This window comes from Synchiropus splendidus, chromosome 2 (genome assembly GCF_027744825.2).
Source record: "Synchiropus splendidus isolate RoL2022-P1 chromosome 2, RoL_Sspl_1.0, whole genome shotgun sequence".
Classification (NCBI taxonomy): domain Eukaryota; kingdom Metazoa; phylum Chordata; class Actinopteri; order Syngnathiformes; family Callionymidae; genus Synchiropus; species Synchiropus splendidus.
The window spans coordinates 26610497-26882260 of NC_071335.1; the positions used below are offsets into that span (position 1 = coordinate 26610497).

General features: G+C 45.7%; 15 protein-coding genes and 28 non-coding genes across 59 annotated transcripts; 28 read left to right on the plus strand and 15 right to left on the minus strand.

Annotated features, from left to right (window-relative positions):
- The first annotated feature begins 615 nt into the window (after nt 1–615).
- LOC128754248 (uncharacterized) lies at nt 616–4033 on the plus strand. The gene is made up of 3 exons (XM_053856731.1): nt 616–787; nt 1513–1777; nt 1846–4033. Exons 1-3 carry the CDS (start codon nt 759–761, stop codon nt 2512–2514), a joined length of 963 nt encoding a protein of 320 aa, XP_053712706.1. The 5' UTR covers nt 616–758; the 3' UTR covers nt 2515–4033.
- LOC128753532 (P2Y purinoceptor 1-like) lies at nt 3041–4777 on the minus strand. Its single transcript, XM_053855316.1, has 2 exons — nt 4433–4777; nt 3041–3729 (listed from the first exon to the last, which is right to left on the minus strand). The coding sequence occupies exons 1-2, from the start codon at nt 4775–4777 to the stop codon at nt 3199–3201; spliced, it is 876 nt and encodes a 291-aa protein (XP_053711291.1). The 3' UTR covers nt 3041–3198.
- Nucleotides 4778–7983: 3206 nt separating this feature from the next.
- Nucleotides 7984–20799, minus strand: sun2 (Sad1 and UNC84 domain containing 2). 7 transcript variants are annotated; one of them, XM_053858054.1, is made up of 16 exons: nt 20563–20799; nt 14588–14696; nt 14414–14517; nt 12500–12805; nt 12200–12271; nt 12037–12111; nt 11826–11980; nt 11712–11762; nt 11613–11651; nt 10622–10816; nt 10443–10568; nt 10290–10380; nt 10094–10209; nt 9856–10029; nt 9699–9788; nt 7984–9623 (listed from the first exon to the last, which is right to left on the minus strand). In XM_053858054.1, exons 2-16 carry the CDS (start codon nt 14692–14694, stop codon nt 9513–9515), a joined length of 1812 nt encoding a protein of 603 aa, XP_053714029.1. In that variant the 5' UTR covers nt 14695–14696; nt 20563–20799; the 3' UTR covers nt 7984–9512. The 7 variants fall into 7 exon arrangements, with proteins under 7 accessions (XP_053714029.1, XP_053714035.1, XP_053714028.1 ...); XM_053858060.1 differs by having other exon boundaries at nt 11829–11980; nt 14588–14699; XM_053858053.1 differs by having other exon boundaries at nt 14588–14699.
- A 1756-nt stretch (nt 20800–22555) lies between these two features.
- On the minus strand, nt 22556–22627 carry trnac-gca (transfer RNA cysteine (anticodon GCA)). Its single transcript has one exon. It is a non-coding gene; the product is annotated as a tRNA-Cys (tRNA).
- Nucleotides 22628–22875: 248 nt separating this feature from the next.
- Nucleotides 22876–22947, minus strand: trnac-gca (transfer RNA cysteine (anticodon GCA)). The gene has a single exon. It is a non-coding gene; the product is annotated as a tRNA-Cys (tRNA).
- A 545-nt stretch (nt 22948–23492) lies between these two features.
- Nucleotides 23493–23564, plus strand: trnac-gca (transfer RNA cysteine (anticodon GCA)). The gene has a single exon. It is a non-coding gene; the product is annotated as a tRNA-Cys (tRNA).
- A 425-nt stretch (nt 23565–23989) lies between these two features.
- Nucleotides 23990–24061, plus strand: trnac-gca (transfer RNA cysteine (anticodon GCA)). Its single transcript has one exon. It is a non-coding gene; the product is annotated as a tRNA-Cys (tRNA).
- A 266-nt stretch (nt 24062–24327) lies between these two features.
- trnac-gca (transfer RNA cysteine (anticodon GCA)) lies at nt 24328–24399 on the plus strand. The gene has a single exon. It is a non-coding gene; the product is annotated as a tRNA-Cys (tRNA).
- Nucleotides 24400–24665: 266 nt separating this feature from the next.
- Nucleotides 24666–24737, plus strand: trnac-gca (transfer RNA cysteine (anticodon GCA)). Its single transcript has one exon. It is a non-coding gene; the product is annotated as a tRNA-Cys (tRNA).
- Nucleotides 24738–25232: 495 nt separating this feature from the next.
- On the plus strand, nt 25233–25304 carry trnac-gca (transfer RNA cysteine (anticodon GCA)). The gene has a single exon. It is a non-coding gene; the product is annotated as a tRNA-Cys (tRNA).
- A 260-nt stretch (nt 25305–25564) lies between these two features.
- trnac-gca (transfer RNA cysteine (anticodon GCA)) lies at nt 25565–25636 on the plus strand. The gene has a single exon. It is a non-coding gene; the product is annotated as a tRNA-Cys (tRNA).
- Nucleotides 25637–26061: 425 nt separating this feature from the next.
- Nucleotides 26062–26133, plus strand: trnac-gca (transfer RNA cysteine (anticodon GCA)). Its single transcript has one exon. It is a non-coding gene; the product is annotated as a tRNA-Cys (tRNA).
- Nucleotides 26134–26386: 253 nt separating this feature from the next.
- Nucleotides 26387–26458, plus strand: trnac-gca (transfer RNA cysteine (anticodon GCA)). The gene has a single exon. It is a non-coding gene; the product is annotated as a tRNA-Cys (tRNA).
- Nucleotides 26459–26955: 497 nt separating this feature from the next.
- On the plus strand, nt 26956–27027 carry trnac-gca (transfer RNA cysteine (anticodon GCA)). Its single transcript has one exon. It is a non-coding gene; the product is annotated as a tRNA-Cys (tRNA).
- Nucleotides 27028–27292: 265 nt separating this feature from the next.
- Nucleotides 27293–27364, plus strand: trnac-gca (transfer RNA cysteine (anticodon GCA)). The gene has a single exon. It is a non-coding gene; the product is annotated as a tRNA-Cys (tRNA).
- Nucleotides 27365–27861: 497 nt separating this feature from the next.
- On the plus strand, nt 27862–27933 carry trnac-gca (transfer RNA cysteine (anticodon GCA)). Its single transcript has one exon. It is a non-coding gene; the product is annotated as a tRNA-Cys (tRNA).
- Nucleotides 27934–28193: 260 nt separating this feature from the next.
- trnac-gca (transfer RNA cysteine (anticodon GCA)) lies at nt 28194–28265 on the plus strand. Its single transcript has one exon. It is a non-coding gene; the product is annotated as a tRNA-Cys (tRNA).
- A 425-nt stretch (nt 28266–28690) lies between these two features.
- trnac-gca (transfer RNA cysteine (anticodon GCA)) lies at nt 28691–28762 on the plus strand. The gene has a single exon. It is a non-coding gene; the product is annotated as a tRNA-Cys (tRNA).
- A 253-nt stretch (nt 28763–29015) lies between these two features.
- trnac-gca (transfer RNA cysteine (anticodon GCA)) lies at nt 29016–29087 on the plus strand. Its single transcript has one exon. It is a non-coding gene; the product is annotated as a tRNA-Cys (tRNA).
- A 497-nt stretch (nt 29088–29584) lies between these two features.
- Nucleotides 29585–29656, plus strand: trnac-gca (transfer RNA cysteine (anticodon GCA)). The gene has a single exon. It is a non-coding gene; the product is annotated as a tRNA-Cys (tRNA).
- A 265-nt stretch (nt 29657–29921) lies between these two features.
- trnac-gca (transfer RNA cysteine (anticodon GCA)) lies at nt 29922–29993 on the plus strand. Its single transcript has one exon. It is a non-coding gene; the product is annotated as a tRNA-Cys (tRNA).
- A 425-nt stretch (nt 29994–30418) lies between these two features.
- trnac-gca (transfer RNA cysteine (anticodon GCA)) lies at nt 30419–30490 on the plus strand. The gene has a single exon. It is a non-coding gene; the product is annotated as a tRNA-Cys (tRNA).
- A 266-nt stretch (nt 30491–30756) lies between these two features.
- On the plus strand, nt 30757–30828 carry trnac-gca (transfer RNA cysteine (anticodon GCA)). Its single transcript has one exon. It is a non-coding gene; the product is annotated as a tRNA-Cys (tRNA).
- Nucleotides 30829–31325: 497 nt separating this feature from the next.
- Nucleotides 31326–31397, plus strand: trnac-gca (transfer RNA cysteine (anticodon GCA)). The gene has a single exon. It is a non-coding gene; the product is annotated as a tRNA-Cys (tRNA).
- A 260-nt stretch (nt 31398–31657) lies between these two features.
- On the plus strand, nt 31658–31729 carry trnac-gca (transfer RNA cysteine (anticodon GCA)). Its single transcript has one exon. It is a non-coding gene; the product is annotated as a tRNA-Cys (tRNA).
- Nucleotides 31730–32154: 425 nt separating this feature from the next.
- Nucleotides 32155–32226, plus strand: trnac-gca (transfer RNA cysteine (anticodon GCA)). The gene has a single exon. It is a non-coding gene; the product is annotated as a tRNA-Cys (tRNA).
- Nucleotides 32227–32476: 250 nt separating this feature from the next.
- Nucleotides 32477–32548, plus strand: trnac-gca (transfer RNA cysteine (anticodon GCA)). The gene has a single exon. It is a non-coding gene; the product is annotated as a tRNA-Cys (tRNA).
- Nucleotides 32549–34346: 1798 nt separating this feature from the next.
- trnac-gca (transfer RNA cysteine (anticodon GCA)) lies at nt 34347–34418 on the minus strand. The gene has a single exon. It is a non-coding gene; the product is annotated as a tRNA-Cys (tRNA).
- A 499-nt stretch (nt 34419–34917) lies between these two features.
- Nucleotides 34918–34989, minus strand: trnac-gca (transfer RNA cysteine (anticodon GCA)). Its single transcript has one exon. It is a non-coding gene; the product is annotated as a tRNA-Cys (tRNA).
- Nucleotides 34990–35242: 253 nt separating this feature from the next.
- Nucleotides 35243–35314, minus strand: trnac-gca (transfer RNA cysteine (anticodon GCA)). Its single transcript has one exon. It is a non-coding gene; the product is annotated as a tRNA-Cys (tRNA).
- Nucleotides 35315–35722: 408 nt separating this feature from the next.
- trnac-gca (transfer RNA cysteine (anticodon GCA)) lies at nt 35723–35794 on the minus strand. Its single transcript has one exon. It is a non-coding gene; the product is annotated as a tRNA-Cys (tRNA).
- Nucleotides 35795–54287: 18493 nt separating this feature from the next.
- On the plus strand, nt 54288–72704 carry si:ch211-79m20.1 (uncharacterized). 2 transcript variants are annotated; one of them, XM_053857288.1, is made up of 7 exons: nt 54288–54897; nt 65551–65667; nt 67868–67939; nt 68012–68208; nt 68286–69258; nt 71038–71173; nt 72074–72704. In XM_053857288.1, exons 1-6 carry the CDS (start codon nt 54801–54803, stop codon nt 71163–71165), a joined length of 1584 nt encoding a protein of 527 aa, XP_053713263.1. In that variant the 5' UTR covers nt 54288–54800; the 3' UTR covers nt 71166–71173; nt 72074–72704. The 2 variants fall into 2 exon arrangements, with proteins under 2 accessions (XP_053713263.1, XP_053713264.1); XM_053857289.1 differs by having other exon boundaries at nt 65565–65667; nt 72074–72703.
- A 20768-nt stretch (nt 72705–93472) lies between these two features.
- On the minus strand, nt 93473–110639 carry ncf4 (neutrophil cytosolic factor 4). Its single transcript, XM_053854915.1, has 10 exons — nt 110295–110639; nt 109388–109472; nt 109159–109321; nt 108303–108373; nt 107549–107676; nt 104539–104590; nt 98666–98764; nt 97004–97149; nt 95998–96063; nt 93473–93774 (listed from the first exon to the last, which is right to left on the minus strand). Exons 1-10 carry the CDS (start codon nt 110522–110524, stop codon nt 93567–93569), a joined length of 1248 nt encoding a protein of 415 aa, XP_053710890.1. The 5' UTR covers nt 110525–110639; the 3' UTR covers nt 93473–93566.
- On the plus strand, nt 99214–115132 carry pvalb7 (parvalbumin 7). The gene is made up of 5 exons (XM_053854917.1): nt 99214–99495; nt 113820–113888; nt 113967–114096; nt 114165–114274; nt 114629–115132. The coding sequence occupies exons 1-5, from the start codon at nt 99489–99491 to the stop codon at nt 114652–114654; spliced, it is 342 nt and encodes a 113-aa protein (XP_053710892.1). The 5' UTR covers nt 99214–99488; the 3' UTR covers nt 114655–115132.
- Nucleotides 114051–122634, minus strand: baiap2l2b (BAR/IMD domain containing adaptor protein 2 like 2b). Its single transcript, XM_053854916.1, has 13 exons — nt 121898–122634; nt 121751–121826; nt 121263–121349; nt 119744–120147; nt 119480–119569; nt 119253–119384; nt 118756–118860; nt 118319–118421; nt 118043–118250; nt 117755–117820; nt 117276–117615; nt 117159–117202; nt 114051–116593 (listed from the first exon to the last, which is right to left on the minus strand). The coding sequence occupies exons 4-13, from the start codon at nt 119780–119782 to the stop codon at nt 116518–116520; spliced, it is 1203 nt and encodes a 400-aa protein (XP_053710891.1). The 5' UTR covers nt 119783–120147; nt 121263–121349; nt 121751–121826; nt 121898–122634; the 3' UTR covers nt 114051–116517.
- Nucleotides 122635–122978: 344 nt separating this feature from the next.
- LOC128753325 (dynein heavy chain domain-containing protein 1) lies at nt 122979–147715 on the minus strand. 6 transcript variants are annotated; one of them, XM_053854909.1, is made up of 48 exons: nt 147054–147715; nt 146810–146921; nt 146301–146482; nt 145236–145641; nt 144814–144990; nt 144471–144674; nt 144300–144410; nt 143065–143221; nt 142722–142976; nt 142398–142529; nt 141845–141956; nt 141387–141619; nt 141086–141320; nt 140259–140416; nt 139983–140105; nt 139647–139923; nt 139320–139447; nt 139037–139235; nt 138888–138976; nt 138593–138809; nt 138139–138264; nt 137963–138060; nt 134827–137881; nt 134649–134751; nt 134414–134573; nt 134071–134341; nt 132477–133992; nt 132325–132403; nt 132012–132132; nt 131748–131934; nt 131134–131236; nt 130917–131045; nt 130633–130824; nt 130137–130556; nt 129646–130069; nt 129433–129531; nt 129199–129375; nt 128944–129122; nt 127264–128280; nt 127021–127189; nt 126380–126460; nt 126084–126300; nt 125932–126023; nt 125716–125862; nt 124491–125107; nt 123251–124186; nt 123099–123180; nt 122979–123039 (listed from the first exon to the last, which is right to left on the minus strand). In XM_053854909.1, exons 4-46 carry the CDS (start codon nt 145580–145582, stop codon nt 123818–123820), a joined length of 13302 nt encoding a protein of 4433 aa, XP_053710884.1. In that variant the 5' UTR covers nt 145583–145641; nt 146301–146482; nt 146810–146921; nt 147054–147715; the 3' UTR covers nt 122979–123039; nt 123099–123180; nt 123251–123817. The 6 variants fall into 6 exon arrangements, with proteins under 6 accessions (XP_053710884.1, XP_053710888.1, XP_053710883.1 ...); XM_053854913.1 differs by having other exon boundaries at nt 132331–132403; nt 146810–147715; XM_053854908.1 differs by lacking the exon at nt 146301–146482 and having other exon boundaries at nt 146810–147715.
- A 3742-nt stretch (nt 147716–151457) lies between these two features.
- Nucleotides 151458–154050, minus strand: LOC128753533 (extracellular serine/threonine protein kinase FAM20C-like). The gene is made up of 3 exons (XM_053855317.1): nt 153653–154050; nt 152366–152541; nt 151458–151568 (listed from the first exon to the last, which is right to left on the minus strand). The coding sequence occupies exons 1-3, from the start codon at nt 154048–154050 to the stop codon at nt 151486–151488; spliced, it is 657 nt and encodes a 218-aa protein (XP_053711292.1). The 3' UTR covers nt 151458–151485.
- A 5330-nt stretch (nt 154051–159380) lies between these two features.
- LOC128754987 (dynein axonemal light chain 4-like) lies at nt 159381–168186 on the minus strand. Its single transcript, XM_053858048.1, has 4 exons — nt 168096–168186; nt 166657–166733; nt 165791–165874; nt 159381–165704 (listed from the first exon to the last, which is right to left on the minus strand). Exons 2-4 carry the CDS (start codon nt 166723–166725, stop codon nt 165540–165542), a joined length of 318 nt encoding a protein of 105 aa, XP_053714023.1. The 5' UTR covers nt 166726–166733; nt 168096–168186; the 3' UTR covers nt 159381–165539.
- Nucleotides 168187–176346: 8160 nt separating this feature from the next.
- Nucleotides 176347–189459, minus strand: nptxrb (neuronal pentraxin receptor b). Its single transcript, XM_053856074.1, has 5 exons — nt 188640–189459; nt 184700–185114; nt 182321–182562; nt 182081–182260; nt 176347–179723 (listed from the first exon to the last, which is right to left on the minus strand). Exons 1-5 carry the CDS (start codon nt 189348–189350, stop codon nt 179478–179480), a joined length of 1794 nt encoding a protein of 597 aa, XP_053712049.1. The 5' UTR covers nt 189351–189459; the 3' UTR covers nt 176347–179477.
- Nucleotides 189460–192084: 2625 nt separating this feature from the next.
- On the minus strand, nt 192085–199691 carry cbx6a (chromobox homolog 6a). The gene is made up of 5 exons (XM_053856075.1): nt 199501–199691; nt 198785–198828; nt 198649–198714; nt 197449–197509; nt 192085–196871 (listed from the first exon to the last, which is right to left on the minus strand). The coding sequence occupies exons 1-5, from the start codon at nt 199567–199569 to the stop codon at nt 195894–195896; spliced, it is 1218 nt and encodes a 405-aa protein (XP_053712050.1). The 5' UTR covers nt 199570–199691; the 3' UTR covers nt 192085–195893.
- A 900-nt stretch (nt 199692–200591) lies between these two features.
- pla2g6 (phospholipase A2, group VI (cytosolic, calcium-independent)) lies at nt 200592–209955 on the plus strand. Of its 4 annotated transcripts, XM_053855983.1 has the most exons (19): nt 200592–200695; nt 201565–201785; nt 201918–202127; nt 202723–202903; nt 202972–203159; nt 203326–203422; nt 203534–203716; nt 204597–204705; nt 205449–205559; nt 205678–205765; nt 205832–205995; nt 206064–206214; nt 206703–206839; nt 207002–207079; nt 207627–207781; nt 208089–208140; nt 208231–208346; nt 208415–208488; nt 209197–209952. In XM_053855983.1, exons 2-19 carry the CDS (start codon nt 201571–201573, stop codon nt 209339–209341), a joined length of 2454 nt encoding a protein of 817 aa, XP_053711958.1. In that variant the 5' UTR covers nt 200592–200695; nt 201565–201570; the 3' UTR covers nt 209342–209952. The 4 variants fall into 4 exon arrangements, with proteins under 4 accessions (XP_053711958.1, XP_053711960.1, XP_053711959.1 ...); XM_053855985.1 differs by lacking the exon at nt 205449–205559 and having other exon boundaries at nt 209197–209951; XM_053855984.1 differs by lacking the exon at nt 207002–207079 and having other exon boundaries at nt 209197–209849.
- A 5247-nt stretch (nt 209956–215202) lies between these two features.
- Nucleotides 215203–226002, plus strand: LOC128754065 (platelet-derived growth factor subunit A-like). 2 transcript variants are annotated; one of them, XM_053856391.1, is made up of 6 exons: nt 215203–218259; nt 218942–219038; nt 223189–223287; nt 223527–223720; nt 224128–224248; nt 225686–226002. In XM_053856391.1, exons 1-6 carry the CDS (start codon nt 217966–217968, stop codon nt 225694–225696), a joined length of 816 nt encoding a protein of 271 aa, XP_053712366.1. In that variant the 5' UTR covers nt 215203–217965; the 3' UTR covers nt 225697–226002. The 2 variants fall into 2 exon arrangements, with proteins under 2 accessions (XP_053712366.1, XP_053712365.1); XM_053856390.1 differs by lacking the exon at nt 225686–226002 and having other exon boundaries at nt 224128–224535.
- Nucleotides 226003–238522: 12520 nt separating this feature from the next.
- On the plus strand, nt 238523–244898 carry LOC128753940 (dnaJ homolog subfamily A member 3, mitochondrial-like). The gene is made up of 12 exons (XM_053856179.1): nt 238523–238722; nt 238988–239124; nt 239216–239299; nt 239367–239576; nt 240387–240539; nt 240611–240758; nt 240968–241032; nt 241095–241223; nt 242193–242308; nt 242374–242468; nt 242627–242744; nt 243414–244898. Exons 1-11 carry the CDS (start codon nt 238524–238526, stop codon nt 242734–242736), a joined length of 1446 nt encoding a protein of 481 aa, XP_053712154.1. The 5' UTR covers nt 238523; the 3' UTR covers nt 242737–242744; nt 243414–244898.
- The last annotated feature ends 26866 nt before the right edge of the window (nt 244899–271764 follow it).

Below are 271764 nucleotides of genomic sequence, written 5' to 3' on the forward strand. Positions count from 1 at the left end.
ATCAGAATAAAGTTTTTCTGATTCTGACTAAAGTCAGAAGGTGATGGGTTGCACCATGCCACCGCTTCAGGACCAGTGTGTCTCCAGGACCCAGAGCTTTATTTTATTTTATTTTATTTTGTTGTACAGCACTTTATTTCAAAGCACTTTCCTAGCTGGTGAAAGACCCACTGACCATGGCAATAAATTCTATTCTGATTCCGAAAGCGCGTTGTCGCCCCGGTATGGCCAATATTGGTATTACAAGTGCACTTGTTTGAGAAATAAAATAGAACTTCGCTTTTTATTTTTTGCACAGTTCTGAGTAATCGTTACCTCAGGGTCTCCACCCATGTTGGTGACGCTTGAAAATGTTTTTTAGATGAATGTTATTTGATTTTTACGCCGTAATTTCTGGCTAAAATAGATGAAATTAAATGCTAATGTGTTGCAGGCCTTAAGTGAATGTGTGGCTGAACACTTTGTTGCGAACAAGATTCCAACCACCTGGTGCAAAAGTGGGCTACATTTATCCAGGTTAACAACAGAAACGGACGAGAAAAGCGGAAGACACAAACGACTGCACGTCTACCTCCAGTCCGCCAGGTGGCGGTGCGGAGCCGCGCTCGCTCGTGAGTAACGTCTGCATCATTTCAGGGAAACATGAGTCACTTGCAGTTCAGTGGTTCATGTGATTCAAGTGACCCGTGGTCGCCGTTCTCGTCTCGGTCGTTTGTCTTCGTCAGTCGACGTCCTTCAGCGGGTTGAGTCTTTGTCGTATGCTGTTGACGAGGCGCTTCATCGGAAGGTGAGTCGCGTCCACGACCTTTGACCTCCGCCCTCCGAGTGCGTTAACATGCCTGGTGTCAACCACTGTCACATGTATTTTAACGTCGTGGATCGGTCAGGTGACATCACAGTTCCATCGGTACTGAAGCAGGTGATACTTCATCCAGTAATCGACTTAAAAAATTAAACAGCAATTCTACTGTAACGACACACAGGTTGTTAATGTTAAACTTGGTAAAAGAATTATTGAGCTGTCCTGGCACTTTTTAACAAAGAAACAAAAACAATGTAACTCAGCTGATGCGTTTTTAGGTCATAATTTAGCGAAAATAAACCTGTTAAATATGCACTTTTATGAGCCGACAAAGTTTTTGACCATGTTTTCATGACGTCTTTTTGTACTATTATTATTATTGTTGTCACTATTTTGAACATGGAAATGTCGCCATTAAGTTGAAACATTTGTTGAATTTAAGGCTTGCAAATATAACATTGTATAATTTATTTCAAATTCTGATTGACATGTAAATGAAGAATTTAGATTATTCAACTCAACAGTCAACATTAAGCTTGTATCCATGTGTTTAATATGTAGATGTTCTGTTCTATTAGCCTTTTGTGTCCTTGAAATATGAAGCTAATACTCGGTCAGGTATTTTTCACAATGTCAGGATGAAGTTCATGACTTTTATACACACTGGATCTCACACTAGGACCTTGAATGTCTTTGTCTTTGCCTGGCAGAATGTCTGCATCTCTCGGCCGTCACATCATTTGGGAGTCCGAGGGCCTGGTGGCCTACCTCCACCCCCGACCCTGGACCCCCGGTTCAGTCGTGCTGGAGAGCAAGGCCCCGGGAAAGTGCGGAGGAAGCATCTTCCACCTGGAGGAGCCGGAGTATTTGTCCTGGCTGTTGGGGGCGAGGGCCGTTTCGGAGCTGCTGTGCGACAAGCTGGATGTTCGGAGATGTGCCATGGTGGCCCGGCCTCACCAGGATGGACCGGCCCAGGTGAGGAGCTGCCCACTTCTCTTCACTGCTTCACTCTCATGACGTCACGAGAATCGGTCTGTTGCCAGATCCGCCTGCTGCCGCTGCACGGCCTGGAGGCGCAGTGGTGCCCCCACCTGTCGGGAGGCGATGAGCACAACGCCCACGACCCAGGATACTGCACCTCCAAAAATGCCGCCCGGTGGGACGACTCCTGCCTGTCCGACATCCAGTCCAGAATCCGAGCTAAGCTTCCGAACCCTGACGCTGAGCCCAACTTGACCTTCCTGGGAGACGACCCGTCTCACCCCGGGCTCTTCCCCCGCATCGTGCGGGGTGAGGAGCAACAGTGGCGCCTGTGGGAGGACCACAAGCACGTGTCCTTCCTCACACCGTTTCCAAACTCACCTGGGTTTACCGTTCTGATCCCACGGCGGCCGATGACGTCCGATATATTCCGGCTGGAACAAGAGGATTACGAAGGGCTGGTGCTGGCCGCTCGGAAGGTTTCCCACCTGCTGGAGGAGGCGCTGGGAGCCTGGGGCGTGGGCCTGATATTCGAGGGGTTTGAGATCGACTACGCTCACGCTAAGCTAATACCACTGCTGCGACCGGCATCGGGAGTGGAGGGCATTTCCTGCGCTAAAACGTCGCCGCAGTTTTACGACAAGTACCCGGGATATGTTACGTCAGAGGACGGGCCTGAGGCCAGTCCAGAGTGCTTGGCGGCGGTGCACGCGAAAATAACACAAAAGTAAAGGACTGAAAGTCGTGTTGTTGCTAACTGCTAATGGATTAGACTGATAGGTTTTTATAATAGGAATTCAAATGATAACGATAGTTCTCAATGTACGATTTACATTCCAATAATAATAACCCTTTCCCAGTCCAGCCCTATTGGTGGACTCAAGTCCGAGGCCAAAGCCCAATTGGCTTGTGTTCACATGTCAGATTTTCAAGCCAAACAGACTTTGACTGAAGTGTGACGCGCCTTAAAGCAACAATGCGTAATATTTAGACATAAATAAAATAATAAATATAAGCTGGACAGTGTTGTGTGTATTGCCATCTGTGATCACATTTTTCGCTGTTTTGCCACGGTCTTTCCCCATAAACAAACTTGGGATGGGGGCGGGACCGGAGACCCAACTTTACGATAGCCTGTAATTACGCTCATTTACCTGTGGTGCCGCCAAAAGCAAATGTTCTCATCTAAGATACAGCGGCTTTAAGTGTTCAAGGACAAACTATGGACGGAAATTCTTCCCTCACTGTAACAAAAGGTGTTGGAAGTGGGATTTGTGTAGAACCTGGCAAAGAGGTAGGGTTTTACAAAGAGACATGAGACATGCAGAGACATTCTGAAATGAAAATGTTTTGGTGTTTTGCGAAAAACTAACAAACCATTTTCCCCACATGGGCTAAAGATGAAATCCGGGGCGTCAGGTATTGACACTGTGGGGCTTCTTGGCGAATGTGCTCCAGCACCCTCGGATGTCGGCGCGCTCCATCTTGGTGATGTAGAGGAGCGGCTCGATGCTGCAGCTCAGGTCCATGATGGCGAAGACGCTGGTGCGGATGTGACAGAAGAAGACCATGAAGGAGTAGTAGGGTGCGAAGGGCATGAGCGCCACCGGGGGGAGGTAGTTGACCACGATGATGCCCAAGATGATCAGCACCATCCGGAAAGCCTTCTTCTTCACCGGGTGCATGGTCTCCTTGCCCGTCACCGAGCGGCGCAGCACCCAGATGATGGAGATGTTGCAGAAGATCATGACGACGAAGGAGAAGAGGATGACCCCGCTGAAGACCTCGTTGACGATGACCACGCCCAGGACGCTCTTGGTGAGGCCGTACGCCAGGATGAGGCACCAGACCAGCGCCGACACGCAGATGCGCACCCTGTTGTCCCGGATGGCCGTGAAGAGCACGGGGTGGACCACGGCCATGTACCGGTCCAGACAGATGCAGACCTGAGGCGGTGGACCCAGTTTAATGTTGTGGCGTCCATATTGGAAAATAATTCGCAAACAAGAGACCATGAAGGTTTACATGCATCGGTTTCATTTCTTTTGCTGCTGCCTTTATTGTGAAAATCATTTTTTTAATTTGTTACCCTTTTTTGTGACTAAAAAAAAATGTAACTAAAAAAATATTGTAAAAAAAAAAATGGTGTAAAATAGAAAATAGAGGATTAATTTCCATTATATATTCAATTATATATATGTAAAATTCCATGTTAAAAATAATAATTCAGATTTTTTTTCCTTTGATAAATAAGTGTTCTGCTGTCTTTATGATTTGTATTTTTGATCAAAGAATTTTTAGAAATATTTGTATATATAACAGATTTAAAAGCTGTAAAATAAAACTACAAATTCTTGTCTTGTTTGTTTGGCGCTACATTTGCATGCTGACATAAATAATAATAATAATAAATAATGTCAATGGAGGCGGTCAGATTAAAATAATATATATATAATAATCTAAATAATAAAGATTTGAAATATTAAATAAGCATATATACATATTTGATATTAAATATCAAATTCTTTTTGTTTGTATTGTTTAATATTAATTTAGTTTGTGATATTAAAAAAAAACATTTTTTTATATTCCACATGTAAAGTGAACGTTTGAGATGGCGCATGCATTTAGACTTTCGTGGTCACTCACCAGGAAGAGCAAGGCCACGTCCTTGATGCCGTAGGCGAACCTCTGCAGGAACCAGACGCGCCTGTCGTTGAGCAGCAGCCGGTTCACCATGTCCACGGGGGTCATCAGGCAGAAGTACGTGTCCAGCAGCGCCAGGTTAAAGATGAAGATGTTGGAGGTGGTGGCGTCGCTCTTCCTGGAGAGGATCTGCCAGAGCACCAGCACGTTGCACGGCGTCCCCACCACCAAGTTGAAGACTTTGACGGCAAAGTAGAAGACGAAACCGTAAGGTGCGACGGCACATTCTGGAAACTGGTACCACAGCAGGGTGCTGCAGAGGGTGAGGTTGAGGGCGCTGTTGGACATGCTGCAGGCTTCAGACCTGCAACTCTGTGCTGTGCTCAACCTGAGACTCCCGAGTGCGATGACGGTCGTGTGTGTCCTTGGTCTCTCTCTCTCTCTCCCGCTCAAATGGACCTGTGGCCCTCCAGACCCGGGTGGTAAACAGCTGATGCAAGGAGGCCTTGGTGAGAAATCCAGTGCAAGACAGAGCCTGCTGGGATCTCAGCGCAAGACAACAAACACTTAAGAATATGTTCTTTCGTCACGGACCACGGAGACGTTTTCCTCTGGAGTCCAAGCATCGTGCTGCAAAAATAAAAGACTTTTGAAGGTCATGAGGGGAACTGAACCAGCTTTCCATGCTGAGGCCCGAATACTGGTATTAGTATAAAAAAAAAACAGAGCCACAAGAACAACATTTACATGGCGGATGACGTGCCGGTGTGTCGAGTGTCAGTTTGGGTCGAAGGTATTCAAATGCTTCAGCGCCATCGCTGCACATCACTGTCAGCGCCTCTGATCTTTGGCCCAAGACCCGGAGAGGTAAGACACCTTCGGTCCACTCCTGGTTCAGGGGCTGGATCAAGAGCGGAATAAATACTCAGAAGTGAATACGGAAAAATGAATTTGAAATGTGAGGTGAGAGCAGACTGGCGTGAAAATCAAACGCTCGGCTCTGGGAGCAAATGTAATGTATGCAAATACAATTTTTTATTATATTTTTTCTTTGAAATTCATCATTTTTTTTATTGAAAAAGAAGATCTTGTTGTAAGAGTATTGTTTCATTATAGCTTGTACAGTTATTTTTTTCTTTTTCTTATCTTATCTGTATCTTTTTCTTCTAAACACATATATATATATATATAAAATAAAGATAAAACAGTACAAGCTATTATATATATATATATAAAACAGTAAAAAAACAGTACAAGCTATTATATATATATATATATATAAAACAGTAAAAAAACAGTACAAGCTATATATATATTTATATATATATAGCTTGTACTGTTTTGTCTTTATTTTATTTTATTTTTTGAGTCTCCTAATTCTGAAAACAATGGCAAAATTGTATGTATTTTTTCTTCATGCTACATTAAAAAATTTAAAGTGTTACATTTAAAGTGCTGTGAAAACTGGACCACCATCAATGCATGCAAGTAATAATAATATAACAGTTATAGTAGTTAAAAAACATCACGAAAAGCACAAAAGACCGATGCAGGTAAAAGGGAATTGGACGCAAAAAGAGGAACAAATAGAGAAATTATTGTTAATGAACTTTCACTACGCAAAAGAAGATGAACAGGAACGTACTTTTATCCAGACATTTTAGCGACTATTCCCTTTCAATAATAATAATTGTCTTGATGTTGATGGGAAGATTTAAATAGCTGAGATGGAAGTCATTTGCATGCTGTCAGCAAGATTACTGCAACACAAACTCTCTGCCTGGAATGCAAATGATGACTCCAGAACCCATGTGGACCATGTGGTCCTCCAGACCAGTCGGGCCGATGCTAAACTATCAGAGCTTCTGCACACAGGAGGCATCAGGATGAAGCTCCGATGGAACGAGACGGAGCAGTGCCAGATGAACGTGCTGGACCTGGTCTGGTACATGCTGCCCGTGGTGGCCATCGTCCCGGTGTTAGCCATTCCCACCAACGGCCTGGTGATCCGAGTCCTCCTCACCAAGCCGCGACTCTGCTCTACCTCAGAGATTTTCACCCTCAACATGGCCGTGCTCGACCTCCTGTTCTGCCTCTGCGTGACCATCGAGTTCTACTTGCTGCTTTGCGACCCCATCTTTGCCAGGTCTCATTTCTTCTCGTGGGGCTTCAACCAAGCGGGAGGTCCCATTCTGCTCTCCCTGATGAGCGTGGACAGCTTCCTCGGCGTGTGCCACCCTCTGCTCTTCCTCAGGCTCAAGAATCCCAACATCCGGCTGCTGCTGTGCTCGGCGGTCAACCTTTTCACCAGCATCTGCGGCTGGTTGCTCAAAAGCAACCCCATGTTCAAGTGGCAGGGCTTGTCCACCATACTGGTGGTCAACTTCTGGATCATATCGTGCTGCAACGTGGCCATACTCCGGACCCTGAAACGGTCCGGCCCCGGCAGAAGCAAGGTCCATCCTGTCAAGAAGCGAGCGGTCAGGATCGTGCTTTGCGCCTTCCTGCTCATCGGCATTCACTACCTCATGCCGATGTTGGAGTTCATGATCAGGACGTTCAGTTCGACAGACTGCGCCCGCTACACGGCCTTCACCAGCGTGGCCTACACCACGCTGTCATTCAGCAGCATCAGTCAGCCTCTGACCTTCCTCGTCCGAACCAACCAGCTACACAAACTGCTGACGCCGTGGCGAGTCAACACTAAACGGTAAAAAGGTTCAAGTCGACTTGAGTGAAATGGGTCTCCCTCTCACCTTTCATCTGGGAACCACCTACTCACTGTCATACTACAGTGTCTGTGGCGGTGTGAGAAAATATCGATCCACAAAAACATGGCAATATTTGATGCCGCAAAACTATATATCAATGTTTTAATGAATAGGGAGAAACTATGTTAGTGTTTTTGAGTTGACTGACTAGACACCGACTATCTTGCGAAGTAGTGAACTTGTCGGCACAAGTTGACAAACACGCCCGTGTGACTATGCTGTTGCAAATAGTCATTAGGAAACAGAAAAATGTGCGTAAATTATCCACTAGTCACGACCATCCTAGTGAGAAATGAACTTGCCGGCATGATGGGTACGAGTTGACAAAGGCGACTCGTCTGATTATCGTAAATGCTTAATGATACTTAACATTTTTGTCACTCAAAATGTGGTTTGAATAGTTCATTGTTATCGACAGTTTAATCCACTGGCCACTCGCCGCAGCTCCACACAGCGCTAGCTTCCATGCTAACCAGTGCGATGGACGACTCTCACCATATAAGAAAGACACCCGGCAGAGTCATGTCACACTCCAGTCAAACACTGACGGAGTCCAGTGAGTTAGCTGCTAGCTGCGATGCTACATGAGAACAAGCTAGTGAGCGGAACTTACCTCTCACAGTCAGAAACATCAATATTGTCGGCTCATAATCTCACTGAGTAACACCTCCATACAGAAGAAGCCGATGAATGGACCAGACAGAACGACACAAACTACAGACAAATGAAGCAACTCTCAGTGCTAAACCAAAGAGTAAACACGGACACGGTAACTTTGGGACTTGTACGTGTTGGCAACAAACTTTATTTAATTAGGCAACAGAGCAAAAATACAAACTTCATCAGTGAAATATTAAATATTATCAAAACTGAATTAAAAAAAAAAACATTAATTTACCCTCCAAAACCAAATCATGTGACCTGCACCTACATCACATGAAGTCAAATTTGTCAACTTTTTCCCCTCACAAACACTAGCCAAGCTTTTTAGTTAAATATTATCAATATTTGATCTCATTACTGCGTGTTTTCTGCGCAGCATCAAGTTCCCCTGGACTGACGTCTAGTGCAAAGATGCTGAGACCTGCTGAGACATGAATGACAAACCAGCAAGACTCAAGACTCAAGCATGAGTCACACCTGAATATTCTCAGTTCGACATCCTCCCTCAGACCAAACAAACAAACACGACTGCGTCTTCAATGTGTTTTTTTTTCTGTCAAATAAACGGCATGTCTGTGCGGAAACAGGACACCTGGCTCCGCCTCGCGGTCCAAAGCAACATTGAATACTGCCGCAGAAGAAGTGCCTCACTGGGAAGCGACATTGAAGCAACGAAGCAATGTATGAATTTGCCAGCATCTGCTGGTGAGTACAAGGTTGGTTTGGTTGAGGCCATTGTTTTTTTAAAGGGGCCCCACTGTTTTACCTGCACCTGGAATGTGAAAGAACCATGTTCATCCATTGAGGAGAAATGTTAAGACAAATCTGCTCGGATAACAGTGGAAAATTAGGACCACAGAATCGACACACAACTCCGCCGCGGCACTGACGGAGGTCAAGGAAATACTTCAATACTCCGTTAGAAGCAAAGAAGAGCGTGAATTCCAGACTACAGGATGAAACCCTGCAGGCGATACGACGACAAGGCTGATATGTGGATTTCTATTGCGTGTTATGCTGCCAAAATATTGAGCCTCCATTTCCTTCTTAAATTCAGTGGGTGGGGCTTATATTCCGGTGCGCTCCATAGTCCGTAATATACAATATTTTTGGCGGTGCTAACGTCCCAGCTACGACGGCTCAGTTCTTTGAAAGGGAGCAAGGTTCAACCGAGCTCGGCCTGCGCAGGATGGACGCTGCAGGTTCAAAAACACGCCAACACACTCAAGTGCCTGCCATAGTAAAACATTAACATGGGAATAAAATGATCCGTAGGGGGCGCTAAAACCACAAAAAAAGTCTTGCTGAGATGAGTTGGGTTCAGTTCAAAGCTTCTTGAAATGCTTTGTCGTCGCTTTGGATTAGCAAAGGACTGAGGCCATTTTTGTGCTCCTTGTTGCTCTGTTTTATCTGAGCTCTATCAGCGAGGCGGACATATTTGTAATGTAGAACACATTGAAGCATGGACACGGAACATGTCGAGAGGCACAGTTGTTAAAAATGTTGCATATTTTCTCCAGAACAATTGTCGATCTGTGGGTCGAGGGCTCTGTGAGCCGACACTTCATGAATGACTAGACCATAATTTAAACAGGGTTTTACGTGACGCTCAGTGTGTGTCTCTGTTTGGCTTCAGTCACGTGTCGGTCTCACGCCATCTTCCCGTGCACACGGAAGCGGTACAGACAGGTGTATTCCACTTGACCCCAGTTGCTGAGGACCCGCAGCTCCACCACCCGGTAGACCACGTCGCTGGGATTCTGGGGGGAGACAGAGATTTCTGCTGCCATCTGTTGTCGATCGCGTGTAACTGCAGGTGTACAACAAAGTTTTACCGGCAGCTCAAACGTCTGCGATGACTCGCCGTCTTGATCGTAGGTGAAGGTTCCCAGCAGCGTGCCTGGGCCCGTATCGTACGTCATCCCCTGCAGGACAGCACAGTCCGTGCGTGAGGCGAAGTTGGTAAAAAAACAGCGGCTCCAAAATACTCACATAGACCTCGAAGTCTCTGGGTGCTGACTCGATGCGACCGTTGGGGGAATTGTAGCGCGGCAGGTGGTCCAAAGTCACGTGAGTGACTCGGATGGGGTGAGACAGGGAGATGACCAGGGTCCCCTGAACGCCGTGAAATGCCCAACACTTCCCCGGGAGCAGCACCGGGAAGCCCTGTCAAGGAGCGACAGCTGTTTGAGAGGCTGGACAGTGAGGGCCGCAGGACTATGGGGCGCACCTGGATGACGGTGCGGGGGCTCTCGGTGGGGTACCACAGGGGCAGTCCAAACAGGCTCACGCATGCTGAACGGACGCGGTAGGTTTCCGAACAGCGGGTGCTGAGGACGCTGGCACCTGAGCGACGTCAGGGTTGTCATGTGACCGGAATATTGGCTTGAATGAACGGAAACTGTCCATCACCGGAAGCGTCTGACCTTGACTCTCCAGAGCGAAATCGGCCATCTTGTCAGCCCGAGGCTTCCTGCAGTCCTCGCAGGCGTCTCCGCCCCCAAACGTTTTGTCACTCTAACGGAGCACAAGACAGAAATTGTTATCAGCTCCAGTGTATTTTTTTCCTTCCAACTCACGTTCATTCGGTCGGTCAGCCATTTCTCCACGGCGTGCTGGAGCTCCGGCGTGAGCTGGGTCTGGACTGCCGGCGTGCTGGCTTCAGCAGGTGGCGCCTGGCGGATGACGGACAACTCCTGCGACAGCTGACACAGAACCGTCACACAACCGGACCCGTCGCCCAGAGTGAGGCCGCTACCTTGCTGTTTTGGGCCTCCAGATCCTGGATCCGGCCGACGAGAGCGTCGGCTGTGGCGTGGCCTGCTGCCTGGTACTGGCTCAGCTGGTGACCCAGTTGGGCAACTTCCTTCTCCAGATGCAGGAGACCACTGGAGGCGGCGGCGTCCAGCTTGGCCTTCATGATCTGAAGGTCCACATCCAGTTGCTGCTTCATCTGGCGAAGTCACAGAGCAGAAACACATTTTTCACGTCATACAAAAACTTCAGCACAGAAGTACGTACACAACTCTATGTAGTTTTAATCGTAGTACATACTCATACATACTGGAAACATTATAGAACAAATAATCTAAAAATGCATTCCGAACAAAAAAGAGCATTGTAGTTACTACAAATATCTACAAAACAATTTACAAAATAAAATCTGAAGATGCAAAACAGTGCTATTTATTGGGCGTTCATTATGTTAAAAATGAGTTGGAGAGGATTTTTATTCTCCTTAGGTGGCTGTTTCAGGAGCATTGTTTCAAATCCCATTTTTACTGTGAAAAACTGAGACAATAGTGGCGTTGAGATGCCGGAACGTGCCCATTGACGCCAGAATGGCGGCCATATTTGTTTTGACTGGCATGTGTGTGTAGGTAGGGGGCGGAGCAAGGCAGCAGACGCACAAAAAAAAGCACAGAAAATGGATACAAATACTGTACTCAAGATATGACTATGATTCCCATCGTAATTTACATTTTTAGATCATAATAAAAGGTGTAAACAATCGCAAAAGTTGCTAAACACATGCAGTTTCAATGTAGTTTATCCAGACGGAGGGAGACAAGCAGTTCAAAGGCTTGTTGTGTAGTGTGGTTTTAAATCAAACTTATGTGAAAAGCACAGAAAATAGTGACAAATTGACAGGTTGAGCTCCGGGTCATCTGTCACGTCGGCCATATTTGTTTTTCATTTGCATGATGAGCGTATTATTCACAAGTTTAACAACTTCCAATTGAGTTTACCTGCAGCAGAACTTGCTCCTGCTTCATTTGCAGCGTCTCCTGTAAAGAAATGAGTCATGAATGACGGAGGAGGTTCCACCGCTCAAAGCTTCTGCTCACCAGAACCTGCTGCATCTTGTGGTCCACTGCGGTCGACACCACGGCCGGATCCTGCAGACACAAACGGCGGGTCAAGACCACGTCAAACAGAACGGCGAGCGGCTTCACTCGTACCACCCGTTGTGAGCGTGTGACTTCCAGGAGGGGAGCAGGAGGAGCAGGCATGGCTGGAGCAACAGGTGCAGAGGCGAGTCTGCTCTGTGACGTGGTGTTTGTGAGGTACATTCGGGAGATGGCAGAGGACAACAGGTGGGAGAGGAACCACAGACCTGCAGGGCCGTGAAAATGAGTGAGGAGTAAAACCCCGGGAGATGAAGATACCTACAGAGGATGAGGAGGATCAGGAAGACACAGGAGATCCAGATCTTCTTCAGGAGTCTTCGCACTGAAGGGTCGCTGGCTGCAGGGAAGAGAAGAGAAACATGTAGCAGGTGAGTGTGACTGGAACACATGGAGAACTAGCTCAGGAACGTCGCGGAAAATTGTACCTAAAGCGGAGACTTGGGTCCACTTGGACCTCACTGCTGCTGCCGCTGGTAACATGCGTTCCAGAGAGAGAGCTGGAGACAGTGACATCAGGACTCCATCAGCTAGGTGAGCACAACACGCAGCAAAACATATCCACTACAAGTTGGACAGAACCATCTAAAAGAGTCGTAGTGGTGTTTACGCAAGGCTCAGTTTTAGGCACTATTCAATTCATGTTCTCGCACTTCTCATTTTCATCAGAAACTTTGGTCTTCTTTGGACTTGGCTTTGTTTTTAAAAGCCATCAGAAGGTTACTCACCCAGCAGATGATCAACGGCACCGGCGAGCCGCCTGCTGTACCCGGGGCTCGGAGCTGCGCCGCTGGGCCGACCGATGGGTTTGGGCTTCTGGTAGGTTCCTTCTGAGGACGAGTAGCCGGAGCTGTCCACGCTGCTCTGACACGGAAGCTTTGGGCTCGGCCGGAAGTTAGTTTCCGGTACAGCGGGGGAGGGCGTCTGACCGCGGCTGGGCGAATGGGTCAGAGCGGGCCGAGGTGTGACCGTGGTGTAGGGCACGGTCCTCATGATCGGGTCACATGGCTCAGCCGCCGGAGAGACCACGGCGTCTGTGGAGCACAGAAGAGCTACATTTGAGAGACACGTAAGGGGCGACTGAGCCCAAACTGAAGTCAGGTGAATAGCCAACCTCAATGTACTTCTATGACTTCAAACTACAGATTTGAATCCTGCTCCTCCCCTCACATATCTTCAACGACTTTGAGTTGAAGACATTAACACCCTGCATAGTTCATGTCTTCAATATTCTGCAACTGACTGCAATTCTATTTTAAAGACGACGTTTTACGTTCTATGTTGAGACTCATAAAGAAGGTGTTTTATGAAAGCTAATAGGAGCTGGTGCTTTAAGGAAGTCTTGTTATCGGCCGGTAAATTACTGTTAACTCAGTGTGGCTCGGTCAGGCATGAAATGCACCGGACCCGATGGTCGTGAAAACCCAGAGCCAGCCAGAGCTCCCGAGTGACCGGGTGCATCCATAAAGGGATAAAAATGCCAGAACACCGGCGGAAATCAAACAGGGGTGTCGTCTGACTGAAGATCTTACCACTGACAGATAAAGAGAACAGAACCAAGAATTCAAAAGAGGGAAGGAAGTTGTTCATGGCCAGATGACTACAGTCAACTGTAACATGGTGAAAACGTTCGGTCGAATCTGACAGACACTCTAACAGACATTTCTAATATAGATTTGTCACTGGAAAAGCCTGTGATACAAAGGCTTTCTAATCGCATTTACAGTAAAATCTGAGCCCCAGAGACTAGAGGAGTGAAGAGAAAATACAGACGTGGACATCTATGATGAGTTTAGTCCGCGTTTAAAGTACAACGCAATGTTAGTGTTAGTAATGTCACAGTAGTTTCGGAGTATATCAGATACAATATCACAATATATCGCAATAGTGTGAGACATCCTGACGCTACTGTATGGCGATACGTATCAGGTCTATAAGTCGCCAAAACTCTGCTGTGCCCATTTCATATTGAGTCTCTAACTTCATTACAGTTGTACGGAGTCAGAATGAATCCTCATAACACCCTGCTGTCTTTTCACCTGGTCGCCATCTTACTGGACGGAGGCTGACATCTTGGTTTGTCACAAAAAGTGTGCCTTTATACATCTGGAGCAAAACTTCAGCACCCTCCTTTTAGCTAGGTGGGCGTCTGGGCGTCTGCAAAACGTGAAAAAATGGACGACCGTATCAAGCTACGGTCGAGAATCGGGCGTTTTGCAGACGCCCAGACGCCCACCTAGCTAAAAGCAAAGGAATGTCAGAGCTTATTTGATTGACATGTTGGTTTTCATACAAAACTGTATTTGTAAAATATATCAGAATGTTCAAGTTCAAACCTTTGGGCTTTTTAAGTCACACCAAACCCAGATAAAGTGATACAAGATGAGTCCTACAATCCCAGTTTCAGTCCTCAGTGATTCTGATGAGCCAGAAATATTCCCCCATTTGGCTTTTATCCTTTTTTAAACACACCAACAACAGAGTAACTGTGGGTCAGACAGAAGTGTTTCTATCTGCAGGGTCAGTTTCAGCCAGACGTTGGCTGCCATGTGACCTGCTGTGTCTGCAACACGAGGTTGAGCGGGAACGATTGCAGCCAGCGGCGGCTCCTCTCATGAGGCATTCAGGCGTCGCTGACTGACCTGTCGCCACAGGGGACTCAGCGCCGGCCGTCCCACCATTGCTGTTGGTCCTCTTGGGCGTACGAGGGCCAGACTTTCGGGCTCCTGCCTTCTTCTTGAAGACCCTGTGGGAGCGGCGGCACAGGCCTTTACAAAACGAATCGGAGCCGCAGCAGCGCACACAGCCACACTCACTTGACAGGCACCTCCCGGTACGAGATGTTGGTCACGCTGCTGGAGTCCGACTCCTCATCGGAGTTGTAGTAGCGGCCGGACATCAGCCGGGAGCTGCGGCGGGACATGACTGCTGAGGAAGAAGAGTCGTGGTTAGCGGTACTTCCGACTGAAAGTAAGTCGGTCGCAGGGTAGCTTCCTGTTTGTATGGTACGTTCTCCCCGAGCTTGTATGGGTTTACTCTCTGTACAGAACCTGGGACGAATAACTGGCAAAAAACAAAAGGTATTATAAAATCCAACCAAAATCGGATGCATAATATTAACAATCTCCATCACCGTCTGGTGCTCTGCTGCAAATCATCTGTTTCCATCTCACAGCAATAAACACAATTGATTTGGAATTAAATTCATCATTGAATGAAAATAAAAGTGGAGAAACTAAAGAACTACACCTACACACTCAAAATTGCATAGATAAATAAAGACTAATAGTGGAATAAAACTCCTCCGTCATGTTTTCATGTCTGCTTTGTTTTTTACAGGGAAGTGTAACCAGCGCAGGTGTGAGCTAGCTGGGTCTAGAAAGTGGTGCCGGCCTGTGCCAGACTCCAGTTTAATCTCCAACATATGCTTTGTTTCCTAATCTTGGCCAACTGTAATCCAGCTAATCTGCCAGATTTGGTGCTTCCAGTATCACACGGACTGACTGGAGGAAGAATGAAAACACCAGGCGTCACATGGAAGGAAACTGAAGGAGGTCGAGAGAGAAACAGGACGTTTGAGACGCGGCCTGACCTGTTGAGCGGCTGAATCTTTAAGGACAATAATTTACAGGTGCATTACATAAAAATAAAATATGATTTAGTGTATTAAATGTGTTTGAAATAAAAAAAGATTATTTTCATCTGCGACTAAAACGTCTACTGAAAAGCACAAATAAAAAATTAAAAGGGGAAAGGAATGACGGCAGTGGAAATAAAAAATATATGAAATTAAAGTCTTTGAAAAAAGAGTAAATATATATATTTTTTTATATTTTAATCTGCGACAGCATAAAATTACAAACCAGAGGAGGAAAGAAATGATCACTCACTGGAAAAATAAATGAATGGTGTGGCCAAACAATACAAAAAAGAAAAGAAAATATAAAAACAAGCTCATGAAACAAAAATAAAAATCAGTCTTTAAATATGTGACAAGTTTTTTCAAAATCACAGGAAAAGAATGAGCTCACTGGAAATAAATAGATAGTCAAAAGCACTCAGGGGGAGCAGACCTCTGCCAAGCAGCAAAGAGGCCGTGGCCATGACTGCATCTCCTCAACAGCAAAACCTATTTCTCTGTTACTGAATTCATCTTCACCGACACATTTTTTTTTTTATCCTGATGAGCTAAAACCTCCAAGAGGCGGAGTTAAGATGAAAACAAAACACATCACGATACACCATATTGTCAGAAAGGATCGCTTGTGTTCAGGACCGATAAGAAGTTGGTGATGAGTAAAGAGAAGTCAGAGTGTGACGTACAGCAGTCAGTGCTCCTGGGGCCCCAAGCAAGAAATCCCAGGGGCCCCACGCCACCTGTGCAGGCCGCGAAAAGCGTTTTTGCTTTCATTCCAGGACATTGAGATAAATACTGAAAAATGAGATGAGTCATGTGATTTCTCCGAACCTATATGTGTAATTTTAGTGACGTTGGTTTTGCGTCTGTTGGGGGCGCTGTAGCACTGATGAAGAAACTGTTTTTTTCTATATAATTTACACTAACAATGACTTATTCTTTCTTCCCGATCAGTCATTCATATGTTTCCATCTGACTTTGTTTCATGTGTTGCCATGGTGATTCGTGTGATCTGCGCTCAATTGATCGGGGCTTTTGAGTCCTCATGCACATGGCGGATCAAGGCCAATCGTGACCCCCGAAACTTGAGTTTTGCAGCCCGGCTTCTTAAAACAGGCCAAAGCTCTGGGGCTCCGAGGCACGGTCCTGAAGCGACGCCCCTGACAACGGCAGACTGACAGTCTTGTTTTGTAATGACTACAACAACACAACACAAACACTGGAGCGGAAACCGAGCTCTCACACTGCGAAGAGATAATCAGCCATGCGAGTAGAGAGTAAAGCAAGGCGGAAGCTGTGGTCGTGTGTGATGCAGGATGATACAGGAAGTCAGACAAGACACCAAACACCATTAGAAACGGTGTGAGGTTTGGAGGACCGGAGGAAGAGTTGACAAACGCAGCGCTGCACTGGACCATAAAACAAACGTGAAGACACAAGAATCCACCTGTCAAACCGCGCGGCAACAGTGTTTACCTTCGATCTACGCAACAATTCATCCACAGAGCTGCCGCTCACTCACTAGTTTGTGTAGCTGCAGCAGTGTACACAGCCATTTACATACTGAGAGTTGAAGGCAAGAGCCTGCTGAACAAAGGATTCAAGGGTCCATGTTCCAGACTGGCTTTTGTTGCATCACCAAAACAAAGACGCACAACCTTCTACCACGACTTAAAAATGCTTGGTTTCCACTTGAAACACTGCGGTCATTGAGTTTATTATTCACTGTAAGTTACAGTGTTTTACAGGTGTTGAAATACAAATATGACCATGTTCAATGTTAAATATTAAAATTCAAATTTTCAAATATTAATGCATGTGGAATAAAACCTCACAAGTGGACACTTGTCCATTAATCATAACAACAAATAAAATAATTCTGATTGTATTTATTCTGATTTAAGTAGTTAATTTCATTTGAAATTAAATATTTGGTAATTAGAGTTATAGTTGCAGACTTCTAAAACAACTTCTGAGAATACATTATTATCTATTTGAATGAATGGATGAATGTTTATTTTAATGTCCTCTTAACACATTCTGATAACATTTGGTTGGAAACATATGATCCACTACATTTTTTGGCTGTAAAATCTTGCTTGGTTTTGAATGAGCTCCATCTGGTGGGCAGTGACACTGTTTCATGAAGCTTCATCACTAGTGTAAACTGCCCCCCGACCCTTGTGAACCCCCCCACGCTGGCACATTTTCAGGGTCTTGGTCTTTGGGCCGCACGATTATAAATCACTATTATTCATATTATTCGTCAGATTTTATTATTTATTTATTCATGAAAATATTCAGGCGGGAAAACATCTTTATTTTTGTCGACGCACCTTAAAATAATATTCTGTACACAGCTGGCAGAATGAAACTTCCTATATGAATTGTTGTTTGTTTATTTATTCTTTACTTCTGTTATTATTGTTTAATTGTATATATATATTTTTTTATTTATTGGTTATTTCGTTCATTTATTGCACAATGTACCAAAGCACTAGTTGGTGGGATCCTCACTGACATTGGAAATAAAGCCTTTTCTGATTCTAGATCTGAAAAGATGAAAAGAAAAATACATCAATAAAATGTTAATAAAATGACCCAATAATTCTGAGTCCATTGAGAGATAACGGAAAAATATCCTCAGAACACTCTGTTAACGTCCTTCTCTATTAATAGATCGATTCATAAATCTATCGTCAGACAGTGCAGACAGTTCACTTTGGTCTTAGACTTGGTTTTGGGTTTGGTGGTCTGGACCACACTTCTAGAAACAGGAAATGGAGTGTTGGATCTCATTCACCAGGACACAGATGTGTTCAGGACCCAAACTCCCCGAGATTCTGCGCCCTAGTTTCAAACAAGTGTCTCCACCAGCAGAGAAGCACAGACCGTGTGAAGCAGGCCTCTGAGGCGGGACCTGCTCCGCTCGGGTGAGTCAGAGTTGTAAATATACCTGCAACATCAGCACGACAAAGACCGAGTGCACTAATAACAGAGCGGATCGGTGTGGGACAAAAGAGAGTGGACACACAGAAGCAGACGGGACGGGATGAAAGAGCAGGGAAGATGAAGCAGGAATGCAGAGCGACGCGCTGCTTTGAAACGCCCGACGTTGGCTGAGTGGAAAATGTAAGTGGGAAGAAAAGAATTTGGGGCAGACTTGAGGACGGTGCCAGTGTAACGTGAGTCAGAAAATGGGGCTGACTCACTTCAGTGGCGGGTTTTAAACAAATGGGCGAAGCCAAACTGAACACAGCCGCCACACGCTTCCAGAGTCGCTCTGCAAGTGTGACGCCGGATTTATTAACAGAAGCTTTTCGGGGGACGGAGCTTCTCACTGTCACTATAAGATGAGATTAGATCAGGGGTGGGCAACTGAATCTCCTCGAGGGCCACGCCGTAAACTGGGAGTGTTGTGAGGGCCCATCATGGCAGGAGACGACAAACCATGATGGGAAAAATTCAAAATGTACACTGAAGTAACAAGGGAAAAAATGGACCGAAGCAGATGCACTGGAAGTGAGGATGTTAAGAAGAGTAAACATGACTTGAAACCGGTAAAAAATATTTCATTTTAGATGCATTTTATTTCACCATAAATCCTAACAGAACTATGGACCAAACTAAGACCAATTAAAAAAGGCAATTTATTTTGAAAATATATTTTTCATTTTCTTTCTATGTATTTTGAGGAATGAAAAACAGTAAAGAAACAAAAGAGAAATTTTAGTCTAAAACTCAATTTTAGTCTGCCCTCATGAGGGCCACAAAAACACCGGCAAAAGGCCGTAAATGGCCCCCAGGCCACACTTTGCCCAGGTCTGGATTAGACTTTGAAGTTCTTTTAAAGTTCTCGGTCTCAAACTCAACATCAGTCCAAGCCATGACCTTATGGTGGACTTCTGTGAGGCCTCCAGCACCTTCTAGAAGCAAGACATGGAGACCGTGGTCGCGAATGAAGAGCAACTCACAGCACGTCAAACTTCAAGAAGATGCTGAGGTCCGACTGCAGCACACGTTCTAGCAGCATGGAGAAGGAGACTGGCTCCTTCATTGGAAGGAAGCGGGACTGTGAGGAGGTGGTCATGAGGAGGAGGACAGAATGGAGAACATGACTCACCCTGTGGATCTTCAGGGCGATTAAATGATGTACCGTGAAAACTTTCAAAACAACTTCGATTACCGGCCTTCACCTTGTACCCCGATAAAACACGGACTCGCTGGCTTATTAGATACACCTCTGGTCTCCTTGACCAGCAGAGGTCGACTTCGTCTGAATCTAACTGATGACGGCGAAGACGTCCATAACAGAGTGTGAAATGTTTTTCTCACAGGAGAGAGCTCTCAAATCGAGTGCGTGTATGCGACACCTTTCGCTGAGGATCACAGAGTGTGTCTGAAGCATGAGCCACCAGCTAAATAATTCCGACACAGCATGAGGTCATACATGCTATGCTCCCTTAATGTAGCCGCATGTATTCATCTAACTGAAGGAAACTACAATTTCAGTCTCGATCAGTATTTTTACCACATTTTCTAAATTTGTTGAGTGAAGTTTGTTCAGTTTGTTATCTGTTTTTACATTTGTTTTCAATTAAAAATCTGTTAGTAACACCAAACAGTTTAGGTAACTGTAGTACCTTGGAAAACAAGCATTTTGAAAATAATCTTGCTAATACGACCAACAAAAGATACAAAGAACATGTAACTGCAGAGATGAAAGCTTACTGCAGTGCATCTAGATCTGTTTATAAGCACCAGGATGCAACTGTATATAACTTGTAACAACCCCGACAGTCATAAAAACGACGACACAATTTAACAAAATAATGACGTAATAATAACCAGCGTATAAATATTGTGTGAGCGCGCGGTTTATTATGCAAAAACAATGCATATATTAGGATGTACGACACGAAATGAATCATATTTTTAAAACAGAGAGTGGCAAACTAGGATGAACAGCAATAAAATAAATAAATAAAACAGGGTTGAATTAAATTTAAGTTTAGTTCTTCTTGTTTTCACCATTTATTGGTTTCAAATTGAATTATTTTTCATTTATTATGATGCAACAAAAATAGAAACGTGCCCATTTCATTCGCTACATGTGCTTCAGAGACGAAACAAGTGGCCCCCGATAAAACTTACCTCGCTCCGTCGGTGGCGCTGGAACAAAAACACCGCCCGTTAAACTGTCAAACTCGACCACATCAGCCTCCGCAGACTTCGCTTAACTCCGACTCGACGGCGTCTCCATCTCACGCGCGGCGTGTGTCGTGACTCGCACTGACCCGGAGCTGTGGCCGGAGGAGTTTGCTGCCAAACGGCATCGAATTGACGCGAAAGCGGCGACACCGAAGTGACGGCGAAGTGTGTTCGCCAACAGCGATGACAGCGGCTGTCAAGCAGCACGCCGACTCGTAATGAACATCCGGGATGTTACGTTCAAAATAAAACAACCGCGATTGCGCAGTTACCTATATGCAACTGATCAACTATTTTAATAGAAAATTCAGGCTCGTCATAGAGTAAAAAATAATCTATCTTAAAATAGGCGAGTTTAATAAAATACACAATTATTTTTTAGGGATGACACAAAAAAATCTTAAAATAATCGTGGTTTTCACACCAAAAAAAAAAAAAAACGCTTTCCATAGCAATAGCCACTGAATAGAGTGAAATTAAGCAGGTAGAATAACGTATTCATTCCTGCTGGACACGGTCACAAATATGATGTTGGAGGCTGTAAGACAGTTTCCGGTTCTCGAGAGTAAAACTCTTGAGCGCCCCCAAGAGGTGAAATCCCGAACATGCATGTACACGGCTGTAGTTTTCACTAACAAACACACGGTGGTGCCGTCGGACGGTTTATCGAGCGGCTCCTCGGTTCTCTGCTGATAAAGATCGCTGTTAAAATAACAGGAACTTGGTGTTGTCCCACATCTGTTATCATCATTCTTACATGATGCTGCTTCTTGCACAAGCTATTCGGTGGTTTGTTATTTCACTTGGCAAAAATAAAGCGCTTTTCTTCATGTAGACAAATTAATATTCATACTTTACTCACACTAATATAATACTAATATTTTGGGGAGATTTTCATTTGGAAATCCAGACTGCCACACCAACACAAGCAAATATTTCAAAGTAAACATCTGACAAACTCTCGACTGTCGCCCGCTGTAAATAATCTAGTATGAATATTAAAGCGTGGTGTTGTGTGCTGAAGAATCCACCAGCCGTGTAAACACCATCAGGACAGGACAAAATGCTTCCAAAGGAAACCCTCCGGACTTGTGTGCTCTTTGTGGGACTCCAAAAATAAACTCCATCTGACCTTTTCACTGGGCCACTGGACGAGACACAATCCCTTCGCCCAAAAACCCGAGAAATGTGGCTGGAATGTCCGGATAACTCCATATTTGATAAATAGATGCAGAAGGTCCAGAGACTATCGGCGGCGCAGACAAGACCCTTTGACCCTGGTGCGGCTTGTGTGTGTGTGTGTGGGTCGCGCGCGTGTTTACGGCCGGTGAAGCCATTGTCTTCGAGTCTGTTATCATTATGCAGCAGTTTCCTCTGAGTGAGGAGCGGACAGAAACAGAAGTTCACTCCATCATCAGCGTCGCTCGACAATAAAAAGTCTATAAAGTTGACAAGCTCATCACTCCCGAGGCCCCCGATGATCCCAGACGCTCTTTCATGCCGAGGTCTTTGCTGCAGCAGCAGACACTCCCACCCTGCTTATCTACCCGCCAGTAGCTCCAGACACAACTGCACACAAACACCCAACGTCATGGGGAAACACACGCCGCCGCGCATACTTTCCGACCTGTGAGGTCACCGCGCTGGTATGTGATCAAAACACAGTGAGAGTGTGTGAAACGCCGTGCAGGGCAATGACTCACACGCACGGTCTGATGAGCACGCACCGCGATAGTCGCTTGCTAGCTCTTATCAGAGTCAACAGCAGGTGTGTACACATGATGCAACCATGCTTGTTCTGGGGTTTTCAGGTGTGCATCACCCTGCTGGCATCGTCTCCTTCAAGTCAGGCAAAGAACTCCACCACATGGTACATAAGAGAACTATTGCAAAGGCGTTGTAAGTTGAAAAGCAGATTTTCAGTCTGTGATAATAAAGGGGGCACCCAGATTTGAACTGGGGACCTCTTGATCTGCAGTCAAATGCTCTACCACTGAGCTATACCCCCTGATGTTCCAAAGACAAAAATAAAACTGAGACAAACTTCATCGATCTAGACCTAAGACCAGCTCTTTCCAAAGGCAGCTGACAGTAGCAAGGTGGCACCAGAGGTAAGTCTTGGGGCTTCACCTGAACCCAGGTCAGATCACTGCACTCTTGACTGTGTTCATCCTTCAGTGTTGCCAAGGTAAGAGAGAAACCAGAGTTGGAGTCTTCAAAAAAAGCAAAACGAATGAATCAAGTGCAGAATAAAGCAGGGGGCACCCAGATTTGAACTGGGGACCTCTTGATCTGCAGTCAAATGCTCTGCCACTGAGCTATACCCCCTGATGTTCCAAAGACAAAAATAAAACTGAGACAAACAACATAGATCTACTGTCGACTGGCTCTTTCCAAAGGCAGCTGACAGTAGCAAGGTGGCACCAGAGGTAAGTCTTGGGGCTTCACCTGAACCCAGGTCAGGTCACTGCACTCTTGACTGTGTTCAGGCGTCCTCACATGAGCAACTCCAGAGCTTGTGATCTGTGGTCAAATGCTCTGTCACTGAGGTGTATATTTCAAAATACATGGCGGAACAATAGGGAGAAGCCTCAGGTATTTAAACTCAACTCTGGGTTCCACCTTCTTCCTTCTGCACTTGGTGATTCACCTTTTGCTTTTTTTGAAGACTCCAACTCTGGTTTCTCTCTTACCTTGGCAACATTAAAGGATGAACACAGTCAAGAGTGCAGTGACCTGACCTGGGTTCAAGTGAAGCCCCAAGACTTACCTCTGGTGCCACCTTGCTACTGTCAGCTGCCTTTGGAATGAGCCTGTCTTCAGTCTAGATCCATGAAGTTTGTCTCAGTTTTATTTTTGTCTTTGGAACATCAGGGGGTATAGCTCAGTGGCAGAGCATTTGACTGCAGATCAAGAGGTCCCCAGTTCAAATCTGGGTGCCCCCTTCTTTCTTCTTGTCATTGACACTCTGAGTGGCAGGAGAAGCCAGGTTTGTCTTTTGGGAAGATCATTCGACAGGAAATCTACGATTGTCTTGTTTAAAGAAAGTCAAGGCACATCATAAACAAGGCTTGTGTTTTGTGTTGTTTTCTTATATTCTCAAACTTCATTAGTCTAGATCCCTGAGGTTTGTCTCAGTTTTTATATTTTCCTTGAAACATGGGGAGATGTGGCTCTCCACCCTCTGGGTTCACTTGTCCTTCTGGCCTGGACTCCAGGGAAGACATGAACTTTGTTGTCACAGAGTTCCATTTAACTGGTGATCGAGGATTGTCTCGTTCAAATCAACTTGTTTATATCCAAATTCTACATCACCTCTGCTCTCTTGAGTCTGGTTTGTCCCAAATTTTCTATTTCTCTCTCATTGTCAGGGGGTATAGCTCAGTGGCAGAGCATTTGACTGCAGATCAAGAGGTCCCCAGTTCAACTCTGGGTGCCCCCTTCTTTATTCTGGACTCAGTGATTCACACCTTTTGCTTTTTTGTTGACCCACTGAAGACTCCAACTCTGGTTTCTCTCTTACCTTGGCAACATTAAAGGATGAACACAGTCAAGAGTGCAGTGACCAGACCTGGGTTCAGGTGAAGCCCCAAGACTTACCTCTGGTGCCACCTTGCTACTGTCAGCTGCCTTTGGAAAGAGCCGGTCTTCAGTCTTCAATAGATCTATGAAGTTTGTCTCAGTTTTATTTTTGTCTTTGGAACATCAGGGGGTATAGCTCAGTGGTAGAGCATTTGACTGCAGATCAAGAGGTCCCCAGTTCAACTCTGGGTGCCCCCTTCTTTCTTCTAGACTCAGTGATTCATTCCTTTTGCTTTTTTGTTGACCCACTGAAGACTCCAACTCTGGTTTCTTTCTTACCTTGGCAACATTAAAGGATGAACACAGTCAAGAGTGCAGTGATCTGACCTGGGTTCAGGTGAAGCCCCAAGACTTACCTCTGGTGCCACCTTGCTACTGTCAGTTGCCTTTGGACAGAGCCAGTCTTCAGTCTTCAATAGATCTATGAAGTTTGTCTCAGTTTCATTTTTGTCTTTGGAACATCAGGGGGTATAGCTCAGTGGTAGAGCATTTGACTGCAAATCAAGAGGTCCCCAGTTCAAATCTGGGTGCCCCCTGTGTCCTCAGCCTCTGGCTCCAGTGGTCCCTCCAGCCTGAACTCCACTGAAGACATTCACTTTGTCACTGAGATCCATTTAACAGATGAGCAAGGATTTTCTTGTTCAAAGAACCTTAACGTACATGATGTTTATACATACATATTTTTAATACACGTAGTTCATTCCCAACACTGTCTTGAGTTTCAATACCTGAGGTTTCTCCCTATTGTTCCCCCATGTTTGTTGAAAAATAGGCCTCAGTGGCAGAGCATTTGACCTCAGACCACAATCTCTCCAGTCCAAATCTGGCTGCCCCCTGACGTCTCCAACCCCCCAAATCTGTGGCTCTTCCTGACGCAGTCAAGTGGGGCACCTGGGCTTGTCCCAGTCAAAGAAAGCCAAGGTACGACACAAATGGGACGCTCTTTTGATATCAATTTTATGCTCATAATTCATGCTCGAGTCTTGTTGACTGAGGTTTGTTCCAATGTAACTATTGAACTTAGTCTATCCGGGGGTATAGCTCAGTGGTAGAGCATTTGACTGCAGATCAAGAGGTCCCCAGTTCAACTCTGGGTGCCCCCTTCTTTCTTCTGCACTTGGTGATTCACTCCTTTTGCTTTTTTGTTGACCCACTGAAGACTCCAACTCTGGTTTCTCTCTTTCTTGACAACATTAAAGGATGAACACAGTCAAGAGTGCAGTGACCTGACCTGGGTTCAGGTGAAGCCCCAAGACTTACCTCTGGTGCCTCCTTGTTACTGTCAGTTGCCTTTGGAAAGAGCTGGTCTTCAGTCTAGATCTATGAAGTTTGTCTCAGTTTCATTTTTGTCTTTGGAACATCAGGGGGTATAGCTCAGTGGTAGAGCATTTGACTGCAGATCAAGAGGTCCCCAGTTCAACTCTGGGTGCCCCCTTCTTTCTTCTTGTCATTGACACTCTGAGTGGCAGGAGAAGCCAGGTTTGTCTTTTGGGAAGATCATTCAACAGGAAATCTACGATTGTCTTATTTAAGGAAAGTCAAGGTACGTCATAAACAAGGCTTGTGTTTTGTGTTGTTTTCTTATATTCTCAAACTTCATTAGTTTAGATCCCTGAGGTTTGTCTCAGTTTTTACATTTTCCTTGAAACATGGGGAGATGTAGGTCTCCACCCTCTGGGTTCACTTGTCCTTCTGGCCTGGACTCCAGTGAAGACATGAACTTTGTTGTCCCAGAGTTCCATTCAACTGGTGATCGAGGATTGTCTCGTTCAAATCAACTTGTTTATATCCAAATTCTACATCACCTCTGCTCTCTTGAGTCTGGTTTGTCCCAAATTTTCTATTTCTATCTCATTTTCAGGGGGTATAGCTCAGTGGCAGAGCATTTGACTGCAGATCAAGAGGTCCCCAGTTCAACTCTGGGTGCCCCCTTCTTTATTCTGCACTTGATTCATTCCTTTTGCTTTTTTTGAAGACTCCAACTCTGGTTTCTCTCTTTCTTGACAACATTAAAGGATGAACACAGTCAAGAGTGCAGTGACCTGACCTGGGTTCAGGTGAAGCCCCAAGACTTACCTCTGGTGCCACCTTGCTACTGTCAGCTGCCTTTGGAAGAGCCACTCTTCAGTCTTCAGTCTAGATCTATGAAGTTTGTCTCAGTTTCATTTTTGTCTTTGCACCATCAGGCGGTATAGCTCAGTGGTAGAGCATTTGACTGCAGATCAAGAGGTCCCCAGTTCAACTCTGGGTGCCCCCTGTGTCCTCAGCCTCTGGCTCCAGTGGTCCCTCCAGCCTGAACTCCACTAAAGACATTCACTTTGTCACTGAGATCCATTTAACAGATGAGCAAGGATTTTCTTGTTCAAAGAACCTTAACGTACATGATGTTTATACATACATATTTTTAATACACGTAGTTCATTCCCAACACTGTCTTGAGTTTCAATACCTGAGGTTTCTCCCTATTGTTCCCCCATGTTTGTTGAAAAATAGGCCTCAGTGGCAGAGCATTTGACCTCAGACCACAATCTCTCCAGTCCAAATCTGGCTGCCCCCTGACGTCTCCAACCCCCCAAATCTGTGGCTCTTCCTGATGCAGTCAAGTGGGGCACCTGGGCTTGTCTCAGTCAAAGAAAGCCAAGGTACGACACAAATGGGACGCTCTTTTGATATCAATTTTATGCTCATAATTCATGCTCTTGAGTCTTGTTGACTGAGATTTGTTCCAATGTAACTATTGAACTTAATCTATCCGGGGGTATAGCTCAGTGGTAGAGCATTTGACTGCAGATCAAGAGGTCCCCAGTTCAACTCTGGGTGCCCCCTTCTTTCTTCTGGACTCGGTGATTCACTCCTTTTGCTTTTTTGTTGACCCACTGAAGACTCCACCTCTGGTTTCTCTCTTTCTTGACAACATTAAAGGATGAACACAGTCAAGAGTGCAGTGACCTGACCTGGGTTCAGGTGAAGCCCCAAGACTTACCTCTGGTGCCACCTTGCTACTGTCAGTTGCCTTTGGAAAGAGCCAGTCTTCAGTCTTCAATAGATCTATGAAGTTTGTCTCAGTTTCATTTTTGTCTTTGGAACATCAGGGGGTATAGCTCAGTGGTAGAGCATTTGACTGCAGATCAAGAGGTCCCCAGTTCAACTCTGGGTGCCCCCTGTGTCCTCAGCCTCTGGCTCCAGTGGTCCCTCCAGCCTGAACTCCACTGAAGACATTCACTTTGTCACTGAGATCCATTTAACAGATGAGCAAGGATTTTCTTGTTCAAAGAACCTTAACGTACATGATGTTTATACATACATATTTTTAATACACGTAGTTCATTCCCAACACTGTCTTGAGTTTCAATACCTGAGGTTTCTCCCTATTGTTCCCCCATGTTTGTTGAAAAATAGGCCTCAGTGGCAGAGCATTTGACCTCAGACCACAATCTCTCCAGTCCAAATCTGGCTGCCCCCTGACGTCTCCAACCCCCCAAATCTGTGGCTCTTCCTGACGCAGTCAAGTGGGGCACCTGGGCTTGTCCCAGTCAAAGAAAGCCAAGGTACGACACAAATGGGACGCTCTTTTGATATCAATTTTATGCTCATAATTCATGCTCTTGAGTCTTGTTGACTGAGATTTGTTCCAATGTAACTATTGAACTTAATCTATCCGGGGGTATAGCTCATTGGTAGAGCATTTGACTGCAGATCAAGAGGTCCCCAGTTCAACTCTGGGTGCCCCCTTCTTTCTTCTGCACTTGGTGATTCACTCCTTTTGCTTTTTTGTTGACCCACTGAAGACTCCAACTCTGGTTTCTCTCTTTCTTGACAACATTAAAGGATGAACACAGTCAAGAGTGCAGTGACCTGACCTGGGTTCAGGTGAAGCCCCAAGACTTACCTCTGGTGCCTCCTTGTTACTGTCAGTTGCCTTTGGAAAGAGCTGGTCTTCAGTCTAGATCTATGAAGTTTGTCTCAGTTTCATTTTTGTCTTTGGAACATCAGGGGGTATAGCTCAGTGGCAGAGCATTTGACTGCAGATCAGGAGGTCCCCAGTTCAACTCTGGGTGCCCCCTTCTTTCTTCTTGTCATTGACACTCTGAGTGGCAGGAGAAGCCAGGTTTGTCTTTTGGGAAGATCATTCAACAGGAAATCTACGATTGTCTTATTTAAGGAAAGTCAAGGTACGTCATAAACAAGGCTTGTGTTTTGTGTTGTTTTCTTATATTCTCAAACTTCATTAGTTTAGATCCCTGAGGTTTGTCTCAGTTTTTACATTTTCCTTGAAACATGGGGAGATGTAGGTCTCCACCCTCTGGGTTCACTTGTCCTTCTGGCCTGGACTCCAGTGAAGACATGAACTTTGTTGTCCCAGAGTTCCATTTAACTGGTGATCGAGGATTGTCTCGTTCAAATGAACTTGTTTATATCCAAATTCTACATCACCTCTGCTCTCTTGAGTCTGGTTTGTCCCAAATTTTCTATTTCTATCTCATTTTCAGGGGGTATAGCTCAGTGGCAGAGCATTTGACTGCAGATCAAGAGGTCCCCAGTTCAACTCTGGGTGCCCCCTTCTTTATTCTGCACTTGATTCATTCCTTTTGCTTTTTTTGAAGACTCCAACTCTGGTTTCTCTCTTTCTTGACAACATTAAAGGATGAACACAGTCAAGAGTGCAGTGACCTGACCTGGGTTCAGGTGAAGCCCCAAGACTTACCTCTGGTGCCACCTTGCTACTGTCAGCTGCCTTTGGAAGAGCCACTCTTCAGTCTTCAGTCTAGATCTATGAAGTTTGTCTCAGTTTCATTTTTGTCTTTGCACCATCAGGCGGTATAGCTCAGTGGTAGAGCATTTGACTGCAGATCAAGAGGTCCCCAGTTCAACTCTGGGTGCCCCCTGTGTCCTCAGCCTCTGGCTCCAGTGGTCCCTCCAGCCTGAACTCCACTGAAGACATTCACTTTGTCACTGAGATCCATTTAACAGATGAGCAAGGATTTTCTTGTTCAAAGAACCTTAACGTACATGATGTTTATACATAGATATTTTTAATACGCGTAGTTCATTCCCAACACTGTCTTGAGTTTCAATACCTGAGGTTTCTCCCTATTGTTCCCCCATGTTTGTTGAAAAATAGGCCTCAGTGGCAGAGCATTTGACCTCAGACCACAATCTCTCCAGTCCAAATCTGGCTGCCCCCTGACGTCTCCGACCCCCCAAATCTGTGGCTCTTCCTGATGCAGTCAAGTGGGGCACCTGGGCTTGTCTCAGTCAAAGAAAGCCAAGGTACGACACAAATCGGACGCTCTTTTGATATCAATTTTATGCTCATAATTCATGCGCTTGAGTCTTGTTGACTGAGATTTGTTCCAATGTAACTATTGAACTTAATCTATCCGGGGGTATAGCTCAGTGGTAGAGCATTTGACTGCAGATCAAGAGGTCCCCAGTTCAACTCTGGGTGCCCCCTTCTTTCTTCTGGACTCGGTGATTCACTCCTTTTGCTTTTTTGTTGACCCACTGAAGACTCCACCTCTGGTTTCTCTCTTTCTTGACAACATTAAAGGATGAACACAGTCAAGAGTGCAGTGACCTGACCTGGGTTCAGGTGAAGCCCCAAGACTTACCTCTGGTGCCACCTTGCTACTGTCAGCTGCCTTTGGAAAGAGCCGGTCTTCAGTCTTCAATAGATCTATGAAGTTTGTCTCAGTTTTATTTTTGTCTTTGGAACATCAGGGGGTATAGCTCAGTGGCAGAGCATTTGACTGCAGACCAGGAGGTCCCCAGTTCAACTCTGGGTGCCCCCTTCTTTCTTCTTGTCATTGACACTCTGAGTGGCAGGTGAAGCCTGGTTTGTCTTTTGGGAAGATCATTCGACAGGAAATCTACGATTGTCTTGTTCAAGGAAAGTCAAGGTACGTCATAAACAAGGCCTGTGTTTTGTGTTGTTTTCTTATATTCTAAAACTTCATTAGTTTAGATCCCTGAGGTTTGTCTCAGTTTTTATATTTTCCTTGAAACATGGGGAGATGTGGCTCTCCACCCTCTGGGTTCACTTGTCCTTCTGGCCTGGACTCCAGTGAAGACATGAACTTTGTTGTCCCAGAGTTCCATTTAACTGGTGATCGAGGATTGTCTCGTTCAAATGAACTTGTTTATATCCAAATTCTACATCACCTCTGCTCTCTTGAGTATGGTTTGTCCCAAATTTTCTATTTCTCTCTCTTTGTCAGGGGGTATAGCTCAGTGGTAGAGCATTTGACTGCAGATCAAGAGGTCCCCAGTTCAACTCTGGGTGCCCCCTTCTTTCTTCTAGACTCAGTGATTCATTCCTTTTGCTTTTTTGTTGACCCACTGAAGACTCCAACTCTGGTTTCTTTCTTACCTTGGCAACATTAAAGGATGAACACAGTCAAGAGTGCAGTGATCTGACCTGGGTTCAGGTGAAGCCCCAAGACTTACCTCTGGTGCCACCTTGCTACTGTCAGTTGCCTTTGGACAGAGCCAGTCTTCAGTCTTCAATAGATCTATGAAGTTTGTCTCAGTTTCATTTTTGTCTTTGGAACATCAGGGGGTATAGCTCAGTGGTAGAGCATTTGACTGCAGATCAAGAGGTCCCCAGTTCAAATCTGGGTGCCCCCTGTGTCCTCAGCCTCTGGCTCCAGTGGTCCCTCCAGCCTGAACTCCACTGAAGACATTCACTTTGTCACTGAGATCCATTTAACAGATGAGCAAGGATTTTCTTGTTCAAAGAACCTTAACGTACATGATGTTTATACATACATATTTTTAATACACGTAGTTCATTCCCAACACTGTCTTGAGTTTCAATACCTGAGGTTTCTCCCTATTGTTCCCCCATGTTTGTTGAAAAATAGGCCTCAGTGGCAGAGCATTTGACCTCAGACCACAATCTCTCCAGTCCAAATCTGGCTGCCCCCTGACGTCTCCAACCCCCCAAATCTGTGGCTCTTCCTGACGCAGTCAAGTGGGGCACCTGGGCTTGTCCCAGTCAAAGAAAGCCAAGGTACGACACAAATGGGACGCTCTTTTGATATCAATTTTATGCTCATAATTCATGCTCTTGAGTCTTGTTGACTGAGATTTGTTCCAATGTAACTATTGAACTTAATCTATCCGGGGGTATAGCTCAGTGGTAGAGCATTTGACTGCAGATCAAGAGGTCCCCAGTTCAACTCTGGGTGCCCCCTTCTTTCTTCTGCACTTGGTGATTCACTCCTTTTGCTTTTTTGTTGACCCACTGAAGACTCCAACTCTGGTTTCTCTCTTTCTTGACAACATTAAAGGATGAACACAGTCAAGAGTGCAGTGACCTGACCTGGGTTCAGGTGAAGCCCCAAGACTTACCTCTGGTGCCTCCTTGTTACTGTCAGTTGCCTTTGGAAAGAGCTGGTCTTCAGTCTAGATCTATGAAGTTTGTCTCAGTTTCATTTTTGTCTTTGGAACATCAGGGGGTATAGCTCAGTGGTAGAGCATTTGACTGCAGATCAAGAGGTCCCCAGTTCAACTCTGGGTGCCCCCTTCTTTCTTCTTGTCATTGACACTCTGAGTGGCAGGAGAAGCCAGGTTTGTCTTTTGGGAAGATCATTCAACAGGAAATCTACGATTGTCTTATTTAAGGAAAGTCAAGGTACGTCATAAACAAGGCTTGTGTTTTGTGTTGTTTTCTTATATTCTCAAACTTCATTAGTTTAGATCCCTGAGGTTTGTCTCAGTTTTTACATTTTCCTTGAAACATGGGGAGATGTAGGTCTCCACCCTCTGGGTTCACTTGTCCTTCTGGCCTGGACTCCAGTGAAGACATGAACTTTGTTGTCCCAGAGTTCCATTCAACTGGTGATCGAGGATTGTCTCGTTCAAATCAACTTGTTTATATCCAAATTCTACATCACCTCTGCTCTCTTGAGTCTGGTTTGTCCCAAATTTTCTATTTCTATCTCATTTTCAGGGGGTATAGCTCAGTGGCAGAGCATTTGACTGCAGATCAAGAGGTCCCCAGTTCAACTCTGGGTGCCCCCTTGGTTATCACTGACCAAAAATCTGCTTTTAAAACTCCAACTCACAACTCCTTTGCTATAGTTTTCCGATGTAGCTTGTGGTAAAGTTCATCCGTTGACTCCACATCAAGAGGCCCCAACTGTAAACCTGAGTTCACCCCTCACTTTGTGACTCCCTTGTTCTCAGTATTTCTGGCGGCAGTTACTTTACACCATCAAATTCTAAACATAACCTGAAATGTAAAAGAGATGTTTTTTATTGAACTTTTGTTGGGGGTATAGCTCAGTGGTAGAGCATTTGACTGCAGATCAAGAGGTCCCCAGTTCAACTCTGGGTGCCCCCTTCTTTCTTCTGCACTTGGTGATTCACTCCTTTTGCTTTTTTGTTGACCCACTGAAGACTCCAACTCTGGTTTCTCTCTTACCTTGGCAACACTGAAGGATGAAGACAGTCAAGAGTGCAGTGACCTGACCTGGGTTCAGGTGAAGCCCCAAGACTCACCTCTGGTGCCACCTTGCTACTGTCAGCTGCCTTTGGAAACAGCCACTCTTCAGTCTTCAATAGATCTATGAAGTTTGTCTCAGTTTTATTTTTGTCTTTGGCAGCTCAGTGGTAGATCTAGAGATCTAGATCTAGAGGTCCCCAGTTCAAATCTGGGTGCCCCCTTCATTGTCTGCCTTAACCACAGTTTTTCTATCTGGAGCTGGAGAAAGCCTCTAATACTTCCTTTGAGAGAAAGTGTGTGAGGAGGAAAGCAGCGTTGCTCCATTTTAGTCTGCTATTGTTTCAGACAGACTGAGAGATGAGGTTTGGGAGGAGTCTCCATGGACTATGATGTTTGCTGATGATAAAGTCATCTGCAGTGAGAGGATGAATTGGGTTGAGAAGCAGGAAGAAGCTCATGTGGGAAGGGTTGGAGACCAAGGGAGCCCAGACTTGTGGGGAGGAGAGGCAGCAGACATGGAATGGTCAACTGTGTGGTTCTTATTGCGCTTGTTTTCCCCACGACCTGTGAGACTCACAGATCCTGGAGAGTTTTAAAACTCCTGTCTCAGACCAAACATCAATGCCTTCGATATATTACCATTGAAAGCCATAGTCTGTAGACCATATTTAGTCAAAAACAAATCAGTCATATCTGCTCCTGTACTTTCCCGTACTTATTCCTGGTCTTACTCACTGAATATTTTATGCTCCACATCCAGTGAGAGGCATCGGAATCTGGGACAAAAGGCACCAGTCAAATTTGTGCACACAACTTCCTGCGCATCATGAGACTGAATTAATATTGATGGAGATGTGAAAGGTGTTTGGACCCACAAGTCATTTTCCACTGCAAGTGTGAGGTGTTCTTCCTGCCAGCCGGGGAAACGGGACGCCTGGATGTTAGTCATTTTCCTTTTGTGCAGAAAGAGGGTGGGTGTTTTCTTCGTCCAGAGAAGCTGGATGACATTAGGCCTGAAAGTGCAGTCAGCCAGTGAGGAACATTCCCTGAGACAAAAGGTCACTTCCCAAACAAGTCATCCATTCCCCAAGCTAGTCCTTAAATCTGACCGTAAATATCTTCCATTTCCTTTCACTTGTTCTTTTACAGTCACATAGAGTGAAAAACAAAATCTTTCCAACAGACGGGTTGAAATCAAAAAGGGCATCAGACATTTAAGTTGCGGGAAAGTGTTGCGGGAAATGCCCAAGAGGATTTGGGATTAGGACTGAGACATGAAAAACCTGGTGACTCTGTGACAGCACCATGACACACACTTAATCCAGCTGAAGCTGGCAAAGTGGCCTCATGTGGACATTCTGGAGTTGACCAGAGTGACGGCGGGTTTAAGCCGATATTGCACTGCAGGACGGTGACATCATTGCGATGATGTCATGTCAGTCTGAGAGTGGGATCAGCGTTCAAGTTGAGGTTTGAAATCCAGGTGAGTCACCAGGATAACACCTTGCTCTTTCCAAAGGCAGCTGACAGTAGCAAGGTGGCACCAGAGGTAAGTCTTGGGGCTTCACCTGAACCCAGGTCAGGTCACTGCACTCTTGACTGTGTTCATCCTTTTAATGTTGCCAAGGTAAGAGAGAAACCAGAGTTGGAGTCTTCAAAAAAAGCAAAAGGTGAATCACCAAGTGCAGAAGAAAGAAGGGGGCACCCAGATTTGAACTGGGGACCTCTTGATCTGCAGTCAAATGCTCTACCACTGAGCTATACCCCCTGACAGATTAAGTTCAATAGTTACATTGGAACAAACCTCAGTCAACAAGACTCAAGACAGCATGAATTATGAACATAAAATTGATATCAGAAGAGCGTCCCATTTGTGTCGTACCTTGGCTTTCTTTGACTGAGACAAGCCCAGGTGCCCCACTTGACTGCGTCAGGAAGAGCCACAGATTTGGGGGGTCGGAGACGTCGGGGGGCAGCCAGATTTGGACTGGAGAGATTGTGGTCTGAGGTCAAATGCTCGGCCACTGAGGCCTATTTTTCAACAAACATGGGGGAACAATAGGGAGAACACTCAGGTATTGAAACTCAAGACAGTGTTGGGAATGAACTACGCGTATTAAAAATATGTATGTATAAACATCATGTATGTTAAGGTTCTTTGAACAAGAAAATCCTTGCTCATCTGTTAAATGGACCTCAGTGACAAAGTGAATGTCTTCAGTGGAGTTCAGGCTCGAGGGACCACTGGAGCCAGAGGCTGAAGACACAGGGGGCACCCAGAGTTGAACTGGGGACCTCTTGATCTGCAGTCAAATGCTCTGCCACTGAGCTATACCCCCTGATGTTCCAAAGACAAAAATAAAACTGAGACAAACTTCATAGATCTATTGAAGACTGAAGAGTGGCTCTTTCCAAAGGCAGCTGACAGTAGCAAGGTGGCACCAGAGGTAAGTCTTGGGGCTTCACCTGAACCCTGGTCAGGTCACTGCACTCTTGACTGTGTTCATCCTTCAGTGTTGCCAAGGTAAGAGAGAAACCAGAGTTGGAGTCTTCAAAAAAAGCAAAAGGAATGAATCAAGTGCAGAAGAAAGAAGGGGGCACCCAGAGTTGAACTGGGGACCTCTTGATCTGCAGTCAAATGCTCTACCACTGAGCTATACCCCCTGACAATGAGAGAGAAGTAGAAAATGTGGGACAAACCAGACTCAATAGAGCAGAGGTGATGTAGAATTTGGATATAAACAAGTTGATTTGAACGAGACAATCCTCGATCACCAGTTAAATGGAACTCTGTGACAACAAAGTTCATGTCTTCACTGCAGTTCAGGCCAGAAGGACAGCTGAGCCCAGAGGGTGGAGAGCTACATCTCCCCATGTTTCAAGGAAAATATAAAAACTGAGAAAAACCTCAGGGATCTAAACTAATGAAGTTTGAGAATATAAGAAAACAACACAAAGCACAGGCCTTGTTTATGATGTACCTTGACTTTCTTTCAAGAGTGAAGCCAGAGTTGGAGTCTTCAGTGGGTCAACAAAAAAAGCAAAAGGTGTGAATCAAGTCCAGAAGAAAGAAGGGGGCACCCAGATTTGAACTGGGGACCTCTTGATCTGCAGTCAAATGCTCTACCACTGAGCTATACCCCCTGATGTTCCAAAGACAAAAATAAAACTGAGACAAACTTCATAGATCTAGACTGAAGACTGGCTGTTTCCAAAGGCAGCTGACAGTAGCAAGGTGGCACCAGAGGTAAGTCTTGGGGCTTCACCTGAACCCTGGTCAGGTCACTGCACTCTTGACTGTCTTCATCCTTCAGTGTTGCCAAGGTAAGAGAAAAACCAGAGTTGGAGTCTTCAGTGGGTCAACAAAAAAAGTTAAAGGAATGAATAACCGAGTCCAGAAGAAAGAAGGGAGCACCCTTGTGTCATTACTCTTAGTGATCAGATCTTTGACCTTGAACTTTGCGATGCATCTCTGGATTGATCAACCTTCTTACTGCATCAAAGTCCATCATATCATCTTGGGCTGATCCTCCACTGTCGTCCCCTTCCTCCTCACTACCCTCACCCTGCCTGGTGACGCCCTCCCCTGACACGCCCCACAGATGCCTGCATGTCTGACATCATCTATCGACAGTATCTTTATAAGACATGGCTTTAAGTTCAGTGGGCAATGCTTTAGTTTCAGGAACGGTTTCAGTCCTTCTGTCAGAGAGTCAAGGAGAACATTTACACTGAGTGCAAACACCTGAAACTTCCCGACTGGAGTCGTCACTTATTAACCCGAGGTGAGGATTCTTGCTCCATGACATCACAGGTAGTAGACGGTCACCGTGCAGGAGAGACAGGCTTCCAGTTCGCCCTCAAACATTCCTTAAAAGGAGTGTGTTGTTTCTTGTCCCGGGTCACCAGCTCCGTTTCCACTTCCTCCGTTCGACCTGATGCATCTGTTTTTGCGATGAAGGAAATGAAGGTGTGTGTGTGTCTGTCCTGTTTTGTGGCGACTGTTTGGCCAGACCCCACAAGGTTAAGCCTGAATTTAAGGATGAAAACATGAAAAATAACGGGGCCTTAGAATTGGATTTCAGTTGAGGTTCTGGACGAAAAGTAAAGAACAATAGAGACAAATTTGAAACTTAAGACAGAGCTGGTCATGAACTACATATAGGGGTTGGACAAAATGGACCCAGGAACGTCTCACATCACATGCGACCCTGGAACGTCTGACATCACATGTGACCCTGGAACGTCTGACATCACACGCAACCCAGGAACGTCTGACATCACACGCGACCCAGGAACGTCTGACATCACACGCGACTCTGGAACGTCTGACATCACATGAGACCATGGAACGTCTGACATCACACGAGACCATGGAACGTCTGACATCACACGAGACCATGGAACGTCTGACATCACATGTGACCCTGGAACGTCTGACATCACATGTGACCCTGGAACGTCTGACATCACATGAGACCATGGAACGTCTGACATCACATGAGACCATGGAACGTCTGACATCACATGCGACCCTGGAACGTCTGACATCACATGAGACCATGGAACGTCTGACATCACACGAGACCATGGAACGTCTGACATCACATGAGACCATGGAACGTCTGACATCACACGAGACCATGGAACGTCTGACATCACACGCGACCCAGGAACGTCTGACATCACACGAGACCATGGAACGTTTGACATCACATGTGACCCAGGAACGTCTGACATCACACGCGACCCAGGAACGTCTGACATCACACGCGACTCTGGAACGTCTGACATCACATGAGACCATGGAACGTCTGACATCACACGAGACCATGGAACGTCTGACATCACATGCGACCCAGGAACGTCTCACATCACATGTGACCCAGGAACGTCTGACATCACACGCGACCCTGGAACGTCTGACATCACATGAGACCATGGAACGTCTGACATCACACGAGTCCATGGAACGTCTGACATCACATGCGACCCTGGAACGTCTGACATCACATGCGACCCTGGAACGTCTGACATCACATGCGACCCTGGAACGTCTGACATCACATGCGACCCTGGAACGTCTGACATCACATGCGACCCTGGAACGTCTGACATCACACGAGACCATGGAACGTCTGACATCACATGCGACCCTGGAACGTCTGACATCACACGAGACCATGGAACGTTTGACATCACATGTGACCCAGGAACGTCTGACATCACATGCGACCCAGGAACGTCTGACATCACACGCGACTCTGGAACGTCTGACATCACACGAGACCATGGAACGTCTGACATCACATGCGACCCAGGAACGTCTGACATCACACGAGACCATGGAACGTCTGACATCACATGTGACCCTGGAACGTCTGACATCACACGCGACCCAGGAACGTCTGACATCACACGAGACCATGGAACGTCTGACATCACATGTGACCCTGGAACGTCTGACATCACATGCGACCCTGGAACGTCTGACATCACACGAGACCATGGAACGTCTGACATCACATGCGACCCTGGAACGTCTGACATCACATGCGACCCAGGAACGTCTGACATCACATGTGACCCAGGAACGTCTGACATCACACGCGACCCAGGAACGTCTGACATCACACGCGACCCAGGAACGTCTGACATCACATGCGACCATGGAATGTTTGACATCACACGCGACCACGTCATTAATTTGTGGCGACTGATTTGAGTCGTAACTTGAGTGTGTTTCATTTTCAACTCCGCTGAGATCCACACGCCACAAACAACCTCTGAACCGAGCCTCTTTCATCAGCGTGTTCAGATCACAGGAGGATTTACAAGACTGTTTACTCAGTTTATCAGACGCCACAAATCTTACACCTCAATCCTGCGACCGAGTGAGTCTTCAAATGAGCTCATGTCTGAGAGCGCCACACCCTGCCAGAGCCACACCAGGAGAAGCCAGACGCTCTCCTCTCGCTCCACCATTCTGGAAGCCCCTGAACAGTGGGCCACCTCTGGCTCCAGGTTTGAGGGGTTTCGTTCTGACTGAAGGTAGACAGAAGTCACACCAGTGACGTCTGTGCATGACCGAATGGAAACTGGAGGCTGGAGCAGATCCACCCAGAAAGACTCACGCCAGCTCATCAATAGAGGCATTGATGGACCAGAGCGTGTCTGACAGAGGGAGAGATTTACGAGCGCAGATCCTCCAGAAGAGTGCGAAGCCAGCTTCAGACGCCCAGGTCACACATGTTAGCGGAGGTTCCTCGAGTTTATGATCTCCCACCTGTTGTCTCATGCAGCACTCGGCCACTAGGAGGAGGCCCCGGGGGAAACCCAGCTACTTCAACTGGCTATCGATGACTCAGCAGAATATATTCTGGATGAATGCATGTACTGTATATAACCAACTCCTCACCTCCCGACACGTCTGTCACCGTCCGTATCAGCCCCATCAGCATTTCTCTTCATCTCGCTTTCATCTGGACTCTGGATCTGTGCTCAATCTACCAGCTGCCTTTGTTTTGATTTTCTCTTGTGTGTCACCTTTGTGTGCTTCCGTGGCTCGATGGAAACACACACACAGGAGTAGATTGTACCCTTACTACACACATATATATATATATATATATATATATATATATATATATATATATATATATATATATATATATATATATATATATATATATATATATATATATATATATATATATGTATAAATTTGAATGAACGTGGTATATTACTGAATCAAATGATGGAGCCATACATACATTTAAATAACAAAATATTGTTTATTTTGGAACAGTTTGACAACAGCACAATAAATCACAATGGTGGCTATATTCAAGTTTGTATATCACCTTATTTAAACTAAAGCTCTTTTAATGTCTTGAAAATATTTGTATCAGAATTTCAAGTCCATTCAGAGTGGTGGAAACCCTGGAACATTGTGTAGTGAAAAACCTCCCCGAACAATAGCAAACAGATGCTTTTCTTTGCTTTTGTTCAGGGATTCCTCCATGTTTGTTGTTGTTGTTCTCATCCTAGCTGCCACGTGTCTTGTGCATCAGTGGGATCAGTGGAGCAGGAACTCCTGCACTGACAAAGGTTCCCTGTTGTCTGGAGAGAAAACTGTTCCATTAAATTAAATTATTTTTGTTGTAATATATATATATATATATATATATATATATATATACGTACATATAAATGTCCTAATCCATTTAACCTCTTGACCCTGTGACGCCAGTTTGACCGTGAATATTCCAAGACGCGGTGGTTTTGGCGGGTGGCATGGCTGCCGCTGAGGTCAGGGGGATTAGGGCAGTGCAGGGTTTCCAGACGAGGAATAATCTGAACGTGTCAATATTGGAGGGAGAAAATGAAGAGCCAAGGAGATTATCCATGCCAGGATTGCATAATCTCAGTGTGTGCGTGTGGCAGCTGTGTGTGTTTCAGGCAGCAGACACACCATGAAGTCACTGAGTCATTCCACCGGGCTGACACTCTCACACACGTCACAGGCGTGCAGCTACAGATACACACCACCCGAGAGCCGCTCCGCCACTTTCTCCAGGTCGCTCGACTCTAGAGGACGCGCACGCGGTCGACTGTGAACCACAGTTTCAAGTGTCTATGGGCTGTTTTCTTGTCTGTAAGCACAGTGTTTTCCAAAAAATGTTCAGGTCATAAGCCACCTGGAAGCAGTCTGCACTCTCCGTGTTCTGTTTTAGGAGTGTGATTTTGCTGTGTGTTGTTTCTATATTTTGTTTCAACTGTCATTTTGGCGCAGACTTACGTCTTTCGTTGAGTTCGTCTTTCAAAGAGGATCAGATTGAATGAGGTGAAGCGACAAACATACCACCTTAAAAAGAATGCACAACACAAACCTCAGCTTTGATCGAAGTATTATATATATAATATACAAACAGGAATAAATATTTTTAAAAAAATCTTTTGTTAGCTTGTTCTTTTGTAGCCTTTTTCAATATATAATAAAAAAAAAAATCATGTCAGCGTGTTTTTATCATTTTTATATTTTCGTATTATCACTACTATTTAGAATTTCTAAACATTTATTATCTTCTTTATCTATTTTATTTTAGAATGTTTCACTTCATACTTATTCGATCATTAATTTTTTTGGAGCATTTACTATCTCCTTCATTATTATTTTATTATATTTTCGTATTTATTTTCTGCATTCTTCCACTGACAGGAAATGCATGCGTTCACATGACGCCATCGCTCCCCGACCTTCCTTTCCCAGTAAAACCTAGAGTGATCTCAGGTTTGATCCGGAACTTTCTTCCATTGTCTCGCTGCCGAAATCACTCCCCCCATCACTTTTCCTCTGAACTACAACAGGCTATTTAACAGCCCACTGTCGACTTTTCTGTTTACCGTTGTACCTATGATGTTCAGGTTTCCAAGGCAACCAAGTTGTCTTGGCTGAGACGGTCATATCTACCTTTGCTAGCTTGGAAAACATCCAAACATCAGCAGAATCACACTGTTTTAAAGTTGTTTTGGTGTGTTTCAACTTGAAGTTGAACGGAACACAATACTTTTTAGCACAAAATAAGAACTTTAGAGTGGTTTGGTTTATTTGTTTCCAACATTGCGAGCTTGATTTATATTCTTAAATAAAATAGCTTATTGATAAACATTTTTAAATCAAACTGCTTGTTTTTTTAATTCTTAACAAGACGTCCTTTAAATTCCTTTAGTTTTTCCTCTTATGAGTGCAGTTCAGGGCCGGTGCGTCTGCGCTTGACTCTGATGTGGGCGCATCTAACACCAGTCCAGCCCTTTGTGTTCCATTCCAAATGTGACATGTGCAGTGTAAATAACAACAAGCAACATTAGCAGCACAAAAATAATCCCAGTCATCCGTGTGTGATTTGTTCCTCAGGGGATGTTGAAAATGTTTCACTCTTAGTTCAAACAACTTCTACAGTTTGAGTTCATTTTTCCACCGATGTCAGCCAAGTAATGTATCAGCTCTGTCGTAACTATATTATTATTAATCATAATAACTTTTATCATCCAGAACAATTCAAATCAATGGGAACAGATACTTTATTCATGAGTTTTCTGTTAAAAATGGTTCCAGACCATGACAAACTCATCTCGATAGCAGTATAATGTGATTCGATGGCAACATTTGTTGAACAATTTGCCAGCTATTGACGAACATAAATGGCCGCCGGCTGTTCAGGTGGCAACAAATCTGTCCGATGTTATTGTGGTCACAGAGGTGAGATTTCCTGGGTTCATATGAGCAACTGCCTGTCGACATCTTTGCTGGAGAGACGGGAGGGATGTGACTTCAAATCCAGTTGGATGTAGGTCAGGCTTTCTTTCCCCCGCTTGATGCACAAACCTGTAGAATTGGAGCCATTACGTTGTCGGCATGAAGCGCTCGCAGCTCCCTGTGTGTTCTCCGGCAGCCGCTGCGGGTGAAGCGGAGGCGCTCGTGTCGACAAATCTGTCATTCAGCGCTTGGCTTCAATGGACTTGTGCAAATGCCAGCTCAAATTAGAGCAATCAAAAGTGCAGCACTCAGGAAGTGGAAGTGGCAGCCAGAGAAATGCCGGTTTTATGGAGCGGCTCCTCTCAGGCAGGAGCCTGCATGAAGGGTGAGTGAAGGGAGAAACCTGCCGGGGAGCTGGGCTCAGTTTGGGGTTTAGTGATGACTGCCATGGACCTCTGAAGGGTGAGATGAACATCAGTCGTCCTCATGAAGCAGGTGAGCCATGACCTTCAAGCCCCGAGGATCTTCACAAGGTCATCCACTCCTGAACACAATACGTTTTGCATCTCCATCCCTGAGGGGACCTCTCATCGCCAAAACACCTTCTCCAGTCTCTCACCCTAAACCTAACCATCCGAAACAAAAAACAGGACTCTGAACCAAACTGAAACCCAGTTATAATGACCGTAATATTTTGAAGTTTTAATCCTTAAATTGCATCTTAACCTTGTGGGGTCTAGCAAAAGGTCCCCACAAGTATAGCTATACACTCTACACACACACCTACCCAGAAGAGTGAGAGAGTCAATAATGGTGTTTCCATCCACCTGTGAAAATAAACATTAAAATGTGTTTATCATTCATCATCTATCAATTTATACAACAATCCAATCGAATATAATATGTTTAAAAATATATAAATTATATAATTTTGATATAATTACATAATTATAAATATAAATATATTTACTTATAACTATAATTATGTATATTTTATTTATTTATATGACTTATTTATGTCTCAAAAATTGTTTTATTGCTTGGATTTGTCTGCGCCTTATGACTTTTTTTTTATAAATGTAGCAATGGAAACAGGGGTTGTGGATAAGCGATGACTGGATATTGTGTCACACGAGATATGTTTGCAGGGGATGAACGACGTCACGATCAGTTGACTGTCAGCCAAGTGTGTTTTGTTTCGTGAGACGCATTTTCTTTTTGTGCATTTTCACTAAATTAGCTAAAAATGTTCGGATGATAACCTCGGTACATGACTACAGTCACGTAGAACTGTTTCTGATGACTTGATTTCCTGCCTTATAAAATAAATGGAAGTAAATGCAAAGGGTTAAAGAAATGAAGTGCTTTTATATCGTATTCATTTGCATGCGCCACGTTGACTGATGGGTTTATCAGCAGGAAGACGATCAGACGCTCCGCATGCTACTTCCTGTTAGCTTTATCAGGTGTGAAGCGTGGCTGACATTAACTTGCGAGCAGACGAAACAAGTACAACGCGTGTGTTATGAAGTTATTTAGAGATTCATTCTTTGAATTGTGAGCATCATATTAGACAGGTTACACACACGACTTTTTCAAATGGAAGTGCTGAGTCTCAGAGTTTGTTTACTTCCACTGCGTAGCTGAAACTGGCACCCAGTCACCCAGTCCAGTCACTGTCCAGCTGCTTGGCTACATGCTAGCTGAGTCGCGCTATCAACTGCATTATCCTGGTCCAAACTCAGTAAGATTAGCGCAATGACTTGCTTCTCTGAGGCGTCATGTACAAATAAAAATAGAAATAAACAAAATATAACAGCCTCTCAGAACTGGACGAGTTTATCAGCAGGAAGACGATCACGCTGTCTGCATGCTACTTGATGAAATCACGCGCAGATTGTTAAATCAAAATTGGAAAGCTCATGTTTCCAAGCTGATTTCTAGTTTTTGTTTTCAGCTCGTCGGTCTGGTGCTAGTTCATGAGATTGTAGAGAGTCTTCACAGCAGCTGACAGGAAGTGGCGTGCCGGGCGTCTCTCTGAGGTCCAGGCTGCTGATGGTGTTGAGATTTGGGTCGATAAAGCAGCCGTCGCAGTTCAGTCGCTCACAGACGGCATCATGGCTGCGGCTGCACCGCTCCTGCTCCTGGTGGCGCTCCTCTCCAACACCGACGCTGAGGTCCTCCAGAGAGCCGAGTTGTCTCGTCGCTTCGTCTTCGACAAACCAGCTGACTACTGCTCCATCTCAAGGTGGCGCGGCGAGGGCAGGGAGCTGCTCTTCAACTCTTCAAAGCTTCATGACTTCAGCCTGGAGAGAAAGGCTGCTTTTGAGATCACCAGTCTGCAGGTGTCCGACTCGGGTCAGTACCAGGAGCAGTGCTGGACCCGGGGCAACCTGACGCACCAGAGGAACTCTACTCTCCTCGTCTGTGATGTTCAGAAGGCACGACCTCAGCTTCTGTATCCGTTTGCTGAACAGACAGTGGAGCTGACTTGTGACGGGGTGGGACCAAACCAGAGTGTCCAGTGGGCTACAGAGCATTGCTACCACAAAGGAGGAAATTGTGAATTAGCATCAGCAGATGATCAAACATTTTCAAGGTCCAAGCCCCGGCAGGTGAAGGACCCATCATCTCTTCTGGTCACCGCCTTCCTGTCTTCTACTCGGCATTTCGTAATGACCTTCTACTGCCTGGAGAGGAGCCAGCAGAGGTGCGACGTGCTGGGATCATACTCAGTTGTGGTCCGGCCGGAGTATATCTTCCGCTCGGTGGGACAGAGTCTGGAGCTGAACTGTCCTGACGTCAGTGGAAACCAAACACACGTGTGGAGAATAGAGAACTCTGTGATGGATGATGAAAACCTGAGCCACAACTGCGCACTGGTGCTTCCATCGCTGACGTTGAACCACACAGGCCGCTACATCTATGAGCACAGCGACGGCTCTTATGACTGTTATAACCTGCACGTGTGTCCCGAGTCTGCGCCTCCTGCTGAGGTCTTCTTCACTGGGGGGGAGAACCTCACCCTTCAGTGTGGCCACTGGGAGCAGACTGCTGGGGTGCACTGGTTCATGAGGTCCAACAGAACTGAAGGGAGGGTCTCAGGAGCGCCTCAGCTGCCAGACATCTACCGGACCAACACCGGCCTGGTGATCAGGAACGTCTCTCTGGAGAGCAGTGGAGAGTTCTGGTGTATGGTTAAGAAAGATGGGCTGTGTGTCTTCAGCGCGAAGATCCTGCTGGTGTTCGGAGAGCCAGGGATCGACCACTATCTAGTGAGGTCCGTGCTGGTCAGTGTGGCCGTCATGACAATGTGTGTTGCTGTTGTTGTGGTGAGTCTGGTCTGCAGCACCAGGAGCAGGGAGCAGCTCCCGGCTCCTGTGGAGGAGCTGGAGGTGTCCCACCTGTCACCAGCCTCAGACCAGCAGGAAGAAAGTGAAGACCTTTGTTAGAATGTTTTTCCACTCTGCTCCTCTTCGATCTGAAATATAAGGAGGAATACTGACTGAAACAATCCTGCAGCCATGTTGTATAAAGGTCAAACAAAGGTCATATAACTTGTCATGAAAGGTCATGTGTTAGAGAAGAGTGAAATATTCATTCAATAAAGTGTCACCATGTTTCTGAAACACATGGCTCATGGTTTTTTTTGACTAGACAGAAACACACACACGTTGTTTTAACACATTTTTAGGGACCACCTAACGCCATTACCCTTTCCCCAGCCTCTCCAAAACACATGGCCAAACTTAACCAGGAGTCTAAACCAAACCTAAGCTCATTCATAAAGACCCAGTTATTTTGACGTTTTCATCCTCAGTTTGAAGCTTATATGAATTGGGGACACAAGGAGGCGTGTTTCCAAGAATTGTTCCCCAGCATTAAGGTGCACACACACACTGACACACAGCTGTGTCACTGATCTGCCTCGCTCCTGTGAAGATCCACATCACTCCTATTATTGGATTACAGAGATTAACAAACACCTGCGCGGCACAGTATAAAAGAAGCCGCTTTGTGTGTGTCTTTGTGTTTGTGCGAGCTCACCTTCATAAAAGTGTGGCACGGAGATGAAAAGCAAATCTGGCCAGAGCTCTCCACTTCCTGCTGTCACTGGTCGCGGCCGAGCGAGTCCTTCAGAAGGACACGCAGGTCTTCAGTCACCAGAGGAAGTCAACAGGAAGCAATGCGGACAGTGGATGCAGTGAGCAACAACACAAACACGCACTCATGCACACAGCGTTTGAGGTGGCGTCCACATCTGACATGTCCCGGAACGTCCTACGCTGGTTTAGAAATGAAATTGTGATATTTAATAGCAGGGTTATTGAGTGAGTCATGGATTGAGAGAGGACAGAAGTACTTCTGTTACAGCCGTTTCTGGCCTAGGAACACACATGAAGGATTAATATCAAAGAAGAACGCAGGCTGGTGAAGGAGAGCAGGAAGTTCGGAGGGGAAACCTGATGCCAGTCTTCCCTCATGGTCCGGCTGGATGAGCGCCATGAACGTCGTAGCTACCGCCGAGGATGTGGAGTACTCACACAACTCAAACTGTTGGCAGCAGGAGCAATGTTTTTACATCCATCACTACCAAACAGTGCGCTTCAGTACTGCAACCGAAGCTGCTACCTGCAGTACTACTACTGCTGCTGCCAGTACGCATGCCTCTACTGCTACTACAAGTAATAGCCATTCTACTACCAGTTGCTCTCCAATACTATGATCACTATAACGGCAGGTTTCACTGCATTGAAGCTACTTTGATCACAAATACTCCTACTGCTACTACAATGATGTAAACTATCCTAGGATCACTAAACTTGCGGCTTGTAGTAGTACTACTAATATGGCTGCTTGAAGAAACTGCATCAAAAACTACTCCTGGGGCTGCTTTTGCTAGTGTTGCGGCGATACAAACAGGGAGTTCCACCACAGCTTTTTGAATCTAGTTTGAATACTTCCCCGACTACAACCGCAATTACTAGTACTCCCACTACTATAAATACGTCAGATGATGAAACAGATATTTTCAGTACTGCCTCTCAAGCTATTATGAATGGCTCTACTACGACGACCGCTGCCGCAACAGCATGTAATTGTTATTACAATTTAAATGTATTGTTATTAATTGTTATTACAAGTTTTATTACTGCTACTGATAATGTATCTGCTTCCATATGCAACACGGTACACAAGCTTCAGCTCAGTAACTCGACGTATTTTGACGACTGCAGCTAGTTTGACGTCAAGTTTATCTGCGTCTCCTCAGGTATTTGGAGCACTTTTACCCCGAATATCAACAAAGTACCAGTTAGTCTGCATTTTCTACATACTATTACCGCTAGTACATCAAATGACCTTCAGCAAACACTCACCTTCATTCCTGCAATACTCCCAACCGTATTATTGACTTGCTTTGTTAGTGACTAGGTGGTGACTCCTGCGAGGATTTGTTGTGCTATTCATCACGAACACTACAGCAGACGTAGTTTCAGAGTAAGTGGAGATAAATATCCCAATGACATCTTTGTTGTGTCAGTATGAGCAGCAAGTATTGTCATCCTGACAGTATTTCAGATCTCACAACCAGGTCCAAATCTGTACAGACACTCTCTCCCTCTCACACACGTAGAACAAGTATTTGAATGACTGAGTTTGTGCTCCTCTCTGCATGACGCACTTCCTCTCCTCCACTTCTCCTTCCAGACCTTTTCAGCAGCCTAAAACCCCAACTCGGTAAATAGGTGTCGAAACCCCCCCAGAACTTCCTCAGCCTGCAGCAGGAGAACACTTCCTCTGTGCAGCTTCTATTTCTGTGTGTCTGATGTTTTCTCTTCACTTTTTCACACATTTTGCTCCAGAGTTGAGGTTTTTACTTTTCGGTTGTCTGTTTGCCCCTTTGTGGGGAAGATACCCGCGTGTGGAACGACTTGTGGCTTCGCGTCTCTGAGAGTGCTGCAGTGTGCGACAGGAAACGCAGGTGCAGGGAAGGTTGGGCTTATTCTGCCGCGCTCTGTTTGCCTTTCAGCCCGTTGGAAAACCAAAGACGTGAATAGATAGCTTTGAGACTGAGAAACAGCACTAGCATGAGGTCTGCGTCTCATTGATGCAAAATATTTTGATCCAACTGCGGAAATAGCAACTTTTCAAAACCGATGATGTCATGGCCCCGCCTCTTTAACCTCACCCTGAACGTAACCCACCATTCAGCAACTGCTGTTGAGCTCATCGGAACTATCAAAACAACTCTGCACATTTGTTTGTTTGTTGCATGACGCCTCGGTACCTCGGTTTTTCGAACATTCTGGACTTCAAACAAATCGGAATTCGGAAAAAACATAACGTGCCCGGACCGACCAGCTGACCCACGAGGCACTTTGTCATCGTGTATAACGCAGCCTCTGTATGCAGACGTGTCCCGTTAGATACATTTACTGACTGTTTCTTCTTCATATTGAGGTGTAAAACCTTTCCTGTCTCCACACTGGACCGTGGTAGAGTGTCACAGGGGAGGTGCTGGAGCCACACTCCAGGGTTTGATGTCCTGTTGTGGGCTGGAGCTGGGACAGGGATGAGGCGAGTCTGGGACAGAGCGTGACTTGGTTTATGACTTTGTCACAGCCAAACTGCACAGAAGCGCACATTCAGAGCTGGACACGCACCGGGCACCTCTTCACTTCTGGAGAGACGCCACTCACTCGGCAACCCCTCCCACATGCAGCGGCCGCACACATAGAGGAACAGCCACCTGCAGCAGACGCTCTACATTCACTCCTACAAAAGACTATTTTAAGGCTTGGAACACATTGTTTCTTTTTCCATTCATTGTAATGGGAAAAATCCATTCAGATTTCAAACAAATCGCTTTTCGAACGGCCGTCTGGAACGGACTGTGGTCCAGAACCCAGGTACCACTGTAGATATATATATACACAATCATCTTTTTTTCTTCACTCAATTCTGAATGGACAAAACACCCATGTTCATGGGTAAATAAATTACAACAGAGTAAGAAGATGTACTTTATACAGCCCTAATTCTGTGTGTGTCCACCTTTTCATCCAGGCTTCCTCTCCACCTCACGGTTCCACTCTGTAAAGCGCTGCATCTCCAGGAACTCGCGCGGCCTAATCTCACGATGATTAAAAGGTTTGACGTGTTTTGACATCCATGGGATGCGAATGCGACAAAAGATAACACTCTCAGCCTGGATGAATGTTTTGTCCTGACACTTCTGATGACAACTTAAAAGATGGAGAAGACAGACAGGGAAGCTCACTCAAGCCTGGCAGCTCCCTGCTCCTCCATGCAAGAATGTGTTTGATGTGTGGTATAGACGCCCTATAGAATCCCTCGGTGGCCCTGTTGTGAAATTGTTTTATGGCACGGAACAACTAAAGAATTGAGTGGAGCAGGGGAGGAGCGGTGTGTGAAACCATTCCAAGCCCAAAGGGCAACTGTGGAGAAGCATCAGAAGGTAGCGGAAGGAAACCATCCCGCAGTGATACCCGGGAAATTCCCACCAATTTAAAGGAACCGCCTGTCAGATGAAAGCGCGGGGAGACAGTGAAGCGCTTGTGAGCCGAGCACGTCTCATCCAGAGAGGTGAAGAGAAGGAGGAGGAAGGCAGTTGGCACCGACACGGGGATTAGAAAGTGACAGAAGTTCTGACACAGTCACAGCACCGCTCAATGAAAGCCATTTTCAGCGGCGAATCTGGACCGAGAGGAAAATGAAAGCTGCATATTCTCTTGCTTTTTCACAGGAATAGAATCTAGATCTGTGGGTGTTTCCATGGGGTTCATTTGAAGGGACCTCGTTCCAGCGTTTTCTTGTGTTTTTCTGGTCAACGCTGCGATGGAAGCCTCCTCTCAGGTCTGACAGTGTGAATAAGCAGCGGGTGACAGCCGTGTTCCACAGCTGCTCCACACTCTCCACCTCATTGTGCTGTTTGTATATTTAGCCGCAGCGTGCCACTTCCTGTGCTGTTGACGCTGGGAAAACACACAACAATAGAGACATGATTCAACCTCCCCTCATCCTCACCTTCTTCCCCCTTTCACCTTGCTCATGCTTTCCTTTGAGTCAGGTTCCCCACATTTCCTCTCAGTCACGACTTGGCTTTACCTTCCACTGCAGCCCTTAAATGGAAGTTTGGTGTAGGAGGAGAATGATCACATCTTATATTGTCTTAAACATTAATAACCAGGTGTTTAACAGAAAATTAACGAAAATAAATGGCCTTTTACACTACAAAAAAAATAGCAAATGAAATGAAATGAAAACCTTAAAGGCCCATTTTTGCTATCTTTATGTACAACATTGTACTTGTTTCAAACAACGTTATTGCCACTGATCACATGCTTCCAAACGTTCTGTGCGTTGTTCAATACATCCACCAGGGGGAGCAGCCCAGAGTCAAAAGTTCATGTCGACACAAGCATAACAACAAACTCCAAAACCAACATGGTGTCTGTGGAAGAGTGTTTGATCTTGTAGCTCTTGCACAAAACAGGAAACAGAGGCAGCGTTGTAGGAGACCGTGGTCGGTGAGGACGGTAAACATATCGCCAGTGGAGGACGGAGAATTTCCGCCATGATGTCTTCTTCATGTCTCATTAGCGCTACGGATTGGGTCGTAACAGCAACACTGCCCCCCCTGGTTTCCAGTGGTACTGCTTTGTGGAAGAAACATGGGGGGAAATGGACGCAGAGTTCAGACAGAACCCAAGTCCGTTTCTGGATCTGTACCTAATGTTGAGCACACAGTCCATTACCTGGAATCCTGGCATGTACAACATGTAACATCAATTTAATTTGTATTGTAAACTGAATTCTTGGAGACGCCTTCAAGATGATTCCAGTCTTCTATGATCCCAGATCTCCGCCCTCGATGGTTCCTCTAGTCCAGTTTGGTCTCCAATAATCCTAAATCTGAATCATGCAAGTCCTTTCAAAGGTCCCAGGACCAAGTATAACAGCATGCAGTGCAAGAAAACTGCCATGAGGTTCCCTCACTGCAACTGAAAAATCTTCAGTCAGAGGACATGTCGATGAATTTTGGAAACAAAAGAGGATCCTTGGTGATTTGAACAATCTAGTGGAGGGACGAATTGTGGTTACATATGCAGGATCCCAACAAAGACGAGATGTTTTGGTCTGTACTTCTTGTTCAAGGAAAGAGCTCGTCCTCCTCTCATCTGCCCACAGAAACATTTGGTTTGCTGTTCCGTGGTCTATTTATGGTGGTGTCAATTGAGGTCAGCAGTTAACAGCCATAGGAAAAACCCCACTTTATGATGTATGAGGAAGTGAAACAAACAGCTATATTTACCTCCAACACACAGTAGGAGAAGGTTACCACAGTCTTCCTTAGAAAGAGGGTAAACCCACGGACTCAGAGACGCATGACGTCTTCTCTGCGGCGTCACCTCCAGAGTCGAGTTCTCGACTTGACGTCTTGAGAACCATATCATGAGCCAGACCTCTATTCCACATGCACCAATGGGGTTTCAGTGGCAAGTTGAAGCCCTGACGTTCTGAGCTCTTCCACAAGGATCAGTCAGCGAGGTGAGCTCCTGCTAGATGAGGAGGGCGCTGCAGTAATCTAGAACAGTGATGTCTAACCATCGGGCCGGGGATCATAGTTGGGCCGCGAGCGCCCCCTAGAGGGCCACTAAAAGTCTTTTTGTTTTACACCTTTGGGCCACGAGACGCTCAATTTAATACGTGAGCCACAGATGGTGGCAGTAGTGTGTCATTGCATTGACTTGACAGCTGCAAATCTGAGATGGTCACCAACTATGGAGAAGTTCTTGAGAAGAAAAAATGATAAAGAAAGTGATGCCGCCACCCCAGCAGTAAAAACTGCTCATGAAAGCACCTGTCGAAGCAGGGAAAATTAATAAGAACATTTTATGGCGATACTTTCACTCCACTTCATTGGAGTTTAAATATATTATTTTTATTTTATAATATTTAGAAATAGATTTATTAAATTTCAATTTAAATTTGATTCAAAATTCTATTAAGTATTTCCAATTTTCTCAAAAGTTTGCAGTGTATTTTTTCCCTTTTTTCTCTAGTAAATTTGATGAATATGACTTGCAGCTGGTTCTGCTGCTGGTTGGACTTTTCGATGACAAGTGAATATCTTTGCAATGATCACACAGTTTCACGTCATTTCACAGGGTTTTGGTTTGTTTATGTGTAAGTAGATTAAATATGGTTATTGATCACAAATGAATTCTGGAGTCATGAATCAGCCCGTTTGTTCTGGGAAAGGTGGGTCAGAAAGGTGAGGAACACTTGGTCTAGAAGAAGCAACGATAACTATCTTGAAGGTAAGGAGTCGACCTTGGTCAGTGTTGCGCTGGGATGAAGACAGAAGGGAAGACAGACTCTCAGGATCTGATATATGAGGTTAGAGAGAAGCTACGTTCTTCCCTAAAACAGTCCATTTCCTGAGCGTGTGATCACTCATCAAAAGGGAGGAGTAAAGTGGCTCTTCATTTCTTTAAAGCCTTTAATGCCTTTAGACAGACAGCGATGCAACGTCCAAACTAGCAGGCTCTCACTCACTTATGACCGAAGGTCTGACATGGGTTTTCCCAATTTCTGTGCTTTGTCTCGGACACTTCCATGGAAATGAGTGATGGCTAGTGTTTCCTGCCTCTTCCTCTCTTTGGAGGCAGGCTGGAATCAATCCCAGCTACACGGGGCACAGAGCGAGAGACACCGACAGGTTGCCAGAAACATAGCCACTCACATTTAGGAGGTTTCCATTCCTCACTGTTGCTCGACAGATATAAAGAACTGGGCGTATAGAGGGGCCCACAGCTCAGACTTGGGCCAAGTGAAAGCACAGTGGGGAAAAAGAGCTTTAAAAACAAACCACAGGCCAAAGAAAACATCATGTAAACAAAGAAATGACGCCTGAAATATCAGAATATTAGGTGAGTGTTGCGGTTCTCACTTGATAATTAAGGATAATCCCTGGGATTCTGATAATCCCAGCGTGATCTGGACAGACTGGCTCCTGACTCAGCCTCGCACACGTCCCAGTCATTGACACTGCTTTCATGTCTTGCGTGAGGCTTCGCTTCTGTGACTGTTTCAGGATGCTGTGTAAGCGTTTGTGAAGAGCAGACGTTGATGCAGCTGCCACACACACACACACACACACACTGAACATCTCCGTCCTCTGACATACTGTAAATGCCACCGCAAACATCAAAGTTCAAGAGCAGGAACACTGTTAACCTGATCCGCCTCCGACATGTCAGTCTGCCGAGCTTCCATTCTCTCTGTCTGTAGGTCTGAACGCTGCGGGTCACACAGCATATAGCTTCTGTGAAGTCCAGGAATAGACCTCCCTCCCGCTTCCTCTGCCTTCACTCTGAAGAGAGGAAGGAGCAGTCGCGACCTTTAACCTTCACGGCTGAACGGCCGCTCGTGACCCCAAAAGTGAAACGGTCGGTTTCCTCTGAGAGCCTGTGAAAACAACACGTCATGAATGTAAACACATGAAAGAAATGACTGTGGGTTAATGGACTTGTTGACAACAAATATTTTATGAAGTTTTAAAATGTATTTTTAGTTTGTCAGATCAATATTGATTAACAGAAAGTAAAATATTAGAAATGAAGATTAAAAACATCCACTCAATAAGAAATAGAATTAAATAGAATGGATGACAATAGAATTTTTTTTTATGAAACATTTTTGTGGGGGTTCAAAATGGATGGATAACAAATGTGACATAAATTGAAAACAATTCTTTTGCCATTTTCTTTATACAGCAAATGTATTTTTAAGAATTATAAATTCAATATACGTTCAACTCTGGTGAAGACAAGTGAATGAATAAAATGCATAAAAAATAGAACATAAAATCTGGATGTTGTACTTTTAATTTTCCAAATTATTGTCTTTTATTTTATTTTATTTACTTGCAAATTTAAGAATGAAAATGGGGGAAAAAACAATGAACATTTTTAGACCAGATAATCCTGGCTCTTAGTCCAATTTCATCCAAACAAATTAGAACCGGAGCATTCCAATTATTCCAATGATGTAACGCAAATTGAAATTAGTGAGCAACCTGTGAAATGATCAGCCAAATACCAGTGACGAGAAACTTCATTATTTTTGCTTTGTTAGCTCATTTAAAAAAGAAAAAAAAAAAACAATTTTTTATATTTAGCAAACGTGTTTGTATGTAGTTCTCGTTCAGTTCGTTTTTTTGTTTGGCACTCTCTTCAAGAAGGGAACTTTTATTTTGTCAAGGTCGTGAATCCAATTCCGGTCTGCGTCACTTGACGGTCCCGAGGACCGGGCTGGAGGAGGGAGGCACAGCTGCTGTCAGTCAAAAGCCGCTCTCCGCGCGAGAGAGGCAGCCAGAGAGCAGGAGCCAGTCAGACGGGAAGAACGTGAGCCGGTGAACGCGTCCCGCTGCAGAACCGAGCCACTCGCCCAGATCTCAGCGGAAAGCGGCACGAAAAAAGGGAACATGGTGAAGAGCCGTTGGATCATATCCGCGGGTCTCGGGCAGAATTACGCACGAAGCGGCAACTTTTACGCACGGATCTGTGGAGAAAACGATGCTGCGATTTGAACTGTTTCACCTCAAGTGTTGGACCCATCGATAGTTCGTGTCTGAGGAGGAGGATTTGGGTGGAGGGCTGTCGATCTGGACTGCGCCAAATGTTGAAATCAGCGGGATCCAGACTTGGTTACGCACCTGCTTCACTGACGTCTGATTTGGTCTGGTGAGAGCGTGACTCACCGTGAGCAAACATTCAAGTCTGCCGACACATCTGTGGATACTTGACCCGTGAGAGCTGCGCGGAGCGGGGACCGGGCTCGGATTGGACGCCGCGGTGCTAAATGCCCAGCCGGTCGCTTGCGGCTCCTCAGGCTGGGCGGCGACATGAGCTCCTGGATCCAGCTGCTGCTGCTCCTGACCTCGCTCGGCTGGGTGGAGGTGAGGCTCGATCGATCGAGGGAAGCTGTCGATCAGGTTTAACTGGCGAGAAGTGGAGTCGCTAGAGAAGATCTGCGCGGAACCAGAATCATACAGGGATGATGTCACACCGACAACTCTGGCACCGAGATGTTCAGGGGTCAAGATCAAGTGCTCTCCCCTCAATGTGGTGTCAAAGGAGTTCAGTCACAGCGAAACCGGCTTTTATTTTTATCAAATAAATTTAAGAAGTCGCTCAAATGAAGGGTTTTACAAGGTCCTCAGATGATGCTTCAAATCTGAGATGAGTGTGAGAAAGGAGGGAGGAACGGAAAAGATTTTGAGCATCGATCTAGAAGAGTTTTTGGGGGTTGAAATTGAGGTCGACAGGGTCAAGACCAAGCAGTGGGATATCTAGTGAAGTCAGAATCCATGCTTTCAAGAGGTGGAGTCCAAGTCAATATGTGACTGGTTGGCGTACGGTGGGCTGACAAACTCACCTCCATAAGAGTCGTGTTGTAAAGAGAAGATCAATAAATGTAAATAAAAATGTATGTATGGAGTTGCAAGCAGTTTAAACTTTAAAGTTGAATTTCAGTTGCTCACAATTTGGTCTGAAACGCGCTTCGTGAAATGGTTCCATACTTCCGATGTGTTGGGGTCGCGTTGGTCACGGCCACTTCTCCCTCTACTGCGGCCTGTGCTGAGAGAACGGCGACGTCACGACCAGCCGACTGAAGCACCTGGTACCTATATAGTCTATCATTCATGGTTGAAACCAAAAAAACAGGTAAATAAATGACAGGTGTCAAATCTGAAGCCCAAAACACGATCGGTCGCAAGGAACACAATAGTGAGGAGAAGACTAGTCTGAGACCAAATCCTGCTCAGAACGAGACAAATAAAAGGGAGGATCACGTGCAATGGCGCGGGTGTTTCGCAGCCTCGGTGTCTTAAATGCGGCTGTACGTGGAGAAAAACATCTGCTTGTGAAAACGGTTATATATGTCACAACGACAGTGACAGTCATGAGACGAGGCCGGGGGCTGTTTCCTTCGCTTGTTAGGGAACTTTTGACGACATTGTTCCCCGAGGGCAGCGGAGGAAACACTGTGCACGGTTGAGAGGAAACTTGCTTCAGCAAGCGGAGTGAAGCGCACTGCAGCTGAGATCTGTTCCAGCCTGGCAATTACCAGTCATGAATTAGTGGGGGGGGCGAGGAAGGGTCCTGGCACTCGGCCCAGCAGCGAGAGTGAGATAACCTATAATACACATCTGCTCAGCTGCTGCTTGAACCGATGAAATTACTCGTCCTCAAATCTGTTCCTTCAGCCATGTGTCACGTCAGCGCCTCCTCCAAGACACCGCACTTTTTGTGCTGTTGAGTTCTGCCAAAAAGTATTACTGTTATTGGTATTTTGGTATGAGTCAGCGTTTATGTTTCAACAGCATTTAAATTAGTTTAAATAAATGACCTCCTTTTATCATCTCCTCGATCCCGTAACCTTCTGCTCTTGAGGCTGAGAAGATCGCATTACTTTTATCAAGGGTTGTGGGGCACTTTCTTTCTCTGGATGTTGTGGGAGGAGTCAGTTATCGTACACCATATGCCGGTAAACACAAGCTCCACAATGACAATTCAGCATCTCACAATAAATTCAATAAACATGCAGCTCACTCGCTGCATTGGACCTGCACACATGCTGCGCTCTCCAGCTCCGCGGCGTTTGACAGCCGACACCGGCATGTAACAGTTGTGGAGAGTGAGGTGGACTTTGGTTCACCATGGTAGTTTGAAACTTATTTTTAATCCAGGGAACCTTTGACAATGACACTGGTCGACTCTGAGTCTCTGGGTCCCTGTTTATTTTATGAGATGGAGTGGTCCTCATAGGGTCTCTGACGCGCTCGTCTGCCTTGGTTCTCATCAACACATGCAGCTCTCCCGCTGCCAAGGTGAAAACACTTGGATATTGGATATTGGCGGCGGCGTCCTCTTCCACGTCCCCATTAGGCTTCACTGATCGTGGACACACTCTCACAGGCAGCGCTAATGCTACGACCTAGCATCAGTTAGGGACCATCCTAACTGTCCCAGACGACTTATGACCGGGATCATTTCCGACCAACCGGTCGTAAGTCAGATTGGACGTAAGTCGAATGCTAGTCAAAATGGCAGACGCGTAGGTTACAAGTACTGTATAGGATACACAATGTCAATTTGATCTGGTAGATTGAGATGCTGGGATACCATAACTATTGTGCGTGATGCCGGGCTGCTACATGGTGCGGTGCCCGACATTGACATCTCAGCTTCAGCATCTTGTGTCCTGGTCTTCAGTTGTGTGGTGACGATGGTCTCTCTCACTAAAACCAATGTCTTGTCTCGATCCCAACTTGTTTCAGCGTTTCTTCATTCTCAAACTCCTGAGCCCAACCTGAGTCTTGAACTTAATCTTGGCCTTCCATCCTTACAACTCAGATGCAGCTGCCTTAAACTCGGCGCTGTAGGTACAGAATGAGTAGATTGTTTCAAAACTTTAAGATAAGAATATGGCACTTTCTTCCACACAAGAAATGTAAATATTGTTGAAAAAATATTTGTTTGATAAGTAGGACTGTGTACTGGCAGTTATCTTGCTATACGATACGTATCCCGATACAGGAGTGGTGATACGCTACGTTGCGATACGTTGCGATTTGGTAAATTCAGCAATATACTGTAATAGGAACCATCATTTTAAGGAGCAAATTGAGCAATATGAATTTATTTGTCGTGGCTGCTTTGGAGTCAGACCCAGTCGCTGAATTGTTGGTGGCTCACAGAAGACTCGGGAAGGTGAAGAGATTTATGGAATTAAACACACACATACACGAGGAATGACGAGGGAAGTGAGAAACAGAAAATGAAGGGAGGAGCACAACTAAGGTGGCGGCTGAAAGAGTCACAAGAGAGTTTACCGTAGGAACGCGAAGCAACCATCTGGCGACACAAACTGACGCCAAGGTGTAGATATCCAGGGAAGCTTGATGCTAGCCGTGTCATTCGGGAAGCTGGAACAGGAAAACAGGAAACGGAAATGCAAAACCGAACAGGAAAGTGACAAAATAAAAGCGCAAACACAACCAAACACAACCGAACACAACGTTATTGTTATGATGTCAGTCCAGTTACGCTTTCAGTTACATTTCACCGGACTGAATCACTCCCAACAAAATAACTCACAAATGCATCAACAAGTATCTGTGTCTTAAGTATCGACATAGACAGATGAACATATCAAGACAATATCACAAATATCATCATCAACAAGTATCATCAAATATTCTGATATTTCAGTGAAAATATTTATCTGATATTGTGCAATCAAGTATCGCGATATTCAGAGCGTGTCGACCCTCATCGCTTACGTCACTTGTCAGCAGAGGCTTGATCGTTGTTGGGATGCAGCTTGGACTCGCTCTGTAAGAGGGAAAATCTTGTTCAGAAATGTTTCACGTGTGGTAAAGTTGTGATGCCATTCTTTGAGCGGGAATATCACCAGCTCACTGGCCTAAAACTGCACCAAAGGTTTCAGTCTTTCTCTCACTTGAAGTGAAGCATCATGACCTCGAACAGTGAAAATTTACCCTCCAACCTCAGTCATCCTGAATCGCACAGGTGTGTGTCAGACAACTGTCAGTTATGGTGCAGGTTTGTCAGCGTGACCATTGTCTCCGCAGGCGAGCGCAGATGATCCGCCGCTGCCGCCCGGCTTGATCCATTTTACATAAGAACAACGACTAATCTGCCCGGGGGATTTGGGGTGGTGTGTCTGTGTGCGTGCGCTGGTGTGTGTTAGGCACATCTGGAGCGCATGGCCAGTTGTAGCGGGACATGTGTCGCTGGACATATGTGCTGCTGCTGGCCAGAGGTGGAGTGCGTGTGCGAGCATTTGTGTCAGAGGGAAAAGCACAGCGGCGCAGAGGAGCGTTGGATGCTGGGAGAGGATATTCAGAGGCAGGGCTGGAATATTGCTGCTGTTTGATCAGTTGTTTTTGCCTCTTCAAAAATATAATAACATGCTGTAATGTTACTTCAGATGCCTTGCTAGTACTAGCTCTTGTGATTCCTTTCCTAGTTAGTGACTTGTGTGTAGAGGCAACTGCACCTCGACTCACTATTCACTTCACAGTGACAGACGCTGCTCTTATTGGAAATATACATTTGTGGCCCCTCCTTCAAAATAATGTGTAGCAACTGACTGGTCAGTTTTCCATGCTGCAAGTTAAAACCTTGAGCTTTCTATTGAACAATATGTTTCCCCTCATGCTGCAGGCAGCGCCTCACTGGACCGTCCAACACAATACAAAAGGCAGAAGACGTGGGGCGGCGCTGCGTAAGGCTGCGATCTTAATGCTAGTGGTGGGACTTGAACGAGTTTATTACGATCAATTAATTACAACCAAAAATGTAATTTAATTTAATATTACAGTTTGCTCTCCAAACAATAGAGAACCTTTGTCAGTGCAGGAGTTCCTGCTCCACTGATCCCACTGATGCACAAGACACGTGGCAGCTAGGATGAGAACAACAACAACAATCATGGAGGAATCCCTGAACAAAAGCAAACAAAAGCATCAGTTTGCTTTGGTTCAGGGAGGTTTTTCACTCCACAATGTCCAGGGTTTCCACCACTCTGAATGGACTTGAAATTCGTATCCAAATATTTTCAAGACATTAAAAGAGCTTTAGTTTAAATAAGGTGATATACAAACTTGAATATAGCCACCATTGTGATTTATTGTCAAAGTGATACAAAATAAACAATATTTTGTTGTTTAAATGTATGTATGACTCCATCATTTGATTCAGTCATATACCACTTTCAAATAGAAAAACGGGGCTTCTTGTAGCAAATATTCATACATGATTTAACTGCGATTAATTGAGATTAATTCATCACAAATTCTCTAACTAACTATATTATTTTTTTAATCGAATGCCACAGTCAAACGCATGGTCAAACAAGGTCTTGTATGTTGCCGCTGCAAACACAACAAGTGCGACCTCGAGCTTTGTTGTTCATCCTTGGTTGTTACAGCGCCACCAACAGGCCTGGCATGAGTGCTCCTTCAGCCGATCTAAAGTTGTGTCACCCGGGGTCGTCTGCTTTGTGTGTTAGGATGAAGTTACACGGCTCCCCCGACCATGTGACTAGACAGATCCATCCCTGTGACAGCGCTTTCTTCAGTTACTCTGCCTTTGACAGGGTCGCTCACTCTCTGGTGGGGACCCTCTTTCGCCTCATATCAGCACTGCGCCAGGCGAAGGGGGCAAGGGAGGTGAGGGGGGAGTGGAGGGCGAGGGTCTCTCTCTCTCTCTGTGCCCACTAAGCCCTGTGTGACTATCAAGTTAATGGCCCGGTGCCACATCTCCGATTTAAGACGGCACACTTTCTGCTTCAGTGCTCGTGGTTGTGTTGAGTTTGTGTCTCTCTGCATCAGCACTAAACTCCTCAGGACGCGTTCGGTCGCCCCCCGAAACTCCCTCACGGGGGGGCGGGGGGTCGCCCTCACTCCGAGCGTGATAGATCCGTGGCTGGTCCTCTGAAGCCAAGTGTGTGGTTGCGTGTGTGTTTGTGTGTTTGAACAGTCGAGCAGCCCCATCATTACATTCCATTACACCTCACCTTTCTCTCCTCAAACATTCCGCCCCAGCTTCACTGCCTTCCAGGCTTCTTCCACTGCACGGCACTCTTGTTCCCACCGACACGCCACATGGCAATCATCCCGTCCGCTTGATCCTTTGTCATTTTTATTTCTGCTTCATTGTTTCAGGATCACATAATAACCACTAGTTATGAAGCAATTATGGAAATTTATGGGACAGTTTTCTGTACACCGATGAAGTAAATCATCTCACGGATGAAGTAAATCCTCACAGTGGACGTATATGTGTGTATATATATATATATATATATATATATATATATATATATATATATATATATATATATATATACATATATATATGCATATATATATATACATATATATATATATATATATATATATATATATATATGTATACGTCCACTGTGAAAAAAAATGCATATATATATAAAAATATAATAATATATATAAAATATATTGTATTATTGTATTCTATGTATATAAAATACATAGAAAAATATTTTAAATAATTTATCTGATAAAGAAAATGTTTTTAATATTAGAAATTTTAGACATCTTCCATAAATAATAATAAACTAATACTAATGATAATAATAATGCTTGAATGAATGATGACATATTAATTGACTGAATGGTTAATCAGATAATAAAAGAGTGGCATGATGGGAACGTCATATTAAGCGGATTTAATATGAAATTTGTTTTAAAAATATTGAGGAAATAAATTAAAAATGTATTTCCTTAAAACATTTCCTGTTTTAGTTCCTCTGCTATTTATTAATAACAGTGTTAGAAAAATCATACTGTTGATCATGGAGCAAAAGGTTAAATAGTCATGTAGCGAAACGAAGGGATGGAGAGTGATATCACTCTGTCATGGACATTACTCTGTAATGTGAAACATCAACGGATGATACAGAAGACAGTATTGAGTTATCAATATAGTGTGACCCAAAACTAGTGTCTTTTTGTTGGGTTAGTTGATGGTTAATATTCAGACTTCATCGAGGCAGGACGATTGAAAAAGGTCTGAGAAGGTAAAAAAAAACAAACTCTGTTTCCAGCTGAATGTTTTCTCGTAGTCTTTGGTGATGAAAGTGTGCTCCCTCTTTAAACCCAACAACAAGTCACCACCCACTAGTCGGTCAACGGAGGCTGCTGATGCGTCGCGCTGCTTTGTTGTTGTTGTTGTTTTCTGTCTTTGTGGCCAGTCGGACCAGTTGCCCGTGCACTTTAGGAACGTCTGCGACGATAACTTGTCACAAAAGTGCCTGTGTGTAGCCACTGGACAAATTGGGCGAACAGCTAAGTGGTTAAGCATCTGAATGTGAACTGAAAAAAGACGGGGCTGCTGTGTGTGTGTGCGTGTGTGTGTGAGTGTGTGTGTGTGTGAGTTTGTGTGTGAGTGTGAGTGAGTGTGTGACTGTGTGTGTGTGAGAGTGTGTGTGTGTGAGTGTGTATGTCAGTGTGTGTGAGTGTGTGTGTGAGTTTGTGTGTGAGTGTGTGTGCGTGTGTGAGTCTGTGTGTGTGTGAGTGTGAGTGAGTGTGTGTGCGTGTGTGACTGTGTGTGTGAGTGTGTGAGTGTGTGTGAGTGTGTGTGCGTGTGTGACTGTGCGTGTGTGACTGTGTGTGTGAGTGTGTGTGTGAGTGCGTGTGTGAGTGTGTGTGTGAGTGTGTGAGTGTGTGTGCGTGTGTGAGTGTGTGTGCGTGTGTGACTGTGTGTGTGTGAGTGTGTGTGTGTGAGTGTGTGTGTGTGAGGGTGTGTGTGTGAGTGCGTGTGAGTGTGTGTGTGTGAGTTTGTGTGTGAGTGTGTGTGAGTGTGTGTGTGTGAGTTTGTGTGTGAGTGTGTGTGTTTGCTTAACTGGGTCAGCCAATGGCTTGTGAAAGTCATCCAGGTGTCCTCAGCCACCGCCGCCCACTAAGCAGACACACAGGGAGGAAGCGAAGGGAGAAAATACACCTCAGAACAAACATTCCGTGATTGAAATAGCCAGTTTCCAAACCGGAGCATAATATATCATTAGGAAGACATTCCAGCTCGTCCTTCCAGAGCCCCCCCGGCGCTATAATGGCTCCCTTCTTTCACGAGTCCTGATGGTATCTCTGGATATTTTCAACTTTCTAATTACACACAACAAGACGCCGCCATCCTTTCACCCGGCATGTGGCGGGGAAGGGTGACTCTGTTACAGTGTAATAACATGGGATCTGAATATTAGTTTGAAAAAGAATCATTGTTTGGTCACATTAACCGCAGCCCTGATTCTGTGAATGAGCGTTGGTGAATTTAAATTCAAATACACTCCTACGCACAACTCAGATGGGATTTGTCTCACCGCGGGACGTGGGCTAGTTAGGCTCCAAATTTTAGGGTACTGACCCCCAAAAGCAAAGCTCAACTCAAGGCTTCCTGCCTGTGTTGAAGCAGCGTAGTTCTCTGTTCCTGTGCGTCTAAGCCGCTCATGTCATGGGACTAGTCCAGTCTGAATAGTCCTCATTTTCACCAGCGAATGTTTGCTGTTTGTTGTTGTTTGTTTGTTAACGTGTCCAGTGACACCAACAACTCCATCATTGCTGGAGGTGTAAGAAAATATCGTTTCACTCAAGTATCGTGATACTTTATGGCGCGATACAATACGTTATTGATATTCAATGAATAAATACTTGGTCTTGCGATGTTCAAACCCGGCTCAATTTGAAGGGATCGGAGGAAGTAATGTCGAGGGCCACGAAAACAACACAACAAAATGAAAAAGTCGGTTTCTAGTTTTGACTGTTTGGAAGTAACTTGTTGAGTAAAAACGTATTTGCGGATGAGAGAGCAAACTTTATGTGTAGCCTTTAGTATGACAGTGCTGGGTCGCGCAACTCCATGTAAAATTGCTAGCTTCATGTCAGATGCGCTTGTTGAAACATTGCCTCGTTGAAGGTGTCACATTTTCTAGGACAGTTTTGCTGAGAAGAGACGGAGGGTCAAACCGAATTAGCTGTGAGAGTGAGGTGTGACTGTCGCGGTAAAATCATCACTGCGGGAGGAATTGAATTCCCCAAATCCTTCTTGTTCTATGTGTTTTAAAAAGCCTCTTTGACTCCTCCTTTTGGCGCTGAAGATTAGCATATAGAGTGATGCGGCAGTCACGAGTGTCAGCTGTCCTTCAGTGACTGTGCCACATCTGTTCCATATCAGCTGTAGATTATCGCTGTGCAGATGGGCCAAAACTTGACATTAAGTCAACACACAAATAGCTCAGCCGGAGTTTCCCTCGGTCGGCTGTGCTCATGTCGCAACCTGGTTTTTGCCAAACCTGGTTCTGATGTCCTGAGAGTGAGTTGGAGAGCGGGAAGATCCTGGTGCCACTGTTTGAAAATGGACTGTGAGATGAGCTGTTTGCAGACCAGGGTGTTCTCTGGAGGAGGCTCTGGTGGTGAGGCAGCTGAGTTTTAACCCAATTGAAGTGAATTGAATTACTCGGCTGAGAGTTACAGGAATCAAAGGTGAGCTGCAGCTGGAGCTGGGTTCCATCAGGGCTGAGGAAGAACTTCTTCGGCTGACATTCAACTCCCAGAAATTCATTTGGTGAACTTGGATTAGTCATGCGCGATCCACAGTGTTGAGGAAGGGAGTCATTAGCTGAGCCAGGATTAGCACGCGCTAACAGCAGCCACTTAGCCTAAACATAGACAGAGCATCGTAGCTCAGGAGAAATGACATCATCGTGCTCTTCTGGTTGTGGACAGGCGCTACACTCACTGCTGCGCACGTCGTCATGCACTTGAGTCAGAAGACGTACTGTCATTGAGCACACTGTCATCTGCATAGAGCTGAATTTGGCAAACGTATTCCCCAGAATATTTGTGTTGTCGCTGCTTGTTTTTTTTTTTTTTTTTTTTTTATTCTGCAGCTTTCAATTGCTATCTATTAAGTCTGACTCAATCATCGCATTTTAGGCAGCCAAATATTCTCAGGCAGCTGGTTACTTTTTGTTTGGCATCTGTCCGGCATGTGGCAGCCAACGGTTTCCACATCATCCACAGCCAAGTAGAGGGCGACTAATCGGGGGTTTCCCTCTGAGGTGATGGTCTTCTGAATCTGACCAACAATTAAGAGAGAGAGTGACAACGGCAACAATTGCAACAGATGCCACAACAACCACCGCCGTTTCCCTAGTAAAGAGGAAGTAAAATCCACATGTGGGAACAGTTTCCATCTGTGCACACATCCCCTCTCAAACAGTGTCTATTACACTACAGGAGGAAAATATATATAACAGTGTGTGTGCTTTAAAATCAGACCGTAAAGACTGTTAGAATGACGGTTTTGTTGTGTTTGTTGTGGCTGTTTTTGCTCGGAGAGATTGCGACACCATGTATTGCTTGTATCGCTGCCAGACCAGTGTGAACAAAACTGCATGACAAATGTCAAACGGTTCAACAGTTACGGGAAAGCGCCGCCCGCGCTCCAACACCAACGCAAAAGACATGTGATCGGTCTATTTGATATATTTGATCAATTTAAAAATACTTTTGTGTTGTTGTCAGGAAGCATTGAAAAAAAAGATATATAATAGTAGATGACAGTGGCAGTTGTTGCACCGCGACCTCTGAAATACAGAGTGAAACATCGACGATGATTCTAAGGTGCATGAATGAGTCTGTGAGAGAGAGAGCGCTGCCTCTCGCCCCGGGCTTCTGGGCTGAGCTCCAGCTCACCACCACCCCTGTCCTCAACGTGCTGTCGACCCAGACTTCTGGAGACCAACAGCTTTGTAAAGAGGCAAAACAAAAACAAGAATATCCGTCTCTGCACAGGTGCTCGTGTTGAAGCGTTGTTTGTACGACATAATCTGACTCATCTGACTCTGACTCACTAGAGACGTGGCACAAGTCTGTCTCAAGAGAGGAGCTTTCTTTTCTGGTCCTTATAGAAGAACGCGCCTCACAAAGTTGCCTTATTTCTCAGTGAACATGTCGTAAATCAAGGGGCTCCTTTAATGAAAGTCTGGTCCTCACAGGGTGATGTGCTCCCGCCGTCGCTGGTCGACCTGCTGGAGAACGCTCCCATCTCCTCCGTGGACGATCTGAAGCTCCTGCTGCAGCAAGGAAGCACCGGCGAGGGTAATAACACAGCAGCATAACAAAACACACACACAGGGAGGTGCGCTTGCCGCTGGAGGCCTGAGGGCAGAGGAATGCAGTGGTGGATTCATGGGAGTTAGAGCAATATTTACCCAAGACGGCTGCAGGAGTGATGAGCTGGCCGGATGAGAAGGTGGCCCAGACCTTGAGGAGGGTCGGCTCTGGGAGCGTGTAGCTTCATTCTTTCGTCGAAGGCGCTTGAATGATGTCGACAAGGCTCTTACAAAGCAACACAAACTCGCGGGAAGTCGGCTTTTAAAGGGGATCACAGCGGCTCAGACTGAAGAGTCACAGGAGTGTGGAACTGATGAACTTGTCCACACAGGCCTGAAGCTCTGCCGCTGATAAAATATGCATCGTGAAGTCACGCATACATATATTAATACATGATCCTTTGATCATTCCAAAAATGCATAAATTAATGGTGCTGTAAGAGCGGCTGAGAAAGTGGGCCCACACGCGAAGGAAGATAAAGAAGCAGTGTTGACTTCCTCTATTCAAATAATGTCTGTGTGAGAAGCCGCAGCAGCTCCTCCGCTTTAGCACCGTTAAGTGGGTCACATGTAGATCAAATCTCAACTATAGGACACAGATATTTCGGTCAATCAGGATCAGATGAGGAGCAAAAAAGACACTCGGCGGGTGCGAGAGGCGAATATAACCAGGACTAAAGGGCGAGAGGATAAAGTGACGACACCTGAGTGCAAAAGCACAACTGCACACCGGCTAAAATTAACGTCTCCTATCCATCTTCGCCATTATTCTGGACCGCCCCGGGACCAATTCGGAGCAGAAAATAGCTGAATTGTTTTTAGCACAAAGGGGGAAGAAAAGTGGTTTCCTGAGCCGAGCCAACAATGAGCTGCGATAAGAAACGGCCGGCTGATAGGAATCATGAGCCGCGTCACTCCAGAGTCAAGACGCCAAGTGGAGCTGTGCCCTTGAGTGGCTCCTGGTTTAGGAGCCCCCTCGTCTGGAGGTGTGATGCCTGACACCACGCCGGCCCCCTCAGGTTCCAGCACTTCTTTTGGCTTTGGCCATCAGGGCAAGCCGGTCTCCGGTCCAACCTGCCCTGGTCTCATCCTCCTGCTGGTCTTCCTCTCCTTCTTTTGCTTCCATTAGCTTGTCCATATTTCCATGGATGAGGATGTAGAACATTTCTTTACATCTGGTCTACACATCAGCAGGAACTGGCGTCTGCAAAACATGAAAAAAATGGACAACCAATTTTTGACCGTGTCGCTGCTATATGGTGGCATCTGGCCGCCAAACTACGGTCGAGACTCTGGCCTCCATTCTTTCATGTTTTGCATGGTTGCCTTTCCTGGACATCGTTACTGAAGGGTAACAGCTTTTTACCTCCCATCCTGAGTTCAAACTAATCCAAGAAAGTAATGTACTTTCAATCTTCGAATACAGCAATACAGTGGATTCGTAAAGTATTAATCCTTAATTCTAAATGTCTCATCCACTTCTGCTTATTCTGGACTGAGTCACGGAGGGAAGCCCAACATAAATCATTTAAAGTCACCAATTCACCTATTGTCTTTAGATGGTGGGAGGAAATTGGAGTGCCTGGGGAAAACACCCACGGAACTTGCAAACACCACATGGAAAGGATGGTCGTTCACCCCTCAAGCTGGAGTCAACTCAAAGCCTCAGAGAATGAAGCCAGATATCTCAGTGCAACTCGGTGACGCAATTGAAAATCATACGATCGGAACAGTTCGCCCTCAACACTCAACATTCGGGCTGAGTTGCCAGGAACCACAGCAAATTTGATCCACCTTACACCGGGAAAATCCCATCATTGGGGAATGTAGTGGCATGTGACTCCAGTGTCAGCGCCCCCTAGCCGTCAATACGCACGACTCCGCCTTTTAAGGTAGGACCTTAAGGAGGACTGTGAAAGACGTTGAACATGCTCTGCCTCTATGGTCCCAGTCGGCAAAATTCGACACAGTGCTGCCCGATCGGAGACACCCCCTGTGTGGGTGAAAATCCTGGGGTGAACCCTGAGTAGGACAAAAGATTTTACGGTCTAAATTTATCAGAAAGAAGGAGAAATGGTGTAAATGGGAGAGTACTTCAGTTGGTAGTGTTGCAGTGTTCGTACCCAGGTCCGGACCACGTGACTCATGAATTATTATGTTACTCACTTTTTCTCTTTTCTCTGCAGCCGATGAAGATGAAGAAGACGAGCACGACTTCCTCGCGAACCGAACTCACGGCCGATTCACCCGCAGTCTCAGTGAGTCTTACTCCAAGGTGCCACAGCCGAGTTCCGTTTCGAGATCTCCAACGGTTTTGTTTGTCCGTGCAGTCGAGGCCCAGGTGGCCCAGCAGGCGGAGTGCAAGGTCCGCACCGAGGTGATGGAAGTGACCAGGTCCATGGTGGACCGCCGCAACGCCAACTTCATTCTGTGGCCTCGATGTGTGGAGGTGCAGCGGTGTTCCGGCTGCTGCAACACCCCGCAGATGCAGTGTGTTCCCCTTGTTAGCACCACTAGATACCTGAAGGTCAGCGCCCTCTTGCTGGAATGGTCAGACCCCACTGAGTGTCACTGTTGAGGATCTAAATTGTGTTTCTCATCCAGGTGACGAAGGTCCAGTTCATAAACAGACTGGTCAGCTATGAACCAGCCATCATTTCAGTAGAGGACCACATCAGCTGCCGGTGTCAGCGCGCCTCACCGTCTTCATCCTTGTCTTCATCGCTGCCTGTTCTGGCTCCCCGTTCCCCGCACCTGCAACCACCCCACCACCCTCATCCGGCGCCGCGGACGGTCCACCCTGCTCCACCCAAGACCCAGTCCTCCAAGGCTGACCTCCACCGTCACGACGACCTGAAGCACAACCAGCAGCACCACCACGCCGAGGAGCCGGCGACACGACAGTGGCAGCAGGGCAGCTACACTCAGCTGCTTCACTGGAAGCAACCGCAGGGGCACCAGATACCAAGTTACACGCTGCCAGGGACTCAGCACCCGAGTGTCGGAGGGGCCAGCACCGTCAGCAGCCGGGCTTCGGAAGCAAGGGCCGAGCACAGCGTCATGGGAGCTTCGACCGGGAGCGGCTCCGACAGTAGCAGAGAGGACGGCGGCGGATCGCAGACGTCAACCGGCAGCAGCACGGAGTACACCGACCAGCGGCAGCACCAGCAGAACCTGCAGTATCACCTGAGGACACAGTCCCGTCTCAACACTCCTCAGTCGGACAGTGCCTCCCCTCTCAGCAGCCCCACCCCGCCCCCCAGCGCACATCAAAACCCCACCCCTCCCTTGAGCACAGCTCAGAAGGACTTGGTGACCCGCCGAACGTGGGTCACTGACTCACGGACTGAAACAAGTACTCAGCGAGGTGAGAAGGAGGAGAGCGGGTCGACCACTAGCGGCGACTCGGAGGTGACCACTCGAGCCAAGGTCAAAGACTCTGATGTTGAGGGTCATATATCGGAGGAGGAGAGGAGGCAGAAGCTTCTGGAGATGGTACAGAGCGAACCAGAGCAGGAGATACACCTCCATCCTCATCATCCTCAGCAGAGACCAAAGCCCACCTCCGTCAAATTAGGTAAGGCTCTTCCCTTTAGTCCGTCTTTCCTTGCGTTGCATTTTAAACAATGACTCGCCAGTCAACTGACAGGTCACGGACGAAAAGAATAGACATCACATTGAGGGCCACCAGAAGGTTCCTCCCGACAGAACCCTGCGATGAGTCCGCTGTTACTGCTCTGTCGTCGCCGATTCAGGAATCAGATGACTAACCTTGTGATTGACAAGGAAGAAACCTAAATAGAAAAGACGAGTGAGTGACACTGACTCACACGCGGATCAGTCGTGGACAGGACTCGCTCCGAGCAGGTTTAGCTAGTCGTGAGAGAAGAAGAACTCCAGTTGACTGGAGTGGAACTTCAAGAAGTGTCACTCAACAATGTCAACACTGAAGAACCTGGGAGGCTTGTATGTACTTTGAGGCCTCGTAGAAATGTTGCCAAATATTGTACGATATTCATGTGAGAGAGTTCAGTCGTCCACCAGAGACTTGGGGTAAAGCTGCAGCTTCTATGCAATTTTTCCTGGTCCTATTTGTAAAATCGGTTTATTTTTTTCTTTCACAAATTGTGTGGAAGAATTTGAGAAATGTAAGGAGTGATGAAAAAAACTAGGAAGAAAAACATGAATTTGAGAGAAATATCTGAATTTTATGCATAAAAAATATATTTTAAAAATTATTAAAAGGAGAATATGTAATGAAAAAGATATAAATTAAGAAATAATAAAGATTCCAATTTAAGACACATCATGAACTGATTTGCAACTGAGTCATTCGTGGACAGCAAACGCGTATGAAATCATGATGTTATATGGCGCCAAATGTCATTGAACATGATTCAGCTCTGTCAAAAGAGATGGATGTTGGAGTGTTGTAGTCGGAACCACCTAACCTGACACTCATCATCAGAGAGCTGTGACGTTGACTTGACGTTGACTTGTCGCCAGGAAACATCCAACATGACCGAGTCTAACAAGGAACAGAGAAACCCTCAGGGTCACTTGTGCCGTGAGCTGTCGCACCTCCACTCTTCAGAGCCAGCGGATTAAAAGAGCGGGACGTCTGAACCAACTTTCTCCTGCGTAAATCTGACTCGTACTCTTGACTACAGCGACTTGACAGGTCCATTGTTTGCTAACAGACGAGTGAACTTTGACCGAGAGAAAATTAAGAATCCAGATCAGATTATGACAATGGAAAAATACCCTTTGTCACCCATGAAAGTGCTAAAAAAATGTCTTTCTCTCTCTGAAATAAAGCAAATGTTTAGTGCATATCTTGATGTTGAACGGAGGAGGTGTAGTGTTGCGGGCTATTTCAGGTTTTCCCAAGTTTCTAAGTCTGGCTGGCAGTTCCTGGTTTGCCAAGTTAATTTTGGAACCTATTACTTAATGCAACAGTGCGACAGAATGGTTTCGTTTTTGAACCGTCATCCAAAGCTTTTTGATGGGCCACACTGTATTCTGAGACCAGTTTGTCACTGAGGGACCGAAGAAGAATATTTAATCGCAACTAAAACGTTTCTGAAGCTTTTTGAGTCGGAAACAGTGTTTCCACACTTTGACATCATACGCATAGATTTGGTTATTAGATTGTATGTATGATTTACCTTTATTGTCATTTGGTTCGAAACATTTCCAGTATAAATCATAAATATTGGAATATTTTACTTTTTAAATGTTGTTTATTTATTTTAAGGGACAAAAATGTAAGTGAAATGTAAAACAAAAAGGGGAAAGAAAATCAAAACTATTCACAATTTGAAAAGTAACTGATAACTTATTCCCTCCTCTCCAGCGCCATCTACTGTGGCTCCATTACTGCCTGCGGCCCGGCGGGCTCCGTTCAGACCAGCATCCCCTCGACGCAGGAGGAAGCACCGCAAACGCATCAGCAAGGCAGCGATCAGGGCGATGATCATGTAGTGCCACGGGTGAGAGTCGATTCATCGCCAGCAAATATATTCTTCACTTTCATGTTGACTGGAGAGCAGATCGACGTGCTGTGAAACTATATTAGCGGTGAACGTACTAGTTTTCCAAGTTCTTCTTGGAGGTCCTCCAGTAAATTTCTTGTTGGATACTGAAGAATTCTTACCAGGCTAGTTTGGAACTCACAGTTAAGCGAAGAACTGCGTCATTATCTGAATATTTGATAAGATTCTGATCCCTAAATGGCATGTAGTGTGTCTCACGGTGACCTCACTAACCTGTCAACTGGTCTGAGCCTTCCGTCTCTTTAAATTGGACTGGTTTCACCCGGGAACCAGGTGTGATGTTGCCTCACCACGGACGACCTTTCGGTAAAAATTACAGCATATTCGCACAGGATAAAAAACCTGAAGCTTCCATCAGTGGGAGGGGTCAATCCTTGACTGCTTTCTGTGCTACTTTCTTGTACGATGTCGACAATAGCGAAAAGAAGGGTTGCTGCCAAAAGCGAGTGGCAGAAATGGGAGGAAACCTTAAGTTTAATTTCAGTTCGAGCACAGATCAAGAGAAATTCATAAAAATTTGACTAGAGCTACATTAGCGCTACACACGTTTACTTCGGTCACGCCGAAATGGCGCATTTGGATTAGCCGAAAAACCTGTCATCCATGAGTTTGGTCACTGATCGGAGAGTTGCAGTGAAGCAACGCTTTTTGGCATTGAAGCAACTTCTGAGAAGACTGTGGTGGAAGTACGGCATCCGCACGTAGAGGGAATGTTTTTTATTATGGACATTAGGCTCAGCATGCTAGCTACTGTTAGCGTGCACACGCGGAACACCGTTACCTGCCGAACATCGAGACCAGGTTGAAATGTAGTTAACGGCTTGTCGTATTTTACAGGACGCGGGAATCATAGTGCGGCTGTTCCAAAGAGAAGAACGGGATCCTTCCCGAGACGTTACAGACGAACAGTGGTGACGTGAAAGTCTTCCAGACTCAAGTGCAATCTTTAGAACTCCGTGGAAGGAGCAGCGCGCCAAACACTGGACTCGAAAACTTCGGCCGCTTCCTCGGACCTCGGCTGTGGACGGTGACTTGGACTGGGAGTGGTTATTCCGCGTGGGAAACTGGAAACGCTCGACTGAAAGCACGGAAGCGTAACTGTATCTAACACTGGGCGCGTTGAACTTAGAAATGTGGTCAAACGTGTACTGTAGCATCATTTACTGGAAACTACTGCTCAGTTTTTGTACTACTGCCAGATGAAGCGCCTGCCTAGCTGACGTCGCTGTTTAACACAAGTCTTAAGAAGAAACCGGCTTCTAGAGCTGCTGCCAGCCGGCGTAGTCCACACTGTACGTGTCAACGCTTTTAGAAACTATTTCCTAACTTATTGTTCGAAAAAGAAGACTTCCACATCTCAAGTGTAATTATTGTCACTGCTATGTTTCCGGACGTAATCGTTGGTTGTACACTGTGATTGTAATGAATGTTATTTTTATTATAAAATAAAAAATGATCAACGAATATGGCTTCTCCTGGTGCTACGTCCTGTTTCACCAATGGACTCTCTGACCGTTCGTGGGCCTCGATCCTCGCTCTCCTTCACCCATCTGTCCATCCATCCAGTTGAGGTCATAGCTTCACGTCCGTCCATCTATTCCTCATGTCTCACCATCCTTCATCCATTCATCTTCACACCTGGCTTTGCTTCCCATCTATCCATCCGTTTGGGGAGACAATTCATTCGCTTTAGTTAGACATCCATCCATCATTCCGTCCACGTGCGCTGTGTATAGAGCATTCGTCTACCTGTCGTATCCACCCATCCGTAATCCTTCCACTGTGTTTTCAGTCATCCGTCTTGCCAACACTATTTATATCCATCTATTCAAGATGTATTGCCTGTTAGCTATGGAATCTTATCTCATTTGTTTTGACAAACTTTAAATGCATTTTCAACTAGCTTTCACTCTTTCATCCATCCATCCATCCATCCATCCATCAGGGGGTCTCGTTCACATGCTTCTGGCATCCATCCATTTGTTTTGACAAACTTTAAATCACATGTTCAGCTAGCTTTCATTCTGTCATCCAACCCATTCATCCATCATCCATCCATCCATTCATCCATCCATCGGAGTCTCGTTCACATGTTTTGACAAACTTTAAATCACATGCTCAACCACCGATCATTCTTTCATCCAACCCATTCATCCATCCAAACGTCCTTCGGAGCAGTCCAACTGTCCACCCACCCACGTGTCCTTCACCTACAGCCACCCTTCTGCATCCATCCGTCTTTCTCATTCATCCACTTGGAGCACTATAAAACCCTCCAACAATCCAACCGTTGGATGCAGATGTCGTCCATGTTTGTGAGGAAAGTCTTTCCTTCTTTTCCCACCAGTCTGCACTGAACTAACATTAACCAACGCCATCCTGACGTCAAGAGAAGAGAATCGCTTGCATCTACTTTGGTTCACGTGTGTGATCTCTCGAGACATGAACCCACGATTATTATTCAATCTGAAATTGCTCATTATGTTTTGTACCGTGGTTAATGAATTTGGCCAACAGCATCATGAAGCGATCGCGTTTCTTTGAGCATGAAAAATGGTGTTTAATATGCGAGGCAGTTTAGCGCCACTGATAGAGTGAACTCCTCTTTGACTCTTTGCCCTTCGACTGCAGCTCCTGCAGCCCTGTCACGCAAGGCAAGGCCGGGGTCAGCAGAAATGTCTGGTGGCCATAGCAACCCACCAACGGACATGTCAACACAGAAGTATCGTATGGTGAAAGAGAGACGGGGGGAGAGGGGGCGGCTGTCAATCCAGGAATGGACTGAAGACGGACAACCCAGAGGGGGGAGAGGGAGAGAGAGAGACAGGAAGAGAGAGAGAGAGAGCGAGAGAGAGAAAGAGAGACGGAGAGAGTGAGAGGGAGAGAGAGAGGGAGTGAGAGAGGGGAGAGAGAGAGTGGGAAAGAAAGAGAGAGAGAGGGAGCGAGGGAGAGAGAGAGGGAGTGAGAGAGGGGAGAGAGGGAGAGAGAGAGAGAGACAGGAAGAGAGAGAGAGAGCGAGAGAGAGAGAGGGAGAGAGCGAGAGGGGGGGAGAGAGAGAGACAGGAAGAGAGAGAGAGAGCGAGAGAGGGGAGAGGGAGAGAGAGAGAGAGACAGGAAGAGAGAGCGAGAGCGAGAGAGAGAGAGAGGGAGAGAGCGAGAGGGAGGGAGAGAGAGAGGGAAAGAGAGAGAGAGAGCGGGAAAGAAAGTGAGAGAGAGAGAGACAGAGAGAGAGCGGGAAAGAAAGAGAGGGAGAGAGAGAGACATAGAGAGAGGGAGTGAGAGAGGGGAGAGAGAGAGCGGAAAAGAAAGAGAGAGAGAGAGACAGGGAAAGAGAGAGAGAGAGAGAGCGGGAAAGAAAGAGGGGGAAAGAGAGAGAGAGAGAGAGCGGGAAAGAAAGAGAGAGAGAGAGGGAAAGAGAGAGAGAGAGCGGGAAAGCAAGAGAGGGAGAGAGAGAGGGAGTGAGAAAGGGGAGAGAGAGAGCGGGAAAGAAAGAGAGAGAGAGTGGGAGAGAGAGAAAGAGAGAACGGGAAAGAAAGAGAGGGAGAGTGGGAGAGAGATAGCATGTTTTTAAGAACTCAGAGTTGAGAAAGCCACTCTGTGTCCAGAATCCATCTGTCAGCAAGTGCCTTTTTTCCAAGAACGACTCAGCGTTTTTCTTCCATTGACAAAAACACATGAAGTAGTCAAGTCTGATCTGTTAACATCATGTGACGAAAAAAACACACACTGTAGTGAAACTCTCTCTGGTGAAGTCTTTTTGAGCCATTCCAAAGGTCCATTTATGAATCCATTGGTTTCCAATCCAAGATTTTGCACAGCAGATTTTGGTGCAGTTATATAGTGGAGGAAGAGTCGCAGAGCGAGCGGAAATCTTCATCTTTGCTCTTGAATTCAGGTCCTGAAAGTTACCGCCACCTACTGTCCCTCAGCGATATTCCAACTGTTTGAAACAGTGTTGACTGATAAAGCCCAAAACAGACGCAGGTTACGAATAGTGGGTCGGAACTGTCACAATAAGGGTGGACGTGAGCAGCTTTCTGGTTTCTCCCATCGTCGTCCAGTCTGGGACTTTTCTGCTGATGCGGCACAGGCGAGCAGGTTTACAGACTTCTCACTCCTGCACCTGCTAAAACCACCTCCGCGGTGGCTCCCGTGACACGTCGTGCCTCTGGGGGCATCTGCCAGGACAGCGTGAAGTTCATCGAGTGAATTACGTTTCTCTACTCGGTTCGAGGAGGGGAGGCAAGAGAGAGCGCGCGAGAGGGAAGAGAGGCCGAGGAATTCGGACTCTTTAGCATCCGAGATCAGAAAATAATAACTGCCATCGCCATTATTCTAACACAACAGAATCTGTCTCGTCCATGTCCATCTACAGAGGGCAACTTCAGTGAGAAGGCTTCTCGCGTCTTCTTCCAAGGTTCTGTGTCCTCGGCACCCCCTACCTGTACATCATACCTCTGGATGTTCGAACCTCATGAAATAGCAAGGTTCAGACATCCATGTCTCTGACAGGAAGCCTACAAGTTTCACTTGGTTTCAGATTTGTCTCAGTTTCTTCTGAATATAACCCGTTGTGTGTCTGCTTTTTCTGATCCTCACCGCATGAGTCCTGACCCCCTTTTGTCCTGGCTCGACTCTACATTCCAGATGTGTCGTGTTACGTCCTGGACTTTTCCGTTTTTGGTCTGTTAGAGTTAGTGCCATTTGGCTCTCGCTCCCGTCTCACTCATCACACCGACCAGCACCTTTAAGGTGAGCGGTGATGTGCAGTACCAGAGTCCACCAGAGGGGCAGCAGCTGTTTATTGAGTCAGGTTTGTGAGTCTTAAAAGTCTTAAATGGTAGTTTTCTATCTGTGAAGTTTTGATGCAAAGATGGTGAAAGATGGAGTTTGTGGCTACAAGGGACGAAACAACCCTAAGCTAAATCTGTCCTCGCGACAGTGTGCGAGTGTGAACGCGTGTTTTCCCAGCACTGACGTTCTCCAGTTGTGAAACATCACTCTTCTATTGTCTCGCTGCTGAAGGTCACGACCCCGCCACTTGCTCCGGCAGCCAATCAGCATCCAGTCGTGAAGTGATGAAGCAATGAGGATGAGCCAAGGTTCAGTGGGGTCAGCGAGGCCAGACAGAGTCTTGTCACTGTGTGTATCGCTGCGGTGTTCCTCTGGCAAGTGTGTGTGACTCTGGCCCAGAGTTGTGAAACAAATGTGTCTCTTGGCACGATCCTCACGTAGGCCGCGTAATGAGCCCGTCGCTGGCAGCCAATCACAGGCGGCGTCCACCTCGGAGGTCACACCCTGCTGCCGCCTGTCAGCAGCCGCGCCACACACTGGCAGCAGGTGAGCGCGCGAGGATGCTGACTCAGCATCAGCCAACAGCGCTAACCTGTCGCTGACCCACCAGGAGCTGACCGCACTTGAGCAGGCTCGGCTCAAACACTCTGTTTTCAACAGGAAGGCAAAAGTGTCGACAAGGTGTGAATGCAAAATGGAGTTTCAAGCCAAGAGCAAACAGAGGAGATGAGAAACAGCTTTCCAGAAAATGTTCTCGTCTTTAACACATCTCCACGTCACGGATGGAGCCCACGCTGGACTTTGATGGTGCCACATTGTTTTCGAGTGCAAGGGTCAGTTGGAGAACATCGATTCAACTGCGGTCCAATGAAAACAACAGCGCCACACCAGACTCAACTCGCCATGTTCTAGTGGGTCTGAGATCCTGGAACCTTTTACACAAGTTCAGAAGTAAGTTCCGGTTCTATCTTCACAAGGTCCATGGAAACACTGGCACCTGGGTAGCCATGTCTCAAGACCTCTCAAGTCGCGTTACAAAAGAAGACAGGACCTAAGTTAGTGGAACGTCGACATGGTGCAATTGTAGCCCTTCACCAACTGAGGAAGTCTATTAAAAGCAACCAAAGACTTGGAGGTCCTTCAGGACCTTCTGAGGAGTCGTGGATGTTAGCCGCCGCTACATTCAGCTTCTCTTATTGTTGAGGAGTTTGCCTCTCAGTATAAAATCTTGGCTCTGACTCGTGAACGTGCCGCGACTTGTACCCAAAATTCAGATTTAAAAACAGCGTTTGATGCAACTGAAACACGCAGAGGCAGCGACCAAATACATATCACCTCCCTCGCTATTGCTGCACAGTGTTTTATCGCACTTTATCACGTCTATACATTGACTTGTAAATCAGTTGCTTTTGTCGCTTTCCCTGTGTTGTCGGTGACAACGTACCATTAGAATCAGGTGCAGGAAGGTGGATCCAGTCAGAAGACAAATCCGTGGAGATGCTCACAACATCTGAGACGCTGAGAGACAGGGTTTTCCTAACAGTAGCACCGCAGGCCAACAGGTCTGGACCCAGTCGCGATGTGTTCGGGGCACATACGTTTATCTCTGTCTGACAGTAGGTTCCACTTCTAATCGGGTTTCTCACTTTTAGTCTACCTCACAATAGGTATTCAAACTGAAAGTCACAGGACAGTTGTCTGTCTCTTTCACGGTCATATTGATGTCAAATTTCTTGGCATTGCAAACCTCATTCTACAGACTCCACCACGTCTCCCTTGCTCTCTGCACTTCCGATCACGGCCCTAATCCATTTCAAGACTCCGGTACTTGCCTCCCAGGCCGGAACCAGTGTTCACCCAGGAGCCTGTTGCACACTCCCACTTGGGGTTTGAAACAGAAACCAGCTTCACCAGAATCCTTCTTTCACTGTTGCATCAAGAGGCAGTGGCCCCAGGTCCCCCATTGCCCCTCACTTAGTCACCCAAGGAAAGGGAGCTCAAACTCTGCTGGCGCCCACAGCAGGTATATTTTAGTAGCCCGTGTGTGTGGGATTTAACCTTGGCAAGGTGTCCGGTTTGCATGTGTGTGTCTGGAGACAGAAGGTTGGCCGAGGACAAAGTGTCTGAGGTTGGACAAGGCCGCACATGGAGCCACAACTCCCCCTCAGCAAACAACAGAGAGACCAAACCAGAAGCCGAGCCCACACATACACACCCTCACCACATGACAACACCATTATGGCCCGCAGAGACTCTGCGTGTGCGTGTGTGTGCGCGTCTGGTCAGTGCGGTTTCCTCCAAAGAGTGAAACAAATGGCGTGAGGGAGATTCACTTCCCCACTGCGATAGACAGATAATACGGACAAAGACCTCCATAATAGCTGCGTCGCTCCCAAAATCTTTGAGGCATGAGATCACTGCTAACTGTTAACTCGACCCGACTGTGTCCTAAAAATACAAAAAACCTGAACACACTTTCTTGATTTCAGTCTTGGATTTCACCTGAGATTCCACTCTCTCAGGTCTTTATTAGTGACGTCAAATGGCTGGTCTCCATATAAAGTCAATGTAGCCGAGCAGTACGTGAGCGGCATGCGACACACGTTTTGGTTGACGTTTCTTCATGCTGAAGTTCCGGGGAGAAGTCGTGGACTCACACTCAGTTAAGCTTTTCTTAAAGCAATTTGAGGCAGGAGGTTGTTTTTCCCAGACGCATTTCTAAAATCTGTAATGGCAGTTTTAAATGTGAAGAGTAAGGGTGAGATGTCGTAAAGTGACCCTACTCACTCCATCCCAAATACAATGATACCTCCTGGACCCAAAACAGAAAGTTCATTTCAGCCATAATAATTGTCAGCCTGAGCTTCCACCTTGTTAAAGCCCAGGAGACAACAGACAGGAAGTGTCCACAAAAAAATGAAATATCACAAAGGCCACCGTGGGTGTTAGCATTAACAGACACAGTATGAACTACCAACTCTTGCAAATGTGCAGCTGCTTCTGACTTATTGACTGACTGTATCTTGGGCTGTGTGGGTCAATTTTCTCACTTGTGTTTTTGGAACTCCTGAGTGAAGCAAGTCATATTCAGACTTCACTGTTTACCTTCTCTCTAAAGGCCCATTTATGCTCAACATTACGCACAGATCTGGATCCGGACGCAGTCTTCTGTCCATGCTTTGCGTTCATTTCGACTGAATTTCTGCACATTTCCACAAACCCCACGGATACGGGGGAAACGGAGCAGTACTACCAGAAAACTTTAGGGGCAGTGTTGCTGTTACTACCCCATACGTAGCTCTAATGAAACAGGAAGAAGACATAACAATGGCGGAAATTCTCCGTCCTCCAGTCGCGATATATTCAACAGCCTCACCGACCACCACAGCCTACATCCAACGCTTTTATGGAAGAGCTTCATGATCGATGCTTCTTCCACTGTCGTCATGTTGGTTTCGGAGTCTACCGTAGTCATAAATTATTGACTGTTGGCTGCTCCCCCGGTGGATATATTGCTGAACAGCAATACCGACGTAACAAAACGCATGAAAGCATGTGACCAGCGACGGTAACGTGGTTTAAAATGTACGGGTGCGGGAGCATAAATGGGCCTTTAACCTGTCCCCGAGTCAGTCAGCAGTCTCCTTTCTCTAACTTTGCCTCCATGATGAGTCCCTCTCATATAGTCCAGGGTTCCCAAGTCTACTTGCGCGTCCTCCTATTCTTCATCCACTCAGTCGCTATTGTCCTGGACAGTTTCCTCTCCATCCTGCTGTTGTCCTCACCTGAGCCTGAGACACTTTATCAGCTCGAGCGGGTTGTTCATTAACATCCATTATCAAGCTGCTATTTTCTGAACACATTTATGACTCTCCGATAACTTTACAGAAGTGAAACCAGAAGCACAACAGAGTCTGTTCCTTCCTTTATTTTCTTGCAAGGCTCCGGTTTTCTTCTCCTCTTTCTATCACGAACGCTCCATCGGGGCCGGAGCGGAGCGGAAGGGAGCGATTCCTCTTTTCGTTGTTCCTCCCCAATTGAATATATTTGTTGTCGGTTTCTGGGACCACCGAGCGTGTCGCAACACAAGTTTCAACACACAGTTCTTTCCATCTGACCTGCTCGGCTATTGTTTCGCCTCAAATTGAAAATGACCTCAAATAATCGTCGGGTTGAAGAATACCAAGGAAAAACATTTTTGAATAAGCCGCTGTCCTCGTACGACCAGCTCACGCGTCAGGAAATGAGACTCTGGTTAGCTTGACGCCAGCGCCAGTCATTGGCTCATCTGGTGACATGACGAAATGCTGCTGGTCAAGAGTTCAGCGTAGCTCAACTCAAGGCCATCTAAGGGAATTTCATTTGCTAAATCATAAGGGAAGCAACAGGAGACGATTGACCTTTGCGTGCGCGGGCTGACGTCACCGGACTGTCCAACACAGGGAAAGAACGACAGTAGTCTGAGAAAGGGCTTAGACCAGTGTCACTGCAAGCCCTTCAGCTACATGAGTCAAGCCCATGGGAACCTGTGGTACTATAGTGTGAGTCCTGGACACAAAAGTCCCCGTGACAGTAGCCAATATGTGATGCCTCGGGTGTGAGAACGTGTTGCTCTACGAGTTGCGATACCGTACAGTCCAGAGTTGCGATACAGAAGGCAGCTAATCTAGAAACGATCTGTCAGAGAAACAAGGAAGCAGAGGGGAGGCTTGACATTCCGTCAACCATGAGAAGTAAATCTCTCTCCATTCAGCAGCCGCCCACCTCTTCATGTTCGCCCGACTTTATTTTCCCGAGCAGTGGACCTATTCCTATCATTCAGTTTGGTTTCATGCGGGATTTTTCTGGTGAAAACACGGCATGATCTACACGTAACGATGGTTCCGTCGAATACCACATAGCTCCAAACTCATTGTAAGGTTGGCGTTATGAAGGGCGTTTATTCAGTCGGGAAGGTTGCGTCCAGGCAGGATACGATCAGTCAGGTCTGGCAACCCAGATTCTAGCATCTAAATTTCGTATCTCAGGTTAGCATACGCCAGTTTGTAGCTTCTTGTTTTGTCCGTTCCATCCTGCCTGGACACCCAGCCTTCTGTTGTCGGCCCAAACCTTGAGCATGACCACTAGACGCCATCTTGGACTTCTAATTCGGCATCATTTACTGGTGTCAGAACCAGAATTTTTGATCAAGCACACGAGTCACATGACCTTGCTGCGGAATCACCTACCCAAGTCAGTTACGTAAGTTCGCGATGAGCCTCTCTAGCCTTGGGGCCGCAGTGGTGTGCTGAGTCAGTAGGGTCGACTGGCCTCACTCACCTGTGGCTACGGTGGTCACAAGCTCAGGCATCTGTGAGAGGCTCAGACTAGACCTTAAGAGTTTCCAACCAGGAGGAGGACTAGGACACTATCGCCTGTCCGACTCTGAGAGTCTGTCAGAGAGTCTGCTGCACTCGCTCCTCTCAGCTGCTGCAGCGCCATCGTTCATCGTCATGACTCACTGCATGAGCTGGGTGTGTTGGAAACTGCACTGTCACTGAGTGTCGTTCCTTCTTTCTGGGTGTAATGAGTGCAGCTCAGCCTCGCTGTGTAATGACCCTGATCTCTCTTCTGCTCTGTAATCCGCCGGTTATTACACCGCAGCTCATCTGCAGCGCCGTTCCTTCCAGCGCGTGTGGTGTGTTTGTCAGTGGTCGTGTCTGTCTGGGTGCATTTGCTTCTGCTCGCGGTGGTGTGTCGTCCCAGGACTGTCCCGTGTTCCTCAGCGATCCGGGAAGATCGGTGATGACTCAGCACAGCCCGGGGTCATGTGACAAGGCGGCGTGTTCGTCGGTCGTGTGCGATACGAGCGCACGTGCGGACGTCTAATAACAGCAGTTCAAGTGTGAAATCATTAACCAGAGCGTCGGCAGATAACGTTCTCTGTGATCTCGCCCGCTGAAAGTGAAGTGAAAACGTGGCAGCTGGAGTCCGTCCCAGCTACACGGGGAAAGAGGGAGGGGGACAAACATCAGGAGACTATGGGAGGAAACCAGAGGGGAAAACTACAGCCGAACTGTGTCTGGTTGAATTTGACGTATTTTCGACAGACTCTTTCATGACCGTCTAGTCAGGAACTGACCCGTAACACAGACCCTCACGCCGATTGACAGACTGGAAAATTGGAAAGGACTTCGTCTTCCAGCCATCTTTGAGGTGTTTCACATCATATATGCAGATGACACATAACTTTACAGCCAAGTGTCGCGACCCACCCAAACACATCGGCCAAAAATTCCATGGCAGATAGCATCTCTGGACAACTGGCTTGTCTTGTGAAGCTTCATGAAGCCCCGTCTTCAGAGGCCACTAGATGGCACTCTCCGCACCCGAAAATGGCTTTGAATCACTTTATAAATGAAACCGACATTTTAAAACCAAGAGCACCACCTACTGAAAATGAGGCTTCATGAAGCTTCATCACCGCTGGCTAGTCCCTCAAACACAGGGACGGTGGGAGGAAACCGGAGCGCTTGTTCTCTCTCACTCAGTTGAAAGCAGGTCTGTTCCAGCCCCAAGGTGACGCCTCCTTCCAGGCCTTGTGTCGCTCTCCATCCCTGACATCCTCTCCTCCTCCTGCAGTGGGACTCTTCACCCCCCCTCCTCATCTCTGAAGCTCCACAAAGGCTGGTGCTGTGGCCCAGTGACTCAGACTTGAAGAATGTGAGTCTGTGTGCCACTTTGCATTTGTCCCGCTCCGTACTGTCACCGGCTGTCAGGACTGGAGAGAGGGAGAGCGAGACTGACACAAAGTGACAGCGGGGTCGCTTGGATGTTGCGGGTCCAGGTCACGACCCCGGCGCGGCTGTCAAGGAACGATCAGAATAGAAACAGACAAAGAGCCGGAATATTCTCCAGAGCGAGGACTGCACTGAAGTCACGCTCGAGCGCACCACTAAACTACAACTTAAAAGAACAAATAAGCACTGAAAAAAATGTTTTTTTTGGAGAGAATTTCAAACTACATTTGCACCATGATCTTCAATATTTTATTACAATGTGCTGAGAAACAACGTGCTACGGCGACTTGAGCAGCTACCAAACAGAAGTTTGAAAACTCCCATCCAAGTTTTCAGAAAGAAACCAGTCAGTAAATGTGCATTTTGTATCGCTATGTAAACAAACCATGCTGCTCTCCTTCTATACTGTAAAATGGCCATTACACATAAACATTGCAGCGCATTACTGCCCCCTGCTGAGTGTGACGACAGAACAGTTGGATACACCGAGACTACTGTTATTTTTTGCACTCTGTGGACCCCAGATGAGGATCACGGCTCCAAACCGTAGCGGTACAAAAAGTTAAAGTTAAAGTTAAAAAAAAGCATGAAGGCGAACGTAGTGTTCCCTCGCCAGATCACAGTTTGCCGCTTCTGTTGCAGATTTCAAACGTTTTAAATGTGTTTTTCTCGCCTCACAAGTGAATATTCATGTGAATAGAAAGGCGTTGACCTGGTTGCACCCCATATCATTTTTAAGGGCCTTTTTTCACAAATGCAGGATGAAGACAATGTTTTCCTGTGTAGTGTCAAGATTAGGATCTTAACTTGGAGGTGTCATGATTTGAGGGGTGGTTTGTGTGGTTTAGGGCCAGAAGTCACTTGTTATGTTGATATTCCGAGAGCTAATATCTTAAAAAACTAAACAAAAAAACCACTCCTGTGACTGGCACATGTTGATGTGTTTGGTCACGTGTGTTTTGTTTTTCAGCTGTTGAGACAGGAAGTGTCACCTCAGCAACAGAGGGGAAACACAGGAAGTGAGACGTGCGTGCCTGAAATTCCAGTTTTGCTCCGGCGATGGCGAGCGAGCGAGCGAGCGAGGGGAACAAAGAGCGGCTTCACAGCAAAAGATACAAATGTTGGAACTTGGAGGGTTTGAGTCACAAAGGCACAGAAGGTCACTTATGAAAGAATGGAAAAAATCCAATCATCCAGACGCCCTGGTGACTCTCACACGGTGGCGGCGAGGAAAGACTCCTCATCTCCTCCATTCTAATCCAAAAACAGCATGTTTGCAGACGACACCTTGTTTGTCTAATCTGAATAATAATCTCTGATCTCTCACTGGAGACCAAGAGATGACTCTTCGTCTCTCCTCCTGCGTGACCTCGGACGACCTCCCTCACTGGACTCGCCGCTGGCTTCTCTGTTGACGCCTCACACGTACGCTGCCGAATGCTAATCCCAGCTAATCTGCGGCGCGGCGCGGCCCGCCTCCTCTGCAGAGACTCCAGAACCTGCCGCAGAGATTTGTCCGCTTCAGTCGCAGGAACGTTATTAATGACGGCGACTTGCTCGGCTGGACCTTGTTCATTACACTCAGCAGAGTCGCATAATGGAGTTGGGAAAGTTTGGGGAGTCACTTCTCAGTCCATTACACAGGACGCACACACACACACACACTGTACACAACATATGGACAAACCAACACACATAAACTCATGTGAACAATCGCTGACTGGTCCTGCGTTTTTCTTCTGTTCTGGAGTCTCATTTCAAAATATAAACACAACATCATCGACCTGATGCCATTCGTGGTCCGGACCCTGTCTGAGCCCCTCTGGGACAGGGGCCCCAAAACAGGGCCCTTAAAAACCTGAAGCTAAACATTTGCACCTTCTCCTTTGAAAGTCCCAAAACTCTCCACCTGCACCCTCCCTCCCCCCCTCCTGGTCCTGACAGCGTGATCCATGGGGGCATTATCTTTCCATTATCTGTCCATCCCATAATCGTTTCCCTCACCTCGGCCGGCGTCTGGCTGGAATATTAATCACATCTCAGACAAGTCTCATCACTGCGCTGCGGCTATAACAGGAGGAGTCGCAGTCCATCACCATGCTCGCACGCGTGTGCGCACGCGCAGACACACACACACACGAGACACACGAGACACACGAGACACACGAGACACACTCACTCACTCACTCACTCACTCACTCACTCACTCACACACTCACTCACTCACACACTCACACACACTCACACACACACACACACGAGACACACAAGAGACAGACAGACAGACAGACAGACAGACAGACACACACACACACACACAGGACACACTCGCATCGATTCAAGACTGTTATCTGTGAACACACATACATGGCACTGATTTAAACAAACTCCTACACATCCGTACGCAGACCAACTCACACTTGTACCTTCAGAATTCACCGGACCTCTGTCGATTGACTCCCTGGCATCAGATCATATAAACCCGAGTAGCTGTTGATGAAGGCGAGATTACGATTATATTCCTGGAGTCAGAGTTGGCCGACACACAGTGGGACTCACTGAGACTCCAGACCACAATGATGCCAACACCTTCCCAGCAATAGCTCTGAGTTATTAGATGGCGACTGGACAATAAAATTTCGTGTGTCGTGTGATTGTCACAGTAGCTGCTCCTGCTGCATGCTGTGACCCTTCCTCACATCTGAAGCCACTCAAAGCTGCCCCTCAAATCTCTGCCCTTAAGCTGCAGTCCATTCCCTTCCCGAACAACCAGGATATCTCCAGAACCGTGGCAGACACAGCAAAAATGAGCAGACCGTGAGACTCCCGAGGCTTTCTTCCATCCCCGCCCTGTTTCCACTCTGCTGCAGTACGTGGTTTGGGACTGGTGGCGAGTTGAAGACGAGAAACTTTTGGTTTTCTGAAATCCAGCTCGCAGTTTTTATGTGGGAGCCAAAGGGACAGAAAGGTGGGTGTTGTGAGTCTCACACTAATTCTGTATGAGGTACAGATCCTCGGAAGACACTGCGAGCAACAGGTGAGTGCGTCTACAAAAGTGGAGAAAGTCTGTGACGGACCGTTTCTTCACAAAGAGCAAAGAAAAACCCAAGTTTGAGTGAAATTCTCTCTCCTCCACTTCACTCTAATGCACTGCAAGTCTGACCTTTTGACATAAACTCATGTTGTTTGAATCTGAGTTTATGAATAACTACACAAGCTGGTGCAGATGTTTGATCACCACCTTTCAAAGGAGGACGGCAGCTACATTTTAAGAGTTGAAAAAATGGTGAAAATATGGAGGATCTGTAAGGTGTTCAAATCATGGCTAAAATCTATCCAATCGCTATTCATTTGAATGGGGAATATTTCGAGAAAACTCTTGGAATATCTTCGGAATTCTGGCTCATCTCTCCAAAAAGAGTACTAACAGGTGATTCCCAGTCGAGCTGCACCTTCGGGTTTTGGAATGATGTGGATACAATGAAAACTGTAGGAGCAGCAAATCAAAACATATGACAGAATAAGATAAGGAAACACTGAAAAACAGAGAGCTGAACGACAATATACCGAATGCTCTGTCGCGCAGTCACACATCATGACGGAGCCGGGAACTTCACACACACTTTTATCACTGTTTTACTGCTCCTCTTTAAACACACCGCAGACGCCTGCACTCAAAGAACGCGAGGCAAAGTCTAGAGGAGAGTCAGTGCAGCGGCTCGTGGATGGAGGCCAACAGCCGGGTGAAGATGAGAGGAGCCACAGTCGGACTGAGTGAAGAAGGGCTGAACGTGAATCTCGAAAATGTCTATAAAACAAGCACACAAATATGAACCCAGAAGTGAGGTCATGACTCCAGTGCTACACAAGGATGTGCAGTTAAAAACTAGCTAAATAAAGACCATGTATCACCTGTTTCATCGACTGTTTTCTTCCTTTGAAAGACGGAAACACTATCGTTTTAGTTCAAGCAAATTTTTTCAGCTTCAAAAACTTCAAAACTTCAAAAACAAAAACGAAAACATTTCGCCGGCGCATTAGCGTTTTTTGAAGAGGTTGCGTCTCGAACTGAGCGACACTTGGACTGTAGTCAACTGGACCAAAGCCGGTTCTGAAGGCTGCTCCGGACCAGACATCATCAAAAGCCACACTTTCAATTCATTCTGAAACATGACTCCTGACCGCGGCGTGAGGTTCCTGGCTGCTGCGGCGGGTGGGAGGTTGGGGAGCGGGAGGCGGACGGAGCAGGACGAGAGGTTATATGAGGAAGAGAGAAATCCTGAGGGAGGGCCGGCCAGCTGTTTCACGCTCGTCCAGATGTCAGAGTGGAAACAGGAGCCGCCGCATCACATGAAGGTGCAGAGACAAGCACAGACTCATGCACACTTGAAAGAGACACACAAGGGCCCTCTCCGGAATCACAGTCTGCCCCTGGATAGCTGGGACAGAGCCGTCCCATGGACAGACAACCGCTCAGATTTCAGTCGACGGTATGTTGTATGTTGTTGGAGTGTGGGAGGAATCCAGAGTTCACCAGTACAGGACAAAGAACCTGTGAGCACCGAGCACATGAAGAGTTGGTGTTCATCTCTGGGACTCCCAGGACCGGGCCATGGTTGGGCCCAGTGGACCGAACACGGTTGAGAGATGGGCGGCAGCGATAAGGACGATGAAAGGAGACGGTCGGGCCACGGTGTTGAGCTGTTGATGCGGGAGCGATGCACTTTGGCAAGTTCCTTCTCCAAACACGACCTGAGGGCGACACTTCAGATGGAGTGTGTCTGTTTCCCTTTGCAGGATGTTTGGAAAGTGAAAGCCGTTGCAGGAGTGGATGTGGGCGCACGCACACACACACACAGCGGTAAAAATGCACATCATTTAAGAGCATCTTTTGCTGAATTTGTGGCTGTGAACGACAAAGTTTCCTTGTGGTGCGCTCTGTTCTTTAAGTGACACCAGGACGTAGCGCGCACCTGACAGCATGGTAGGATTGGCAGTGTTGTGCTAGCTAGCATCCCAGCATCACTCATCTTTAATGGAGTAGAAACTAGTCGTAGAAAGTCAAGTTTTGCCAAGGCGAAACTATGGAGTGGACCAGCTGGTATTGAGGCATGAGGAACAACCATCAGTGTCGCGCTCCACTTTCCTCGGAAGTGGGATTGAGACCGTGAGTCCAACTCATTTGAGTGAGACAAAGTAGAGAATATGCTCTTGAAAACGTGCTGGATGACGTTGAAATAGAAAGGCGTTTCAACGTTCACTTCATGTTGACACTCTGGGAAGCCATCTTGGACTGTCGACTCAGTGGTAGTCGCAGAAATACGACTTCAGGAGACACGTTCTCGAAGAAACTTCAAGCTCGTAACTTCAAACATATTGAAAACTCGCACTACCCGCAGTTTTTTCCCGCCCAATTTACCATCGGCAGTGTTTCCTTTCCGTCACTTCCAACGGCTGACAAGGTTCTCCCGACCCTCACGGGACCGACGACTGCGGCGGACGATGGGAATCATGTGAATGAAAGAAGCGCCGGCCCGCACTGCTGACCCCTGTAACGCAGACAGCCACAACAAAGAGCCCATCAGAGTTCATAAAGGCAGGCGTGGCGTGGGCTTCGTCACTGTTTAGCCAAAACAAGAGCCGACAAAACGGGCCGCACTTGAAGTTCCCAGCGGTTGATCCACACGCGCCGCTAACAAGGACAGCCGCGCTTTGTGAGGCCCAACCCTAATTACCGTTTGGACCGTCATGAAAAAGCTTCCGCCCCGACTTCAAATACAAAGTCTGACAAGTACAAAGGCTCCTTCTCTTTTCTTTTTGTCGGCACTCGCCTTTGTCTTCGACGGCGGCGCTGCAGAAGGAGCGGAGAGGAAGCGACGGCGAGATAGCGCCGTTTTAGACGGTGCCAAGACAATAGCAAGGACAGGACTGGTTCTGCGGCGAGAAGAGGCAGAAGATGGGGCAGAAAATGGGAACGTGATAAGGATGATTGATGCAAAGCAGGGAAGGACACACACTTCCGTGCACACGCGCACAAAACGCTTCAATTTTGGGACGTGGCTCGGCAAGAACAGTGACACATTGATGGTTTGCAATTTTTATGAGCAACTTGTCCCAGTTTCGGCTTTATGGTGTGGAAGTGTGTGTGTGTGCTGCGAGAACCACGACTTATTAGGGTCATTCCAGACGTTTTACACTGTTTTATGTGTTGAATATTGTTTTCTAATAAAGTTCTGCGCAGAGAAAAATACATCATTTCTGGATCAAGTTAACCTGACGTATATGAGTGGAGAAGAAAAAAACCTCTTTTATTCCCAAGCAAATGTTCCATTCCTCTCTCAAGCCTTGACTGCACACACCCCAGTGAGGACACGCCCGAGTCCGAGTGTCTTTGTGTGTCTGTGACAGTGACGGCATCCTGCGAGGATAACAGTCTATTCTTGTGCGAATGTTTCATGTGTTTGAAAAGACGTCCGTGTTTATGGCTGAGTGGGTGTTTCTCCCGCAGAATATCCGCTGCTACCTTTGTCCTTTCTGTCTCCAGGACTGGACACTGACACTGGCGCGTCCTCAGACCCTCCTCTGTTTTGGACCACGATATTCACCACATCATCTCAGAGAAGGAAATCACTTTGTGTAGCAGTAGAAGTAGAGAACGAGAAAGACATTATATTAAGAAATATATACAACAATAATCAATCTAAATAAGCATAAAAATAATTTCCAGACAAATTTCATTAACAAAACAATAAAAAAATGCATATAAAAGAAAGAAATGGGAGAAGTAAAAAAAACATGAGGACAATGTGAACATAAAAAAATGCTTGATAAAAAAATAAAGGAAAAAGAAATGCATTAAAAATACATTTTAAAAAAAGGACGGAAAATATTTCTATGATTTGAATTGTATAATTACATATTAAGCTAATAATTCAACATAGAAGTTTGACTAAGTGAGTTTGCAAAAAAATTGTCCTCAAAAAAAAAAAAAAATATATATATATATCAGAGGGAGAAGAATAAAAATAATAAACATAATAAATAATAATAAACACAGCAGTAAATATAAACAGCAGTGTATATATAAACATATACTGCTGTATAAGTTTTTTGGCCTCTATTTATTGATTTATTTTTTAAACCTTCATATTCTTGTATCAGAGTAAAAAGCTAATTTAAAAAATGTGAAAACTAAATTAAATATTTATATTTCAATGACCCTTCAAACCAGAGTTAAAAATGACCATCGTGTGTGTATATATATATATATATATATATATATATAAACAGGTGAAGTGAGTGACGGTACTGAAGCCGAGGCTTCAGAAGCTGAACGTAACCGCACGCTATGCTCGGTGTGCGTGAGCCTGGAGCAGGTCATTGTGTCGTGTTCTTTTTGTCTCTAATCCACGATCTTTTATCCACCGTCACTGGAAACACAGGCTCCTGTCAATCCTCCAAATCCCTGCTCCGCTCACTTGGAAACTGCTGTTGACCTGCTTTCTCTCGTCTCCTGGCCTCTCTGGAATTCCTGTCAAAAGCAGGCGGTTTTCAGGATCCACCCCGTGACCCCGACACGCCGAGTCCTCACACCACCATCTCAGGCCGCAGCAGACTCCCGGCCGGCTCTGCCTCCTCCGCAGGCTCATCACTGGCTTTCTGTCTCACTGCCGCCGGACCATCTGTGCGACCGCAGACGTCCTGTCTCTCACGGACGCCTGGACCAGGAGGACAAACCTGATCCATCTGACTTTGTGCTCTCCTCTCCCCTCCATGGTCAACTCCTCCTCCTCCTCCTCCATCACACCAGCATCTTCCCAGGTCCCCTGTCCTAGGTCTGCTCCAGGACCGCCTCACAACTTCCGCTCCACTTTGAGTCTCTCCCGGGTGCCCAAGTTCCCATTTCTGAGAGTCCAGCCACTGTAAAACCTTATGTTCAGATATGCCATCAGTTCAGTTTCAGGACTCCAAACATCCAGTGGCTGTGAAAACAAAATGTTTTGGCGCAGCATGTGGTTCTTCCTAGCACTTCCTAGTCAACAGACTCCTGAAATGATGAAACCAGAACAGATTTTTTTTCCAGCTCCATAGTCATATAACTTTGAGAGACTGAATAATCAGGATTTTAACCCTTGTTAACCAGTTTAGGCTGCGAGATGCTGATGCTTTGGAGGGAAATCCCTGAACAAACGAGCTTGGTCATCAAAGTAGATTTAAGATTAAAAAACGAAAATATGAATAAAACAAACCGACAAAATAAATTTAGAATTTTGAAATATTTAATAAATAATAAAATATCGGAGCAAGCGTTTGTCTGGCTTCGACTGTCATATAGTGAAGAGCAACAGCGCCCTCGCGTGGCTCGACCGTGATACTGCATCAGAGAAAACTTCGAATGGATGGCTCTGATCCGTGGCTGTTTCCAGGTCTCTGAGATTGTTTAAATGTGTTCGAGGCCCAAATCACCTTCCGGTGTGAGTCCCGTTCAAATCTATGATGGTGCAGTGCACCAGAGCGGCCGGTAGGGGGCATGACTTCACCGAGTTCACACGGTTCAGTCAAGAAACACACCGGAAACATTGGTTTGCATGGAAGCCTGAGTCGTTTGCCCCGACACGCTCACCTCGTCAGTGTCCAACGTCTGGCTCGTGGGGTCAATGGCAGCCCTCTGTCTGATTCCATGAGGCCATACAGCTTCTGGCTCCGGGAACCTGCAAACAAGAAGTCTGAGAGAAACCAGAGAGGTGCTCCATGCAGCAAGTAGCCTGCAAGACTGTGAAGAAACTTGTCTTCCTCACTCCGAAATGAGGGAAAAAAAAGTCTAAAATTTTGGAGTCAGAAGGGCCACAAAACGAGTCCAGGTCACAGCCTGAGCGTTAGGTTCCTGAGCCTCAGAACAATTCTCACTCGGTGCTCCCTCAGAGAAGCGCCTGCCGCAGGTATCCTGCCTCACCTGACGGCATCAGCAACACAAATCCATTATCACCTTTAAAAACTCAATTTAGACCCACGTCTCCAGAGACTGACATGAATTAACAGTCTGACTCGAAGGCTTAGTCCACAGTTCACTACCAGTTCTGGTGATTGAACACGCAACAACCAGACGTATTTATCGCTGAAAATGTTTTTGCTTATTGCAGTTTACTGAATAATAGATTGGCTTGTTTTGGGGGCATATATATATATATATATATATATATATATATGAGAGAGAGAGAAAGAGAGAGATAGAGAGAGAGAGGAGAGGAGAGGAGAAGAGAGAGAGGAGAGAGGAAAGAGAGCGGGAGAGGAGAGAGAGAGGGAGAGAGAGCGAGGAGAGAGAGAGAGGGAGAGGAGAGAGGAGAGAGAGAGGGAGAGAGAGAGAGAGAGGGGGGAGAGAGAGGGAGAGGAGAGAGGAGAGAGAGAGAGAGGGAGATAGAGAGAGAGGAGAGAGAGAGGAAAGAGAGCAGGAGAGGAGAGAGGAGAGAGAGAGGGAGAGAGAGAGAGAGCGAGGAGAGAGAGGGAGAGGAGAGAGAGAGAGGGAGGGAGAGAGAGAGGAGAGGGAGAGGAGAGAGAGAGGAGAGGAGAGAGAAGTGAGAGAGGAGAGGAGAGCGAGGAGAGCAGAGGAGAGAGAGAGAGGAGAGAGGAAAGAGAGCAGGAGAGGAGAGAGGAGAGAGAGAGGGAGAGAGAGAGAGAGCGAGGAGAGAGAGGGAGAGGAGCGAGAGAGAGGGAGGGAGAGAGAGAGGAGAGGGAGAGGAGAGAGAGAGGAGAGGAGAGAGAAGAGAGAGAGGAGAGGAGAGCGAGGAGAGCAGAGGAGAGAGAGAGAGGAGAGAGGAAAGAGAGCAGGAGAGGAGAGAGGAGAGAGAGAGGGAGAGAGAGAGAGAGCGAGGAGAGAGAGGGAGAGGAGAGAGAGAGAGGGAGGGAGAGAGAGAGGAGAGGGAGAGGAGAGAGAGAGGAGAGAGAAGAGAGAGAGGAGAGGAGAGCGAGGAGAGCAGAGGAGAGAGAGAGAGGAGAGAGGAAAGAGAGCAGGAGAGGAGAGAGGAGAGAGAGAGGGAGAGAGAGAGAGAGCGAGGAGAGAGAGAGGAGAGAGAGGAGAGAGAGAGGAGAGGAGAGAGGAGAGAGAGAGGGAAAGAGAGACGTGCGTCCACAGTGTTGAATGAATTAATGAATGTTCACTTACACGTCGGCACAGTGGGGTTGCGAACAACCAAAGAACTTCCGTTACAAGTGCACAAGTCTGTCTGGGTGAAGGGAAGTGTTGACCAGTGTCATGATGACCAAGCATCCATCCAGGACTCGCTCTGAAGTTTGGGGTACCAAACCTGCAGACTCTTGTTCGTGAGTGACATGGCGTAGACTCAACAGATCGGAGCATCATCTTGAGGACTCTCCAATGTAAATACAGTACAGGACGCCTCATCTGTGGTCATCTGGAAGGTGTTGAGAGTAGAGCGGCTTCTCTGTACGAATCCAGAGGAAGCAGATAAGGTATTTAAACCTCACCCGCTTCCAGGGTTCTCGTAGCATTAAACTGGGAAGATAAGCTGCCTTAAAACTCACCTGGCAAAAGTGATGAAAATGATGAATGAAGAGTGCCAGAGAAGAGTTGGTAGAGCGTTTTAAATCCATTTATGGCAGTGACTTCGCTAACGGACTCAGAAATCTCACCACAAACGTTCCGAGCATAAAAATGGCAACATTTATTTGTACAGAACATGGATGAGAAGAAAACCGCTCCACCAGATGAAGGAGAACGTGAGGTCGTCTCCCCCGGAGACTCAGGGCTTGGTGTTGTAGACGGACAGGTCACCGGCCAGCGACACGTGCAGCTCCCACAGGAACTGGTTGACCGGCCTCTTGGCGTTACCTTTGTTCCGTCTGCTCTCGCTGATCATCAGCCGGACGTCCTGGTCGTCCAACAGCCGGATCAGATCGCCCTCCGCGTCCTCATAGTTCAGAGCGATGTCATCCTTGTTGAAGACTTTCCTGCAACAACGTTTTCATATGATTTGGATTTCAACAAATCCAGGTTCCGCTGTCAAGCTCACCTGAGCAGTGGGTCACGTGACTTAGCGGCAGTATAGCGGTTAAAGCTCATCCCTGTGCTGTGATGGTTCACGTCCGGCGTGTGTCTCTTGTGCATGCACAGTGGTACCTCAGTTCTTGACCACAGTCCGTTCCAGACGGCCGTTCGAGAAGCGATTTGTTCGAAATCTGAATGGATTTTTCCCATTACAATGAATGGAAAAAGCAATAATGCGTTCCAAGCCTTAAAATAGTCTTCTGTAGGAGTGAATGCGCTGTTCCTCTATGTGTGTGGCCGCTGCATGTGGGAGGGGTTGCAGAGTCAGTGACGTCTCTCCAGAAGTGAAGAGGTGTCCGGTGCGTGTCCAGCTCTGAATGTGAGCTTCTGTGCAGTTTGGCTGTGACAAAGTCATAAACCAAGTCAAGCTCTGTCCCAGACTCGCCTCATCCCTGTCCCAGCTCCAGCCCACAACAGGACATCAAACCCTGGAGTGAGCGCTCCAGCACCTCCCCTGTGACACTCTACCACGGTCCAGTGTGGAGACAGGAAAGGTTTTACACCTCAATATGAAGAAAAAACACTCAGTAAATGGAGCTAACGGGACACGTCTGCATACAGAGGCTGTGTTATACACAATAACAGAGCGTGTCGTGGGCCAGCTGATCGGTCCGCGCACGTTATGGTTTTTCCTGCTTTTTTCGGGAGCGTTTGAGTTCTGGATTTTGGTTCGAAATCAGAAGCAAAAAATCTGGAAATTTTTGTTCGAACTCTGATTTGTTCAAAGTCCGGGACGTTTGAAAACCAAGGTACAACTGTATTTTTAAAATTCATACGTGATCCTCCTGGAAATATTAAGTAGCGTAGATAGAAATGTACGTGCCATTTATTTGACTTCTATATATTTTGCCACCAATAACGTGGCTGCTGACTGGAGCGTCTCATCTACACTCCACTGAATTCAACAGACTTCACCACCATCAACAATGAATCATCGGTGAAACACATGCCAGACCTTTAGTTCAGGGAAGGACAAAGTCAAACGTGGGATTCAGTCATGTTAAATCGTGGAACTGATGACGGTCCAAGTCTGCGAACCGCGACTCTTATTGAATGGTTACGTTTCAGGTTACGTTGGGCCGATGTTTCAAAGTGAAATGCGATTCAAAGTCGTCGATCGATATCTTGCAATTTCGCTGGACTAGCACGTACTTTTCCGACAAACATTGGTGGCTCATGTGTTGAAGAGCCGTATGAAAGTGGGCAAAGAGCCGCGGGTTGGTCAGGCCCGATCTAGTCGCTTGAACAAGAGCGACTCCGCTGCATGTTTTCCCGTCCCTGGCTCCCTCTCATCCATCAGCTCCGGATCATATTACCAGTGTTTCCTCTGGGCCACAGCAGACATGAACAGGAGGAAAACAATAACAAGCTGACGGGAGGCGGATATGAACTGATTAGAAGGGAAGCATCGCGGCGCTCGTGACTAAATGAACAGGTAATGAGAGTCGGAGCGAAGGTGCAGCGAGATGGAGGAGCGGATATGATGGTGTAATTAGCCTGGGTCTCAGGAGGGAGTGGGTCATTTGATCAGACTGTTAAAGGGAGTGAATCAAGACCTTCTCCAGGAAAAAATGAGCCTCAAGTTAGAGCTTAAATGTGTCTGAGGTTGTGTTAAGCTGGTGCGGATCACAAAAGGGATTTGAGGTCAGGCCGCTGGGGCAGCAGCGGGAGCAAAGACGTCCAGCTCCAGCTCCTCCACCACCAACCGTCACCCTCCGCAGCCTCCTCCCAGAGGTCACCTCACCGACGAGGGACGTGCGTGACGCCTCCACTGGCTTACACTGAGGTGCAGCGGATCTACTCTGAGTCTCTCACCGATTTTAGGACTAAATATTGACTCTATTTTTATTCGAATTAAACCAGCAATTCATGAGCACCTGAGAGAGAAAGACAAGTTTGTCTCCTGTTTTCTGACCCTCAACGTTCGCACATGTCAAGTGTAATTTTCACCTGGTGTTGAACCCATGTATCAGTTTCATTAACACGCGAGCTGTGTAAACACAAGTCATTAACGCGATGCGCCGGGGTGGATGCAGCGCCGCCTCACGTGGCGAGCACATGACTTCAACAGTAGAGCGCTGGAGAAGAGAAGCGCGTCTGGAGATGTGGAAGAAGCTTCCGCCCACCTCATGTGATGGAGCAGGTCCTGGTACGTTGGCTGGCTGGAGAGATCTTCCTGGACACACACATCTCTGGAAGGAAAAGCCAAGTCGCTGCTTATTTTTAACACGTTCTTCTGGGAGAAGAAGGAAAACAGCGTGTTGTTCTGCAGGATCAGAGTTAAAGCCACAATGGCTTGGTGGTCTTTTGAAGCTACAGAAGTGAAGGGAGAGAATCGCACTGGACCACACACCCCAGACAAAAAGATTCACAGCCTGTCTTGCATCCTCCTCTAGACACCATCGACGTCTCCCTCTTCTTCCATCTGCCTCTCCAGAACCACTGGCCATGAAGAAGACGGCCCTCTGACTATGTCAATGTCCCTCAAGAGATCAAATATAAAACTGCTTCTAAACAAAAGGTTGCTCCAGCTGGTGTTTCTCATGACCGAGTCCACATCTAACGTTCTTTGTTTAGTACCTCTTGTTTCCACTCCTTTTTCTTGGTTCTCAAAATAAATGGAAAGAAAATGGAAAAAATATTTTAGAAAAATGGTTTTTAAAATGTAAACAAATATATCCACATTTCACATTTTGTGGTTTATAAACATACATTTTATTTTAATTTTAATTTCTGTGTCAAATGTTTTGAGAGCTTTATTCACACATTTTCTTCCCTCTTGTTTTTGTCCAGATGCATTTAGATTTTTTTAAAAGTTCATATCATATAGGGGCTGTTTTTGCATCCTGCATTCTTCAGCAAGGGTTTGAATCAGGTCAACCAGACTGTTACTAGTCCGGTTGACCGTCTGACCTGCCCACCCCAGCTGTCATGTGATGTGCTGATGAGGCTTCATGAAACACTCTTTATTTTCACAGCCCACTAGATGATGGCCCTGGTTTAATACTGATGTGAGCTTTCATTTTTCAGGATTACAGATTCTACACCAGAGCGCCATCTGGTGGGCTCTGAGAATGAGGACAGTGTTTCGTGAAGCCTCACCAGCGCAGCTTCTCTTGCAGTGACGCTCACCTGGAGTCCACGCCGGAGGCAGAGTGCATGTAGCAGCGCAGGCAGCTGTAGGTGTGGCCTTCACTGTCCTGGTCGATCTCCGGAAGCGGCTTGATGATCTTCACAAAGGATTCTGGGAAAATACCCGTCTTCTTGTTCACTGTTCCCTGACAGAAAGAGACAGAAGAATTACAAATTTAAATGGAGCAGTTGGTAGTAATGTGGAACTGCATTTTCAGGGGGAGGCAGTACTGACGTATATCCAACAAAGCTGTCATTCTTTCATGCAATCGTCAGACGTAGGAAAGCGGAATCATTGAAAAAGCCTCGACGCACTTGTCAGAGCGAGTGACTAATCCCGAACTCTCGTGACACCCAGCGTGTGCACAAGAACTGACGCTCGAAGCTGGAAGAAAAGAATCGCTCTTCTCCTCAAGGTTCTTTGAAAACATTCACGTCAGACTCCTCTTTATTCCAGCGCTGACCCTGCAGATGATCTCCAGATAAAAGCTGCAGTTATTCTCACTACTGCGCCCCTGGGAAATCGGACGTCCTCCCGGTATCTGGTTGTCGTCCTGCGGAACTTTCATGGCGACATGAGTCAGTGGCACACAGGCTTGTGAATCACCGGTGCGTGTGATGTCATCAGGTGGTCCGGTACTGGCAGCCTCTGTGACCCAGGTGGGTCGCCGAGTGCACCAGGCTGAAGGTGTGACCTCCCTACAGACACAGAAACCTGACCACATGGACAGCACAGGTGACACCAAACACTCCTGGAGCGGTGGGTCACGGCAGGACTGGAGCAAGATGGAGCGCCATTTCTTACACAAGACCTTCAAAACATGCCCACCGCGGGTTCTATTGTGACCCAGGTGTGACCACTTGAGACACTGCAGACACTTCTGTCAAACCTTTCCTGCCATACAAACCTCCTTAAGTTGACATGAGAAATGACAGGCTGAATATTCAGTTGTAGATTCACAGCACTCAGATAAATCCTTATCTTGATGATCTCTATCTAAAAGAAGGGTAATGGGTTGGCATTTAAAACTGCAGAACCAGCATAAATCATCATTCCTATACAATAAATAGGACAGTCAGTAGAGTGAACATTTGGGTTTAATCGCACTGGGACTCTCACTTTACACTTCACCTTCTCTATCTTCTATTTTTTTGTTTTTATTTTATTGACTGCACTTTATTCCGAAGCACTTTCCTAGTTGTTCTGATCTGCTCTAAATGCAACATAAAGGACGGTTTCATCATCAAGGTTTAACTGCCGATTTATCGTGAGTTAACTCAGCTCCAGATTAAACAGCCCTAATAAAAGTCACTTATTTTATTAGAAAACATGTCACGCAACAGCAAGGTTTTTATTATTCAATTTCATGGAGACTAACGAAAAGATGCATAAAAATTATTACAATTATTAGGTGTGTATAACTATGGTGTACTGTACTTTACGGACCTGGCAAATTGGACTTGGTCCAGGTGTTTAATGGTCCAACACGTGAGAGCATGAGTCATGAGAGCAGTGGAATGTTTAACCTCAGCCTGGCTTCAGACAACAAAAGTGAATTGGTGACTTTCCAAACAGGTCTATAGCATAGAAGAGGAGAGCAACTGACCAAAGGTCAGCCCAACTCTGGAGCTTCTCTGAGGTAACTCTACATCGGGTCTCACCTCCAGCCAGTCAGCGTTGACACGACGCAGCAGGAAGATCAGCTCGCCTTTCTTCAGGTTCAACTCCAGCGCACCGCTGCCTCTGAAGTCGAACATCACCTGGGGGAGCAGAGGGGAGAGACGCCAGTGAGACCAGACCAGTGCCACCTCGAGAAGCTCTTCCTTTTTTTCAGTAGAGATGGCCACATATGTTTTTGGCACCGATGGGTCATGACTGGTAAGTTGTGTCTGACCCTCAGACCCAGAAGGCTTCTGGGCAGCGCCGAGCAGAGGAAGCCGGTTGGATCTGGGTCACCATGGAGGCTTCCACACACACTGCTTGCCTGTGATAGCTGCGATCACAGATGAGGTTCTCCACATAAGGATTACATAAAGTTGCATCAACTGCAGGAGCTCGCAGCTTCAAAGCTATTCCTACAAATCCACACCAGAGCATCTCCCACTGATGCACACCCCTCTCACTATGGCAACATGTTTGAAGATGACACACACATTCAGGCTCGCACTTGTCTCTGGTCGCCACAGAGAAAGTCACTATGGAAGCAAAATCTCTTGTTACAGCATGAACATGACACAGCAGAGGGGAGGGAAAAATAAAACAACGAGGTAGGGTGATCCCAAAAAAAGAACAGAGCGGTTAAAGCAGTAGGAGGAAGGTGAAGAAGAGGAGGAGGAAGAGGAGGAGGAGGCGAGAAGAAATGGGAAAGTTAAACAGAGGTGCAGCGCAGCAGAAGGCTGAGAGATCACTGCTGTCTCCTGCTGTCCGGTGGTGTTTCGCTGCTGCGAGTGAGGAGCCGCGCGCTGGGATTATCTTCACGGGACCATGTGTGGTGAGTGAGAGGATGATGTGGATGGATGCGAGAGCCCGGGATTTAGAAGTGATCCGTACAATCTTCAAATAGACTCAAGGATACATCACATCAGATGCTCCGCACTTTTTATGACACACAACCATTTCCACACTCTCTCGTTTCCTAAATTTCGTCAAAGCAAAATTTCCATTTTGCATTTCTTGTTTTGCAAAAAGGCAAGAATCACAGGATGCATGTTTAAAAAGAGGAATTTCACTGGCACATCTTCAAGCTGCTCACTTCAAACAACTGACCTGCACCTGCGACGGTGTGAATGGGCTGATGTTGTGTACAGTTACATGGGTTTGAGTTACTCGCCAAATGTTCTCCAAGGTTTCTCAAGTCCTGAGTTGTCCACTGCCACCCTGGGAATTTTGCGAGACTCCAGGTCACTCTTGCATTCATCTTCGGTCCATCAGATCATAGTCAGGACTGAAAGATCGAGCGACCGCTGCTGCTACAGTCTACAGGACCAAAGCTATTGAGTGAGTTAGTGTGACTTCTCCGGTGGGTTGCCAGGTTCACCGCACCAGTCCAGAGCTCTGCCTCCCACTTGTGGAAGGTGCTCCTCAACTCCTTCACCTTTGCTTCCAACTTGCTGGAGTTTGTCGATTTCTCTCCTGGTTTATGCGTCTGAATTTTTAATTCCCTTTCATTATTCACAGCTCCACATCATCTGCTCGCTTTAATGTGATTACATAATAATTCAGCTGCAGCTCGAACATCCTTGAGCGGCACAACCTTAATTTTGATGGGAAGAATGGCTGATTCCGTTTCAGCTCTGCTTAGAGACCAGGCTGAACATCACCATGGTGACGGTAAAGAGTACAAAACCTTGATTATGAGCTCGGATACTGACTGATCTTCATCGATGAGGAGTGTTGTATCGGGTGCGTGAGGATTGAAACACTGGGATGCACTTCATTACCCACTGCCTATTTTTATCTCCTCGTCCCAGCGCAGGTCCCAATGTAGCATCGACCTGCCGGTGGCTTTCCTACAATATGACAATAAAGGTCTCCCCAACTGGCACTTTATTGAGGTCACTGTTGGTGGGTCTGTTTGTGTGCGGGGAGGTGCGGAGGTTGAGGTGAAAACAGAGCGTGGATTAGAAGAGCAAGCAGGAGAGGAGAAGATGATGGAGGTGCAAGCGGAGAGGGCCAGTCAGTCGAGCTGCCGGCACAAAGACAACCAGGATTGTGTTGGTGGCTAGGACAAGACAGCGGTGAAAGGCAGGGTGGTAATTCGCCAAAAGCATCGGGCCGAGTTGTCAGTCGAGTAGTAGAGTCACACCTGTGTGGGGCCCGGAAACCTGGTTACCTGCTGTCATTTATTGAGTTTTGCCCGACTTATCATATGTGATAACACAGCAGACCTGAGGGACAGCACATGTGCTCAGGTGTTTAGGAGACCAAGTCAGAGAGGCTAGATGGAGATGGTTTGGACAGTACATTGGTAGATGAAGATGTTGAGGTTGGAACTGCCAGGCAGAAGGTGGAGAGGAAGGCCACAGAGGAGATTGATGGAGGTGGTGAAGGAGGACATGAGGTTTGTAGGTTTGAGAGGAGAGGAAGCAGAGGACAGGGGGAGATGGAGGATGGTGATCTGCTGTGGCCACCACTGAAGGGAGGAGCCGAAAGGAAAGTATCATATGTGATAACAAGCTGCCCTGGTAATGTGCTCAGGCACCCTCTGGCGGTGGAGTCAGGACTGCAGACTGTAAAGTCCCACCTACGTTTTCTCCCATCTTGGCTCCAGATTTGGGAGTCAAGCTTCCACACATCCTGCTCATGATTCATCTTCCCTCTTATCATTAAGTATGTTCAACCCCGGACTTGAGCAGCACAGGATTCCTCCCTCCCACTGTTTTCGTTGACTCCTCCCCTTCAGGAAGGGGCGTACAGTACACCCAAACCAACTCCCCCCATGCTCAGAAAAATTCCTGGTGTGATCTCAGATCTTGCTGTTTCTAAGTGTAACACTGAAGTTGAAATTCTGAAGCAAAGTCATGACTGAAAAGGAACCTTCACCGCGCTGCGGCGCCTATTATTCTGACTGAAGAGACGAATGACTGAATTGGTTTGACGCCAGTGGTTTGAACCTTAAAGCTCATTCGCTCCCGCAAGCCAACTTCAAACCAGAAGTCAGGTAACCATGGTTACAGAAGAGCATGAAAGAGGAAGAGCTTGCGAAAGTTTTCTGGATCAATAATGTGGCCGAGCACACGGAGAAGTTGAAAGGTTAGTTTGCGCTGCAACTGGATCTTAATGAGCGCACCAGCGAGAAGAAGTGCACTCGGCAGGTTTGCATCGAAATTTAATGGAGCAGGTTTCGTTCTCCATCTTCCAACAAGCGCACGCAGTTCTCGGCTGAGTGGGAGTGTGTGGGAGCGCGGCTGCACAGTCAGCAATAACAAGTATGTTTGCAAACAATTACTGGATCATCGTGCATGTTCAGACACAGATCGCAACTTTTTCTCTTTATCGCTGGATAGTTAGCATCAAGACACTCGGGTGGAGGAGCTCAGAGTAACAGCACCAGAAACACATGCGTCGATGGTGGATCCTGGAGGCATCATGGGTCTGAATGTCATATTTAAGCAAAGCCGAGATGAACTCTCTCAAGGAGCTGTGGATCAGAGACTCAGGAGTCAGAGCAAGAAAGGTCTGAGATGAAGCTGCTGAAGTTGACTCGGAAGATCAGAAAAGAGTATATGAGGCGTCATGTGGACAAGTTTGGAGTCAAAATTTGGACATGTGGAGAAACAGATGAGGAAGAGCAAGACAAGCCTTTGGGTTCATGGATGTGAGATTCAGTGAAGTTAGGGAAACACGAGAGAAAAAAACAAGGCGTTTTGTTTCTCATGTAACGTTAAACTCAAGTACAATTAAATCAGAATTTTCTCATCAACGGTATATATATATATATATATATATATATATATATATATATATATATATATATATATATATATATATATATATACTTTATGATCAGTCATTACCATGTAATAACCCAGGTAAACATCATATAATGCAGTACTTGAGTACGGAGCCCTGGAAGTGACATGCATGTATTTATTTTTTTTGATGTTTTAATCTTGAGATAACTTATCTCGTGATAATTCGAATCTTGAGATCATTTTTACCTCAAGATACAATCGTAAATGTCTGCCTCTGTGGCTAAGCATTTTGTATACGTCCTCCAGTAACCACTGTGTCTCCCATGGGTTCGTAACTGTTTGTCAACGTTGTCATTCGCTGTATACAAGTCAGAATATTGCAGACGGCAAAGTCTGTGCGCTTTTGACACTCAATAATACCACGTGTGGCTAAGCTATAGTATTGGAATTGGCATGCATGACTTTTTTTTTTTTATCCCGAGATAATATTTATCTCAAGATCATTTTTATGATCTTTTATGCATGATTTTATGAAAAAAAAAAATAAAGTCATGCATGTCACTTCCGGGGAGGCGTAATACGTATAGCCTAACCACATATGGTATTATTTTGAGTAGAAGGCACTTGATCAGAGTGTTAAAGGCGCACTGACTTGCAGACAATGACTGACAATGTTGACGAACAGTTACGAAGCCATGGGAGACACAGTGGTTACAGGAGGATGTCGACAAAATGCTTAGCCAGAGAGGCAGTTAGGCAGGCGCTGACGTTTACGATTGTATCTTGAGATAAACATTATCTTGGGATAATTGTTATCTTAAAAAAAAAAAAAAGAAAGTAGTAAATGCATGCCGCACATGTCACTTCCAGGGCTCCATACTTGACAGATGCAGTTCTAAACAACACAGAGTCACTCTGTCTGACAGGGACCAGAGTTCTGCTAAAGAGTCGCTTCAATGCCACGACCAGCCGAGTTCATAAATATGTACAGAGGAGTAACTAGTTTCACCAGAGAGGGAGCGCGAGCTAAAATAAATGTTGAGTAGGCTGGCAGCATCGTGAGTGGAGTACAGCTGCATTTCGCCTCTGTGTGGGAGAGAAGGGAGGCAGAAAGAGAGAGGAGCAAAATGTGGCTCCGAGTTTGCTGATAAAGTGTGTGTGTGGTTAATGCGCGTGTGAGTGGGCTGGCAAAAGTTGAATGTGTTCACTGGGTGTAAATCACCTAGAGTTCCAGAGATATAGAGCCCTTCACCTTCAGCTGCTCTGACTTTGACACTTTGTTAGAGTTTACTACGAGCTGCAGCCAAAAGGGACCGGAACACGACACAGCGTCCATCGAACACCTCAGTCTCCAGGGTTGCTGACTGAAATGACCATGATGAAGGTGTATGGAATGTTCAGGGAGGCTGATGTGGTGGAGGGAGAGCTGAGCCAGAAGGCAGAGCTCCTGATGTATTCGTTGTGTTACGTTCTCACCTGTGCGTGAGGAGCAACATCGTATATACAGGCTTTCAAACTGAGTCTATTCCACAGGGTGGCGACAAAAGGTCACATTGTCTGGCAAGATGTTTCAGGCGCTAAACAAGTCAGTCCTTTTATGCAGCCTAGAGCTTTTGTCCTCAATGCACGCTGCGACCCAGGAAGGTCACATGAGCAAGCTAGCGAGCGGAGCTGAATGATACTGGATTCAGCATAAGATATTCCAGGTAAAACAGCTCACAGAAACAGAAATGTTGGCTCATGACTTGTTTGTGATCAACATCTCGGCACCTTGTGGGATGAAGCCGGACACTGCACGGTACGGCCTCTTACCGCGGTGTAACTGGGTATTAACTGTGGTTTAGATGCCAAAAAGGCATTCACTCTCAGACCGACACCAAGTCTCATACACGCCGTGCACCACGTGACATCAGCGTAGATGACTCATAAAACACAACCTGCGATGCGCGACCTCCAACATCAGTCACAAGTTAGAGGATGACTCACGGTCCGTGGCGTCATGAGTGTTTCGTATCAGAGCGACACATTTGCAGTGTTTGTTGTTCCTACTTAAGCTGATCATCTGTGCGTAGTTACGGAGATGGTAACCAAAGCAACAACAACAACATGCAGACACAAACCTCGGCTCTGGGTGAGGAGAAGATGTCCATCTTGGGCTTGACAGTCTTCGGTCTAAAATGGAGACATGCAAGAGCAAAAGTTACCGGGAAGTTGAACAAAATTGCTTAGAAACTAGCTGCCAAATTAAAGTACTTTTTTGACGTTCAGTCATCACTGAATGGTACTCACAGTAAAACAAGCATGAGTTATTACATAACACACTGCAGCATGTGCAACCTGCTGCTGGAATAAAGCCTCCACATACAGGCTGTGAGGTTGCCAGTTTAAAGACTATCCATCGGAAAGTTGATGCACAGATCCCAGATCTATGGGCAGCTTTCCTCCTGGACTCTGAGGAAGAGTTGGGGACCTTGATCTGAGGCCCTCTAGGCTTGAGGTCGGCGCACAAACACTTGCTAAATCTGAAGCGACGCTGCGGTAATCTCATTGTCATACACCACACACAAAGATTCTGCCGCACCGACTCGTACTCCCAGCCAGAAATGGAAAAAAACAAAGGCCAAACATCACTACAACCGGCACGAAAACAAACATGGAACAGGACCAGATGATGATGATGGACACGCGTAATTCTTTAACAGATAAATTCCGAAAGGAGACAGAGCCAATACAGACTTTCTAGTTAAATGGGCGAACTTGAGTTGAGCTGGTCAGAAAACTGAACAGATACCGCTAAACATACAGTACTATGTGAAAGTATTGGGTACCCACAACGTGAGCCTGCACCCCCTTTGAGAACTGGTTTGACACCTGTGCTCAGTCGGATCATTTCTCAATTGGCTCCATTCCGTTCCAATAGTTCAGGTCGGGTCAGGAACGATTGTCTCTCACGGAATTTTTGGTCGTAAATGTTGAAATTGTTTAGTTCAAATTCACGTGTAACACACCCCAGACGAGAGGATTCTCTCAAAGGACAATCTTATAAGAGTCAGTGTAAATGGGGGTTTACCGTCTGAGGTCAGAAAAGACAATCGATCGATTATCGTAAGGGGTGTACCCGCCCCCTTAAGGCAGTGGTAAAGAGGTTTGTGGCGCAGAAGGTGTTCCCCATCTTATGAGGGCATATGGAGGTCACCATCAAGTGGACACTGACCTCAGAGAGAGGCTGTGAGCCAGTCCAGGCTGGTGTTGCAAGACCTCCCTGCTAGGAGCAGTCTAGCTTACACATCCATGTGGACCACATCAGTCAGGGGAGCTGCAGCAGGTTTGTTGTGGAGGCAGACTCGGCTCTGAAATAGTTTCACTGCCCTGCTCACGAGGGGGATGGCGGCAGGAGGAAGTCCCAATGTGGCAATAATGTGGCAAGCTCTCATAACATGGAGGCTACCCAGTCCTCCCATGTCTGGAGGTCCAGGCCCACAACAAAAAAATAAAAAAGATGTGGGTCAAGTTCAATTTGAGGGTATTTCGATCGGCATAAACAAGGAGCTGGGCGAAAGCAAAGCTGGGTGGACAAGCAAGTCAAACAAGAATAATAACTTAACTTCATGAATATGACAGCACCGAAAAGGGAACTGAAGCCGTAAGACGCTCATGGTACGAATCCCACAAAAGAGGAAATGAGAAGCTTCAATGTCCATTTCTCTCTTCACAAATCCACATCTGTCTGGAGAGGGGAAGCACTTATCTCATCATCATTTCCTCTTGCGGGAGTCCGAGTTTACCACATATCAAACTTTTGTAAGCTCAGTTGGGCTAATGTCAGACTTGATTCATCATTTCTGCCGCAGGTTTGTCGACATTCAACGGAGTGAAATAGATGAGCATAAGTGGCGCATCCTTTTCTTGATGTCAGATATCCCACACAACACTATCTGCTGGGCTTCAGTGGGAACATTTCGGTGCTGTGAGGGTTCTAGTCTCCTCTGTAGCCATAGATGTTGCATCTGTCAGGCTGAAATTAGATCAGAATCTCTCTCTGGTGTGAATTCAGTGTGCTGTTTTGGCTGTCCATTACCAGTGTCAGTGACGGGACTTGTTTCTTTCACACCTCACACTGAATGACTGATATTCCTCCACAAGTCATGCTGAGTTATTACAACAGAATCTGACTGACACTTCAATAACATGCGCCATTTCCATGCAAATAAAAAAACATGGATTTAAAAAAAGTCTTTTCCGAGCACATTTATCAGAACAAAAAAGTGGCAAGACAATATTGCGCTCACGCAACTTCAAAATGACTCATATATGTAAACACATTTCCAATACACATCCCTGCTGCCAGCAAAACTAGGGCAATAACTTCCAGCACATACAGCATATCCACATTCTCCATCAGCCGACTAGAACTTTCTTTTGTGAACTGCTTCATTTTGCTGAGTCAGCAATCATTACCGCATATTATTTATGACTTCACTAACTTATATTTCTGTTGCTTCTTTGTTGAAACCTCTGCCGGTATCTGACTGTTCTCACTCCAAGGCAAGTCTTTTGTGCCACTCTTGTGAACCTTTGTGTAGCATGTCAACCTATTTGGCATTTCAGTTGAAGTTTCCCCGCCCACATTTCCAGAGGCTAAAAACAGGGGTGAGGATGAGGACAAGAGGAGATGAACTAAAGTGCTCCCTGTTACCTTTCTTGGTATAAACGTGACCATGACTGGTGCCGAGAGTGTGGCACCGCGAGTGCAGCTATTTAAGATGGGAACCTTATGGAGTGCCACACCATATCTTGACCATTCCGGATTACTGTCTGGTTCCAGGAGACTCCACACGGTCACCGCCACCTTGCCCACACAAGATGGGTGGATTGATGGTCTACTTCATCGTCCAAGCGAGGTATAAATAAAAGGGAACGATATAATTCAGGGTTCTGTCCAGAATTTCAACGTGAAAGGACGTGTCCATGGGGGATGGTCAAGGTGTGTCAGAGTTCAGGTGGGGAGGGTCCTCTGGTGGATAAACAAGCTGCGCTTGGAGGAGGTCTGCGCTCTCCGAGTGACTCTTTATTATTTTTAATCATTATTATTTATATCAGACTAAAAATTCAGCTGGAAATGAAACTCACACTTTGCGTGTGGGTGGGCGGAGTCTTCTGAGGGCTCGCGGTTGGTGCTGGCTGTCCTCCTCGGTCTGGTAGAAGAACATCCGCACGTCCTCGTCCAGAAGCAGCCATGTTGGGAAACTAAGCAGCCGCTAGGATGAAAGACAGAAAGGGCTGTTACAAAAGAGGAGGTAGGCTGCGTAACAGAGGAACAGGAGTGCAGTAGGAAGAGGCAAGGGAGGACCACGTAGGTGAAGACAAATACAATAGGAAAGAGCGAGTGGGATCCTTGTTTTTTTGGCTGTAGCACAACACTGAAACATGTCAAAAGTCCCACCAGCAGTCGGTCAGACGTGATGTGGGCACGAGGCAGAGCGGAGCGGAGAGCGGGGAGAGGAGCGCAGCGACGCCTACATGCGCTAAACTACTGCTGCACAAGTCGGAGCTTCTCTCCCCACCTACGGCAACGCTCTGTGCCCACCATCTTGTAGGCTAATGTGCTGAGTGATGCAAAACTTCCCTTTGAGGAATAATAATAAACTGAATTCAAATGTGGATTTCGTAACTCAGGCTTGTCAGGAAGTCAAATGTGAAACAGGGTTTATTTTAGAGTGTTGCGGGAAGACATGGAATCAGAGCTTGCCTCAGTAGAAACCCTCACGTCAGAAACCTCCGTGAAACTATTTGAGACCATTGTCAGCTGCGCCGTGCGGTGTAGAAAATATAATTGGAGCCAGAACTGCACTGACAGGAGCGACTAATCTGAAGTCCGTTTTACCTTCATGTACGTGTTGAGCTCTGGTATCCGACCCTCTGCGATCTCCTGCTTGTTCCCGATGTAGACTTTTCCTGGAGACCAAAGAACACCTCTGAACTGGGATCCTGATGAAGCCATTTGTTGCTACGATTTGAGTTCCAAACTGTCCGATTGGCGGAAACAGTTGAAGGATTCTAAAGCGTTTTATTAAGCAGCAGAAGTCGGTCACACTTCACCAATCTTTATGCCCAGACTGACTTCTCACAACTGTGGAGGTCAGGGTCTGGAGTTTGATCCCTCCTCACATGTCTTTGTGGTGCTCCACTGAGGGCCTCACAAATCTCGTGTGAAGCAGCCAGGGTGAGGATCAGCTCCCCGAATTCAGAGACCATGGTTCTCAGTTGGAAAAGTTTAAATGCCTGGTCCTGGCATCTTGGTGGTGCGTGAGGAGGACAGATGGATGTGGCACCTCCACTCATGGTGATGAAGGAGCAGAGGCAAGGGGCAAAGCCGATCCGGTGCTCCTCCTCACCAAAGTTGAGGTGGTCCGGGCCTCTTCCTTCTGGACCCCTAGCGCTGCCCCAAAAGTAGGAGGGAATACCGCGGCATGCAGTCAGAAACGGAGGAGGTTTCTCATGAGAAAGAAATCTGGACTTCTTCACTGCAGCTGCTGCCCCAGCGACTCAACTCAAGTGGTGCAAATCATTTAAAACTTTGGCAGCCTTTTGTATACTTGTCATTGGCATGTTTCCCCAAAGCACTCAGTGTTTGCTCAGTTGAGAACTTCAGCCCCTGAAGCGAGCACGGGGATCCAGACCAACAAATATTTGAGCAATGTGAAATTTGAGCTGGCGCAGAGTGGCGCGCGCGCGCTCACCTGGAAGAGTCGGCAGGAGACAGCTGTAGGTTCCGTTGGTTCTGTCTGGGTTGGCTACGGAATACTTGGAGTCCAGCGCCTGGTGGAGACTGTGGAAGGCCCGGTAGCGTCGGTAGATCAGATACTTGCTCCCGCCTTTGGTCTTCACCTCTATCACGAACTTCTAGCAGTGGCGGAAACACAAGCTTGTGATGCAGCGCTCGCTCGGCGATACCTGTTCAACACTTACGAAGTAGTAAATGAAGCCCTTCTTCTCCTCCGTGTCCGCGATAATCGCACTGACTGGGACGTCATCTGGAAGCTGGTCGAAGTCACTGCGACAAAGACATTACTGAAGTCAAGTTTGAGTATTGCTTGCTCAAACGGAGACAGTGTTTTTTTCACATCACTGCTGCACAAGTGTGCTGCAATGATTTTCATCAGTGATGCCTGCTGAGGTTCACAGGTGTCAAGAGCCCTGACTTCTGTGGCTCCCTGGGGCCCGCAGGAAGAAAGCCATGAGACAGAGCCAAGAGTCCAGAGGAACCGTGGCCATATGACTTTCATTCAAAACACAATGGAAAACAGTTCCTTCTCCAATACAGACAACACTCCGATTCCATTTTCATCAAGTTACAAAAGTCTGTGTTTTCAGGTTCAAACTTCAGGCCACTGACAGTGGAAACCCTCAGAATCCAACACAACCTCATTTGCAACACCACCAAGATCAATCTTATGGACAAGAATGACTCTCCAGTTTTCCACCAAGAGATCATTGTGGTTTGAGGACAACACAGTTTAGTTTAGTTTAGTCAGCACACAATTCATGATGTTTGAGAAAGGGAGTGTGAGCGGGACCATTTTCCTTAATTTACAGTTACTTTTCTTAAGTTCCAACCATAATCTCAGTACAAACTGGGATCGTAATAAACATCTTCATTTCCAGTTCCATCTCCATGCCTACGCAGGGACCAAAGAAAACAGTTCAGTGTTTCAGCTGTTGACTGTCACATTTCACTCCATATCTTTACATTTTCTCACTGTCTTCAAACAAGATTATCAATAAAACATGAACTGTGCGCTGTTTAGAAGGACCCAATATGAAGTCAAAACACCTGAGACAGGTGAGATTCACGTGTGACGAGTTTCGAACTCACCTTTCCTCTCGAAGCTGCGGCAGCGGCATGGAGCCTGCGAAAAGACACCACAAACTCGAGCGAGAAAAGGTAGAGTGGAAGAGGAGAGCCGTGAGAGAGGACGGAGGAGAAGCGAGTGGAAGCCTTCCGACGCAGATCTGCGGAACTTGACACCAGGAAGCGCTCAAGACGAGCAGCTGGCTGAGCTTCCTAATTTGATGTGGTTTTCCCGACCGTGTTCTCCGCAACATGACGCGTAGAAACGCGCTCGAATGAGTGCAAAACAGCGCAAAAATATACACAATTTTAATGATGACAATAGTCAGCAAGTGAATGACGTCACTCGAGAACGCGTTTGCCTTCGTCGGTTTTATTTAGTTTCCTCGTCAAAACTTAAAAACACACCAAAAAATAAAGTATATTAAAAATAAATTATTTCAAAGGAAAGGTTTCATACATTTCTAATCCAAAATAAATAATGACATAAATAGCCTCAACTATTGAAGTTTACCAAATCAAACGTCAATTTACTTGTGTTTATTTAATTTCAATGATCGTTTTGGGTATCTGGGACCTTCTTTTTTCTTTTTTTTTTTTTTTTTTTTTTTTTTTCATGTGATTGAAGATCTTTCCAAGCCTCCATTTTCCTTCCACAGGAAAAGACTTCTATCTGCAAAATCAAATCATCTATCAGTCAGTGAACCAGTGCACACGTTTGTTTACAGGAATAATCCGTGTTTGTTAACACTAGAGTTGCACATCCTTCTCCTTCACTGAGGTTACATAATGTCTCTTGTTTGGCTTCTGCAGTTGAGAAAAGGTGTCAGAGTTGAGCGAGGGGATTTTTACTATAGCTTAAATAAAGGCTGAAACTAGCATTTTCTTTTTTAACCGCTGAGCAGTTTTTATTGGTTGGTTAAATACACTTCAAAAAAGTCTGAAAAGGAAGCGATGTTCCGTAAGAATGGCTGTGGTTTGTAGTGAAACGTTCAACAGATGGGCATGAGCTTATCATCCGAGCAGCGGGGGAAGTTGGTGTAGAGAACAGCTCCATTTATGTACGAGTGAAATAGATGGTGCCGATCAATTCCTGCTGGACTTGATGGTGGGACGATGGATGTTTCTCCAGTGTCTAAGTGGGCGGCGGCCCTGGGGCAGACCCAGCACATGCTGATGAGGTTAAGATTAAGCTGGGAGTTTTTCCTGAAGAAGACATTGTTTCCGGAGAGAAAGAAACTTCAAGCTGCGTGTCACAAGCTCAAATGTTTTGAATAATTGAAAATATATAATAAGCCATCCCTCTCAAAGGATTAAAAGTCAAGGTGGTAAATAAAGATTTTTATTTTCTCTTTTCAGAATCCAGTATAGCGCTATAACTGTGCAATGACTACGGCAAACAATGTTATGATTATGAATTATAGCTATAATCATGGATGTCCCGAAATCTGCAAACTCATGTCATAACCGGAGACTTTGACTTTGGGACTTGAGCAGATGAACGAGCTCGAGCTAACAGTTACACAGAAGGAGTGCTTGTTTTGAAGCTTGCTTCTCCTCATTATTATTTTTTTGGAAGGACACCAGTTTGTCTGAAGTTGCCCAGATGGGAAAAAAGGAAATGAAAGATACAAACTTTGGTGACATTAGTTTGCACTATTAAGTAGCAACTGAGAGTAAAAATCGAATGATAATCCTGAAACTAATAGACAACTCGCTAATAGACAAATAAAAACTTAATTCCATTTAAAAAATAGACATGGACACCTTCTAACTGAAGTGGACCAGGTAAACTTCTTTAAATTGTTGTCACTTACAAGTCATATTAACATATTCCGATTTTTTTTTTTTTTTTTTTTAAATAGTAAAGAAATTAAGAATATATGATCACTACTCCAAATAGTTTACAAGAGGTTCGGCCCCGGGTGTAGTAAAGATGTGTGGCTTTCTTTTTCCTCATAAAAAACAAAGAATATATTTTCAACCGAACCTGCTCCACAAAACGCTCCGTATATGTCAGTGGACTGTAAGAAGTGTCGGGCTAGTGACGTCACCAGCACCTGAGCGAAGACACGCCTCCCTTTCGCACTGTCGTCACGATAATGTCGAGCAACCAGAATTAATTTGACATTTTTTCAGCCTCACAGACCCGCAGGCAAAGAAAGTCAACTTCAGAAAGGCGGATCTTAGCACGTAGCAAACTCGATGCTCCTCTTATGGAGCTCAGCATCTCCCACTCACGCCCACACAGGCTGCGAGATCTCATCATAACCTGCTGCGCTCTTGTCAGCCGAGAGGAAACTGGCAGGGTTTTAGTTCGATGCCTTGCTGGAGGGGCGATCGTCGAGAATTACTCAAGATCTATAGCTTCCTCTGGTGTCGCGCTGCCGCGCCTGATGGAGCTGATGACGAAAGAGAGCGCACTGTAGCGGCAATCTCCAGCGACATCTAGTGGTGTTCTGTCATACTGCAGCCAGGTGCATGTTGCAGCGCTTTACAGGAGGCATGGCGACAGTTATGATGCTCGAAATAAGGAGCGAAACGGCTGGAGACCCGCTCCTGCACACGAAATAACACACAATTAAAATAAAATAAAGAATGAATTCACGTATTTATGTTTTAACCTAGGCGTGTTTTTGGATAAAAACTGTTTTATCTGAAGATATGTATTTAATATGAACTGAAGATACGTCAATAGTTCAAGTGCGTATGCAGACAGAGAGGACTTCCAGGAAGGTCATTTTGGATCTTGGCTGCCCATTTGTTTATTTGCATTGGATGGGCAAAGCGTCTTGAATTGACCTTGACAAACCTCACTGTGGCGGCAGATATGAGTGGTACCGGTGTCGTAAGCTGAGACTAGAGCTGGGCTGAGTCTCCATGCAACAGTATCCTCATTTCCAGAGCCCAGATGGAGGCCATCTAGTGGGCTCTGGAAATGAGGCTGGTGTTTCATGATGGGTCACCAGTCCATTACTAGCCAGGAGCAAAAAAACATCTACACGTCTTGCAGTCATTCCCAAGCCACCAGATGAATATCAAGTGATCTCCGACTTCAAACCTTGTGAGTCTAACCTTTGGGAGCCGTCAGAAAGTTTGTGGTCACCATCAATAGCCAATGGGAAAATGGTCCATACTTACTTTAGATAGAGCCACATTCGTTCACCTTGTATCGCAGTGGTCATAATGTTAGAGCTGATTTGTGTGAGATGATATGTGGTCCATTTAGTTTCCCAGGAAGATCAGCTTATTACTGACTTACTCACTTGAACACACTGGACGTTCAATACTCTGAAGAAAAGGGTTGCCGCTCCATCTTGACCCCTGCTGGCGCCTTTAGGTCGACACAGTGTGAAGTCATTGAGAGCTGAAGCCTCAGAGAAAAGACTGCAGTATTTGACTCATCTAAAATAAATGATAGCAGACTTTCAAGACAGAATTAAATGGAGGGAGAAAGGGAAAGGCTCCAGAAGAAAGCCAACTGACCTCTCAGGTTTCTGTCCTCCATGTCCATGTCTCCTGATATTCTCCTTCCTTGTCTGTGCCCAGCTGAAAGGATGACGATGACGGACCTGCTGAAAGCCGAGGAGATCAAGAAAGCTCTTGATGCCTTTGCTGGTGAATTCAGTGAACTCAATTTTTGATTAAGTTTGCGAAGAGGTCAATAGAACTTTCTCCCTCTTTTGTGCCGAACAGCAGAGACATTCGATCCCAAGAGGTTCTTTGAGATAATTGGGATGAGGGCCATGTCGGCCGAGGACGTCAAGAAAGTCTTCCGGGTCCTGGACGTGGACGGGAGCGGCTTCATCGAGGAGGAGGAACTAAAGTGAAAATGGAAACACAAGTGTTGGAGGTGCGCCTGACGGTGTGTGACGTGACGTGTCTCGGCTGCAGGTTCGTGCTCAAAGGCTTCTCTGAGGAGGGCAGGGACCTGACCGACGCAGAAACATCAGCCTTCCTCAAAGCGGCAGACAAGGACGGCGACGGCAAGATCGGAATGGACGGTGAGGATTAGTGTGAATCATATGGGACGTGAAGCGGAGCGTTAGGTTTGTGTTTCCACGCTCCCAGGTGATCATATCTGGTTCCATCTTTTCAGTCCTCTTCAGCAATGATTTAAGATTACGGTCGCCAAAAAACAAAAACAAAGTGCCATCACACACCTCTAGAGTACTGCAGTCATTATTCTGTGGGTCGCTCATTTGCATCAACACATCCTAGCTCTGACACCGCTCAAGAGCCCCTCCTTATCTGGTCCTCTACAAGAAAGCACAAACAAAAGTCAACAGCAAAGTGTGTGCATGGCTGCAACAGTCGCTGCGCTCTGTGAAAGTGAGCAAGTTTCTGTGTTCCTGCAGAGTTTGAAGTGATGGTGCATGAGTAGAGGACAGCGCTAAGCCTTCCTCCTCCTCTTCCTCCCCGTCCTCATACTTTGTAACTGCCACCTCCTGTCATCTCCCACGAGACACCACTCGGAGCCACTGCTCAGCCGGACAGGAGCGAGGGAGCGACCAGAGGAGGAACACTGGGCCGCCGCAAGCACGACCCTCCATTTTTATAAATACACGACCCTCCATATTGGTTTCTGAATCTTTCTGACTGTAACTGAAAATACCGCTTGTGCTGTGGTTGGCGTAGTTGAATCTATACGTGATTATTTGTGTGTGTGAGTGTGTGAGAGACTGGTTGAGTTTTTGTGTTGACAGTGCACCTTCCTCCCACTCCCCTCTCTCATGACCTCTTCCCTGACCTCACCACCTCCTCTCCTCTCTCCTCCTCCTTACTTCTTGCTGCCTCTGTTCAGATGAGAATAAAAAGATACAAAGTGAGAGATGCAAAGTAATAATAAACACTTGAGTTACTGATGTCTCTTTACTTGTTGTTCCTAGCTGACAAATTGAACACAAAAACAGTGAAGATGCAGAAATACACGTCAGCTGTGAACATGCTTTTACAAGCTGAATTTGTTGTTTTATGAAGCACCTTTCACAAATGTATTAAAAGTTGGAATGAGCATTTGTCCGTCACGCCAGTATTTTCACTGAACAAGCACTTAGTCGTTGCATCTTTCTCACGAGTCATAACGGCATGACTTGCTTGATAGATTGTTTTACCTTAATCCATAGGATGATGCTTGTTATAGTTATAAAAACCTGCATAAGCAAATGGAAAAAAAATCTATTATATATGATTCGACAGATATATACAAGAAATGGACTGAAAAAGCTTCATGAACCGTCACATTCAGTGTCCACTAGATGGCGTGCTCCGCTTCATAATGCTCGGCTTTGGCGCCCCTCAAGCCAAGACATGGACAAAGTGTGGCCTGGGGGCCACATGGAGCCCTTAGCCTTCATTCATGTGGCCCCCACAAGGTCAGAGCAAAACTTTATTCCTTTTTTTCATAGTTCATTTTAGGTCTGTGAAAATGAAGACCGAAAAATAAGTATTAGACAATTAAAATTACATTATTTTAGTGAGAAACACACTTTTTAACAATATTTATTGTCCTTCAAAAAAAAAAAATCAATAAAATACCAAGGCATTCTCTTAAGATTATCCACTATTTATGATTTATGTTGTCAGTCATTAAATACAATGTAAGTAAACCGAAAATATATATAATCAGCAACATATTTTAAGCATACAGGTATACTAATACTTTAGAAACAAAATTCAGGAAAAATGTAAGACTAGTCTTTGGGCTCCACGGCCCATCTTGTGGTGACACACCAACAATGCACCGATTGTAATTGTGATATTCATAAGTCATAAGTGATAGTAATTCTTCTTAGTACAGTAGCATATGAGTACTACTTAGTAGTCAAATGCTGCTGTTTGTTTCAAGACAAAGGTCGCGATCATACATCTTAGGTCCTTCTTATCCAAGATAACAAAAAAAAAAAAACGAAAAAAAAAATGGTTGGATCAAGAGGTTAGGCACCTACTGAGCTCTGAAAACGAGGCTTCATGAAGCATCATGGATAAGTGTTTTGAACAGGACATTTGGAGGCAAAAGTCTAAAGGGGACAGTTAACTTAAAGTGTAAAGCTAACAACATCAGTGAACAAGGAACTATTTTCTACAGACATGCTGTAATACTGCTCACAAGCTCCCCAGCACTGAGCCATATCTGGGTCAACAACAATGATCCAACAATCCTCCCACAGCTGGAACGCACGCTCTTCCTCCACCACCCGATCTGACGGCCTCAGTTACAAACACGACTTGCGCGAGCGCTGACGGCTCAGTGGATCCTCGGGGCCGATCTGTCATTAGTCGTCGTGGGCCGAAGCTTTACAGTGGCGAACGGGTTTGTGCCTCTGAAATAAGAGGACGATGGAAAATGTTACACAATACCCCCCCGGTCAGACGCACACCAACGCTGGCTATAGATTACAAAACTGTTGATGATGATTAGATGGGAGAATGCAGAGAGAGAGAGAGAGAGATAGAGAGAGATGAGGAGAGAGAGAGACGGGGAGATAAGGAGAGAGAGAGGGGTTCCGAAGAGTTGGGTCAGGCTGAGAGAATAAATTTCGATGGAAGTTTTAGGATTGTGGGGCGAGAAACAGAAAATGAGGTGGTGCTACCACCTGTTGAGGCTAGAGCTGCAACATGAGCTCCTGAACGTTACTGCCACCTGCTGTCCAAATCAGATTTCAAATGTAATGATATTAATGAGATAATGAGATTTTACTACAAAAAGCCATGCAAATGAATGGATTAAATCCATATAGGGCCATAATATCAGGTTAAAAAGTGGCAATAAGGTAGGAAACAAGCTGCTTGGAGGAGGTCTGCACTCTCTGACTTCGCGTATAGTTTTGGAGCTTTGTAGAATTCACAGTTTGAGATATTAGTCTATGATCGAAAACAAAGATTCACCTGGGAAACAGTGGGTGTTCCGGCGGTCCAGTGGGCGACAGTGTCTGTCAAAAAAATAAAAAGTGTTCAAAACACTCCATGTATTGTGAGAACTAGCTAGGAATGATGTGAATTTACCAGTGAATCAGGCTCGCTTTTCCTGTCAGAAAAGGGTGAAACTGCTCGTGTATCCACAGAAGCTCTCCTGAGATTCAGACTCGTGGGAGGCGGGGGCGGCGGTGGAGGAGGCGGTGGTGCCACTTCAGAGTAGCTCTTTGTTTGAATCGTTTTTGTCTCCACTGATAGTTCGGCCCTCTTCTCCGGCAGCGGTGAGATGGGTCGGAAGTCTGCCGAGGCTCTGCGGTCAGGAGTGGCCGGTGGCGGGATGTCTCCGTAGTTCCTGCCCTCCGGCTGTTCTCCGTGGGAGTCAGTGGGGTCCAGCAGGTTGTTCATGCTGTGGCTGCGGATAGCGCCTCCACTGAGAGGTTAAAAGGTGCAAGATTAAATTCAGAAACTGCTTCAGGTGATCTCCTGGAGCCGAGAAATGTTGGCTAGAACTGTGGGAAAACAAAAAAACTAGTTGTCATCTAGTTTTTTTGAGAGAGGAAAAGTTGTACCTCGTTGTTAAAGTGTTGGAGAAATCCTCGACAGACGCCACGTACGCAGCAGGAAACCAACCTTGGCTGGAATTAAATGAAGCAAAATCTCTTACTGGTCAGAGGAAAAACAAGCGGACACACGAAAACTACAGTTCTCAGGGAGAGAAAATCTGGTCAACAGCCAACTCATGTTGGCTTGCATGACAGCTAAGAGTGACTTCCCTCCTGCTGCACGTTAGTTTGACACTGGTCACCGGACTATTTGAACCACAGGAACCCTGAGGTCACCACACTGGTAAAACTCACCGCATGTTGCCGTCGGTGCGGCCGTACAGCCAGCCGTTGCGCGGCTCCTGAACCAGAACGGTGATGGTCTCTCCTCTATTGAAGGGCAGAAGTTTGGGGTTGGACGAGGATGGATGAGACACCAAGGCTCTCATGGCTCTGCCAGAACCCAAACCCAGTGATTCCCCGACAGAGCTGGAGCGAGAGCGGCTGGGCAGAGGGGACGGCGCTGGTGGTGTGATGGGACGATGGTTAAAACACAGAACCTTGGGATTACAAGCAAGAATTCACATGCACCTCTAGAGGGCACTCTCCCCAGCGCCTGCTGCTCCCGCCGAGCCCAGGACATGTCTTCGTCTCTGGCCACCGTCTGCAGTAGTGAGGTCACTGAGCCACGCAACTGCCAAAAAATAATTTTATCTTTTACTGGAGCTTTCATAATGAATTAGTCACGAGTAATTGCATTTTAATGTTGGATCTGTACACATGCAAACATCATTATTATTATTATTATTATTATTATTATTATTATTATTATTATTATTATTATTATTATTATTATTATTATTATTATTATTATGTTATGAAACACAATTTATTTATTAATCTAAATAAATGCGCTTAAGTCCCAGCCCATACCTTTTTACATTAGTACACTCAATATCTGAAAGCTCAGGTCAAACAGCAACAATGAGGTAACGGGCAGAAGTTTGCTTAAACAAAGTGTTGAATACTTGGGCTTCTTGATCCAAATGGTTGGGGGTACGAGGTCTGGACCCTCTGGTTTCATTCACTTTCTCCTTCCACCCATCAGCCTTTTGCTGGAGAGAGGCGCCAGTCTGAAATGAAGAGAAGTTAAGAGTGACTGCCAAAAACAGCGGTACTCCAAATATCTCCTAGCGTATTGACTATTTATATGATGTGCACCTCAGGCGTGAATAAAGAAACACCTGTGCTGTACTGTCTTTCATCAGGTTTGGTGAATTCAAACAGGGAGCAGTTCTAAACTGAGCAACAGGAGTCAGAACAATTAAATCAGACAAGTGCCCTTTACGGTCAAGATTCCTCACCAACACTGGATAAAATCCAGTGCTACTCGTTCGGAAATACACGAAACACAGAAAACCTTTAGAATCAAAGAGGAGTCAAACTTTTCCACATCATTAAATGTGGTTCAAGTTAAAGCCAAGAATGAGACGCACAAGTGGGATCTGTGTTAGAGGTTGTGTACCTTATTTATGAGAAATAGCATGGACTGAGTGAGACCGCAGTGTTTCTCCGCGAGGAAGCGATACCTCCTCTCCTCTTCTTTCAGGATCTCTTGCTGGCTCTGCCTCAGGTACATCATGTAGTCGCTGTTCTCCTACACACACATACAATCCCTGAGTGTGTCTGTACAGGAGCAGAGTGTGTGTGTGTGTGTGTGTGTGTGTGTGTGTGTATGTGATATCACAGTACCAGAGAGTCTCTGTACGTGCCTCGTCGAAGCTGTTTCTCTAAAGCCTCGGCTTGGTTCCGCACCTCCAGTTCATACACTCTACGACTGCCCTGTAGAGCACAGAAACCTTGCCTATTTACACATATTTTTAAAAAGCCTGGCAAATATCTTAAGTTAAATCATGTTGTTGTGATTATATTTTACAAAATATGACGCACAAACAGCATTGAATAAAGCATAAAAGAAGGTCAGGAGTACAAGCATTCTAGGATATTGATACTTGCATCAATGTACTCCTCATCCAGCTTGACATTCTTCTCCATGGCCTGCAGCACTTCGATCTGGAACCAACGAAACTGCCACAGAATGAAGGTGGATTTACATAATTTCACTACAAATTTACCAAATATCAGATGTTCTGTTTCACACTTGTTTGTCCTAAATGTGCAACTCTGTTATTCCGTTATAAGTGACACAAGCCTGAACCCTCTTGAACTGTTTGAGGTGCGGAACATTGATGTTCATGTCAAACCATGTGGCCGAATACCAAACTACGCAGCTAGGACTTGTTTACAATTTACAATGTCGTGTCATGACCCAGTAAAGAAACACGAGCGGATACTTGCCACTCCTTCCATCTCCGCAGTGAGTCTCCTCTGAGTGTCTGATATCTGGATCAGGACGTCACCTGTGTGGAAACATTCAGAAGCTCACTGACACAGAAGAGTGAAAATACATCTCACATAATTAGCTAACGGTGAACTGGAATTATTATTAATTGTGAAGTGAAGAAACAATGAGCATTGGTTCCCCATACTAAAACACTGACCTCCGTTAGCCTGAGCAACAGACCTGTGTTACTGCTGCTTGCATCAATAAGTCTACAGTCTCTACATAACTTAAAAATGAGACCTTGAGCAGAACCAGACACAGTGGTCTCAGACAGTCGGACTCAGACGGGAAGTGAGTAACAATGAGGTAAAGTTGGAAATGAGCTTTCATCCTGCTGATGAAACTATCAAAACAAACGATTAAAAGCTAAAACTTCATCATGTAATTTACTGTGTGGATAAACCTTGTTGTTCCCCCCAAATTGTTTCCAACTTTAGGAATGATATTCAAGACAATACTTAAACACAAGCACTGCCTTAGCTGTTTAATAAATATTGATAATCCAATCTACAGGTGATTCTGATGCAACTCTAATTATTGGAATGAAATCTGAATACCTTGCACTACCCCCGGCCTTCTGTGTGCTTAATAATAAAGGATTATTGGACTTCAGGTGAAGTTATTCTTCGCACACTCTAGCGCCTACATATTTAACAAGACACTGCTTATTTCACATCGGATTCTTCAGAAAGATGGCGGGCACATCACTGAGAGCTCCTGGAAGCCCTTCGTGGAGACTGTGCGCACGCTGGTCAAACCCAGGAATTAAAGTACAGGCTGCTCATCCTTTATTTACTGAGCGAAACTTCATCCAGCTCATTATGGCTCTGTGACCTTCTCGGTTTGCCATGTTTGCGCAGCCACGTGCTGCAGTTAGGGAGTGTGGGGGAATGTGGACGGCTAATTAAACGCGGACAATGTAGCTCCGGCCTCATCAGGGCCACCGGTGAAAGTGTAGAGAGGGAAAATATGCACTTATGCATGCATCGATACGCTCAAGGACAATACATGCAGGAACTCGAGCGGACAGGTGAAATAATAATCAATAGTATCATCATCAGTGCCTGTACTTCTTGAGCCTTTCGGTCTGAGAGAGCCTTCAATAGGGATTCTATTTTCACAGGTGCTCACCCAGAGAGCGAGAGGACAGCGTGTGTAGAGCCTGGTCGCCCATCTTTGCCACAAAACTGAAGTAGGCCTCGCTGGAAGACGCTAATGCTGCAAAGACACACGCATGAGAAGACAGAAATGACATTTCAGAAGGGAGGACAACACCATTCTCTCTGTGGAAGAACTATCTTCGCATACTTTTTGAAGTACTTTGCCTTCAAGGAAGAGGCGTCCCAACTATTTTGGGAAACAGTTGAATACGAATATGCAGGAGTCTAGGGATCAAATTCTAAATTAAAAGGTGAAAAAAAACTTTTCTGTTGTACATAGGAAGTGAAGTATTTGGGAAAATATTTCTTTTTCAAAACTGAAACAAGTTTTCTTCGACTATTACTAGTCCGGTTGACCTCATTCAAACCTTTGCTGCGTGATAACTGAGCACTCTCACAAACATTGGGAAAATGAAGTATTTCTGAAATAAGTCATAATCAAACAGAAGCCAGTCTCACCTTGAAAAGCTTTGACATAACTATTTCCAAGAGCGACAAGCGTCTGCAAGCCCGGGTTAAAATGCTCCATTAAATTCTGCATGAAATCAAAGAGTTATTTAAGAGTAGAAAGCAATCATACAATCCAAACTCCAGTTTCCTACTCACGGAATAGACATTTAAAGTTGATCGATGCAACTGGTCACTGCTTTGTCCAGACATGGCGAGCACTTTACCAGAATAAGCTAGCAAAAAGACAAATCCAAGTTAGAAAGAAAAGAGGTCAGCATTCACTGTCAAACTTCTGCAGATAATTCCCCCAGTGTCTTCACGCAAAACCGTTGCTGTCTTCAAGTTGAAAACCGTCCAAACTTATCTGACAACAGCTGATATGCTGTTATACTTTTTTCGCCATCAGAAGTTTTGGTGGAACGAGTGGGCGAGCAGTGGAGAAGGGAGAGAGCGTAGCAGCTGCCATCGATATGAGCAACTGTTTCAATTATTGATGAGAACTCTGAAAGAAAAAGAAGACAGAGGAGCGAGAGCCGGCCAACTGGCTGTGACATCGACCAACACCTGAGGGAGAAACTCTGAAGAACTAATAATAGAACATGGACTTTTTTGTGTTCAGCTGACCACACAGACTTGGTGAAGGAAAACTCAGGAGAAACAACTAAAGAACCTATGGAAACATGATCGATAATGGAAAAATGTATGATTTGTACATATTTATTTAAAAAGTAAGTGTGCGTAGAGTAAAATACATGAATTATATCTTCAATATTCTTGTATCATAATTCATCATCACACAATAGGAAGTTAATTAAACTTAAAATAAATATATTACTCTATTTTCCTGGCAAATTAAACATTCCTCATCACATTACTAACATCATCAATGTCAATATGACTCATGAGGCAAAGTCTTTCATGTCTGTGAGGTCATCATACACGACCTTCTGCTCGCCCCACTGCTCCAGACATCCGTCTAAAGTTTCCAGCGCTGTTTTCAAGCGCCGGTCCAGAGCGGTCAGATGCGGCTCGGACAGCAGAGGGGCGATGCGGTGCAGAGGGTCATGCGACAGTGACGCTCTCATTACGTCGCTCAGACGGTAATTCTGCAGGGATAGAAGATGCAGGCGTTTCCAGGTGGAACGCCGAATCCTAGAGCGAAGAGGGGAGTGGATCAAGATTACAGCTCAGTAAATCGATTTAGAGTTGATTTGCAGTTTCAATAAATCAGTTTGAACCTGCAACACTGCCGCAGTGGAGCTAAAATGGATGGTTCATCTTTGGAATGACGTCCAAATCTGCAAGACAGAAAATGAATCAATAATCAAATGTGGAAATGTGGAGCACAAATACGCACGCTCTTCCGTTGTCCAGGTGCAAAAGAAACGTATCGTTGCCAAACTTCTCGAAGGTTTCATAATGGTGTCGGTCCATGTTACCTGGAGAGAAAAAAAAACGACAATTTAGATGATACTAAAACACACAGCTCTAACCATTTTATCAACTCACTCATTCACCAGCAGACACAAAACCAATGAGTAGACTGACAGCAGCATTGAAGTATAGTTTTATAATAGATCATCTGTGGTGGGATTAAAATCATGACTTCATATAGACAACAGAGGGACTTCATTAAAAGCCACAGAGAAGTCAAAATCAAACATCATGCAAACACTGACATTAGATTCATCTTGTAGCTTCAGCAAAGTTTCTTCACTTCCTCAAATCTTAACCTTAACCTCATTCTTGTTGGATCAGTGCTGAGTGGGAAATCACAGCAAAGGTTGCCATAGCTCTTTCCCATGAGATTAAAATATCTAGTTTCACAAAAAATATAATGACATAACTCCCAACATAAAACGGAAATAAATAGCAAGCTTTAACCTGAAAACACAGGGACAGAAAGTGTTTCTGACGATAGGCATAGAAAAAATGCATTCAATTAGATCAATGAATAAAAGAGGTTGCATTCACACTATTTTGCCGAACGACTGTGCTGTAATAAAGCAGGTTCTCCTCCATCTCAAACAGCAGTGCCTACCGCCTCACAGAAGTCCTCTCCATTCTGGAGCTCCACTAGAGTTTGCTTACAAGCCTCACCCTTTTTAAGCTACACATCACAGGACTTAGCTTGGACTTAAGGGGCAGAGTCGTAACAATGTTCACATCAGACAGTCCCTCAATGCCACAGTCACGCTCTTCCAGGTAGAGTGGACAGTGGTAAACAGGTAAGGAAGGCGGTTGCTTCCGTCTAGAGTTTCCGGGTTTCACTTGTGTCTCCTTGACTTGAGCTGTGACACAAACAAGAGGCATTGGGGCGGCCTCGGGGTGGAGGGTGCACTCGAGCGCTCCGGCTTTTTTATCCCACGTTGCCCCACGTATTTCCAGGCCAGATAGAAACACGGCATCTGGGAGAAATGTGGAAGGGTAGGGTTCAGGAACCACCTGCATTACAAAAGTACACAATCAGCCACACAGAGATATGACGAAGAAGACACCTGTAAGGACAAATGCTATGATTTTGGCTTCAGTTTCATGAAACGAAATTGAAAGGATTATTACAAGTGATGTTCTTGTCCAAATGCTAATTTAGATCTTGTTGTTTGGCTCAGCTCAACAGATCCATGTAGAGATAGTTGTATAGAAGAGGTCAGTTGTGTGCATGAGCGTTATTAGATTGTATTAATGTGGATAGGATGAAAATGTATCTTAAATGACAAACAAAAATGGTCAAATCCGACGGTTTTACCTCAAAGTGTAGTGAAACATCGCTGACATTTGTGCGATTTATCTGAGCTGTCTGTCTCTTCATAGCCACCAGGAAGCCTCTGGCATTCTTAAAGGCGGACAGACGGTAAGCACCGCGGGGATCTGAAGTGTTTTCGTGCCACAGGTAACCCCCGAGCAACTGGGCCTTCCTCTCCAGACGAGCCAGGTCCGCAAACTTGAAAAGGGAAGCCAAGGTCAGTGTTCTGTACTGAAAGAGCTGCTGGAGCTCGGTGAGATGCGAAGACACCCGATCAATAAGATCATTCCACTCAGCCAGGATGAAGTCTTGAAGTGGACTCTGAAAAACCGCTCCTAAATTAGCAACTATCGTGCAGTTCTTCTGCTTGAGGGAGTTATGCAGTGCGTGCAATCTTATAGTGGTGTTGAAGTAGTCGGGCAGGACAGTTGCCAACTCAGGGCCAGAGCGACGTGTTATCCCTCCAAAGGTCTGAGTATCGTGGAGTAGCTTGTTCATTTTTTGGCATTTGATCTTGGTGATCTCGACCACGGCGTCAGCACCTATGCCCAACATGGTGCAATCACTGGTGCTTGAAGATGAAAAAGACTTGTCCAAAACTTCAAGAAGTTCTGAAAAATCTGGGAATAGACAGAACACATCAGCAATATTTAACGAGAAGGTAAATGTGAAATACAGTTGACATTTGGACACAAAAATACTGAATCAGGTGATGCAACCCTTTGTCTGTTTACATGAGAACTCAAAAACAGATGAACGGATTCCTACATTTTCACACAGTGTTGAAAACGAAACGAAACTGATTATTACATGTATGTGGCGCCACAGATTACCATCTGGACCTACAAATCTAATGAAGGATCGGTCCTTCTGTGGAAGAGGAAAGGTAAAAGAAAAACCAGCCAAAAAACTGCGGCGTGCTAGTGCCACCTGCTGTTCCTTTGAGTTTATTGTAAATTAGGCTGAAGGAAAAAAATGGGGCAAAAGAACTGACAGTCACTTCAGAACTTTTACAGACAGCCACATGGGCCAAGATTCATCAACACAGCCTTTTACTTGGATATGGCATAGACCATAGACCCCAGTGATGGTATCTAAAATTTCAGTTTCTCCAAATACGGACACCTTCGACAGAGCCATGTTCGATGATAGGACAATGGCATATAGTGGTGCATTACAAGTCAAACTGGTTGGATTGCAAAAAGGCAGACAAAAGGGTTTTGTTTACCGAAGCGATCAGATCTGGAGAACACTTTGGTGAGAAGGTGTGGTCCAGTGTCCACCAGTGGTAGCATTAAGAAGCAAGCTTTAGCAGTGTTCTCCATCACCTCTAAATCAGCAGATTCCAGCACATGACCACCATGCACAAGGTTGACTGAAAGAACAAAGGTTTGATCAGCCAAACAACCAACCAACATCTGTTTAAACTTAAAGTCTCACGTACCAGCTACATATTGCAAGGCCTTCTTCTTGTCATGGCAGTGACATACAATATTTAGGATTGCGTTCACTAACGTCAGAAGGTCGTCCAGGCTCCTGCGATGAACACACTCAATTGTTATGGTATTAAAGTTGAGAAAGGGTACCAGTGCTTACCAGTGATACATCTTCTTTGGACACATATATTTCTGTCTTTGAAGCAGGACGGAGTGGAAGACGAGAGAGTGGAGAATAAGCTCCATAATATCTGTGGTACGACCTGACAAGGTTTTTTTCTGAATGATGGACATCTGCTGAAGGGAGCACATCAGCTCCTCCTTCACACTCCCAGCCGAGTCGCAAACCAGCGGCAGGGCGTTTAACCTCACTTCCACTAACAGCATGAATATTGGTTAGACAAGTGCACCACAAACACAAGCAACAGAGACAGTAACGGCTTAAAAACAACCTACCGGGTAGAGAGGACGTAGCATTTTCTTCAGATACAAACCAAAGGCGGAATTTTTGCTTCAGTTTAATTCCATGGACTGTAGCTTTATTGCAGATGTGGAGAAACATAAAGGTATTGAAAACCAGATGATCAGACAGCAACAACATATTAACATCAGTGGTTCCCAAAATGAGTGATTCTTCATGCTGCCTGGTATTCAGGTATCGGTTTGTTTATGATGACAAAGCCTAACATGGACAGGAAAAATGATTTCTATCAAATGATTAGGCTTTACAAGGGAAATATTTCATTTTTTTAAATTCATTTTTTCCATTTATTTTCACTTCATTTATTTTTAAAGGTAAAAATAAATATAAAAATAGCAATAAATAAATAAATCCAAAATTGTATCTATCATTTCATTTTACACTGACAAAACTAATCCCCAACACAGAACATGAACATGAATATACACGACACAAACCGACCAGATCCAAAAATATGTGCAAGGAATAGTACGTTTGGGAACCACTGATGGAACTTTTTCTTCTTTATTTCACCACAGCAGCTTCTTCTAAAAAAAATATTAATCTAAGAACAATTGTGAATTCCTTTCCCATTTTCTGAAATACCAACTGCTCGTGGATTTGTTCGGATGCTTACCTTGTACGGACGACACAAGCTCATTGATGCGTGCATTGACTTTTCCATCCCATCGCTCCAGGAAGTTGCAATCACTAACAACCAACCAGCGTCGATCCCTGGCTGCTTCGTCGAGGGTTGAGAGGGTGAAGTCTTTGTCGCACAGTCCATTATAAGATATTGCTTTCACCTGCATCAGAGCACAGTTAAAATTACTACTCACAATATTTAAAAAAAACGCACGATGAATGCAAATGTAAGTGCCTTATCTGTCTCGGCAGTACAGCAGGCCAGTTCTTGGATTAATCTGAGGGGCGGAATGCTTGTCCACTCATCCTCACGGTGAACAGGAGACATAACAATGATTGGTCCATCATGCTGAAGAAGAAGTCTTTGGAGACCAAGCGGGTTTCCACAGAAAGGCACATCGGTCCCGACTCTCTGTCCTGGTGTGCAGAGCTGGTGTGCAATCAAAGCATCACCCAGCTCCTCCAGACGGTCCGGGTGGATTGTCTTCCAGAGAAGGGCTCGCTGTATCAAGGACAGATGTGCATGAGTATGACAGGGACAAGCTTCAGCTAGCGTGGCGGCTGGACGGTTCAGGTACTGCTCCCACTGGCAGGGAGCGACACTGACTGATTCAGTCAACCCTTTGAATGCTGGTATTCCTTCAAGGCAATAGAGCTCTCCATGGATTTGAGGAGCTATCCAGCTTGGCAGTGCGGTAGATGACTCAGAAGTAGACTCAGTTGCAGGTGCAGAGGTTGAAATATCTTTAAGACCCATGAGGAAGACGGCCTTCTCAGCAGGTGAGCAGACTTGATTCTGCTGGAGCAGTACTAAAGACATAAGCAGCTTCAGAACAGGCGTGTGGTTTTGGAGAATGCAAGGTCGGTACTGTTCTAGCATTTTAACAAGCATGTAGTTTGTGACCTCAGGAATCAGATCTTCAGGAACCATTCCAGTCGCAAACGATACAAATGGTCTCTCTTCCTCCAGGTAAGCTTCATGCATTGTTTTGATAAACGTGGCCAAAGAAAAGTAGTAATCCGAAGATAGGTGGGACAAATCCTGCAGCGCGTTGTAGAGGGCGGCCGCCAGCTGCGTCAGCTGGTGAGGGGCGTGCAGCAGCAACTTGTGGTACTCCAGCACATTAGCATTCAGCTCCATCTCCGTTTCCAGCCTCTTCAGGACATTCTTGCTTAAAGTCAAGCGAGGAAGAAAACTATTTTTAAGAAGCTTCCGAGGGCTGGAATGCAGAATGTGGTCCATGAGGGAATCCTGAGGACACACAGTGACATGACTGAGTGAAAGCATCTGTGAGAAAAATGTTTATAGCTGCACACTAGCATTTGTTGATCCATATTTTGATCAGCTACTTCAAAATATACATACATCCATACATAGAACTTCAGTTAACCACCGCTTAGTCCTGTTCAGGGTTGCGAGAGTGCCGGAGCCTATCCCAGCGGTCAATGAGGGAGAGACAGGAATAGACCCTAGACAGCTCGCCAGTCTATCGCAGGGTACACACACCATGCACACACACAAGCACACTTACAATTTTACAGTGTCCAAAAAACCTTGGGCTGTGGGTGGAGTACCCAGAGAAAACCCACGCAGGCATACCCTGAACCTTCTTGCTGAGAGGCAGCAGTGCTAACCATTGTGCCATTGTTAAGAAAAAAGGCAGTCTAATCTAATTTAACGAAATAAAAAAGACTTTTCTCCATCACTTAAGATGATCACAAATGAATCCGTTTCTTGTATAAAACACTTAATAAAAGGAAATAAGGCTAAACTAATCAGTGAGGGTTAAGGTTGAAGGAAAGAATGTCTTTAGAACTGTAAGCACAAAAGTTCTTTGATCAAAAATAAATGTTTCAATGTCAAGGGCAAAATAAATGTGGACTGTGATCCACACATGACTGACAAGCGAATTACCTCCTCTTTGTTGATTTTCCTCTGCAGCAACAGCTTCTCATTTTGCTGGTGCAGATGCTGAATCAGCAGATTTTTGCACTGGGAGTGCAGCAGCTTTGACAGCATCACTTCCTGAATCTCTTCTGAGCCCATAGAAAGGTCAACAACATAAACCAGTGCCAAGATAGAGGAATGGATCGCTGAGGGGCAAAAAGATTGGTAAACAAAAAATAATGCTTTTTCTTCCTCCTCATAAAGTTGGCGTTGGTGACTTACCGCTTTTAAACATTGTGACGGGGAGATTAGTGCTGAGGAAAAGGCAGAACTTGGGATGGCTGAGTTTAATGTTTCGCTTCAACCCTGGCTGGCGACTATCTAGAGGGCGCACTAGCTTGGCCAGAAACTCTGGGCTTGGTTCAGCACGTTCCACATTAGTAACTAGCACACGCAAGCCTGTAAACAGACAAGTTTATAAAAATCTAAACATCTCATTCAGCATAATAGGCTGACCTGTTAGAGCAGCGTTGTCCAGCTTGTCCAGCAGCCGTGGGTCATCAGCGGACACCACTAGATTACATTCCAACTCTTCTTCTAGGCTTGCATTGTCCTCTGGTAAACATATTTAAACACACAAATTAACACATGCATTGGATACTTGTGTTGCAGAAAACCTAAAATCGGTTAAGAGGACCATAAACAAAGTACATTTCCCATCAGACTTGCCTGTGAAAATGCATTTTTGAGAGCTTATCTTGAGGTGATGCTGGATGTTTGCCAGCAGATACCAGCGCTGGACCCACTCGCAACTGCAACTCCAGAACAAAAGCTTCACCACCAGTCTGTCGTACGAGGTGTTGTGCATCTGCAACTCATTCATGCTGAGCACCAGACCCAGAGGCTGCTCCAATCTCTCTGAAACTTGGATGGGGAAGCCAAGTGGTCTCTGATGAGGCTCTACATCTCGAGTTCTAAACAGAGAGCTCCTCGGGTCTTGGGGGTCTGGGTCAATCTCTCCTGTCTGGCAAAGTTGCTTCCACTTCACCAGGAGTTCTCTGTGTATATCAGGTCCAAAGGGGCCTAAATAAGAGATGATTGCAGCCAGGATGAGAGCATCTCCGGGTACACATTGTTTGTTCAACTCTACTTCCTGTTGAGAAAACAAAACAACTGTTATACAGTAAATATTTACATATATAACTCCTGTTCGAACTTGCCTGATGTTGAGCCCTCCAGTAGCTGTAATGTGTCTCCAGTTGAGTGATGACCTCGGCAGCCTCTCGTTCAATTTGTTCAACCCCGTGAAGCTCCAGAAGAAGCCTCTTTAGTGCCTTCTGCACACAATCTGACTGACGCTTGGCCTCCTGAAGACAGCGGTGCAGGTTCTCCTCGTCCCTCTTTGCCATGTCCAGCTGATCTTGAGCCTCTTCGGCGAGCAGCTCCACCTGCTGCTTGAGGTACATCAGGTGCTGCATACAGCAACATTCATACACCGCCCGGACCCAGCGGCACAAGGACTCACAAGCCTTGCTAACTTCTCGCACAGTCTCTGGGACAAACGTGGGGCTCCGAACAATGTGCTTGAGCGTGTGTAGTTGCTCGTTTGTCAGAGAATAACGGTCAAAATATTCTAATTCCTGAAGAAGAACAACAACATAACCAACACATGAAACACAAACTTGTGTACCACTACAGGTTTTCCCTGGAATATACCTGGAAAATATCTGGATGTCCAAGAAGCTGTTTAGCACTTTCCCAGCCTGGAGGACGATTAAACAGCAGACAAATGGCATCCATGATTTTAACCACACCATCAGGTGGATCTCTGTAGTGACGCACCTCCTCCAGATCAGCCGGATTTAGACACTTCAGAAGCTTTTGATTGGAGTAGAAAATATTCTTAACCTGGGAAAAATAATATTGCTGCTGTGACTGAAGTATCCCTCAGTGGAGACCATAGCAACACGGTAACATTAATGTCAGACAGAAACGCTCACCTCGACTTGACGATAACTGATTTTCCTCTCCAGCTCACGCAGCTTGACTTCTTTGTGTTCACATTTTTTCTTCGCCTCCATGTAGACAGCCGTCTTACATGCCACACTCCTAGAAAGCTGTTTGTCAAGCTGCAGAAAAAGGTGCAAATAGTCATTTATGCACAGACTGAATTAGAAGATTTCATCTTCTATATTTCTCTTGAAGATTTCCACCAACCTCCTGCATCTCAGCAACCTTCTCCTGCAGCTTGAACAGGTCCTGCTTGTACCGCACTGCCATGTTGCTCAAGGCGTTCAAGCAACACATGACATTAGAAATTCTGAAAGACATATAGGTTGACCTTTCACTTGTTTAGATACTACATGAGGGCAAAATAAATAATTTTATTGACAGGGAGCATTCTGGGTTTGTAGGTATCCATGATCCCAAAGCCAAAATAACCCAACTCAGACAACTTCTTGGTGTTCTTCGCATCCCAAAGGGGCCGATAAAGGTGAGCAAGTGAGCGAGTAAGTTCAGAGAGCAGCCACTGCTATCAGCTAGTATAACCGAAAACATTAAACATCAGCCAAAATAGACCTGAGGAGCAAGCATTCCCGTCACTCACTGGATAATAAACGGTTTGAGATTAACCTCACAAGTGATGTGATGTGAATTGTGGATTGGCAACATGTTTCTGTTTCAAGTCCAATCACAAATGACAAGATGTCATTGCTGAACACAAGATATCAAAATAAACCTTTAAATGCTGCACTTCAGTCGTCTGCCATTTAAATCACCATCAGAAATTGATGTCTGTTCCAAAGAAACACCAAATGAAGTAGCCTTACCTGTTTATTTGGCCTTGCTGTTGCTGATGCAGACGTTGACACAGGAAATTGAAGTGCGAAATAAATTCCAAATATGTCCGAGGGCAAAAAGGTTGAACACTGAGGAACACAGATGAATACCGGGAAGCAGACTGGTGGATTTCTGCCATGGACAAAGCTAAGCTCGGGAGCAAGCTACCGGCACTGACTGAAAGATAATTTGAAGAGGAAATATCTTGAGAAGACTGAGAGGATGATGCTACATCAATGCACCAATGGACTTACACTTCTGGAGAGTAGATTTCAAATGGTGAGTGGCCACTTCTACAAGTGACTCGTGGGACCAGGGTGGAAACACTTCAACCAAGAAGCTGAGTCTCAAGGCTCTGCTTATTTGGGTTTGCATCTGAAAAACATAGTTGGACTGATATTATACAAAGTGACAAATCATTAAATATGTTAAAGAGGATCCAACAGTACAACTTGCTGATTATATAAACAGAAATACATATGTACTTCCCAATGTGTTGAGATTTATCCAAGAAAAAAATGTGTATTTAATTGTGGTGACATGAAATATGTAGCAACAACTTCTCACACTCACACTTCTGCTTTCTGGCATCGCAAAGGGCATCAAAAGGAAGACATGTACGTGGCCATGCATCTGGGTCGCATACCTTGTTAAATAAAAAACATCATCAAAACAGGACAGGGCTGTGTGTTTCTGATGATTCAGTTACTGCCTCTTACCTCTCGAATATCCAGTTTTTCAGTAGTGATCTTTTGGAGTTTTTGGCTGCCGTCATTCTGGTGATGCTGCTCAGAATCTCATCGGTATTTGGTCCGGCGTATGATCGGTCAGCAATCGCCACCAGCAGTTCATCCCTCACAGAGGAGCTCACATCCTCATGAACCATGATGAAAACATGACTGTCATCCAATCTGGCCTGGTTCCCAGCTTCTCGCAGGACATCCAGCAGGTTGTTTTCATTCTTCGAGTCGATCTCTATCAGTGTGCAGCCGGTTATGTCGGCAGCAAAGCGCAAGGTGGTTTTGCGGCCTGTGCCGTGTTCGGACCCAATCAGGATGCCATGTCCCCCTGGTACCACCAGAGCCTTCAGAATACGTACCAGCTGAAGAATCCTCTGTCTGTGGACAATGTATTTTGAGGTAATGTGTCCAGACGCATCCTCAGACCTGTCCATGAAGGCGGAAAACTGCTTGACTAGATCGTCCAGGTCTAGTTGCTGATAACGGCATCCATGTTCAAAAGCGTTTTGTCGATGCATTGAATTGAGGAACACCGACAGCCTAGGTCCAAACACAAGCTTGTCCATTACACACTCTATCTGGTGATGAATCTCTGATTCATGGGGGAGATCTGTTGTGGTTGTCTTCACAGAACTCTGGACTTGCTGGGTCTCCTCTGTGACTGTAGAGTCTTTACTCTTGTACGACAGCTCAGGTAACGGTGTTACTTGCTCAACACTTGGTCCATCTAGATCACTGCCAAGCCAGAAGTTATTTGCTGTGACTGTTGGCAGAGTGTCCACCGTCGAGGATGTCCTCAAAGAAAAATTCAAAGTGACGGAATGCAAGTCATCCACAACACTAATTCGAAAGTGCTTTTCCACTGTATCAGCGATGAGCGACTCGAGAATTTTGAATTCATCCTCAGAGCACAAGCGATCGCCAAAGGTGCGCATACATTCATGCGCCCAGAGGTGCACAACATTAAGCTCCACCACGTCTGGCTCATTCAAAAGAGGAAGTAAATACTCCTCGATACAGGTTTTCTTCTGGATGGTCGCCACAGCATTCGGCTGCCACAAGCACATTCCTTGGAACACCTTCTGAAGGTCATGATGGGAGAACATGCAAAACGGTGTCTGCGGTGTGGGCTGAAAAATGTTGCACACCGCATGGTATACGTCCACAGTCGCATTCACGATACAACTTGACATGTCAGTGATGTTAGAGATTTCAGGCATGTCTTTAATCCAGTGTTCCAGCCGCGGAGAGTGAATGGAAAAAATGATGTCGATGGTCAGGCTGGGGAGCGTGAAGATGGAGAAAAGTCGTGAAAGCCGAGGGGACAGCACGCTGCTGTGCTCACTGTCCAGTTCAAAAACACGACAGGTGGACATGTACTGGATCATTCCAGGACTTAATACCTTAAACTGATAGCCATCAAATGTCACGATTTCCCCTTGTGAAATACTCTGTCGTAGTGTCTCAAGAGTCATCGACATTTTCCCAAACAAATCTACAAAAAAAGAGATTAGAATGAACACACGCTGCTTGTTGAATTGACACAATGACTTGGTGCACTTCATTGACTCACCACACTTGACTTCATGCAAGTCATCCACAAAGAGAATCATTCTTGAATCTTTCATGGTTTCCTCTATTGGTGGCTGGCAACTGAGGGCATTTAAAATTGTGCGCAAATCTCTAAAACCTAGATTCTGATTAGCATGCAGTCTAATATGAGGCTTTTCAAAGGACAGCAGACCGTTGCACAAGGAGGTTTTTCCTGACCCTGGCTCCCCTGCGAGCATGATCGGCTGGTTTGCCTCCAGCATCAGGTCCAGGATGAAAGAGTACTTTCGATACTACAAAAGAAAGACTTCATTTTGTTAGTCATTGTCTAACCCCTACAAGTATTTAACCTGAAGAATACAAACCTTGGGCGTGACGGCGTTTGTCAACAGTGTGTTCTTGGGATTTACGTCGCTATCAAAGCTAAAAAAGTGCTCAAATACGGTGCCATTATCCGGCACAGCAAATTTGTATCGGCTTTCAAGTAAAAGTTGCCGAGCAATCGCATCAAACTGTGGCCAGTGGCTAAAGTGATGAAGACATTTAGCAGACATCAACAACAAAGAAACCAATAAAACCAAAACATGTTTTGAATCTCACCGTGGATGGAGGTGGCCACCAAACCCCCAAATGTAAGCAAGGACAAAAAGCTCTTTCATCTTTGCACCTGTTGCACACGTACCAGCTTCATACCTTTCTGTCACTAGTGAGGAAAAAAAACAAACAATTAAAACTGTTCCCTGCTTAAGTTTAACTAATTGAATCATTCGTGAAATACCTTTCTGGCACTTTTTGGTTCCTTCATTTTGTTTGAATTCGTTTCCAAAATGCTCCACAAAGGCGGAGAGAATGCGGATAAATGACAGGACTTCTGTCATTCCATTCGAGGACCTCTTGCAGGACCTGGCTTTCTTGGAAATCGAATGTTTGCTTAGCAACTGAAGTGTTTTGGAGAACAGGTCTTCTACCAAACTATCCCACATTTTTAAAATCCCTTGGTCGATTCTGTGCTCATCTGAGATGTTCCGAGCTGCACTCGTCCACACAGCTTTCCAGAAATCGGTTTGTGTAAAATAAACAACACTAGCTTTAGCCACTGAGGAGGGACAAGCATCACTCAGATCAGTCATTTCCATGAGCAATTTAAAGTGCGATTGCGATGGTTCAAGAATTTCTCCAGAGGATATGAAGTAAAAGGGCTTTTCCATGTTGTTCATCGTGCTCAAGCAGTCAAACCAGCTGGGGTGTCCAACAGAGTCTCCATCCATCACAAGCCATTTCACTACAGGCCTTCTGTCAATCTTGCTTGTGCAAGACATGATGAAATTTGCGCTTTCATGTCTTTCTGAATCCCGTAAGATTTTCACGATAGCACCTTCCAGCCAACCTTGTACTTCACAGTAGCAGCCGAACATCTCTTCCAGAGACAGGGCATTGGGATATAAGACTGTGATATTGGCGAAGCTCCATGTGGACCCTGAAATGCTATCATGTGACTTGATGTTGGACTCCTCGCTTGAATATTCAGCAACATATTCTCCTCCTCGCGTGACAAGGGTATTGAGAGCTCGAGCTAAAGCCTGGTAGCAAGTTGTCTTTCCACTTCCAGACAGTCCAACTAGCATGACTGAGTGCGAGTACTTCAAGGATTGATAAAGTTTGAGAGCATTGCACAGGATTTCTTCATCACAGTGCAAGCGCATTCGTTGCAACGTTTCTGTAATTGCCGCCTTGAGTTTTTCATTTTCTTCTTCCTCGATACCTTTGTGAATCAGAGGAAGTTGGCAGGCAACTGGAAACACATCCTTGAAAATGGTGTTGAACTTGGACGCTGCCTCGGCGGAATCAAAGAGCGGTGACAGAACAGCAACAAGTGCTTTGACGATCGCCATCTCTTCTATGACTCCTTGTCTGACTGAGAAATGTGAGTTGCACCACTTAAACAACTCCTTTGTCTCCTCTGGATCAACAGCCGAGTTGTGATCCACAGATTCCTGGGACGTATTAGAAACAACTTCCAAGATGCTCTCTCTTAAGTACTTCTCTGAGGCAGAAATAACCTTTCTCAGAACAACATGTTGTCCACCATTGTCACCCAGTAGAAATGTCGGGAGGCAGAGACAATCTTTGGCCAGGCTGAAGAGAGACACAAGGTAATGGCTCAGCAACCTGGCCTCTGTGAATCCATAGGACGTCAGCGTAACCTCCGCAATTATCCTCAAATCTGGGTGAGCTAATGCGACTGGTCTCGTTGAAAATCTGAGACTTTGAGAGGTTTCTAACGTGCATATCTTTGAAGTGATGAGAACACATCCAAAGCTTAAACTAGCAGACAGGCGTCTTCCTGCAAGAATCATTCGACAATTGAAATCATCAGACGAATCGGCATTCTCACTGACATTAGTTTTCTTCTCTGCCAAGTCTTGAGTTTTCCCACTCATGAACGTCATGAAAGTCTTGTGAATGTCATGCAGATGCTGAGCCAAGGTCGACTGGATTTCTAAAGTTAGCAGATCAATGCAGTCCAGCACAAGCCACGCCCCGGTCGATAGAGCTCCATAGAGCATTTGATGGATGAGCCTTGGCTTCTGGCTGGGGCAGCACTGCATGACAACAACCGGTCGCCCAAGCATTTTGCCCAAGTGGACCACAGTTTTGCTTTTTCCAGACATTAACTGGCCATTCACAAACCCACTTCTATAGACAGTGAGAGCAAGGACAATGCCAATGATTGCTCGATCTGTGGATGGAGTATGGAACATGAGCCAATCGTTGGGCCCAAAGTACTCATAACCATGATGCAACCGGTGACCCAGGACATCCACATAACAAGGTTGGCCCCCATGTCCCTCTGCATTCTGTTCTTCAGAGTTTACTGAGTACTTCATGAAACTCGACCACTCGAAAGATGACTCATGGTCACATTTCACCTTCAAAAGTTGAGAGAGTTGTTGCACATGCTTCATTGCGAGGAGAACAAGAGCCCGTAAACACATCACTGTGTACTTGGACAATTCAGATTCCTTTTCTGTAAGTCGATCTCTAATTGATGCACCAAGCAATTTAAGTTTGTCCAGCATGACCTCTTTTATGTTTTTTAAACACCCTGAATTTGAGTCTTTAAAAGCCTGTAAGGCAACCTCGCGCCACTTTGCCTCCTCTGCTATTAGAATGCACTGCAGAGGATATTTGGAAAGCAAGTCAAGCATGGGCAGGGCATCTCTCTTCCTTTCACCAGTTGGGAGAAGGGCATCTTTAAGGCTTGAGATGGACTGTGCAAGTTGTCTGTGTACAGCAGCACATTGTATAATGAGTCGTTTCAAGGACATCTTCAACTCATCTTCGAAGATAGCGAACCACTCTAGTGGATTAGGATGTGGTTCCAAGAAGGTAACAAACGCCATGTGCTCATGAAGACCGCCATATACTCCCAGCACAGTCATCTGCTTGAAGCTATCACACATGCCGCTGCATATTCTCGATTCCTCGTGACAAGTTTTGCAGTCGACGTTGAGCCACTGGACGCCTTGAAACAGTCTGCGCACAAAAGGCAGCAAGGTGGCTGGTGTTGGGTGGAAAGAGAGCAGCTGTAATAGTTCCCTTTCACTTAAGAACCAGAGTCGAGGATAATGTTCGCAAAGGGAATTCTCGACGTCCGAAATCTGATTGGCAATGGCCTCCATTGTGGAGATGTCCTTAAGCAGTATCTCGCTCAGCTCCAGGCCTCGTTCATTATTCATCCTGATGTCAATGAGGTGCAACACTCGAGGGTGGCCAATTAAGCGATGAGCCAACTTATTAAAGTCCTCATCAACTGGTTTAAATGCTTTTTGCTGTAAAAGCCGGAGAAAACAAATTAGGCTTCCTCTTCAACGAGGCTAGGACATGACACACAAGAGGGTCGGTTCGATTACCAGAGCTGTTGTGTCAACATGGAAAGTGCTTTCACTGAACAGCTTCTTCAGAAGTGTCCATTTTGTCTGGAATTGTTCCAGTAAGTCAAACAACAGATCTAAAGGGGAGGAGCAAATAAATGGATGTTTAGGACTTCCAGCAATACACGCGCACATGCAAGAAACAACAGGCTTACCGAGCTCTTGCAGTAAGCGTATCCAGTCTTCCACTTCGGATCTGATGTCAGCACTGTGTGGTGACTCCAAGATTGTTGACAACGTCATCAAATCGTGATCTACCTCCACAATGAGAACATCCAGACCTGAATAAATGAATAAACATTCAAAACTAGCAAAGCTGCGCATTTCACAAGACTTCAGAAAACGCAGCATTGAATCATCAAAACCACTTCCACGAATCGAAGCACCATGAACAGGAATGAATCTTTTGTTGCAGGGGTCAAATCACTTGTACGCCACAGTCGCATGCAAGTTTATTTATTTTAGTGAGTTGGTTATATGCTGTGTGTTATTTGTTTATTATTAATTTTTGCATTGCTAAACACAAAAGCCATTGCAACAAGTACACAGAACACCACAAGTAACAGGTCTCACAACAAAGCATCCAGACCCACTTAACATCCATCTTACCTAGAATTATGTACCGCTCATCATCCAAAGACGTGTGTAGGGAAGAATGGGTGTTTGTGAATGTGCCAAGCTCGTGTTCTCTTGTTTCATTTTCCTCAGCAAGATGCCAAACAGGAACAGCAAAATTATCCAGCTGGAACAGCTTGTCTTTCCATTTCTTTGCCAGACTGTGCAGCGTCTGCTCGATGTTAAACTCTGATTTTGCCTCCTTGCATGTCTGCGGGTGACTCGGAATTAAAACTCATTGAATGAGTGTGGTCAGCTCCAAACCTCTGTGATATTGCAGAGTCCCAACCTTCATGATTAAGTAATGATGAACCTCAGGCCTTTGGCACAGCAGCTCCCCAACAGTAATCTTCTCTGGGACACTCGCGAGACCCATTCCTGCCAAATGAAAGTCATGTTAGAGTTGCACCACTGTCTGTGGTGGGATGTTTTCCTCACCATTGAAAACAGCTCTAAAATGCTTCTGCTTGAGCATAGGGTCCTGAAGTTTAGCCAGGACTGTGAGCTGACAGCGCAAGCTGTCCATTTTTTCCAAAATCATTTGGAGCATGACATCATCGGTGGATATGATGTCTGCTAATTCTGTGGCTTGCCGCTGCCATGCTTTAATCTTCTCTTCAACATCCGGTATTGTCACCTAAGAAGCATGAAACGGTGAGGGTGACTCATGGTGAAAGACACGATCATCTTCACTTTGAAGAGCTCAACGGTGTTGAAGTACCTTGCTAAACATTTCCTTTTTCCAGTCTTGGAGCCATGATTTGTGAGAGGCTATCAGCTCCCACAGATCCTTTCGTGCCTGGACTTTCAGACAACCCACCGTCACAGCAGACAAGTCCAGGGGAACTCCTAAAGAAAGGCATGAAACAGCAACTGTAGTAGTCGGCATGAGTTCCACCAAGTGCAGGTGAAATTGTTGACTTTCTTGTTTGTCATCAACAACATATTCAACAGTTTCTCCTGCCCCGCTATTTATTTATGGTAAGGAATTATCAAAATCCCATGCACAAGGTTTTTACACAAGGGCTCAGCATCACTCCTTCCTCACCCTGCAGTTTTTCATTATTCCAGCTCAGCTGCTCCAGCTCTGCCTTCATCGTCTCTACCTGAGCACACATGTGGCCCAGCTCCGAAATCATCTCTTTTGGATTGTTGGTGGGAACAAGGAATGACCCGGAGGTGGCCCGCGAGACCACCCGCTTGACATCACTGACCAGAAATCGGAACATAATTTTCATCTTGCCCAACATGGACGGAAGACGTTGAGACACGTCGTCATTAGCTCGTTTCATGAGGACAACAAGCCGAGTCCAGGCAGCGAGAGTCTAGAGCACACAAACAAGCTTTAAAAATGAGCTCCAAGCGAACCTCAATGTAGGCAGACCTCTTGTTCCAACGTCACTTCATCCTCAGTCATCTGCCTCTTTTTGCAAAGGTTGTCTCGGAGGGCTTGGATGTACTCTAAACGTTTCTTCAAGTCAGGCATTGTTCTTACCGACTCCTTTACCTGAGGACAGACAGACCACCATGTTTGATTCTGATCCGTTTGCAGAAGAAAAAAATACAATAACCTGCAGAGAGCGGTGTGGGACCTTCAAATCTAAGTCTACAGACTCCTGCCATCTACACAGTTCTGTACTGAACAGATGAGAAGTCTTACCATTCTAGCATACGCTGAAAAGGCTTCCAAGTCTTGCGGCTCAGCTGTGAGGTCAACTATCAGTTTTTCCAGGACAGATTTGAGACTCTTTGAGTGCTGTTTGATCTGTCTACGGATGTGCTGCTGCACCTCCACTATGTTGGCGTTCAGCTGCTCAACTGCAAAGAAAGAATGATTAAAGCTCTTATTCAACTGTGGTTTATGTGAGGCTCACGTTTTAAAATAATAAGATGAGTAACAGTCATTAATTTTAATATTGTGATGTGTCAACCCTGCTGGGTAGGAGACGTCTCCAGGAATTCATTTTGCAGATGATTTCATTCTGTTGAATTCATTCCAGTCATCAGTCAGAGTTGACATTAATATTGCAAGGATCTTAAGCAGCTCATCAAAACCCAATAAAGAATTCTATGTAAAATAAATATCAGCAATTAGTACAAGGTTCTTGGAGTGTTATGAGGCATCATCATTGATGAGAACTATGAAACGGGGTAGAATAAAATCATCAATAAACAACTACATTGTTTTCATCATCAGCTGGGTTTGTGATTTTATACCCCTTGTCATGCTAGAACATGTTTCTTCACAGCCCGTTCTACGTGGTGCGTAGTAGCGACTAAAATACACATATGAAAAACTTAAATCCAAAACCAATGTTGAGAGCAGCAACATGATGATCTTATAACTATTGGTGTTGGATGAAATGAGAGACAGGGAGCAGAATTATATTTAACATCTTTCAATAATTACAAGTCAAATTCAGCACATTATTAAGACATATTTCCCATTCATGACTGAAAGTGATAGACTCTTAAGAACCTACTTACCTATATTTTCCTTCAAGTGGATACAATTGATGGTGAATAACTGGGTGGCGTTTGAGATGTAGGAGTCCACTGTATTGACTCGTTCGACCCACTCCCAAACTGCCTTGATGTGTTCTTCATATACAGAGGCTGGCTGAATGCTCGCAGAGGTCTCATTCCATTTCTGAAGCAGCACATTTGTCTCACTTAACCAACTGTAGCTCCGACACAGCTGCTGCACATCTAATTGAGCTTTCTGCATAAAACAGAACAGTTAAATGGCTTTTGTTTTTTCCTTATTTGGAGGCAGTTGAAGACAAACCTGCATGAGCACAGCCTGCTCCAGCTGCACTTGACCTGACAGGTCGTTGGCACCGATATGCCACAGGAGCTGCTCTTTAGTTATAGGGTAGTAGCAGCTGTGCACTCTGTCGCCCTCCACAGAATCCCCGATCTTCTTTGACAGGACGAGCCGGACATTTGGCTCCTCTTTCATCCACATCCAGCAGCAAATCCTTTTGAGGTCTTTTGATTCGTCACTGCCCTCGTCTTCCTCTAGAAGGCCATCAGTCAGAATATGATGAAAAATTCATTTAACAGTACATTTAGTGGTCATCTTTGAAGTAAAAGCTTGAAACGGATTTCAGAGAGAAAGCAGGTGAGGAAAACTAGGGCAGAGGAAATTAATTTAAAAAGACGTGAGACCATCAACCAAAATGTAGAAAATCACTCCATAAAAAAGGGGTTAATTGGTTCTTCCTCAATTGTAGAAAAACACACCTGCTTCAGTCGGACATGAAGGAGGGAGGAAGTCATGAATAGGGTCCTTTTCAAAGTCATAGTTGAGGTCACCGACAACCTTGTTCAGGAAGAGCCCACAGTCCTCACACATCTGTAGAAAAACGAAAGTAAAACTGGAGCGAAATGAGCTACTCGGTGAACAAATTTAACTAAGAAATTATTGGGCACTTTAAGTGGGTATCTTGTCAATTGTACGACTCAGCCATGCCAGGTAGAACAAGGGTAAAACAGCCTCCAGATTAAAGAGACATTTAAAGAGGAAAGAGGTCGATGTTGTGAAGTGATCAAGGGGTTAGTAAAGTCTTTAAACATTTTCCTGACCTTCAATGGGATTTAGACAAACAGTAACAGTAAGAAAAATTGTTACAAAGATCCTAGACTCTCAAGACATGGGTGTTGAGACTTGAAAAAATGCTGGAGAAAAAGCGTGCTTTCAGTTCAGAAGTATTGATCAAATGCTTCCAGGGTCAAGCTGCCCCAAAGAGCAGCCCAAACACACAACAGGGTTAAGCAAATAAAAACCAATGTTCACCTGACAAATAGAGTCCCTGATGCTCAGGAGAGCTTCACTGAGGGCTTCCTGGAACAGACGCACTGGTGGGTCTACTGCTAACTGACCACTGGTGTCAAAACACAGCTCAGTTTGAAATGGACTCTCTAGCGTCTGAAAGAAAAGTGATTTTAATGAACATTCACATGTGGAAACTGCGTTCCATTCCCCACAAGTTTTTCATTGACTGTTGTTAACTGAACCCCCAAATGTTCAGCTACAGATACTAGCTTAAACTTAGCTTTGCACTTTATAATACACTTTTAATGTAAATGTTAAGTTGTGTAATGAATGCACGTGAATCACCTTGAAATCATAATTGAGGAAATTGGTCAAATCTTTTTTGAACAAAGTGAGGAGACCCTGCAGGATCATGTGATTGATGAGCATGCCGAAGCTGCCCAGTTTCCGTAAAACGCTCTTCACGTCGGCGAGCTGCTTCTGCAGATCCAGCTGATGACCCAGACACCGGTGAATGGGAATGAAGCATTTCTGTGGCCTTTTCGAGTATTCAATGTGCAGCAGCAGCTCTTTATGGATGGAGTAAATATCTTCTCTGACCTGCGAAGAATGAAGAAACAGCAGGAAACTTCTGACGGACAGTTTGCCTTGAGACCTTGAAACACCAAAGGAAAGATCAGCTTCATACTCTGTTTAGGATGACTGTGCGCTTTTGTGTTACTTTCAACACCATCTGAAGACACTCTTGATTCTTCGCCAACAACATGTTTTTAAAATCCTGCAGTGTGTACGGCGTTGACTCATGCAGAGGAAGCCAGTGTGTTTCACTGAGTTCTACAAGGACTCTGCGGATGACAAAACCATGAAAGTGAAAATATTTTAATGTTGGTCTCACAAAAAAGAGAGTGTCTGAGCAAAGACCCGAGGGCTGCCAAGAGTAAGACAGAAGACAAATTATTTTAATTTGCTTTTACTATTTAATACTTGTTCCCATTTCGAAACAGCGTTCATTTTTTCATTTTTGGCGTTTAAAATTTTCTGTTGTCGCCCACTGATTTTCTGCCTGCTGTTTTTACTATATTGGTTATTTAATCCCACCGCCCACACTGTGCCACTGTAATGTGCAGTAGATGGGTCACAAGTAGTGAGTGTCTCTGCAGACTCCAATCCTTGCTCACTGATGCCCAGGCTGGATGGTGCCCAGTTAAAGCTCCTGAACATGTCACTGATGTAGGTGGTTTGCGATTTATTCCGCACAGTCTGTTTTATTTCCACCTTTTGTGTTGCATTTTTAACTGTAAATCATTGGTGGCTGTTGGCTGTTTTAAGATTCAGATGTGTTGTTGTGAGGCTGCAGAACGAAGAACTACACTGCAGATGGATTCATCCATCCACCACCATCATCTATGCACATGTGAGGTCAGGTCACAGAGGCGTCCCTGACTTCACTCCCTCACTGCAGTAGTAACATCCTCCTGAGGGAATACCGAAGCATTCCCAGGTCAACTGAGAGACACAGACTCTTCAAATTGGGGGCTCTTCCTAGTTATCCGGAGTACCTCACATGGAGGACGTCATTAAGGATCCTAAAGAGATGCCACTTATTTCTGCTGCTGTGCAAGTGGCATGGATGGGTTCTACTTTGAGTCACTTCCAGATGACTGATCTCTGATCGTATCACTGAGAAAGAGTCCCACCACGCTGTGGAAACTCATTTTGGCTGCCAGTTCAGGACTATAGATCTGGTTTGACAAGTCAAAGATCACTTGGACCCCAAAACCAAGGCAGGCCTGCAGGAGCTTGAAAGAACATCTCCTGCAAGAGGGGTCTTAAAGCCTCAGAGACTAATGACCACTCGACCAACACCACACCCCAAGTTTATCCCTATAAGAGCCTCAGAACGTTCAAGACTATTTGACTTACCCGGACAAGAGTTGCAAGCCCATCCTGTACTGGGGAACAGCCACAAGCAGTATCCCATCCAGTAGTTCGCGCTTGCGCTCAAAAATAATCTTGCGCACATTCCAGCGCCACCTGAAGCCACAGAGTTCAAACAGCGCTCAGGCAGGCACAAGAAAACAACACCTAACTTACCGATCAAACGCTTTTTGGACTCGAAATTGTCGGAAGAGCTTTATTTCCTGCAATGAGTTCCATATGGAGGACTCTCTGTGCCATTGTTCTAAAGTCATGACGTCTCCGTAGCTCCCACCTGACACATGTATGACCGTTTTGGGGGAGAAAATGAAATGCTCTGCGCCAGCCTCACAGGAGTTGACCACTCTTAGGTCATAGGGTCTGAAAATACACAGGAAAAGTGGAACCTTAATAGTGGGTTCTTGGTGAAACATGTTTTTCATCACCAAATAATCAGTCAAATATGAGCCATATTTCTCTCCCTGAGCTTCATCACGTGTGTGGTAGTGGAAAAACGTACTTGTAATAGTCCCCTTCCATCTGCTTCAGGTAATAAAGGTTCAACGCCTCAGTGTTCTTCTTGGCATACATCTCAACTACATCTCTGCCACTGAATGGATATTTATTTGCCAAGTTTTCCCCATCATCTTTCAACACCGCAGGTCTTCTGGTCCGACTTGGCACTTTCTGGTCCAGGCTGAAATAACAAACGACACAGTGACAGAAACCAGTGCCACCATGAGCCTCGGAACCAACCCATCTTTTCTGCTCTTTTTAGACGGAGTTAATCCCTGTCATAGACCATAACCCCTACCCTGAACCTCATAACTTTTCTTTCCTCGCGTCAGAACAGTATGTTTACTCTTCACTTGGATTATATTATAATCAAAATACTCAAGTCTTCAGCCTCTGAGACACGGGGCAGTCATGTCCGGGGCTCACCTCTGTGATGTAATGGCATCAGGAGGTCTGATGGGGATGCTGAGGCTGAACTTCCTAGGTTTTCGCAACTTATTTTTAGTGGCAGCCTTTCTATTCCCGTCAGTGAGCCTAGGAAGTTTCTCAGCTCCGTCGCTCCTCGCACTTTCAAGGATGCCGGCTGGATTGAACAGCGTCTCGGGCGAAGCAGTGAAAGCCGGCTCCGTGACTATTGGAGGCAGCGTCACTTGACCACCAGAGGAACCGGGCGCCTGCTCTTTCTTCTTCCTCTCCGAAAGACTCCTCTTTGATTTGTTTCTCAAACTCGACTGGGATGACCCATCGTGAGGTTTTTGATTTGCGGCAAACATGGCGCTGATCTCTACAAAAGTCTCATCTGTGGGTGTCAACCTCTGGCTCTACATGCATCCTTGGAAAAGTTTAAGAAGACAGAGAGAAACATCAGAAGTGGCTTTAATTTTCACACATTAAATGAATGAGAGTTTAACATTTGTGAGTGTGGGAAGAGAGCGGTTATTTAATGTGTTTTTAATCACCTGTGAGTAATTCACCTGCGTAAGTACATCTAAAAGGCATTGTGAAAGAGATTTGCCAAGTCAAGGTGAAGCAGCTGTACAACATGATGATAAATACCCCGTTACTCTCGATCATGTCCATTAATTCATGGAAGCTCAAGAGCATTCATGAGATCAAAGCTCGCACAACCTTTAAGGGCTTTAAAGGGTCACTATATTCTTTGATAGATCAGTCACTGAAGCCAGTTAAAACACCTGCGGTCTTAAAGTGAAAAAAACTGATTTGCATTGAACAGAAATTGGGAACTGAGGAAGATATTGTGGAGCATGTTTACTGGTAATGACGCTTGCTTTCCTCTTGGGGGAGACACTTAGCTAACCATGATATCTTATGAGTAGATGCTTCGTCATTAGAAGAAAAACAAGCAGAGATTTATTTTCCTAAGGGGTGTGGGTTTATGGAAATATAATGTATGCATTTTTTATGACTTGTTTGAGGAATACAAGAAAGGACACATCTCCATTTTGATGCGTCTTCATCCACATGACGCACCTTTTGCTTCAGACTTGTGGCTCTTCCATGACCCTTGACTGCCGAGTCTGTCAGCTACAAAAATATATTTGAGTTGAATTCCCTGAGTGGCTTCTTTAGACGACTGAATTTCCTCCATCGACTGAGGTGTTTTTTGTTGTCTCCTTTACACTCACTCCTGCGCCCTGGCTTTGGTTCAAACCCTGTCCGAATTCATCACAAGCAATAACCTCCAGACTTTTATTACTGGTTATGTAGAGGTTTAAAATGCAATTTAACAGCATGGACAGCATGAATACAATAATTTAGAACAGAGTATTATGTTTAACCTGAGGACATAATCATTGTGGAGCTAATAAACTGCAACCTGCAACCATCCAAATCTCAATATAAAATTAACTACAATAAAAGTGCTGACACTAGTCGAGTATGTGTGGAGGATATGAGCACTGGAATAGGGAAATACAGACTAAAATACAAATAAAAATTGAAAAAAAAAGGTTGATATTTACATATCCACTTTTACTCACGTAAATGTTTCATTCTTTATTCCTGCATTTATAGTGGATCTGAATGTTGACACACAAGCAGCACACAAGCAGGAATAGAGGTCTCCTCACCTTCAGTGTGATTTCAAATCTCCTGTGAAAGAAACGTGTACAAATTACTGATTTTAATGAGCTTACTTTGCAATACAGTCGCAGGACAATGTCAATGTCTTTAGAGGAGAAGGGATTAGACCAATTTTCTTCTTCTTCTTTGTGCTATATTCACCACTGTAGGATAAAATAGTCTTCACGGGGTGAGGTAATAGTCCCTCAAGAAGCTGGACTGATCTACAGCTTCATTTTGGACAGTTCTGAAAAAAAACAAAAACCAAAGTTAAACCATTAAATTTTGAAAGAAGAGTTTAATTGACAACTCTCTGATTTATTAGAACATTACACGAAATAGAATTAGAACGTATTGCATTGTTTTCCTGAACTTTTTACTTCTAAAATTAGCATTACAGTGCTCGTGTGTCACTAGAATCATATTTGAGACGTCAAAACATCGACAACACAGTTACGGTTCAGGCGACTATAAACACGAATGTTACTTCAGTCTTGCTAAGTAGCTAAAGCTAGCATCGAGCTAAACTCGCTAACTCGTTAAATCAGAGCTCTGGACTTTGTAAACCGGAATCTTCATAACTTCCGGGACAAATTACAGTTCACTAAGACTCGCCATGGATTCCAGATAACTGTTAAAGCATCCGGAGGAGGAAACTCAAGTCAACTTACCAGAGATACTTGTTACTTACCTGTCGCGGAGAAGTTGTCAGTGAAGGCGAGGAGACGGCTCGTTGCCATAGCAACAAGAAATCGCGCAGTGGAGTGAAGGTCACATGTAAAATGTGCGTTTGTAAAGTATGTATAGTGAAGTTAGAACAACTAAAATGTGTTTTAAGGAATACACTTTACAGAATTTCAATAAAAAAAGGTGCTTTTTCCTACACCAGAAATGCAATGTTTCTTAAGGGATGCATTAATAAAAATAAAATATTGAATTATGGATATGCTTACATACAAACTAAAATTGTTTTATCACTATTGAACTACTGAATTGCAAGAATACAAACTATATTCCTTACAATCGATGGTGCATTGGTGGTGGTTGTTATTACAGTGGTACCTGGGTTCTGGACCACAGTCCGTTCCAGACGGCCGTTCGAGAAGCGATTTGTTCGAAATCTGAATGGATTTTTCCCATTACAATGAATGGAAAAAGCAATGATGCGTTCCAAGCCTTAAAATAGTCTTTTGTAGGAGTGAATGTCGAGTGTCTGCTGCAGGTGCGCTGTTCCTCTATGTGTGTGGCCGCTGCATGTGGGAGGGGTTGCCGAGTGAGTGACGTCTCTCCAGAAGTGAAGAGGTGCCCGGTGCGTGTCCAGCTCTGAATGTGCGCTTCTGTGCAGTTTGGCTGTGACAAAGTCATAAACCAAGTCACGCTCTGTCCCAGACTCGCCTCATCCCTGTCCCAGCTCCAGCCCACAACAGGACATCAAACCCTGGAGTGAGCGCTCCAGCACCTCCCCTGTGACACTCTACCACGGTCCAGTGCGGAGACAGGAAAGGTTTTACACCTCAATATGAAGAAAAAACAGCCAGTAAATGGAGCTAACGGGACACGTCTGCATACAGAGGCTGCGTTATACACAATAACAAAGCGTGTTGTGGGTCAGCTGATCGGTCCGCGCACGTTATGGTTTTTCCGCGCGCGTTATAGTTTTTCCGCGCGCGTTATGGCGTTCGAGTTCTGGATTTTCATTCGAAATCCGAAGCAAAAAATTCTCTAAATTTTTGTTCGAACTCCGATTTGTTCGAAAACCGAGGCACCACTGTATTATGAAATAATAAAATGTTTTACAATAATGTTTGGATTGATTTCATATTATGAAGGAACACGCAAATGCTCTGAAATCTGTCATGAGATGTGTAATTGCCACTGCAGCCACAATACTGTGTGTCAACCGACTGCACCTGAAGCTGTCACACAACAAAGAACCTACCCATGAGGAAGTCCAGGACGACCAGGTCCATCAAGTCCAGCAGCCTCGTGCCTCTGTTGTACGGTGCGGTCTGCTGGACCTTGGAGCAGTAGTTTGCTTCCGTCTCCCATCTGTGAGACAAAAGTGAGCTGCACTAGAGCGTCCACTGCAGAATAAACTCATGATGCGTAGTTAGAAGTCACTGGAGCTCTGCCAGTTAGCATAATCAATGTGTGCGCGCTTCCTCTGCCTTCTCCACGTCGTGCTGCACTTGAGTGGTGGGTTCAAGAAAGCATGTCAGTTATACAGCTGAGTGAAGAGTACTGTCAGAGCGGACGGCGCTCGGAGTTGGGAGAGCATTTTCAGCGTGTCGTGGGAGGGCTGACTCTCCCATGACGCCCCAAACAGAAATGTTTTCAGCAAACATTTAAAATGAAAATGAAGAAGATGCCTCAAGAGATCACTTGCAGTCAAACTGATTCCAAAACGCATTAAGTCGCGCTGTAATGAGGTTTTCTAAAAACAACTACCTTGGATGAGTCGATTTCTGTTTCCACCAGTTGGTTTTATTCTGCTCTGAAGATGTTTAAGAGATTCTGTTTATCAATTATGAAGAAAGAGGTGAAAAACTAAACAGACCGAGTCACACACACACACACACACACACACACACACACACACACACACACACACACACACACACACGTTTGTGGGGAACCTCTCATTGTTATAACCCTTTCCCCAGCCCCTCCCCCTAACTCTTACTATCCAAAACAAGTGGCCAGCCTTAACCAGGACTCTGAACCAAACTGGGACCCAATTATTATGACCCAGGTATTTTGAGATTTACATCCTCAAAATGAGGCTTAACCTCGTGGGGTCCAGCCAAATGTCCCCACAAAGTCATACAGTCCTCACAAGGATAGTGTTCTGTCAAGAATTGGTCCTCAAAAGCTACACACACAGTAGCACCCCAGGTGTGTGCTAGAGGGTCATACACGTGCACTCATGCTTCCTGACCCTCACACACACACACTCACACACATTTGTATGTATTTCTATCCTTGTGGGGACACTGTGAGGTTTCACTAAGCCTTTCCCTAGCCTCCCTCCCTAAACCTAACCGTCCAAAACACATGGCTCACCTTAACTAGGACTCTAAATCCTAAACCCTGAAACTCAATTATTATTATGAAGTTTACATCCTCAAATTGAGGCTTAACCTTGTGGGGACTAGCAAAAAAAAAACCCCACAAAGCATATGGTTCTCACAAGGAGGTGATTTGTCAATGAGGGTATATGTCACAAGGACATATATAAACAAGTACACACACACATAAAAAGCATACGGACACATGCAGAGACACACACAAACACACACACGCATAGACAGACACGCTCCACGAAAGAAGACGAACTGGCAAAGCACAGAAACCTTGCTCCTTATTGTAAACTCATGGGTGGCTGAGACTCACTCTGCCAGCTTGCTTCGGCTGTACGAGCGTCTCCAGGGGGATCTCCAGCTCCTCCGCACAGCCAGGGAGAGATCTGGCAGCATGACGGCCAGAGAGGCCTCCAGGGCCCGGGGCCGACCACACACCGCGTGCTCTGTGGAGCAGTAGTAGGAGCACCGGCCGTAGAAGCACACGTTTCCCACTGCAGGCGGAGAAGATGCAACCATCAGCAACCCCCCTGAGAAATGACAGCGAGTGATGAGCACCAGGGGAGGTGAAGAAGGTCCGGACCAACTTCCGGTCTGTGGTGACCTCTTTGATCTCTCGGACCACGTCGACCAGTCGCCCCACCACAGGAGGGACCCTCCGAAAGCCCAGCACCCTGCGGGGAAAAGACGAGGCAGAGTCGGAGGCGTTACGCAACCAGCGCTTTATGCAACCGCTTTATCTTCTTCTCAGGTGGAAGAGTGGGTGAGAAAAGAGGTGAAGCGAGGGGGCGAGGTGGGAAAATACCTGTCTAAGTGGAAAGCGGCTATTTCAGCATTGTGTCGCTCAAAGTCAGAGAAGTAGTAGAGGTTGTAGTTGGTCTCGTCGTCTCGTTCCTGCCTGAGGAAGCGGAGCAGCGGCAGCAAATTCATTCACGGCAACATCAGACACTAGGAGGTGTGTAGCACAGAATACGAGCAACTGATTCTTTTTCACTGTAAAACTATTTTTCATGTATAAAAACTATTTGAACATTTTGACACATTTTTCATAACACTTCAATGTTTTTTCTTTTCAGAAAAATGTGTCTCAAAAGTGGTATTTAAAGTATAGTTTGGTGAGTGCAGTACTTTTTTGAACTTCCCTGACTGGAAGAAAAACATGAGGTAAAGAAGTAAAACAAAAATTAAAACATGGGTGGATTTTTTTCTTTATATATTAATACATCCATCTATTATATATGTAAAGTCAGGTCAAGGGGGCAGCAGCCGTACAAAGGAGGTCAGCATGTCCTGGGTCCGCCTCTCTTAACAAACAGTCCAGAGATCTGGAGTAAACTCTTTCTTGTCATGGTCGTCCGCATCGTTGAAGATGAAGCACAGATCCCCAAATACTTTCTCCACACGGGGCAGGATCAACTCCCCAACAGAGTGGTGGGTGTGACTCCATTTTCAGGTGAAGAAAGTCACCGTTGCTCTTCCGTTTATTCTGTTCTGTGTATTTAATTTGTTGGCACTCACTTCATGGGTTTGAACAAGGCCTGGCCGTAGTTGGGAAACGTCATCACCAGCTTCAGCTGCGTCCCTCCGGACTTCTGCACTGAAATGCACCAGGGAAAGTGTTACCATGGCGACAGAGAACGCAGCACGAACGCGCCACGCTGCGACCAAACACTTGAAGAAGGTGAAGCTTGGTGCAAGTGTTGCCTACATTTTTTTTGGTGACAGGTTCAAACGTTGTTGAATATGAGCGAATGATCTCCACCTGAAGTCCACTTTCTGAATGGAAAATATTACCATTGAAATAGATTAGAATGTTGTCAAGACAACCTTGGCCGACATATCAAGTTGACTTGAGGTCACTGTCTCTTCCTCGCTGATACACATCTCTTGCCCTGTTCTGGTGTCTTTTGAACACTTGCAGCTCTCCTGCCATCCACGAACCGAAGCCCCGAGACCTCTGAACTTCACTGCAGAATCATTTTAGTAGAACTACAAAGTCACTCTGAAAGATGGACCTCGCGTGTGTGGGCGCTACAAAACTATCAGTGTTTTAACTTTGCACTTGTTTTTGCACTATTTTTCATTACATTTTTCTTCAATTGAGTTATAATATTTCCATCAAAGACATTTTTCCCTATGTATATAATAACATGACATCCACAAAATGACTTTCCTCAGCATTATATCTTTCACCTTTTTAATTTTGTTTCGGTATTTTTTCTTCCTTTTTTCATTTTTGTTCACCTTTGACTTTAACTCAGGATTAAAAATTAACCTGCAATTTCAAGATTTTTCATGAGTAGTCTGCATCAAAGGTGAGGTCATAAGCCAACTCAAGCGCACTTGAGACTGAAGCCCAAATGTGGCCTGTGATGGTGCGGCTCCATGTCAGACCTGCACTGACGACTGGATGAGTGGCCAGCTGCTGCATCAGAGGCTCCATGTTGGCGTCACGGTGAGAGTAGAGTTGCCATCGGGAGATGCCCAGATGGAAGCGCAGCCAGGGAGGGTGAGTGCTGCTGCTGCTGTTCCACTGCACGTCGTTGTACCCTTCTTGACTTGTGCTGACCCTGAGGAAGTAAAGAGACGACCAGAGTACATCGACGCAGAGTCAAAAAAATAGCCAAATACTATTCAATTATACATTTGAAAGTATGAATACAAGCATAGAAAGCGGTGTTAGTAGACGTTGCCATAGCAACACTGCTATTGTTAGTGTACATAGCGGAAAACAACTGCTGCAGCTATAGTACTTATAAAAGGAGAAAAAGTACAATGACGCACAGCAAAAGTAGTAATGCAGGTAGCTGCAGTAGAAGCAGAAAGGGTTGTAGTAGACTAGAAATGGTAATGGCAAAAAACTGGTGGAAAAACAATAGTATTTGTAGTAACAGCAGCTGTAGAAGTAGTAAAATTAGGAGTAGCCGAGGAATTGTTATTACTAGAGATTATTCTACTATACTATAGCAGTAGTAACTGGAGAAGCAGATGCAGTGTAGGGGCAGTAAAAGAGGCAGTGCTGTGAGTAGTAGTCGAGGTGACAGCAGTAGCATTGACAATAGAAATAGTAGATTGTACTAGCAGCAGCAAAAGTAGTCGTTGTACTAGCATCACTCATGGTAATATTTGTCACTGTAATAGCTGTAGTAGCATTAGTAATTAAGGAAGCAGTCGTATGAATAGTAGTAATAGTATTTGTCGTAGTGACTGTACATGTTGCAGTCGTGACGACAGTAGTATCTGAAGTAGCAATAGAAGTAGGAGAGTAGTAGAGATTGAAATTACAGTGCTTGAGGAAGATGTAGTACGAGTACTAGTAGTTTAGTAATGTGAGTAGCACACTGTTTGGAGTTGAAGAAGAAGTAGCAGTAGTTTAGTAATTTCAATAGTACGTGAAGTTGAAGAGGTAGTGGAGGTTAAAGTGGAATCAGCAGCTGTGGAACAAAGAGAGTTGTTGCAGTAGAAGTAAAGCAGTGTCATTTGTCCTTAAATACTCAACTTGACTTGTACAATTAGAAGTAGTTCAGGTAGTTTAAAAAAAACTACCTCCTACAGTTGAGTAGGAGCAGACAAGGTTGTAGAAGTAGAAGCAATATTAGTCACGACAGAAGAAGGATTCTCAGTGGGACAACAAAGCACAGCTACTTCTCGAAGCTGGAGGTGTGAGTGAGCTCCACTGACCACAACTGTGAGCTCCTCTCGCTGTCCTTGATCTTTGGTTTTACTCTCAGCAGCCAGTCCTCTTCAGAGACGGGCTGCCCGGGCAGATTGTACAGGGGATGGTCGAACAGAGCCTCCAGTTTCAGCAGGCTGGACCTCAGAAGCTCCGCCGTCACCGCTCCGTCGTCCGTCACGTTTCTATCGTGACACGTCAGCACCACATCTGCATCTTTGTGCGGTGGGGACTCAGCAGGTCGGACCGTGGCCAGGGAGGGTGGCTTGGGAAGCTGCAGCTGTGGCTCAGGGTCACATGGTTGGTGGTCGTGGATGGACAGCAGCGCCAGGAGGAGGTGCAGGAGAAGAGTGGCGAAGGCCAAGAAGAGACAGATCGTCCTTGAGCGACGGAAAATTCTCCGCATTGTCTGCCAGAGAGGAAGGAGACAAGGACAGAGAAGTGATTTCTGCAACACAAGAACAGTTTGATCTCACCACAGACGAGAACTTCAGAGCGCATTAGACATACCTCTCTGGAGGTGACTCGGGCACAGAACGTGACTCTCTTCCTAGTTCTGTTCCAGCTCCCATGATGAGCTGCCAGCTCCCAAGGCTTGTGTAACCAATCGATGGCTTCCACCTGCTTTTAATGTTGGCAAGGAATCCGCTGGATTTGTTACTGATCAACCCAAAACAATGTTTTCACTTTGTTCAGAGGGAAGCACCTGGAATATTGAAGTGAATAAGTCCTTTTTTTTCTAGGCAATTCAAGATACTAGTGGCTCAAGGTACTGGTCACCTGGAACAGGACGTGCACGAACCTGAAAACCACATACGATCAAATCCCACCAATAACTTTGACTCTCATCTGACTTTGATGGCAAAATGTGGGCTTACCTAAAGTTTTTCACCTTCATTTTCTGAGAATAAAATCCATGCAGATCAATAACAATTGATAAAAAATAGCAGTATTGATGGAAATGAACGGAGCTATTGTGTTGTGTGTTGCACCAAAGTTTTGTTTCTAGTTTCAAGATTTTCCCGTTCGTAATCACACGTATCACTTCCGGTGCGCCGTGGGTCACGTGATCCACGCCTGGTTTTCAACAAAACGAACAGTCGTGGTAAAAACTTCACTCATTCTCTCACGAACGTGCGAAATTATCCCACCTTCATGCGACTACGGTGGATTTAACTTTACTCATTCAACCTTTCTAGCAGCTAGTGATGTCCGGATCCTGAAATATCGACCCCTCCGATATCGGATCTTGATTCTCTAAAATCGATTGTCAAACCAAAATATCGATACTTTCGATACTTATTATATAGTATTTTGAGGTAATGTATATTCTTAACAGGAGCTAAACTATTGAGATCCTGTCTGACACGCGGTTGTGTGAAAAATGAACTAGAAAAGATGAATAAAACACAAGTTAAGCAACCAAATATTTTATTATTTTCAAACTTAAAGTGTTACATTAATATATATATATATATATATATATAAAACTTGAATAATTTAATAATAATTAAATGAATAATTTATATTAATTCAATTATGGCATTTATTTGTTGAAATATTTTACTAGCAATTTCAGTTTTGAGTTGCCAGTATAAAAATTGTTTGTATCCCCTTTTTGTTGATAGCTAATATCGTATTGGTATCGGCATCGTGGGCACCACCCTGAATATTACTCAGTATCAGATCGGAAAGGAAAACAGTGGACTCGAACATCACTACTGGCAGCTGGTGCTGGCGTCTTCTTCTTGAGGCCTGTGTAAGTGAGTAATACAAGCTCCGTCACGATGCTGCCACCTGCTGGTTGACTGAGCCCATTGCAGTACAGTAGGGCAATAATATTTGAGGGGCTTGGCAGAGAAATGCTTAATATTAACAGGTTACTCTCAATTCGGACTTAAACACTCGATTTTCTGTAACATAGAGGAGTACAAAAACGAAAAAAGCTGTGTAGTTGACTTCATTTTAATGAACCTTCAGCTTGTTATGGAGCCACAGCGATGGAAGACAAGAGTGGAATTTGAATGATCCGAAAAGACCTCATTAGTCTCAACAATAAGTGATTGTTTTTTTGGGGGGGGCGGGTTGCGACAAAGGAGAAAAGTCTTGAATAGCGAAGAGGCGTCTGCAGGGGCTTCCTCCGAGTCAGTTTGACGGGAGACCTTGACTTGACAAGAGCGTTTGTTTTTCCTGTTTTTCTTTGGTGGAGTCCTTGTTGAGGCCAGTTGAGGGCAGCTGACCATCATATCTGAAGGCTGTTTTCTCCGCAGTTAATTCAAATCCAAACTGCATAAATTAGGCAGCAGCAAAATGATTTGGTTTCAACATGCAGAGGCGAGAGCTGAGTTTTATTGTTGGCAAAGTAGCGAAAGCTCAGCGGCAGAACAAGTAAAGCAGAAACAGACGGAGGCTAGATGGAGGTACCATGTGAACAATAACTTGATCAGAACTGAATGTATCAGTGGGACAGACAAAGAGCGACAGTCGGACGATTCGTGGCGGGAAATGAAGGGCGTTTTGAGGCGTGTCCGAATGTTGGCGTGTTTAAAAAACAGGCGTAATGAGCAGACGGATTCCGGAGAGACGCGCCGATGCAGGTGAAACTGTCTCACAGAGGACTACTGAATCACACGGGCCTTGACTGTTGGCTGCTTTTCAACTCTGAATAATACAAAAGTTGTTGACTTGAGAACCTCCCCGCGGCCGTCCTTGCGCGCCTACATTTCTATCATTCTAAACCGACCACTTTCTAAAGCCCTCTCCGTTAATCTTCGCTCGCATTGACAAACAGCGTGGCCGAGCTGTCAATCACAGCGCCGTCCTCCGCCCACAGATCGCCTCCCCCACCTCACCTCCCCTTTGTCTCACCCGCACTGGCTCGTGCTGTACGCCAGGATGTAGCAAGGTTGCTAAGATACAGACAGAGAATATTATCACAGGAAAGAGAAGCGCAGAGGGAAGGCAGCACGTCGTTTCCTTCAAATACTGTAAAATCTCTGCAGCCAGAGGCAGCAAAGATGGGTGGTCTGAGACAAACTCAAAGGTTTAGATCGCCTGCTAATGTGCAGGGAGTGAGGATGAGGCAGGTGATCAAGAGAGGGAGATGATGAGAGGAAGAAGAAAGAGGGAGGTGAAGGACCAGGTCAAGGAGGAGAAGAGAGAGTCAGGTGGAGGCAAACAAAGACGGCATTCAAGCAAAGATCAGGCTCAGAAGGAGCGCATGCTGGACGTGGATGAGGAGCAGCAAACAAACCTGGCGCTGGGGTCAGGCTGTTTAAAAGTAGGTCACAGCAAGGTTCCGTCGAATCAATCTCAATGACATTCAGCAGTCCTGCTGCTTCATTAAAGCCTTGATCAAAAGCAAAACTCACCTTCAACGCAACTTGCACGTATGCCGCAAAAACGCCGCAGCAGTTAAGTAAATGCCGTTGCGATGAGTTCAAAGGTCAAGACTGGGGTCTTGAAACACGCACCGGTCCGGTTGTTAATTGTCTCGGTGCCGAGGGAAGGTCAGCTCATTTCTCATCTGTTGAAAAGTCATCAGCTTCACAAAGTGGTCGCCCTTTTGAAGTTGGCTTTAATGAAGCCTGTAAGTCAGACGGAGGGCAGCCAGCGAGTCATTACAGCTACTGAGAGCTTTATGCTCCAGCAACATGTCAACCGTCGCTTTTGGGGAACTTTCCCTTGTTGAATGATGGAACTGCAGTGGGCTGGTATGACCTCTATATAAACTGCGGTGCAGCCAAATCTACTCTTGTCGTGGCAATATTTTCATGAGGCGTGATGGAAGGTCAGGATTTGGATTAGAAGGAATATAACATTTGTTTCTGTAGTTAGGTGTTAAGTTAAATTATTGATCTATTTTATGGCTTGTTCAACCGGTTAGATGGAAGAAAGGTGTGTTTCTGCAGACAGGAATATCAATATTTGCCAGATAAACTACATTCTAAGTACAAAAATAAACTGTCATATTGTATTTTTTCTGCACATTGGAATTATGTTCAATTATATTCTACATTTGCAAGTGAAAACATCCGGTCACGTGACTAGCTTCGATTTAAATGTGCGGAAACTGGACATTTTTGATTCATAAAATACAACATACAATTGAACCGAGGGAATAAAGTGGCTTTAATTTGACCACAGTGATAGCACAAGGACTTACCAACATTCTGAAGGGTTTCCATTCTCCAGAATGGGCTCTGTTCCTGCAGCATGGCTTCTTCTACGTTTGTGAGACAGGAGCTCTGCAGCGCTACCGCCTCCTGCTGTCTGGTTCACGGCGCTCTCAGTATAGTTCCAACAAAACAGACAAACTACAGTACATTTCAAGCAATGACATTGTGTTGAAATATATTGTGGGTGAATATGAGAGACTTCTGATTCATTATTTTAAAATGAAGTCAGTGCTTTTGTCTTCATACAGTGCCTGACATTTTTCTTCTAAAGCAAACACTGAAGATATTTCTTCCACATTTACATGAAAACTGCAGAATGTTATTCATCTGAATGCTGCATAAATGCACTATCAACCATTTTTCCCTTTTTTTATTTAAAATATGTCAATAAATTCAAAATGCTTGGCTGTTTTCCACAGTTTTTCACTCAATATTCTCGCAAACTTTTCTGCTGACAGAAACTCTGAAACGGCAGAGGTTAATCCATAACTGACAGATCGTGGCCGAGCAGGAGGAAGAACACATTGTGCTCTCGCGAGCACCAAAAAGGATTGATGGTTGTGACCTCCTAATGTTTTTTTCTGATTTATTTCTCAAACTGGCCTCCACTTTGTCTGCAAAATGTCCCGATTGCTGCAGCGTGACCCGCAGTTCATCAGCTGCTGAGCCGCGGGTCCGTCAGCCGGCTGGACAGAAATCCAGATGGGAGACGCGAGATTGATGTCAGCTGCTCTTGGCAAAAGTTGGAGGAAAACTCGGGGAAAAAGACTGTGGTGGGAGGGTCAAAGGTCACACACACACAGCACGAGATCTGATTCTCTTCTTCCAGTCTAAGCTTGCAGGCCACTCACACCACTGGACTCACTGTCTGCTTCTGACAACAGAGTTTCTGCTCTGAGTTATGGGACGTTCTTATGCATTTTAATAATCAAAAACCAATGGTGAGATGATGTTGTAAGATGAAGTGTAATTTAGCCCGAAAACTCAAGTGAAATACATGATTCAAACATGCACTTGACTGTACCAGAAGGCAGCACTGTTCAAGTGGTAGCGTGGATAAAAAGAAATTGTCAGAATTTGTATCCCCTGTATCCTCTTAATGTATCGTAATAGTACGTGTGCTAGTTGCCTCCTTTTCAAAAACGCAGGGGAATGACATTCTGTTGTGGTCTGTCAGCTTGTTATTTGTCAGAACATGCTGCCCAAGCTAGAATACATGGTCAAATGAAGTGGGTTATTAAATATTCAACGTAAAGACAAGTAACTTATGGATTTGAAACAAGGGTTTAGAGGGAGAACTCTGTCATGTTGCTATAATAGACTGCGTCCCCCTGGTCTCACACCCAAACCAAGTGCTGCTATCCCACTCAGTCATGATACAGAGCCTGAAACTCACCAACAATATGAGCAAATGTCTCTTTTCTGTCAGGGACACATATGCTTCCTGGGCTATAAAGTACATCACCATTATTATAGTAGGAGGATGGTTCATCTCCCTACTATTATAATGGTTCATACTATAATACATTGAAGTCTAGTTCCCAGAATCCTCTCAGCCGTAAAAGACTTGTTGAATGTGATGGTAACAAGGGAGGCGGGTGATTCCCTCACAGCTAGACATGGGGGAAGAGACGCGCTGTGGAAGGTGGGTCCAAAAAAAAAAGACTGAAAGGTCTGGCGATGTTTGAACATCTGCTGAAGCCATATGATCGACTCACGCCCCCCTCTCCCTGTGATCCCCCGAGACTGACAGAGTGTTTACTGCAACCTTTGACCATTATTACGTTGCAGTTGAATTCCACTGACACGTTGATCTGTGCAGATGACACCTTGCTCTTCCTGTGTACCAAACCACCTAATCCCCTCCTGCACACCTCCCACACCGCTATCTCTAGGAAGATGAAACTGGTTCCCACTGGCACAGAATGATACCGTTGGCTCCCAGACCAGCAAAGGATCAACTGTAAACCCCGTCTTCACCTCAAGGCACCGCGCTACATCGCCACCCCGGAATGGTATATTCCACTGGGTCCCACCAAGAAGGAGTCATGGCTGTTTGCGAGCTGAACCTTTTGGCTCGCTCCCATCATCTCGACTATTCACTATGATGAGTAAAGTTCCTGAACGCCACCGCTTGTGTCCTACAGGGGGTGCTCTTCCCATCAGAGCTGCCGTACAGCGAGCTCCATCGGTTGACAGCTCCCAAAGCAGCACATTTTAACTTCCAGGTCACGGACAGGTAACGGCTCAGACCTATGAATAGTTAAAGCTCTTCTCCAGCCACATCTGTCAGGTAAACACGGCAAAAAACTCTAAAAATAACACTCTTCTTTTGACCAAGCACAGTTTTACCCAACTTCATAATTCATGACCCGCGTTGTTAATAATTCTCTGTCAGGAACAGTTTGATGTTTCAGCGAGAGCATGGTCCTTTCTCTGTTGCGCCTGAAGAGTTCATCTCCTTCATCATGCATCCTCAAAATGTGTTTTTCAAAATTCAGTAACTTTCACCATTTTATCGTGTATAGATGAAACAAATTCTGTCCTGTTGCCATCGTCCGAAAGTGTTTCCCCCCTTCCTCATAGATACATATGTCTTCAGTTAACCACCGCTTAGTCCTGTTCAGAGTGACAGGGAGTCGCGAGACTTTTATCATGACTTTCTTGTGAAATGCCAGAGTTTCCCCACTAGGTGGCACATTCCAGGCAGCTTGGTGTGGCTGACTTCTCTCCTGTTTTTCACACTTGTGTTCGGGCCCCTCGTAACACTGAGCAGATAGAGGCATCTTAGAATGAGGACAGCAAAAGGTTACTAACTGTTCTCTCGTCTCAGCGCCAAAACGTGGCCCTCCTGACCAGGAAAGTTTGTCCTCCCCTGCTCTAATTGAACCACGCCCCTCCATGAAAGATCTACAACACACTTCCCCGTCGGCCAGGTCAGCAGGTCGCGAGCATAACTGCTCATTCAGTTGTAGCTAGCGCTCCTCCCTTCTCAGAGAAACCCGCTTGTGTTCAACTGCGATGCAGAGAATCACCTCCGAGTCTCTCACGAGGCAGATTCCAGCTCCCATCACCGCCACTCTTCTAAACATTCTGCTGTGACTCTTAAATGTCTGATGAGTCTCAGAGGCTCTCGTGTCAGTAAACACGGTCCATGCGTGTGATGCATCTCATAAATTATTCACTCCCTCGACCCCTCCTCCCCCTTCTTCTCTCCGTGTCTCCGTAGCGTTAAATATTCATGCTAAGAGCTACTGAGGCACACGAGACGCTCTGTTCGTTTGCATAGTTGCAACACTGAAATGCTTTCGGGACCTCAGATGGAGGAATTACTCGCCCAGTGTGAGCTCTGAGGAGCGACATCTTGGAAGTTCAGGAGTGTGACATTAAAAGTGAGGATGCCATCCTCCGCTAGTGTGACTCAAGGGGGGGACTCGCTCAGATGTGTGGGACCCGTCTAAACTGTCTCCAAACTTCCTCTCAGATATACGGATTTCACTCCCATTCAGCTCTGACTCCTGAGTCTCTAAACCCTCGGATATTATCGATCCCCTCTTGCACCGTCAGGTCCATCTGACCCAGGTCAGGAGGAGGAGCCCAAATTGGGTCACCGTGCCTTCAGAGCAAACATGAGGTGAGATTACATCTGTCCACAAATACAACGAAAAACACCTGTCCTGGAGGAGATGCCAAAAATAACAAAGGTCGGGCGACTCATTTCACTCGTCCTCCAGTCACATGGACTCGGGTACTTTAATCTACTCCGGCAGAACATGAAATTTTCCTATTATTTAGTCAACTTGGAAAAGAAAACCATACAACTACAGAAGTATTTTGGAAAAAAAGTTTACTATGAGTTAAATACTGAAATAAAAAATTCATTTGACAAATTCCTGAAAATATACTATCATCATTTGCTTGCTTATTTTGGCTCAAAAAATGTTATCGATTCTATTGTTCTGGTCCAGGAATAGATATCCCAGCAGTGAAGGTGTCTGGCGTACTGCGGTACTGAGTCGCATTTGAAAGCACCAAAAGGATTTATCACAGAATTTTACCTTTGAAAGTAGAGTTATAAAACGCTCTACATCCAAAATAAATCCCATCATGCATCCCTCCTCTGACAAAGCAGTCACTCCGATACAGACATTCAAAATGATGATTTTTTTTCACGTTTATGTCAGGTAAAACATCAGGGACATGATGAGTGTCTGAAGTACTTCCTTCATGGTCACTAAAAGCTTGTTTCAGACTGAGATCCTATTGCCTGCACAAATAAGGACATGCTACTGCCTCCTCAAGAGAGGCTCTTTGGCTCAGTATCTAAAAGCATAATCTCATGTCCTGCACAACACTTGTGTTTGTGGTCATGTGAAGATGGATGTATTTTTTAATGGATCCCACCAGTGACGCCAATCTCATTTATTTGTATCAACAATGGTACAGGTCTGAACATTGAAGCATCCTGAGTGTGTGATGCCCTCATCCACCTCAGGGAGATGGGGCGGGGGTTCAATCGTGCTCTTACAGAAGCTATTCAAGCGTCGGTCAATGGGCCTCCGCTGCAACCAACACGCTTATTCACACGCATTCACTTTTGTATCTCCCAAACTCACTTTTGTTCAATGACCTTGTGGCCCTTGGCTGAAGATCGGTCTGAGATTTCCAGTCTTCAATGAGTTTTTGTGAACATAACTTCATTGTTTACAGGTGCATTAGTGTCATAATTTCATCGTTGTGTGAACAAACTGACAAGAGTGACATGAACTTTAGTCAAGTCAAGTGAAACTCACTATGTCAAGATGTTTTTTTCAACTGTGGATGGAATATGAGGTTGTTGGTTTGCCATCGTGATGTAGCGACACTGCGCACCAACCGTGGCAAAGAACAGTCTCAACCAAGATACAAGACAGTGGGTGTCTTGCCTCGGGACAACAGGCAAATTGGGATAAAATGAGGTTTGACCCAGCAGCCCCCCGATCACTGGACGCCCCACTCAGTGAACAGTGTTGAAAGACTTCTTGGGTAACCCCAAAAAGGGTTTGAGCCAGGTGCCCCCCCTTTGGTTTCCTCTGGAACACCATTTCATGGGCCAACAACTCCCCAGTTACTGAGGAAAACGCAACGGTCAAGGCGCCAAAAACTGGGACTTGAAGGAATCTCCAGTGACATGTAATGCCGGGACAAAAACACGACCAACGTCTTTGGGATGACGGAATGGTCCTGTTGCCCAAATCAGAACAGTACCCCTAAGAGCCTTTTTGGTAGCCGTCATCAGCGATTCAAGGGACGACTGAATTATTTCCCAGTGTTCCGGTGATCCATTTCACAATGTTGACAACATATGGAGTTTCGCGACGCAGATGCAGAAGATAGCACCCTTTTCATGTGGACACAAAAGGACTCCAACTGAACCATGGTACCCCCGAGCAGTGTATGCAGATACACAGACTATATTACGGCAGCGTAATATAAAGAGGCGCAGGTTAGGGTTACAACATGGGATGGCGCTCCTTAAGTTATCGCTCTTTAAATACATATGAAGGCACATTTGCACATCAACAGAAGGTATCATACATGGTACTATCTGTAGTAGTGTACCATGGAGCATCACAAGTCAAACATCACTGTTGCACGTCCTTATCCAAACCCCAACCACTTGTTCTGAATGTCACGTAATGCCACACGAGGTTTTGAGTCTACTGAAATGCCCTGAGGTCAACGTGGAACACGGACACAGAAGTCCACTTCATGGGTCAAAACATCTTCTCAAGCGTCAGCTCTTAAAATCAGCGTCATTTATTGTACAATCAGGTCACATGAGGATCCAGATTTCTGGATCGATCAAACGATGAAGACAATCACATTGCAAATATCCCCGCTGATCCACGGGGGGATATCATTCGGGATTAGTACAAACATCTCGACACGTAGTAAAGGTAGATTCAGGTCAGTGTTTCTTGACGGAGAGGATTTTGTTAGCAAAAGAGATGACCTAAAAAAGAAAGTTCGGTCCTTGAATTATTCAAATATTCTCAGAAACACTTAAAAATGACGGGTCGGGTCAGCGCGGGACAGAAAGGTCTGACATCTCACTTCGGCTGAAGGAGCTTGAGGTTCACTTCTCTAAACTCTTTCTTCTAAACTCTCTTTTTCGATGACCTTGTGGTCCCTGACTGAAGATCTGTCTCAGATTTTCTCTTCAGTGGGTTATTGTGAATGTAACATCGGGAAAACACTTGGTGCATTAGTGTCATAACTTCATCATCATCGTGTGATCCAACTGACAATTTCAAGATGGGCTTTTTGGGAAAAAGTGTGGATGGAATATGAGGTTCTTGGTTCAGCATCGTGATGTAGCGACGCTGCGCACCAATGATGGCAAAGGACAGTCTTGACCAAACGCAACGGACCAGAAGCACAGGAGCAGTTCTGAAGTCAAAGCGGTCATGACGTAAAACTGCTGAAAAGGCCCCTGATGGCAAACTTCAAAGAGAACAACAGAGTGGCGCTCTGAGCAGCGGCATGGAATCAGGCCACTGATTAAATTTTAAACACCTGATGTTGAGATACATCTGCACCGTTCAAGCACAGAGAAGGTACCGGCTGCACCGAGGGCACCAGCAAGCCATTTCCATTGCATGCTTTAGTTCAAAAGACATAGTCGTGTAGTATTTGGCAAAGCAAGATCCCTGCAGCCTCTGAATGAAGGACCAAGAGGGTTGGTGATCTACAGACCTTCCCTCCGTTCTAAGAGGGTTTGAGAAGCCAGTCGAGAACCTGGCAGAATCAGAGTTCAACAAGTGCACAGAAATCCAACCGGGGAATTATGCAAGGACTTCAGTGGTCTCCCTCGCTCTGTCTGCTTCCAGCACATTCACATCTAGGACTGACATCTTCACGACTTCTACTCGACATTCTTGCATCCCTTTGCTTTGTAGGAACTGAAATAATGAGGCAAAATGAGATCTAAAAGTCATCAAGTCAAATAGAAAATGAACCCGCTCCAAGCAGAAGCTCATGGTCGAGAGAACGGGAGCAGTGAAATTCACAATCAAAGCGGCTCTGCCAAGAGCCCGAAAGTTTCACTCCACCAAAAGAGTTCCATTGGAACAGATGCACAAAATACCACAGGATGTTCCAACACTACAAATCATTGCGGCCATGCTCTTCATCTGTATCCACTTTTAATGACAGCTTTTTCCTCTGTAAGACGTGAATTTCGACGTTGGTCCATTTGGCCAAGACTGTGACGATGGTTTTACACTCGGTGGCACCCTTTAAAGAAATGTGTCCAGCACATTCAACCTCTTAAACGCTTTCACAAACACCCTGAGGAGAACTGAGGAAAAAGGGACTTTGGAGACCCTGGTCAGGTTGTGTCAAACTTGTGCTCACACACACACGCAGACACACGGAGTTCACCGAAAGATATCGTAGGAAAGAAAGAAGAAGTGACCGATAAGGCAGGAGGCTGTTGTGACGCGCTAGACCAGAAGCAGGGTCCCCGCAAAAAGTCCTTTTGATCCAACTGGACATGATCCTAAAATGATGGTCCGTTAACTGCAGCAGAGCCTGCTAAGTGTCCGCGTCAAACCTGTTGCAAAGGAGCTGGAGTGAGCGGCGCCTGGCTGGTGGCTGGTGTTTATTCCCTCAGACCAGTGACCTTGTCCAACTGGAGGAGGAGGCGTAAGGGCAGGAGGAGGGAGGGCCAGCGCTATGAGCACTTCCACACACACACTGCCAGTGTCCCGCCGAAGAACATGTACAGTAGGTTCTTCACTTCGTGCGTGACCTCGAAGCCGAAAGCTTCGCCGATCACCACGTGCCACGAGCTGCCAAACTTCTTGTCCATAGATTCTTTGATCATCTTTGCTGCACTCTGTGAGAACAGCAAGGAGAGATTCAGAAGAACATTCGGGTTCATTGGATTAGAATGTGGCAGCTGGAGAAACAAACGACACGCACCTCATTGTTGGAGGCAAATTTCTCGCAGGCCGTCACACACAGCTCCATCGTCTCCACCCTCATCTCCTCGGGCATGTCCGTGTGCTGAGGACACAATCGGTGATTCAAGACAAAGCACCAGCTGTGACACAGAAACACAACAGCGCTCCACACACACAAGCGTCTGACACCAATTACAATCAATGAAGATGATCAGCAGCCTTGTGTGTCTCTGTTCAACACGACTCCGTTTCTAGAATCGATGCAGCGTCGTCTCTAAAACCTATTTGTCAGTGTGTCAACAGTTTAGACACTAAATGGATCTAATTCTTCTCTACAGAGCAACGGCATGTAAAACACAGGTTCACTGCCTCATCATTGAGGCTGAGCTATGAATTGAAAAAAAAAAAAAAAAAAAAAAAAAAAAAGACTGCGGGGTAAGTGGCTGAATATTGACTTGTATAAACAACTACAGTTTAGTCTTTAATGTCAGCAGACAACAAAATAAAATTGACAGTTTATAATAATCCCTTATAAAAAACCCTGACAAACAAGGTCAAATCCTTACAGGGAGTCGACGGCAATTCATTTGAATGGACCTGAAGCGGCATCAAAATAAATGAATCTCCATGCAATAAACAAAAGCGTCTCATATTTGGACAGTAATATTGAAAGCACGTTCCTCCATCTACTTAATATTGAACTTTATTGTGAGAGGAAACATCATAACGGTGTATACAAGAAACGTTTTTAATATAAAAAGCAGAAAATAATTTTGCAGAAAGTGGAGAGACAAATTTGAACTGAACGTGTTCACATTTGAAACTAGTGGTTTACTATCTATACATACAAAATTTGTAAATAATACATGACTAACTGAGACTTACCCTGATGAGAGGAAAGTTGTTCATTCGCTTGTACTCATCGTCTTTCTTTCCCTCGCCAGTCCCAGCCATCCCAACTCCTGTAAAGTAGAGAATCAAAAGCTTGTCTGCCTTCAAAAAAACTCTTACAGACTTACAGATTTGGCTGAAATTTTCAGGAAATGTGTGACAAGGAAATTCTTAGATTTTGGGAGCGACATCCTACATAAGGACATGTATATTCATAACAGGTAAGAAAGAATATAAGGATTCTTTGTTTTGGGGAAGAAGTGAAGGTGCTTGGCAGAGGCTTTTCTCATCGAAGTTGGAGAGAAGAGTCGGGGGGATCGATGGCTAGATAGAATATATGTCAGTGAATGAGCGTGAGGCAGGAGAAAGGGAGACAACGCAAAGAGTAGAGTTAAAGTATTTGGGGTCTATTATCCAGCTATAAACTGAGGTGGGTTAGAGCGATGGGGGTGGTATGTGACAGAAGAGTGTCAGCTAGAGTAAATGGGAAGCTCTATAGGAAGTCGAGACCACTGCCATCATATCTGGTGGAGACTCAGGGAGTCATTGGGACTGACTTCATACTAAAAATGCGGTCTTGTTTTTCAAACCCATTTGCAGGGTAGCTGTGGAAGCTTCATGTTTGCATCCATCTTGAGGCAAGTTCCAGATGTCAGATGATGCTTGGATTTTTTAAGAAAATATTGGCAACATTAACCCAGTCAGTCCAATGCTCTGGGCAGATTCAACAGTGAGGGACATGAGGAGAAGTTAAGCGAGAAAGTTAGGGAAGCCAGAATGTGTGGAGAAGAGAGATTACTTCAGATGGAGATCCCAGGCAAAGGAGAAGAGTATGACAATCAATGATGGTGATTTATATGCCAAATAAAAGATGCTGACAACTAGATTTATTTGGAGGAATAAATTTACTCAGGGCACCGTATTAAATAATGTACATTACTAGGTCCCCACCTTGCTTTGAACTCAAAACCATGCATCAGCAATATCAAATATTCCCTGATATCTGGATTAATGACATAATCGCTGCTGCTTTTTTCGATTTACTCGTGAGGCAGCGACGGCGAGTGTCGCTAAGCAACATCTGTCTCCAACAACACGACCTGCCTAGTCAGATAGCACTGCAGCTAGCAGCCGAAAACTCACACTAAAAACACTCTTGTGGCGTTGTAGACGAGCCAGGTCATGTCTGCAATATATCGGTGAATTCCCTGTCGATATTGCAAGACTGTGTTGTAAACAAAAAGGCATAAAAGAACGCTCGTAACTAGCGAGCTAATTAGCCTAGCTTGTTTGGTAGCAACGAGCTACCATTTCCGGATGATGTCTGCCTCCGGAACTTCACTGCTTCGAAATAGGAATGACCAGCGCCTGCACTGCTACAGCAACAAGACTCACAACATCCAAAGAATTTAAAATATTAGAGATTAACTTACGTGGCGTTCGTCCAGCGAAAACTTGAGACGGTGAATGCTTCTTCTTCTACGGTTACACTGAGACAACAGTAACACAAGCAGGCGCACACTGCCACCTACTGGGGTGGTCCAGGACCGCTACACGCTCTTAAAAACTACGTGCGAAAGAACGCCCTTTTTTTGGTCTGTCTGCCTTTTGTTTCTGACAACATCCGTTAAATGTAGACGCCTCTGCTTTGAACATAGTGCCTTTGATCCATAGTTGCACCTTTTGAGACGCAGGTTTGTTGATGCGATCAAATACAGTCTTTTTAAAAAATAATAAACGCAGGGAAATGAGATAAATAAGAAGTTATGCAAGATTTTCGATGGTTGTATCACTGTATATAATATATAGTTAGTATATAGTTAACTCCTCTCCACCAGGGCGGGACCTCCATGATGAGTTCTCGTTCTTCTTCCTCTCAGAGGTTGGACTTTCACGTCCCAGGGTGGGACTCGTCTTCTCCGGGGCAGGATTCTCCTTTTCCAGGGCAGGACCCTTGTTCTTCAGGGTGGAACTTCCTTTCTCTGGCGTGGGACTCCTCTTCTCCAGGGTGGGAGTCCTCTTCTCCAGGGTGGAATTCATGTAGGATGGGACTCCTCTTCTCAAGGGTGGGACTCATCTAGAGTGGGACTCCTCTTCTCCAGGGTGGAATTCATGTAGGATGGGACTCCTCTTCTCCAGGGTGGAACTCATGTAGGATGAGACTGTTCTTCTCCAGGGTGGGACTTCTCTTCTCCAGGGTGGGACTTCTCTTCTCCAGGTTGGACTCCTCTTCTATAGGTGGGAACTCATGTAGGATGGGACTCCTCTTCTCCAGGGATGGACTCCTCTTCTCCAGGTTGGACTCCTCTTCTCCAGGGTGGAACTCATGTAGGATGGGACTCCTCTTCTCCAGGGTGGGACTCATCTAGAGTGGGACTCCTCTTCTCCAGGGTGGAACTCATGTAGGATGGGACTCCTCTTCTCCAGGGTGGAACTCATGTAGGATGGGACTCCTCTTCTCCAGGGTGGGACTCCTCTTCTCCAGGGTGGGACTCTTCTTCTCCAGGTTGGACTCCTCTTCTCCAGGTTGGACTTCTCTTCTCCAGGGTGGGACTCCTCTTCTCCAGGTTGGACTTCTCTTCTCCAGGGTGGGACTCCTCTTCTCCAGGTGGGACTCTTCTTCTCCAGGTTGGACTCCTCTTCTATAGGGGGGAACTCATGTAGGATGGGACTCCTCTTCTCCAGGGATGGACTCCTCTTCTCCAGGTTGGACTCCTCTTCTCCAGGGTGGAACTCATGTAGGATGGGACTCCTCTTCTCCAGGGTGGGACTCATCTAGAGTGGGACTCCTCTTCTCCAGGGTGGAACTCATGTAGGATGGGACTCCTCTTCTCCAGGGTGGAACTCATGTAGGATGGGACTCCTCTTCTCCAGGGTGGAACTCATGTAGGATGAGACTCCTCTTCTCCAGGGTGGGACTTCTCTTCTCCAGGGTGGGACTCTTCTTCTCCAGGTTGGACTCCTCTTCTATAGGTGGGGACTCATGTAGGATGGGACTCCTCTTCTCCAGGGATGGACTCCTCTTCTCCAGGTTGGACTCCTCTTCTCCAGGGTGGAACTCATGTAGGATGGGACTCCTCTTCTCCAGGGTGGGACTCATCTAGAGTGGGACTCCTCTTCTCCAGGGTGGAACTCATGTAGGATGGGACTCCTCTTCTCCAGGGTGGAACTCATGTAGGATGGGACTCCTCTTCTCCAGGGTGGGACTCCTCTTCTCCAGGGTGGGACTCTTCTTCTCCAGGTTGGACTCCTCTTCTCCAGGTTGGACTTCTCTTCTCCAGGGTGGGACTCCTCTTCTCCAGGTTGGACTTCTCTTCTCCAGGGTGGGACTCCTCTTCTCCAGGTGGGACTCTTCTTCTCCAGGTTGGACTCCTCTTCTATAGGGGGGAACTCATGTAGGATGGGACTCCTCTTCTCCAGGGATGGACTCCTCTTCTCCAGGTTGGACTCCTCTTCTCCAGGGTGGAACTCATGTAGGATGGGACTCCTCTTCTCCAGGGTGGGACTCATCTAGAGTGGGACTCCTCTTCTCCAGGGTGGAACTCATGTAGGATGGGACTCCTCTTCTCCAGGGTGGAACTCATGTAGGATGGGACTCCTCTTCTCCAGGGTGGGACTCCTCTTCTCCAGGGTGGGACTCTTTTTCTCCAGGTTGGACTCCTCTTCTCCAGGTTGGACTTCTCTTCTCCAGGGTGGGACTCCTCTTCTCCAGGTTGGACTCCTCTTCTCCAGGTTGGACTCCTCTTCTATAGGGGGGAACTCATGTAGGATGGGACTCCTCTTCCCCAGGGTGAGTCAGCAAAATGTGAGAAGAAGATACACCTCAATATTCGAACTGAATAATGAGTCAGTCGCAACTTGACTTTCCTCCAAACTATGCATTATTGATAATAACTGATTCAAAGTCGTTCATTTCTTTAAGGCGGGGAAACACCGCCTTGATTGGGTAACGTAAATTGACTTTGAATTTAATTTGAATGTAAATTCTCTCTTGAGATGGAGAGAGGGTTTCACTGAGCCGGAGCGCTGCCACAGAGTAATTCGATATAAAGCCGCCAATGCACTCAGTAAACAGCTCACACTCCAAACTGGGTTTCCAACACACACTCTCTCTTCACCTCACTTCCTGTCGGTGAATGCATCGTTGCCGCGGTCTGTGTTTGGTGCATGGTGACGCATGTCAGCGGCACTATTTCTGAGTCATAATCCAGCATATGAGAAGTCATTGTACGCTCACACAATATATATATAACTTTTTTGTTTTCACTCCATCAATGTCGCAAGCGCTTGGGTTTTCTCTTTACTTTTCTGCACAGCGCTACATTTGTGTCAAAAAGGAAACCAATCACTGAGACAGGAGAAAACCTGTTGGCTGGTCTCCAGTGGCAACGCCAGTTATAGAGTGTGGGAAAACCGTTGCACGCGAGTGATGTTGTTTATTTAAGTTATTATTTGAGGACAGAAAAGATTTAATGTTACAGAAATTGACCAAAAAAAGGAGGAAATGAAGTTTTCACATAAACATTCCACTATAAAAGTCCTAAAACATAATCACGAATCAGAATGTGTGGAGGACAGAGAGTATTTGAGATGGAGATACCAGCCACAGGAGAAGAGGAAGACAATCAATGGTGGAGATTTATATGCCAAATAAAAGATGCTGACAAACTAGATTTATTTGGAGGAATTCATTTACTCAGGGCACTGTATAAAATAAATCTGAATTACTCAGTCCCCACTTTGCCTTGGACTCAAAACTATGCATCAGCAATATCAAGTATCCCCAAATATCTGGATTAATGATCTGATCATTGTTGCTTTTGTCGACTTACTAGAAAGGAAGCGACAGAGAGTGTTGCTAAGCAACGTCTGTATCCAACAACATGACCTGCCTAGTCAGATAGCACTGCAGCTAGCAGCCGGAAACTCGCATCAAAAGCACACCTGTGGCGAGCCAGATCATGTCTGCAATATGTCGGTGAATTTCCTATCGATATTGCAAGACTGTGTCGTGAACAAAAAGACAATAAAGAGCGGTTGTATCTAGCGAGCTACAGCGCCTGCACTAGTTAGAGTTGCGGCTTAGCAGCCGAAAACTCACATTAAAAACACACTTGTGACACTGTAGTTGAACCGTAACAACACGTGATGTCGGTGATACAAGTGTAAAGCCGGGTTTCAGAAGAGGTTTGAATTTTCCAATCGCCCGCAGCAGGTTAACATGTTCAGGTTTCCAGGTCTGCATGTGCTGCGTGTGGTTTTGGAGCCAATATTTACTTTCATCGTGGGCATCTATTCACTCATCCTTGAAACCAAAAAAAAAAAAAAAAAAAAAAAACGAGGGCTGCATCCAAGACTAGACCCACGAGCCTCCCACCCAGTGACCTCGGCTGGGTTTGTTAAATCCATCCTTTTTTAATCAGCCAGCTCAGAGAATCTGACCGACATAGAGCTGGAGGCATTTGGACCGGAGTCCCAGGTGGAGAGTTCAGACCCAGAAATGTCAGGGCAGCTCCACAGAAGCTGACCCACAACCGGCTCCCCTGAAACACTTTCCCAAAACCATTCCTGCCGTGCGTCCGTGGCCTTCAGCCGCGATGTTTGTTTCACACGTCGGCTGAATAAATTTAGAACGACGGGTCAACGCGGGATTAGGACGGATTATCAGACCTTTTGGGGATGGAAAAAGAGCCTATATAGAAACTAGTCATAGTAGGTGAGGACCAACAGTCGGTGTGAAAACTGTAAAATCTCTTAGTGAGAAATTAGATTCATATTTAATGCCACCTAAAACCAGCTGGCTCAGATTGACTGGTTTATCTTGGCACAGTCCCTTGCTCCGGCATTAATGTGGGCAGGATGGTGTCCAAACTCAAGGCGCTGGAGTAAAACCCATAGAGGAGCAGCGATGATCTGTGTCAGGATGTCAGGAGATGGGTGGAGAGAGGGTGGACACGAGAAGGAAAGAGAGAAGCAGAAGGCAGTTCCAGAACTCATAAAACAGATGGAGGATTTGTAGGCTGCAGACTTCTCCAGATCTCCAGAGACATGGTGAGAAGAAAATAAATATGTGGACAAAATAAATCTGTGTAGCATTCCTTCAAAGATTTGGACTCACCAGTAGCCAGAGGAGGGATGCGATTTGGTCAGAGGAGTTCTCGTTCTTCTTCCTCTCAGATGTCGGACTTTCGTGTCCCAGGGTGGGACTCGACTTCTCCGGGGCAGGATTCTCCTTTTCCAGGGCAGGACCCTTGTTCTGCAGGGTGGAACTTCCTTTCTCTGGCTTGGGACTTCTCTTCTCCAGGCTGGTACCCCTCTTCTCTGGAGTGGGACTCCTCTTCCCCAGGGTGTGATTTCTCTTCTCCGGGGTAGGACTCCTCTACTCTGGGGTGGGACTCCTCTTCTCCAGGGTGGGACTTCTCTTTTCCAGGGACGGACTCCTCTTCTCCAGGTTGGACTCCTCTTCTCCAGGATGGGAGTCCTCTTCTTCAGGGTGGGACTCTTCTTCTCCAGGTTGGACTCCTCTTCTCCTGGGTGGGACTCATCTAGGGTGGGACTCCTCTTCTCCAGGTTGGGACTTGTTTAGAGTGGGACTCCTCTTCTCCAGGGTGGGACTTGTCTCGAGTGGGACTCCTCTTCTCCAGGGTGGGACTCCTCTTCTCCAGGGTGGGACTTGTCTAGAGTGGGACTCCTCTTCTCCAGGGTGGGACTCCTCTTCTCCAGGGTGGGACTTGTATAGAGTGGGACTAAACTGGTGGAAGAGGGAGCACTGCTGGAGAGAAGGCAGATGTTCTGGAGAACAGCAGGGGGGGACTGAGAGACTCTGCTGCTTTAACTGGCAGCAAGGTTGGAAATGGAACGGGTTAGAACTGGGCATAGACAGAGGTCATTGCAGGTTGTCTGATGTAGGATCTTCAAAACGCGAGGCCTGGGGGCTGAATTATGGCCCACCAAGTCATTTTGTGTGGCCCTCTTGAAGATACATGCAGTGTCCAGATGAACAGAGGTTCGATAGTTCCATCATGGCTGACTTTCCGTAGCCTCTTCATGTCAGCTCCTGAATCCGACACGTTATGAAAATGACTCCAGAACTTCTCGGACTTGGGAGGTTTCAAGCCAGACTGATATTGTTTTTAACACATGGGGATGCGAAATAACTTCAGATTCATAAGGTAAACATGTAGCATGCTAGCAGCTGTTAAGATTCAAATCCTGCTTCACTCAAGTGTTCACGTGTTTCTCACGAAGAATGTGAAATGAGTTGCCGGCAGTGCTTAAATATTGATGTGTGTTTACTGTCAGCGGTAAGGTCAGTGGAGGATCTCCAGAGGTCTCGGCGGGGGTCTCCAAGACGGCTAATTGGATCTATACTGAAGCAACAGAGCAACTTGGCTAACAAGGAGCGAAGATGAAGGACGAATGGAGGATGATTCATGGAGTTATGAATCAACTGTCTGGCGGTTTGAGTCACGTTGAAAGACAGACTTGTTTTGGCAGTGATCGATGATGTGCCAGCTGAGTCATCACGTTGCAGAGAAGCCGCTGAGAGAAATGCTCATGTGATGTATCATCTGTAAATGCGTCCTGAACATCAGCTCAAATGTTCCCTCTCATGTGGAGAGTCGGAGATTCCTGACGCTTCAATTGTTTCTCTGATGGAGCTCACAGTGTCCGCATCCATAAAGAGTGAGACCAGTCGTCCATCACCACGTCTTCAGTGGCCTGTCTACATCCATTTACAGTGTTACGACTGCTCCTTTTTGTTATTGTTTTGAGTACGTGCGTCATCATTTGTGCACAGCACCTCAAACAAAGTCAGTGTTGAGGCTTGAGCTGTGATTATTTATGGATCGTGATAATAAAGAGTCTGAAAATAAAAAACAGGTCCTAAAAGTTTGTGAGAAAATCTATGAAAGAAACACTAAATTCAGAAAACAATGTCGGTGTCCCACTTTTATACTGAAGTTTAAGATTGAAAAATGTCATCCGCAAAGGATTTTTGTATTTGTCCTTCCTCCTAGTTCTGCTTTGTACAAAGTTACCTCAAGATACAACCGTAAACGTCAGCGCCTGCGTAACTGCCTCTCTGGCAAAGCATTTTGTAGACATCCTCCTGTAACCACTGTGTCTCCCATGGCTTCGCAACGTTGTCATTCACTGTCTGCAAGTCAGAATATTGCCGACGGCAAAGTCTGTGCGCTTTTAACGCTCGGATCAAGTGCCTTCTACTCAAAATAATACCATGATACCATGCCATATGTATACGTATTACGCATCCCTGGAAGCGACATGCATGACTTATATTTTTTTATCCCGAGATAAAAATTATCCCGAGATACAAATGATCTCGAGATAACTGTTATCTCAGGAGAAAAAAAATAAAGTCATGCAAGCCACATGTGGTATTATTTTAGTAGAAGGCACTTGATCAGAGTGTTAAAAGCGCACAGACTTTGCCGTCGGCAAAAAAAAAAATAAATAAATAAAGTCATGCATGTGACATCCAAAAAAATTAACACATGCATGTCACTTTCAGGGCTCCGTAGCTTTGTGCAGTTGGTTGTCAGGTTTTTTGTGTTTAGCTTTTTACCTCGTTCTATTTCTGATTGCAGTATTTGTGACTGTTTCCTGTTTTGACTGCTACCTCTTTCAGTCCTGAATCTTCTAGGACTCCTGGATTATACTGGATTTGGCCATTACTGAGATTGGAGTTTTATATTTATTTATTTATTTATTACTCTCTGAATGATGTTGTCCTTGCCTGTTGCTGATGTAATGATTAGTGAGGAACAAAAAACACAACTGTGAAAATGAATGAAGGAAATCAAGATCACAACTTAAAAAGGGGAAACACCTTCGAAAGAAAACTTGAAAGAAATGGATATTAAAAATAGGAAATTCTTTGCGAACGTCTCAGAGTTCGAATAAATCGGAGTTCGAACAAAAATTTTGAGATTTTTTTTCCTTTGGATCTCGAACAAAAATCCAGAACTCGAACGCCCCTGAAAAAAGCTGGAAAAAACCATAACGTGCGCGGACCAATCAGCTGACCCAAGACATGCTTTGTTATTGTGTATAACTCTGTATGCAGACGTGTCCCGTTAGCTCCATTTACTGACTGTTGTTTCTTCATACTGAGGTGTAAAACCTTTCCTGTCTCCACACTGGACCGTGTTGTGTTGTTGTGGGCTGGAGCTGGGACAGGGATGAGGCGAGTCTGGGACAGAGCGTGACTTGGTTTATGACTTTGTCACAGCCAAACTGCACAGAAGCGCACATTCAGAGCTGGACACGCACCGGGCACCTCTTCACTTCTGGAGAGACCTCACTCACTCGGCAACCCCTCCCACATGCAGCGGCCACACACATAGAGGAACAGCCACCTGCAGCAGACACTCGACAATCACTCCTACAAAAGACTCTTTTAAGGCTTGGAACGCATTAGTTCTTTTTCCATTCATTGTAATGGGAAAAATCCATTCAGATTTTGAACAACTCGCTTCTCGAACGGCCGTCTGGAACGGATTGTGGTCAAGAACCGAGGCTCCACTGTACATAGATTTCATTTTTATTTTATTTATCTATTTTTAGATTTTAAGTTTCAAATCCTCATGAGTTCCAGCCTAACTTGATGATCAAGAAGCCGAGTCTTAAACACAACTCAACACTTTCATTTTCAGGTCACTTCTTTTTATTATTATATTAATTTCTCCATCTATTAACAACAAGCGTCACACTGTCGAAGCCGTAAACAACCGAAAGCAAGAGAAAACGAGAAACAGTGAGAAGCTTTACGATAAAATACACTTTTGAACAACGGAGGCATTGGAGTCCAGACAGGCACTTCACAACCATAGTTTCCAAATGAACAGTGGGTTTCCGTGGAAATACAGACGCACTTTGGACTGCACAGTGACTGTTGTGGGTTACTCCTTGAGAAGCACAGTGTTGGTGCCCATTGACTTGGATCAGTGTGACTCGGTTGTATCACTGTTGTTGAACCAACTTCCAGCTGAGATTTAGAAATAACACTCTTCAGCAGTCTTGTGTTTGTAGAAGGCCATTTAAACTGAATTTCAAAACAAAAGTTCTTAAACAACTTTGACTGGATTTTCTGGTTTAAACGTGACGGGTCATGAATGTGGCACATGTCGTGTCAACAGTGGCACCCCAACCCTCACACGCCGAACTAACCAGCTGATGCAACGTTCATAAGCAGCTCTACTGACTAGCAGCTGTAGCACCGAGCAACATTTGACACCAAGCTAGCAGCAGCGATGCTAAACATTTGGCTATTGTATGTGTTTTGAGGTTTTTAAAACGGTAACATTTATAATGTGAATTTCCAGTATTTTAAAGTTTATTAAACTAAGACTCCCTTTTGTTCTTGAAGGACAGACAGACTTGTTTTCATTGGTTCTGCTACTGAATTGATACTAGAATTTATTATAGGATTAACACACTTAGATTCTTCTTATTTATCGTTTCCAACATTAGCTGTTAAATTGCTTACGCTCATCAAAAAGCATACGCTTTTTAAACCATATGAGTCCCAATCCTTTTATACCATATGAGGGACAAGCACGTCCTGGATTTGACGGGATATATGTGGCCCTCATGAGGTCATTTGAATTCTTGAAACAAATCATAAGACATTTTTAGTTTTCCATTTTACATGTCTGTTTTCCTTCCATCACCATTGGTTGTAATAGCCAAACAAACAATAGTACTGAAATAAAAATGAAATAAAAATATTAATCCTTTACAAAAAAGAAAGTAACTAAGTACAAAAAAGGAGTAAAAAAGTGCTTAAATAGTTTATTAAGAGAATCTTTATATAGGATGAAAACAATGTATAATCAAACCACGTAGTTTAAGCATCTAGCATCAAGGCATTATTACATGTTTTTCTATTTTATTCTTGTTTTATGACACAATAATTTAAGTTAAATTTCTGACTTTTTCTTTTGTGGTTTTTAGCTCGACGCCTCTCAACAACCATCACAGTATGTAATGTGGCATCTCAGGAAATGTGAGCGCCCATTGGTCCAAAATGTATCATGCACACAAATATTTCTGTTACATGTGAAGTTGACTTCCGGGAAAAACCTTCTGGCAGCAAGTTTAGTGGACGTCTAGTGCTGAGTTGCCATCACATTTTTAAAAGCTGAAATAATCGATACACTTGCCCTTCCTTAGAAACAACGTTCACAAAATTCACACATAAACGCTCTGCTTTGGATGAACACATCTTTGTTCTATGTGAGCCCTGACATACAGTAACTATTTATTTATCACGCTGTCATTCCACCTGAAAAAAAAAAACACAGATCATCATAAACATTTTGAGCATTCCCACACCACTGCACAGGTCGGAGAGACGGAAAACCGAGTGGGACACTTACACATGCACAACATTCAGCGTACATTCATCGTCCTCCAGCTGGGAATTCAGCACTGTTGTTACAGTTGCGATGTGATCGACGTGTGTGTGTGTGTGTGAGGCAGCAGACTGGTTACTGAGCGACAATGGCAGATGCATTTCACATTGATAACACCACTCTTGTATCAAATCATGTGACACGGTGTGAAAAACGACAAGCTACGGTTTAACATCTACAGAAATCGTATCAGCAAGTCAATGCACTGAGTGGCAGTGATCTGGCAACACTTGATAACGCTGTTGACTTTTGAAATTTGGAAGGAGAAAGTGTCTTTTCTTGTACAAGATTGCTGAAGCAAATGTAACTATACTTAATGTTGTGTGACGTTGTTGATGCAAAGTGATGTATCCGGAGCTGGTGTCACAGCAGTCACGATTGGACTTTAAAATTCAGAGTAAATGAAACATCGAATGAAGGACTCGATGGCACTGTCTAAACATCGACAGACGCACAACACGATACTTTTCAAGCAGATTGTTTATATATGATGACGCACATTTTTTGCTCTGAGTCGCCGATGTTGCGTAAATGTCCATTAAAAAGTGCAACTGAAAATAAAAGCAGTAGCCTGCGCCCATCAACCGTTGTCATACTAAGAAGCACGTGCCAGGAAGTGCCTTTGAATCCTCCATTTGAAGTTTCATTTTCTCATTTAAACGGTTTAAAATTTTAAGAGATTGTTAGAGACGTTCATCTGTGGCGTGACAAGGAGCGTTTACAGCCTTTCTTAGTTGGTCATGTGATCATAATTCAGTCCTTAGTCATGAGTGAAAATCAACGCATAACATCACTGGTCAAAACACAACAAAAATAAGTTACGTATTTGTTAAAAGGACCTTTGAATCATCCGAGACCTTTTCTCACTGTGAGTCATTATAAAGGGGCCAGCGTTATTAAGTGTTACCGAAACCACGACGCTGGTAAATGCAACATTCCTGTGCGGACAAATCAAATGATAAATGACATCAATAAAGACTGGAGTCATGGCCTACTGTACAAGTGCATCCAGAAGGCAGCTCAGAAATACCACGGTGGTCGCATGGCCTTTAGACTGACAGCCTCTTACCAGAACTAATCACGCAACTGTAATAGATCCCATCCATCCTCGACTCTCTGCCTGTGCTACGCAGCCCTCACCGTTCTGAGACGAAACTTAGAGCATTTCACCACAGAAGTAAACACACCGACACAAATGAACAAAACAAAATCACTGCTAATCTGGAAAACCTCAATGGCTCTGTGACATTCTGGTAGTTCTCCCTCCCTCTGAAGCTCCTTACCGCCAAACTAAAGTACAGCAATCTCGTGGACTTGTTCTGAATTCCAACTGAGCTTTGTAACTCTCTGACTAAACTTGCCGTCTGTCGTCCCTCACTGTTTGGGGCTCTGAGGGTTGGCTCTCTGAGCGGCGTGACACGGATCCAATGACTCCTTGGTGGCTCCGCCGTAGACGTCAACGTCCAGGTCGGTCCAGGGGGCGATGTTACCCAGAACCGAGGAGCTGCAGTCGGCGAGGGAAGCCACCTCTGCGGGCTTCAGAACCCGGTCCCAGAGGTTGAACTGGGAGAGCTCCCCGACCAGAGCTTGAGAGGCATCGAAACGCCCACCCAGTGTGTCCTGGAAAGAAGAAGGAGAGGGGAATTTTAAGGGATTCAAATCCTGGCAGAACAGCAATGAATACCAACTAGAGAGAAACTGTGTCTACTAGTAAAGGACGTCACTGTCACTGAAATGGATGGATGGATAGATGGCATGCAAAGGGGTGGAGGAATAAGGGATGGACAGATGAAGGAATGGGCAAACGGTGGATGGATAGATGGATGATAGGATGCAAAGCAGTGCAGGAATAAGGGATGCACAGATGAAGGAATGGGCAAATGGTGGATGGATGGGTGTATGAATGAAGCGGAGAATCGATTGATGGTTAGGATGCAAAGGGGAAATGTGGTAAAGGACATGTGATGGATGGATGAGAAAAGAACGAACAGATGGATGATGATAAATCGACATATGGAGAAAGAGATGGATGGATGGATGCAAATGGGAGGAAGAAAAGGGGAGTGAATGGGTTAGGGAACGGACAAATGAATGAGTGAAGAGACGGATGATATAGATGAAACAGGGATGAATGGATGAATGGATTATGGAATACATAGGGAAATGAATTAATAAAGGAAGAGATGGCTGATGGATGGATGAATGGAAAGATGGATGAAACAAAGTGGAGGAATAAGATGACAGAATATATAAAGGAACAGATGAATGGAGAGATGGACCCATGGATGGACACGTGGATGGATGGATGTATCAGACTTAGTTGTTGGTTCCCAGTCCAGTCCTCGAAAAGGAGTGTGTCTTTTCAGCACGTGGCCTCCCCACTTACCCACTCAGCGCATTATGCGGAACATTTGTTTTAACCCTGCAGCAAAGAGCATTAACATTTCTCCATAGAGCGTTCGAAATAACAGCTTCTATTCTGTGGAGAGGTCAGTGAGGCGAACTCCTTGTTTCAATGACAAAACACAGCTTGTGTATTTATTACATTCTAGTGTTGAGCTGCGTTCAGACAAGCCTCGGCTTTGAGGAGGACAGTGTCTAATGGTGCATTAACAAAGGCTTATTTGATTCTTCCTCCATTACTTAATGGCCTGGTTTAATATTTAATCCGTCCGTTGCCATGACGGTGTCGCAGATCTCTCCTGCAGATGGTTTTCGATCAACAAATTGCTGATTTAAGATGTAAGTATTTGGGGGATTTGTTCATGTGTAATATGGCTTTTAAACTGGCTTCTAAACTGCTGAAATCACGTGTTCAAATCTCATGGGGCACGGCAAGTTTACACAACAGTCCAAGCAAAGGAGAGGTGCAGGAGCTGAGCCACCAGAGAGACGAGGCAGAGTCAGACCGAGTCATGTCACGAGGTAGAAGGCCGTTCAGTTGGGGACAAACCGTAAAGTTTCCGCGCCTCACCAGACTGTCCAACATGTTGAATATGAAATGCTGGGGTCAAACCATCGGGTGGCGCTCTTTTGGGTTTTGATCGGACTGTAATATCACCTGTAGCACCTCATGATCATGGGTGTCACTCTTGGTGACGCATTTTCTCAAGGCGTTCTTGTGATCGTCACCACAAAAAGTGGGGTGCGACTTCCAGGCGGGGCGCAAGGTGATGCCGCGGAATGGTTGATGGCCATAACTGCGTTGTGTCAGTGGCAGGAGCTGAGACGGAGAGTGCTCAACAACCGGCATCACCGCGGGATTTAAGCAACACTTCACATCAGCAAAACTGCGCAGTATAAAGTGATCGCATGGTCCAGTGAAAACCTTCAGGTCAGCGGTAGGTACCACCACCAAGAGCTTGTATACGTTCACAGCTGTGTATTTATTGCTGCAGACGTGACAGCATTTTCCGCTGTGCAAACCAAGGGGTACAAATTTATGTTGACGCTGCGATACGAAATCCCGTCGCGCACCACTTCCCCGGGACTATCGCCTCTTCATGTGGGGATGAACTATCTTCTGTAGCGCTCACTAAAGACGAAGAGGACACCACCCTTCGACGGTAAACCAGTGAGAAGGGTCGTGAATGATGTACAGCATCGGATGCACTTGACAACCATCAATATGTGACGCCTTAGGAAGGAGAATGTGCTGCTTTGGTTCATGACCATCCATTTATTCTCGAATACAATGATTCATTATCATGTGGTTTGTTGTTTCTACATGATGAATTGACTCATCCATTCTTTACCCATGCATCTCTGATCACACTCTCCGAAACCTTTCCTGGCTTGTCCATTAATCCAGCATCCATAGAGGCATTTCGGGGCCCTCATCCATCAGCCCAACATCATCCATCTATCCAGCACCACATCGCCTCAACCCTCGATTTGTCATCTCCCTCTGCGTTCTGTTTATCAATCCGCCCCTGCCGTGCTGGCTCAGCAGACCTTGCTGTCGGCATCCATCTCACCTGCTCCTGACCCAGAATGAGGACTCCTCCCGGTTTGATGGGGTGCCAGGCGGCCAGGCCCTCTCCTCTGCCCTTCATTTTCCCTCCTTGATAGGCCTTCCACACTCCGTCTCTCAGGGTCCAGCTGACGCAGATGTGCTGCCACTCATTTTGCGGGAGCAGCAGCGGAAGCTGCGCCACCTGCGGGACGATGAAGTGTTAGCCTTCGCATCAACACTTGAGAAGGTCAAAAAGCTCTACCTTGTCGTTGATGAGTAGCTCTACAGGATTGTGGACGCCCTGCAGCAGCACCAGCTCGTTGGGCTGACCTGGCACGGAATACGAGAAAGGGGTTCCGATCCCTCCTTCTTTAGCCTTCAGCCATAAGCAGGCGGTGAAGGCGTACATTTCGGTGATCTCTTTCCGCACCAGGCCGTACATGTAGTTGGTCCTCATGGGGAAGGAGAGGACGAAGCCGTCAGGAAACGATGGCTCCGTCAGCGCTTCAGAAGAGAGAGCTAAGTTAGCTTGCTGCTTCACATAGCGTCGCGCCTGCGTGCGTGAGAGGAACTCAGTTGTTAAGTTCATGACTGTCATTTGATGTTGGCTGCTGACTCGGAGACAGCATGGTGCAGGTCCTCTGGTGCCGTGACAGACCTAATTATAAATCCTGTTTCTCCGCGCTGTACTCGAGCGCTTCACACCGCAAACACGACTCACAACTTTTTTTTTTCAACCCGACATTTCTTCTCATCAGCTGCATGGAAAACACACGAACAGTGGGACGATTCAAAGCTCCATCCCAGCGATATCCGAGTCACACTGACGTTGTGAAGTGAGTTCAAAGATTCTGACTCAGTGATTTATTCTGGATAGAATGTCTTGACTTTGCGGCGTGTCTTTCTTGAGCCTGCTCACTTCCACTCCGCCGCTTCATGATGGCCAGTTACCTGCCCAGGGAAAGATCTCACCTGCAACCGAGAGAACGCATTGCAGCCTTTTCTGGCTGGGATTTTGAAGGGCTGAGTCTTCCCTGTGAGAAATGAAGGGCTGGATTTGAGGGAGCCAACAAGTGTAACACATTGTCTACAAGAAGGAATGGCGACATACAACCAAACCAATGGGTGTCTCACTGTAAAATTCTATCCATAAAAATTGTGAAACAGGTCCATTGCCAGTCTCGGCACAGTCCTACTCGCAGTGGAAATGAACCTGGTTTATTGCCGACAATGCAGACTATATTGTGATCCTGGACATAGAGCTTGCTCGTGCAGGAAGGCAAAGCCCTCATGGTACTGGTCAATCTACGTCTCTCTCCTGTGGCCACACAGTTTGGGTAGTGACCCAAAGAACGCCCTCGGGGAGGCTGATATCGATCAAGGATCTCAGTCAACTCGGAGAGACCTTGGGAGATGGCTCAGTTGACTTTATCAGGAGGTCTCTGGAACTCCTCCCAGGTAGACTATTGGTCCCAGTTGGCCGGGTAACACCATGCTATTCTGCCAGCAGTTTGCTCCACTTGCTACCCTCACAATCGGGCTCAGGGTGGAAGTATAAATCACATTGTATGAAATAAAATCCACCCAATTAGAGCGCAGCCTCACGTCACATGCTTGCCCGACATTTCAGCACTACCTTCGACCTTTGCCTTAAACATTGAAAAAAAATTCCAGCATAAAGGTTTGAAGTTTTAAGTAAAGATTTGTTTGTGGTGCTACAACTTTCACACCTACAGATGTACTCGATAAAATATTTTAAAAGGCTATTTACACTGCTCCCTAACATCCTGAATAACAGAAACAGCACAAAAGCTAAAGAGCATGATTCACCCTGTGATTTACTGTAGAACTTCTTTGAAGTGGCACAGATAGAAGACGTCTCTTGCTAAAAATCTAAAGTGATCGCTTCACCCTCCAAGGAAACATGGAATATTGATGGTTCCGATTACAGCAGTGAATGATATGAGGACACTATTTCCTTTTCATGCAGATGGTGACGGCTAATATCCCAAATCTTTTTATTTGAATCTCAGTCTCTGAGGGCATGGCGACCCAGTTGCAGCGCAGCCCTCATCAAAGTTTCATTTAATCTTTCTGTGTCTGCTCTCATTCTGAAGACGTATTTGTTTACCGCCCATATTCACCAACTCCTGCTTTAGTTCTTCAGCCACTGTCTCGTAACGATTCCGCCAGCCAGTCAATTGGTACTGTCACTGGTGTTTCTCTAAGAAATGTGAATTTTACATGAGAGACGTTTGAGCAACGACAAGAACATCTCATGATCTGGGAAAGAAGTGGTGGGAGTTGAGCAGCTGCTGTCTAATTTAGCTTCTGAGATAGATTGAATAAAACCTTGAAACAAAGGAAGCAACAATTCAAGTTCTGCTGAGGAAGCAATCAAAGCTTTTTACTTTTGGGTCTGAAGCTGCTACTGTGTATCATTGACAGAGTGGCTGGACTCAAAAACTGTCAGTGAAAAGTGGGCCACTGTCCCAGATCCAGACGGACACGGTTCCATGTTAAAAGCAGCTTTTGAAACTTTAAATTAAGGGAGCGATAAACGGTTCTCCGAATCAGAACATTATCTACAAGAAACGCTCTCAAGAGAGTCACATTTTAGGTTGAATGCTCAGGTTCTTACTTTGTTCCAGCTCGGTGACCCGATGGTTGGCGTTGTCCAGACCCTGGTTGATCTTCTCGTGCTGACCTTGGGTCTCCTTCCTCATTGCCTGACGCTCCTTCTCCAGCATCTTTATCTTCCTCTCCAGCTCACCTTCTAGGTCCTCTACTCTCCAGGTGCTCTTCCCACGTCCAGAGCCACCCTTAGATGGGGTCTTAGCTGCGGAAGGAGAAGCAGGTCGACGGCCTCCAGGGTTGCCGACTGCAGGTGGAGGGGGAGGGTGAGCAGCAGCTGGGGTGGGAGGCTTGACTGTTTGGCTGGTGCTCCCGCTGCTGCTGCCGCTGCTGCCGCTGCTGCTGCTGCTGCTGCTGCCAGTGCTGCTACCCGCAGCGGTGGACGTGTCAGTCAGGTTCAAGGCGGCCGGCCCGATTTCTGCCTGAGAGCGAGATGGAATAATCACGTCTTTTATTTTTTGTCTTCTGCAATTCCATTGATGATGAACAAATCTCAACCGGAACTCTTGCTGTGACATCATTTTAAATACTTTTTCCTTTCATTGAGAAAATGATTATTGTATCGGATTATTATTTTATGTATTTATTATTTATTAGTATGGAGCGGAAGCACTTCTGATGTTTACAGTGAAAATATTGATTATATATTCCCTGCATTCATAGCACACACATCTAACACACGTCTGCAAAACACTCATAATAAAAAAACGTGATGCAAAACCTTGCAATGTGATGAACACACAAACATTCATAGTTGAACTAGACTGCAATATTTCTGTTCAATTCAATACATAGATTAATCATGTAAAGATCCTTATGTAAAACCTTGTAATTCCATCTCTTTTGTTGCACCTACAAACAACACACAAATGCTGATTCCAACCTTTACAGCCCCAGAACGCCAACTAAAGACATTTGTTTTGTTGTTCAGGTTCAGCCCGAGGTCTGATGTGGCCTCGTGGGAAGCATCATTCTTCCCCGTTGGTCCAACAGCGCTCTGAATTTCCAATAAGGTGTTCAGTAAAAATCGTATTAGCCTCACACTCTCCTCCAGCTGGGGCTTTATTTCCACCGTCAGAAAAGCATCGCATGTTTATGATTTCTCAGTGAATGTCCGCAATGAAAGTGTTCACTTGCGTCTGTATGTATAGCTGGCGGGCTGCTAAACCTCCACCAGGCAGAAAGTCACCAGCACAAACATCGACAGCTCTACATAATGGTTCGCCGCGGAGCTTTCTGAGGACTGGCGGAAATGACGGAGAAGAGTTGTGTGTCAAGAGTCTTCCTGCGATCGATGATGAAGAGATGGCACCAGCGACTGCACACCAAATCTAATCAAGTGGGTCTTTTCGCTGGGTCATGAATTCTCATGGCTGGTGCTCATCAGATTATCCCTGAAACTGGATATGACGGGAGATATTAGCTGTGGGACTGGCTTCCAAATGAAGGTTGGGGCTTGTTATCTGGGCGCTGCCACGCGAGCAGAAATAGCTTGTGATTAGACCCTGCTGCTTCTCGGCCTGGATTGTTGAGGTAAATGCTCACTCAGAGTTTTGCTCTCGAGTTTATGGTCGTAAAGAGTTCAACGTGATTCCTGAGAGAGTGAATTAGAAAGGCTTAACTGGTGAGCCTGGATGGATGGATGGATGGATGAATGATGGGTGGATGATAGAAGGGTGAATGATGGATGGATGTTGGATGGATGGATGGATGGATGGATGGATGGATCAATTATGGGTGGATGATAGAAGGGTGAATGATGGATGGATGTTGGATGGATGGATGGATGGATCAATTATGGGTGGATGATAGAAGGGTGAATGATGGATGGATGTTGGGTGGATGGATGGATGGATGGGCAGAAGGGCGAATGTTGGATGGCTAAATGGATGAAGTGGATAGATGGATGGAATGGTTAGGAGTGGAGTGGAGGAATAAGGGATAGATAGATAGATAGATAGACAGACAGACAGACAGACGGACAGATAGGTAGCTGGATTGATAGATAGATAGACAGATAGATAGATAGATAGATAGATAGATAGATAGATAGACAGATAGACAGATAGATAGATAGATAGATAGATAGATAGATAGATAGATAGATAGATAGATAGATAGATAGATAGATAGATAGATAGATAGATGGATGACAGAAGGATGAATGATGGATGGATGGATGGACTGATATTTAGCTGGATTTATAAAAGGTTGGATGGCTAAACGGATGAAGCAGTGGATAGATAGATGGAATGGAAAGGAGTGGAAGAATAAGGGATGGACTGATGAAGCAATAGATGGCATTCCATGGCAGACGTATAGGTGGATGATAGATGGATAATAAAGATAATAGATGCAGGCGGCTGAAGGGTTTTAAGTACAGATGGACTGACAAAGGGTTGTACAGACAAACGGATGGATGGAGGTAAGAGAATTCATGAAGGAAAAGATGGACGGATGATGATGGATTGATTCATGAAGGGACATACGGATGGATGAAATGATGAAGCATAGATGTACTGACACATGGATGGATGGATGGATGGATGGATGGATGATGGATGGATGGATGGATGTTTGAGAGACAAAATGAGGAAGGAATGTAGCAATTCTAGATGAAGGGGCGCAGTAAAAACGGATGAGAGAAAGAGGGAAACGATCAACAAGTGAAGAGACAAAGAGATGGACACTGCACGGACAAATGGATGGTCGGATGAAAGACAAGCTCGGTGGTGAATAAAGAAGATGTTTGCTGAAAGGTGAGAGTGAGGGAGGTGGAGGAGCCGGACATCAATATTCCCGTCAGACACTCGGCTATAAAAAGAGTGAGCAGCAGAGTGAGGAGGATCGCACAGATATTTAATATCACAACATTTGCTGAGGCAGGACTGTGCTCCAGAATATAAATTCTGACCGACGGAGGTGTGTGTTTGAGTCCTCGTGCTCCGCGTGTGTGTGTCTGAAGCACACACACACACACGCGGTGCACGACCCCCTCCCTGTCCGCCAGCTTCATCTTTTATTTATACCTCCATCCTGCTGTCGGATGTTGGAGGGCGGGTGACAGGGTAAGAGCTGGCGAGGGGAAAGATTTCCCAGGGGGTCTGTGGTGGGGTGGGGGAGGCGGGGTGTGGGAGTCACAAGAGCAGAGAAGGTGAAGACAGATGAGGGAGAAGAGGACGGGCCGGACACAACAGAGCTGTCAACAGACAGGCTCAAATGACAATGTAAGAACAACCAGTGTGACGGACGGATGCGCGACGCTTGAACAGAAAACTAACAGTTTCATGACATATTTGATCCTTGATTTATGCTTTCATTTATGACAATGTTCAGTATCTATTTGTCCTCATACAAATCTGTAACAGAATGGCAAACTTTCCAGGGTGTCCCTCCCCTCTTATCCCGAGTTACGGGGACATGCCATCCCAGAATAACTGGGAGGAAATGAAGGACTGAGTTTGTGTTGATAACTCCTCATTCAGGTTTCCATTCGTCAATTCAGAAGTTGGAATTTTTCTACCACCTTTTTGAAATAAGAAGACATTCAAGCTATTGTCTCGTGAATTATTATTATTATTATTATAAATCAGTGTCTTTTTTGTTTGTATTTTATCTACTTCTTTTTATTTTTTTTATCTGTAACTTAGACTTCTGATTCATGATTTTGACTTTCACATTTTTCTACAATAATTTTAACGCAATATATCTGCTTTAAAATGTGGTTCGATTTAAATCATGATTTAAAAAAGTATTTAATGTCAAGTCATTTTTCTGAGCGTTCTGAGCATTTTTTTTTTACTTTTCCGGACCCGCATTTTAATTTACTGAAAATATGTATAATGATTAACTTCCCAAATTTGCTTTAAAAGGTGGTCGATAGATTGTTTTTATTCCAAGGGCGACTTGTATTGGTGCGTTTCTAAAGTGACTGCCTTCACTTTTACCTCCAGCTTCTCGATGCGGTCCTTCAGGTCCATGATGGCCTTGGCGAGCTCCTCCACCGCCCGTGCGGTCTGCAGCTGCGCGGCGGCCGAAGAGCTCACATCATCTCCGGCCATCACGCGGCGGTTCCCGTTCCACGCGCCGATGCTCCGCTCAGGTCCGTTCTTGTCTTCCTCCAAGCCGCTCTCGCACTCGCTCAGCTTCCCCGTGAGCTCGCGGATGGTCCTCTGGTCCATGAGGATCTGGTCGTTCTGCTGCAGGACCATCTGCCGGAGCTCATCGGCGGTGGTCCGGAGATACTCCTCCTCCCCGGGCGCGTAGAGTGGCTCGTCCGCCTGCGGCTCCTGCTGCTGCCGCGCGTCCTTGGACTTGCATTCCCCGGCTGGTAGCGGAGTGCAGATCAGGCGGCTGAAGCTGAACTGCTTGGCCGAGCCGGGGTTGGTCTCCTGCCCGATGTTGAGCTCGTTCAAGGTGGGCAGCTCCAAGCCCAGCCTGTCGCCTCCGTTGTAGGACTCGGCGCCGTGTAGCGCTCCGAGCGGACCGGCGTGAGCCACGGAGACGGGCTGCTGCAGCAGCGCGTCCGGCATCAGCGTGCTGTTGTCGGCGGAGAGAGCCGCCGCGCGCTTGCGGGGATACACGCTGGCGAAGATGCAGATGACGGCGCCGAGGAAAGCCAGGGCCCCCGCGCCCACCAGCACCACCATGAACTTCATCTGGACTCCAGGTGTCTGAGACCGTCTGATGCAGGAACACGGCGACCGCTGGACTGGACCGCTTTGCGTTGCTAAGCTGCTCTCCTCCGAGCGTTGCCTTGGCGACGGCGGGGGGAGGAGCGATGCTGCGTCAGTGGGGTGAGACTCCACAAACAAGTCGTCGGTGGATCGATGTGAGCAGCAGAACCACCGGAAGAGTCACTGACTGAGTCACTGGAGTCGTGCAGAGCGAGGCCCTGATGCAACAGTGTGGGGCCAAAAGTTTCACTGCGCTGAGGACACGAGTCTAAACACGAGGACGCTCTTAGACAGGACACACTAAAACTAAACTTTCACACCCAAAAATAGAGAAAAACAAACTCCAAACAAACACAACATGTTGCACTAAAGCACACACTTCAAGAGAACGGAACAGTATCAAACACAAAAAAGACACTGATACACACTCACACTCAATAACACACACTAAATGAGAAAAAAAAAAGAAAACGAGGCGTTACATAGGATGAAAACATGACGCACACGTGATGAAACACGCTGTGAAACAAAGGCACTTGCACTAAACACAGAAACATGAAAACATAAAAATACAATGTAACATAAAGACACGCTAAAATGGAAATATAACAAAAACACCCACATTAAACATATGTGTGACATAAAAACACGTACTAAACACAAAACACAGTGAAACAAATGAACACACGTGAACATAGAAACACACATTAATACACAAATGCACACTTAGTTTCTTGGTTTCTTCTGTTTAAGACCAAAATAAACACACACTATAACACATGCAGAACAAAAACACACTGTTAAACACATGTCCACATCCTAAAAAACACACTGAAACAAATGATCACACCCCTAAACATGACACATACGAAGCACAAAACACAGCAAATGAACGCAAACGTGACCATAGAAACACACACTAATACAGAGAATACACGCCTTCGCTGCGAAGAAAAATAAAACACACCAAAACACATTATGAAAGAGAAACAGAAAACACACTTGCACACACTAAACACAGTGAAACAAATAGAAACATGCATCAATACACACTTTCAAACCTTTGAAAGAATAATGCTACACAAAAGCACTGACCAACAGAGAATGGAGCAGCATCGAACACAACAACAACAACACAGATACACACACTAAAGAAAACCCTCACTGAAAGAGAAGAAAGACGTGTCTGCAAGGACACAAAACAACAAGATACTGAAATCCATACAAAGCTGTACCACATCCCCACTAACTAAACTGCACACAACTGATCTCACACGGCACATTAGTCACACACCTGTCTACACACAATCAGAAGCACACACTCACACACTCACACACACACACAGGATAAACATATATCAACATTTCATCTTGACAAGTAACATACAGAAGCACAGTCAAGCTAACACACACGAAGAGACACGACACAGCATCTAAAAATAAACCGACTTTACTTTCACAACTTTATTTCAAGAAAAGTTCCCACTTTTCCACCGAGCCTCCTCACTGACGTCCTCACGACAGTAGCAGTGGAAATGAGGACGTTCCAGCTGAAGTTCTTCATCTTGAAAAAATGCCGTGACGGAGAGCGACACGTGCAGCAGACGTTGAAGGTCAACTGGCGTGTCTTCCCGTCACTCTGACAAGACGTCTTGTCGAAGCGCCGGCCGACTTGTATCTACACGCAGAGCGTTGATGTCAGATGAATCGGGAGCATGCATGAAAGATTCAGCACCAGCCCACCCAGATCAAGCTGCGTCTGATGTCGGCGCTGCTTATGAAACCAGTGGTTCTGGTGCAGTGTTGGATCAAGGACCTGGAAAGGGTTTGTCAAAGACACTTGGGGAATCATCCCAGAGGCTCTGTTGGTTCAGGTGAGCCTGGCTGGCTGCATCTCACTGAAGCAGCGCTGACCAGTTCAACCCAGATTGTGGATTATAATCTGCAGCCGCGGCGCCGGCCATTCGGCTCCATCTGGCCCCGGGGCTTACTGGTGTCCTGCCAGCCAGGAGCCAGGGATGATGGAGGTCTGAGAGATTACTGCTCCACCTCAGTCAAGATTTCACTCAGAATGATTAACACGCACTTTAATCTGAGCGACCAAATATGACGGATGGATATGAGCAGCACAACACACACACACACACATGTAAACAGGTGCGTTTCTGCAGAAACACAGTGAAAAAGTACTGTGAAATAACATGTCAATCATGAAATAATGTGCCACCATCGTGATACTGTCTTGAAATTATGTGATGCTGTCATCATAAAATGATACTATGTGTCAATAATGAGATACTATCATCTTGAAATAACATGACATTATGATGAAACAAGGTGATAGTATCATCATGAAATAACGTGATATTATGGTGAAAAAAACATGACACTATCATCATAAAATAACACGATGCTATGATGAAATAACGTGATACGATCTGTCAATAATACGATACTATCATCATGAAATAACATGATATTATGATGAAATAACGTGATATTATGATGAAATAACATATCATCATGAAATAATAACAATTGATACAAATTATTGACAGTGAGGCCAAAGAACTTTTCCCCAGTTGGCAGCGCTGAGCTTCTGCAACACACCCACTCTGCTAAATGTACACACAAGAGTACACATCCACACTGACCAATGAGACCCACATGTGCTGCCGTCATACACCATGAACACGAGCGCTCTTTGGCCACAAAGAGGCTCAACAGCGCCCACCAGTGGACATGTAGGAAACAGCAGCTTGCTGAATAATGAAATACCTTGAACATTTTCAGCCATAAATCTTTAAACTGAAGGAAATGCCGAGCCTCAGAGGGTCTACTCTGAAGCTTGATTTATAGATTTAATAATTCTCGCCGTACAAAACGATAAAAGCCATGAATCATATTTTAAATCTGGCTGTGTTCTGTGGCGATTTAATATTACATTAGAGATGCATGGAAGGAATCGGACCTCGATGAAGAACACAGGAACCACAGATGAACACGTTGCTTCTTCACTTTAATGGAAAGCTTTGTAGAAGAGTAACACAAAAGCATCACATATTGGACACAGAACGCACGTTTATATACAAAATAAAAGCACCACATGCTTTCAATTTTTGCATACATTACATGGGTATATTTCTCGACACTGCTGAACTGTGACACGATATGACGGTCAGCTTGTGTGGGATTCAAAACTTCACTTAACAACATCACATTAGTATGCATAATAGTAGAGATGTGACTCAACAGTACAAGGAAAAAACAGCACAGAATCCTCACTCCTTCCCATCTGAAGAAAACCTCAAATATTCCACTAAAGGTTGCATATAAAAAGGTTTGTCTAAAATAAAGCTAAGTCCCTACAGGGTTGAGAAACAAGCCACTACATCGTGAAGGGTCACTTCTCGACTTGGAAAACACATCTTCACGGTAGTCCTTGATATAAGTTACATTCCTAAGAAGAGCATGGCAAGTAAAAAGAACAGTCTTGATTTACATGAAAGTTAAGGGTTTCTTAAGAGTAAAAAAACGGTCTTGTTTGTGGACTGTAAAATAAAAGTTGTGGCATTAATCCATGTAAGCTTCAGCAAAGATGTCGGACACTTGCAGCGATTTCAAAGTTCATGTGGCCTTGACTGCGCATCTGCTCACACCGGAGCAGCAAACACGACTCAATGGGCCGTAAGGTTGAGGCTCACTAGCATCTAACCAAAAATATAAAGGGCGCCTTGGACCTAGAGACTAGGTGAGGAGTTCAGTCAACTGGGAGAGGTTCGAAGTAGAACCGCACAAGAGCCTTGCTGCCTCCTTAGCGCGGTGCTCTGGGCATGTCCTGCCGGGAGGAGGCCCTGGCGTGGACCCAGAACACTGGTATTCAAAGGATTCTGTTTTTGTTGACATGCGTGACTCGCAATGCGAGAGCTACCATGTCACCAGCCAACGATAACGTGTCCTGATGCTCTCCTCATCAGAGCGGATGGGAGCTGCTCTCCAAAGAGACCACCAACTATGAGAAAAATCCAGGGATGAGCCCTGTATTTCAATGGTCCAAAAGAGTTCAAGACCTTGGATAACGTTCAGACTTTCCTCTGCAGAGTGAGCGGACTACCGCGTTTAGAGGAACTCATCTCCTCCACGTCGAGAGATGCCAGTTTGAGGTGGCTCAGGCTTTGTATTCAGTCGCCTCTCTCGTGTGGTACGGCAGGAGGCAAACACAAGACGCGTTGGAGAAATCCTCGGCTGGCTTGGGGACCCTTTGGTACTCGATAAGGTGAGCTGGAGGTCTGTGGGGTGAGGGAAGTACCCGCCCCCAACCTCAGACAATCGATGGTAGGAGGATGGAGGTCTAAAACCCTACAGAGCTATAAGTGAACCTGTAAAATCCAGTAGTAGAAAAGAAAATTGGGATTCATTGTAAAATGTTAAAAGGCAAGATAGTCAAGGACACGTAGCGGTGTGAAGAGCTCAGATTTGTCCGACAGGACCCGAGCTGGGTCTTAGTTTAGTCATGGATGCCAGCTTAGCCGAGACCGAGTGTCCATCCCTACGGCCTAAATATTCCTTTTCCAGGAATAAGAGCTGGACTGGGGCAACTAAAACAGCATCTTGCGCAAGTGAACTGTTTCAACAGTCGAGAATGAAGGCGAGCTAACGTTGGCTTGGACAAGGCACGTTGTTTCTCAATTGCGAGGCAACTCTCTGAATGTTTTGAAGATGAAATGTTGACTTTTCTGTGGCAGCAATGGCAACGACAGAGAGGGCGCCACCTGGTGTATCCAGTGAGCCGAGGGCACGACACTGGAGTTTGATGCAACAACAAGCAGACGATGTTTCACCTCGGCAGGTAGAACTTCGAAGGCCATTGTGTATGATTGACTGGAGGAGAGCAACCTGGTGGTTTCACTCTTCTCAGGAAGCAGGCAGCCAAGTAACAAAGCTGGACCTTCAAACTCATCTACCATAGGGCTTCAGTGAAGTGCCCTGCACCTTTACGCCCCTCCCTCCATGGCGTACAGAGCGCTGTGGTTTTCTGATCCTGGAGCAAAGCCACACCTTTCTCTCATATGTAACAAAGAAACAACACAAGAAACAAACGTGAGTCACCTCGATGAGGAGGAACGACGCCAGCCACGATTAACATGAGAAGAACGGACTCAGATGGACCTTGGATTCAACACTGACCCAAGGAATAGCTGCCATGGGACCTCCAGACTTGTTCTGGAGTGAAAACAAACTAGTAAATTCATAGACAATCCCTCAAGATGCCCGAACTTCTGCAAGAGAAGAAAGGCTTGTGGATTTCTTCGTGTGAGGAACCTCATCGCTGCTGCTCTACTGATGTGCATTGAAAAGAAGGAGCACTTAACGCTGCCGAAGAATGTCGGCAACTTCATCCTTCCAACTGAAAATCACGGCTCAACAAAAGGTTCTTCTTGTTCGACGGCCTGAATCCAGACCGTGAAAGCTCAATATAATAGCGATGTCTTCACATAGAGGAGCTTATTGTGTCACTTCTGGAGACAAAATCAATGCGGCGGGAGCTTCACGAAATCACTCAAGGACTGAAACATGGCTGCCAGAATGGCGACAAGAGAGGTGAACAGCCATTAACTCTTGCTTTTACATTGCTGTACATACGAAAGAAGATTCTAATTTCTCTTCTAATTTCCTCACTGTATTGAAGTGCTGAGAACAGAAACAAACATTCAACTGTACAGAGGCTAACAACATCTTGGACAGGGAATTCATATACATGAATTGGCATTTAGATAGGGGCCTAATAAAAAAATAGATGCATGTTTTTATATATATCATTTATGGTTACAAAATTTGGAAATTTAGCTTGTGCAGGGACACGGGAGTACAAGACATAGCTCATGGATGCTAGTTATACTCGATAGGTGCTGGCTAAAGTGCGCTAGATGTTGACTTAACAGGAGCAAAAGTTGATCAACCTTCACTTGAGAAATAAAGGAATTGACGTCGGATTTGTTGTTTGAACGAGTGGTTATCAAGTGGTGGGTTGGGCCCGAAAAGTGGGTCGCAAAGCTTTGCAAAAAAATAATCTGCTTTTGTTATATTAAAATATAATGAATCTCTTTTATTGTGTTTGAGATTGTGCAAATTTGTTTTCTTAGTATATATGTAATGGAATAAGGTTCAACTTGTTTTCGTTATTGGGGCCACGGCTCGTCATTTGGGGGTGAAACCAGGCCAGTTGAGAATCAGTGCTGCAGCCTCGTGGCAAGACAGTTTTGAGTCTGCGATTTAGGGCGCACCGGGGTCATATGTGCATTCGTACGGACACTTTTCTGACCAAGGTTTTTCAGCATTAAAAGCTAAATCTGAGCCCCAAATAAATAAAGCAACATTTCTGAATGCAATACTCTGTGCACAAGACGTATCTAAACACTTAAAAATAGAGCTTTTTAACGATTAAATGGTAACTTTTCAGAGTTCAATTTTCTTAGGGCTGAAGTGGCATTGCTTTCCTTTCCTCGACTACTTCATTACACTGATCTATGGCTTTGACGGGTCGGGGGTAGTGGGGGGTGGGTTAGCGGTGGACGTGGCGGGGAACTCTTTAATGGTGACAGTGACCAGGTTAGTAGTGACATCAGTCACCACCACGTCCTTGCAACTTGACCTCATTTCAGGGCGCCAGCCCGGCCCGCCCTCGACGGGTCCCCGGGGCGGATCAGAAGGAGACACCGGAGATCCATCCTCTGTAAGTGGTGAAGCTGAAGCTGCCGCTGCGGGGTTGGGATCTGCCGAAGAAGCCGATAGTTTTGCAGCTTCGCTGGTGGATAAGGCTTCAGTGGTGGGCTGCTTCTGTTCAGCTGCGGTGCTATGGGGGCTGGAAGTGGTCGACGGGGATGTAGAGGTATTCCTAGGTCCCACGGTTGAGTATGGGAGAGGATTAAAAGGCAGCGGTCCGATGCACTGCAGCCCAAATGGCTTCCCATACATCGGCAGTCCGGCCTGGAAAGGTCTATAGGGAATCTCACCCTTCTTTCCGATAATACGATTGCGGGACGGGATGTTTTGTCGTCCTCCAGACGTGCTTCGACTCGAGGTGGATCCACCCCGACCGGGCTTGTCAATGACTTTTAGGTTGAGAATAATTCGTCCCCTCTTCGCCTCCCGAGGTTTGACCCGTCGGTTTAGAATGCGGACGGTCTCTGAAAACGGAGAGACGTGTGGACGGAAAGGAAAACCACCCCCGCCCGGGAAGCCAGACCCCGTGGGATCTGGTCGGGACAGAGGCCGTCTTGACATCCGGTGGCATCGGTGGATGTCTTTCTTCAGCTTGTGAGTGGCAGCGAGGGAGTTGAGCTTCGGCGAGGGGGCCGTGGCGGAAGAAGAGGATGATGAAGCGGGAGCAGACGTGGAGGAGGAAGGAGCAGCTCGGTTCGGTGCGGAAGATGAGGAGGAGCGAGACGGCGCCTGGCGGGATGAGGATGCCCGAGTACTGGTCTCTGATGTGGGCGCACGAGTCTGGAAGTAACGGAAATGGATTGTCGTGAAAAGACCCACGACAGCCAAGTGCATCTCACTGGGTTTGAAGGAGCAAGTTCCCATTAAAGGCCCAAAATCTGGGAAAATCCATCCCTGTACAACCAAAGTGCGGGGGAGATGACCAAGTTCTACAGCCTCTTGGGACTCAATGATCGAGCTGGTATTTCTTGCGATACCATCAACATTCCGATCTGAACTTATAATGTCTCTAAATATCTAACATCCCTGAAAAAATCTCAGTATTTCCCCCACTTACTATTGTGTCTTCAGTGAGAATGTAAAAGTCTGACGTTTTTATTCGCAGCACAAGGTTGGATTGGAGAAGGTTTGACCTTTTCCTCTCAATAATAGAAACCACAAAGAGGGCCTCCACTTCTCGGAGCCGAGCGAGGCAGTTGTCGAGCGAGCATACAGGAAATAACAGAAAAATGATGCTGTATTGTGGTCGACTAAAGGTTCTTGCTTTGTTCCATTCCTCCACAGGACTTTCCACAAAAACAGCTGGACCATTTGGTGTACATCATCGGAACGTATTGACGCACAACACGAAGCTTACCTTCAAACTTTTGGGTTTCGGCCCCCGCTTCTTCGGACCGTGCAGTTCTCTTTCTCGCTCTCTAAAAACAGGATGTTCCAGAGTGACAATAGGCAGTTAAGAAGACATGAGGAGCCATATCACAGCAGCCTGAAGTTTCAAGGTTTCACCAGCAAACGGATTTAAAACCCATCAGCACTGTGTTGACAGAGGTTATGCATGGGTAGTTTGTGTTGAGGCTACTGACAGAGGCAGAGCTCAGTGGGTTTAAAGGCTACTTTCTTTGTGAATCGTTCCCATGCTCTGCCTTCCGTCATCATGTGAAAGAGCTTCACTGTCCTTGAGAAAAGCAGAATCGTCCTCTCAGCCTCAGCTTTATTGTCAAAAGGAGACGCATGACCTGTCAGTCATTACGGGACTTGAAACAAAGTCATAATTTTTCTGAACAGCATGAGTGATCACTTCGAATCCATGAAACGGTGGGCTGTGCACCTAATAAACAAACAAAAAAGGCCACACTAGCCCACAATAAAATGGAAAATCTGAGACATCCACTGCAATTTTCACTTTCAACTTTCAGTTGCCCACTCTAAGGGCGCTTTCACACTGCAGTGTTCTGTCTCGGGAGCCTGAATCTCCCCCCTGAATCTATAAGCAAATATGTTTGTCAATAAAATCAGGTGTTTATCAACCTAATAAAGGTGAAAACACCTGAGTTATCAAACACCCGCACACATCGCGGGTCCCGGACCGCTGCGCTGCGTGATTTTCCTGCAGCTCCCAGCTGCACACCTCAGTGTTCTGGGAGTTTGTTTTTGAACGACGTTGTCCACCCAAACAGCGATCAGACCCTTTACTGACCGGCATCTATCAGGTATGGGTGGAGTCACGCTGTACATGTAGTTTCCAGCATCTAGCGTTGAGTCGCCAGAGGTGTGAAGCTCACCACCCGCTGAGAGTATCCCGAGACAAAGTGCAGGTCTCCAGCTAGGATCAAGCCCGTGGCCAAAACCCGACTGGCTTGCGTTCACACCTCGGACTTCTGAGACGAAAGAGCTTTGTCTAGAGACAGAACCCCTAGTGAAAACACTCTAAGGCATTGTAGTGAAGTGAATATATTTGGCTCTATTTACGTCCTCATACTGTGAATTTCAAACAGCTAGTTTGGGGGAAAAAACATGAAATCAACTTACAATGTTTCACAACAGTTAAATCACTCACTTTTGCTCGAAGCCGAGGATCAACCGGTCATCCAGGATGTTCTCCTCTGGCTCCCAAGTGCTGTGCCTGGATAAGAACAATGAGAGTTTGGTGAACAGAACTGACTCAGCATGGGCTTAACGTGAGGAGCACTTACTTCATGGCCCATCCTTTCCATTTCACCAGGTATTCAAGTCTTCCCTGCAACCACACAACGGTGAAACAGTGATTCCCATTTATAGATAGGCTTCTTTTAATTCTCAGGCTGGGAATATCTGGAGTACATGGTAACTCCCACTTCATCCCCTGACAGAGGTGCACACCTCGATTCCAAAAGGTTTAACAAGAATTATGCGTTCCACAGACAGTTTTTCGATTAAGATGACTAAAGATTTCCTCATAAATGTCCAGCTTCTCTTATTACCAGGCGGTAGTTCACCATCAAGCACAACATATGGCGCACACTCGAGGGCAAATACGCTCCAGTTCATAACACACATGTGGCAGGAGGGTCCTGCAGGCAGAAATCTGGGGCGCTTTACTGGCGAAGAGCACATAGTTGAAGCCGTTTTGACCTTTCTTGTAGCGGCAAATGAAGAGTTTTACTCTGAACTTTCACGGTAGATACATGAACTTTGGGTTAGCAACCATTAGCTGAGGGAAAAACACGGCCCCTCCATGTTTTTTTGACTTGGTGGCCTTGTTGTTTTACAGCCCATTCTTTGTGTGGCTGTTTTACGGCTTGATATACGACCTCTGGCGAGTTAGCTCCTCGCTAGCACTGGTTGTCTCTCCAACCCGGGGCCTCCCGCAACCTGAGGTGTCCGACCGCGGCCAACATCTGTCAAAACACGCGGGACGCCTCCGGCTCACCTTGCGGACGCGGCGCTTCAGGATGGCTTCCGCGGCGAAAACACGATCTCCCACCGCCGACAGCTCCATCTCCGGTGGTGGATTGGAATCAACTCGTCTCCGGCGGCAGCGCTCGCTTCTATCCGCTTAGACTGCGCTCACACACGGACACAACAGCAGCCGCGCAGCGCTGGCCAGAGCAGCTTGCTAAGTGTCACGTGGTTGAGGTCAGCCCCCTCGGTCGCCACGGCAACGCAGAGACACTATTTGCTTACGTCATCAAGGGCGCCAACGACTCTTCTTCCTCGAAGCAAACTTACGAATGGAATGTGAAAATAAGTGGAAATAAATGCTGAAAAACGAAAATATAAGTGGGAAGCTATTTTTTTAATTTAATTTAATTTGTTTTTCTGTTACTTATTATCATAATTTCTTCCGATTTATCATTCTACATTTATTTAAATGTAAAAGTGCTTAAAGAAAACAATAAAACAAAGTAAATTTCTCTCCTCACCTGTGACCACAAGCTTTGGATGATTCACCAAATGACCAGAATCAGTCCTGGCGGAGTGAAGCTTTGACACCCAGGATTGACTCAAAGCGGAGCTGCTTCAAAAGAAGCCAACTGGAGCCTTCAGCATCTTATGTGCCCAGGAGGACCAAGGACAGACCCAGAGTCAAATCTCTTGGAAGACCTGGGACCACATCACAATATATAATATAATATAATATAATATAATATAATATAATATTGTAGCGACTGAGAGGTGGACTGCTGTATTCAGAAGTGATGTGGACTACCCATGATGCATTTGGTAGTTTTCAGATGTTGGGGCACCATAATTCAAGTGGCTGTTGCGTTTTATGCCTTCGCTGTGTTCACTGTTTGCTGCAGTTCGGTTGCTTTCAATAAAGAGCATCTGTGAGTTCCTACGGATGCAGAAAGACAACCCATTGTGTCATCTCTGACCACTGCTTGCTACAATATAATATAATATAATATCATATCATATTATATCATATAATATAATATCATATTATATCATATTATATAATATAAACGAAAACAAGTGTTTTTTAATTAAACCCCGCCTATTTCGTTTTCCTGAGCTCTGATTGGGTAACTCTGTGTCACGCACGACGTCCATCAAGGTTGGTTGTAGCGGTTAGCTTGTTGATGTAGCCGTCAGAAGTCATAAGTCGCCGAGAGTCTCAGGTGAGTCTCAGGGGTGACACCAGCTTATTCCGTTCATGTCCGCGCACCGCTTCCTTGGTGTGTTCGTCTTTTTGCGTGTGAGGTACGAGACGGTTTGAAATCGATGTTTGACGCGTCAGTGACGTCTCTTATTGCTCCTTCTGTTACGCTTTAAACTCGTGAGTCGAATGAATGGAGGCTCGGAAGGAGGTCGTTGAACGAAGAACCAACCTCTGTAATCTTCTGCTACAAAGCTGTTTGGAAGATGTGCGTGTCGCGGGCCCAGAAGGACTTGAAAGTTACTTACCGAACAGTTTCAGTTCCATGCTGTTCACTTCTGAACTGTCTTCCTGTATTAAAGGCCGTTATTAAGAGACATTAAACATGTTTTCCTATGAGACAGCACAAAGAGATAAGATCAACTCACCAAATAGATGAGATAACATGACAGTAGGTATCATTTTATCTCATCTATTTGGTGAGTTGATCTTAGCCATGTCACTCTTTTGCTTCAAATACATTTACCGTGTATCTGAATTTTAGAACAAATGAAATCCCAGCTACTAAACTTCTCATAAATTATCTTTCCTGCATTACTTTCTTTTACAGTTGTCTTATGAGTATTGGCTTTAAAATATTCCCCTGTGTTCACATGGTTTCTAAGCTCTTTAGTATAGCTTTGTTTTGCACTTCATAGTATTATTTATTGTGATATGTTGAGTACAGAGCATGTTACGAACATAATTTCCCTTGGGATTAATGAAGTTTTTCTGATTCTGATTCTGATCCGCACAGTGCAGCACGTCCACGACAACACTGCTTGAAAGCTGACCCTTGTACGTGCTGTTGAACGGAGCTTAACCACGATCTGTCGCCCCTTTGTGTCTCAGGTGACGATGCAGTTCTTGGGCCGGCTGTTGGACACTGTGTCCTCTGTGTCGACCCTCTTCGTCAACCCGTACAGGGTGAAAGATGTGCCGCTCTCCGACAGCACGGGCCGAGGAAGAGTTGAGCTGGAGAGGAAAGGGCGTGTCGTCCTGTACAAAAACACACAGGGTCCATCGTGGGAATGTTTGTTACTGAACCCTGAAACGCCAGCCGTGGCTCTGAGGTATGCAGTGATGTGAGTTGTTTATTTGTCAAAGCGTTGAAACCCGATCTAGAAAATGGACGCGAGCTGCTGTGCGGTCGCGGTTTATTCATTTGTTTCCATACTACTATTTTTGTGTTCTGACTTTCACAGACTGTTTCACGTGGGGTCGGAGGAAGAAGCTTTAAACTGGTTCCAACAGTATTCCCTTAAACTTCAGCCGTTCTATGAAATAATTCCCCTGAAAGTTGAGTCCGTGCAGCTTATTGCCGACTGCATCCGAAACCACCAGGATTGGACCGCCGCTCACATCGCCGTGGATACGGGCCTGAGGGACTGTCTCAAACACAACTATGTCCAGAGGTGACAACTGCAATCTTGGTGTTGTTGTTTTCTGTCTTATATCTATTTCTCTTCCTTCATTATGATTATTATTATTATTGTTTTCGTCAATGTTGCATGAGCTCAGATTACATCTTTAATTTCCCCATTGTTATTCGTACTCTGAACTCTTCTCATTACATTTAGAAACTAAAAAGAAATGGCTCTCAGGGCATATTTTTGAATCACATTTGTTGTTATACACTGAGAATGCAGGCTACAACACGTCTGCCATTGAAGCAAGTCAGGCACGAAGGGAAAAACAGAGCACAGTTAGATCATCGAAAACTTGAAAACCAGGCTTCACATCAAATAAACTCTTTATAGTTAGTGGTATAGAGTATATGTCATTCATTCTGTCTTTAAAATGTACGTTCATGATCTTTGACAATGTTTTATTGACTTTATTTAGACTATAAGTTCAGTTTAACTGTAAAAAAAATTCTAAATTAATATCAAAAGAACGCATAGTGCTGTGGTCTGTTGGTTTGTCTGTAAGATTTTCACTCGCAAATCCTCAAAATTCATCATTTTTTCCCCTCAGTTTCAGTCCAAAGTAGTTCTGTTCTCTGTCCAGCCTCATCAACACTCAGGACTCCCTGGGTCAGACCCCGCTGCACCTGGCGTGTGAACGCGGCGACACCGCCTGTGTGCAGCAGCTGCTGGAGGAAAGTCAAGCTCGCACTGACATCAAAGACAACAACGGTGAGACGCCCATGCACTCGGCTGCCAAGCAGGACACCGCTGTGGTGGTCCAGGTAAATCCTCTGCACCCTTTCATCGTGTCAGTATCTTGTTATTTTATATTATGTTTCCCACCCCTCAGATCCTCTGCTCTCGCATGTGCACGGGCGTCAATGAGCTAAACAACAACGGGGAGACGCCGCTTCACGTGTCCTGTCGTCTGGGAAGAGTGGAGGCAGTCAAGGCTCTGGTTGGGGGCGGAGCCAGGTGTGACGTCATAGGCGGCAGCGGCTACCCGATCCACACGGCCATGAAGTACAATGAGAAGGGGTGAGAGCCAGTCGGGGTTGAATTTCTCTTCTCCTTAGTACAATACGAGTTCAGGGAAGCTGATACTAAAGTCATCATCGAACGTTGTAGTTGCTAAACCATGAAGGTTTTAGTCATCAACCTTGGAGTCTATATTTGGTGAGGCACTTACCATCTGTCTTCTCAGATGTGTGGAGGAGATCCTAAAAGTGAATCCAAACCAGCTGCAGGCTGAAGACCCGATATATGGAGGAACACCGCTCCACTGGTCCAAAACAGCTGAGGTGAGAACACGTTTGACTGGAGTGGGGCGATCACTGTCTTCACTAAAAATCGGCCTGATGCTCCAACTCCACGTTTTGTTTGTGAAGATGACTGTCTGTCTTCTGTGCCAGATGTGTCGCCTCTTGCTAGAGCACGGTTGCGCCATCAACTACCTCAGTAAAACCGGCGAGAGTCCGCTCCACATCTTAACCAAGAAGGGGCGCTTCGAGGCCGCCATGGTGCTGCTGACGCACGGTGCGAACGCCAACCTGAAGGGCGAGGCCGGGAACACTGCGCTGCACCTGGCCATGAAGGTGTCACTCATGAGCTCGAGTTTGTTTGATCGTAAAAATTAAACTTAGAAACAAAACATGTCTTAAGCGGATCATAACTGCTCAGACATCGCAAAGAGACTTGAAAAAATGTAAGTCAATTCATTGGAGTTGGGCTATCATGAATAAATATAGATTTTTTTTATTTAAAAATAAATGTTAATAAAAGTGTATCATTGTTAAAGAGGGCAGTTGCATCACTACGATTTTATGAATTTAAGTTTATTTAAAAACTAAAAACACATTCTGAATGAAAACCACAATTGTGGCCTAAAAAATAAACATGCAGCTCACTTATTAACTTAACATGAGATTATGCAAACATTACAATAATCATTTATTTTTCATATAAAGACAACTTTGTTGAAAATCATAATAAAGTCAAATTAATTCTGAAGTTATAAGATAAAAATACACAAATGTAAGATGGAAAAAATGAATGGAAAAATTTCAGATGTAGAGTAATCATTTAAAACGTATTTAACACATTTTTATTTAGCTTGAGAGGATAATTCAGTTAGTCGAAACCTTCCTGCAGCAACACTCGGTAGCACACAAAAGAAGGATAAGCAATTGAAAGTGTTCATAAAAGCTATTGTCGCCGTAATAGCCATGTCTTGAGTAAAAGCCAAGTCATCTTTAATTGAAGTTACAGCTTCTGCCTCACATTGTGGCCAATAAATTCAACATTTAGTTGTTGTCTTTTTTGTAAAATGACCTCGAAAACATCACGACTAAAGTTGTCTCCCGTCTTGTGCTCATCCTGTCAGTAGTTTCTACTATGTTCATTTAACATGGTGACTCCTTCAGCACGATGTTGGTTTCCAGACTGCTGACTGCAACTCTCTGCTTTGTTGGACAGATGGACCACATGGAGCTGATCAAAGCTCTCATCGTGTTCGGAGCAGATGTTGAGATCCACAATGACTTAGGAGAAACCCCGGGACTGATCGCTGCTCGCACCAGCAAAGGTGACCAGCTGCACCGCTCGACCTGATCCAACCTGTCAACTCACTTCAGCTTGTTCTCAAGCACGTGCACTCACACAGCACTTGGGTTTCTCATGTAGTAACTTGTGGATGTAAAGTGAGTTCTCCTGTGATTTTTCATGGGTTTCCTCTTTTTATGTTTTGTGATATTCGATTAATCCATTTGTGAGTCTGTTTTTATGCTTATTCATCTGATCCATCCAAAAGAGTTTTGTGACCTTTACTGTCTAGCCGAAATGCTACTACCTGGTAATAATTAATATAATAATATTTACGCCTATTTTATTGAAACTATCTATCTACCTGTCTATCTATCTGTCCATCTGTCCGTCTCTCCGTCCGTCTATCCATCCGTCTATCTATCTGTCCGTCTATCTATCTATCTGTCCATCTGTCCATCTGTCCGTCCCTCAATCTGTCCGTCTCTTCGTCCGTCTATCCGTCCGTCCATCCATACATCCGTCCGCTCGTCCATCCGTCCACCTATCCATCCATCCATCCATCCAACCTTCTGTCCATCATCCATCTGCCCGCTCATCTATCCATCCACCTATCCATCCATTCGTCCATCCACCTATCCATCCACTCGTCCACTCATCCATCCATCCATCTATCATCCGTCCGTCCGTCCACTCATCCATCCATCCTTTCTTCCATCCTTCCCCGTCTCTCTGGTTTGTGCATGCTACTGATCCTAACGGCATGTTGTGTTCCTGGAATGAAAGGATCTAATAGAAAGATCCTGCTGGACATGCTGTGTAGTGTCGGAGTCCAGCGCTGCCACCCTCCCAACCCAAGCAGCCCCCCGCCCGACAAGACCAAACCACCTGCCATAGGTAACTCCTCCCCCCGTTCTAGAACATGGAGCCTGATTATGGTGACGCAACAAGTCCAAATCCCTTTATCTCCCGTGGTTCCCACTGGTCAGATCTGACTGTCCTGATTGGCCCACAGGGTTCCAGGACCTGATGTACGTGGGGGCAGCGGTCACCGCGATGAGCGGGGGAGTGTGTGACGTGGACAGCCCCCAGAGAGCTCACAGGTTTGTGTGACACGCACACGCAGTAGAAAATGTTTCAAGCCTGACTGGCTGTTTTTCATCCTGCAGGCTGGACAGGCTTCTGTGTCTGGACGGTGGCGGGATTAAAGGTCTGGTGCTGATCCAGATGCTTATCGCTCTGGAAAAGGAAGCGGGCCGACCCACCAAAGAGCTTTTCGATTGGGTCGCTGGCACCAGCACCGGCGGGATCCTCGCTCTGGCCATCGTCCACGGTGAGTGGAATCAACTTGTGTTCTCCGTGATGGCTGGGATCTGAGCAGCGGTCTTCTTCACGATGAAGGGAAGTCCATGGAGTATCTCCGCTGCCTGTACTTCCGCATGAAGGAGCAGGTGTTCAGAGGGTCACGGCCGTACGAATCCGCACCACTAGAGGACTTTCTGAAGAAGGAGTTTGGAGAAAACACAAAGATGACTGACATCCAATTTCCCAGGTGAAAAAGCTTTGTTTATGTTTATCTGCTGCAGCTCTTCAGTGCACCTTGGTCTGTCTCTGAGTGAGGAACAGTAGTAATGTCTTGTGGAAAATGAGATTTCACACTAAATTGAGACACAAGTTGTTGTTTCATGAGAGAAGACACTTCCTCTGTAAGCAATAATCTGGTCATTTGACTTTTTCTTTTATGGCTAACCTAAGAGGCGCCTATTTTTTTCTTATAACCCAGTATTTGCTGGATGGATTATTAGCATTTAGCTTGTTGTGTTCCATGTAAATGAGTTTTTATGACCAAACTAAAGCTTCGAAAAGTGTGTCATTTTGATTGTATATAAAATGCTGTTGGACACTGTGCACCGTGTCAATGCTGTACCACTTTTGAACCTCCCTTTGTGATGAGCTGAAGAATCTGAATGTTAAACAGGTTTATGTGACATCTATGGAGGTCATAAATCGTGGGGTTTTTATTCGTCTGTCCGTGTGCAGGGTGATGGTGACCAGCGTTCTGGCGGACAGACATCCCGGGGAGCTGCACATCTTCAGGAACTACGACCCCCCTTCCATCCACAAAAATCCTCCTTACACCACCACTGCCACTTTCAAGCCTCTCACAGTCCCGCAAGGTACAGGACAACACGACCAAACACTCTGAATATTGAGTTTAAGAAGAGCAGCGTTGCATGTGGGCACACAAATCTGAAATCATTTGGGTGCAGGAAGACACCTCTGGAGGGCGCCAACATCAGGTCGTCTCAGTTGTGACTGTGAAGGTTGTGTTGTTGCAGGATGGGAGGATGAGGAGTTGTTGGTTGTAGGATACACAGAGGAGCCACCAAAAAAGCGTAGAAGGGTGACAGACGAAGGTGTGTGTACATGCTCATTAGGGCTGCACAATATGACCAGTCTTTGTGTTCTTTCATTTGACATTTCAATTCGACAGTTGCCGTTTGTCTCAGTCCAGGTGCAGGTGTGTGTGACTGACGTCTCTGCAGAAAAACAATCACCTTATATCTGAAATTGCAAGGGAAAAGTTGGGGATTCTTGGTTGCTGGTTGTGAGCATTAGCATATGAGGATATAAAATCCAGACGCGACAGCAGTGGTGGGGTTCCCCTCAAGGAATTGGGTGGCTTCTTTGTGATTCCGACACCCAAACTTTGTGTTTCACGTTGTTTCAAGTTTTTTTTTTTGCTTTAAAAGCAATAACTGAATGATTTTCTGTTGTATTTATGTAAAAGAAAATGATTTTAAGTTGAATTCTGTTTATACAAACATGGTAAATGTTGTGCTGCTGTAATATTGTGCAGTCCTAATTTCATCGCTAGAACGTAGTCACCTCCAGTCGAAAATCTTCAGATAGGTCTTGGGGTTCAGAGGTGTGACTGGAGGATTCTTCTCTTCTGCGTTTCAGAACAGCTGGTGTGGCGGGCTGCCAGGTCCAGCGGGGCGGCGCCAACCTACTTCAGACCGATGGGCCGCTTCCTGGACGGAGGGCTGCTGGCCAACAACCCCACTCTGGACGCCATGTCGGAGATCCACCAGTACAACAAGGCCTTGAAGTCGGAGGTACACATGACCTACAGTACGAGCAGTTCAATTGTTCCCCTCCCAGCACAGTTCCAGCACAGTTCCAGCACAGTTCCAGCACAGTTCCAGCACAGTTCCAGCACAGTTCCAGCACAGTTCCAGCACAGTTCCAGTTGGAGTGATGCTGCTTGAGGGAGTGTCTTTGAATAGTCCACCCACTCCATTGCGTGGCAAAGCCCAGAGTGACTAGTGAAAGCTGGTCTCACACCAGGCAGCTGTTGCTGCTTGTTTGACCAAGGCTATTTGTGTCTTGCAACTGAATAACAGTTTTGGCCTGATTTTCCAGGGTCGAGGGTCCGACATCAAGAGGCTGGGGATTGTTGTTTCCCTTGGTACCGGTAAGCCAATCACCTTTCGTCGCTTTCATATCAGAACTTCATTCTGAAGTCCTTTTATCGAGAAGAAAGTGATGTCAAATGCTCGACCAGGGAAACCTCCTCAAGTGGCGGTGAGCTCCGTCGATGTCTTCCGACCTTCCAATCCTCTGGAGCTGGCCAAGTCGTTTGTCGGAGCCAAAGAGCTGGGCAAGATGCTGGTGGACTGTGTGAGTGTCTGGAGTCCCCTCAGGTCACCAGAAAGTGGCTGCTTTTTAAAGCACGTGTGCCTCCACAGTGCACAGACTCGGACGGGTGTGCGGTGGACAGGGCGAGTGCCTGGTGTGAGATGATCGACACCATCTACCACAGGTGAGAACACCTCACAGAGAGCAGGCCTGAAACTCAAGGGCAAGTCAATTCAAGTCATTTCAATTCAATACTGACTTTACGTTCACTACATCAACTGTGCTGTGCAACAGGCTTCCAGACTATAAGAGACTCTAAATGTCCATTTTTTTATCTCATTTAAATCAGCATTAAAATGGAAACTGATAGTCTGAGTCCCTGGTGACTTCTTATATATGTACTTCATATGAATAGGTACTCCATTTTTCAAGCTTTAGTTTTATGTTGACAGACAACACATACATTTCCTAAAATAGGACGCTTATCTATAAACTAATGAACCATCAATAAAAACAATAAAACATTTTTGATTTATTTATAAAACATAATTTGATTTCTTTATTCTATTTTTTTATATTTTAATCTTGTTTATTTGTTCTGGACATGGCTGGGAGCCATTTTTTCTGAATCTTTTTCCTATTTATTTATTCTACTGGTTCCAGTTGTTGACACATGGTGTGTAATATATTTAAATTTTACTCTGCCTGTAGATCTGTCCTCACTTTGACCAATTTAAGTCAAGTTCATAACACTTTTATTTCGCTTCTGTGTAATTCATTTCCTGCCTGATAAGATTTCTAAATATTATTTGTGGGGTTTCCCACTCTTATTTGGGCAGCCATGTGTTTGACGTGCGGCAGCCCTGCAGCATGACGTGTCCCTCTCTTCCAGACTGAGTCCTCAGCTGTCTCAGGAAGTCATGCTGGATGAAGTGAGTGACTCCGTCCTGGTCGACATGCTGTGGGAGACGCAGATGTACCTGTACGAGAAGCGAGAGGTGCTGCAGTCGCTGGCTAGAGACTTGCTGAGTCACTGAGTCTGTGGTGAAGGGCAGATGAGGGCCGGACTGAATACACAGTTGCAACAACGCAGGACCATTAATGTCGCGTCGCCGATTTCTATGGATCAATAATGTAGCATCGCACCAAGACTGTTATCCACTTGACTTAACCTCAGTTTTAGTGTTAGTTTCAGACCTCTTTCATGACAGATACTGGTCGGCTGTGTAGCAGTAAAGGTGATGATGATGATGATGATGATGATGATGATGCCTTAAACATCTGGGACCCATAACATCCATAGTATCTTCTTCCAACCTGCGACTGCCACCTCACATTTCTTGCGCCCAGCACTTTGCTCCAGACAAATATTTATCATGTTCATATTCAACTTGACTCTATTTAAAAAAAACTGACACTGATGCTCGCACAATATTTTCCCACTGCCTCTTGATATTCTGATGTATTTGGATGAATAAAGATGTTTCCTTCGTCGCTGGGTTTACGGTGTTCATTTGAACAGGTCTATTTTGAGCTGGGAAAGAGGAAGCTCCGACTCTGACCTGTAGAGGGAGCCATCTTTCTGCTTAAGTTGAGTCTCTTTTCTGTGCCATTTGCCAAATCATTGTGGCTTAAATGGATGGTTTAACTTCCCCGCTGCGATGTCTGATGTGATTTGCTCTGTGGGAAAAGTGTGGTGGATTCATATTTGGGAGCACAGTTGATCCTTTTGGCTCCCGATGATCCCATCTGTGGTCAGTCCTGCTCCGACTGCAGCAGCAGCAGCAGGACCCAGAAACAGGTGCGTTGTGAGTGGATTCTCAGGGTCCAGTCACAACAGAGAGAAGGAACAGGAGCTTCTCGTTCAGATAACATCAGCTGAAGCTGTGGCTTTAAAAAAAAACACACACAGCTGCTATTATTTTATCTGGGATTATTTATATGAAGAGAGGAGCTGCATTCTTCGGCGTGTCATCTCCTGCTCTCTTCCCTGGCAGAAGCTGCTGGACCCAAAGCAAACATGCAAGTGGGAGACTCCAGAAGCTCCACATGTGGCAGGTGTGCATGAACGCTGGCGGAAAGTCAGATGTTTGCGTGAGTCGTTCGAGTTCGGGATAAAGAGAAAGGAAATATTTGAGGATGCCCCTAGATCCATCAGACATCAAATGGTTAAGTCTATGACCTGTGTGCGGCTTGAGATCGATCATGACCAGGAGATCTGTTGAGGCCTGGCAGAAACCTTCCAAAAACCAGACTTAAGCTTAGCCAGTCATAAGCAGAAGGTTTCCTCACTAACCCTCCAATGTTCGTGCTCTTGTCTGTGAACCTAATGCATCTGAAATCTTGACGTCTCACTTGATCCTCTTGCCTCACTAGCACCCACTAGAAAGCCCTATCATGCTTCCGTTATAGAAATACGGACCCCGCCACTTATGTTTTGGATGAGCACAGGAGCAACAGTGAAACGTTTCATGTCTAATTCTGAGGAAGAAGGAACAGGGTTCCACAGGAAGAAGCACATTTGTGATAAAGCCTTCTGTAGGTGAAGAAATGAATCTGCAAAGAACTGCATGGTCAGCATTTTCTTTTGGTCTAGGTACCGGTTTAACCCTGGGTCTTTGTTGGTCACCGAGGTCACGTCTGGATCGAGGTTTGTCTCATTCAGGTTTACTGGGCCAAAGTGGGATGTTTGTCCTGTTTGGGTCTCGGTGAAAACGTTAGCCAAGGTCTGACTCTGGGCCCATACAGGTTATATCTTGGACTTCATTTGTCTATCTGGATCCAGGTCACTTTCGGTGTTTGGGTCTTTGACTGGCTCTGACAGTGTCCGGATCTGAGGTTAGTTTTGCTCAAAGACAAGACATGAATCCGATTGAACTGGCATTCGACGCTGGACTTGAGTCAGTCTGGTCTATCCAGGTCTCAACTCCAAATTCTTAGTCCGGTTGAGGTCGAGACGACCAAACTTCAGCCTGCCTGAGTCAAGACCTTGACGGGACAAGGCCAAGTCCAAGACCCAGCTGCATACAGAACCCAGGCACATTATTCTTGTCGTCCTAACAAATGTATTTCATGTGCCTTTATCCATGTTTCCATTGAATCTCACCATGAAATGTGAAGCTGAACCATTTCTAATGGTCAAGATCACACACACACTGGGGGAATAAAGCTAGTTACTGACTCCCATACGGAGCTCTCACTTCTTTACATACACAAGTTCATGAAGAGAGCGGACAATGGTATTAACGGCAACAAAGGGGGTCAAAATGGCGGCTGTTTTTTTCAAAGCTAAAAACATAGTTTGTGTTTTGACTTGCAAACTTCACACATTTAGGATTGAAAAAGCTTCAGCTACGATCCTTGGAAACACGCTCATGAAACTGGTGTCAGGTTCAGCAGCCCTAATTCTGATTCTTCATTCTTCGTCCCAACAACTTCACTGCTCATGCATGAGCTTCAATGAAGGGACCCAAAGTTCTGCTCCTTCTGACCCAGGAGCATAGAAGAAGCGCCATCTTCAAGTCTCAACAAAAGTGAGAGTACTGCAAACTGGTGCTTACAGTGATACAGTGTAATTATTGATATAATACGTGTAATTATACGTGTATTATCACATGAACGCAGCATCAGTGTGGCACAAAGTAACTGGCTGCATTCCAGTGTGATCCCTGGTGTTAGGTTGTCTTTACTCTGGCAAATGTCAGGGAGGCTTATTGTTCAATAAAATGCAATTAGAGTAAGACGTGGATCACAAATGTCAAGGATAGGTGTGTGTACACACACACACACACACGCACACACTCTCAGGTGTAATTACATTGGCACCACCTTCTCTTAAATTTAAACTCCGAAAGTCTTTGCTAGTGATCCGAGCAGAGCCAACAAGGGGCTGCCAGGTCTCACCCGCACACACCGGACCGGTCCCAACCCCCGGTCCCCTTGTAGGACGCCTGTGTTCCAGCGCTTGGACTCTCACAATGAAAAGTCCAGGTTGAGTTGTGGAACAGGCTCCCAGTGTTTGCAGCCGCCTTCTACAAAGTGTCTCTTTTAGCCTCCTGATTTGGAGTTAATGTGAAGCTTCCTCCGTCATCTGGAGGCTCGGAGAGACGCCATGACATCACCACGAGCGCACACACACACACACACACACACGCACACTCAGACAGCGCTTCATTGTTTTGGAGCCAAAATGACTCGACCGTCCCTCCAAAATACAGCCTTCACATCCTTCTCTCTCAATCTGGTGACAATGAGGGAGAAATCCGTCTTTTGGAAAAGCGCTTGGGAGGATTTTGGTCTCCTCCAGTTCCCATCGAGCGCCGTGACCGCTTTACTAATTGGCCTGTTCCATCATTAACACTGGCAGCGGAGCAGTGATAAGTGTGTGAGTGTGTGTGTCTGTAAACATGCCCTTGGTGTAGAGTGTTGCTTTGTGTGTCTGGCGTTGATATACATGAGTGCACTTGTGTGGCGTTTTGGGCACAAGACTATCACATTTTCAGCACATTTACATCCTGTACACTTGAGTTTTGTGAGTGTGAGTATTTCATGGCCTCCTTCTTTTGTTTTTTTCAGGGCACTTTTTTTGTGTATATGTATCAGGTATTTGGCTCTTTGTCAAAGCATTTGTGTGTTTGAGAGACTTAACTTTGTGTGGGTTGTGTGCAACAGTGAACGTGAAAGGTAGTAATACTTTGAATACATGTTCTTGTTAATGTGTGTCGTACGCACACGCACCACACACAAAATAAATAAATGTCCATGCACAATAAAAATGGTGATGAAATAAGTTCATAACTGATATTGTGATGATGTTCCATGAGAAGTTTCTGGGCTGAGAGCGTGTAGTGAGCACTTGTTTAGTTACGGAGCTCCTCACAAGGGCGGAGACTGATGGATGTTTGGATGGGTGGAGACTGAGCGGTAAAGGTTAATGTTTGTGTGTGTGACCAGAGTCGTTTAGCAGCTTGTTAATGCAGCCAGTTAAAACAGGAGCTGCTGATCTGTTGCACGTGATCGGGATGTAGAGGGTCAGAAATATCGTGGAGAGAGTTGGATCTGCCGGTCAGCCATGTTTGTTTACGTCCGTCCCGTATAGTGTTCGGGTGACGCGGCACTAGTCAGTTCCGTCTGTCATGCATTTAAACCGAGGAAATTTGGACCTTAATGAACGGATTCAGAATTGTTCACGTCCCACTCGCGACCCTTGGGGGAAATATGGGCATGACTTCAGATCAAGAAGGTAGGACTGAGTATGATGACGTACATTAATAGTGGCAGTCGCAACACGCCATTTCCTGCAGAGACTTTCTAGTTTGGTGTTTGTGTGTGTGTTTGGGTCCGTGTGTGAGTCATACATTCACCTACAGCCTCTTATTCCCTGCTGTCCAGGTGACACACACCTGCGGAGAATACACCAATTTAAACTGCATGTTTTTGGACTGTGGGAGGAAACTGGAGTGCCAGCACAGAGGGAGCTTGTAGAACCTTCTTGCTTTGATGCAGCAGCACGAAACTCTACCCACTATTCAGTGTATGAATGGTTGTTTTATATCTGTTTGTTGTCGTCTTTGTATGTTTTTGTGTGTGTGTGTGTGTGTGTGTGTGCATGCGCGATGACTCATCGGTGGAAAACCTAACGGGCTTCCTCTCCGTCTCTCTGCCTCAGAGGAGACTCCAACTGGAAGAGTGATCAGAAACAATCGGCCACTTCCTGATGCAAGTGTTCCGCGCGTCAGGCGGACCGACGGCACCTGTTCTCACACTCATGGGTCCCGCGCAGCTGTCAGCTGGAGGCCGTCCCCTCCATGGAAACGTTGACCATTTAACAGCTGAACCAGAAGTGAGAGGCTGAAATAACCATCTTATCTGATCCAGTCAGACTTTCCGTGCACCTCGTGTTCAGTGCTCACTCTCTTCTTCTGGTCCTTATCTCAGATCCAAGTGAGCCGACTCCTGCGCTCTGAGGAGAGTGAAGGGCCAGCGCTTGTTGTAGGTGAGCGGCGGCACATTTGAACGGGTAATCCAGCCTTAATCCGGCCTTGGCCGCTGACCAAACATTCATCTGTGGCACAATAGCACCTGGCTCAGGTCCAGAGGCGGGTTTACGGGTCAGATGCTCAACATCCAGACTCACTTTTAACTTTTGAAGCGGGATCAGTGTGGATTGAGTTGCACGCAGAGGCTCCGCCCCCCTCATAAATGCTAGTGTTTTCATTTGTTACCAAGGTTGTGAGTCTTTAACGCTGGGAAGCTTCTCTGCCTTTACTGTGGTCGGATGGTTCCTGGCTTTAACTGGAACTGACACACTGAAGAAGGACGTTATACACAGTGCACCCCGAACTAGACTTGCACACATGTTTGTATTCCTATCCTTGAGGGGACCGCTCAGTGACATCACCCTTTCCCCAGCCTCTCACACTAAACCTAACATCTAACTTAAGGACTCTGAACCAAACGGAAGCGTTATTATAATGTTATGAATAAATATACATTAGGGGTGGGATTCGATTTAAAAAATTAATATAGTATAGTTAGAATTTGTGATGAATTAATTTAAATTAATTGCAGTTTAATGGTATAAGAATATTTGCCACAAGAAGTTTTCAACTTGACTGAATGTGGTATATTACTGAGTCAAATAATGGAGCCATACATACATTTAGACAACAAAATACTGTTTTGACAACAGCACAATAAATCACCATGGTGGCTACATTCAAGTTTTTATATCACCTTATTTAAACTGAAGCTTTTTTCATGTCTTGAAGATATTTGTATCGGAATTTCAACGTTTTCAAGTCCATTCAGAGTGGAGGAAACCCTGGACACTGCATAGTGAAAAACCTCCCTGAACAAAAGCAAACAGAAGCTTTTGTTTGCTTTTGTTCAGGGATTCCTCCATGTTTGTTGCTGTTGTTATCATTCTAGCTGCCACGTATATATATATACACACACAAAGTTCTTCACTATCACCACAACATGGCACTACAACCTAGCATACATAAAACACAAGTAAATTTGAATTCAATTCTATCCTTGTGGGGACATTGTCAGGTTTCTCATTGCCATCACCCTTTCCTCTGCCTTCCCCCCTAAACTTAACCATCTGAAACAAATGGTTAACCTTAACCAGGACTCTTATGCAGTGGTCATAATGTTTTGGCTCGTGGAGTCTGGTCTCTGTAGCAGAGAGTCAGATCTCCAGGCGCCGGCTCTTCTTCGATTCATAGAAAGAGCTCCGGTGAGATTAAGCCGTTTCAATTCAAACAGTTCGGTGGAACAAATGTGTACGTGCATGTCGCAGCGCTCCGGGCTGGATTTCCAGATTCCAGCTATCCGAAGCTTTAGCTCTTACAGTCCTCCACATTCCTCAATAATTTACTTCATTAAGAGGGAAGAAATGGATGAACTCGGGAGAAGCCTCATGTTCCTGGTGTCTGAAGTGGTTTCACGCCAAAGCTTTTTGTGTTGCGCTGATGAGACTTGTGAGGAGTGGAGAAGTGACCTGAGGCTCTGCAGTCAATCCCAGCTCCACAGGGCGAAATGCAGGGGACACCTGGGACAGGTCATGGAAGCAAGCGCGAGGGAGAGAGCGATATGTTGCACACAGCAAAGTTCTAAATTATACGGACGTAGTAAGTCTGGTCTTAAACACAAGCAATTTCACACATTTTTCTACTACTTTCGCTCCATATTTTCAGATGCCCCTTGGCACAAAGTAGCATACCTGAAGTTTGTTTTCTGAAGTATACTATAGCAGGTGTACAGTGGCAAGTATACTACGGATCATTTTCTCCTACTTTTTCTAACCTGCAGTCACAGCACTAGTAATGTACTTCTACTCATAGTGACCTGCCAAGCTTCGTGGACAGACCTGCGAGTCGAGTCACAGTGTTTCCAACTAGTTAGCACATCGAAAGAACTTTTTTTAAAACTCTATTTCGAAGGCTAATACTAACCAAAATAAAAGAATCTGAGACTCTTGTTGTAACTGCCTGACTGAGACCAAAACTGTATCTGAGCAAATAAACTCACACAACTCCAGCACGAGACACGTCAAAATCATTGAAATTCTGCTCATTTCAACCTTATATTCTACTCGGATCAAGATGTGCTTTGAGAAAGGAGGAGACATTTTAGTCTTTCTCTCCTTTGTCTTGGACTTAACTGCTAGTGTTAGTAGCGTGTACTTTACTGCACTATTCTTAAGTATTGCATAAGCATTCTCATAGTCAGGTATGTGCATACATCGACCCTCGAGGTGATCGAGCATCAGACCTTTTTCCCAACAGCAGAAAAGTGCCAAAACAAGTTACTCTCTCGTCAGTTTCAGCCAAATGTATGTTGATATGTGATGGGGCATTTATTTGAGTTGCTGTGAGAATCATTTTGTGAGCGCTACCACCGGAGTCAAGCAGCCCCTCTTACCAGCCACAGCAGACTGGTAAACAAGGTGTGTGAGTGATTCCCTCAGCCAGAGTGTCTAGTTCAGACATTTTGGATTGTTGCTAAAAACACACACCATGACCTTGTTTTTGAGTTTGCTTTTTCAAACTGGCTAACACCAGCTTCAACAATGATACTGTTATGAGTCAAGACGGAGTGGGACCCAAGCGCAGTGATGAAAGTCACAGGAGGCAGAGGCGAGTCAAATACAAGCATTTAATCATTAACAACAATAAAACCACAACAGAAAGCGTCACCGAACCGGGAGAAACAAAGCAAAGTCAGAAGGTCCAAAATCAAAGCGTCACCAAACCAGCAGAAGTCCATAAACATGAATGAGAGTCCAACAGAAAGTGTCACCGAACCGGGACAATCAAACAAACTTAAATCTGGAAACACAGAGACAAAAGCACAATGACAAACAATCACAAAACAAACCAGGAAACATAGGAAGAAACAGAACACCAACTCAGGCACCAGGATTTCAGACAGAGTGATCAAATTAGCAAACAAGCGCACAGAAAGAGAGAATGAACGAGGAGAGCCAGTTTACCACGAGAACAAGAGGAGACCATCTGGCACACGTTGCTGGAGTCCAGGTGTTCTTATACACAGGTGATCAGGGGTTGACTGGCTCCAGCCGTGTGCCACAGGAACAGGAAGAAAGCAAAACAGGACTCAAGGGACCGAAATAAAAGTGGAATCATGACAGATACAATTTATTGATTTTTTAGCTATAGGTGTCCTTATTTCTGGCGCCCAAAATGTCTGCGCAGGTATCTGGTTATAGAACCTTAACGTTTTTTCTTCGGCTGTTGTGTGAACAATATGTGGAAGTCCTCTAATCCCTCTCCTAAATTAATTTAAAAAAATAAAATGGAAGGAAAATTTGAATTTATGCAGTGATTTTTAAACATGGCAGAAATGGGCGGACTTCCTCTCTGAAGTGAGCCCTTATTCTTATTCTTTTTTTCTTTATAACAGCGATGCTGCCTTGAACACGCTTCCCTGTTACGGTAGTAAGCGCGTTCACGTGTAGACAGCGGGAGCGCGCGCGCTTATATGCAGGAGCGCTGCGCGTCTCGACTTCATTCACTGCGGAGTTAGCGAGACCGAGCTGGAGGTGATGAAGTTGTGGACCCAGATGTCGTGAAAAGTGCGTCTAACGGATCTAACCCGACGGTCGGTATGCGCCGCAGGATCGTGCTGGTGGATGCGCGTCTGTCGGGTGCTTGGATGTAACTCCGGATTTAACCTCCAATTCGCTTTAAAACATTCTCTCACGGATTCCACTTCACTGCTCGGGAAGTGTCTCCAACAACAAGTGTCTTCATCGAGGCTGTGGAGGTGGTCCGTCCTCCGGGGGAATGGTTCTGAGCCCCCGGGGTCAGGGAGCGACTCGCCGGCTCCTTCGCTGGATCTGTGCCCGCAACCTCGAGAGGAGATGAGAGCCGCGGTGCTGCCGCTCCTCGCCGGCTGCCTCTGTCTCCTGCGCTCCGCTGCTGAGGTAAACGCGGCCCCACTTTTCTCTTCACTGTAGTAGAGCAACGTGCTTTCACACCAACACGCACTCACAGAATGAACCTTGAACCTAATATAAACGTCACATTTAGATAGATCAATGTACTTGTTGATCCCAAGATAGGAGGTCAGTGGAAGGCAAGGCAAAGAAATAAAAAATAAATCCCGCCACAGTGACCCCCAACATTTACTAAAAAGTCAGCCAAGAAAACCGGATGACTGAAGAACAACTGGATTGTCAGCACAGTGTGTAACAGTCGTGGTGCTCTTATATAACTGTGACCCAGGATTACAGCCGGACTGTTGCTGTACAGGTGGGTGGGTTTTTGGTCTTTGCTTTCTACATCAGAGCTGGAAGATGCAGAAGAAGAGACAGAAAACCTCTGTGTGAAAGAGGAGACATTTGGGGTCGGAGATGGAGGCGAAGAGGAGAGTGCAGACCGGGTGAAGGGGGCTCTTTACAGACTCTGGAGTCAAGGTTTTCACTGGCGACTTGAAAGTATCTGAGGGAGCTAAGTTTGGAGACCACTTGCAGAGGAGCCATGACCAGCGGCTTGTCACATGAGTCACATGAGCATGTCTCCGACTGATCCTTGAGCCACCGACCTTTGTTTTGGTGTGACGTCTGCTTTTCATGCTGAAATCTGAGCGCTTCTTCCCCACCACAGGAGCGCCCCCTACCCCAGGAGCTGCTGGAGCGACTGTCGCGCAGCGAGGTCCGCAGCATCGGCGACCTGCAGCGGCTGCTTGAGATAGACCCCGTAGGTAAAGCGCTTCTTTATAATATGGACTTGAAGGAGTGGCGTTCCTGTTCCTGGTCGATGCTATGATCACAACAGTTGGACCTGAGCGGAAACAAGTTTTATAGATACAGATACTATGGTCCAAATTCAATATGCTATTCTCACTTTCTAGTTATTTTGACTGGAAACATGGATTGATTTCTGTTTTTTTTTTTTTCCCCCAAATATTCCTCAGGTACTATGTTATTTATTTATTTATTATTTCTAAAACAGTCTGTCCTGCAGCTTTAGATACCTCCCTGTAACACGTGTTCTGGTTATTACAACGTGATCACAGGCAGCTGATGACGTCACTCAAACTCAAACTGTTGTCAAGTTTCCAGGTTGACAGGATTTATTTGCTCTTTTTTTTGTTAGATTGACTCTGTAAAGCTTAGCCACGCCACCATGTAAGCCACTTTAGATAAAGAATGTTCCGTTTTTTTGGTTTTTTTTTTGCAGCTCTTGTGAACAGTAATGTTATTATTTTTAGCTCAATGACTTAGATTAGATTAGATTTATTCTTCCCACAATGGTAAACTTGCCAGCAAGTGAATAACATAGTCACTGTGAGGTGAAGTTCATGACCTATGGTGGAAAATGGGAAATGCAAAGTAGTTTTGGAGGCAACTGAGAGATGCGCAAGCGTTCAGAGGCCAACTACATTGGGACACTGTATTAAACACCGTGAACACGATCAGGGAGGAAACCTGAGGGTATCGGACCTGGGAACCGGGGAGAGCATCTGAAACAGTGAATGAAATATACAGCGGAAAACAGAATGACAAGATGAGAGTTGGGGCAGAAACAAGCTGGAGGTCAGAGAAGCAGAAGGTCTGTGGCTGTAAACTCTAGCTCACGGAGAGACGGGACAGGAAGTGAAAATAGAAAACAAAACAAAAGCAGAGCATGGCAAGTCAAGAGCCGTCATCTGTGCCAACGTAAAGGTCAGTGGGGCGTTAAGCAGACCCCCAGCTCGGTGGAAGGTTCGGAACACCTCGGTATTTTCCGAGCTGGAGCAGGTTTCTGGAGTAAACTGATGCGAGCGAAAAGTCCGGTCACCGGCTCTTACATCGTGACAACAATAACACTGAAGTTGTGGTGCTCTTATATAAGTCTGACCCGAGATTACAGCTGGACTCTTGCTGTACACGTAGGTGGAACGGATTTTTGGTCCTTGGATTCTACATCGTAGCTGAACAAGTCGGTGGTGAGAGTGGGGATGGGTGGCGGTAGCTCCATGAAGCCCTTTGTTGAGTCACATTTAGCTTCTTTTTGGCCCTAGAATCCTTCTCCTACCTTGTGCGCCCCCTTAACTCGACCTGTCCTCTTCAGGACCTCCATCTTCCTCATCATCATGACCTCCATTTCTAACATCCTTCGGCCAAGATGCTCCCAGTTTCTCCCCTCCACGTGTCCAAACCTCCTGAGTCTGGCCTCCACACTACTTCATGAGCTGCCCATCTGATCTATGAAAAACCTGAGCATCTTCCACCCTGCTTCTTGTCTTGTGTCAGAGTGTCTAAGCCAAACATGGCAGCAGGGCTGTAACGCTCCCCTGCCTTCCTAGCTGCCACCCTTCTGTCACACCCTGTGTTCAGCCAGTGTTGTGTAACAGCATCTCCCACCCGAGCATGAGGCACGGGTCACTTCATGCCGGTGACTCACCCAGTGTAAAGGTTTGGACTCCTTTACAAGCTGTGGAGCCGCTTCTCTGCCGTGTAAACAAAGCAGCGCTCCAGTTCAGCTCACAGGAAGACGGTTTGGTCAGAGGAATACTTCCCCCTGTGTTGCTCAGAGACGGCCGTCCTCGCCCTGATCTTTACACTCTGAATGAACCCGGACACAAGGTCAACCACCTATCGGTCCTCGTTTGAATAACAGGGAAGTCGGGCTGCGCAAATGTTTGTGGCGGCGCCTTAAGATGATTTTAATTTGAAGCTCAGAAAAAATGGGTTTTATTTGAGACTGGGGCCCAGAGTTTCAGTCATGACCAGGTGTTTGCTGTTCTTTTTTCATTTCCCGAGGATGTTCAGGGGTGAAGTATAACTTAAAAACCCTGTTAATATTCAGCGGAATTAGTAATAACACATTGGAAAACATCTGGAAAAGAAGAATTCTGAAAAGATTTTGTCACAAATATATATATATATATATATATATATATATATATATATTTTTTTTTATTTTTTTTAAATGTATTAATATATTGAGTTTTAATTTAATTTATTTAATTTAATTTATTTATTTACAAAGTTCTGTTTTTTAAGGTGACTAAATTATTTTATTATTTCTATAAACACGTTCAATTTGTTTGGGAATATTTTCAATCTGCGTGTGAATTAATAAAGAGATATTGAAATAATTATTAACAAAGCATGATATTACGTTAATTTAAAATATTGTGATTCAATGGGCTTAAATGTAGGTTTTAATTTTATAAACATATAAAAATATTTTTTGATGCAGATAACACAAGGGTCGCATTAAAATTAAATGTAGAAAAACACTTACATTTACATTATATTCGGCGAAAAAATTCTGGGAATTTACCGAGTATATTTGAAAACAATGTAAAACTGATGGCTGGTGGTTGAAAATATTAATTGGTCATTGAAAATGTATAAGAGGGATAAAAAAAAAAAAGAAAAATCAGTATTTCAGTTGAAGACATTCCTTTAACCTTGTACATTTGTGATACTGAATCGCCTCCCTCGACTGAAACAAAAATGGCTTCCTGCCACGAGAACTTTTCTGCTCCGAATTTTCCGGCGGATTAAAATGGGACTCATTTTTCATGTGCGCCGTGGCGGGCGTTGCCTCCATTAATCCTGACATCGTTGAGATTATCATTGAGATGCAAATGGGGAGAGTGACGGCCCCCTGGCCCGGCGGGGGTCAAGTGGCTCACTTCATTATTCTGTTGTCACGCTGCCATTATTGGTCTGAGAGCAGAGCCGACGTGTAATTCATGCTGAAATTCCTGCACGTCAGGGAGGGAGAGATCTGGGGTGGGGGTTCTGAGGGCGCTCCATGTTTGCGGGAGGGTTGCTACCAAGCAGTTGGATTCCAAGAGTTTGGTGGAGCCACTTGGAAACACAGTCTGGACCTGACACCTGAGTGAGGTGGAACCAAAACACTCCCAGGTTCAGAGGGATGTTGAACAGTGTGAAGCAACCTGTTTCTGGGAAGGGGTCACAGTCCGGGCAAGACTTCTGCGCCACGACTGAACTTGCTTTGACATTCATGACATCGAGCCTCGTTGTTTCTCCAGTGAACGCTGGCACCAGTTGTGTCTCTGGCTGTTAGCTCCTGCCTAACAAGCTCAAACTGATGCTCTTCTGCCGGGGCGGAGCCAAAACCTTGCGATGTTTATCCTCCTGCAACTCATAAGCAACTCACTCAGGGTGGCTTGGTGGTACCGAGAATCATGCTCCACGAGTTGCCGGTTTGATTCCAGCTCAGAACTGGTCAATAGCAATGTGCTCTTGAGCAACAAACATGGTTCAGCTGCGTTGCGGCCTATTGCCATCGCTACGTTGCCACCACCCATTCACTGGCTGGGTGGCTTATCCCGCAATGGGAGGGTTGTCGGTTTGACTCCCACTCCCACTAACCATCAGTTAACTCCCTCAGTTCCCTCTTAGACGTGCTGGAGGTTGTGGGTTTAAATCCCGAGTGAGTTAACTCACTTCTGTCTTTGATGCTGAATCCAGTGGGGATTGAAGTACAGGTCTAAATGACCTGTTTTTTACAGGTGTGTCAAGTGTGTGTTCAGAAGGTCGGAAGACCGCAGTGTGACCTCACACTGGGAATCAGGTTAAGCATGTGAGGTGCACGTGGTGTGTCTCAGCAAGTCTTCAGGCGCCATTAAAGCCCTATTCTTTATATATTGTTGTGTGTGTGATAATGTAGCATGTGTGTCCTGCATTCTACAGTCTTGAGTGACGTCATGGTTGTTGTGTAGCTCTGTCTGAACTTGTGGCGTGTGACAGTGTTGCCGGTCAGTGGGTCAAGTCACAGGACAGGAGGATCTTTTGTATGTCGGTCTTTGAAAACAGAACTGTCACGTGGATTTCAACCGTCAAACACAACGTGACGTCTCAAAGCCTGCTGTTTTGTCTGGTGTCCAGAAAGCGAGCCGATCGAAGAGACCAAACACAGTTACAAGGACTTTTCTCACAACTTTGCTGAGGTGAAGAGAACAGGCAGCAGACACAAGAGGAGCACAGGTGAGACACACATGTATTGTGAGGTTTCTTCCCCAGCCTCTCGCCGTAAACCTAACCACCCAAAACACATGGCTCACCTTAACCAGGACTCTGAACCAAACAAAAACCTAATAATAATGACCTGGTTGTTTTGAAGACTTCATCCTTAAATTGAGGTTTAACCTTGTGGGGTCCGGCCCCATAAAGCCCCCATAATCCAGAAGAAAGAAGCGCTAACTATTGTTGCCAACCTGTGACAGTGGTGGAGGAGGCCGTGGCGGCCGGCTGCAAAGTCCAGACCACCATCTTCGAGATTCCCCGGAGTCTGGTGGACTCCACCGCCGCCAACTTCATCATCTGGCCGCCGTGCGTGGAGGTGAAGCGCTGCACCGGCTGCTGCAACACCGGAAACCTCTGCTGCCACCCGACGCGCAGGCAGCACCGCCTTGTCAAGGTAACCCTCAGCACTCAGAGTGGAATTTTCAAGGTTCACATCACAGACGTTTGGGAGGTGAAACGACTCTTCACAACAGTTAGTGTAGCCAGAAATCTGTGAATGCACAGTCGACATTCCTGCCGCGAAACTGTTCGGACATGAAAGGAAACGTTGGAAGCTGCTCCCATCAGATCATCAAGACCTTCCTGACACGTGTTGATGTGTTTGTTCTGGAGCTCATCTCGGGTCGGGTGGAACTCACTCGTCACGGCGGCGGGAGCGTGTCGCTCGCTCTTCCAAACACAACACGGGTCTGTTGACACAGGTAGACGTGGGCCGACAGTCTGCCGAGGTGTTCCAGAGCAAGACATCCTCAGACTGTTCATGCGTTTTTGACCAACACCGCCTTTAATGCTTTGGTCCAGGTGGCGAAGGTGGAGTACGCCCGGCGCCGACCCAAACTCAGGGAGGTGCAGGTGACACTGGAGGATCACCTGGAGTGTGCGTGCGCCAACAAACACCGCCGCTGCGCCGACAGTGACAATGGTGAGTTCATGCTCCACACAGTGCTGTGTGTGGTGAGACTCCTGCTGCTGGTCATGCTGTGTATTCTGTGTGTTGTCGTCTAGATTTGTGGGTTGTATGTGTGTGAGTGAGTGCACTGCAGTGTGTGTTTGTCTGTGTGTGTTAGTGTCCATGTTCGCAGTTGTGTATTGACATAAGCGTGTGTGTATCTGTATGTGTGTGTCCCTGTCTGTGTGAGTTCAGCATGTGTCTGTTCATCTGTTGCATGGGCGTGTGTTCATGTCACTGTGTGTGTTTCTGTGGGCTTGTCCGGAACCAATTCTTGACAAAACACTATCCTGATGAGGACCATATGACTTTGTGGGGACATTTGAGGTCAATTTCAGGATGAGGACTTCAAAATAACCGGGTCATTTGGGTTTCAGTTTGGTTCAGGTTAGCCATGTGTTTTGTGTGGTTAGGTTTAGGGGAGCGAGGCTGGGGAAAGGGTTATGACAATGAGAAACCTCACAATGTCCCCACAGGGACATTACAAACATGTATGTGTGTGTTTATGCGAGAGAGTGTGTGTGCATGAGTACCTGTTTAATCTGATCTTGTAGGGACCAATTCTTGACAATACACCCCCTTGTGCGGACATTGTTGCCGGTCCCCACAAGGTAAAGGCTCAATTTGAGGATGAAGAATTCAAAATGACTGGGTCATTATCAGTTTGGTTCAAAGCAAAGGCTAATGTTACTCATGTGTTTTGGATGGTTAGGTTTGGCGAGAGAGGCTGGGGAAAGGGTTAAGGCAATGAGAAGCCTCACAATGTCCCCACAAGGATAGAAATACCAACGTGTGGGCATGTGTGTGCGTGTATGTCTGTGACTTGCATAGCTATATTTGTGGGGAACAATTCTTACAAACACACCTCCTTGTGAGGACCAGACTCCACAAGATGAAACCTCAAGTTGAGGCTCAAAACTTCAAAATAACTGTTTGTTTCAGAGTCCTGGTTCAGGTGAGCCATGTCTTTTGGATGGTTAGGTTTGGGGGGGGGGAAGGGTGATGGAAATGAAATGTCCCCAGAGTGATAGCGGTGTGTGTGTGTGTGACATCTGATAGCAGACCTCTGGTATTTATGGTTCTTTTCCTTCCTTCTCTCATTCCCTGAGGCGACAAAAGCTCTCATGAATATTCCTGTAAACCCTCTCACCTGAACCCAGCCAGGCTACACTACTTCTCCAGTGTGGTGTGGTCCCACCCAGCTTCTCCACAGTTCACTGTGGCATATTTGAGTGGCTCAGAGAGAAATGTGATTAGAGCTGTCTGGTCCTCCGCAATCACATTAGCTTCCCAACCACCTGGAAAACAAACCTCAGCGTGAACCGAGGCTTTGCTTCCAGGCCACACATGAAAGTCCAGCGCTTGAGTGTCCACAGCCCTCACACTCCAGTAACTCCTGTGTTCCAACAGGCGTCAGGTGAGAGGAAGCCGGGAGGAAGTCGGCGAGAAGCTTCGGCGGCAATATTTGACTCCTGTGGATTCACGACGCAAGCTAGCCGCGGAGGAGACGGAGGGACTCCTGCTTGCCGACTTCCTGTCTTCCACCTTCCCCTGAGTGTAACCCGCTCAGAGGATTAAAAGGCTCCGAACAATGGCGGGGATTAAGTTTTGATACTCCCAAGATTTAGATGTCAAAGTACAGGCTCGGATTATTTCTCTTTCCTCCCATGGATTGTATTCACCAGCGGGGCACGGGACCCCGACATGTTATCCACACTAATAAAATATTTATGTGAAAACGGCGACTCCGAGGTGTTTGCGTTGGAAGCAGAAAAGGGAAGTGGAGCAGGCGGCGGGCGAGTGTGACAGAGAGATTATCCCGAGGATCACGGCGCTCCGGGGAATTGTTGCCCCCGGACACAGGCGCTCATGGAAACCCCCACGGTGTTGGGAGGAAGAGGAGGCTGCTCAGCTGACATCATCACCAGAGAACCTGAATTGAACCCGGTCTCTCCCGCTCGCTCCTCACCGACTGTACTTCCGACGCTCCGATCGACAGCTTTGCCTTCGAGGTCATGTTCAGCCCCGACGTTCAGATAAGATAAAACTTTATTAGTCTCACGAGTGACCGGCGCTGCAGCAGCGGCTGGACAGAAGCAAGTCAGGCAGAGGTTAGAGTGAGAGCCAGAACCTCACGCACACATCTATGCTGCGTTTGAGTGGGTTTGTCATTCATCCAGAACACTCTTTTTCTTCATCACCTTCTACCTCTGAATCTTGTGATTTTCTTCTTCTAGTTTTTGTTCTCCTTGCTCTTCTTTATCATCATGAACTACGTGTTCTTCTCTTTGCTGTTGTTCTTCTGCTTAGCGTTTTGCTTTTGACTTTTTGTAGTTCTTATTCTTTTGTTCTTCTCCCTGGTCTTCACCATCTTCTGCTTCTTGTCCTTTTCAACAGCCTTTATTTCTTGAGCTTCTTTGACTATTTCTCCTTGTTCTTGTCCACCTTCAGCGTCTCCTACTTTTTTGTTCATCTTCTTGTTCTTCTCGAGCTTCTATTTCGTGTTTCTTTCTTGTTTACTTATTTATGTTTGTTTCTGCGTCCCCTTTAATGTTTGTTTTTCTTGAGCTTTCTACTCCTCCTTCTCCTTTCTCTTCTTATTCATCTTCTATTGCTTGTTCTTGTCCTTTCTCTTGTTCTTCTGCTTGAGATTCTTCCCTTCTTCTAGTTATTTTACTCAGCTTTTATCTCCCTGTTTGACTATGTCTTCTTCTTGAGCTTCTTGTTCATGTTTGTTTACATAGCTTGTTCTTTTCCTCTTCACCACCTTCTAGTTCTAATTCTTCTTTATCCTTTTCTTCTTCTTTTTGTTTTTCTATGTCTCGTTTTTGTTACCAGTGTCGTTCATCATCCTCGACTTCTTGTTCTTGTCCCTCTTCTTGTTCTTCAGCCCGAATTTCTTGCTTATATTTCCTGCTCTTCATCATCTATTTCTACTTATGGATTTTCTTCTTGTTCTTCTTTACTCTGCTCTTGAGCTTCTTATCACTTTTTTCATTTTTGTACATCATTCTTCTTCACCATCTTCTGCACGTTGTTTCTTTTTCTTCAGCTTTTACATCTTGTTTTCCTTGTTTGACTCTTGTTTTCCTTGTTGTTCTTCACCTTCATTTAGCTCTTTACCTTCTTCTACTTGTTCTTCTTCTGAAGCATCTGAATCTTCTTGTTTGTCCTCTTGTCTCACTCTTGTTCTTCTCTTTGATCCTGTTGTCTTCTTCTCAATCATCTTCACTGGTCACACCTGTCCTCTTCATGTTGGATGTCTTCTTCTTTTTCTACTTTCTCCAGCTCTGGCTGCCACTCAGTCGCCCTGCCTTCACTCTCTTCTTCACCTCCCTTCATCTCTGTCCGTCACTCTGCATGACTGATTCCACACACAACTACCACCTTCTCTCTTCCCTCCTCTCCACTCCACATCACCGTGTCATCACGGTTCATGTTGCCACTCCGACAGCACAGAATAAATCCCGAGTCAGCAGTTGAGACCAGAACACCAATCACATCTACTGACTTCCTTCCCTGGACCTCAAACAGCCTCTGAACAATCGCTCCCTTATTCAGTGGAAAAACCTCACCAGACTCTGCTCTGGTCAAACAGCCTGGAAAAGAGAGAGCAATCTGTGGAGGTTCAGAAACAGTGGACTCATCCTTTTGCCCGTCCAGAACCGCAGAACCCACCGGAGCATTCCTGCAGCAGCTGGCAGCCGCTTGTGCTGTTGTCGTCGTCGCTTTCAAACAAACTTCAGCAGATGATGGGTGGCATCTTAACAGGCATGTTCTTGGAATCTGTGTCTTGAGTAGAGTGGAACCCTTGGTTGAGTCATGGCTTCTTCAGAGAAGGTGACCCACATTCCTGTCAAACTGTGGCTGAGCTTCCACACGCAGCTTCTGTGGCGTTCCATCACCAGAGAGACTTGAACCCGAGGCTGGAGACTGGAGGAGGAGGAGGAGGGTGGGCGAACAGTCCAGAGGTTTGTGGACAACAGAACCAGCCAGGGGAGAATGGTGAACTGACGCTCTTCGGGTCTCAAGCTACGTTTAACCATTGGCTTCAGAGAAAGATGAGCTCGACCGTATCCGGTGACGTTTCTCACCTTCGACTGCAAAACCAACTTTTGTAAAGAGTAATGTCATGAACAATGTCAAAGAGGGGCGGAGTTATAAGATATAGCTCCTCCCCCTAACCTCAGTTTTTTCACCAGGAATTTTGCAACCATCGCAGATTAGAGAGAGGTACATTTCGCACCAGTGCTGAGCTCATCGGAAATATCAGCATAAAAATCGTTGGTTCTTTTTGTTCATCTACTTCACGTTCTTCCGCTTTGTTCTATTGTTGTCGTTCTTTTTCTTCTGCTACCTCTTGTAGTTTTTTTTAATTTTTTTAAAATTGCATTTTAGTACTTTGGTTTGTGATTTATTTTAAAATGTAACTTGTTTATTTGTTTTGTTGACACACGATAAAACATGATAATGTCTTAGCCTGCCATCCGGGCATTGTTGGCGGTTGCTAGCATGATGACAACGTGTGACCGCTAGCTAACAATGAGTGCTAGCAACTCAGAAGCGCGTCGCATGGAACTTTATGCCTATAAATCAACACAACATGACAGTTACCGAAGAATCTGGTTGTTCAAAGCTCGGAGAGTCAGCAACAGAGAACAACGGCGGAGGAGTAGCGACCGCTAGGTGACGGTCAGAGGAAGTTCAACTCCCGAGGACGTGATGGTTGTGTGTGCAGGACGAGAGAAATGTGTGTGACTCTGGAGGGAAGTGATCTGTGTGTCAAAGAGAGCGGGGGAAAGTCCATCTATATAAAGCCTGGATAAGCAGATTTGCGGCATGTTGGCTAAAATGTTGGTCAACCTGAAATCAGCTGATGAAACTTCCTCCGCCTGCAGATCCCAGATCAGATTCAGAGAAACCGTCCCAACACTGCTGGTTTGAAAAGCACAAGTGCCACACAGCGCCACCCTTCCTTACAGCAGACGCCTTGTTTGCGTCTCTTCTGCTTCTGTTGTGGCTCTTTGTTTTCGCCTCCTGAATCGGAGTCAGACCTGGGACCTGAGTCCATCAAGAGCCACATCAAGGAGCCAGTCAGGAGTTGTGCTTGGAGGCTGAGCGTCAGATTATGCAGCCAGTGAGTCGGTATTTTCATAAATATTTGTTTACGCTCACAATTGGAATTCTGAAAATGACTTAATAGAAAGAATATAGAAGGATATTATATAGAAGGAAAAACATAATTAAAGGGAAAATAAATATAAAAAGCAGGAAAAATGGTGATCTAAAAGAAGGCATTAAAAGAAAGTGATAATATTTTACAATGAAAGAAACAAGGAAAATAAATGCATAAAGTAAATAGGAGCTAAAGGGAAGTAATAAAGTGTGATGAAAAACAGAAGATAAAAGAAAATAAAAAATCTAGATAACATGAGATAAGGTAAAATAAAAATATATATTTGCCTTTAAAAGAAAAACTAGCAAAAGTGAAAAATATATATTAAAAAAAGACAGAGATTAATTAAAAAGAAGGAGCTTTAAGATGGAAATAAAAATTATTCGTAAAAATAAAGAAAATAGACTATAGAAATTCCAGTTTAAAGAAAATAAATTGTGCTACAATGGAAAAGAAGGAGAAATCACGACTCAAATAAGGAGACTGTATTTAGTAATGCGAACCGCTCTCTCGCCTTTTTGGCTCGCGTCAGGAGGAAACCCCGACTTGATCTAATCCCGGACCTGAAACTCGTCCCGCTTCTCTGTTTCATGATAGCGGTAAGCCTCTTACACACACACACACACACACTGACCCCCCCCCCCGCTCTCCTCTCCGTGTCTCCATCCCCTGCAGCTCCGTCACGACCTGCTGTGGTGACAGCGTCAGGTTTTGCTGACGCTCGACAGGGAGACGCACAAGCCGCTCCGGTGCCCACTAACCCATTTGCAGGTCTGCGCATGTGTGCGGTTAGAGATGGAGCCACATGTTGGTGTTTCCATGTCACCGTGGCGTGTCCGCGCCCTCTATAATCCTCCCGCGCTCCTCCGCTAAAGCCATTAAAAGCCATTGTGGAGGGAGAGGAGATGCGTTTCCTTCAACACACACACACACACACGCACGCACACAGCAGTGTCCTGTTGCATTGCTCTGCTTTAATTTCATGTTGTGTGTGGTTAGTGGCAGTGATGTTCACTGTGATCAGCAGCTACATTATTCACTCAAATATAGTCATACATAAATAAATAAAATAATATAAAGTAAGTCACCTAAGATTAAAAACTGAGGAAAAATATAAATAAATACATTAAATAATAAATTATTGAAACTATTAGAAAGATTTCTACAACAAAGAAGACTAAAGAGCTAAAAAAATACATGTTTATAACCGATTAATTAATGCAGCTTTTAATGGGTAAAATGTATTCAATAATAAAATGAGATTAAAAAAGATAAAAAAGAAAAAAATGATAAAAAGAAGCACAAAACCAATTAATAAATATTGAATATGTCATTAAAAGAATGAGGCGAAAATGATTTTATGTTTAAAATGAAGAACAAAACATCAAGCACATAAAAACTATAACATAAAAAAGGCTTAAATAAAAACACATTAAAATCTAATATTAAATAGAAAAATAAATATATTATATAATATGAGAAGTCTAAAAAAAGAGGAAATAAATGAATGAATCAACAAAACATAAATAAAAATAAGTGTTGTCAGCAACATGTAGCAACGTTACATTAAAGTACAAAAATATGTTAAATCTCAGAACCACTGAAATTTAAAGGAAAAAAATAGTGTTGTGCATGTTTTGCAATAAAGTAAAATGAACTAAAATTCAGTCGAAAAAAGGAAAATAAATTAAAATTGAGAAAATAATTAGAAAATGTTGTGTGTTAAAATGTTAAAGGGGAAAATCTGATGAAAAAAACATAAAACTAATACAGTACAATTATTTTGTATTTGAACTGCGATTTTGTATTAAAAGAAAACAAATCGTGTACAATGTATATTTTTAACTAAAACAAACAGGTTTGAAAAACCAGAAGCAGAAGCAGAAATGAATAAATGTGAAAGTATAAAAGAAAATCAAATTGGTCCAAAAGTAAAGCTGAGGTAATGAGCGAGTGAATGAAGAAACCCTCCTCCTCCATCTTGAGTGTGGAAGTTTGCAGGGTCCCTTCTCTTCTCTTGCCTCTTGTGTGTTTGACTTATGATGTTTAATAGAGTGAGGCGGTGAAAGGACGAGGTACCGGGGGCCACCCCTGGTGAGGAGGGGCACCGGGCTGTAAATCTCCTTTTATCAGTGGGGAGCCTTTAAAGGATCCAGAAAGATCCAGGAAGGAGCTTCAGCTTGGTTCCACCACGTGACGGTGCCATGACTTGCCTCAGGAAAGTTCTCCCCCAAGCTGCTGAGCCTCCAGGTCGAGCCTCTCTGACTCGCTGCAGCTGATCAACCGTCTCAAACACGGAGCAGAGAGGTGCTGCTATGAAATGAGATCACATGAGCCGGAGCGGTAAATCGGCCGGCTTCAATAGAGAGAGCGGGACTTGAGAGAGGGAACCACGCGGTGACCCGGACCACGGCGACGCTGCTTTATGACCCATAAAGCTTCACTCCTTGTCAGAGAGGGAAGAGTCTCTTTGTCTCGCAGCAGTAAAATTCAAAATAAGCTGCTTTCAGTCCATTCTGCCCTCAGACCCTGCTGCCAGGGTTCAGCGGACGGAAGCACTTGTTTGTGTGCAGACGCTTTCGCCCTCGCCTTCTTCATCTTCATCATCATTATGGTCATCACCATCTTCTTCTTCTTCACCATCGTCGTCATCATCTTGTTCCACATCATCTTCCTCTTCATTGTTGTCCTCGTCATCATCATCTCCAGCTACGTCTTCATCCTCATCGTCTTCATCTTCTACATCTCCACCCTCATCGTCTTCTTCATCTTCATCATTAGGGTCATCACCATCTTCTTCTTCTTCACCATCGTCGTCATCATCTTGTTCAACATCATCTTCCTCTTCATTGTTGTCCTCGTCATCATCATCTCCAGCTTCGTCTTCATCCTCATCGTCTTCATCTTCTACATCTCCACCCTCATCGTCTTCTTCATCTTCATCATTACTATCTTTTTCAACTAATACTTCACCATCATCATCATTATCATGATCTTGTTCAACACCATCTTCATCATCATTATGGTCATCACCATCTTCTTCTTCTTCACCATCGTCGTCATCATCTCGTTCAACATCATCTTCCTCTTCATTGTTGTCCTCGTCATCATCATCTCCATCTTCATCTTCATCCTCATCGTCTTCATCTTCTACATCTCCACCCTCATCGTCTTCTTCGTCTTCATCATTACTATCATCTTCTTCACCATCATCATCATCATGATCTTGCTCAGCACTATCGTCATCATTATTATCTTCATCATCTTCATCTTATTCTTCACCATCATCATCCTCATCTGGTTCATCTTCATCATCATCCTTGTCCTTGCCATCTCATCTTCATCATCATCGTCTTCATCTTCTACATCTCCACCATCAACGTCTTCTTTGACATCATCAACATCGTTGTCATCATCATGTCATTCTTCTTCATCATCATCATCATCTTTATTGTCGTCCTCATCATCATCATATATATCTTGATCTTCGTCATCTTTGCTTCATCCGTGTCATCATACTCTATATCTTCATCCTCATCATTGTCATCTTATTCTTCATCATCATCTTCAACCTTGCCATCATCTTTATCATTATCATCACCTTCAGCAACATCTTCATCATCATTTTCAACATCTGCTGTTAGCATCATCTTCTTCATCATCTCCTTCATCATCATCACTCCGGTGTCATGTTGTGCTTTTCACTCACTGAACAGCAGGTGGATCGTCGCCGACCTTGTGTGACTTCATGTGATGTGTTTGAGTGGGGTTTCTGTGGTTCCTGTCAGGGTGGGTTTGTCTTCCACTACACACTTGTCTTCTTTGTGCCCTTCTCTGTGTGTGGAGCCTGGGTTGATGTGTTTCATAAGCTCAGCAGTTGATTCAGCTCTCTGTTAAATCCAGCGTGCTCCATCAACATTGGAGCTCAGAAACGTGGCCCTCACTCATCTGTGCCTAAACCATGAAGTCGATGATGAATTTATATGAAAATAATAAATGTGGTTTTGGATGTCAGTTGAGAATCTCAAGCTGGAGGTGCTGACAGTGAGAGCGAGCTTAACTTTATTTACACAAGCACAGCGGCCTTCCACTTAACGCTGATCCTCTTCAGCCTCACCAAACCACCGAGGCTGGACTGCATGCGCAGACGCTGGCGTGAAGACTCAAACCCAAATCCTGGACGTCCTGACAGGAAAGTGCCGGGAAACTCTGAGCCACGCACCACAGCATCCATCAGCCTGGAAACATCTGCCCTCCCGGCCCGGAGAGCGGCCCAGCCGAGGTGGACATCAGGGCTGCGTCCCCAACTCAGAGTCACAACCTCTTGACCCGGGCTTTGTCCGGCCGTCAGGTGCCAGCTTGCTTCCACAGGGATCAGGATTCCTTCAAGATTCCGTCACACAGCAGTCGGCCTTTGTGTCCCGCCGCACAAAGAGAGTGAGTCGACTTTCACACGTCTCGATTCACTTCAGAGAGTCGGACAGGAGAGCGCGGAATGCACCGCAGTGAAGCCGAGGACGGCCGGTGACACCACACAGACCACACGACATGAAACAAGGAAGCGTTTCATGAGGGTGAGTTTGTATCACACAGACCTGCACTCGCACATGAGGAGATCATTTCAGCGGAATTCCAGACATCTTCAAGACCAGCTGCTATTGTGTGTCATCCAAGCTTCCGCCACAAATCACCGTTCCTCCCCGCCGTTCATAAAGCTGCCTCCTTGACTCCGTCCGTGCAACTGAGGGAAAGCCAGTGAGGGACCGCGGCACCTTGGGGTCTTGTTCATGAGTGAGGGACGTCTGGCACTCAGTGTTTGGTGAACAGCTCCGTCCTGAGACTCGTAGTAGAGCTGCCATCGAAGCATGTTTCATTCATGGTGGGGAACATCTGGACCTCATGAGCTGCTGCGATGATCCTCAGAAGCTGCTGTGCCTGGTACGCTGATCAGAAACACATGAGGTGAAGGTGCGGACTATCTATTCTGCTTGACTGAACATCATTCACTGGGCTCAAAGCAGTGAAACCCCCCCTGAAATACTCAAATATTTCGGGTTAATAAAGCAGTACAGTACACTAGTACAGACAACCTAAAACAAAAAAACAAACAAATACATAATACAGACATAAAGAAACACAATACACCCACTTACAAAACCCGGGTTATTTCCGGGAATATTGAAAATTCTGCTAACCATGAACGCAGCATCCGTACATCCGAGATACGTAGGTTGACACTTCACTCCAGTGAACTATCACGTGTAAAATAAACAAGACCAACAGAAACAAGTAGCATCAGTAGCTTGAGCTATGGTGGCCTGAAGTGGACAAAAAGTGTCAGGGAGGGATTCGTGAGAAAGGATGAATATTTACAGAAGTCAAAGACAGTGATAATAAGTCTGAGCAGCTGATGCTTTTATAGTGGCTGAAGCTAAAGTAAAACACACTAGAATCACCTCCCTCCCTTTTCTCAAAACAAACTGACGCAGTTGCACAAAAAGATACACAAACTTGATTCAAAGAAAGCTCAACAAACACACAACAACAGATAAACAAATTACACACACTTGCACACAGAATCATGACACACAAAAAGACAACTACTGGAGGAAACTGTCGACTCAGCGACAGATGAGGTCGGCGGCTCCTCATTCAGCGGAGGTGACGAGAGCCACACAGATCAAGTGTGCGATTTCATCTGAGTCTGTTGACACAACAGCTCGGGGAAGCTTCAGCCGAGTCTTCCTGCCCGCGGCCAGAAAACCTTGGTGGTCCTCAGAGCTGGAGTCAAATGATGTTCGACGTGACTCTCTTGCTCTCCACTTTCTTCTCTGCCGCTGGCTTGATCCGATCCCACCTGACGTGAGGCGCCCTTCCTCCCCGGAACAATGACTTGGTGATGAACCCTCAGCCCGGGGCGGCGCTCAGGTGGGCCATACCTGCTCACGCTAATCGTCACCTGAGGGCAGAGAAGGTCGGAGTGGGGTGTTCCTTGGTTTCGACTGATAGAGATGAACGTTACGATCACCAGCGCTCGCAGAGCTCTGATCCAACAGGGTCCTTCTCTAGCCTGAACCTCTGTGACGTCTTGTGGTGGACAGTTGGGAGCCAAGGCTCCTGTGGTCGACCAACTGGAGGTTTCCAGTGAGAGCGATCTGGATGTGTGATTCTCTACATCTATTTTGCTGTGTGTTTGGTGTTCAGTGGGTCATTCGTGACCACCCACTCGGAGGAGCTGTTCCCAGGAAAGTTGCCCACCACCAACTTCTCCCCGCCCATTTGGACGTTGGCCTCCTGATCCTGGGAACGGGAATCCAGAACAAGCGCTAGTGTTTTTTCTGGAGCTGTTTCCTTCAGGACATAATACAATATTAGTTTAAAAGACTTCATCAAAGACTGAAATAAAACATTTGGAACAGTTGCATCTTTGCTCCCGGTCTAAACTCGGATGAAGTCATAAGGGTTCATACGCAGCACCGACGTCACGCTCTCGAAGAGGTATGAGTCATGTTTAAGTTTAAAAGATGATTACTTGCAGTAGTTTCAGATTCCTCTTGTACAACTTTTATATTTGTGAGGCATCCATCCATCTATCTATCTATCTATCTATCTATCTGTCTGTCCGTCTGTCTGTCTGTCTGTCTGTCTGTCTGTCTATGTATCTGTCTGTCTGTCTGTCTATCTATCTATCTATCTATCTATCTATCTATCTATCTATCTATCTATCTATCTATCTATCTATCTATCTGTCTGTCTGTCTGTCTGTCTCTCTGTCTGTCTGTCTGTCCATCTATCTATCTATCTATCTATCTATCTATCTATCTATCTATCTATCTATCTATCTATCTATCTATCTGTCTGTCTGTCTGTCTCTCTGTCTGTCTGTCTGTCTATCTATCTATCTATCTATCTATCTATCTATCTGTCTGTCTGTCTGTCCGTCTATCTATCTATCTATCTATCTATCTATCTATCTATCTATCTATCTATCTGTCTATCTATCTATCTATCTATCTATCTATCTATCTATCTATCTATCTATCTATCTATCTATCTATCTGTCTGTCTGTCTGTCCATCTATCTGTCTATCTATCTATCTATCTATCTATCTATCTGTCTGTATGTCTGTCTGTCCATCTATCTGTCTATCTATCTATCTATCTATCTATCTATCTATCTATCTATCTATCTATCTATCTATCTATCTATCTATCTATCTATCTGTCTGTCTGTCTGTCTGTCCATCTATCTGTCTATCTATCTATCTATCTATCTATCTACCTATCTATCTTTGTTGGAGAGATGGAAGTCTGGCCCAGGCTGCTGCCCCCGCGACCCTGCCCTCAGGTAATGGCTTACACAACCAAAAGAGCTAGCGACATCATTTAGCGTTTGATTTTGCCGAGCGTCTTTCATAATGGGAGCACTGGTGCTGGACCAGGACACGAGTGCTGACCACGAAAGCATTCAGGAGCCGTCCCATGGCCCCCATCGCCCAGGCAGGCCAGCAGAACCCAACCGCAGCGGCACAGAACCTCCATGTGTTGACTGCAGACTTAATATAACCACACAAAGCCTCTTTCTTTCTCTTCTATCGGAGGAAAATGCTGAAGAGGGAGACGGAGATTTACCGCAGTTATGTCACTTGTTTACTTGCTGCTCTCAGCAGCTGCAGCAGCAGGGGAACCTGGAGGATGGAAATCATCACTTTATAGGACGTCCCGTTGTGTTGGTGAATGATAGCCAGAGGAAAACCTTCAACTGAGAGGGTTCTTTCTCTCGACACGGCTCCCAGTTCCCAGGCCGCCGGCTCACAACGTGGCCTCGCTGCTGAAGAATAAACAGAAGCCGCCTGTAACCAAAACAGGCGCATGATCTCCACAACAGAGAGGCGTGCGCAGCATCACAGAGGACACAGTTTGACTTGAGCTTCGTCTCTGTTTCTGTTAAATGTGTTTGTCACTCCGCTGATGTCAACATCTGTCCACTTCAGTGGAGGTGCTGGTCATATATCAGTGGGATGGTTGATGGTCTGAAACCCTCTCCTGGAGAGGGTCCTGGCGATCACAAAGAGACGGTGTTTGGGAGACTGAGACCGAGCCACTGCCTGCTCTGAAGGACACCTTGGATCAGGACAAACACGTGGTCCATTGGTCATCTGATCTTTTTCAATCGCCAGTTCCTTTATATGGTGCATGTCTCTGGTGTGTGTTTTGAATTCTGGCCTGGTGATTTTCATATATTTTTTCTGAATATGTGAAAACCTTGATGTGTTTTTCTTGGACTTTATGAGTCCATTTCAGCTGCACGAGACCTTGAAACCACACTGACACTAGTTACACATGTTTCAAACCATTTCGGCGAATAACTCTCAAGTTAGTACTGTGTGTCTCAGTGACGTCTCCTGCTGGCCAGTGAATAAACTGCTTCTACTTTTATTTAGTATTGATACTCCACCTGGCATAGTAGAATAATTATTCACAAATGTATTTCTCCTTCACATTTATAAAAGAGGTCTTGCCCTTTGTTTTTCTATGACAAAAGAATCAATACAATATTTATATATTCATATTCATACTTGCTATTTTTATTGACTACTTCTACGACTACTTCGAATGAGAATAGCATGTATATATATATGCTATTCTCATAATATATATATATATATATATATATATATATATATATATATATATATATATATATATGCTATTCTCATTCGATATATATATATATCAAACGCAAAGGATTTAAAAGTTTAAATTACTGTATAAGATTTTGGAAAAATTCATATATATATATATATATATATATATATATATATATCTCGTTTTGTCAAACGATATATAATCGATGTATCTGTATGTAATTTATTTGTTTATTTGTGCATCTTCCTGATGAGTGTTTATCTCATATTTATTTATTTTTGGACATATAGTTTTGTTTTTGGAAACCGGAGGCCTCAGACTGAAATTTCGTTGCCATAATATAGTGATATGTTTTCGTGCAATGACAATAAAGAAAGTCGAAGTATCTGCGCACGCGCCCAGAGAACCGGAAGTGACGTCAAAATGGCGTCCTCCACTCGCCGGTTCACAACATGCCTCTTCTCAGCGTCAGGTGTGTTTAAACACCCACGTTTGGCGGTTTCATCCCTCAGACATGCCGGGGCATGTACAGCGACGATCGTTCACTCTCCCCGGGGGCAGACGGCGGCCCCCCGGAGCCCCTGGAGATCCCGAAGCCCCGTGACATTGGGCTCGCTGGCAGGTAGAGTCTTGCGTCATCTAACTTTCAGGCCCTTTAACTCGGTCAAAAGGCTTGAAAGTGTCAAGCTATCACAGTTTAAAACTCATGGAATGAATGTGTGTCAGTGTTTGTAGTCGCCTTGCGTCATATTACGTCAGTCGCGAATGTGCATTCAGTGTAAACAGCATTGGCGTGTTGCATTTTTATTCCAGTAGCTCGTTCATAAATGGCTTCAAATACGGTGAAAACAACCCTGTTTATGCTCAGTCTCGCGTGTCGTCTGCAGCCGCGAGCCGCCCGCACATCTTCACCAGCCGCTGCTTTCACACGAGCAAGAGGCTTGAAAACAAGCAGGACTTCTATGAAGTGTTGGGTGTTGACCGCAAGGCCACGCAGAAGGACATCAAGAAGGCCTACTTTGAGGTTTGTCCTCCTCCAAACTCCTGATGAACAAATAAAGATTCATCCAAAGGTTCTGTGGAAACATTGTTTTTATGTCCTCCACTCTCTTCAGCTGGCCAAAAAGTACCATCCAGATTCCAACCCGTCCGACCCAGATGCCAAAGAGAAGTTTGCCATGCTGTCCGAGGCCTACGAGGTGATAAAACGCTCCAGTGACACGTCTGTTGTTTGATTTCCCCTCAGACCACGAGCTTGTTTTGCAGGTTTTGAGTAACGAAGTGAAGAGGAAGGAGTACGACACCTACGGGGCGGGAGGCTTCGACCCGAACCGAGCCGGGGCCGGGCAGCAGCAGTACTACAGAGCTGGAAGTGCTAACCTGGACCCTGAGGAGCTGTTCAGGAAGATCTTTGGAGACTTCAGAGGCGCCCATGGCTTTGGAGACTTCAGCAGCATGTTTGAAGAGAGACCTGAGGTACGAGAACTGCTTATGTCTCATCGTCCTGAAGGCACAGCGAGCCCGCTACACAGAGTAGCACAAGGCTCTGCTCTGTCAGAGAGCTTGAGCCTCTGTTTACACGACATGTTGGACGCTAATATTAGCCACTGTTAGCTCCCGACTCAGTACAACGGCGGCATGGTATTCAGCGTCAGAACCTCTGAGGAGCAGACACTCATCCAGTGTTCTGAGTCACAACAACAGTGATAGCTGCTAGTTGGAGATGTTTTGAAAAGTGGATAAATGCATAAGAACAATCGCTCACGCTCAACCTGAGACAGAGGTGATGAAAACAAGCGCTCCTTGTCATACATCACCCTGCAGAGACGCAGGAGGAGCGCTATGTTGTGGAAGTTTTATAATTTAACCAGTGACTTCTCTCATGATCTCATGACTAAAAAAATAACTTGGAGTGTGAAAGGACTTCTTACAACATCCGAACCACAGAAAAATCTATGCGTCCCAGTCCAGTGGCAGCTCTAAACATTGTCTCGTCTCCTCTGTTCTGTAAACCCAGACCTTACAGACTGGAGTTTCTACAGAGAAACATCTAACCTACATGATGAAGGTCAAATATAACTGTCAAATGAGTGTTTGCATTTTACACTTTGTTTTATTGTAGACCATTGTTCAATAACGTTTGAAACTTCAATTATGCAAACCATAAAATCGGTAAATAATCAAGATTATGATCGTTTTTGCCATAATCGACCAGCCTCATTTGAACATGACCATGATTGATGTTTTCTTTACTTAAAACGTCCCTTCTTGTCTTGTCTCTCCAAGTTTGTGATGGAGCTCACATTCTCCGAAGCGGCCAAGGGGGTCAACAAGGACCTGTCCATTAGCATCGACGATACCTGCCCCAGGTGTGACGGCAAAGGCAACGAGCCGGGGACAAAGGTCTCACACTGTCATTACTGCAACGGCACCGGTGTGGTGAGTGGGTTTGCTCCGTCGGCCAGTGAGTCAGTCATGCACCGCTGAGTGATCCCTCTTCATCCGTGCAGGAGTCAGTCAACACGGGTCCCATCTTGATGCGCACGACGTGTCGGCGCTGCGGCGGCAGAGGCTCCTTCGTGAACACACACTGCGTGGCCTGTCGCGGCACGGGCCAGTTGAAGAAGAGGCAGGCGGTGAGCGTCCCGGTGCCGGCAGGTAGGTCACGTTCCTGCAGCCTCTGTTTGACTCCGAAAGAATGGATGACATTTCATGAAGCTTCAGCAGGTGGCGCTCTCGGCTTTAAAATAATGTGGGGATTCATTAGGATACTGAGAGCGCCATCTAGTGGGCTCCGAACGTGACGCTTCAACACAGCCCTTTAAATATGCTAACGTCCATCTGATGGCCTCCATCCTCTTTCTCAGGGGTGGAGAACGGTCAGACGGTGTCGATGCCGGTGGGAAACAAGGAGATCCTCATCACCTTTCGGGTAGGTCACCAGTGCTGTCTGGCCGTTGGTAATTCACAGACTTCACGCCTGGATGCCTTCAGGTCCAGAGCAGCCCAGTGTTCCGGCGAAGCGGCATCGACATCCACTCAGACGTGAACATCTCGGTGGCGCAGGCTATTCTGGGCGGCACGACGTCGGCTCAGGGACTCTATCAGAACATCAGCATCGTGGTGAGTCAGCGGAGGGGGAAGTGTTCTTCTGAGTCTGAGTCTGAGTCTGAGTGGGACGTGAGCGGGAAGGAGTGTTGTTTTTGGCACCATGTGAATCCGGTTTACTGACGTCACGGTTTTAGTCGATGAAAAGTCTGAGCATTTGAGTCTGAATCATCCGTGATCATCCTTCTGTTTTAGTTATTATCGTGAATGCACTTGGCCTAGAAACTCTGCCAAAAGCTCAAAAGTCATCCTCTGTCACCCTTAAAAGCAGATCAGAGCCAAGTAGTATTGTTGGGCCACAAAGAGCCCAAGATTTGCCAAAAATCTAAAAGTTAGAGTCAGCAATAAGCTGGCTGGAGTGGAGCAGAGCAGGCGAAATCTGGTCATGTTCGAGTTTCTAAAGTGGCCGAACGGTGGGACGCAGAAACATGAAAAGCTCCGCTTTTGTAGTCACGCTTGTCCTCTCTCAAAAAATGTGCTCAGAATTACAGTAGCACTTTCCGAATTTGCGCAAGGTAAAAACCCGTTTTCGCTCACACTTCATAATTTCAAAAATCTTTTTTTTTTTATCTGAGACAGACAAAAACAATGTTAATAAAGTTGGAAGTTGATCTTTATTACTTTCTTTTTTCTTCTCTTTATTGTTAAGAAGGATGCAATGTTGTGCAGAGTTGTACTTATAATAATTTTATCGACAAATGATACTGTTTACTGAGGCGGTGGTTACTGTGGTTGGGGGGCGTGAAACATTTCTTCCTGGGGAGAACAGAAAATAACTGAGAAGTACTGGGTTATAGTCGCATGGTCAGCATTTCCCTCACGTCCTCCTTCCATGTTCAAGCTTCTTTGACAATACAACAGAATAAACCAGACTGAAGGAAGATGATTTTTCAGATGTTCATAGCAGGATCCATGATTTGACTCTGTGGTGGCGGCGCCTCTGAATGTGAGCTCGATCTATGGCTTGGTTCATCTGCTTCTCAGATTCCTGCCAGCTGCCAGGCCGATCAGGTGATCCGGCTGCAGGGGAAAGGGATCCGCCGAATGAACAACTTCGGCTACGGCGACCACTTCGTCCACCTCAAGATCAAAGTGCCCAGGTGCGTCTCTCCAGGTTGCGTCTGAACTGAACCACCTCGCTGACTCGGATGACTTGTGCCGGCAGGAAGCTGACACAGAGACAGCGCTCGCTGATGCTCAGCTACGCTGAAGATGAGACGGACGTGGCGGGGACCGTCGCCGGAGTCAAGCCCTCTTCAGGTTAGTCTGCTGACTCAGCGAGGACAAAAGCTTTGTATCCTCACCGGAACAAACGCAGCCGCAGCAGTGTGTCACCAGAAATGAATATGGGCCGCTCCGGTCTCCCACGTCCCCAGACGTCTTAAACGTTGTCAGGTGCTGATGCAGGTTCTGTCCAGGAGGTGGCGCCACCGGCTCCAGTCAGAAGTCCAGCAGCTCCGAGGAGAAACAAGAGGAGCAGAAGGAGGAGGGCGGCTTCTTCTCCAAGCTGAAGAAGATGTTCAGCTGAGACCTGAGGTGGGAGCACAGTCGTGGAACAAAGTCTCAATAGAGTGTTTAACGTCGAAATCCCAGTTGGAACTGAAGATATGAGCAGGCAGTAAAGTGGAAGTCCAATCTAGTTTGGTCCAGTTAAATCACCAAAAAGGATGTTTCAAAGTTGGAGATAATGAGAAGAACTTTATTACTAACGCTGTTGGTTAAGTTCAAAGAGAATATGCTTCATAAAACGTGATTTCAGCTCACACAAATCTTGGATTCCATCCAATGAATTATCTCATACAGTATATTCCGATGAAGTGGTGCATTCAGGTGCGTCGTAATTCTCTTGTAGCGCCATTAAACAAATATGTTGAGTTCAGGGGCAAGGTTTTCTTTAATTCAGCTTTGACAGGGTTCGACTTCCGCAGCATTTTCATGCTTTTTATGTCCCATTTCTTGTGCACTTGAACGCATTGGGAGCGTGTCAGTATTCAAACTGGAGGCTCGTTGGACGGTTCAAAACAGAATTGTGCAACCACTGCTCTTCACAGTGCCTTGTTTTAGCTGCGCTTTTTCCTTAATACTTCAGCTTTAAAATACTGTTCTCTTCAGCAATAGAATATCACATACATAGCAAAGCGTAATCCGACCCCCTTAAAGTGTTGTGTCATGAAGCAAATCTCCTCCTGTGCATCTTGTCACCAGGTGGGGGCGTCGCCACATGCTTTCTCCATGACCCAAGGTCCTGAGCCAGGTGTCGGGAACGAAGGAGTCCCAGCGTTACATCCGCCCTCTCTGCTTCAGCAGCACGCCTCACATTTACACAGCTGGGACTCAGAGTTGTGGAGCCCGAAAACCACGACGCCTTCTGCAATGAGGTGCGGAGAGAAGTACAGGAAACACGCTCAGATGGAGCTGCACGTTTTTCATGTGAGGATGAAGGAGCGACGGCTTCGTGACGACTTCAGTGGGAGGATTCATGGAAAACTCTTGTCTTCAGCGACTTCAGCTGCTAACAAACAACACACCCGGCCCCATGCTAGTGACCTTGGAAATGAAATTATGCATTTCTGTACATATTTATTTTATCTTGAAGTCACAGTTTATTGTCCTGCTCGGCATTGAAATAACTTTATTTAAAAGCCTCTGGTTTCGCCGTTTTTATTGTCACTGCAGTGACTCGTTTTGAACACTAAGCAGCGCTCTTTACTCGCTCGTGAATCACTGGCGCCACTTGAGTTTCATCAATCGGTAGTTATGTCTATAATTGTGGCACTTTATCGATAAATAAACATATGTACATGGCGCGTTCGTTCGCGCTTCGCAAGAGGAGCGATTAGTTCTGCCAAATCTGCGCGCGCGCGCTGCGGCTCAATAAGACAAACACATGTTTACATAACTACTTCCTGCGCTAATCGCGTCTGGAATTCACTGGATTAAAAGTCGCCTGCGTGGCTCCGACGCTAATCAGTCTCAGTGGACTGTGTCTTATGCTCGTTATCACGATTTCTATGATCATAACTGGATTAGATGCGGAGAAAAACAGAGAGTTCTGAACAGAGCTGGCAGGCAGAGTTCGGCCTGGGGGCCGTTTGCGGCCGATGCCTGTATTTGCGTGGCCCTTTTGACGTCAGACTAAAACTACAACTGATGTGTTGTAAGTTTTCTGCCTTTTTCTGTTCTTTCTTTTAGTCACCACCACTACATCAGCCGAAGTATGGCATGTTCTTGTTCAAAGACTAAAATCTTCTTCTTTTCAATGGCCATTTTTGTGTGTTTTTCTTGTTGCTCAAAGTAAAGGAATATTGAAAATCTATTTGGAAATAAATTCCCTTTTTATCTGGAATGTCTGGTCCATAGTTTTGTTGATTTATATTCAAATTGAATGCATATGAAATGAAATATTTCAATCGGTTTGTATTTACACTTCTTGCATTTCATCTTTTTAGGTTCATATTTTTCCTTGTTAAGTCTGTGTTTTTGATATTTGTCCGTCACGTTTTGTAGCCATCGCTGTCCTTCTTTTGATGGTGATGTCAGAAATATTCTCAGGACTGTTGAGGGGGTTGACAGAGATTCTGTGAGTGGTGGAGCAAAGAAGTTTGTAACTGAATCAATACCATGGTTGAGCTGATCGGACTGTATCTGGACCTCCGTAGATCCAGCTACTTTTCTACTCGTTTGAGACATTTAGCCAAACTTAAACGTGGAATATGCTTTTTTTTTCCATGACAGTCCACTTTTGGGACCTTGCTTTTCTTCATTTCCTTCGCTCTGGGGTGAAGCACAGATCTACGTGTCTTGGTTATCTCATGAGGTAAAGGTTATCTTGAGATAAAAATGATCACAAGACAAAAAAAAATAAAGTCTGTGAGTCATCACAAGTTTCTTTTTCTAGATTTTCAATGCATTCATATATCGGCATAATAAAAAATATTGATAAACTGTAAATCACTCAATACTGTTCTAAAAGGGGCTACATTCAGGACATGTCGTAGTCGAGTGTGAGTCCTTGGCTGGCGAGTGTGTTTGTGTGCGATTACTGTTGTCTGTATGAACATTTACTGTGGGAGAGGAGAGCAAGCTCACAATCCTAACTGAACTCCTGAAGCTGTATCATTGGCTGGGTTGGTGTGTGTATATGTCAATGATGGTCCTCACTACCAGAGGGAGACAAACGTGTGTGTGTGTGTGTGTGTGTGTACTTCTATCTTTGTGAGAACCTGTATGAGTTTTCAATCACCAGAGTGAGGACATTTTGTCCGGTCCTCACTATGTCAAGCCTCATTTTGAGGGTTAAAACTACAAAATAATAAGGTTATTATAATTGGATTTTAGTTTGGTTCAGAGTAAAGGTTAAGTTTAGCCATTTGTTTTAGATGGTTAGGTTTAAGGGGAGAGGCTGGGGAAAGGGTTATATCAGTGTATGTCAGTGACAGTCCTCACTATGATAGGAAACCAAACGCGTGTGTGTGTGTGTGTGTCGATGGTGAGTGAACATGGAAGCAACAAAAAACCTGGAGTTACACAGTGAAATGTGTCGCTAGAATGTCTTAATAACACTCCAAAAAGCCCGGAAAGCTATTTTAAAAGTCCATGTCTCTGTGCTTTTCTTCAGTCCCAGGTCTTCTCTTGTCTCCAAAAGACATGGAGGGTGTTTTTTTGACACTTTGAGCTGTAAAAAGCGACAAGTTTGGCCTTGTCCTGAACAAAAGGGGAGGCATGAGGCGCTAAAAGTCGAGTGGCCTCCACAAAGAGCCCTGACATGATGAAGAGACGCCCGACTCTCTCCGGCACAATTCAAGAACAGACTGGTCATAATGAGGCGAGTGTCTGTCTGTCAATCACACGTGACTGACAGCCGGTCGCCACGGGCAACTGGGAACGGCCAGGAAGCATCGCCGCGCGATAAGAAAGAACTTAAAAGTCCTGGCTGGTAATTGGAGGACGCTTTACACCAGTTGTTTTTGTGACGCTGGACGTGCGATCACGCACCATCGGTGTGTGTGGGAACTCTGACGGGTTTGTTCTCGCCACACGTGTGTCTCTCTCTCGCGAGCTTGTCTGGAATCTGCTCGGTTTTCTGTGGATGTTTGCGTGTACACTTGTGAGCTCCTCTGATTCTGTTGACACATTAGCACCTGGGTTTGCTCAGCCAGTCGCGCGTGTGCAGCTTTGTCTTCATTTTTCACTTCTGTCTGTCAGGATGAACTTTCCTCGCGCGTGTCTTCACACTTCTATTTGTTTTGTCTTATTGCTTATGTTGCCTGTTTTTGATGGCTGACGTGTGCGTGTTTTTGTCTACATATGTGTCTCTGTAGATAGGGCTGGGGAAAAATTCGAACGAAAATCCAGAACTCAAACGCCCCCGAAAAAAGGGGTAAGTAACTTGTAATGTAACTTAGTTACTCTTATATTCAAGTAATCAGTAAAGTAACTTTTTGAGGGAGTAATCACTCATCAGTAGTCGGATTACTTTTACAGAGTAACTGTGGCAACACTGCATATTAGCGCACTCTGCTACTGAGACAATTTAATATGGGTGTATGTGGGGACCAATTCTTGACTAGACTCTATGCTTGTGGGGACCGTATGCATTCCTAGGGACTGAGGTCCAAACCTCAGTTTGAGGATGAGGACTTCAAGATAACTGGGTCATTACGGTTGGGTTTCAGTCTGGTCCTGGTCTGGATGGTTAGGTTCAGGGGTGTGAGGGAACGGCACCCACGAAGGTAGCGGTACAAGCGTGTGTGTGTCCAAGTGGAAGGCTAAAGGGAAACAATGGAACACGCCTGTTTCCCATTTCTCCTCAATCAGAAGAACCTTCTTCCAATGTCAGCTTCCCTCCTCTTCCTCCCCCGACCTCCTCAAATTAGGGTTCCAGATCACTTCCACATGCGCGTGTGAGCGTGTGTGTGTGTGCAGCATTGTGCCCGTCTCCCGGGGTCAGGGGGACAACTATTAAAAGCCGAGGCCAGATTAAGGCTCAGATGACCAGATTGCTGAACGTTTCCACATGCATGTGAAGCCAGCGCCCGTCTTTTGGCTTCGCTGACGCGTCTCCCCCCAAAATTCCCTGACACACAGCGCGCTCAGCGATGACCTCATACCTGCTAATGCTTTACACATTTGTGACCGAGGAGTCTGCGAACCGTCAGCCCCTTGTTCCCGCTTCATCCCGGTGCAATCTCAGTTTTCTGCATGAGCTCTACCTGAAGATATAAACATAAAAACAACTGAACAAGACATATGGTTCAGAAGAACGACCACTCAGCAGGTACAAATTGTCTTTCACGACCCTTATGTTCACAGCATCAACAGATTTTTAACTAGAATATCCATGTGTTACTAGTGAGTTTTCCGCTTCTTGTTTCTGTATCTTTCCTTATTTCCACTTGGTTTATCGCCATGCTAGCGGTTAGCAACCAATGTAACAGGTAACCAGCGCCAGTGGCGACACCATGAACCTCACTGAACAAACGTGAGGCTTTAAACTTCGACAACGTCAGGAACATTCGCTGGTCCCCGCAGGTCCAAGCGGCGACGCCACGAACCTCACTGAACAAACGTGAGACTTTAAACTTCAACAACGTCAGGAATATTCCTTACACATTCCAGAGTCTCGCCTCGAGGAGGACCGGGGTGACGCGTCAGCACAAAGGGAAAATAGTCAACGGAGGAAAACAGTTTTCCAAATACAAGCGCGTATCAACACACTTTTGAAATGACTCCTTTCTACACTGTTTAAACTTTGGATGGCTCCGTCCGATCCTACCGATCTGACACCTTCGTCTTGTCAGTCAAATGGTTGCTAACAATGCTAATGGATGTGAACTGCTCAATACTGAGCCCCAAAAACATCACATCGCTGAAGCTGCGCTCAACTGCTTTGGCTTGTCACGGCATATATAAAAGAGCCACGTGGCAAAAAAACAAAATACCAGGTTGTACACCTAGTTAGACCCCATGGTAAAAACAAATATAGATTTCACAGTTGAGGATATTTGGGTTTTTGGATTGTATTCGAGGGGTTATTGAAAAAAAAAGAAAAAATCCGATACCCGATCCAGTCATTTAGTTGTCGACTGTTCTTGGGTCTGATGTTGTGTTGTGTTGTGTTGTGTTGTGTTGTGTGCATGTTAAAAGAATTAAAAAGTAAATAAAAGGTCAGGTGATTTTTTGATATTGAATATTATTACTTTCTATATTTAAAGCTGCTATTCATTTCATTCATCATAATAAAAACCTATCCATATTTCACAATTTTTATTATTATATCTTTAATATCTCAGTTGAGAGATTGCCCTTAAGCAAAATAACTACAAAAATTGTGACTTAATTTTCAGCGATTCTTCACAATGGGCTGTTTTTTCCAGAGTGTTCCCAGAACGCTACTTCCACCTGTTGTCCCATGGAGCAAGTATCATTCTGATGATCAATGATCATTTTGACATTTTAAATGCTAAAAAAAAAAAGATGATTCTATGGTTGTACATCAAAAACAGTGAGTGAAACTCTCAATCTGGAAGTGGTTGGCAGAGGTCTGAGCTCGCGGAGTGTTTTTATTTTTTGAAAAATGGAAAAATCTTCTGTAGGTGAAACATACTTATTTGTGTCATGTTTTTGAAAAACAGCCTTTTATTCTGTTTGGAAACATCCTCACGATGAATCTGTGTCCGAGAAAGAATCGAAGTCCAAAGCTCTTCTCTGAATTCCACTGGCATGAATCGATCCGTCTCAATGATGCTGTTTCATCTTCAGGGATGCGAACTACCAACCTCGCTTGGCAAGGAAGCCTCCCAGGTGAGGTCACGAGAGCCTCTTGTCTGCGGAAGATGATCCCAGCGTCTTCATTAACGCGCGTCACCAGGTTGTTTGCAAGTCCTCGTCTGCACATCAGCTCCATGTTTGATGCTTTTGCTTCTGCTCTGTTATGACAGACATTTCTGGACACATTCATCAGGTCCCCCCCCCGCAGTCTCTCCCACACACTGGCTCCCGGAGCCAGACCCCCCTGACAGCAAACAAGGCCCCGGATAAATCACACAGCGGGTGGAAGTTTCCCGACGGAGAGAGACGCTGCAGGTCCACCCGGCAGCTCTGACACGGCCCTGACTCTCTCATTACACTTGCCAGTCCAAAAACAACGCAGGGCTGAAGAGTAACACGGACAGGAGGAACTGCTGCTCCTGATCCACTTCAGACTGCTGGAAACTGTCTCGTTCTTAGGTGGAAACTTTCAACTTTGGCTCTTTTTGGAAACGTAACTGTATGAAAGTAGCTCAGACAGGCCGGGTGAAGGGGTTCAGGCGTGTTTGGGGGGTCTTGTTCACAAGTGAGGGAAGAAGGAAACTGAACTGTCCATCGATATTCCTACTCTCTCTTTGGATGTTAGTGGCCCCAACAGAGCGGCTCTCTGTTAGAGGGAAGGTGATGTGCTCCGTCCTCCAGGAGGGACTCAGAGTAGAACCAACCAGTCGAGGTGGAAATGTTCAAGTGGGAGGAGTTGGAGAGGCTTCCTCTTAGAGGAATCAAATTATAACCCCAGGAGAGGTGTCATGGCTGTAGGAAGTCTCGGGCTGCTTGGCTACGACTGCTGCCCCCGCGACTTGGCTGAATGAGAGAAGTGAGTGAAATAGTTTGCTGTGCATTTTGGTGGAGTTCTCGATTCGGTCTTTGTGTTGGGCATCTGAGTGTTTGCTTCTCGCAATGTTGTAGTCAAGACCTCCTCACCGGAGATCGAGTCGAGACTGAGACCAGTGAGGCGGGCGAGACCAGGACCAAACTGAGTCCTGAGTCCACTGAAGCATGAGTCAGTTAGTCCTGTAGTTAGTTGACTCAGTTTGGTCTCGGTCTTAGTCTCGGCCCCTCACTGCTCTCGGTCTCGAGTCCGTCTCGGGTTCGGTGGTCTTGACTACAACACTTGACGGTGCCTGGACAGATGCCATGCCAGCACAGCCAGAACAAAGTTGCTTCTCAGAGTTGCTTCATGCTGGAATCATACCAACAACCTTCTTTCCAGGATGCGCTCAGTAACTGTCCAAGGTAGCTGGAATAGGCTCCAACCACTGTAACCCAGGGATATATGGATAGAACTGACTTGTTTGGAAGAACAAGTTGATCGTCAAAAGTGGGGTCACATGACTCTCAGTCTCAGTGGAACCCCTCGGTCTCCACAGGTGTTTCAGTTTAGCATCTCTCTCTCTGGCAGCACAGTCCTGTCATCGCCACTGGGTTCACCACAACAGAGTCGGGGAGGTGAAGGTGCGTCTGGTTTGCTTCAAACCTTCAACAAACACCATTATTTAACCTTAACCTGAGAGTGGCGCTCATTACATGTAATTATAGCGCTGGGAAGTTTCCGTCGTTTCATCCATCAGTTTATCTGGACTCCTCATGTCGTGCTGGTTATCGCTCTATATCTTACTCTGCAGGTCCAGGTCGAGTGTGGACCGCAGCAGCGTGGGAAGCGCCGCGGCCCGGCCCAGATTTGTAACCCTTCCACTGACTTTTCACCTCCGACTCACCGTCGCATCACAGAGCTGTAGATCTGGAGGAACAGTCGGTTATTGATGTGTCCTTGAACGTCACGCGAATCATTTACAACCCACACACACACACACACACACACGCAATGTGCGAGACTCGTGATCGAAGGTCAGTGGCCATGAACAGCTTTTGATAAATACAGTTCTATTGCTGTGCAAACTCTATTTTTCAACTTAGCATTAAATAATTATATTTTTTTGCGCCATAATTCAGTTTCTTATTTTTATTCATAAACGTCTCCTTTTTTCCTATAAAAATATATTTTATTTCCCACAGATCACATTTTTATTTACTAATATTTTTTGTTCAAATTCATTTAAACAAATTGCTTCTGCGACTGCTTCTCAGCTGTGTCCCAGAGTCTTTGTGTATCTGTGTACCTGTGTGTTAGCTGAACTTGAGCGCCGCCCTCCACCATCCGTGACCGCAGCGTTTAGACTGCGGTGGGACTTGGAAAACGCTCCGAGCGTTTGCGGTTTTCCTTGTTTACCGTGAGCAAGCGTCAGCCTGTCCCTGCCGCCGCCGTTAGCTGTCCGGGGTGTAAACGGCAGGTGTTAGCTAGCGCGCGTAGAAGTGGGACAAGTTTAGGTTAAGAGGGTCCTGCTCTCTTTCTGCTGGGCTGTCAGCTTCACAGCCTCCTTGTGATCCCCGCAGCTCTCAGTCCGCCGCTGTTTGGGCCCAAAGTACACACATGTTGACAGCGGCGTGTAAACATCGCCGGAGCAGATGGAGGACTGGGAGTTTTTCTTAAAAGGAAGAGCCAACAATGACAATACACGCAGAGTTGTGCGCTAGAGCTCACCCCGCCTTTGTTGTTGCCACTGTGTTAAGCATCGAACCTTTCGTTGATAACTCATGTTAGTACACCAAGTTAGGTGTCCAGGTTAAGGATCTCAATAGGTCTTGTTCACGAGTGAGGGCTGGATGGGATCGCTATTGCAGGGTCTTCAGTCTTGGTGCAGACAGAGCTGAGCCATAAGACAAAGTAGCTCCACTTCCGTTCTTCCGCAGACATGGGAGTCGGGCAGATGAGAGTCTGGGTCTCTTCATTTGGACGGCTGCCCCTGCGTCCTGACCCTGGTTAGAATTGATGGATCTAGATCTGGAAAGTCACCAGAACCAACCCCTGGCCTTTGCTTCCATACGCCGGCGCAGTTTTTTATTTGTGTCCTTGCTAAGTGCTTTTCTGCTCACAAATGAAGACAGATGTGGTCGTCAGTCTGCTCTCGTTCTTTCACTTCATCAACATCTCCACCTCCTTGTGTTTCACTTAACAAGACCCAGAGCTGCAGACGGAGAGAGAACTTCTTCTGGTCAGAGGAAAGCGAGGCCCGTGTGAACTGGTCCGCGCTCTTTGCTGTGCCTTCTGCGCTCAGAAGAGTGAGATTCCTGTGCTCACATGACCACAGAGCCACATCTGGAGTGACAGGAAGGAAGGAATGAGGGTTGGAAGGAAGGAAGAAAGAGTGGGGTGGAGTGTGGAAGGAAGGAGCAAAGGAAGTTAAGAAGGAAGAATGAAAGAATGTAAGAAAGAAAGTTGATGGCAGGAAGGATGGAATGAGGATAGGAGGGAAGGAACAACGACAGGAAGAAAGAATGAGTGGGATGCATGAGAAAGGAAGGGAATGAAGGAAAGAAGAGTGGCAGAAAGAAAGAGTGGAGCAAGAAAACAAGGAAGGAGGAGAGAAAGGCAAGAAGGAAGAATGAAAGAAGGTAAGAATGAAAGAGTCGAGGCAGGAAGGAAGGAATGAGGGTTGGAAGGAAGGAAGGAAGGAAGGAAGAAAGAATGAGTGGGATGCATGAGAAAGGAAGGGAATGAAGGAAAGAAGAATGGCAGAAAGAAAGAGTGGAGCAAGAAAACAAGGAAGGAGGAGAGAAAGGCAAGAAGGAAGAATAAAAGAAGGTAAGACTGAAAGAGTCGAGGCAGGAAGGAAGGAATGAGGGTTGGAAGGAAGGAAGGAAGAGTGGGGTGGAGTGTGGAAGGAAGGAGGAAAGGAAGGTAAGAAGGAAGAAAGAAAGAATGTAAGAAAGAAAGAGTTGACGGCAGGAAGGATGGAATGAGGATAGGAGGGAAGGAACGGAGAAAGGAAGAAAGAATGAGTGGGATGCATGAGAAAGGAAGGGAATGAAGGAAAGAAGAATGACAGAAAGAAAGAGTGGAGCAAAAAAACAAGGAAGGAGGAGAGAAAGGCAAGAAGGAACAATGAAAGAAGGTAAGAATGAAAGAGTCGAGGCAGGAAGGAAGGAATGAGGGTTGGAAGGAAGGAAGGAAGAGTGGGGTGGAGTGTGGAAGGAAGGAGGAAAGGAAGGTAAGAAGGAAGAAAGAAAGAATGTAAGAAAGAAAGAGTTGACGGCAGGAAGGATGGAATGAGGATAGGAGGGAAGGAACGGAGAAAGGAAGAAAGAATGAGTGGGATGCATGAGAAAGGAAGGGAATGAAGGAAAGAAGAATGACAGAAAGAATGAGTGGGGCAAAGAAGCAAGGAAGGAGAAAAGAAAGGCAAGAAGGAAGAATGAAAGAAGGTGAGAACAAAAGAGTGGGAGGCAGGAAGGAAGGAATGAGGTAGGAAGGTGGGAAGGAAGAAAGAGAGAGTGAGATGGAGAGAGGCAGGAAGGAAGAAAGAATGAAAGAAAGAGAGAGTGGGCTGGAGGGGACATGGAGCAAGATGGAAAGAAAGAAGGGGAGTTGCGCGGAAGGGAGAAAGAATGAAGAAAGAAAGGGATGATAGAGAGATGGAAGAAGAAAGAAAGAAAAAGTGAAGAAAGAAATGATGAGATAAGGTATGAAGAAAGAAAGAAAGAAAGAAGGCGTTGGAATAGAAGAAGGAAGGTTCTTCCTGGATAGTGGCAGTGGGATGCTGTGAAGACAACATCTTGAGCAGCTCTGCTCTGAGTTCATGACGAAAAACCCAGGCAGCAGCCGAGTGGTTGAATGGGGCGAATCAGCTTGGATCCCAGAATAGAGTCTACTGCAAGCTCCACTTCTCCCTGAGGATCAACAAGATGCAAAGCTCTGTGCTAGAGGAAGGAATGTGGGAGAAATGTCCTGCCCTGGACACCTGCAGCGTCTTCTGCTGCTCTGCTGTTGAAACAGCTGCAGCCGCACGGCGAGTCTCTGCCAAACATCTGACTGCAGCCGTGCTTTCACTGCGGCTCCGACTCATGACAACCAACACACACGTTCATTACCACGACAGTTACGTGACTATTAGCTGGTGCAGTTCTGGACCTGGACCTGGAGCCGTTTACCAGCAACGATGGAGAGGAAAACCACAGCCAATTGTTTGGTTCATAGCTCTCATCTTCTGACTGCAGATGAAGCTCCTTGTTTTCTGCTTCATAGACGCACACCTTCTACAGGCTTCACTGATCACTATTGACAATAGGTCGAGGATGTTTCACGCCAGCGAAGCCTCAAAAAACCCCAACAAATCCATCAACCGCCCTCAGACTTGACGCCAAGGACTAATTGAAAAGTTGAAGGGTGACTGGACAGTTTTATTTTGTCGCTATGATCGACTTCCTCAGGTGCTTGAGCTGCATTGAGTTATTTGTTTTTTTTGTTTGTTTTTGACCCGGTGTCCACCAGAAATAGAAGCCTTGTGTGTCTGACTCAGATGGAATGTGGACGCACCTACCAAGTGGGACCAGACCGCAGACAGCGTGGGTCAAATTCAGGAGGTCGCTGCATGTTCATGCCATATTTGCAGAGATGTTCTGGCAGGAATTTAACCTCTCATCCTTGTCATTCTCTGCCGGAGCTATTGGTGGATGATCTAGATTCATGACCTCGTGCCTCATCGACGTCCTGCACCCTCCTGAGCCAGGAGCAGTAAAACTCTGTCGGTGGAGGCTGCGGGAATAGTTCTGCGGTTGAGCTGGCTTTGGTTTGTTTCCGGCTTTAGTGGAGGCCTCAAGACTTTTGTCTCACTCAACAGTTGAAGTTCAGGTCCAGTTCAAGATTATGAAACTCAGAGTTTGAGTCTCACCAAGCTCACCAAACTCTGAGTGAAAGTTCCACCTGCAATCCTAATCGTACGCCTGATCATTTCTTGGAGCATCATTATGGCTCATGCAGACCGGAACCATTGAGCAAGTCATGTCTACTGACGCGATAGAGAGGGGACATGCTGTAGTCCACAGACGTGTTCTGCTGAGCGCTGCAGCTTTACAAGCCCACCTTGTTTGCAGGACTGGCTTCAGTATTTCCTCTTTCCTCGTCCCCGGTTTACTGCTGCCGGTGTCTGTTTACCAGAGCTGCGGTTCTGTTTGCCTGGCCCAAATATTCCTGTTCTTAATCGACGGGAGACCACACAGAGATCCGATCCACTGTAGCAGCTTTATCATGTTTGCTGATGATGTTTTATGGTTCGTCCTGGAGGGAACACCTGAGGCCTCATGGGCAGGTGTCTGGGAGAAGGAGGAAGTGGAGGTTGCGTCATGGTCAGGTTCCTTCCTGGACGATGGGGTGAAAACACCTACCTGATTTCTTCCTTGCCTCACTACGGTGATCCGAAAACAGATCAGAGCTGCAGTCAGTAGTCTCCTGCTGTGGAAGGGGGGCGGAGCTACACTTGGATTGGGGTGGAGCAGTGACCACACCACCTCCAACAAGATTTGTCCATAGCTATTCATGAAACTACAACAGGGCTCTCAAACTGATCCAGGAAGGGGCTTCAGTGGGTGCAGGACGGTAGGAAGGAAGGAAGAAAGAAGGTAAGAACCAAAGACTGTGAGGCAGGAAGGAAGGAGTTATCGTTGGAAGGAAGAAAGGAAGAGTGGGATGCAGGGGAGATGGAGGAAGGTGGAAAGAAAAACAGGGACGAGTGCAGTAGGCCAAACAATGAAGAAACAAACAAAGGGAGAAAGAAAGAAAGGGACGAGAAAGGGGTGGAGGAAGAAAGAAAGAAAGAGTGGGATGGAGGAACAAAGAGTGAGACAAGGTATGGAGAGAGAAAGAAAGAATGAGAGAGTGGAGCAAGGGATGGGGAACGGAAAGGAAGAAGGAAGAATGAAAGAAGGTGAGAACAAAAAAGTGAGATGCAGGAAGGAAGGAATGAGGGTAGGAAGGAAGAAAGACAGAAAGAGTGGGATGGAGGGGAGATGGAGGAAGGTGGAAAAAGGTGGGGACTAGTAGGTGAAAGAATGAAAAAAGAAACAAATAAAAAACAGAAAAAAAGAGAAAAAAGGGGCAAGATAGGGAGCAAGAAACAAAGAGTGAGACAAGGCATGGAGAGAGAAAGAATGAAAGAAAGAAAGAAAGAAAGAAAGGGAAGAGAGAGGGGTGGAGGAAGAAAGAAAGAAATAAGCAAGAAACAAAGCGTGAGACAAGGTATGGAGAGAGAAAGAAAGAATGAGAGAGTGGAGCAAGGGATGGGGAAAGAAAAGGAAGAAGGATGAATGAAAGAAGGTGAGAACAAAAGAGTGGGAGGCAGGAAGGAAGGAATGAGGGTTGGAAGGAAGGAAGAAAGGAAGAGTAGGATACAGGGGAGATGGAGGAAGGTGGAAAGAAAAACAGGGACCAGAAAAAAGGGACGAGAGAGGGAGCAAGAAACAAAGAGCGAGACAAGGTATGGAGAGAGAAAGAAAGAATGAGAGAGTGGAGCAAGGGATGGGGAAAGGAAAGGAAGAAGAACGAATGAAAGCAGGTAAGAACAAAAGAGTGAGATGCTGGAAGGAAGGAATGAGGGTAGGAAGGAAGAAAGAATGGAAGAGTGCAGTGCAGGGGAGATGGAGGAAGGTGGAAAAAGGTGGGGACTAGTAGGTGAAAGAATGAAAAAAGAAACAAAGAAAAAAGAGAATAAAGGGACAAGAGAGGGAGCAAGAAACAAAGAGTGAGACAAGGCATGGAGAGAGAAAGAAAGAAAGGAAGAAAGAAAGAAAGGGAAGAGAGAGGGGTGGAGGAAGAAAGAAAGAAATAAGCAAGAAACAAAGCGTGAGACAAGGTATAGAGAGAGAAAGAAAGAAAGAAAGAGAGAGAGAAAGAAAGCAAGAAGGTGTTGAGGGACCCGCCAGAGAGCCTTTGCTCCAGGGCGAGATAGATGAAGTGATTGAGGGTGAACCATGCTGCCTGGACGAGAGGGTCGCTGTTCTCCAGTTTAACTCCACAGTGCTGGTCCCAATAGAGACTCTCCCAGGTAGAGGCACACACACTCACAGTTCCAACAACAACACAGTTCCAGGCCTTGACTCACATTTTCTTCTTCATTTTCAGGGACTTTCCTTCATCCCTCCTGCTGCGTCCAAATTCCTCACTCCTTCATGATAAATCTCCACTTCAGGATTCTAAATACCACTGTCCACCCACGCAGCCCACTCCACCCTTCCCCCTGCCGCCGACTCTTCCACCGCGAGGCCTCTCAGGGCGCTGGTGAAACTTATACATACACATACACAGTACATTCTGGTGGAGCTGGTGCCGGGAGTCAAAGTTTCCGGGCCGCGTGCACACGTCTGTTCCACTTCCTGCTCTGACAAAGAGCGCCGTGTGATTGGCTGCCGTTTATGGATTACCGTAATTTCCTCACTATAAGACGCTACCTTTTTCTTGCGGTCTGAGACCTGTGGTTTATACCAGGGATTCTTAACCTGTTTCTCACCTTTTCCAGAACAAATGGGACTGAGGCCCATTCAAGTTACAGATCTGAGGAATTACTCTTGAGTCCATTTGTGTTCAATGACAATATTTAATCTACTTACACGTAAACAAACAAAAACCTTGTGAAATCACATAAAACCATGTCCATCATCGCAAAGATTTATTTGTCACTGAAAAGTCCAACCAGCAGCAGAACCAGGTGCAAGTCATAGTCATCAAATTTGGAAAAAACAAACAAAAAAAAAAACATCACGCAAACTGTTGATAAAACTGACAAAATTGTGTGTCATGAAAGAATATCTGAATACAATTAATAATATAAAACAATGTCATAATATCATAAAAATTTAATGTATTTTATTGTCAAAATAAACTCTAATTTACAAGTGTAAATGAAAGTTTCAATTTTTCGAATTAATTTCAAAAACTGCTTCAACAGTTTCTGGAGGTGACATCATTTTACAAAACTTCACCACACTTGGCAACTATCACAAAATGTGCATCTGTAAAGTAAATGTCATGACACACTACTGCCACAAAGATGAGCATCTCACGGGCCAGAGGTGTAAAAATAAAATGTTTAATGGCCCTCCAGGAGGCGTTCACGGCCAAACCGTGGGCCTCGGCCCAATGGTGGAGAATCATGTTGCGGCTAATATATGGATTTTTACAGGAGAAAGAGCCTCATGCTGCCAAAATACTGAGCCTCTTTGCATCGAACCGGTGAAACCACTGACGTTCTATTGACAGTGAAGCACCACACACAACATTGTTGACAGACTACTGTTGCCTGTGCAGAGGACGAACCGCGGCGGATGCTTGGACTGTTTGACGCAGTGCTCTTGAGCAGACTACTGAAGGGACCCCAGAGAGTTTGGACCCTGACCTCTGCGGCAGAGCTGGTCCGGATGAGTGATGAGTCCAATATCGCGGTGAAACAGAGCCGAGACGTCAGCAGCTCTTCACGCAACACCGGCACTTATTGGTTCTCCAGCTGGAGGAGGTTTGAGCGCGGAAACTGCCTCGGAAGTGAGAGCAGAGGCGACTGATGAAGAGCGCTGATTCAGCTTCAGAGCTTCGAGAGGAAAGTTGAGGGGAGTTTAGTGAAGGGCATCTCATTTTTATTGAGATATTGGTTATTGATAATCTTCAATGTGAGGCAACTTTTGTATTTATGCCCCAAAAAAAAACATTCATCCGCATTTTAATCTGCTTAAACACAGCACAGATTTTCCATTTGGTGATCCAAACTTTTGTGCATTTACTTAGAGACAATAATTAATAAATATAAAAAAAAAATTAGGTAGTATAAAATAAAAAAAAATATATATATATATATTTATAGTATCTAATTCACAGTTAGTAGAGTAAAACAGATTACATTTCCTTTATTGGATTTGAATCCATCCATGATATTAAGATTAAAATTTATTTGTTTTTAAATTGTATATATTTTTTAATATTTAATATTGCTTTTCTTCATTTTTTCCTATCATTTTGATTCTTTTATACAATTTCTAAATCCAACTCATCTACATTTATGTTTCCCAGATTTTTTTCCCTGATATATTTACATTTATTTTTTTGTTATTTATAACAGACAATAAACAGCAATAAACAATTCACAATTTATTTTTAACTTTTTTTATTTTATTCAGAGCTCATATTTTATTTACAATTTACAACATTCATTTATTCCAGAAAAGTCTGTATTTTTATCATTGAAGAAAACTAGCTTTATTTACTTTTAACGCACAGTGCTTATCTTCATCAAAGGACTCTCTTTCCTGTTGGTCTCACTGGAGTCTTTTCAGCCACTCAGCTAAAGCAGCCATGAAAGGCCTCTCGTGATTTGCCACCCACCAAGATTGACTGACATGAAGAGGTCAAAGTTGGCCCCGTGAAGTGAGACTGACAAAAACATGATTCATAAATAGAGCGTCTTTGACAGGAGCCCCTCGCGCTCCTTACTTTTCACGACCTTTTCAAAAGGCTGAGAAAGCAGCAGAGAGGTAAAAGAGGAGGTGACTCGTCACTGTGTGCCTCAGTGGAGGGGAGCGTGAGGGCTGTGGAGGAAGTCGTGGATGGCAAGGAGGAGCGCGGCCTCATGAGGATTCACGCGGAGTTTGAGCCTGTGAACGTGTGTCGGTGCGGCAAATTAAGAGGAAACATGACAAAGCACACACAGGCAGTTGTGTGTTGGAAGTTCATCCGCTCTCACACACGTTGCCACAAGCCAAGTCCACATGTGGGACTGAAATCAGACCCGCACCGCAGATATGTCGACACCTAAACACACACGGCAGCAGCCAAGCTCAACAGCGACGGCCCGCCGCACACACACCGGCGACCAGGGGCTTTCCAGATCGATGGAAGCGCTGACATCACAGGGTGACCCGAGGCGAGTCACCGTCCCTCGTGGCCCGCTCGGAAGTGTCGTCTCAGAACCCCAGACCTGACTCAGCATCGAAGCCTCCCTTTTCCTCTTGTTTTCTCCCGCTGCACTCGAAGACCTCCAGAGACTCAACGCTCGCCCCTCCATGCTGCCAGTTTTCCTGCTCCACACATCCAAGAAACACACTCTTGTGAGCGAGCTCTTGTTTCCACTGGAGCTTCGATTCAAAAGGCACTTCTTGTGCTGAGTGAATTCTGCCAATATACTTCTGATGTTATTTTATTGAAGCTCATAATGCTGCTTTTAGCGAGCACCTGTGCAACCGTTGGGCTGAGCGTCGTCGTCCGGCCTCGCTCCAAGGCGTGACGTGACCCGCCTAACAAGCAGCAATGAGCTCGGATTCCCGCGAGCAGTTTCCATGCTGGTTCAACTCCTAGCTTTAGAAATAGTCGTACAGTAACTAAACAAGTGGAGGTGCTTCAGTGAAATCGCTGAAGTAAACGGGATCTGCAGTTTCCACCGGACGTGGTGAACGCCACGACCTCATCCGGGACTTAAGCATCTGTTGAGCCAGACCCAAGCTGACCAACTACCTATTTAGAGGACAGAACAACCAAGGTCGGAAAATGTGAAAACCTAATGCGACCTTTCTTGTAAAAGAGCATCAGCGTTACATTAAAAAACGTATTGTTTTAGCTTGGACATACTCGATAGCTGTGGGGGAAGGACTCCGATTTATGTGGGTCCTTGTAAGGGTCATTTTTAGACTCCCAACTGTCCATCCTATCGGCGTTATTTATTGATGTTGGGACTTTAGCGTCCCATACTGACACCAGAGGCGGCCTTCAGCGTTACATGTTGATGCATAGGTGTTTCAATGGACAAAAAGAACGTTTTTCTTCTGTAGCGTTCTAGGCGGGCGGCGTGGATCGTGCGTGGGCAATGGCGCATCATACTTTTTACATCCATATGGCTACAGACACGGGTGAGTCCGGGTCTCATGAGGACCATCGCAAGGCAATGTGCTGAAGCTCTCTTCACTGAATCACACTGGATGCCAGTTGCTGTTTGCAACGCCACACATGGTTCTCCTCCTTAGTGACGTTACTGAAAGTCGCAGTGACTAAAACGCTCAGGCGTTTAAACAGCCATTTGACATGTTACTAAACATAAAATGAATTGGGGGATGGCGTCCCATGTCTCTTTCTCACATGTCGTGCTGTCAACACGCGACGCTGAAGGCCTCCTCTTTTGTCAGTATTGGACGCAAAAGACAACTTTCCCAATGTCATACTGTATGAGGCCATGGGAGAGAGGATGTGTTGGCTTGGTCCGACTGAAGGTTTAGTGGTTAAGATTCAGTTCTTTTGCAAGCGACCAACCTAGATAGATAACACCACTAGTGATGCGCTTTCCCTGACTGAGGAAAGTGCTCCTTCTGGCACCACGTATTTTTCCGACTCAGTGCCGTGACAACATGAAAACTGAGCAGCAATACTTGCCAGCGTCTCCGAAAGCTTTGCTCCACTTGCTTCTAAACCTCTGTGACAGGCTGGAATCGGTGCGTTAAGAGTTCGGCCCCTGAGCCAGACGTCGGAAATGTTTCCGCCAAGCACACGATTGTTCGTTTAAAATCCTGCCGTAAGACGGAGGCTGTTCATACATGAACATCTCCACGGCCAAAACACGAAGATCCAGCGAGGCCGTTACAAAACCGCAAGCGCTTGTTAACCGGAGGAGCATCGGCCCAGAGTTGCCAAACTCCCCACCGCAGCACTCGGAGGTCGACTCGAGTCACCGGCACTCAGATGGAAACTGGAGCGTCGCAAGGTCCACTGTTGTCTTTGGGTCCAACGCCGTGTCTGCAGAAACTATTAAGAGTCTGCGTCAACAAGCGGCGGCCAAGAAGCCGACGCACATGCCGAGCCAAGTCAGTTAAATACAGCCAGACTGTTGATGGAGGAGATTCAAGACAGCGATATGGAGCCGGTGCAGACTGACCTTTCTATCTGATGGACCTGGGTGTATCACCCTTTTGGTGCGGTCATAAAAATGTCTGACTTCAGATTAAGACCTGAATGTGCTTCAGAACTTCGGTGGCCTCACATCTTGATGGACAGAATGGATGAAGCCCAGAATCCTCCTCCTGCTCTTCTGAGTCCAGCTGAGAGGCCCGTCTCTCAAACGTTCCCGGGTCTGCTCCGGGACCTCCACCCGGTTTGACATGCCCGGAACACCCTCAGCAGAAGTCAGGCGACGTTGGTGGTCTGTTTCGTGCTGCGGGGGGGACGAGTCTAGTTTGGTTCCCAGATGAAACAAGTGCGACCTGCTGTGATCCCCTGTGTGGAAGGAAGCAGACCGAAATAGTGACAGCCGCATTCATGCCGTCGCGGCACAGACAAACATGTCTCCTTCCCATGTCCCCGTGAGTGTGTCAGCGCTCACGTCTTTTCATGAGGAAGGTTCTGTGGCGAGTGAGGACCTCAACGGTTTGAGCTCCTGAGAGAGTGAGTGAGTGAGTCAAAGAGTAGATGAGGGAGTGACTGAGTGAGTGAGTGGAAGAGTATATGAATGAGTGAGTCGGTGAGGTGATGAGAGAACAGGAGAGAGGGTGAGTGAGTGAGTCATTTAGCAAGTGCCAGTGAGTGACAATGAGTGAGCAAGTGAGTACGTTCTAGATGAGTAAGTGAGTGAAAGAGTAGACGAGTGAGTGAGTCAGGGTGAGAGAGCGAGTAAGTGAGCAATAGTTGAGTGAGTGGGTGAATGAAAGAGTAGATGAGTGAGGAGGATGACTAAATGAGGGGAATCATAGATGAGTGAATGAGCGCGTGAGTCATTTAGCAAGTGCCCGTGAGTGAGTGAATGAATGAGTGAGTGCGAGTGAGCGATAGATGAGTGAGTGAGTAGATGAATAAGTGAAGGAGTGATTGTGTGAAGCACTAGATGAGTCAGTCAGTTAGAGTGACTGAGTGAAGTGAGCTATAGATGAGTGAGTGTAGGAATGAATGACTGAATGAAAGAGTGAGCGGGGAGCGGATGGATGACTGAATGAGGCGAAGTGTGGATAAGTGAGTGAGTGAGTGAGTGTAAGCGTTAGTGAGTGAATAAAAGAGAGAGAGGATGACTGGATGAGCTTGATGTCATTTTTCATTGTGGAGGTCAGCGTCACTATCGCATCATAGCTGAACAATTCAACATGAGGTTGGACGGAAAAGTTTGCCATTGAGTTAACGCTCACTTGAGAACCAACGACAGACATGTCTGAGCTTGTCCTCAGCAAAACTGCATTTCCAGTCTTTGCAGTTTCTCCTCTGGTTTATCGGACGTCACTTGAACTTTCATCACAGAAGAGACTTCGCGTGAAGCGAAGAAGTCTCTTACCTGTTGCTGCTCCTGGCAGTGACGCCAAAATGGCTCTCAGCGCCCACAGAATGAGCTGTGATCCTCTCTCGCTGGGCTGGAAAGCCGCTGGGCTTTGGACAGCTCAGGGAGGAATTGTTAGAAGGAGTCGTGCAGAGTAGGTCAGTTTTATGAATCTTGATTCCATCCAGCAGGTATTTGGGAAGGAGCGAGGCAGAGGAAAGGGACGGAGGCCAAGCGCTGTGTAAACTTTCAGTGGTTGAACAGAGGGAGTTAGAAGGGCCCGTCCATTGCTCTTGGCCAGCGCTGGAGGAGCGGAGGGCAAGTGGAGGGCATGGTTCTCATTAAACATTATGAGGTTCTGCTGGAGGACGTGACAAAGACACGTCCTCTCAGCTGCGGATTCCAGCTGTCAGTCAGCACTTGACTTGATGCTTCATGTAGAGAAATAAAATGTACAGTTTGATGCAAATGAAAAAGCTTTTTTTTTTAGCCAATTCTTGGTCAGAGAGACTGGAACCAAGCAGTGGGCGTGGGACCAAGACATCCAGGACCCCTAGCTGTGGACACTGAGTGACCGGAGCCTGGATCAAGTCAACAAGGACCCAGACAGAGGCAAGGGGTCAGAGACAAAGGAACAAGAGCAAGACACTCAATTGCCAAACCTGAACCACTGCCATGGGCACAGACACAGGGAAACTGGAGTGTGGGCCAAAGACGCCCAGGAGCCAAGAACCATGACAAAGACACTGAGGACATCAGGACCAAGACGTCCCAGAAACAGACCCCAAAGAAATAGACACACAGGAGCCAAGAACCATGACAAAGACACTGAGGACATCAGGACCAAGACGTCTGAGAAACAGACCCCAAAGAAATAGACACACAGGAGCCAAGAACCATGACACACACACTGAGGACATCAGGACCAAGACGTCCCAGAAACAGACCCCAAAGAAATAGACATCCAGGAGCCAAGAACCATGACAAAGACACTGAGGACATCAGGACCAAGACGTCCCAGAAACAGACCCCAAAGAAATAGACACCCAGGAGCCAACAACCATGACAAAGACACTGAGGACATCAGGACCAAGACGTCCCAGAAACAGACCCCAAAGAAATAGACACACAGGAGCCAAGAACCATGACAAAGACACTGAGGACAACAGGACCAAGACGTCCCAGAAACAGACCCCAAGGAAATAGTCACACAGGGCATGGGACGAAGACTCATGGAACCCCTACCGTGGACCCAGTAACAGAGAGACCGGAGCCGGGCTCAAAGCGCATAATGGACCCCGAGCCAACAAATGGATCAAGACACCTAGGATGCAGTCGAGAAAGGAACCAAGACCAAGATACCCCACCGCCAGACCCCAGTCAAGAGGCCACCCAGAGCACAGGACTAAGACGTCCCATACCTCTGATAGTAGACACATACACCGCCATGGCCTGGACCAAATCACCTGGGTCCCCTAGCCATGGATGTACGAAGGGAACTGGGTCCAGGACGGCCAGACTCGTAGACTAAATGCTGTGCATCACACACATTCGATTCCATTGCGTCCAGTCAAGGACCATGCATTTGTTTGTGGTGAACTGTTCTGTTCTGGAACGCGACCGGAGCTGACAGGAAGCGCGGGCGTGCCGCGGCAGATCTGCTATACATGACTTCGCTCAGTTTTACGCAAAGCTTCTTCATCAAAGATACTGTTGGAGAACTTGTTGGGACACAACAAGAACAAACAAACAAAGTTTTACCATCAGGAATTTGGCTTTATTCAACCATGTTCACCATCCCGCTTCACCTCAGGGTTGCTGAGGCGGCACTTTTGATGATCTGCGCTGGCTCTCGCCTTTGTTTACACGCCAACACATTAATCCATCTTGTAAAATTCCAAACTGATTTGGCAACGCACACGCAGGTGTTACGCAAGAACCTTGGCTGATGGAACCGTGGTATTAGCTGCCGGATCGACTTGTGCAAGTAAATAAAGACCGGGGGAGGGGAGGAGACTGTGGTCGCTCACAAACGTCAGTTTCTTCAAGGGTGTGTGGAGATGATGGTTTACCTTTTAACTTCACTTTATTTAACAACAAGTCGTTGCTGTTTAGTGGTGTAACGTTTCATAGGTGCGCACAAAGTGGTTTATAGTGTTTTATTATTTTAGACTTAGACTTAGACTGAGACTTAGACTTAGACTGAGACTGACACTGAGACTGAGACTTAGACTGAGACTGAGACTGAGACTTAGACTTAGACTTAGACTTAGACTGAGACTTAGACTTAGACTTAGACTTAGACTGAGACTGAGACTGAGACTTAGACTGAGACTTAGACTGAGACTGAGACTGAGACTGAGACTTAGACTGAGGCTGAGGCTGAGGCTGAGACTGAGACTGAGACTTAGACTTAGACTTAGACTTAGACTCAGACTCAGACTCAGACTGAGACTGAGACTTAGACTTAGACTTAGACTCAGACTGAGGCTGAGGCTGAGGCTGAGGCTGAGACTGAGACTTAGACTGAGACTGAGACTGAGACTTAGACTGAGACTGAGACTGAGGCTGAGACTGAGACTGAGACTGAGACTTAGACTTTCTTTATTGCCATTGCACAAAAACATGTCACTGTATTATGGCAACAAAATTTCGGTCGGAGGCCTCTGGTTATATAGATCTATATATTCTATTTTAAAAATAGACCACAGCTAGCGACACTATTCTGGTATTCCTGGGCGTTTCAGTCCTCCACCAAGGTGCCGGCGTCTCGCTGATCTCAGATGTTGGACCGGTCCACGTCGTGTGTGTATCGTTCACAATGTTCCTAATTCAATCTGCTGCTACATTTGTGGGCCTCACTGACTCCCACCTCTGGGACTCTTCTTCTGAATTCTCCATTCTATGGGCCTTCATGTTGTGATAAATGAGACAGGCCTTTTTCACTGCAGTCCTCTATGGTTAAGTCAGCGAAGCTGCGATGAATCAACAAGTCCTTCTCATAAAGTGATCATCGTAAATTCATTTTAAAAAAACTAGGGAAAACATGGCCAAGGCCGGGAGTTCATGTTTGTCGGAGCACCACAGAGATCTGGTTCTCCGGCCCCTGGGCTGGGTTCTGACAACATGCCTGACCTTGTGTGTTCGGTCTCCGAGGTGAAGTCATTGTGCTCCCGCCGTCGCCACCTGCTGACCCGATCCCCTCGGATGATATTAAACATTTCATCACGTCGACCCGCCGCTATAGAAACCAGACAATATCTTTTGTTCGGGGAGGAAGGGCTCATAACGCGGAGTGGAGGTCAGTTATTTACACAAAGGCTCTGGAAGATGTGCAAGGGTAAACCGAGGTGGGGGAGGGGGTGTCCGTGTGAAAGGAAGTCAGCAGGCCAAGCTCTTCAACATCTACTTCTTTTTTTTTCAACTCATAATGTATCGTATCCTTCTTTTGTCACAACACTGCGCAACATTTTTTAGAACGGTTGAATGAGGCCAGTTGAGGGGACCTCGAGGATGTCCTGAGGAGGCCCCCAGGCTGACCCAGGACGCAACTCTCAATTGGCCTCATACTCCCACAGAAGGGATGGATGAGATTCCTGGGCCTCTTCACTCTGACTGCTGCCCCCACGACCTGGCTTTGGAAAAGTTGCAGAGGATGGATTGATGGTGTCGGCTGAAGTCGACTCTTGAATGGTGAAAGGCAAAGAGACACCATGGACTAGTAACATGGACAAAGTATTTAGTCACAGTTAAGTAGCAGCACTAGCAGTCGTACCAGTAGTCATAGTACTGGTGGTATTTTAGCAACATTATCAGTACTTGTAGTGTAGTTAATAGAAATTGATGTTGCGGGTGAAGAAGTGGTACTATTTGCAGTACTACCAGTAAAAGTTTAAACAAAACAAAAACCACAAAAAACCCTATAACAAACAAGAATTGTTCTCACCTCTATGCCAATAGTTGTTGTAGTAGTTGCTATTTATTAAAGTTTAATTGTGGTTTTAGCAGTACCAGTTGGAGCAGTAGCTGTAGTAGTTGTTAAATTAGTAATTGTTGAGGTCGTAGTCGAACAAATAGTAGTGGTGCAAGTCCAAGTAATGAAGTTCCCTTAGTAGAAGTAGTAGTAGTAGTTGAAGCTGTAACAGCAGCGTTGTTGGGGTTGGAATAGTGATGGTATGAACAGTAGTACAGTAATACATTAGTAAAAACTAAAAAAATAGTGGGGATTGTTGGACTCTATTGGAAACTGGAGAAATATCCTGAGGTGGTGTCGAGTCGATGAGGCAGATCTGAAATGTGATGTTCGAAAAATCTGGGCGCGTCGGATCATAAAAACATGAAACATGAATTTTTTTTTGTTTTTTAATTTTTGTTTATTACATTTGGAGACACGAGGCCTCCTCACCCACTCCTTCCTCTCGCAGAAGTTAAAAACATCTGTCCTTTGAGCTCTGATTCATCAACCACTTATCTGCTGAATAAGGTCTTGTTTCATTCTCATTTGCTGTGATCGCCATGGTGACCAGCTCCCGCTCCTTCTGCTCTGCCTCATGGAGGAAACAGTGAGCTGGTTCTGGTTCTAGATGGAAACTGGGCTCGACTGACTAGAAAGGGATGACGGCGTGGTCAGTCACTTTGTGGCAAAAATGATTCATCCATCCATTGTATTTTTTGAGCTCAGATCGAGGGGGCAGCAGCTGAGGTGGAGAAGCCTCCTCTGAAATGTCTCTGACATTTTGATTTTCCCATCAAATTATAGTCAAATTCAAGCCTGAAAACCGGCTCCCTGTTCCTTCCTCACTGAGTGGTGCTGATATGATGTGAAGTACAACTCTGCTTCATTAGAAATATACACAACAGCATTAGATTAGTGAGCTTGAGCCGGTGACTGTCACAAGATTGTTAAAATTAGTTTAAGATCCAGCACGTGGCCTGAAACGGGGCTAATGCGTCTTATTTCAATCTCAAAAGGCTTCATTTCAAAAAGCAGCACAGTAAATCAATAAATGAATCTCAGTCAATATGTCAGGAAACATACTTTCTGTGGACTGAAGCCTTTGACTGTGGCTTCTTTTGGAAGCATCCATCCGGCTGAGCCGCTCGGGTCGCAGGGGCAGCCACCTGAACAAAGAGGCCCGTCTCCTCAGGAACCTTCTCAGCCAATGGGGACCACTGACACCAACCACGACACCACAGTCTGTGGTGCAGATGACTGAGCTCCATAGTCAGTTTTTTTGTGAAGAAGTATTGTCATATTGTGTCAACAATTCTCCAGGATCGAGTGGAGGATTCACTTTGGGAGGCCAACTTAAACTCTGTTGTCATGATGTAACAGGTGAAAAGCAAAGAAGCAGCGCAGCAGATCTGGAATCCTGACCCCCCCTCTGGTCCCTGGTTCACATCTGGTGTAGTAAACAAAGGAAGGTGAGTTACAAAAGTGGGGTGACTGGTTTGATGACGGGCGTCGACTTGCCCGAAGCCTTGCTCCAGTTTGGAAACAGATCGGTTCCTGGTTTGACCAAAGAGAGGTCGTAATTCAAGTTGACGAGTGGTTGTGACGTGTGCCTGAAAATAGCCGCACGCTTCTTTTCTCTAAGTGGTCCGATTAAGCGATTCCTGCTGAGGGTCAAAGGTCGACTCTTGAGAGGTAGAAGGTTAAGGAGAACAAGCCCGCAGGCCGTGAGATGTTTAGAAGGGCCGCCTTGTTGGAATAAAGCCGAGATAAGCAGAACTGGAGGGGGAGGGGGGAAGCTCTGGAACATGTGGCTCTGGAATATGAGTACTCCAGTTTCCTCCCACAGTCCTAAAGCAGGTTAACTGCTGACTTGAAAATGTGATGAGTGGTGTGGGACGGTGTCCAGAGCGCCCCCTAGGTGAACGCCTTGAATTTCAAACACAAGGATCAACAACAACCAGTGTGAAAGAGGTGGTGTAGCATTTCGATGAGTGAAAACCGAGACGTTGGTGTCAAGTAAATGTGATGGTTTTTTTTATCGGAACTTACCGATAACGTCAAACTGACGTGCTGTAAAATCCAGGTTCTGGGAACTACGGAAGTCAAATGTGTGTTGTTTAAATCTTTTGAGTGACTGTGGGGTCCCATATAAAAGGCTGATGACAGCCTGCAATACCAGCTAGGGGGCGCTGTAGGAGCCTAATGTCTTATCTATGAGCGTGAGGACGAGCAGGAGGAGGCTATTTTGGGATTTTCCTTTGGATCAGTACTGATGATTCATGTCTCGGGCACACTTTCCAGCCAACCCTGGGGTGGAGATCTCCGTAAGGCGTCCTAATCCCGACCTTTGTAGTGGTGTCATCTGCTATCACAACGTCTCCCAGCCCGCACCTGGGGTGCCCGCTGGGGTCACAAAAATACTGGCGGGCAATAAACCCTCCGCGGGTGCACCGCAGGCCTCATTGCTCAGTCAAGATATCGTTGGTGTCCAGGAGGCCATGAGCCGCTGGACACTCCATGGCAGGGCATGTAAAGACACACAGCTCTGGGAGGAAACAGGAGTGCTAGGATGTTTCCTTTGTAGCCTTCACGCCCTCCTGAGTCCCATCTAGAGCAAGCTAGGGTCTCTCTGATCAATGGGAACTTGGAGGGGGATCAGCCAGGTCCAGGGTTCTTCTGCTCTGCACATCCCAGTGGAAACGTTGAAAAAAATAAATCCATGTTGAGGATTGTTAAAAATGATTTCAGCACATGGTTCATATTTCTTTGCTGAGCGAGCACTTTTTTTTCTGGCTAGCAGCCGCTTCACGATCCAAAAGATATAAACCATATCCTTGTGTGGCGGAGGCCGCCGCAAGCGCCGGGTCTGTATCTCTCTCTGGGATTATATACGTGGCAGGAATGTCAGGATGGATGGAATCACTGAGCGAAGCCCATATGGAATGTGAGGTTGTTAAATAGTAGCGTGGGGTACGAAGTCTGAGGTCAAGAGGTTTGTGGAACCCGCTTAAACCAATTTCAAGTCCAACAATCTGCCTGAGGTTGGACTGCAGCCAGATCCACTCCGCCCCCGGCCCGTCCTGACTTTGTTCATTACATCCAGATTGTTCAAATAAATCAAGTCCACCCCCCTTCCACCACTCTTCCCCTCTTTTCTTCTCTTTTTTTTGGTCTTCTCTCTCGCCCTGCTCCCTGCCGCTCGACATGTGTACGACAGCTATTAAACCAGAAGCACATTGCGGCGCTAACAGCGCTGCCGGCCTGTGAGCTCGGGCTTTGTTTTAATGAAACGGGGCGCTGGTCGTATTAACACCGTCTAGCGCGGGACGGCGGAGCCGGCGTCGACATGAAAGGAACTCAAACATGAACGTTCATGGTTTAAAGCCACAAGTGTAGCTCCAGAACCACAGTTCAAATGACCATTAGAACGGGTCCACAACACGATGGCTGAGGTTCCGACTCCGGTTAGGAAGTGGACAAAGGACACCCAGGAAAGCTCAGGCGAAATACAAACACCAAGAGGTGCTGAACCCTGGAATCAAACCTGGCACCTTCTGGCTGCGGACCACGACTCCTCTATATTAATTTTATAATCCAACCATCCCCGTCATGCTGCATCTCCGCTGGGCTCCAAACAGACTGCAGGAGAATGTTTTTAAAGTCACTTAATGACGGCTTCCCGCTCAAGTGTGTCGGCTTCAAGCCCGTGGAATTTATGTGACAGGAGAGATTAAGGTGAGCAGTTACACATGTGCCCTGACGCATGAAAAATGCAATGTGCTTCCAAAACGCCAGTTTGTTTTCCAGACCAGGCACGCAGTTGGTGCGTGGCTGCTGTTTGGTTTACATGGATACACAACATCTTAACACAGTGTTGGTGGACAGAATGTCGGCACAAGCACAGAGCAGTGACGAAGTAGTGGAACTCTGTTGGTAAATGGGGAAATGTTGGAATATCATACTGTTATGGGGAAATCATTCCTGATGCTGATCATCAAATAAACATCAATTTGAGGTCAGAAAACAGAAGACAGGGTGGTTTGCTGAGCGAAGGAGCCGAACTGGGATCAGACTAAAATGTTTTCAGCACATCGTGAGCAACAGTAAATGACCACAGCCAGGTGAATACTGCCACACTGTCCTGGCGCACAACAGATGTAGTACCACATCATCGCAGACTGAAGACACGTAATTTACCACTGTTCTTCAGTATCAGTTGAACTTCTAAAGGGAAGAAAAACGTGTCATGAAGAACCTGTTTTTGACTGGACCAAGGAGGTTATGCTTTCAATGGCGTTGTTTTGTTAGAGTTTAAGCTAAACTAAAAAGTTTTGAACAACTTTGGATGAAAATTTTCCTGAAATATGTGGAGGGGGACAAGAAAGAAATTATGCTTTGTCATTGGAAGCTTGTGTCAGGGTTGGACTGAGGCTGCTTGGCGGAAGTTAACGCTTTTCCAGTTGGTTCAGGGTCAATGTGTTTCACCAGCAAGTGACATGCTGTATCTGTACACACCAGGAGCCCCCGTTGCTCTTTGGGCTGCGGCGGTATGAACAGAATTGACCTTCGTGATCCATGACAAAACAAGTCCAACATCTGTAAACAAACAAACTCTGGCGCGGTTGAGGACCACAGTGTTAATGTGTGTTTCCTTGAGTTGTATTTCAGGAAAAACACCCCCCAAAAAACAGTTTTT

Bases quoted from the DNA above. Each gene is read 5' to 3' on its own strand.
- LOC128753940 (XM_053856179.1), top strand. From the start codon at position 238,524: ATGGCGTCCTCCACTCGCCGGTTCACAACATGCCTCTTCTCAGCGTCA. The intron at 240,540-240,610 runs GTGAGTGGGTTT...TCATCCGTGCAG, and splicing joins ACTGCAACGGCACCGGTGTG to GAGTCAGTCAACACGGGTCC. The intron at 240,759-240,967 runs GTAGGTCACGTT...CCTCTTTCTCAG, and splicing joins GAGCGTCCCGGTGCCGGCAG to GGGTGGAGAACGGTCAGACG.
- cbx6a (XM_053856075.1), bottom strand. From the start codon at position 199,569: ATGGAGCTGTCGGCGGTGGGAGATCGTGTTTTCGCCGCGGAAGCCATC. The intron at 198,715-198,784 runs GTAAGTGCTCCT...GTTCTTATCCAG, and splicing joins TGGAAAGGATGGGCCATGAA to GCACAGCACTTGGGAGCCAG. The intron at 197,510-198,648 runs GTGAGTGATTTA...TCCTGTTTTTAG, and splicing joins ATCCTCGGCTTCGAGCAAAA to AGAGCGAGAAAGAGAACTGC.
- LOC128754987 (XM_053858048.1), bottom strand. From the start codon at position 166,725: ATGGCTGGGACTGGCGAGGGAAAGAAAGACGATGAGTACAAGCGAATG. The intron at 165,875-166,656 runs GTAAGTCTCAGT...TTGTGTCCTCAG, and splicing joins ACAACTTTCCTCTCATCAGG to CACACGGACATGCCCGAGGA. The intron at 165,705-165,790 runs GTGCGTGTCGTT...CTGTTCTCACAG, and splicing joins AATTTGCCTCCAACAATGAG to AGTGCAGCAAAGATGATCAA.
- nptxrb (XM_053856074.1), bottom strand. From the start codon at position 189,350: ATGAAGTTCATGGTGGTGCTGGTGGGCGCGGGGGCCCTGGCTTTCCTC. The intron at 182,563-184,699 runs GTAAGAACCTGA...TCTCTTCTGAAG, and splicing joins GGTCACCGAGCTGGAACAAA to CGCTGACGGAGCCATCGTTT. The intron at 182,261-182,320 runs GTAGAGCTTTTT...ATCGTCCCGCAG, and splicing joins AGCTACTCATCAACGACAAG to GTGGCGCAGCTTCCGCTGCT.
- baiap2l2b (XM_053854916.1), bottom strand. From the start codon at position 119,782: ATGGAGAAGAATGTCAAGCTGGATGAGGAGTACATTGAT. The intron at 119,385-119,479 runs GTACTGTGATAT...ATGTGTGTGTAG, and splicing joins GCACGTACAGAGACTCTCTG to GAGAACAGCGACTACATGAT. The intron at 118,861-119,252 runs GTACACAACCTC...TCTTCATTTCAG, and splicing joins TGCTATTTCTCATAAATAAG to ACTGGCGCCTCTCTCCAGCA.
- LOC128754065 (XM_053856390.1), top strand. From the start codon at position 217,966: ATGCGCGTCTGTCGGGTGCTTGGATGTAACTCCGGATTTAACCTCCAA. The intron at 219,039-223,188 runs GTAAAGCGCTTC...TCTGGTGTCCAG, and splicing joins GCTTGAGATAGACCCCGTAG to AAAGCGAGCCGATCGAAGAG. The intron at 223,288-223,526 runs GTGAGACACACA...AACCTGTGACAG, and splicing joins CAGACACAAGAGGAGCACAG to TGGTGGAGGAGGCCGTGGCG.
- pvalb7 (XM_053854917.1), top strand. The intron at 113,889-113,966 runs GTGAATTCAGTG...TGTGCCGAACAG, and splicing joins AGCTCTTGATGCCTTTGCTG to CAGAGACATTCGATCCCAAG. The intron at 114,097-114,164 runs GTGAAAATGGAA...TCTCGGCTGCAG, and splicing joins ATCGAGGAGGAGGAACTAAA to GTTCGTGCTCAAAGGCTTCT.
- LOC128753533 (XM_053855317.1), bottom strand. From the start codon at position 154,050: ATGCGGAGAATTTTCCGTCGCTCAAGGACGATCTGTCTCTTCTTGGCC. The intron at 152,542-153,652 runs GTCAGTGGAGCT...TTACTTCCTCAG, and splicing joins GAGAGGAGCTCACAGTTGTG to GGTCAGCACAAGTCAAGAAG. The intron at 151,569-152,365 runs GTCTGACATGGA...GGTGCATTTCAG, and splicing joins TCATCCAGTCGTCAGTGCAG to TGCAGAAGTCCGGAGGGACG.
- LOC128753325 (XM_053854909.1), bottom strand. From the start codon at position 145,582: ATGTTTGCCGCAAATCAAAAACCTCACGATGGGTCATCCCAGTCGAGT. The intron at 144,411-144,470 runs GTAAGTTAGGTG...CTGTGGCTTCAG, and splicing joins GTCCAAAAAGCGTTTGATCG to GTGGCGCTGGAATGTGCGCA. The intron at 126,301-126,379 runs GTAGGTTGTTTT...TCATGCTGTTAG, and splicing joins TGCTACGTCCTCTCTACCCG to TGGAAGTGAGGTTAAACGCC.
- ncf4 (XM_053854915.1), bottom strand. From the start codon at position 110,524: ATGTTGCGGAGAACACGGTCGGGAAAACCACATCAAATTAGGAAGCTC. The intron at 109,473-110,294 runs GTGAGTTCGAAA...TCTTTGTCGCAG, and splicing joins CCGCAGCTTCGAGAGGAAAG to TGACTTCGACCAGCTTCCAG. The intron at 96,064-97,003 runs GTGAGCGTCACT...TTTTCCTTCCAG, and splicing joins GCCTCCGGCGTGGACTCCAG to AGATGTGTGTGTCCAGGAAG.
- LOC128753532 (XM_053855316.1), bottom strand. From the start codon at position 4,777: ATGTCCAACAGCGCCCTCAACCTCACCCTCTGCAGCACCCTGCTGTGG. The intron at 3,730-4,432 runs GTGAGTGACCAC...CCACCGCCTCAG, and splicing joins ACGTGGCCTTGCTCTTCCTG to GTCTGCATCTGTCTGGACCG.
- sun2 (XM_053858054.1), bottom strand. From the start codon at position 14,694: ATGTCCCGCCGCAGCTCCCGGCTGATGTCCGGCCGCTACTACAACTCC. The intron at 14,518-14,587 runs GTGAGTGTGGCT...CCGCTCCCACAG, and splicing joins TACCGGGAGGTGCCTGTCAA to GGTCTTCAAGAAGAAGGCAG. The intron at 9,624-9,698 runs GTAAAACTTTGT...GTCTCCCCCCAG, and splicing joins CGCAGACGTTTGAGCTGCCG to AATCCCAGCGACGTGGTCTA.
- LOC128754248 (XM_053856731.1), top strand. From the start codon at position 759: ATGCTGTTGACGAGGCGCTTCATCGGAAG. The intron at 788-1,512 runs GTGAGTCGCGTC...TTTGCCTGGCAG, and splicing joins ACGAGGCGCTTCATCGGAAG to AATGTCTGCATCTCTCGGCC. The intron at 1,778-1,845 runs GTGAGGAGCTGC...GTCTGTTGCCAG, and splicing joins ACCAGGATGGACCGGCCCAG to ATCCGCCTGCTGCCGCTGCA.
- si:ch211-79m20.1 (XM_053857288.1), top strand. From the start codon at position 54,801: ATGCCCAGCCGGTCGCTTGCGGCTCCTCAGGCTGGGCGGCGACATGAG. The intron at 65,668-67,867 runs GTAATAACACAG...TTTTCTCTGCAG, and splicing joins GCAAGGAAGCACCGGCGAGG to CCGATGAAGATGAAGAAGAC. The intron at 67,940-68,011 runs GTGAGTCTTACT...TTGTCCGTGCAG, and splicing joins CCGATTCACCCGCAGTCTCA to TCGAGGCCCAGGTGGCCCAG.
- pla2g6 (XM_053855983.1), top strand. From the start codon at position 201,571: ATGCAGTTCTTGGGCCGGCTGTTGGACACTGTGTCCTCTGTGTCGACC. The intron at 202,904-202,971 runs GTAAATCCTCTG...CCCACCCCTCAG, and splicing joins ACACCGCTGTGGTGGTCCAG to ATCCTCTGCTCTCGCATGTG. The intron at 207,080-207,626 runs GTGTGTGTACAT...TCTGCGTTTCAG, and splicing joins TAGAAGGGTGACAGACGAAG to AACAGCTGGTGTGGCGGGCT.